Consider the following 261,521-nt stretch of genomic DNA (forward strand, 5'->3'; position numbering starts at 1 on the left):
ATTGCTCAGTCTTTTTCTTTTTCCTTCTCTTTTTGCTTTGAAAGGCTCTTTATGAGAATCTGATACCTAGAAATGCAACAATCAAACAAAAATGAGAAAACAAACCAACTTTAAGAGACAACAGATTAAGATGGCAACATGAAAGGCTGGAAAGAACCTGGACCTTAATGATACTTTGAACTCTCTAAACTAACTGTAGGACCACCTACCTTCAGACTTACTTAAAAACAACTTTAGGGCAGCCGGGTGGCTCAGTGGTTTAGCGCCGCCTTCAGTCCAGGGCGTGATCCTGGAGATCCGGAATCGAGTCCCACGTTGGGCTCCCTGCATGGAGCCTACTTCTCCCTCTGCCTGTGTCTCTGCCCCTCTCTCTCTCTATCTCTGTGTCTCTCATGAATAAATAAATAAAATCTTAAAAAAATTTTTTTTTGTAGCTTAGGTCACCATTAGGTGGGGCTTTTGTTCTTTGCAGTTAGTATACTAACTCATACACATATGATAGGAGCATGGGGAGGTAAGGACACCAAAGCAAGAAAGATGGGCAGGGGCCCATCGTGCAGTGTCTCTTAGGTCAAGGTGTGGAGTCTGGATTTTACTTGAAGGATAAAACATTTTAGCAGATAACCAATTCAATGCAGGCATATGATACAGATCTATCTACATTTATACCTCTATGTGTATGTATATACTTATCATGTACAGATGAAAGATAATTTGTTACAAAAATAATATGCCTATAAATATATTTACCATTTCTCTTCTGATTTTTAGAGAAATTACTATTTAAAGCCAGGTTAAAAGAAATAAAAGGTCTTACAAATAACTCATGACTGAAAATCCCAAATGTTAAGAATCTTTATGTTTGACTTTTTTTTTTTTTTAAAAAGGATTTTATTTATTTATTCATGAGAGACATAGAGAGGCAGAGACACAGGCAGAGGGAGAAGCAGGCTCCATGCAGGGAGCCCGACGTGGGACTTGATCTTGGGACTCTAGGATCATGCCCTGAGCCTAAGGCAGATGCTTAACCGCTGAGCCATCCAGGCGTCCCTATGTCTGACCTCTTATGCTTGGGAGAACCTTAGAACAGTTTCTAGGTATTGCTTCTGCCCTCTTTAGTCATGTCAGAGTCTTTACCAATTATGTTCTGCTTCAGAGGCTTTCCAATTGCCATCTGAAGCCCTTATCTCCCTTTGAAATAGCCCCCAATTTCTGCTTCAGCCTTGTCTATTTGTGAAGAATGCAACTTCCTTTTTTTAAGCATGGCTAGCCTAAATACCTTGGGTGTTGTTTTTCTCCTAGCTAGCACCAGAAGAATCACAGAATAAGGTAGCTCATTTAAAACATTTTCCCCATGGTTGTCCTGTTCTCCCATTCAGGAAAAAGATTATTGGTTACCATGGCAATCAGCTTCCACAGCATTCCATTCTAAGTAACCACACAGGTATAGCACAAGCTTTTACTCAACGTTCTTTACTGTCGCTCTCTGCAGATCTGCATATTTTTCCAGCCTATTCTCTGTAATTGCTGCTTTGAACAATCAACCTGAATTTAAGCCAGGTAATTTTTTCAAAGGCACCATATCCCTATCTATTCTAAATATTTTAGAAATTCACATATACAGTTGTACAGTGATTTTCTCACAGCACCAACCCAAAACTTTCTGGTGCGTTCTTGAATAAGTCTGGGGTTATATCTGCATCTCTTCTACCATATTTAGAAAACAAATAATGAATTTACAGTGAAAATCAGGGCAAAAAATAATTTTATGAGATTATCTCTCATATGTTCTATATCGTATCATTCCTGAGGATAACTCCCTAATTTGTCTCCCTCCACCACTTCCAAGCCCTCTAATAAAATAGTGCACAAACTCAGAAGAGTAAAAATTGTCCTCCATCCATCACCTTGGAGATGCCAAACACTTATACATTTATATCCCTGAGATCATTAACTACTCTATTTTTTTTTTAAGATTTTATTTATTTATTCATTCATGAGAGACAGAGAGAGAGAGAGAGGCAGAGACACAGGCAGACGGAGCCTGACGTGGGATTCGATCCTGGGTCTCCAGGATCACACCCTGGGCTGAAGGCGGCGCTAAACCTTGCTGGGCCACCCAGGGATCCCTAACTACTCTATTTTTGTTCAGAACATTATTATTTTTTTTAGAACATTATTAAAAATAATAAAATATGGTTTTAACAGGCCAAACACATTACTGCCACCTAATATCTGTTATATTGTGGGGGAGGTGGGATGACATTGGAGAATCAACTAGATAAATTGTGTTTCCCTACAACTCTTTCCTTCTTTTTGGTATTATTACTTCTAGTCGTTGCTGGTTATTTAGTCTCTTTATAAGTATGTGGCATAAACTAGGAATCTTGAGATTTCTATTGTATGCTGAGATATATTTTAATATATTATTTCTACCTATGATTTTATTTGAAGCAACAGTGGTATTTTGGTAATGAAAAAGAGGCAACTTGAAAGGGAGTTGCTATTACCTGATGTTAAGCAATTAAAAATAAAATCTGACTTTAAGCCTCTTTCTTGCAAAGTCTTTCAATCTTCTCGATGTCTTTTCATTGAAAAAGACAGATCTCATGACCAATCTATGAACATCCCATTGAATATTGCCATCTCCTATTAAGGGCATGGAAGTAAACTCTGTAACTAAAACAGATGCCTTCGCCCACAGGTTCTAAAATCAGAGGGTATTCATAAACCTCTCCACAAATTTTCAGAGTGTAGTGGGAAACAGGAACTGTTAAAAATTTGAAACTCTACTAAAGTACTTTCTACCTCTTCCGGGAAAAGAAAATATATTACTTTCTAGGAAGCTCACTACTTTAAAAAACATGCAAAGCAATCAGGGTTGGAAATTCGTGGTTAGCATTTGGGTTATCTCCGCTCAGTTTAAGGCGATATTTACTTTTAGATGGAAAGCCATAGAATGATTCTCTGACTCCTCTCAAAATTGTGTTGGAATTGTTTCAAGAGAGCAGAAAAAACACTTATTTTAATTATTATTTTCTGAGCAGATATTCTATGATACCTAACATGTTTTACTTCTTCCCTTGGGTACACAGACGTATATATTCTGTTATACTAATCCCATTCCAGCTAGAAAGAAAAACTGACCAACTATTGGTAGACTTTTCTAGGTTGAGAGCAGAGGCTGACGTTAAATAACCACAAAAACTTTGGGTAATTATATCATAATACATGATTCGACTCACATTGGAAAAAAGTTGCCCTCAATTTCAAGGCGACAAAAGAAGAGACCGTGTAGCTTTGAAAAGTAGAATCTCTAATGAAGGGTCAGCATTATAAAAGCAAGGAGGCAGCTGACGTGCTGTTTTGACAGTTGGGTAAAGATGTGGGGGCGATAGGATTGTAAACCAGAGGAAGTTCTGATAAAAGGATAGAATGAAGTGTTTGAAAATAGTAAAGTGAGAGCTTAATTAACATAGACTAATGGAAAGAGCAGGAAAGGGAAGAGTGATTTAGTTCAGATAGTAAGTAGTTTGTGGAGAAATTTTATAGAGTAATAACTTAATTTGTATTTTAATTTGCAAGAGCCACGGGACGACATTATTTGAAGAATGACAGTTTTATTGTTTTAATATTTTATACCTAAGAAGCTCCCATTTATCTGAAATATAAGTTAGTACCCCTTTCTATTAATGTGATGATAGGTTATCCGGCAAACTGGCAAGCAGGGGTTTGCTTTTATTAACCTTGTTATAACCTTAAAAAAACTATTTTCAATATTTCAAATTATAAGCAAGATCATGATTTTATAATGTGAAGATAGCTGAAAGTCAGACTTGGTTGCAAATCAGCCCTAACTTTTTTGGCTGGTGTCCTTTAAAACTGGGCAAAACCCTGGCAAACCAATCTCCTTAATTAGGAATCATGTGAGTAGTTTAACATTAAAAAAAAAAATTAAAGAAATACATGATATAGGTTATATAGAGTTTTGGCTTTTTATATTTAAACGAATGCACAGATATCCATTTATAGCTCTCTTAATAATCACTTAATAGGCTGGTGATCTTATGTCCTGGATTTTCCAGGTCACTTCAGATTTCCAATATTTTGTCTGTTGTTAAAAGCGTGTACAGATTTTAGTTTGGAAAATGTGGCCAATGAATTCCAAGACCAACCCTGAAATAGCAAGGGCCTTTAGCATTATGTAGTAATCCCATTTCTGGGTCATGATCATCAAATTAAACCAAACCAAAGTTCATTATTTGAGACTACCCAATAATAAGCTATCAAAACAGGGCATTTGAAAACTTTGTAGTAATTAGTTTGAAAAGCGTTCATAATACGCTTTATTATAGGCACAAGCACACCTAACTAGTAGGCCTATAGAGGACTCCTCACTCTTGTCCTATAGGAAATGAAAAACAAGCCGTATTTATAATTTCATGTTACATACTGTAAATAAATGCCCATATGTACGGTGCTTAGGGAGAAAAAATACAAAAATAATCTAAATGAACTTGCGTCGATAATCTAAAAAATTCTGGTGGTCTTCCTCGTTTCTGATTTTCACAGACTGGACCTCATACTCCTGATCAGCTGGCACTGACAGGGCATACCGGCTTTTGCTATAAATAGGACAGTAATTACGAGTGAACTTTTAAAGCTAAGACGGTCTCGCCGTCGTTCACGCCAAAATGTCGCTATTACGCAAATGGGACCATTTGGATCACTTGCCGGCCTTCTCCCTCCAACCTGTGCCCCCGCACCCCTCGGCCGGAGCTCTGCCCGTTGCTCCCTCGCGATCTGGGGACGCACCAAGCGGGGAGAGAAAAGTTTTCCGGTCCGCTGTGTGCAGAACGGCACCTAACAACCCTTCCGAAAATTAAGGTGGTTCTTCCCGAGTCTGGTGGGACACACGTCCCGCAGCGGTGGTCGCGCGCCCGTCCCGCATCTCCGCGCCCCTGCGGCTCGGGAAGCCCGGGACGCGCGCGGCTGCGGGGGGGGGGGGGGGGCGGGGGCGGGGGCGGGGACGAGGGACGCGGGGCGGCCGCCGGCGCTCGGCGCGGTTGCCACGGATGACTCACTGGCGCTCCGCACAGTCGCTGCCAGGCGCTCCCCGCCCGCCGCTTCCTTCCCGGGGCTGCTCTCGGGCGGTCCCGGCGCTCCGGCCTTCCAGGAGCGGGGAGCAGGTGGGCACACAGGCGCTCGCCCCGTCCTCCCCCCGCCCCCCCGGCTTCCCTAATTTAGCAGTACTTCCGGCCGCGTGACATCATCCCCCGCACCGGGTGACGAGAGCGGCGGGTGACGTGCGTGCGGAGAGGAGCGCGCTGACGTGGCTATTTAAAGGTCCTCCTGCGGGGAGGATGGAGACAGAGCGCGAGCACCTGGCGTGGGGCGCGGAGGAGGCTGCGGCGGCCGGGAGCGGGGCCGGGAGAGCGCGGAGGAGCCGAGCGCACGGGCCGCCCGCCGCCGGCCACTAGGGGAGGCGGGAAGGCCGGAAGGCAGGCAGGCAGGAAGGCAGGCCGGGCTGACGGCCCCGCGCGGCCGCGGCTTCCTCGCCCGCCGCCCCCCGCCGGCGGGGGGAGGGACCGCTCGCGCCCCCCGGTTCTCCCCGCCCCTCCGCCCCTCCGCCGCCCTCCGCAGCCCGCCTGGCCGCCGCGCTCGGCTGTCGCGGGCGGCGCTGACCCGGGAAGCGGCGCCCTCCGCCCCGCGAGCGGCCGGAGGAGGCGGCGGCGGGCTGCTCTGCCGGGCGGGCGCTGGAGGCCGGCGGCGGCGGGCGGTGATGGGAGTGTGAGGAGGCGGCGCGTGCGGCGGCGGCGGCGGCGGCGGCGGGGGCGCGCGGGGCGAGCAGCGCGGCGGCGGCGCTGGAGCAGCGGCTCTCCCCGGCCGCGAGCCCCGCTCCGCTGCCCCGACGCTCGGGGCCCTGCAGCTCGGCCCGCGCTGGCGCCGGGAGCGGGCGCCGGGGGCGGCGTGGGCTCGGCGCGGGCTCGGCGCGGGCTCGGCTCTCCGGCGCGCTCCCTCTCCGCCGCCGGCAGCCTCCGAGCCGCGGAGCCCCGAGGAGCCGAGGGACGCCGGCAGCGGCGGATGAAGGGCCGGGCGCGCGCCGGGCTCCATTGTGCTGGGCGGCGCGGGGCGGGCAGGGGCTGACGGGGGGGGATCGGGCCGCCGGCCCCAGCCTGCTGCCGGCCTGGAGATGGCTCCGCGGGTTCTCCTGGGGACAGTGAGTCGACCCTGCCCAGCCGCCTCGCCCTCCTCCCCGCCTCCTCTCCGCTCCGAGCCTTAGGAGGGGGAGACGCGGAGAGACCGGCTCCGATGTGGAGCGCCGTGCACGGCGCGAGCTCCGGGCTTGCACGTCGAGGAGGTTTTTCTACATAGCTTTTTTTCTAACGTGAGCGCAGGGAAGCAGTGGCATTGCTGCTTTTAGGATTTTTATTTTCTCGTAGGGATCTCTGTATAAAGTGCACGCACGTCGCATCGGGTTACACGCTCCACCCCCCAAGGGAGCCGGTGTGGTGGAGGAATTCGAACCCGCAGCCTTAGTCGCGCCGAGAGGCCGAGCTGCCTGGCGTTCCCGGAGTGTCGGGGAGGACGAGAGCGGAATGACCACCGAACTCATTTTTTATAGGACTCGGTGAAGCCGGATTCTGCGTTTTCCGACAGACACACGTAGACTCATTTTTGTGGAATAGAGTTGACCGCCGTCTCCTCCGCGCAGCATTTTAACTCTAATAAGCAGATGCCGCCTCTGTTTGAACGTTTCGGTGTTTACGAGAGAGATCGTTTCACCCGAGGGATCTAATCGAGTTATCAGCACCACTGAAATACCTCCAGAAAAAAGGATCTCGGGGGGTGGAAAAGCAACTGCGAAATAGCAGGACGGAGACATTCCTTTGGAAGTTATTCTGTAGCAGCACAGCAGAAACTTCAGAGCGAGTTTTCACTGGGCAAAATGGGGTAAGGATTTTTAGTGCCTAACACACCTTTGAGGCTGTCGGGGTGAGTGTGAGTGAGTGTGAGTGTGCGTGCGCGCGTGTGCGTGTGCGCGCGCTGAGCCGTGGCGGTGATGGTGTTTGAGGTTTTCGGACAGATGGGCCACTTGGCTACACTGGTCCTCGGTCAAAAATGTAGGTGTGTTCTTTTAAACGAGTTCTTTTTGTAGATTGACACCAGGGGTCACGATGAAGGGACGTTATTAGGAACACAATTTGTAACCAGGATGTAGGTTTGTTACGAATATTTGCGAAGACAGCGCGTCCTGCACTTCTCCGCTGAGCCTGCTGCAATCAGTTTGTCGTTAAAATTCTCCTGTGTCTTAGGTGGTGTTGCCGGGGTCTTTGGGGGAGGAGTACTGCGTTCCCTCAGTACTTGGAGAAGAATCAGTCACACAAAGGAACGATTGTAAAGTAACGAGTGGTTGGACTTCAGCCCTTGAAAATGATCCAGTGTAAATTGTTGCCTCCCATGTGCCCTCTGTTTTGCCCTTGAATATCCAAAGCTAACGTGCAGAATTGATTTATTGGGGGCACCAAAACCTTGGTCTGAAATTCCTGCTGATGTCGTCTCCACGGTGCTGGTGCACTTGGTGGATTAGAGCTTGAATTAGGAAAAAGCTTTTTCTTTGTTGAAGGAACTTGCACTTTCTCTGTATATCTGCTCTTAAGCTCAGGTCTTGGGGTTCTTAGTTAATGCCGGACCTAAACCGTAACAGTACCAGAGTCAACCCAAGAGTGTTTTCCAACCTTCCATTAACTCTTCACACCGTGACTTGGGAAAATGCTAGTGACCCTCTGTAATGTAAGCCAGAAACCCCTAATGTATTAATGGAGCAATGAGGTAGTCATTTCATTGACAGATTACCCATGTTTTTTGTTGAAGGGGAACTTCGAGAATTTTCTCTCTCTCTCTCTCTCTTTCTCTTTCTGGTTGAACAAACAGACCTAAAGTGTAATTAATGGACAGGATTGAAAGGATAGATTAAAGCTCATTGTGACAGTTTAGGGGTATGCCGACCTCAGCTTTCTTCTTTGAAACTTTCAGAGGAAAGTTCTTGGATAGTACTATACCTTTTTTTGTTGGAGTTAGAATTTGAGGTTGAAAATGTAGAGCATATGTTGTAGGAGGTCTTCATCAGAATGATTGAGAAACTGATCATTGCTTTTAAAAAAATGACAAGTGATGAGAATGTATATAACTTGCATGATTTGGGTACTGCCTAAGCAATTAAAATACTTTATTCTATTTTAGTGCTGCTATTCATAGCCTGGTGATCTGAGGCAAATTATTTAACCTCTCTGGACTCTATTCTCTGTAAAATGAAGGAATCAAATGATAAGTTTTAAGTTTTTTCCAATCTGTAAAATTGAATTTTTTTTCCTCCTGTTTTAATGATTACTAGTTGGTTTTCTTAAAGTAGATTTTTCAGATGGAGAGATTGTTTTCTCTAAGCAGTTTTTTAACACATCAGCTGGAAAGTAATGGCATTTAAAAATGTTTTGGATGAATTGCACCAATTTTAATAAGCGAAAATACTGAAAAGTACTGCTATTTAAAACCTTTGAAATATGGCTTCCCTTGAGAATCTGCAGCTCTTCTGTTTAAAAATGTCAGAGAGAGAAAAAAAAAAAAACCACAAGTGGCAGTTTTTCATGTTGAAGGCTGCGTTCTCTCCAGACTGTAGATTGGTAGCATCAGGAAAGAAAATCGGTTTTCCACAATCTTTAAGCTGCATGAATGCTCACTATTTTACCAAAGGAGGTCTGGGGTAAACTTGCTACAAAGGGGGCTGGTAGTTAAAATATGAAAATAAGCCCCCACACATAGCAAACATTTTTCGTTCTTGAGCGTAATTAAATCTATTGATAAACTGATTTATTTGTCCTCTTCCCAATAAAGTTTCAGGAGTAGACTGGAGGGGAAGAGGATTTTCTGGCATTAGTTTTCCAAAAGTGTGTGTTTATGGCTATGATTCTTGCTCACTGATAGTGACTTGTTTCACCTGAGTTGTCAAGAGAGGCTGAATGGGAGAAAGTAGAAGAGCACAGAGAAGGCATTTGTGGAAGTTTGCACACTTGGTGGTGTTTATACCTGATAAGTGTTTGCGTAGTAAGCTTAGCCTCCTGTACCTATTTGAACCAAAAGGAAATGGTGTGAACATAAAGGAAATCTTTCATAAAGATTTCATTTATTTGAGGGAGTGCACACACATGCCAGCCTGTGTGCCAGTGGGGGAGGGGCAGAAGGAAAGGGAGGAGAGCAGGGAGCAGGATGTGGGGCTCGAGCCCAGGACCCCAAGATCATGACCTGAGCCCAAGGCAGATGCCTACCCAACTGAGCTACCCAGGTGCCCGAAAAGGAAAGAGTATTTTAAATTGCCTTTGAAGTTTTACCCAGCAATCCTAAATTATTCTACTTTGACAGGTATATAAAATTTAATGTCGTGGGTGAAGAGTTTTCACATTTTATGAAATACATTTTTGACTGTTAGGTTATAATAAGAATTTATCTTAACAGTGGATATAATTGCAGATCTAGGGGCAAAGTTTAAGCAAAAGGAATTCTTCTCGTGGGCAAGCTTGAGTGAGGAAGGGCCAGAGGCTGGGGGAGCGGGAAAGAGTCTCAGGTAGGCCCCTGCTGAGCGGGGAGCCTGATCCAGTGTTGGATCCCGGGACCCTGAGGTCATGAACTGAGCCGACGTCAGGGCTTGGGCGCCGAACCAGCTGAGCCACCTGGGCGCCCCTGGGTATTATTTTCATTTTTAAAGAAAACTGGTGATGAGTCTAGGCAGGAAACCAACCTGGCTCCAATAATAGTAGTTTATGAACCATCGTGGAAATGGAAAAGAACAGCTGAAACGGACAGTTGGCAGAGTCTGTCAGGCTGTCTTGGGTGCTGCCGCCCTGTTCTTAATGACAGGGAAGGCAGTTGAAGGGTCGGGCGGGAAATAGGTGAATCCGACCCCTAAGAACGAGGGCATTCATGTAGGTGCTGTAAGGTGTGCAAGAGGCTGCGCAGCCCCGGCGAGGAGGGCCTGTCGGGTGCGACCCCCAGACCGCCTGCCCGCCAGCGGGGTCTCTAGGAGAGCAGGAGCCACCTGCTGCTTCAGAGCCTTGGAGTAGGCAGCGGAAGTCAGGGAACTCCTGCAGGGACTTCCTGCTGCTTTCCGTTCTGCTGAGCCCCTATTGACAGCTTCGTGCCCTCCCCGGGGAGTGGAGAACCTTCCTCCCTCCTCTGGCTGCCTCCTTGAAAGTTATTTGTAGAATGTGATTCTCCATGCTAATGAGATCTAATACTGCTGTTCTGATTTATCTCCTCTGCCTGTGGGAACCTCTTAGAAACCCCCTTCTCTGCCTTTCCCCAGAGAACTTCCTGAAGCATGGACGTGGGTGCTGCGGCATTGCAACCTGACCTGGGTCCTTTCTTTGCGGAGAGAGGAAGCTGACACCTCTTTTCTGCCTCAGGCTTCCCTGTGCTGAGGCACAAATGTGGAACTCCTGATCCAGCACTGGCATCTGAATGGGCTTTGTTGAAAAGGCACTCAGTCATTTCTGATCTCAGAGTATTTAGATCCAAGTCCTTATTTGTTCATTTGACTAATGTTGAACTTCTTTTCTGTGGCTTGTTCAGCAGCTCAGTGCTACTGATAGACTCATAATGTGTGCTCTTTCCCTCAGAGAGTTTATAGTTCAGAAGTTAGGAAGACAGGCCTGAAATTAGAAAGTACGCTGAAATATCTGGGGGGCCATGGTACAGGGCATCAGAGAAATACGAAGTGTGTGTAGCCGTAGCTGCTGAGGGAAGGATAGAAAAGCTCCTGTGGAAGAGGTATAGGTATTAAATAATGAAAGATGAGAACAGGTGGGCCTGGTGCACAAATGAGAGGGCATTCAGGGCAGAGGGAGCAGTGTGATTTACAGCACCGAGAGAAGGCACTTCCAAAAAGCTGGGCTTGACAAACTTGGCTCTGTGGGATGTGGTAAGAGACAGGCCTTGTAGATCAAACAAAAGCTGGTGCGTTTCAAGCTTTTTTGTTTTTGGATAATGACCCATTACAGTAAGATACGCATTTTTACCTCACAAGCAAGTGCACACATACATAAATGATAAAATGTCACAAAAGAATACCTTTTGTGTGATGTGCTGTTATATTTTCTATTTTTAAGAAAGAATGACGTTTGAGATCCAATAAGTTGATTTAACAACAACCTAGTGATAACTGGTAATTTGAAAAACACTGCTCTTGGCTGTGGGAGTCACTAAAGAGTTTAAATAAAGCAGAGAAATTACATTAAGGGCCAGGGAAGTAGGGTGAAAAAAATAGTTTTAAAAATCATTGAAAATTTGGTTTTGTGTGTTGAGTCCTGTGGAAACACTAAGGTGGAGCAATGAACCCTAGCTCCTAGCTAGGTAGGGGAAATGGATAGCTGAACAGGACCTATTATAACATGCCAGGGTGAGGGCAGGGGAGGAGGGATTTTAGTGAGTTGTGTGTAGTTGTCTGAGTGGGACTTTTTCAGGATAAGACGTTTCATGTGCAGGGGTAGAAATGTAGGAAATGGCATGATATGTTCCTGGTTGAGCTGCTCTCTTTGATGGGCCATGAAATAGTGAATGTGGGAGTTTAAAAAGGACTTTCTAGCTAGCATACAAATTGCATGAGAAGTAAGAGTGAGAACACATTCCCCCAAGCAAGTAATTAAAGGATATTTGGAGTTGTTGGCAAGATTTGCCTCGTAAGCTGAAAAGTTACTTAACCTGTGACTAACAGAATTATACTTTTAAATCTAACAATATATTTTAGAATATCGACCACAAAAGAGGAAGAGTTTGCATATTTTGAGAAGTGTTTTTCTGCCTCAGTTTATTAAAATACAATTGACATATAACATTGTATTAGTTTAAGGTGCACGATACAATGATTCAACATATCTGTAGTCTAAAATGACCCTGGTTAGGTCTGTTACCTCCCTCATCTCACGTAGTTACAGATTTTTGTTTTTTGTGATGAGGACATTCATCAGAATGGGTTTATTTTTTAATTTATTGATGGAATAATGGAGTTCCCCCCCCTATTCTCACTGACATGTGAAAGGACTCATTTTTTGTTTTTAGGGATTTTTTCAAGGTAACATACATAGGCAAAGTCACCTTTGCTCTTTCCAAATGTACTTTTCCCTTGTTTATAACCTATTGTTCCATATAGTGAGGACTTTTAACTGGTTTCTTTCTGCTCTTTTTTTTTTTTTTTTAAATCTCTGTGAGTTCATTCCTTTTTCTCTTGTCCAAGTGACATAGCAAGTACAGTAGCAGAGGACCCTCAGGGCTTTTTCCCTGGCTACAATGCATTTACCCAGTTGAAGGTGCTAGAAATAATTTAAGCCTCTTCCTATTCCCAATCTCCCTTCTCCCTAAACTTTGCTTATGCAGTTTACCCCCTACTTCCCAGCTTCAGTGTGGGGATTGGCAATGCTCATCCAAGTACCTGCCTAACTGCCTCCCCCCGCCCCCGTCCCCCCCCCCCCAAAAAAAAAGGAAATTGGAGGAGGAGGACTTTTCCAAATTTGGTGGTAATTGCCACCAATTTGTTGATGGCCTACCCATCCATTCTCAACTGAAATGGAACAGCATCTCTATATGGAATAACAAGTTAGCATGCCAAAATGTAGGAATATTGTTATTTAGATTTACATATAAGGTATTTTGTAATGTCTTTAAAAAAAAAAAAAACAAAAAAAAAAAACCTGACTCCAGGAGCGTCTGGGTGGCTCAGTTGATTGGGCATCTGGATCTTGATTTCAGCCCAGATCATGATCTTGGGGTCCTGGGATCCAACCTTATGATGGACTTTGCCCTCACAGTGGAGTCTGCTTGAACTTAGTTCATCCTCTACTCCTGTCCTTCCCTCTTGTTCTCTCTCTCAAATACGTAATTTTTTTTAAAAAAAACAAACTAGATCTTATCCTACGGTTTTAAAAATGAAGACTAAAACTTTTTTGAATAATTACATATTTAACAGCATAAATTGAAAGGAGAATTAAGATTATGGTACTTGAGTATTTGGACAAAACTATTAGTTGTATAAACTAATCAAGGTCAGTTACTTCAAGTATCTGTAAATTTGGAGGAGGAGCAAATATTAGAGGTGGGATTATTTGGGAGACAGAATGGATGTAGTATATGATGATATTGGCTCTGGCCTGAGGTTTTTATAAGAACTGTGAAGTAGTGATTTTGAGTAGCATGTAAGATATGATTATGTAATCCTTAAAAACAAAAGTGTATTATGTCACTTTGGTTGGTCACATTACGTGGATATGAATGTTTTTTAAAACATCCTTATTAATCCTATTTTATTTCACTTGTGATTTTATTTTCCTTATTTTGATTTCTTGTCTCTCTAGTTACTAAACTTTCACAGCAAACTTGCAGACCTGTCATGAGCAAACAAATGTACATGCAAAAAAAATCCCTCTCAAAAAAGAAATATATAAAGGATGTGTTTAAGGGAAAATCTTAATTTTGGTTCAGCACAGTAATTTATTTAATAATTTTGAAATGAAGTCACAATATATCTGACTAGTGTGACTTTTCTTTTTTGGGATTAGAGATCATGAAAGTTGGTTTAGGCTAATTACCTGAAATATTATTCATAGCAGTTAAAGGATTAAAGTAATTAGTTGGTGAACTCAGTTTCATTTTTTTGTTTTTTCAAAGATTTTATGTATTCATTTGACAGAAAGCACAAGCTCATGAGCACACAAGCTTGGGGAGCAGGAGAGGGAGAAGACTCCCCACTTGATGTCGGCCTTGATCCCAGGAGCCTGGGATCATGACTGGAGCTGAAGGCAGACTGAGCCACCCAGGCGCCCAAACTCAGTGTAGTTTTAAATGATTGAATATCTCAGAAGAAAAAAATGATTAAGTCTTAGAAGGTCTAACCTCCCTACTGCCGATTTTTTTTTTTTTCCCAGACCTCTGGTGTTTAGTTGAAATATTTTTCGTTACTGGATTGTTCTGTTATTTAGGATTAATCCAATTTACTGGACAGAAGAGTAAGGAAAATGAGTTCCAGATACTTAATATTTCTTGATAAAATTTTGAAATGATTGAATATGACATTTTAAATAGCTTTATTTCTCAGTAAGAATTTCTTTTAAAAGCTAATTATACAGTGGTCTTCAACATGCAAATAAAATCACAGGTAGATTCTTAATTTTTATAGCATACCTTTCTATATATCGTAAAATTAGGATATCTGCTTTCTATCTCTGTTAAACAAATTTACCAATGAACTTCAGCTTGTAATTGTAGCTTGCTTCTCCTTTCCCCATTCATCATAAACCTAACCCATTGATCATTTCTCTTTTCCCTAATATCTGAGTAAAATAGATGAAATCAGTAAGAATCAATCCTGCTTTTGTTAAGCAACATTTTTGAGGGGAGAGGTTGAAATTATACGTACACATACATATATATATATATATATATATAGTCTTTTTCATCTACTTTTATTTCTTGACCCCTAAACAACACGGGTTTGAGCTGCAGGGGTCTACTTACACACATAATTTATATATATATATATAAATATATATATATACACACACACACACGTACATGTAGTGCAGTCCTGTAAATGTATTTTCTCTTATTACTTTCTTTTTAAAAAAATTTATTTCTTTGAAAGAAATAAAGAAAGAGAAAGAGCATGAGTGGGGTCTGAGGGGGCGGGCAGGGAGGAACAGAGTGAAGAGGAGAAGCGTACTCCCCTCTGAGCAGGGAGCCCAATGGTGGTGGATCCCAGGAACTGGAGAACATGACCAGAGCTGAAGGCAGACATTCAACCAATTGAGCCACCCAGTGCAGTTGTCCTGATTTTCTTAATAACATTTTCTCTAATGTTATCTTATTAACTGTTATCAGAAAGGCTTTTGGTGAACAGTAAGTTAGTAGTTAAGTTTTAGGGGAGTCAAAAGTTAAAAGTTGAATTTTTCACAGTGCAGGGGATCAATAGTTCTTAACCTGTGTTGTTCAAGGATCAACTTTATTTCATTTATTTTCCCATCTTGTTTTAAAATGTTTTTAAAAATCTCATTTCTCTGGTATAGTTTATTTATTTAAGATTTATTTAGTCATGAGAGAGAGAGGAGAGAGGCAGAGATATAGGCAGAGGGAGAAGCAGGCTCCATGCAGGGAGCCCAATGTGGGACTCCATCCTGGGACTTCAGGATCGCGCCCTGAGTCAAAGGCAGACGCTCAACTGCTGAGCCACCCAGGCGTCCCTCTGGTAAGGATAGTTTAGAATTAATTTTACAGGGGCATCTTTCTAGTGGCCCTGCAAAGGAAAAAAATCCAAATATTCTTTCTTGTGCGATTTTTTCCACCTAGTAATGGATTGTGAACCCACTATGACTTTTGTGTAGCTCAAAGAATTTTAAGGGGGTAAAACTAACATTTGACTTAGTTAAGAACTGGATTTCATTTACATGCAGCTGTCCTTGCTCTTTGGAGGTAGGCTATTGGAGGAAAGCAAAAAAATACTGTTTTCTTTCTTGTATCAGAAAATAAAGTTATTGGGATGCCTGGGTGGCTCAGTGATTGTCTCTGCCTTCATTGTGATCCTGGAATCCCGGGCTCCCTACAGGGAGCCTGCTTCTCCCTCTTCTGTGTCTCTGCCTTTCTCTCTGTCTCTCATGAATAAATAACATCTTTTTAAAAAAAGTTATTTATGAAATACAAAATATTAAAAATCTAGTCAGTATTTTCCCTTCATAATATATTTACCTTTATACTTTTCTAGCTTTTGAAAAGTCACCTTAATCTCTTTTAACAGCTAGTATTAGCTTTAAAAAAAAGTTTTGCGGGATCCCTGGGTGGCGCAGCGGTTTGGCGCCTGCCTTTGGCCCAGGGCGCGATCCTGGAGACCTGGGATCGAATCCCACGTCGGGCTCCCGGTGCATGGAGCCTGCTTCTCCCTCTGCCTGTGTCTCTGCCTCTCTCTCTCACTGTGTGCCAATAAAATAAAATAAAATAAAATAAAATAAAATAAAATAAAATAAAATACTTAAAAAAAAAGTTTTGCTTTATGACATTTTCTTTTAATGTTATTCCATAAAACATGAAACATTAACATGTTATCTTTGACAGGATTTGGCAATAGTTCCTTAAGGCAGAGAGCAGCTGTAAAGATTGAGGTCTTTTGGTAAAATTACCAAATGAGAGTTGGACAAAAATTAAACCCAAACAACTGTTGCTGAGGAACCATAGATACTATAGCAGCTTTCATTACAAGTCATGTTTATTATGTCATGTCTGTTTGATTCATCTGAATCCATGTGTTGACATGCCTCACAGTCCAGAGGGCTGTCGAAGAGACTTCTTGACTTTTTTCTCCCCTCCTGTAAGGAAGGAAATTTGTCCCTGTGTTCAGTAGGAGAGCCTTCACAGAAATGTGCTGAGAGCCACAGCTCTGGTGTATATCTCTTCAAGTATTATATATTGTGTTTGCTAGCCATCTAGTTCACAGTATAGCACCGTGTTCAATACAAGTTGAGAGGATCTGGGGAATTAGAACCCATTTTTCATATATAGAAAATCCCGGGGGATCCCTGGGTGGCTCAGCGGTTTGGCACCTGCCTTTGGCCCAGGGCACGATCCTGGAGTCCCGGGATTGAGTCCCACGTCGAGCTCCCGGCACGGAGCCTGCTTCTCCCTCCTCCTGTGTCTCTGCCTCTTTCTCTCTCTCTCTCTGTGTCTATCATAAATAAAAATAAATAAATCTTAAAAAAATAAAATCCCGATTCCTAGCAATTAGATATACAGTTGCATGTACCAGTTGTTTTTCTGATCACTTTTCTAGGCAGATCATTGGATCTTTTCACCGTTCTGATTAGGTATGCCCCAGTCTTACTGCAGTAGTTACTGCCTTCTTTCTGTTTCATTAAAGTGCTTCTAAGTAAGTTTAAGAGGGCTGCTCTGAATAAGGCTTTTTTTGTGAGTTGGCGTTTTCTGTCCTAGTTACTTTGAGTTTCTCCCATTAGACAGTCTCTAAGAAATTATGTTAAGTGGACCTGACTCTCAAAGAGCTCAAAGTACTGTTAGAAAATTTCTGCCGGTCAGTCCTGCTTCATGGAAGGTAAGTCTGTACATTACTAGACTTCTAGTAGGACAGTTACTTTGAACCTATCAACGTACTCGAGTGTGTACTTAGTGTACTTAGCCTGCCCTGTTATTTGCTTCCCTTTTGCTTATTCTTTTATAAAACTGCCATTTTCTCTCCTACTCTGTTGTTAGGAATGTTTCTCACATGGATTTGAACATTAAAATTCATGTGCTTTGCGTAATCACCCTGCCAGCTCCTAAGATGTTTACAGAATGAAGATGCCACCTACGCTTGTTTACTCAGTACTGCCAGGGATCCATATACACTGAGCTGAATGGGAAGACTCCCAAATCACCCTTAAACTCCTCTCTCTTGAGGTTCTCTTGATTTTTTTTTTTTAAACGTTTTAGATCTTGCAGGCTGCCTTTTTCCTTACTCAGTTGATAATCTATAGAATTTTAGTTGTCTATTTTCATTGTTGCTTTCATCAAATATTTTATTAATGGTGAATTGATATTTATTACTATGTCTATGTTAATAGGGGAAAGAGAAAAAGATATTAATGACAGTATTACTATTTACTTTTATTTGGTGACGTATTAGTATATTGTGAGTCATCAGTATATGATTAGTAAACCATTCTGTGATAGAAAGCTAGCCTGAAGAATGTTTTGAAAGATGGTGCAGTGGTCATTTAACCGTAATGCAAGATTGTATGTCTTCTATGACCTCAGCTATCTAAAATACTTCTGTATATGCATAAAAATACTTGAAAAACATTTCCAGAAGTGCTACCATATTTATTTTTGGGATGTAGGATTGTGAAATGTTTCTTGAGTTTTTCTGAACCTTTGTTTTTCTATGATGAATATATTAAGTCTTAGAACTTCTCTTTTATTTTAAGGGTGGGGGGGGTATTTAAAAAATGCCAATATCATATAAATTATCAGAATCAGTATTCCTTTTTTTTTTTTTTTTTTTTAATTCATAGAGACACAGCTAGAGAGAGAGGCAGAGACGCAGGCAGAGGGGGAAGCAGGCACCATGCAGGGAGCCCGATGTGGGACTTGATCCCGGGTCTCCAGGATCACGCCCTGGGCTGCAGGTGGCACTAAACCCCTGCGCCACCGGGGCTGCCCCAGTTAGTATTCCTAATACAGATACTTATGTGTTTGACCCAGTGTTAGCTTGCTTTTATTTCATTTTTCTTTTCAAAATGGATTAAAGAAGTAACTAATGACAGTAAAGATGATTTCTTGTTTTTTAAGTGTAAGGAGTTATCAGACTGTTAGTATTAATCGACACTTTTTATGGATAAGGAGATAGAGCTCAAAGGGAACGTGTGACTTACAGGAAGTTATGTCACTATGAAATGGCAGAGCATGTGCTAGATCCTCTAGCTCCTCAGGCTCTTAGCATTAGTTCAGTGCATCCTAAATGGATGCTTACTGACACAGAACTCATTCTTGTTTTCAAGATTTTATTTATTTATTTGAGAGAGAGAGCAAGAGATAGAGCACACACGAGTTGGGGGAGGGACAGAGGGAGAAGGAGAAGCCTACTCCCTGCTCAGCAGTGAACCCTATGCAGGGCTCGATGTGGGGCTCAATCCCAGGACCCTGGGATCACGACCTGAGCCAAAGGCAGGTGTTTAACTGACTGAGCCACCAAGGCACCCCATAGAGATTCATTTAGAGAAGGGTTTCTAACCCTTCATAGTTAAAAGAAACATTCTAATTTAGTGTAAGCTTGGTATCTTAGTGATGAGTTCATTAAATGTATCTTGTTTTCCTTTTAGATAGTATGGAATGAAACTGCATTCTAATTTTAGTGTAATTAAATCTTTGCTCATGCATTAAATTTTGACTACATTGAAGTCTTTCTCAGAAATGATTTGATGTTATTACATATGCTTGGTATAAAGTTTCCAAAGTTAATATTAAATTGTGAATTCCATCAGTCAAAGCCCTGTTAACTGCCCTTATAGTTACTGGGCTCTGAGCCCCTGAAATACTTAAGTAGTCAGGATCTACTTTTCTGAAGACTTTAGACCAGAAATAGAAATCTTGAGATGTTATTTTGAGACATCTTTCCTAGGGCATAACGCTGGACTAGGAGAGCCTTGAATCATCATGGGATAGCTGTAAGTTACTTGATTTCCTAGAATTTGTAAGAAAAGGTTGGGCCATATTGTATCCAGATTGAAATATGGATTTGTTTTTTCTGAATTATTTTTCCTAGAGGTCTCAGTGGGCAGAAAAGTGTGTGAATGTATAAGGTAGAAGGCAGTAGGGATTGGTGGAGACTGGGAAAGTGAAGAGAATACAACCTGCCTAATGTCATTCATATCCAGTTCTAAAAACTAGTGAAAGATCACATCTGAGGCCTAAGACATTAATTATTTAGCAGACTTTTTTTTAAGCATCTGCCAAGCTGGTGGCTAATCTAGGTTGGGTGCAGTAATTTTGGAAATTCTTTAACTTGACTGAAGAAGACTAGAACATAGGACAGGGGCAGAAATTAACATTAGATTAGTGGTTCTTGATTTTGAACCTGTATCAGAATTACCTAGAAGTTTTGTTAAAAACTGGGATTGCTGGCTTCACCTCCAATTTTTAATTCAGTGAGTCTGAAAGTGGGTCCCACAAGTTTGTTGCTCTAATAAATTCCCAGATCATGCTGATGCTGTTGATTTTAGGACCTTACTCTGAGAGTTCTTGTATTTGAGAAATGAAGCTGACACATGTGAGAAACTTTTTTGTCCATTTGAAAACTCAGTGACCCCTGAAGCTTTTGTTTTTTCTTTGCTTGAAATTTGTAAAAATTATAATTCTGAACTTAGAGGAAAATCCCTGATTGAGACTCTCATCTATTTTTTATGAGCTAAAAGATCCAGGACGACTTGAAACTGATCTCTCTCTCTCTCTAAACCTGATTACTTTCAGCAGTACTGATCAGTTAAGCCCATTTCTAATTCTGCTTTCTGGTATTACTAACTGTATTATTTTTAAAATTACTTGACACTGCTTTGACTCCTGAAGTCTTATGCATTTGGAGGAAGTATGACTTCATTTAGGGTTGTTTATTCTGCTTACATAGCCTTAAGTGTGTCCACATGCCATAGTTTTAGATTTCTATTGCTGTGACAAATTGCCTCCGTCTTAGTGGCTTAAAACAACATATGTTTATCACACAGTTTCTGTGAGTCAAGAGTCGGCTACCTTAATTGGATCTTCTCAGGGTCTCACAAGACAGCAGTCAAAATGGCAGCTGGGACTAAATACGCATTTATGGATCTACATCATCTTCAAAGCTAATGTGGTTGTTGGCTGAATTCATTTCCTTGCATATGTGGAACTCAGAAGCTGTGTCTTTAAAGCCAGCAGGAGGAGCCAAATGAAGGAGCTTCATCTTCTTTTATAGGACTCACCTAAGTAAGTCAAGGTCACCCAGGATAACTGGGCAATCTCCCTTTTGATTAACTGAAAGTCAGTGGATTAGTGACTCTCATCTACTCTGTATTACTAACAACTACTCAACAACTCTGTGTTATCCTATTCTACCCATACTCAAGGGAAGAGCTTTATGCAGAAAGTATCCACCAGCAGGCAATAATCTTGGGGCCATCTTAGAATTCTGTCTGCTAGACCACATCATGTATCCATGGATGTTATCCAAATGCTCAAATACCAACATTACCATTCCAATTTTTTCTTAACTTTAAAAAAAATCTATAGCCCTCTGCACTCCTGATGCAATATGGATTGGATACTCCTTAGGCATACTGGTAGTTCTTATCCTAAACGTTCCTCTTGTATATTCCCATTTATTTGTTTGTATTGTATCTTCTGTTTCCTGGACACTGTTTTCTTTCATGGTTTACCCCTTTATTTTACTGAAGCTCATTTTCCTGTAGTTACTGAAAATGACTAGGTAGGAGATGACTTTTGAGACCTAATATATGAAGGTGTCTCCTCTGCTCCCTCCTTTTTAAATTGAGTTTAGATCTCTAGACAGGAAATGACGTCCTTTCATTGTGAAGGCACTGACCTAATCTAGTTTTTTAACAGTGTTCCTGTTGAAGCCTACTTGTTTCTGATTCCTGTTCCTTCTTGTATGACTTTTCCCTTCGCTATGAAAGGTTTTAGGATTTTTTTTTTCCTTTGCTGATCAAAGACTTCATGATGATATGGTGTGGGGTTTTTTTGTGTGTTTTTTGATTTACCATTTGCACTCTCGGTCTGTTGGCCATTTCAATTTGATTAACTTCCCTAAATTTGGGAGATTTCCTTGTATTAAAAAAAAAACTACTTAAACATTTTCTGTCTTCTGTTTATGAATTTTCTTAGTTTTATCTTTCCTACTATATTTTCCCTTTTATTCTAGCTTTTTTTTTTTTTTAAGATTTTATTTATTCATGAGAGAGAGAGAGAGAGGTGGAGACACAGAGAGAGAAACAGGCTCCATGCAGGAAGCCCAACGTGGGACTCGATCTTGGGTCTCCAGGATCAGGCTCTGGGCTGAAGGCAGCGCTAAACCACTGAGCCACCCGGGCTGCCCTTTATTCTGGCTTCTAAGGAAATTTCCTTGACTTCCATCTTCTAATGCTTCAAATGGATTTTTAATTTCCATGCAAATCCTCTTTCTCAATCTCTTATTTGAGGACATTTATAGTATTTTGAAGTTTTGTTTTCAATTTCCTAAATTTCCTTTTTTGTGTTCTTGTATTTTTTTTTTTTAAGCTCCTATCATATTGGAAACTTTCTGGAATATCTGGTGATCCTCAGCTATGCATTAGAGTGAGATGCTGAAAAGCTGATTCAAAGCTCTTTGTGATTCAGTGAAGCCTGTCCTTAATACTTCATTTTAGGCGTTTAAGTAGTGGTCTTTTTCTTGGGTGGTTCCTGAGTGTCAGTAAGTAGAGATCTCTTCTCTGAGATAGTTCATTTTATTCAGAGAATGATCTTCCAGTATGTATACCTCTTGGCATTCTGAGAGCAAGATCAGTATTTTCTTCCATGTGTACCTAAGAGTCATGTTACCTGCTGTAATGTGAAAAGCACAAAGGGAAGAGTGAAAGACTGTGAAAGGCTGTGGTTTAATTTGTAGCCTTTCTCTTAATGCTCTTACTTTAGGCCTTACCTTTGTCTTCTGCTGTTGGGCAAGTTTATTGCTGGATTGTGGGGAGGGGAGTCTTAATTTCTTTGTTATCTAAATTTTCAATCAATTCCCAGTTTTCAGCCCTGTGCCTTACACTCTTTTTCTGCAGCCCCATTGCCTATAAATTTTCACCAGCAAGTTCACTTATTAGTTCTCTTTTTATAGGCAATTTAGTTTCCTTGGCTTGGCCAAGTCAAGTACTATTCCTTCTTTTAAAATCACATCTTTCAGAACTGTATTAGAATTACTTATGCACTGGTGTCACTTCTCCTTTGATGTTACAGATTCATACCTTCTTTTTCCCTTCACTTACATTTTAGTGAAATTTCAGAAAAGGAAGATAAATGTATGCAATTAATTTGCTATGTTTGACCAGAGTCATTGAGCCATAACATTTGAACTTATATAAGGTGTCTTTCAGAATGTGTTCATGCTGTTGATGGTTAATTGATTAGAATTTGGTAAATGATAATGTGTTAGCTTTCTGAAAATCTATCTGTGTTACCAACACCTGAAAATTCAATGCATGATGCAAGCACATCTTAAAATTAAATAGTTAAAATTGATCATCAGCCCAAACCTCAGCAAAACAAAGCACTTACTCTCTCAACTGTTTTGGGTAACTAAGATATTGCTGCAGTTTGTCCCCTAACACTGTGCCTCTTGAGCACTTGTAACAAACATTAAGCACTTAATTTGTGTCATGAGTCATGCTAGGTACTGGCAATACAAAGATGAGTAGACAACCATGTAAACACGAAATTACATTACTGCTGTAATAGAAATGCACGTTGTGTTTGAGAGCGCAGAGAAGGAAGTGTTCACCGCCACCTGGGAAGGTCAAATAAAGCTTCACGTAGCCAGTTAAGTTTGTTTTGAGACTTAAAGAAGAGGTGAATTGATAGGGTAGGTAATGGGAAGTCAAAACATATGTGAGTGGGTATTAGGGCACTTCAGGCAGAGGGGTGGCACAGGTAAAGCCTCAAAGATGATGTATGCCAGTTAAAAAGTTAAAGTAGTTTGGCATAATTCATATATAGTATAAAAGCAGATTTCATTAAAAGTCTAGTGCCGTATGATGACTTACTAGAGGGTTATACTTTTCCTCTAAATTAGTGGTCTCCATATTTTTCAAGTACTTATATCAGTAAAAGATTTTAAGCATGTTTCTTCATATGTATACATTTATGTTAAATGTTCTACTGTGTGTATATATATATATATACACACACATAGAGTTATAAAACAAAAAAATAGAAGTGAAAGAGGACAAAACTTTCTGTACCCCACTTTAGAGGCCATTGCTTTAAGTGATGGTCAGCAAAGGAACAATTTTAAGCTGGTAGAGTTATTACTATGCTTGTATTTTATATTAACTACTCAGTGTTGCAATGTGGAGGAAGTTTTGGACTTGAAGGAGGGGAATGTGTATGAGAAATGGGTGGCAGTCTTGAAGACCCTCAAGTTTAATTGTGTGATAGGTTAAGTGTAGCAATTTAGTCAAGAATAATGGCTTGTGTTAACATAGAACAGGGGCTGAATTCAAGAGAGTTATGTAGTCTATAGAAGTTGACAATGAACTGTGTAGATAAAAAGGAATAAAGAAATTGGCTTGGTCAGCAATTAGTTGAGATAGGGAACCAGGAGAAGTTTGCAATGAGGTGAAATGACAAATTGGGTAAACGTTGATCTATTTATGGCTGTCCATATGGGAATGTCTTCTGGTTGGATATCCAGGTCTGGACTTTAGGTAAAAAGAACTGGGCTGAGGATAGAGTTTTGGGAGTCAGTAGAATATGTAAGTATTGGTTGAAACTATGAATGTCGATGAGCTCATTCAGGGTATTTATAGAAAAGAGCAGATGAGGCCTCTCTAGGGGAACAGTCATTTAAGGGCCAGGCAAAAGAGAAAGCTGTCAGGCTAAAACAGAGAATAGTGCCAAAAAGTCAGGTAAGGAAATTTTAAGAAATGAGTGGCCAGGATCAAATGTAGCAGAAGCCTCAAACGAAGCTAAAGTAGCTCTTAGATTTGGGTAGGTAGCGGTCCTTTAATGAATGACCTTACCTTAAGCAGTTTGAGAAGTCTGGGATGGAAGCCAAATTGCCACAGGGTGATGGTACTAATGAAGGATGAGGAAGTAGAGACTAGAAGTGTATGTAGACTTCTTTAAGACCAAGCTTCTTTGAAATACTGTGACTTCAGTAAGCTGTAGGGTTCAGAATTTTTTTGGTTTTGTTTCAAAATGGGATTAGGCATTCCTTTAGGCCCTAGGAACGGAGTTCATAGCTGAGGGTATTTAAAAATTATAGCAGAGAGGGATAATTACTGAGGAAAGAGATGGAAGAGCTTGTGATCTGAAACACAGGTAGTTGTGTACCCTAGTCAGCTTATCTTCCACATGGACTAGAGAGAGGGATGTAAGGAAGAAAATGACTAGATTGTTTGTAGGTTAATGGGCAGGGAGCTGGGAGAGAATTCCTTAGCTGAAGGACTCCGTTTCCTCAACTCATTAATTGATTTCATTTAACAAATATTTATTAAGAACCTGATATGTGTCAGGCACTGTTCTACGTGTATGAGATACATCTACAAACAAAGAGCCCTGCCCTTATAGGTATATATTTTTAGAAAATGATAGAAGACAAGGTTATCTACTAAGAACGTAGAAGATGAAGGTTGGTCAGAGCCTTGAGAAGAGAAGTGAAGAATGAAAGAGATTACCAACCATGAATAGCTGGGAGCTTAGAAGGCCCAACTGAGGTTAAAGCCATGAATTTTGGCGCTTTAATGGTTGAAGTCAAAATCTAGTTTGCTACTGTACCTGAGAAATCAAGCTGTGTGTTAGAGGGGTTTTCCTCGTCTCCATTCTGCTAACAATGAAACATGAAAGAGGTATGTCCAATTTTTGTAGTATTATATTCAGAGTTATTTTAATATGCTACCCTTTCCTCTTCAACTGCCCTTCTATGGAGGACATTGTTATTTTAGGAAACAAACCTTGTAAGTATTAAGTTTGCCAGAGTCCCATCAATTTCTTAACGTATGATGACTTTTCTATAGAAAACATCCTGAAATCTAGTGCTGTGGAAAGTATTGGCGCCCACTTGAAGTCTTAGACTGCATTTAATATTTATCTTATTTCTCACTTGTGCCCTGCACACATACCACACACAACACACAGACATTCACTGGGGAACCAGAGTATAAAGGTGTTCAAGTTCTGTCTTCTTTCATACCTGGGAAAGGCACAGAAATTAATTGATTGGCATAAGCACTTGAACATTGCTCAGATTCCTACTAAGAACTCAGTAGATTACTATTTTGAAAGCAGTTTTGCAGCTTTAACTTGTCTTTCTTACTCTTGATAAATGTAAATATTTTTAGTCTCTCTGGACAGGGTGGGCTTTTGTTCTCATTCTGGTTACTCAGAGTACCTGTACTCCTGTGCTGATCTTAATCTTATTATCAAGATAGCGTGGATAGCATATTATTTTACTTTTATTTTTTAGATTTTATTTATTTATGAGAGATAGGGAGAGAGGCAGGGATACAGGCAGAGGGAGAAGCAGGCTCCCTGCAGGGAGCCCAGTGTGGGACTTGATCCCGGGAATCCCAGGATCTGAGCCAAGGCAGATGCTCAACCATTGAGCTACCCAGGTGCCCTGGATAGCATTTTTTTTTTTTTAAATAGAGACTTCCATGCTGAAGGAATATGTCTTAACTAGTGAGTTGAGCAGTAATTAAGAAATAAATTTTACTTTATCCTTTATTGTATAAAATGTAATTATATCATCAAACTCTAAATGGATGGCACTTGTAGCATTTTTAAAAGTTTTTTTGTTTTGGTTTAAACCTCAAGAGAGAGATTTTTGGCTGCAGATGCTATAGCTGTGGTAAAGCCTAGCATGGCACAGTATAGCAAAATATAGGTTGGTTTAGCAATCAAGGTCTTTTGAGCCAGCTAGTGGCTGAATTTAAATTTTTGATTCTCTTTAGCTGTTATTGTTGGACAGGTTACTTAAGTTTTATATGTCTCAGTTTCCTCATCTGTAAAATGGAGGTTGCAATTGTGAAGATTAGAGGATAAAATACAAGGAAGGTTGTTAAAACAGTGTAGCACGTAGTAACTACTGTCACCACTGTGATTACTATGACTTTTACCCAGTTAAGTTTCTGGTACTCAACTGAATTTTTTAAAAACATCTAAATAGGGAACATGAAGAAAACTTTAAACTTTGGTACTATTGAAGGCCAAAAATAAGATTAGGGATTTATCCATCCTCTTCTAATCAAATACCCATTAAAATCCTCCCTCCCCCACTATTTTATGTCCAAAGAACTTACCTGTTTAATGTTCTAATGTCACTGATTGTTTTGAAATACTATTGCTGATTTAGGGGGCCTTGATGGAATCATGAAAATATTACTTCCTAGTAAAGAAGTTTGAATAATATATATGTGATAGGAATAATCATTCTAATTTTACTGTATTAAATTTTATAAGATACAATTAAATAAATCAAATTTAAATACTTTTTAAAAAAAAACTCTGTACTTAAACCATCTTATTGATCATCTTATTAAGTCCACAGAAAAGTATTTAAATACCTGATTGGGCTATTTTATTTTATTTTATTTTATTTTATTTATTTTTAAAGATTTTATTTATTTTTTTTTTCACGAGAATACACACACACAGAGAGAGAGAGAGAGAGAGGGAGGCAGAGACACAGGCAGAAGCAGGCTCCATGCAGGGAGCCCGACGTGGGACTCGATCCTTGGTCTCCAGGATCACACCCTGGACTGAAGGTGGCGCTAAACCGCTGAGCCACCGGGCTGCCCTGATTGGGCCTTTTTAAAATAAATACTGTTCATCAGTTATGGGAATCTTAAAATCAGATATTGTTAAATAACTCAGTTTAATATATGAAATGCTAAGTAAAAAACCAGCAAAGATAAAACATCTCTTTGTGAAGGACATGTATAACAACATAGAGAGAGGCTCATGGTGAAAAGTTCACAATATTTTGGTGTGGTCATTAGATCATGTTGTCTGGTCTTTTAAGTTCACTATTTAGGATGTTTGATTTGGGGCACTGTGGACTAATTTTACCCTATGGAAACAGAAGAGACTGATATATAAACTGGACTAATTAATGATTTATCAAGAAGTCATTAAAAATGCATCTTCTCCCATAGAAAAAAATACCACCGTGGAAGCTATTGTAATCAGAAGGTTGATTGAAGGTTGTACTTTGTTACATGTCCAGTGCTGCGCTTTGTGCATTGATCCCCACTTGCCAACCAGGTACATCAGGGCCCTGGAGAGTGCTAGAGGCACTGCCCCATCACCTCTCAGAAATCCCTTTTTCTAACTTCCATAGTTATCTGCTTTCCTGTTACACCTTCTTGAAGAAAGTGAAACCCTTGAGGAGGTTTTATGCTTACTCATTAGCCTGATCATTCCTGCCTGAGTTTACAGCCTCATCTTGGTTGGATTTGAGGAGCTTAGATAGACTCCTACTAAATTTTTTGAATCTAAACTCTGTGTTATGGAAAGTTCTAAGCACATAAAAATCTAAAGAGAATTGTATGATTAACCCCTATGCATCTTTGTCACCATGCTTCAAGAGTTAACATACCTAAGGTGTATATTGTTTCATCTGTATTGCCTGTCCCTCTTCATATTATTTTAAAGTCTAGACCTCATACAATTTTACCTATACAATTAGATTTGATTAATAGATTTCGTGAGTCTTTCAATCTGTAACAGCCAGCCGTCCCTTTTTTGTTGTTTATGGAATTTGTCATCTAGAAATTTTCCACATTCTGAATTTGGCAGGCTGTATTTTCACCGTGTCATTTAACATGTTCCTCTGTTCTCTTATTTCTGGTAAACTTGTAGCTAAATCTAGGCTTGACTGAATTTAGGTTTGAATTCAATCCCCTGCCCCCAAGAATATGTCATAAGTGGTGTGATATTCTTCCAGTGTGTTGTATTATGACAGAAGGCACATAAGAATTTCTTGGCATTTCTTTTTTTGTATGTTAAAATTGATCAGTGTTAATCAGTTAATCAGTTAATCAGCTTGATCTATCCATTATATTCTTTCCATGAAATCATTATATTTTAATTCTTCCTAATTTTGTTCTCAAGGAGTACCTTGTCAAACGTTGTTGCCTTTCTTCTAATCCATTCTTCACATACAGCCACAATGATCTTTTATTTATTTATTTTTATTTTTATTTTTTTCATGATGATCTTTTAAATATAAATCGGATCACATACTACCCATAGTGTCCCATTACTCAAAGACTAATACCTATCCTTTCTATACCTCATTTTATGCCATTCTGTCCTTTGAGAATCAGTATGGCATTATTCATAGCATAGGCTTTTGCATTCGACTGCCTGATTGTGTAACTTTGGGCAAGTCATTCAACTATTTTGTGCTTCAGTTTTCCATGTATAAAATCAGTATTTAAGAATACCTACCAACAGGATTGCAATGATTAAATAATACATATGAGTCACTTGGAACAATGCCTGTATAACATAAATACTGAGTGTTAGCTGTCAGTTGCTGCCGGTGTTGGTGCTGTCATTTCCAATATCTGTGTCTAAGCCACACTGTACTTTATAATTTTTGGAATTGCCAAGCTCTTGCCAGCCTCAAGATATTGCATGTTGTTCTGTCTCTTGGTATATAACAAACTGCCTAAAACTTAGTGTTTTAAAATAATAGCAGTCATTTAATTAGTTGATGAATTTGGAACATGGGATAGGGCTTAGTAGGAATGGCTTATCTCTGCTCTCTTTGGTTCTTGGCTGGGATGGTTTAACTAGAGGCTGTAATATCTACTTTTAAAGAGTCATTCATATGGTTGGTGAGGTAGTGTTCGCTTTTCACCAGAACTCAGCCAGGACTGGGCCTTGGTTTCTCTCCATAGGCTGATTGGCTTTACTCAAAGCATGGTGACCAAGTTCTAAAAGTGAGAGCCCGAAGAGAACCAGGCTGATGCTGAATGGCCTATTACAACTTAGTCTCTGAATTTACACAGTGTCACTTTTGCCTCTTTATTTTGGTCCAGACAGCCATAAAGGTCCATTCAAGTTTAAAGAAAATGGACATAGACTCCACCTCCTAATAGGGGGATGACAGGGTCCTAGAAGAAGGACAGAGTTACTGTTGTAGCCATCTTTGGAAAACATGTTTTAATATACACATGCTGTTGTCTGTGCCTGAAATGCTATTATACTCTGATTCTTACTCTTTAACCAGCTACCCAATTTAAATTAGTTCCATCTTCTTCCGTTCCTCTTGTGCACTCTCTTTCTCATAGTTCTTTATTTTCTTTGGCAACACTGATAATAGTTTGTAATTCTCTCCTGAAGTCCATGAAGGCTAGAGCATGTTATATACCTTGTATTAGGCATAAAACGTGTTGAAACATTAAAATGTATGATCAGTAACTTAAAAATTTTAATCCTGGGGCATCTGAGTGGCTCAGTTGATTGAGTGTCCAACTCTTAATTCTGGCTTAGATCTTAATCTCAGTGTCCTGAGATCGAGCACAAGTTGGGCTCTGTGCTCAGTAAGGAGTCTGCTTGAGATTCTCCCCCTCTCTCCCTTCCCCCTTTGCTGTGCACCCACGTGTGCGCTCTCTTTCTTCCCCAAATAAATAAATAAATAAATAAATTAATTAATTAATTAATCTTAAGAAAAAATCTTAACACCATGTATCACATTTCCAATAGGAAAAGCATATTCCAAACTTTGCAGAAGGAAGGGAACAGAGATACAGAAACACCAAGAGTCAGTCCTTTAACTTCTCATATTTCATGTCCTACTGCCTAGCCTGGGGTGAGGATGGGATGGAGAGGAGAAATGTATGTGTATAAATTTTGTGGAGGAGAGGAGATAGATGGAGTAAGCAGTTTGAATAGCTAAATCATAAGTACGTTTTCTCTTCCCTTATTTCTCTAGTTCATGGCAAGAGGCTTTTAGCTGGTTTGACAAAGAAGAATGATAGCCTAGGAAATATTCAGTACTCTCAGAGCAGCCAGATAGATGTTCTTTACTCAAGGTAACCTAACCACACACACCCTCACTCAGAACCAGTGTTCTTTCACTTTTGACACTTATCTAACAAATCAGTTACTGGGTTTCTCAGCCTCTTGGTGGTTGGGTAGGGGAAAAAAGAACAGATAGTGGGGTACAGATAATAGTAAGAACAGCTGTTGATATATCGGATATTGTAAGACTGGGAATAGTAATGTGTGTTAAAAGTGTCTACAAATTCTAAAGGCTCATTCACTTTAATGAATGAATTTCTCATTCACTTAAATACTTCCTTCATGCCACCTTGTTGGGTGTTGGAGACCTAAGAGTGAACAGAATGCACATGACTCCTGCCCCCATGGAGCTTGCAATCTGGGGATGGGAGTAGACTTAAGATGAGTGTTTGCAAAGTATATATTTTTTATCCTATTGACTTTTAATGTATATGTGTCTATATTTTAAATGATTTAAAAATTTTTTGTAAGTATACAGTTGGCTTTTGCTTAATATCCAATCTGATAAACTCTGCCTTTTATTTAATTTTATTTTCCTTTTTAAGGATTTTATTTGTTTATTTGAGAGAGAGAGCCAAGTACAAGTAGGGGGAGTGGCAGAGGGAGAGGGAGAAGCAGATTTCCCGTGGAGCAGGGAGCCCAATGCGGGGCTCAATCCCAGAACCCCAGAATTGTGACCCAAGTTGAAGGCAGACACCTGAGTCTCTGAGGTACCCCAAACTCTGCCTTTTAATTGGGGTGTTAGAAAATGTACATTTGATATCATAATTGATATGATTGGGTTTAAGTCTGCCGTTTTACTTGTTTTCTGTTTGTTCCATCTGGCTTTTTTTGTTCCCCACCCTCATCTCTCTTTTGACTTATTTTAGCAGACTTACTTAAGTATCTTTTATGGCTCCTTTCATTTATTTTATAGACTTACTATATTTTGAGTCTTTTTTTCTTTAATGATTGTTTAGGGTTTATAGTATACAGTTGACCATTGAACAACACCAGTTTGAACTGCACAGGTTTACTTATATGCAGATTTTTTTCAATCACTACAGTACTATAAATGTGTCTTAACATTTTGATAACATTTTCTTGTTTCTAGCTTTATCGTAAGGATACAGTGTGTAATACATATAACATACAAAATATGTGTTAATCAACTGTTTATGTTGTTAAGGCTTCTGGTCAGCAGTAAGCATTTGGTTAACTTTTGGGGAAGTCAAAAGTTATACATGGATTATTGACCACACAGGAGATCAGCAGCCCTAACCTCTGTGTTGTTCAAGAGTCAGCTGTGTAACTTATCACAGACCTTTGGATGGTATTGCATCACTTCACATATAATAAGAACCCTATAGTAGTATATATTGTATTATCCTCTACCTTTGTGCTATTGATAAACATTTTACTTCTCATATAACCCCACAATACATTGTGATTACTTTTTGCTAAAACAGTCAATTGTTTTTTAAAGAGATTTTAAAATTAAGGAAAAAATAGTATATTTACCATTTTTGATGTTCTTCATTCCTTTAAGTAGATCCAAATATGTACATGTATCATTTTCTTTTACCTGACACTTCTTTAATATCATCATCTCATAGTACAGGTCAACTGATGATGAATTCTTTCAACTTTTGTGTGTCTGAGAAAATCATTTCACCTTCACTTTAAAAGGAAAATGTTTTTTGAGATAAAATTCACAATGCATGAAGTAACCATAAACCATTTTAAAGTGTATAGCATTTGTTACATTCACAGTGTTTTGTAAACATCGTATCTGTCTAGTTCCAAGCTTTTTTCATTATTGTAAATCTGCTTTCATTTTTGCAGAAATTTTTCTGGGTAGAGAATTTTTGATGAGGTTTTTTTTTTTTTCCTTTCTTTATTTTTAAGATGTTTTTCTGTCTCCTGGTTGATAGTGTTTCTGATGAGAAGTCCGCTGTCAAATATTTTTTCCATCCCTCCCATCTTTGAGGACTTCAGGTGCCATTTATGTGTCTGTTTCTGTTGATTGATTTTTGCGCTGATAGTATTTTTAAGTGTTAGATATTTAGAATTTGTTGATTAGGTGCTGAATTTTTGTATTTTTAAAATATTCATTAGAGGATCTAATGAAAGAAGTAGGATTTTTTTTTAATATTTATATGGTGATAATTGCATATGGTGATAATGCTTGTCTTAGAGGAAGTAGAAAATAGTGTATTAACATGACATAACAAAAGTCTATAACTTAAGAGATTTTGAGTTGGTTACTGTGTTATTCAGAAGTAAAGAAAAAGGAAATTTAAGTTTTCATTACAAACACCATTCACTTCTTTGGAAATAGTGAAAGTCATGGGCTTTGGATTTAGTCTTGCATTTGAATCCCAGAAATACCAGCACTAGCTGTGACCTAGCTGTGTGTTAAACTCCCCCCTCCTCCAATAAGTCTTTTTTTTTTTTTTTTTACTCTTTTTATCTCTTAATGTTGTTTTGAGATGAAAATGAGTGTGTATGTGTGTATACATATATATATATATATATGTTAATATAAGGTGTTTACATGTAATAGGAATTCAACAAAATGTTGTGTTTTCACTTCAGCCCATCCTTCAACTGTTTCATTTTTGCAACAATACTACTTCTGGATAACACATTGATTTGAAGTTTGGTGAAATGGGGAGAATAATAGTCACTACTCAACTATACTTGTTATTCTTAAGCAATTACTGTAACTCTTCCCATAGCAATAATTTGTTATTCCTGAGCTTTAATTTTTATCAAATTACACTCAGTTGAAGATACCCAGTTGGTAAACAAATTGCCCAAAAGTGCTTTAATATTTTCAAAATTGCTTCTATTAAGATTTTATGCTGTTTTTCAGGAATTCTTCCCATACTGAGTCAACCTATTATTTGAGGAATAAAATCAGAAATTTATTTTTAATAGAATTTAGAATAAACTAATTCTGTAAATGGAGAGTTAATAGATTTTAACCGGATGAAGATTTGTACCATAGTCCTTAATCCATGGTTTCACTTTCAGTGGTTTTAGTTACCAGCAATCAACTGTAGTCTTGAAGCAGATGTGATGAGATGAAGGTCCATAGTAGCCTAACACTATGTCACAGTACCTACAACATTCACCTCACTTCATCTCATCACATAGGATTTTATCATTTCACATCATTACAAAAAGGGTGAGTACAGTATATTTTTTTGTGATAGACCATACATCAAACTTTTTTACAGCATTTTCTCTTTTATTATTAGTTATTATTAATCTCTTACTGTGCCTAAGTTATAAATTAAACATACACACACACACACACACTCACACACACATACACACACACACACACACGGAAAAACAATATATAGGATTTGGTACTATCTTTGGTTTCAGGCATCCAGTGAGGGTCTTGAAACACTTCTTGCAGATAAGGGGAGGACTACTGTGTCATCTGTTATCATGTTAGTCTCCTATGTCTGCTGTAGCAAAACAAAGTTGGTGGCTTATAACAACATGGATTTATTTTGTTAAGATTCTAGATGTCAGAAGTCCAAAGCCTGTTTTACTGAGGGTGAAATCAAGGTGTCAGCAGGGCTGTAGTCTTTCAGGAGGCTCTAGGGGAAAATGGTTTCCTCCCCTTTTTTACCCTCTAGAGTTAAACTCCTTGCATTCACAGTTCATGGCCTCTTCCTCCAACTATAAAACCAGCAGTGTATGCATCTTCCAGTCTCTCCCTCTCCTCCCTTTGTCACATAACCTTCTTCTGGAGTTAAATCTCCTGCTGCCACTTTCTTATAAGGACACTTGTGATTACATTTAGGGCTCATCCAGATAATCCAGAAGAATCTTTCCATCTGAAGAGCCTTAACTTAATCATAGCTGTGAAGTTCTTTTGCAAAATAAAGTAACATTCGCAGATTTTAGTGTTAGGACCTCCATATCATTGGGGGCATTATTCAGCCTTCCACAGTCTTTGAAAGGGGATATCAATAAATCCTATTTTTCAAATGTTAGTGTTTTTATGCCATCCTATATTTCAAAGCCTGTTGGCTTACTGAAGTCTGTTAACTTCTCTTTTCTGTTGACTATTTTCAATTTTACCTGGTAAAGTATGTTTTTTCTGCCTATGTCAACAAATATTTAGTTGTGATGATTCACAAGAAAAACTGTCTTAAAAGTCACATCACCGGGGAGCCTACGTGTGGCAATTGAGCCTCCGATTCTTGGTTTCAGCTCAGGTCATGATGTCTCAGGGTTATGGGATCGCATGGGCTCCCTGCTTAGTGGAGAGTTCGCTTCTCTCACCCTCTGCCTGTCCCCCTGCTCATGCTCTGTCTCTCAAATCCTTTTTTTTTTTTAATTCACATCATTTTTAGGGAATTTATAAGTGGTTTCTAAAGTAGTTCTTACAACCCATTTTGCAGAACTTGTTCTTATGGAATTTAGCCTTTCTGATTATGTATGTGTGAATTCTGTAATAGCTCAGATGGCTCTTATTGGAAGTATACACAACTTCCCCACAGTACAACTAGCTAGGGACTTAATTTTTAAAACTGAAAGGGAACATTTCCCTGGAACAACACCTTTACCCAAGGTGAAATATTCAGTGAAATGCTAGAAGGATTAAATCTTTAGTAGATGTTTTTGCCACAAAAAAGAAACCAAGATAGGGAAAACAATGGGAAGAAAGTAGAAAGTATTTTTGCACATGTACAGCTCCTAGTTTGTTAAAATATACATTTTCTTCCTATCATGTAATCCTTTTCAGAAATACCATATGTGATGAAATTTAGCCAGTGTCTGAAACAGATAGGAGATAATTTGGAGTTCATAACTTCTAGTCTCAAAGACCAGTGCTTTCCCCTCACACAGGCTAACATTATTATTGTTGTTGTTGTTGTTATTGTTACTGTGATCTGTTACAGAGGTGGAATCCATTCTGTCAAAATACAGATTAGAGAGTTATGTTTCCTTGCAGAAGGAAAGCTCAAGAACTATGATAATTGAGATGACTAAAAATAAGTTATTGAATCCTTCCAAACTACACTGTCATTCCAATGAAGTCTTAAAGTACAAATTGCTTTCAAAATACAAGTAAAACATAAATGATACCAGTGAACATACATACATTCCATGAAAACAAATACTCCCAACAGTGCTTAACATGCACAGTAACCATAGTTGTGTAGCATACTATCCCACTTCTGTCAACAAAATTAGAGGGAAGGGCCATGCAAACATTTGGTTACAGCGTGAACTCATGACAAAAGAATTATTTTCCCATCCAAGGAGTCACTATAGGGTAAAGTTGGGCACTCCAGAGCTAAATTATATTTGTGTGCCAGCTCTACCAAGTGTTATCTTGAGCAAATACCACTCCATATACCTTAGGTTCCTCATCTTCAAGAGAGGAATAATAGTACCTCATAAAGGCTGAGAGGATTCAGTAACACAGGGATAGCAGTTACAACAGTGTCTGACCCTATGTTTAGCCTTCAAAAATGTTAACTATAACCAAAGAATTTGCCATATACGCATTTATAAGTTTAAGCTTTTGCTTTCAGGTTTGAGTGGCATATCTGAATTTCTCATTTTGAATTATCCAATCTATGGCTTTCCTCCTTCGGCATAAATGATGGAAGCCGTAATTTGTGTGCTCATTAATTGATACAAGAGAAATTGTTGAGAGTTCACATCATACCAAGTGCAAAAGGTTAAAAACTGTCAACTTTTTTGTCACTGACTTTTTAAAATTCAAAAGCTAGTTTTTAAGCTACTCAGTTTTTATGATATTAAATCTGTAAGCTTTCGATTTATACAGAGAATTTCCACTTATTATCAAAAAATCAAGAAAATGGTAAAGCAGGACAGTTGAAAATAGTGTTGAAAAGAAGCAGATGAATAGATAGATGATATCATTACTGAGTAAAAAACAGAACATGGCTGAGTTTCTTGGCAAATGAGCCGAGAAGTGTGTTGCATTGTAGTCTTACTTGGATATAACAGCCATAGATGAATTTTTCCCTTGCATGGTCATAGGAGATACTGAGTAACATCAGGATTCAATGGGAGTTTCTTTTATCAATCTGTTAAGAGATCTAAGGAAGAACTACTTTTTTTTTTTTAAAGTTTTATTTATTTATTTGAGAGAAAGAGAGCACTCAGGAGCTGGACGCTGGAGGGAGAGGGAGAGAGAATCCAAACCAGACTGCATACTGAGCGCAGAGATCCTACAACCGTGAGATCATGGCCTGAGCTGAAGCCAAGTGTTGGCCACTTATCTGACTGAGCCACTCAGGTGCCCCTCAAGGAAGGACTTTATTTATTTATTTTTTTAACATTTTATTTATTCATAGAGACACAGAGAGAGGCAGAGACACAGGCAGAGGGAGAAGCAGGCTCCACACAGGAAGGCTGACGTGGGACTCGATCCCGGGACTCGAGGATCACACCCTTGGCTGAAGGCAGCACTAAACCGCTGACCCACCCTGGCTGCCCAAGGAAGGACTTTAAATCTTAATTCAGTGTAGGCTTTTAAGATGAGAAGAAATTTGCCTTCTGGCTGTGTTACTAATGGGGTTTAATCTTATAGAATTTAGAATAGTTAACAGGTTCCTTAAGCAAATACTTTTGATATTTCTGCCAAAGTACCTTAATAGTAGAAAAGAGTATCATTTAGGATACTAAGGATAGGAAGGTATCTCTTTTGTGGTATGACTTAGCTTATAAATTCATGTGAACTTTTCATTCTTTTCCATAGTCTAACCATATTTATTTCTGATGTGATTTTTATTACCATGATGTAAAATGTTGTGGGGAGACTTGCTGTGCTCACGTTGCTGTTTGTAGTACTCTTGTTAATACCACTTCTCTCCCTTTTCTTGAGAAATAAGGCTACTTGTTTTTCTCAAATGTCTCAAAAGAGCATTCAGTTGAGACTCCGGAGCTCTTTCTCACATGGTGAGAGGCTCTTTCTGACTGGGAGAGATTTAACACTAGGTATTCTACTTTGCTCACTCTAGAGTATGGCTTTTATGGAATAACTGAGAACTGGTTCCAAATAGTTGCACGAGGCAACCTTAATTAGATTCCTGGTATCATCCACTTAAAAATTGTGAAATGTCTGCCAGACATGAAGGCTTCAGTAGAATTGGTACGTTTTTCTGTTTGTCCATTGGTTCAGCTACTATTTGTATTTAGTTAATTGATCATGATATTCTCTTCTATGTTGGCTGGGAGAACCAGTTAGGAAACTTTTCCAGTTTGAGATGAGTGGCTTTCTTAGAATTGGTATCTTACGTGATTTTGTAGGACAAGCTTGCTGGTTCAGAGTGACACAGGAAGTTATATTATTTGTTATTTGTTGTGTAAGATAATTCTAGATATCATTACACATCATAAGAGAATTTTGAGCAGACCTAGTTGATGGAGAAACTTGCATCAGTGGGGATTTGTGGCTGATTTGTAGGAAGTATTCTATGGGCAAGAGTATTCCCAAATCTATTATTTGCTGGATGAATCCGTTATCAATAGGGCTATATTTTTAACTGTCATTTACGTTTTTTTTTTTTTTTTAACTTAAGGCCTATATTTAGTAAAGGGTGCAAACATACAGTTCATTGAATGTTTACATATGTATTTATCTGTGTAATCACCAAGATAATATTCTACTACTTACATTTTTTAAAGCAAGCAGATACATTCATTGCATTACAATTGTTTGCTTAAACTTTTTTTCTTATTACAAGTACAGTGCATGTTCACATATTGAAAAATTAAGATTAAAAAGTTGCTTATAAATCCCATAATCAAGAACTCTGTGTGTTTTAGTATACATTCTTTCATTCATTCACTCATTCATTCATTCTTAGGTGCCTAATGTGTGCCAGGTATTTGGGTTGCTGGGGACATAGCAATAATCTAAAAAGACATAATTCTTGCCCTTGAGGAGATAACATTCTTGCCGCAGGAGAGGGACAGTAAATAAGAAAACACATTGGATGTCACATGGTGATATGTCAGGGGGGGAAGTCAAAAGAAGGGGTCGGGGGAATAGGGAAAGGAGCTGCAGTTTTTCATAGAGGAATCAGAATGGCCTCACTGAGAACATAATGTTTGAGCAAACAGCTGGAAGAGGCAAAGAAAAATACTAGACAGATTTGGAGGGAAAGATCACTTCCTTCAGGCAAAGGCCCTGTGGTAGGCAGTGGTGGACATGTTTGAGAAACCCCAGGAAGGCCAGTGTGGCTGGAATAAAAGACAAGTGGCAAATGAGGTTGGAGAGGCAGGGGCCACATCCTGTAGTGGTTCTTCCTCCTGGCTACACAGGAGAATCACCTTGGAGGCTGGGTGTTTCTAACGCAGCCAGGGTTGAGAAACATTGGTAGAAGGCCTTTAGACCATTTTAAGGACTTTGGTTTTTACCATGAGTGAAATGGGAAACCATTGGAGGGTTTTGAGGAATGACTCACCTGATTTAGGTTTTATTATTTTAAAATATTATGAAAATAAAACTTTCCTGAATCATCATCCCACCTGCTTCAGTAGCCATCTCCATTTTGCTTTAGTTAATATACCCTCACCCCTCCCACCCTTTTTACCCCCCAGAGTATTTTAACACTAGCTTAGGTTTTTAGAAGGATAACTGGTTTCTGTGTTGAGAGGAGGACAAGCAGGATGAAGGCTGAATATAAGTATATCCTCTGTGGGGTTTTTTTCCTTTTATATTCCTTTTTTTTTTTTTTTTTTTTTTAAAGATTTCATTTATTTATTTGACAGAGAATGAGGGAGCACAAGCAGAGGCAGCAGCAGAGGGATAGGGAGAAGCTGATTCCCTACTGAGCAGGGAGCCAATGCAGGACTCCATCCCAGGACCCTGAGACCATGACTGGAGCTGAAGGCAGATGCTTAACCAACTGAGCCACCCAGGCACCCTTTCCTGGATACTCTTAAACAAAAATTAAATTATACTGGATTCACTATTTTATAAACTATTTTCCTTGACTATATTAGACATGTCACTGAATAGTCAATTACTTTGTTTTTAATGGCTACATCGAATTTTATTATATTGGCTGCACCTTAATTTATTTGGTCTTACATTATTGAACATTTTAATTTATAACCTTTGGTAATCAGACTATGTGGTAATACAGCCCTTTAGCTAAATCTCTGCGTATACCCATGATTATTTCCTTAAGGTAAATTCCTAGAATGGAATTGCTATGTCAAAGGATATGCACAAAAATTTAAAGGCTTTTGATATGCATTGTCAAAGTGTTTTTCAGAAAGGGTTTACTAATTTATACTCCCACCAGCTGTTTCTGAAAGTGTCAAGTTTTCTTAAACTCTCACTAACATTGAAATCTTTCATTAAAAAAAAAAAAATTCCTGTTTTGACAGGTGAAAAAATAACTCATGGTTTTAATTTGCAGTTCTTTGATTTCTAGTGAGGTTGAATTTTATTTCCATTTGCATTTAAAAAATGCTTATTCGTATAATTTGCTGATTGTGTTACTTGGGGTGAGTCACTTAGGACATGTTTTTGTACTATGAAATGGGTATTGTGTGCCAGCTTCTCAGAGTTTTCACAAACTTTAAACAAAAGCATTTTGTATGCCCAGGTTTATAAACTGTTTGACTATGATCCACAGTAAAAAACAAAAGGCATCTTACGTTGCAACCAGCATTGGTAAATAAGTAGCCAAAAGTTTTATGAATAATGCTTCTACTGTATCCAAGTGAGATGCACTCTGATACTTTACATCCTTGTTCTTTTTTAAAATGTCCACTGTTAACCTTTAGTTGATCATGATCCTCTGGGTTGTGATGCAGTGTTTAAAAAAACACTGCTATAAGCTGTAGAGTACTGTATCTTGTTAGGTGCTTTTCTATCTACAGTGATTACCTCTACCAAATACCCTGAACGTCAGTCTGCCCTTTAGCTCTACCAAAATTCGCTTCAGAAAGGCTATAAGTAGGAGGTAAGACTCCAAACTTAGCTTATTATATTCCTATATCAGGTTTTTCATCAGTGAAAAATACTAAATTTATTCACACTCTGAAAATGTACTTGTTTGGACTTCTATAATGCCATAATGACTGAATTATTAACATGGCTGTTTTGAAATAGATCTAATGCATTTGAACAAAAAAACCTACATCATTATGGGGATTGTATTTGCAAAACCCCCAATTGAGACATAGCATCTGACAGAAGTTTTGTCTATAATTTTTGGTACCTGAAAATCTGACAAAAGTGGGAAATGCGAATCACATTTAGCTATATTTAATACAGCTCTTTTTCAGTAGAACAAATTAGTGTATGAAAGTTGAATAGTCCTGAGAGACTAAGAGTATGTGGCTTCCATATATAAAATCCAGATACTATTCTAGCTAACCTAAGTGAGGACCACTCAGAAAGGAATTAGCCAGGTGGAATTATTAGCTGTGACTGGAGAAAACTCCATTTGATGGGAGTGATTCTTTCAAGTCTGAGGAATGTTGGAATGGAAATTGCATAGAGAAACAGAGTGGGGATGGGGTGATGGTGTTTACTATTTGAAAAACACCCAGGAGTTTAACCTATTTAACAATAAAACCTTGTTGTTACTTTTGACTTGTAGTTTAACATTAAATTTTTTTTTAAGATTTTATTTATTTATTCATAAGAGACACAGAGAGAAAGAGAGGCAAAGACACAGGCAGAGGGAGAAGCAGGCTCCATGCAGGGAGACTGATGTGGGTCTCTATCCCAGGTCTCCAGGATCACACCCTGGGCTGAAGGCAGCGCTAAACTGCTGAGCCACCCGGGCTGCCTGACATTAAATATTTTGTTTAAAAAATATTTTTTGATGCTAAGCCAGGAAAATTTTAAAAGACTCTAAGTTAAAAGTTTGACTAAAAAGCATTTACTACTCCTCTGTTCACCCCTCCACAAAGGAAAAATTTTAAGGAAGGTGAGAAACAATTTGGCATATAAAAATTAAAACTAAATTTAATACCAAGGAACTGTAATTTACCTTTGAAAAAGAGCAGAATATATATGCCGTTTCTATACTCTATTGATTTTCAAACATTAAATGTCATCACATTTAGAAAAATAAGCAACTCTGCTTTTCTGTACTTTAGTGGGTGTTGACCTTAATTAAGTGTGCATATGTGGTTAGAATTATGAGATTTCTCTTTGCATATGGTTTGAGTGCTGAATTTTGGATTCTGGTCTCTTCACTCTCTGAAGCTAAAATTAGGTTTTAAACAAGCTCAGAAATAAGTGTAGAAATCTACTGGGCTCAAATGGGCCAGAAATATATGAAGCGTTCCTCAGCCTCACTAGTAATCAGGGTTATGCAAATGAAAGCAACAATGAAATACCATTTCATGCCCATCAAGTTGGCAGAAATTAAAGCTGTCACTTGGACATTATCAAGTGTTGGGAGGAAATAATCTAAGACTATTAGAATATAAATTGGTCATGTGCTGTGAAGAACAATTTGGAAATATGCTATGGCGCATACTCTATGACCAGGAATTCTTCTAGTGTATCTTCTTGCATGTGTGAACAAGTAAACACACAGGGGCATTCTTTGTAATAGTATGAAAATTAGAACCTATGTATGTCTATCAGTAAGGAAATAGCTACATAAAATAGTCCAATATTTTCCAGTTGAAATACAATGTGAACATCATGTGCAATTTAAAATTTACTCCTGGAGTGCCTGGGTGGCTTAGTTGGTTAAGCGTCTGCCTTCAGCTCAGTTCATGATCCCAGGATCCTGGGATGGAGCCCTGCATATTGTCTTTATGCTCAGTGGGGAGCCTGCCTCCTCTTCTGGACTCTACCCCCATGCTCTCTCCATTGCTTTCTCTCAAATAAATAAATTAAATCTTTAAAAATAAATACATAAATAAATTTAAAGTTTTAAAAAGGTAATATCAATTTTAATACATTTTGGCACATTATACCAAAATATTTATCTTTTAAACATGATTAATATAAAAATCATTGGACTATTTTACATTCTTTTTTCATACTAAGTCTTTGAAATCCCTTATGTATTTTGCAGTGAGAGCATATCTCCATTTCGATGCTAAAGTTTATCAGAAATACTTGATCTGAATTTAAATTTCATCAAAAGTACAGTTGAAATAGTAGATTCATGTAACCAAGTTGTTCCATACATGCTTAAATGTATTTAAATAACTGACTTGGGTATCAAAAATCTAAGCTGATTCACTTTCTCAATTGCATTAGCCGTATTTCAGATAATCGGTAGTCATGTGACTAGTAGCTACCATATTGGACAGTGCAGCTCTAGTGATAGCATAAACTACTGCATAGCAGTTAAAATAAATGATATACATATGTATAAAACATGGCTGATGATTCAAATTTCACAGCATCAGTAAAAATTCTAGAGAAATGTGTGGTTTAATGGTTTGCTTTGAGCAATTTAAAATACTATTCACAATAATACATGGAATAATGTAATATTTATGCAACCACTATTCAAATATAGCAGACATTAACATTTTGCCACAGTACCTTCAAATCTTTCTCTTCAGTCCTGAATTTATTTTTTATTTTATTTTATTTTATTTTATTTTATTTTATTTTTTATTTTTTTTGAATTTATTTTTTAAAATATCCATTTCAGATATTGTATGAATTGAGTATCCACTTGATTAGTTTGTAGTAGGTATACAGGAGAAAAGTACCAAAGAGTAATACTGTTCCTTGAAATATTGGTGTTAGAATTCAAGTGGTCTTCTAACATTTAATGCATTTGAAAAGTTTTTAGGAATTGGATGTCTACTAGAAAATTATTTTAGATTTTTAGGAATGCACCACCTGTTTTAACCAGAATTAAATTCTTAATAAGAGGCTATTCGCTTTAGATTTCCCTAGTGTATATTTTCAGTTCTTACTATTGAAGTTCTAAAAAACATATGCCTGCTATGTTTCTGGTTCATCACTAGATGGAGTTGTTGTAGTGCAACTATGTGTTGGGTGGCTATTAGTAGAATAATCTTTGCTTCTCTCAAAGTAAGCACGTATTGTTTAAAAGATAACATTCTCAACATCTACACAATCAGCTGTTAAACACATAACATGGCAATAGAAATACATAGTTGATAATACGCAGTTATCTTTGAGCAGCATCAAAACAGCTATTTTAGTCAGTAAGGTTTTTCTTATATGGGTGTGTAAGGAGGTGGAATTAAACCAGTTCTCAGATAATCCAGAGGAATTACAATTTTTATTTTTATTTTTATTTTTATTTTTATTTTTTTTGAGGAATTACAATTTTTAAAAAAGATTTTATTCGTTTATTTATTCATGAGAGACACAGAAAGAGAGGCAGAGACACAGGCAGAGGGAAAAGCAGGCTCCATGCAGGGAGCCCGATGTGGGACTCGATCCCAGGACTCCAGGACCATGCCCTGGGCTGAACGAAGGCAGGCACTAAACTGCTGAGCCACCCAGGGATCCCCAGGAATTACAATTTATATTATTACTTGTACTGGATAATTCTATTGAGGAAATTCGGGTGTTTGGGTTCTGACTTTTCTGAAGACATTTCGTGCCACCCCCACTGGCACTGAAACTAAGTTCTTCACTCATTACATCTGAAGTTCAGTGATCATTGGTGTCTATTCTTATCCTTTCCCATGTCCTTTAGGCCTTAACACGTATTATCTAGCTTCTCAAATTCCAAAAAGTAAGCTGACGGAATGTTCTTTATCTTACTTTCCGTGTATTTACTTCTAATGAAGGAGAGTATTTTCACCAGGAAGTAGATGTACCTATAGCACTTGAGTCCTGCGGTTAGGCATGTTTGGATTTCTGCTTCTCTCCTACTTTCTTTTTATTCCTTTTTATGAATAATAGGAATACGTTCATATCATGTACTATATAGTCAATTGAGTTGAAGCTCTTAAAATTTGTCACTCTTTGGTTCTTTGGCAGTCTTCACAGTGGCCCCTGAAACATTCTTTTCTCGGTGTTAATTTTGATGTGTATGCCGTTTTTCCTCCACAATGCCACTTAAGAAAGTCTTTTTAGTACCTGTGCAAGGTTAAAAATTAAGTAATACTTATAGGTTTATTTAGACAAGTACTGTTTCCCTATCTCATTTTATCTTCATCAGGCCCCATCACTAGAGACAGCTACTTTTAAAACCTCAAACTTTTGTTTCTCTTGGTAATTACCTATCTCTGATCTGTGTTATACTGCTATTTCTTGATTAAAAGCTTTGTATATTAAAATCTTACAGCCCAAAGCCAATTGATAGTGAACTTTTGCCATTTTCACATTAATTCCTCCCACCTATCTCAATGCAGTTAGTCTTACGAATTTTATTGATTACCTCTAGAATTTTAGGTGAGGCCCCCCAAATCAAATTGTGTGTGCTGTGGGCTTGTGTTTTAAAGTTAATAAATGACCAGCGTACAGCTAGATATCCAGGAGTTCTGGAAGACATTCAGTTTCATTTTATTAGCGGGCCCTTTATTGTAAGGTTTATTTTATGTAAACGTCTTTGATTATAATTTGTGTAATTTTTATTTTTATTTTTTTTTAAATTTGTGTAATTTTTAAAATGAAAACTGCTTGAAACAATTAGGAAACTTGTTTTATCCCATAGGAAGCCTGGAGGCTGATTCATTGATTCAATGACACAATCAAGGAAGCAGATTCTTTGTCTTTACATCTGCTATTCTTAGCAAACAATGTCAGCTTTGTTCTCAGGTTAGCTGCCTGATAGTAAGATGACTCCTTCAGGTCCAGTGTCACCCTGTACATCCCTTCTTGTGTGTGGATCTCTTTGTGCATGTACCCAGAAGCTACCAGCAAACATTCCCTGGTTATCGGGTTGACCTGAATTGCTTCAGAGGTCCATTCCTAAACGGACTTCTGCAAAGAAGAGTGAGATTACTTTGATTATCCTGGTGACGTTCATAGTTGGGTAGAAGAGGGTTAGAATACTAGAACAAATCCAGGATATTTTAGGAGAGAGTGCGGAAGAATAGTTGGTGGGTAGTCAGGGAACAATGTAACCGTGTTAAACTTTCAGTGACAAGTGTTACTTTGTTTCCTAAGTTTCTACCTGGCTCCTTGTTTTTTGAAAAATTAATTAGAAACTCAGGGAATTATTTGAAACCACAACCTTCTTCATATGTCTTTGCTACAGTATTTATTGTACTTAAATATATGAAAAACATTTGTGGGCAGCCCCGGTGGCTCAGCAGTTTAGCGCTGCCTTCAGCCTGGGGTGTGATCCTGGAGACCTGGGATCGAGTCCCACGTCGGGCTCCATGCATGGAGCCTGCTTCTCCCTCTGCCTGTCTGTGCTTCTCTCGCTCTCTGTGTGTTTCTCATGAATAAATAAATAAAAATCTTTAAAAAAATGAAAAACATTTGTAAGCAAAACATTAAAAGAAGACTAAGAAGGGGCACCTGGGTGGCTTAATTGGCTACGTGTCCAACTCTTGATCTCAGCTCAGGTCTTGCTCTCAGTCATGAGTTCAAGCCCTGCATTGGGCGCCAGGCTGTGTATGGAGCCTTAAAAACCAAAACAAAACAAAACAAAACACTAAAGAATGTATTTCTTTTTCTTCTCTTGAGCTTAGTTGTTACTATTGGACCCATACCTTTGCACTTCCTTGGAACATAAATTTATTGCATATTTGCAAAAATACAGACTTTAGTAATAATTTTTAAAAAGCATTATCATTGAGTTTTTCTTTTTCTTTTTTAAAAGATTTTATTTATTCATGAGAGAGACAGGCAGAGGGAGAAGCAGGCTCCATGCAGGGAGCCCGACATGGGACTCGATACTGCGTCTGCAGGATCAGGCCCTGGACTGAGGGCGGTGCTAAACCGCTGAGCCACCCGGGCTGTCCTCATTGAGTTTTTCTAAATCAAATCTATGTAGATGACAAATGTTAACTTTTTCCTCTTTTTTCCCCTGCATCTAGAGCTTATATGTCTTTAGCAAATAGTTGTACTGTTTTGCTTCCGTTTTCATGATTCTTGTTTCTTCCTTATTACAGATGCCTAAGTTAAATATAGTAATTCTTTATGTCAACTTTAATGAGGTTGCTTGTTTTTAAAAAAAAAATTCCGATTTTACTGTGTTTTTCTCAGGTCATCTTATACTTTATTTCTTCCAATTATTCACATCCATATTAAGTTTTGGGGTTGATTACTGCATATAGTACTTTTACTGAGTTTTAGCCCAAGATGAAGAACTTCAGAATTATTCTTACAACAGCTTCTTAGAATTATTTTATGAGCCAACTGGAAAATACTCCAGTAAGCTTTTCTTATAATAGGTCATTTGAATCACTCATGGTCCTGATTATTGATGTAAGAAATGACAAAGTAGATGATTCTCTAGGATTAAAGTGTGTAGGTGTGGGTGTGGTGTATGTACGTGTTTAGTTTTGTTTCTTTAAGGTAGTTTAAAGCATTTCTTGCCAAAATCTATTTGCTTTTAAATTTGATTTTTAGATTATTTTCTTAGAAGAGTTATTTTGAATGCCATTAACAAACATTAATACTAGTCATTACTAAATAAGGCTTCAATTTTTGTATTGGATTTTTTTATATATATTTTTTCTAGTGACAATAATGTCAGTAAAAAAGGCAGAATTTCCAGACTATTGTGGTCATAAAATATAAGTCCTGGGAGATGTTAATGTGTTACATGGAAAAGAATTCTAGGGTCAGATAGTTTTGCCACATGCTGGTTATTCAGGCTTAAGTGGGTTTCTTTACTGCAGGACTTCTTAGGATCTTTAAAAATACTTAGGATCTTAATATATTAACGTATATTGTAAGCATTTCAGAATGGGGCAATACAGTGTTTGCAGAACTTATTTAAACATGGAGCATTCATTTCTAGGACTGTTCCGTAGAACATACTTTGGGAAATAATGGTATTTGATGCAGTTAGTATTTGTGTGAACTGCCGTGAAGGAAGTAGTGTGTCTAACCTTTATTGATGAATGCCATGCAATTTATTTGAAAAAGTATTAACTTTAACACTTGGACCCTTGGGACAATAAGTTTCAAATGCTTTACAGATCCTCTTAGGAAATTAGAGTTTGAAGGTTTCAAGTATAGCATTCTTATTGCTGCTTCTACAGCTTTTCTTTAAAATGAAATTTATCCACATGCTTAGTGTTGTTGAAATCTATCTTAAACAGACTAGTGATATGATCTCTTGATGGCTCCCTTAACTTTTTACTCTGGCTGGTGTTCTGTATTATTATGCTCCAAACTAATATTTTCAAGTTGCTGTGCTGACAGTTTTATATGCACACCCTTATACGCATCTGACCTTGATCAAAACTGAGTTCATCCTCTCCCATTTCATCCTCCCCCAATCCCAGACTTTGCTTTCTGTTCCCATATGGGTTAGTGACATCATTAACATTTTGGTCTGGATAATTCTTTCTCGTAGGGGACTGCTCTGTGCATTGTAGATGTTTAGCAACATCCCTGGCTTCTACCCACTAGATGCCAATTGCAATCTCCTTCAGTTATACCAACTAAACATGTCTCCAGATTTTGTGAAATACCCCATGGTGAACAAATCACTCCTGTTAGAGAAACACTGCCCTACAGCCAATGTATTCCTTAATCTTACTGATTCTATTTTTTAAGTTTACCTTTAATCCCTCCTCACGTTTTTTATTCCCACTCCCTAACCTCCGTTCCTCTTTATTTCTAATACTTGAGTTTCTTTCATAAGGGTGTGACTAGCCTTCCTGTGTCCGATTTTGTTTCCCTCCCACCCACCCTCTTTAGTACTGCCAAGTTTATCTTTCTAACATGCGGAGCTGTTCTCTATATACAATCTCTCAGTAGTTTCTGGAGGAGACCCTTGTGAACTGGCCTCTCTTTAGCCTCATTCTTTAAAGGTGCTCATACTTACTACACACCCTAGTGTACTTGTGCCTTCTTCCCACCATAGCATACTGTGTTTCAAACTCCTACACAGTTTCTCCATGGTAGGAGCTCTTGGTCACTTGTTTTCAGAGAATAGTATCATGCTGAAAAGCATTTTTTTTTTTTTTTTTTTTTGACATCTGTCCTCCCTCATCAAATTGAACTTTTCAGGGACAGGGACCATCTCTCTCTCTGTTTTGGGCAGGTAATAGATATCCAAGAGAAGTCTGAACCATTTATTAGTATGCCTTGATAGACGTGGTAACTTCCTTATTCTAGGAATTCTTTTCCCTGTGTCAGCAGTGAAATTATTTTTCTAAGCTTTCTCATCTAGATTTTGATAGGCTTTTGACCACAAATCACCTATTCAGAAGAGAATTGACGAAAAGCAGTGTACCTACCTAGTTGATACTCAAATTCAGAAGGCACATTTGTGAAACAGCTAGTTAATTCTAAAAGATTTTTATTCAGAAGGGAATTAAATGGTGTGGATTAATTGTGCAGATTAATATAATTGAATTAAAATGTCGAAAGTATTAGAATAATTGAAAACATTGGATTTCCATTGATAAGGATTTGTTAAAATACTTGTAAAAGTGCTATCATTGTCTTAACTATTTTAGTTTTTTATAAAACATATTGCAACATCCTCAACTATTTAGAAATTTATTCCCTTTCAAATGAGGTAGAGGGGTTGTTAGTAAAGACTAGAGTTCCTCCTTCCTTTCCTTACAGGCCTTAATAAATACAGTTTTGTGTGATTGGGTTTTCCTGTGAATTGGAACTAGCTACAGTCAGGCTGACCAATTACACACTTATACCTAGAACTTTAATTAAAAGGGGAAGAAGAGAAAACTCAAAGTTTACATGGCTTTCTGGAAGATAACCCAAGTATAGCATCAGCCTCATTGAAAAAATGAAGGATTGAAGGTGGGGAAAAGGGGAATGAATAGATCTAGTCCTAATTCAGAATTTTTCACCCAGGTGCAATGCCTTGCCAGATTGTTAATAATTATTTATTGGATGAATCCAATAATCCAATATACTCACTGTATATAACGTGAGTTAAGCCAGAAATGATGGCTTTCTGCTTCAGTTTTTAGGGAATGGCATAAAAAGGATCCATTCCTTTGGAAGAAATTCTTTTAATAAGAAAAGCTGTTATGGAGGTTTACAGAAATAAAGCTGAGAAGAGGGAGGTTACCTACAGGGAAGGTACCTCCCTTTCATACCTGCTCTCCAAAAGCTGAAGCAGATCATAGGCATATGTGACACCCAGCCCGTTATTATTAACCTAAAGAGTCATGTTGCCAAGGACCCAGATTTGCCTTGCTTGTTTTCCATTTTCTCCCTTTTCCATCCTTTCTTTTCTTTAAATTTAAAATTTGAAACATTAAATACTAATTAATATTCTCTTTAGAATCTTAAGCAGCTTTAGAAATGATGTGTAATTGAAAGAAATGAGCTTTATTTGAGCTCAAAACAAAACAAAACAAAAGACTTTTCCAGAAGAATTTCTGCTCAGAACTTGGAAAATTTTGCATCATAATGCTTCTGTTACATATAGGTCATTGCATGCTTGTTTTCCAAACTGTAAAATAAGCTAATGATATTTTGAATATACATTTTTAATAGCTTTGGTTCTTGAAATTATTTTTAAAATCTATATATCTCTAAGGCCCTACTTAATCTCAGTAAAAGATACTGTGATTGTGAGCTACTTTGTTTTCCATATATTTTCTAATGAGGTAGAAATTATAGTGAATGCAAACTTTCTTAGTAGGTTATTTATAGGATATAGTAGATTCTCATTATTTGCAGTAGTTGTGTCCTATAAAGGCACCACAAACACTGAATTATTGAATAGTGAATGATTGCTCCCAGGGGACATACGGGGTTAGTTTCCTACAAGCCTTGGTCATATTTTCATCAGTCAATATGTAACTTTGTTTTATGTGTATTTGTATTTAAATACACCTTATTTAATATGTATTATTGATTCATTACCATTGAACTCATGGCCAACAGCACTGTAATTCACATCCAAGCAAAGTTTATGTAATATATTCTTTCCATACAACAAATCACAGCCTTCTTGCACCTAGGAACATATAGCACTTCAGCACAATGCTTGGGAGCTGTTTTAAACAGAGCACCAACAAAAAGCAGAGTAATGTGAAATACATGGTGTTAAATAGATCACAAGAAGGACACTTGTTTACAGTATGAGAGCTGAAACAAGAAGGCTGTTTTCTTGATCACCCTCAGATGCAAATGTGCATGTCAGGTGATTCACATCTTTCCATTGCAAAAAACTAAGAAGGTATCTCAAGTGCTGATTTTGGAGTTAGAAATATATTTTAGCGAATAGGAAGATTTGCATGTATAAAATCTACAGATAATGAGGATAGACTGTAATTATATTAAAATTTATGATTGAGTACTTACAATAGTCCAGATTTGAAACAGTGTTTCTCTTATTTTGGGGCATATGGGTGTTTTGGGTTAAGTGGGGTATTTCTCACAGTTTTCATGGTCTGTTGTCCAGGGGAATAAAACTCTCAATCTGTCTTTTTTATTTTTTGCCCTATAGGGAACAACCCATCTTCAGCACTCGAGCTCATGTCTTCCAGATTGACCCAAACACGAAGAAGAACTGGGTCCCCACCAGCAAGCATGCAGTTACTGTGTCTTATTTCTATGACAGCACAAGGAATGTGTATAGGATAATCAGTTTAGATGGCTCAAAGGTAAGTTAAATTTACTTTAAATAATCTTGCTGTTTTATGCAGTAGAGCATTTTCTGTTTTATTTGGAAGACTTGTCTTTATTAAAATAAAATATTCTTTTGAGTTTTAAAAACTTAAAAACTTTTTTAAAAAGGTCTTTTATTTATTTATTATTAGAGAGAGTAAGTGCACACGTGCATACAAGCAGGGATAGCTGCAGGCAGAGGGAGAGGGAGAAGCAGACTTCCAGCTGACCAGAGAGCCCGATGCAGGGCTCTATCCCAGGATCATGACCTGAGCCAAAGTCAGATGCTTAACCAACAGCCATCAAAGCACCCTAAAAACTTAACTTTAAAAAAACCAAAATTGATCATTCTTAGGGTAGCAACATTTTTTGTTTACTAAATTACTTGGATTGACCACTTTATATTGAGTTACATATCAAAATATTCTACAAATTTTTAGTTAATTTGATAAATGTTCATTGCATATCTCTTACATGTCAGGCACTATGCTAGGTGCTACAAATATAGTGGTGAACAAAATGGACACAGTTTCTCCTCTTTGAGAGTATACATACAATCTAGTAAGGAACTAGATTTCCTTTCAGATAGACTTCTGTAGATTAGCAGGCAACTCAAAATCCCTAAATGGTATGAAGTCTGGTCAGTGTCACCGTTAAAGCTGACATCCCTTATTCTGAAGAGAAGTTTATGGACAAGACCTAAGTTTTTATTTTAAGAGAGACAGATGGTATAATGTTTAGGAGCACAGACTGCCTGGATTCATATCTCAGCTCTACCATCTACTAAGTGTTTGACTTTGGGCAGATTACTTCTCTGAACCTCATTGTTCTCACCTCATTAGTGGTGTTAGTATGGATTAAACGAGTTTATATCTACAGAGCACTTTGATCAGTGTCTTGTAGATAGTATGCCTTTCAAAGGGGGGAAATTCCATTTTTTCATCAATGAATTTTGAATAACACAGAGAGATACAGAAATACCAGACATTGGGTTCTGGATATAACGTGTATAGAAAGATGAGGGCTCCATTCTTCTTCAAGCTTTTTTGAAGCCCTGAGGTATTTCAGCTTGAAATTTTAGCAGTTCAGGGCAGCCCCGTTGGCTCAGCGGTTTAGCGCCGCCTGCAGCCCAGGGTGTGATCCTGGAGACCTGGGATCGAGTCCCACATTGGGCTCCCTGCATGGAGTCTACTTCTCCCTCTGCCGGTGTCTCTGCCTCTCTCTCTCTGTCTGTTATGAATAAATAAATAAAATCTTAAAAAAAAATTTAGCAGTTCAGTGTAAGGGTTAAGACCACAGATTGTAGACATAGAGTGTCTGGCTTGAATTTTTTTTAACTGTTCACTAGCCATGTTACCTAGACAAGATACTTAATATCTTCACACCTCAATTTTCTCATCTGTAAAAAGAAATTAATAAAAATGCCTACATCATTACCTCACAGGATTGTCGTGATGATTAAATAAATTAATTTAGGCAAAAGCATTTTAAGGATGTATAGTAATCAGTATGCAAACATTTACTGCTTTTGTTACCATTAATAATATTTTCAGGCTATTAGTTACATATTGTCTGTGGTTTAGGGGGAACAAAAGATAATTTAGTGCTCGACTCTGAGTTCATTTTTTTCACATGCTCACTCATCATCTCCTTAAATAGATTATAGAATTACAGGGGCTATTTGTACCTTATCTTGTATTTAAGTCACTAATAGGTATTTATTAGAATGACTGATTCTTGGGGCACCTGGGTGGCTCAGTCAGTTGAGCGGGCAGCTTTTCATTTTGGCTCAGGTCATGCATGATCTTTGGTGCCCCAGTAAAGAAAACTTAAAAAAAAAAAATTATTATCTTTCATTTTTACTTAGAGGATTTAAAGGACTTGAGAAATAGTTAATTTCTATAAGACTCCTTTTTTTTAAGATTACTTATTTATTAATTTGATAAAGAGCATGCGCATGGGGTGGGAGCAGAAGGAGAGGGAGAAGCAGACTCCCAGCTGAGCATGGAGCCTGGACTCTGGGCGCCATCCCAGGACCCGAGATCATGACCTGAGGCAAGGCAGACACTTAACTGGCTGATCCATCCAGGTGCCCCTGTAAAACTTTTTAATGAAGAATAATTTTGTCATATTTTGTAACTGTTTAGTGAAATCAACAGATTTTAACTGTTATGACCTCAGACACTAGAATATTAATTTATTTCTTTTCCTTGACTAGAACTTTCAGTTCTCTACAATTTGTTTCCCAGTTGGCCCAAACCACAGATAAAACATCATTTTATTAGACGGGAGAGTTAAATGGAATAAAGTTCAACTGAAGTATTCCCTTGTCCCATGTGATTAAATAATTCTCATGTGTTCTTCGTTCTCAAGCAGTAGGAACTATTGCTGCTGGCATTTCCGTTTTTGAATATACTTTGCAGTTTGTAATCATCAGACTCTTAACTCTTGTGAACAAGTTTTTGTTTTGTTTATTTTTACAAAATCTACCCTCTGTAGCAGTTACATTTTCTAATTACTTTTTAAGACTGATGCGGGTAGCTACTGCAGTTCCCTGCAGAAGTTGCTTTTTCTCGATAAGCAGTAGTGATTTACTTGTGGCTAAATGAGTGTTTTTCCCTTCCCCACCCCCACTTCTATTTCTGTACTGCATGATGAGTTGGAAAGCCCTTAGGTGCCCCTGATTAGAAAATGTCTGTTTGTTCCATTTAGTACCCTTATTGTGCATGTAAAGTTTGCTTAACGGTTTTTCTAATCAAGCTGCAGAGACATCACCATGGCTGAGGGCCAGAATAAGAGCACACCACGATCTATAATGACACAGCATTTTTACCTCTTTTCCTTGAAAGGACAAGAACTCTGAGATTGAGAGACAGATTTATTTTAAAGAACTAAAATTTTTCTTCTAAGTAGATTCATATTCAAACAGTTCAAAGCATTCTAGTCAAAGTATTCTAACAAATAATTTTTTTAAAGTGCAGGATCATCTACCATTTTAAAGTTTTTCTTTAGTGATTGAAGAATCCCCAAACAAGTAATCCCAGAACAAGTGGAGGCAAGGAAATGTTCAAAATGGTGATTAAAATGGAACTCTTAAAAGCATAAAGAAGTTCACTTCCAATAGCTAAAACTGAAGATCTGTGACCAACACAAATGGGTCAGTTTTCTCGGATGCTTAGAAAACCTCTTGGTACCTTACTTTTTGAGAGTTACTGGGATGACATGTAAAATGCCCTTCTGTCCTTGAAAGCACTCCGATTCCAGCTCTCAAAAGCACCCTCCTGGGGGAACACTTGAGGACCACCACATCTAACATAGTACCTGCCAGTCCTTGCCTTCCAGCCTCTCAGACTCTATCATATGCTGATCTTAGGGGCTTCATAGCACTTAACCCCTCCATGAAATTGTATTAGTCTTTGTTCATGGACCAACTCTTCTTGCTTTAGAATGTAACCCACAGTTACATTGCCTCTGATTGTTATATTTCAAGTCTCTAGAATTAGGCTTGGCATTTAATAGGTACCTAGTTTAAAAAGCTAATCAAAAGCTAATAACCAAATGATTCCATAACCAAATTCCTTACCTTATGTTACTCCATTCCTTACCATTTGTTAATATATTCGTTTCTATTCAGTTTTTCATTTTATGACAACCTGCAAGTTAGCACTTTTAGCTACATTTTACAGAATCTAAAATGACATGCTAGGAAAAGCAGCTTTTGAACTGAAGGGAAAGGAGTGTGAATATATAAATTTTGTCAGTTAAAAATGCATAATCAAGAATAAGGGCTCTCCTAGAACAACAGCTAACTCATCTATTATTTGTGATAGAAAGCAAAGGACCACTCTTTCTTTTGCTCTCCTCTTTAGTAGGACAAGTGTCCTACATTTATTATTGTAACTTCATCAATCTGTGCAAAGCTTGTAAATATTTATATTTATACTATTCACATGGTCAATAGATTTAGCTTTGTTCTAAAAATGCGTAATTTTCATTCCACATTTAGTAGTTCACCAAATGACTGCTTATGAACTTGGTAAGGTGTTTATTTTTATTATTACTGGAATCACTTTGTAATCTCAGTTTTGGAGGGCATTAAAACTAAAACCGATTCTATACTTTTCTAGTACTGTCAGAGGGAATGTACTTAAGTTATGTTAAAATAATAGTTGGAATTTATTATAGTGACCACCAAAATTTATTATTATTACTATTTTTTTGTGAGAGAGAGAGAGAGTGCACATGAGTAGGGGGAATGGCAGAGGGAGGGGAGACTCTCAAGCAGACTCTGCACTGAGCACAGAGCCCCACACCGTGCTCCATCCCAGGACCTTGAGATCATGACCTGAGCTGAAACCAAGAGTCAGCCACTTAACCAGTTGAGCCACCCAGGCACTTCCCAAAATTAATATTTAGCTAACACACTAAAATACTAGTTTTCTAATAAACTATGTGATAAACAGAAATGATAATGATTCTCTGTATCATGAATTTATACCACTTTATGAGGAAAGAAGTAAATTATGTATTTAGGGGTTTGTTTTTCCCTTGAGTAAAGGAAAAAGTACTAAGTGTACATCTTTTCTGTATCATGATATATTTTGAGTAAGTCAGCTTTAAGAAAACTCTTGATCATGGATTTTAGAAAATTAGTGTACAAATAGAAAATTTGTTCTTTTGATGTATTCATTTTTGAAAGATTATTTGGAGGATAGGGCCTTACTTTTAAAGAAGCAGTTATTAAAGCCTACTTGCTTCCGGGGAGTATTACTCAAAATTAATAGATACTGATCCTTATGTTCAAAGGAAAGAAACTGACTGCACTAAAAAACTCTCCAAGATTTTTTACATTATTAGAAAATTAATTGTGATTGTAAAGTGTTAAAATTTTTGATAGAGTATCCTGTATTTATAGTTCTGTTAGTTACCATATTTCTACACTGCCACTTATATTGTTAAAAATTATTTCTATATCTTCATATATTTAATATTGTGACTGGTTAGAAATCCTGAGTTTTTATGGAACTAATTGTCCTGTGTTTAAATGCCTGTTTGCTAATTTTTGGCTAGTTACTCATACTTTTATTTTATTTTTCAGGCAATAATTAATAGCACCATCACCCCAAACATGACATTTACTAAAACATCTCAGAAGTTTGGCCAGTGGGCCGATAGCCGGGCAAACACTGTTTATGGACTGGGGTTCTCCTCTGAGCACCATCTTTCTAAAGTAAGTTAACTCATAAGATTAAGTGGAAATCTTCAAGTCAGATGTCTTAAATATATAATAACAAGTGGAGAGTATAAAATATGGGAGAAATTTTTTAATATTCTCAGAACAATTGTAGTGACTTTAAAGCAAGAAGTGAGAGGGATCATTAGATTCCACTGTCAGTTGGAAAATTGCACACATTAAAAACAGTCACCATTGATAGAGAACTATTTGTGTGTTTAACTATCTGTGTGACAGTTAACATAGAAGTTAGGGATTATCACTTCAGAATGGACTTTGCTCAGGGATTAGCACCCTTAGTAGAGACGGTCTGCAAGGAAGTCAACACAAACTCTTCTGAATTGTGAAAACAAGCTGCTAATAATAAAGATTTGAGGTTTTTTACATGATAGTAGGCACATACAGATTACTTTTAAGAAAAATCGTGTTTTATCTGGGTGAGAATTACTTCAGACTCTCTGATGGAGTACAGGGTGAAATATAATAAACACATGAAGAGTTCTTGGAAGATACTGACCAAGTGAATTACTGTGGCCAGAATGGCCAGTAAAATAACAGAACATCACTAGGCTAACCATTGAAAATAAAACAGTTGTCCTGTTTATAAGCAACAGCATGCAGTGTTCATACCACTAGTGTCTTGATATCTTGTGGGTGTCACACAGAAAGAGTATGTAAGGAAAAAGAAACTGTCTCAGGATTGGATGATGATCACTTTTGCTCCTCGGATTTTATGCTCACCAGACCCAAAGATTTATGCTTTAAACTTCTCTCTTTGAAGCCTTCCATAAAAGGATAACACTACATTTGAAACATTTTACATATAATTTGGTATTCACAGGATCTGATTCCTTTTGGGAGTTGCAGTTGGTTCAAGGTCGGGCAGTCAGGCTCTTGAAGATACACACTGTTCATGTTTACATTAAACAGTATGCTGTTTATTATAGAAATCATTCAGATTCTTAAATTTCTTTTTTAAAAAACTGTTACTTTTTTATGAATACTTATTGAATCAAGGACATAGTTCAGTAATGAAAGTAGTCTTTGTTTCCATTTGTTTTGGTTGTAAACATTTCTTAACACTGTTGCTTTCAAATATTTTTGTTATCTTTTATATAAATTATAGTTTAGAGACCAGTTTTAAGGATATTTTAATTTTTGCCTTCTTGATTATAAATCTATCCCCAATAGGATGATGAAAATGAACAAGCGTTATCTTATTTGGTTTCTCTTATACCTGTTGTATTCTCTAAATACATTTCTTGAGCTGTGGTAAAGGTAAGAATTAGATTCAAAGTATTTCGATATAACAGGGACACAGGCATCCAGTTGAGCATTAGCACTCCATAAATAGTCCCCTTAGGAAATTACATGTTTGTTCTAATACTTTTGCCATTACTCAAATGGCAGCTTTTTGGAATTACCTGTTAAAGTCTATAACAAAAAAAGCAAAAGCTAAACTAGAATTATATTACTTCCTAAATTTCTTGACAACACAGGAACTAAATTGTGGATTAATTTCTCAAACTTGCATGAAATGATTTTTGAGTCTAAGTAATTTGAACTAGACAAGGGTCTATCAAAATAAGGGAGAGTAGCAACCTTGAGAGAAACGTTTGGTCTCCTAAGGTTGATGTATGAGGAAAATTGCAACTATGCTTGAATTGTTAGAGTAATTACTGTGTTGTATTTTGGTTACCATGGAAACCAAAGCCTATAAAGATTAGCAATAGTGTGAGCCTTTATGAAATTTAAAAGGGTCTTAAACATTAACTACTTTGAAATGCTACCTGAGTGTAAGAAAAATTGTTCTGCTTCAAAATACATAGAGAAATTAATCATGGTTTTATTTTTATTTTATTGACCCCGTGTAAGACCTTTTTAACTTTGTGTTCAGATTAATTGGACAGACTATCTCCTCAGTATAAAAAAAAGAACAGCATACTAATAAAGATTCAATTCCTGATCTACAAGTTACACGTGGTAGTGGCAAGTTTAAAGTAAGAAGGAAAGTTGTAATGACAATTTTAATTTTGACCTTCATCTAAGTCCCCAATGCAGGTCAGAGTATCATGACCTCTCCTTCTAAAGTATCCCAAGAGAGAAATGAAATCAGGTTTACTTATGGGGGTTTGGAGAGGGAAATAGAATTTCATATTTTTATTACCAACTCTAGAAGATGTTATAAGTTGCATCTAGGTTTTTTATTTTTTAATTTGGTTATTCTGTAGCCTTAACTTACTCCCTCTGAGACTAGTGGTAGACTAGTTTCCACTTCCAAAACAATAATAGATACTCTTTGTGGCCCTGACACTTCTAGATTACTATGGGTTAATAAGAATTAGCATTTCATGTACTGTAGTTTTGTTGTTGTTTTTACCGGTCTTAAAGACCTTTGTGAAATTATGTTATTCCTCTCTGCTGCTGTACATTAGCTCTTTAGGAATCTTTGGAAATGAAGTTCTAGTAATGTCATTTAGTGGTAATAGTAAATGTTACTATTTATATTGTTGAAAATAAAAAACCTTATATAATCCGAGAGTTTATATTCTAGTAAAAGTTAAAAGTAAGCTCCAAATACTGAGATGTTTATGAGTAAATACTTAAAAGATTCTGTTTTCTTCATGATAAAGTATGCTAATCTTTACTTATTCCACTCACATCCTGTACTCTGCACCTTGGTCTTAGTAAATTATATCTGAACAACCAAGAAGGGACATAGATAAACTTGCTGACACCAAATTCAATGCAGTGGGTCAGAGTAGGTGATAGTCTACAAACAAGTGTTGGGTATTATGTTTCTTTAACCTTCATTTTTATATTACACCTGTAATTGATTTGAGGGCTAGGTTGTGTAAGAGTCAGTTATTCAGACAATGAAAGAAAACCAAGGTAAAAGTGGGCATTGAGACCTATTTTTATTTTATTTGGTTAATGTATATAGTCTTTATACATTCAGTTCGCAGAAAAGTTTCAGGAATTTAAAGAAGCTGCTCGACTAGCAAAGGAGAAATCACAGGAAAAGATGGAACTTACCAGTACACCTTCACAGGTGGGTATTTCATTTCTATTCTTATTCTTGAGCCTTGTTCATTTCAGATGGTGTCCTTTATGTCAGGGTTAAATTTGGGAAAATAATGGCAAAATTAAGGTAATTTCCAAGGTGGACATAGAAATGCACCCTTCTATTAATTTGTACTAGTGGAGAAAGTTTTTTTTTTTTCCCCCCCTCTATGCCAATGTCTGCAAGAATCTGGAGGGAAAATCAGTTTAGTAATTACAACTTAGATTCTTTCATGTGCATACAACTTAAAAGCAATCATATGTAAGAACATAGATTGGCCTATTTTGTGTTCTGTAATGGCCAGTCACAAGAGGTGACACAGGAGAGACTCAGGGATATAAAAGTTCTTAGACTCACAAGTCCTAGAAATAGGACACATCTGAGGGGCACATAGAGAAGCCTCAGGGTGGTCAGGAGGCAGGAAGCAGAGCATGGGAAAAGCAGAGGCTAGAGCTATATTGAAGTTTCCTTGGGAATTGCAGATCAGGTTAGACAATTTAGGATTTGGCTCACTGAATAATGTCTGTAGGCTCTAAACTTATGGGGTTAGTCCCTTATTGCCTGATATCTAGTCCTGGGATAATTAAGGCAGAAGAATTGCATCCTGGGTTGTGTGGGCCAGATGAAGGAGGTACAGCTCTGAATTGGTTAGTTTGCACATCAAAGGCATACCCCCACCTCTCCCCCCTTGCTCTAAGAGTTGGCTAGCCAGAAAGGGTTTTTTTGAGACATAAAAGTGTCAAATTTATAGAAAATTTAAAAAATAATACAGTCTTTTACTTGATTTTAAGTGTACTTAAATCTGACAGTTGCGACGGACATCTTTCTTTACAGTTAGTGCTGAGACCCAAAGGCTATAGGATTTATACAGGTATTGCTTTTTCCTTTAACAGTTTAACCTGTGACTTGACCATCATAATCTTTCTTTAGTTGGAAATTAATTTAGATCTCCAAGTAAAGTTCATTAAATACTTATATTTCAGTACTTTTTACAAAGGGTTTAATGTACATTGTGTGATTTAGCTTTTCTAAAAATAATGTTTATTTCAATCTTAAGAGTAGGGCTCAGCTTTGTGCTGAGTTCTTTATAGCATTTGAAGTGTACTCAAGGCTTATGTGAAAAGGAAGAATCAGATGTTACAAATGTTTCCCTGGAATAATGTCAACATAAGAGCAGATTTACATAAAACTTTCTTGAGGAAGTGAATAGAAATTGCCTGGGAATTTAGTGACTAGCCATTTTTGAACATTGTTTGCTCTTTACTTTCTTCCTCACCCCAGACACCCAACTCTATTTGGTAAACCCTGCTGGTATAAAATGTTCGGGTGGGGGTTTTTTTGTTTGTTTGTTTTTAATAGGAAAGGAGAGCTCTGTTAAGTATGCTTAAAGCGTGTGTTGCCTCATAGACCAAAGGTGCACTCTGGATTGAAGCCAAGGCTCCATTACACCTCCTCCACATTTGCAGTGGTCTGGAATAACATGAATGATCATTTTGAAACTTACCTTGACTCTGTCTTCCTTAAGTGCTATGGTAGCTAGTGATGCTTTTTGTACAAACCTATTTAAAATTTAGTACCAGTGTGTGTTGAGAGCTCCAGCTCTTCAGGTGATTGATTCTAGCATTGTAAGAGGACATTGTAGCACATGCAGTAGAGAATATGCAAAGGACTCCAATAAAATTATAATGGATTACACTTGTCCATTGTACTTAGTTCCTGTTTCTCTGACCGTAACTTGTTTTTGTTTAATTGACCATGAACAAGTTGCTGGTGAGATACCTGCTCCTCTTCGGTGGATGGAATGTCTTTAAGCCTGGACTTTCATCAAAGGAATATATCCAAGATGTTTATATATGGAAAATACTGTGAAACATAAATAAAAGATATTCTAAGTTCATCAGTATTTGAGAGCCAAAGTATACAGACCCTAAGTTATCTTTTCAAAACATGTGAAGTCTGAGTGCTAATTTAATGTACAAAAGCCAGAGTAATACTTAAAAAAATTATTTTCATTTCTGTTTCCTCCTCCCCTCTCGTGGCAGTCCCTTATAGATGTCATTAATATATCTGTTTGAAATGTATGACTGCTGGCCATTCTGAGTCTACTCAGCTAGAGAGCAGAACTTGATTCTCCCTGGTTTAACCCAATCTGCTAAATTAACCCTCTGCCTGAAGTATAGAATATTACTCAGGAATTCAGCAAGGGGATCAAGAGGTTAAATAGAATAATTGATAGTAGTAGGCATTTAGTCAGTCATAGATTTTATAGATTTTATCTTTATTTGGGAGAGATAATAGATTGGTTAAGAGTGGGTTTTCAAATCAGACAAACTTAGATATATATTCTCTTTTGCCACTGTATGATCTCAGGCAATGACTTAACCCAATTCTGTTTATACATATGTAGCATGGGATTCACACTGCTTAAGTTCTAGGATTGTTGGAGCGAATAAGAATGATAATGGTGACGTCATATGATAATGGCATTAATATAGACTTTAGAGCCTGGCTTTGAATCTGGGCTCTAAACCCTTACTAGTTGTTTTTTTGTTTTTAGGGTTGTTTTTTTTTAAGGCAAGTTACTGTTTTTTTTTAATTTATAAAATGAGAATAAGAACAGTATCTCCTGAGGGATCCCTGGGTGGCGCAGCGGTTTAGCGCCTGCCTTTGCCCCAGGGCGCGATCCTGGAGACCCCGGATCGAATCCCACGTCGGGCTCCCGGTACATGGAGCCTGCTTCTCCCTCTGCCTATGTCTCTGCCTCTCTCTCTCTCTCTCTCTCTCTCTCTCTGTGTGTGACTATCATAAATAAAAAAAAATAAAAAAAAAACAGTATCTCCTGAAACTGAAATAACACTGTATGTTAACTACACTAGAAGTAAAATTAAAAACTTAATGAAAAAAAAAAAGAAAGAAAACCAGTATCTTCTTATAGGGTTATTGTGAGAATTAAATGAGGATGACAAAGTGCTTAGCATAGAGTAAATTTGTAAATGTTAACAGCTGTTATTGGTGTTGTAATGGTGAAGGTGATGATATAAAGCCTTGACATAGTATCTGGCACATAAATGTTCCTTAGAAAGATACAGGTGCCTTAATTGAATAAAACCTGCATCAGTACTCTGGAAAACTTGTTAAAACACAAAATATTGAGTTCTATTCCTGGCATTTCTGATTTAGTAGGGCTGAAATGGGGTCTAAAACTTTGCAGGGTTCCGGGAGATGGCTGATGCTGTTGATCTAGGGGTAACACTTTGAGAAGTAGTACTGTAGAAAAACTGCTCCGTATCTCTAAAGGCATGTGATGAAGAGAGTCTGGCATTTAAAGCCTAGTTAGCCACTTCCCCATTCTTAAGCTCTTGATCTAAGTTTTTACTCTTGATAAAATGTGTGGTCAAATCAGATAATCTGTTGTCTTGATGGAGATAACATCTCTAGGAATAAGTTGAATCATGTATTGTTCTTTTGTTTCATGTCCTTCTTTAAATATTAGACATTAATTTAGAACTTTTTCTCTATTGGATTTTATGTTCTGTTTCCATGGGAATCTTTTATTTTTATTTTTATTTTTTTAAAGATTTTATTGATTCATTCATGAGTACACACACAGAGGGGGGGGAGCAGAGACACAGGCAGAGGGGAAGCAGGCTCCACGGAGGGAGCCCGATGTGGGACTTGATCCCGGGTCTCCAGGATCACGCCCTGGGCCAAAGGCAGGCACCAAACCGCTGAGCCACCCAGGGATCCCCATGGGAATCTTTTAAACAGTCAGTTTGACATAGAATCAAAAGTGATGACTGGCTTTAAATCTGAAATTTCTGGGATGCCTGCGTAGCTCAGAGGTTGAGCATTTGCCTTCAGCCGAGAATGTGGTCCTGGAGTCCCAGGATCAAATCTGGCACAGGCTTCCCATGGGAAGCCTGCTTCTCCCTCTGCCTGTGTCTCTGCCTATCTCTCTGTCTCTCATAAATGAATAAATAATATCTTTTTAAAAAATCTGAAATTTCTTATACAGTGCACAGTAAAAGAATACTGTATTTGAATTGGCTTGTTAAGTGCTTTCCTCAGAATACACATTGAAGAAAAAAGGGCTCTATGATTTTTTTTTAATGTACAGAACCCAGAGTAATAGTTAAAAAAATATATTTATTTTCATTTCTATTTCCTCCTATTCCTCTTTTGTGGCAGTCCCTTATAAATGTCATTAATATTTCTGTTTTAGTTTAAAATATATAGAGTTTAGAATAAAAATAAGTGTGAGCTGTCATTTGACTAAGACTTTAATTTTTTTTAAAGATTTCATTTATTCATGAGAGACAGAGAGAGAGAGGCAGAGACATAGGTAGAGAAAGAAGCAGGCTCCCTGCAGGGTCATGATGTGGAACTCAATCCCAGGACTCCAGGATCACGCCCTAAGCCAAAGGCAGAGGCTCAACAGCTGAGCCATCCAGGCATCCCTGACTAAGACTTTTAAATTGAGTGAAGTATTTACTCCTTTAATTGTTTTAGTCAAATACAAGTTGCAGGGTTTTTTTTTTTCCCCATATAAATTGTCAGGTTGTAAAGCATTGGGATATATTGTAGCTTTCTTGATCTATATTTAGACTAGCTTTTATCTCAAGATTTTATTTTTAAATTTATTTTTTAAGGATTTTTATTTATTCATGAGAGACACAGAGAGAGGTAGAGACATGGAGGGAGAAGCAGGCTCCCTGCTTCTCCCTGCTTCCCTCCAAGGAGCCTGATGTGGGATTGACCCTGGGATCACGCCCTCAGCTGAAGGCAGACACTCAACCACTGAGCCACTCAGGCATCCCTTTCTCAAGATTTTAAAAAATTCACTTTATAGAAAAAGTAGAATATATATGTGTGTGTGTCTATATTTGAAGAACAAGTTTCTTTAAGGTTTGTTATAAATACCAAAATTTTTTAATGTTCAAATTAAAGACAAATTATATTTACTCAAATTATGTACTGGTTTATTTTAACTGATTATTAGTATCTCTTTGACTGACTAGCTGTTTGATCTTCTACAAATGAGTTGACTTGCCTGGGTAGTAGTTCTTAAATCTATAGGGTCAGAGGTTTGAGGTATATGATCTCTTTGGGCATTCCAAATGTAGTAAGTCTCAAATGTTTTAGATTTTCTCTAATAAGAGTGTCACTTGTTAAAAATGGATTTTTTTTGAAAGGTGGTCTATATTAGCCAAGTGTTAGTACCTTGAACTATATTAGTTATATATCTAACCCACAAATATACCATTAGAATTAGGTGAATGCCTATAAATTAATATGATACTTTCGTAGTATCACATAACAAATGTGCTTTTACTGAACCAGATACCTCAAACAGTTTTTACAATCTCAGGAAAGGTTCACTAGACTTCTCTGGATATTATTGTTTGCTGTCCAAAGGAAGGACAGTGGACTTTAGAGTCTCTGATCTGTTACTTGTCTTAGTGGTGTATTTACTCATTCCTTTATTGGGTTTGCCTACTAGGTATTGGCAGTGAGAATAGAGAGATGAGGGGGATAGACATTATTGCTGGTGAAATTGAACTTGGAAGAAATACAGGAGCTAGAGGATTGGTGAGGTATGCTGGTAAAGGAGGAGCTAGATGTTTTTGAGACTTCTGTTGTTGATTTATAGCATGAACTTCAGAAGAGGATTTCCATTTCAGGTACTGAATAAGGCATTAGGGAGATACGGCCTGTGGATAGTTAGAAATTTTGAATTGGAGCTAAGTCTCAAGAGTCATCAACAAATGAGTAGTACTTAAAGCTGTAGGAGAGAATAATATCATCCAGAAAGAAAATAGAAGGGAAGATAGGGTCAGAAATTGTCACTTGAAGATTGTCACTTAAATTTGAGGGACATATAGGGAAAGACACTGAAAAGTGATAGGAAATGAGCAGCAGAAGATGTTAGCACAGAAGTCAAGAGAAGAGCATTTTAAGTTGGAGGCAATGATTTGGCAGTGTCAGAAGGGGCTTCCAGTAGGATGAGACTTAAGAGGACTTTAAATCTGGGTGTCTGGGTGGCTCAGCCTGTTAAGTGTCTGCCTTTGGCTCAAGTCCTGATCCAGGGTCCTACTCTGCAGGGTGCCTGCTTCTCTGTCTGTCCCTGCCTCCATCTCTATCTCTTTGCTCATGAATTAATAAAAAAAAATAATAACAATAAAAGAGGACTTTAAGCCTAACAAACCAGAGTTCACTGGTAATTTACAGGTGGACTGTTGGTATAGAAGGGCCATGTGAAGTAGTTACTTTTTTTTTTTTTTAAGATTTATTTATTTGAGAGAGAGAGTACACGTACATGGACACACACACACAAGTAGGAAGAGCAGGAGCAGGACAGGGAGAAGAAGCAGGATCGCCACTGAGCAGGACCCTGGGATCTTGACCTGAGCTGAAGGCAGACACATAACCAGCTGAGCCACCACGCCCCCAGTGTGAAGTAGTTTCTAGAATGAAAGGAAGTAGAGTTAGTGACTTTGGGCTATTCTTATGGCAGAAGTGTTTGGTAGTGGGAATAAGGTCACAAATATTATTTTCTTTTGTAGGAGGAGAATAAGAGTTTTTTTTTTTAATTTTTTATTTATTTGTGATAGTCACAGAGAGAGAGAGTGAGGCAGAGACACAGGCAGAGGGAGAAACAGGCTCCATGCACTGGGAGCCCGATGTGGGACTCGATCCCGGGTCTCCGGGATCGCGCCCTGGGCCAAAGGCAGGTGCCAAATCGCTGCGCTACCCAGGGATCCCGAGAATAAGAGTTTAACATAATCTCAGGAACATGCGACGCTGAGGATATTTTTTTGTAGAATGTATGTATGGGAGTGATTTGCATATGTTTTTAAATATAAGGGATGAGTAAAGGAGACAGAAAAATAGAAGGAAGGGGATCATTGATGGAGCATTGTGCAGCAGAGGGTAATATTGTGAGGGAGGAGGATGGAAACAAATGAGCCACTTCTTCATCTGAGACAGGAGGGAAGGATAAAAATAGATTCAGATACAGATAGGAGGAAGACTAAGGAAGTCCATGCCAGGTTATTTTCGCTGGAAGGAAGAGTTAGGTCATTCACTGAGAGAGAAGGCTTGAACACAGGTTTGGAACAGCTGTTAGGTAAGGTAAAAAAAGAAGAGTCAAGTGGGAGTATAAGTAAAATTAAAGATTACTCAGCACTTAAAGAGCATAATTGAAGTCAGGGCTCAGAATTATTTTCATGACACTAACCTATTTAATAGCATTTTCTCTCATTGTACTTGGTTAGCTTGGGCACACAAGAATGAGGAATGATGGTTTAGTTGATAGAAATTGTAAATTGGCAAGATAGTTGTTGTGGAAGGAAGCCTCTAAATGCTAGTGAGAATATAATGAGGGTGATTGGCTTTCTGGTATAGGCTGACCATGGAGGGGAATAAAGCTAGATTGCATCTGACAAAGTCACATAATGGCAGAGGGCCGTTAGATACCAGGTTGAAGAGCAAGTGAGAAGAGTGTGGGTTAGGTTGAGAGGATAGGAGGGTGTACAGTGCCTCTTACCTGTTAGAATTAAAACTAGTAGTTGATGAGTTAATCAAAAAAATTGAATGGGATTTCTGGGTGGCTCAGTGGTTGAGCATCTGCCTTTGGTTCAGGTTGTGATTTTAGGGTCCTGGGATCGAGTCCCACATTGGGCTCCCTGCTCAGTGGGGAGCCTGCTTCTCCCTCTGCCAGTGTCTCTGCCTCTCTCTGTCTCTCATGAATAAATAAATAATTTTTTTTTTTTTAAAGGTTGGTTAATGGGGCACCTGGGTGGCTCAGTCAGTTAAGCACCATACTTTCAGCCCAGGTCACAATCTCAGAGGTCCTGGGATAGAGCCCCATATCTGGCTCCCTGCTCAGCAGGGAGTCTGCTTCTCCCTCTCCCTCTGTCTGCCACTCCCCCAGCTTGTGCTTTTTGTCTCTGTCAAATAAATAAAATCTTAAAAAAAAAAAAAAGTCGGTTACTGTGAAGAAGCATTGAAAGATCTTTAAGTTTATAAATTAAAGTTCAATAATACTATGTTTTAGGGATTCACCAATATTTTTATTTAAAGCTGAATATGAATTTTTGAATATGAATCTGTTGATTGGAATTCCATGTTATCTTTTGTACATAAATCATACTTATAATTAATTGTCTGCAATTTCCTGTTTTTCTTTTAAGTAGAGCTAACCTTTGTCACTTGGAAAGAAATCTGAGTGTGATAGTAGATTTTCCTGTCATTTTCTGTTACTGTAGATTTTATTTTACTTTTTAGTTTCTAAGAGTGTGTTTTGGTTTTTATCAAAATAACCACTCTAGCTTTGAATTTAGATTTTATTAGCTTGCATAATATTTAATTCAGCTGTATAATAATATAAATGCAATTCGCATAAATATGCTTGGGACAGGTAGAGCTGATTCTTGGTAAGCATTTAATGTAACTAGTAGGTACAAAAATATACAGAAGAGAGATTAACCCACTAGCACTGTGCATCCGTCAGCCATTACACTTTTACATGGGGAAAGAGCAGCATGAGTTAGTTTACAAAGAATTTCTATGGTTGTCAGAAAGTAGGATTTCAGAAGTGGTGACCAGGTATGGAGAATGGTTTATGACAGTAGTAGGCATATGATCTCAGCCTCATCTTCCTTAATGTATCCTTTTGTTCTTCTGTGTCTCTTCCCTGGCATTTCTTTCTGTATCTACAGCCATGGGAACTCAAAATTATAAGGTCCTTCCTGTTTGAGTTTCTGCCCAGAAAACAGTGTTTTCATCTTCATTTAAATAGAAAAGACTGAAATAGGATAAGTCTTCTTTTTTTTTTTTTTTTGATAAGTCTTCTTTGAATGTTTATCAAATGATAAAGAGAAGGAGCTCTGTTTTCCTTAAGTCAGAAAGGTTGGAACTGTAACAGGAATTTTAATTTTAGTCTTTACTGGAATTAAATGGAAGGTGGTGGTGGTATTTGGTCTAGAGGAGAAGGCAATGCTGCCCCATCCTTCCTGCCCACTGTCCTACTACAGCACAGACATGAGAGGGGAGGTTAGTGGTACCACCCTGAAGGCCTGGAGAGGCCTAGATCATTTCTTTTTCATGTGATTCAGGATATTTCCTACTGTGGGTTTTTTGTTGGTTTATTTTTGGCTTTCCTACAACTTCATAAATGAGTGGAGAGAAAGAATTCTTTTTTTCTCTAAAGATTTTATTTATTTGAGAGAGAGAGAGAGCACAAGCATGAGTGGGGTGAGAAGCAGAGGGAGGGAGGGAGCAGACTCCCCACTGAGCAGAGAGCCCAGTGTGGGGCTTAATCCCCAGATGACTGGAATATGACCGGAGCCCAACGCAGGCAACATTTAACGGACTGAACCTCCCAGGTGCCCCAGAGAGAGAAAATTCTTAAGAAGCAGTTGCTGAGTCTTAGATCTGTGCTTATATTTTATGTTTCACACTTTTCATCTTTCTTATCAACTTTGGTATACATATACACATACACAGCCATGTGTCAAAAAGATATGTTTGATAATTTTTACCTTAAAATGGTTACTAGCCATATTAGCTTAATGTCTTTTTTTTTAAAGATTTTATTTATTTATTCATGAGAGACAGAGAGGGGCAGAGAGAGGCAGAGACACGGGCAGAGGGAGAAGCACGCTCCGTACAAGAAGCCCTATGTGGGACTAGATCCTGAGACTCTGAGATCACGCCCTGAGGCGAAGGCAGCCGCTCAACCACTGAGCCACCCAGGCGTCCCAAGAATGTCTTTCTAAAGACAGCCTATCCGTTTTTTTCCTTTCAAAAGTTTATAGTCTAGTATATCTCCAAGTTTTTAATTTTAATGTTTGAATTTAAGATATAAAATATTGGCTTGATATAAGGTATGTTTTTTTTATAGAAATAACGTAACTTGAATGTTTAAGAAATTACTCAAAATTTAGTATAAAAAAGAACTAGATGTTTGGAATACATTAAATAAAATAATTTCACTGTGTTATTTTTAATACAGATAAAATTCCCAGAAGGTTTCACAGATTACTTTTGACTACCTGTTGGGTAGTTAGAAAGTCAAAGGAGTTTGATTTTCCCTTTATGCTCTTATGTACCGTTGTAACTCTTATGAGCAAATACTGATTTTATTAATTTTTAGCCTGCTTTATTTAAAAAAATGCTCTGGCTTTTTATTTTATTTTTATTTTATTTTATTTTTTTTTTCATTTTAGATATAATGTCTTGGGTAACTGAGCATGCCTTTCATTAAATATAGCTAATATTCAAGCATTCTGATGGAAAGTTTGTGAGTTGAGGTACTTGGGATTGTTGGAACCTCTATCTCTTTCTTCCTGTCCTTTTTGTCCTTCCTAGCCTGTCTCTGAAATGGTCTTTCTGCTTCAGTAGCTTCGACATTCTTGGCCTCCCCCAGCCCCATGTACCAAAACCCTCATTTCCCCCCAGAAGGCAGTGAGAACCAGAAATCAAACTACTATTTCTCTTTCCTCTCTCTTTTAATCCTAATCTACTTTTGTCCCTCACACTCTTTTCAATCCTAGCAAATCTCCAAGTGAATCCTTAGTTGTTAACCCTTTCAGGTTAACGCGGTAATTTGTTTCTGTTCTCATTTCCAGTGAATCAACTTACTGTTCAACTGACTGGACAGTGCACCTTTATTATTTTAGTTCGGTTTGGCTTTCCGGAAGAGAAATAGTCTTGATTTATTTCTTCATGCTTCTTGAACTTTTTGGCTAATTGATATGATCCATAATTGACCTAGAAGTAGCCACTTGGGATATCGTTCCCATTTTATGTTGTCACATTATACAATAAACCTTATTCATGCATTGACGGTCAGTTAATTGAAAAAAAGAGGATTTAGGAGAAAGATTTTAAAAGAATGAAATTAAAGGTCAAAATAGAGGTTTCAATTAATAATTGAAAAATGGTTAAGTGATAAGGTGGAATCAAGAAAGTAGCCTTTTGGGGATCTCTGGGTGGCTCAGCGGTTTAGCGCCTGCCTTTGGCCCAGGGTGCGATCCTGGAGTCCCAGGATCGAGTCCCACGTCGGGCTCCTGGCATGGAGCCTGCGTCTCCCTCCTCCTGTGTCTCTGCCTCTTTCTCTCTCTCTCTCTCTCTCTCTGTATATCATAAATAAATAAATAAATCTTTAAAAAATAAAAATAAAAAAAAGAAAGTAGCCTTTTGACCTTTAATAGCTTATATAATTTATAGCATTATGGTAGAATTTGTTAAAATACTTAAATGTGAAATAAAATACATTCAATCTAAAACCAGAAGCTCCCGAAAGAAAGTTAGTTACCACATTAATATTTTCTATATTTCTTCCTAGGATTTCTCCATGTGAAGTATTTTTATGTAACATATATAAATTATCATAATCTAAGATATCTCCTTGTATACTTATATTTTTCTAATTATAAGCATTTTCCTGTATTACATACATTTATCTTCTTGGTTGGGTTTTCTTTTAAGTAAGCTCTGCCCCTCATGGGGCTCAAAATCACACCTGGAGATCAAGAGTCGCATGCTCTACCAGCTGAGCCAGCCATGTACCCCTCTTGTTTTTATTTGAAGAAATCCCATATTTTTTGAGCTTATGACCATACCTACCTGCTCTCCTATTGGACACTGATGCTTTCATTTTCTTCCTTAGCATAGCCTAATATTTCAGTCGTGAAGTTTTAGTGCCCAGAGATCACAAGGGGTCCACAAAGCTATACTTAAAATGATCTGGTACTAGGACCTCTCCTGGTTAACAGATTTATCCAATGACCCCTCAATTCTGATCTCTAATAATACCAAACTTAGAAAATCTTAAGATGGCAGTCACAATAATAAGTGTCAGCTTGAGCTTCATTTTAAATTCTACTTACTTTCCAGAGGAACAAATTAAATTTACCTTGATAGACAAAACTTAATTTAAAGTAGAAATAAGACAAATTTTGTGAAGAAAAATAATTCCATTGTTCAGGCAAACTGAAATGCACTCACTCTATATGTGTAGCAGAGGGATTTCTGGCTGCTTTTGTAGATAACTATGGAATTGAAAAGTAGGGCAGATAAAAAAAAATTAAAACTTGTTGAAGATTCCATTCTTCCCTTTGCCTTCCTACCTTCCCAAGGAAAATAACATTTTCTTGCATTTTTGTGCTGTCGTCTTTTTCATAATTAGTTCTCTGAACATCTTTTATTCTAACCAATTACTTGTTTATATAAACCCAGAAGTTCTTTAGTTCTTTGAAACTACATTTCTAAATTATATTGTTTTCTTATGAGTTGTTCTGCTTTTAAAAATTATTTCTCCTTTAAATTTTATTTTTTACATCTTTGACTCAAATTTCAATGGAAGTATAGTTTATAAGTAAGCATACGTTGGAGTCACTTTGAACTTTAAGTTAATCTTGTATATTTTAATAAAAGTATAACACTTTTATCCCCTACCTCCCTTTTTTTAAAGGAATCAGCAGGCGGAGATCTTCAGTCTCCTTTAACACCAGAAAGTATCAATGGAACAGATGATGAAAGAACACCTGATGTGACACAGAACTCAGAGCCAAGGGCTGAACCAACTCAGAATGCATTGCCATTTTCACATAGGTACAGATTCAATTCAACCATCATGATTAAGTAAAATGTGTAAATATGGAAACTTATTGGTTTCAGATAAATTTTGAAAAGTTATAACCCTAAGTGAAAACCCAGGTCAATCTTTTTCTTTTCTTTTTTTAAACTGTTACTTTTAACCTCAGAAAGGTTTTTAAATAGTTTATAGATGCCTATATGGACTGGAATGAACATTTCCTTTATGTAGAAAAAGAACTACTGAGTTAATTGCAGTACAAATCATTTTTCAGTGAAACACATTATTGTAAATCTTTTCTACTTATTTTTTTAACACAGCCCCTAAAAGGCCACCTTTGTTAACCTGGTTTCATCTATGTTCTTGAGGGTTAAAATTTTTTTTTTGCTTTTTGTTTTTTAAATCTACTTCCTACTCTGAAATTAAGCTTTACTGTACTCTTAGAGATGATCTCACCATAGGATTTCACAGAAGGAAAGAAGTTATTGTTGTAACTTCTATTAACATTTATAACAGATTGAGTTTTTGTACCAACTAACAGGGGATAAATCTTGTAGTTCTGAACTGTAAAAGAATTTGATACTTCAAAAAGATAAAATTTATCTTAAATGTGTTCTAAACCAGTTAATTTGCCATACTGTGGTATTTTTTTGGACACAGGTCTCTGGAACTGCAGCATTGCAAATAAAAACGAATACCTATAAGTCATTGTCTTAAAGTTAAATTTTATCTTTCTTTGGAAATTTTTGACCAGGTAGTTTTAATGAAATTAAGAAAATAGTTTTCCTATATTGTGCATCTCTTTTGAGGACCAATTTCTAAAAAGATCAAATTCTTGAACATATTCAGAACAACTGTGAAGTGAGAATATTCCAGAACTTTTTTTCATGAGAATTCTAATTTTGATTGAATTTGTTGAATATTAGGGGCAGCACGGAATATACACATTAGAGACTAACACTGAGAGACCTCATGATCAGGCTGAGGAAGAAATTAGTTGTGAGTTTTTTTAAGGAACGTGTGAGGAAAACTTTGTGACTGCAAGAGTATTCTAATTTTGTACCTAAAAATGCTAATAATTTGGCATACAATAGTAGACCCATCTTAGAATTATCATGGTTAAAGCATTAATATGTTTTAACTATGGCAGTGTAAGCATATTCTCTTTTCTATTGTTATAAAAATAAACTGAATACATGAAAAATTTATTAGTTCCTCTGAATATCATGTACACATCAATAGGTAAAATATATAGGGTTTTTTTTTAATATGCAATTACAACTGAAGAGCAATGTGATTAGTATGCAGTTTTTAAAAAGGGAAGGAAAAATTTTATTCCTATTAAATTTAACATACCCATATAAAAGATGTAAATGCACTGAACATAATAAATTTGATTTCTTTGACTTACTTAAATGAGCCATGTGCATTGAATATTATAGCATTTGGAAATGAGAACTTTTGTATTTAACATTTGTAAAAACTATTTCTAGTTTACTTTATGCACCTAAAAGTCTCTGAATGTTTGTTGTTTTCCTGATCCTTAGTATTTGGAGTTATGGACTGGGATTAGTCATCTTCTATTGATCTGCTCTGTACTTGGGAGTCTAATAGGAGTTAGTTATTTTTACTTGAAGGTACGGCTTCTTTGACTACTAGAATCTGTAGATTACTCATGGAGATACTTGAGTTCTGAAAAGAAAATTTAATAGGTCATTTAAAGCTTTTAATTATGTTAAAGGTATTATACAGTCTTATAGTTTTCTTGTTATACCATTTTAAAAATAGCTTACAGGATTTCAGAAGACTTACCTTCTGAACTAGTTTTGATTTCTACCTGAGATGGACGATTGAGTGTTTTATAACCAATGTTAGAATCCCAAAATAACAGGATAGACCTTAAAGATGGTGTAATCTAGGATCTTCCAAACTTCGGTAGTTTGAAATCAATTTAGGTTATTCTTGGCATTCTAAAAAATGAAACATGAGATAGGAAATATTGGAGTAAAATTCACATTAAGAATAGAAACTTTGCTTCATTCAGTAATGCACAGATTTGTGTAGGTGCCTGATTATAATGTAAGAAACATCAGTTTGAAAGCGTGTGCCTTCAACACATGAGACTAAATCCCAGCGGTTAGGTCAGTTGTCCTAGGTTGCATAGTTCATGAAACTTGAGTAGGATTGCAGCTCACCTTTTGATCCCAATAGGGAATGCCAGTTAGAGTACATTTTAGTTGAACTCCTATCACAAGTACGCCGTAGTGTTAGGAAGTTATTATCTTCCTATCCTAAAAGTACTCTGTAGAAATAAGATCAGCGTTTCATGAATGAGAAACAGAAGATTAAAATAATTTTTATTTAAATCTGAAACTTGTGTTTAAATTTGATAATTTAAACGCTTTTTTTTTTAAAAAGGAAGACAAAAGTATGTTTTTTAAGGCTTATTTAGACAATGTTTGCCTTCTTCCTTAGTACTTACTTCAACAGAAAAGAATGAACAAATATATATATATATATTTTGCCAACATTTCTCTGTCCTGGTTGATGCCATTTTACTGTTAAGTAAGGAGCAAAGTCACTAAAATATCTATGTGTTGTGATTTCATGAAGAAAGGATATGAAGAGCAATGACCTAGTTAGTCAAGTTAATTAAGAGTTGATGGTAGTAATAGTACTTAGCAAGCCAATTTGTGCTCTTAAAATTCAAACCGTGTACCTAGTCTCATGAATTCATTAATTAACATACCAAAGGGTGGCCTTGATTTTCATTTGGTCCTGAAATTTTGGCATTTGTGTTATGGTTGGTTCTTTACTCTTTGTTAGTTTTATGTACTTTTTAAAAATTACTAGCTTTAAAGACATAAGGAAGATTTTTTTTTTGTTATTCTTTAAACTTACACAGATTTTCAAATATATTTGAAAGAGAGAGTACTATGATGAACTCCCATGAACACCCCCCCACCCATCTTCAAGAGTTATGTAAAAATGGCCGGTCTTATTCCTACCCCTGCCCACTCTTCCACTTGTGTATTATTTTATTTTATTTTAATTTTTTTAAGATTTTTATTTATTTATTCATGATAGACACAGAGAGAGAGAGAGAGAGAGAGAGAGGCAGACACAGGAAGAGGGAGAAGCAGGCTCCACGCAGGGAGCCCCACACGGGTCTTGATCCCGGGACTCCAGGACCGCGCCCCGGGCCAAAGGCAGGCGCCAAACCAGCCAAGCCACCCAAGGATCCCCCACTTTTGTATTATTTTAAAAGCAAATCCCAGACATAAAATTTCATCCACAATACTTTCATTTTTTATTTTTATTTTTTTAAGATTTTATTTATTCATGATAGACACAGAGAGAGAGAGAGAGGGACAGAGACACAGGTAGAGGGAGAAGCAGGCTCCATGCAGGGAGCCTGATGTGGGACTCGATCCCGGGTCTCCAGGATCCACGCCCTGGGCTGAAGGTGGCGCTAAACTGCTGAGCCACCTGGGCTGCCCCACAATACGTTTTAAAATTACTTTCGAGCTTTTTAAAAAACTTACTTACTAAGGTAGCACAGCTATTTATATTCTATCTCAGTGTCATTATACGGTCTACTTTGCATTATTTACTCTTTTCTTTGATTTTTAATTATACTGCTGAACTAAATTTTAGAATGTATGGGCTACTCAGTATACCTTAGTCAAGTGCTATTTATGTCCTTACCTTATGCAAAAACATTCTCATTGAGTAAGTTTCAATAAATTAATACATTTTTAGAGTATTTATATAAATGCTTTTTTTGAAGTTTAGGAGTGTATAAAAGGGGGAATTAGTGAGGATGAAAACGTTTACTGATTTCTTTGGGGAGGATCACTTCTCAGCCTTTTGGCTAAGATCAAGTGTGATTTCTTTGGGAGAAATGGCATTATATTTTATCTAAATTGCTATTTTTCTTAAAAATTATTTTTAACCTAAATGATAAAAATCATTTGAGGACTGAGCAGGTATATATTCCCCACCGAAGTGTTCAGGGTGTCCTTTGAGACCTTATCTTAGATTAGCTATGTACTAAATAAAGCAGATATATACTAATAGAAGAGCATAAACAAATGGGGGAAGGTTTTGTTTTCTGTTTCCAGGGACTTACTGTTTGCTTTATAGCATCAGCTGTATGAATTCTGGAATTTACTTGTTCTTAATAAGAAATTCTAGGATATGTTTTTTTAAGACTTAAAGCTATCTAAATTCCCTTTGGAAATAGTTAATTTTACACTATCCCAGTGCTGTTAGAATATAATACTAAAAACTAAAAGTTTTTATTTTGTTCAGTGTAAATTTATGTTCCCCACATATACAGTAACATATTGATAAATAACTGCTATTATTTTATTTCTGAGAGTCCAGAACTAGTATATATACATTAGTAGTTTGTGAAGCTATTTTTGTACTGATAAATTTTAATAACCGTTTGATTATATTAAGGAAAATAGGCTGTTTTAAGCACTGATTATATTTAAATTCTTTTAATGTTTATATAGTATATTCTTATGGTGCTGCTAGTACTTACACATTTTGGGGGTGCTGCATGTGTATTCTCTTCTGTTAAAGAGATTTTTCTGCCACTTTGTGTGTTTCCAGCAGATATTCATTAAAGGATGTATGCACAGATGTTACTCTTTAATATATTGATTTTACTTTAAACCAGCAAACTACAATTTTACTCAAATTTATGAAATCTGGGTTGGGTTCATTTAATTTTTATTTAATAGCGTAATTTCTTCATTATCAGAGTTTCAGAAAGCTACTGCTTTAAAACTGATCAGGGATATTTGCACAATTTGAAAAACTAAATTTTGTTAGAAAACTTATACACCGTTATAGTTACATGTTAAATTTTTTTAAAAAGTGCTTTATTTTGAATCAAATACAGTTTGTACTTACTTGAAAGATGATACAAACAAGAAAAAGATGAATGACTGTTAAGAGCTCTGGGGTACTATACTCTTCTTAGCTATGCCCTGTGTCTCCCATTTTTATGAATAGTAGGCAAAACTTAAAGGGTCATAGGTAAGAACTAAAATAGAAATAATCTCTCTAGCTAACTTTTGTTTGGATAAAATTTTATTTGTAAACCTGGGATTTGATTTCACAAGAAGTGCTTTATCATTAATATAATTGCAGGTGAAAGTTTAAATTGTAGGATTCCACTAATAGTTACAACGACTTAAATATTGTTATTCTTCCACCATTGAACTTCAGAAATTAGATTAGGTTTTTTAAAAATTAATTTGAAGGCTGAGACAGATTATGAGAGATTGTAATATAAGAATTTAGAGGTGTCAGAATTTCCTTTACCGTAATTTTGAATAGATAGCATTTTATAAGAAGTACTATAGTAATTTCATAATATATGCAGTTTACATTCTCTGGGAAGTGAAAAGCAGTTTTTACATTTTAAATAAGATGCAGTAAAAAAATAGAGTATAGTGATTGGGTGTTTACAGTATTATCTTTCTGAATAAGTATACTTAAGTTTCCTGTCCTGCATTTTTAAGAATTGATCTTTATTCTCTCCTAATGTCTTCTAAAATATTTTGAAGAAAATGTATAAATTTGCTGAAGCATTTTTTTCAGGTATTACCACTTAATGTAGGTTTTATGGAAGAAGAAAAATAACTATTCATATAAAATAAAAACATTAGTAACTCACCTTGGGATTGGTCCCTTCCCCTTCTCCCTCTTTGCCTTATCATTGTAATTAATGGGAAAGAATGTTCATCAGTCTGTCCCCATTGATTGTCAGCTTCCATTTTCAAAATGACTAGCTGGAGTTAGACATGTGGTCATTCATAATGGAACAGATTGATCCTAGATTATTTATGATCTCTTCCCTGTAGAGGGCTTTTAAAATTCATTTTAACCTTTCATTTCTGTTTTTAAAAGACCATAGTGGGGATTCTACTGGAAGGGAGGTGTGTGATATAGATAGTTCTAGGACTTAGAGGAAAATGTTCTTCCTTTTAATTGGATTCCCATCTTTCTTACTAGAGGAGTAAGGGACAAGATCAAGATGTGAACATAAGAGGTCAAACAAGCCACATAAAGGTGTGACATTTGTGGTATGTATGGCAGTAAGGAGTGGTGAGGTCTGTGATAAAGTAAAATGTGCAAGGTTCATCTGAAGATACTAAAGTTTTTTAAAATAATGCCATACAGAGGGATAGGGACTAGATGACCCATCTGGTTTCTAGTTTAGACTTTCAAAAGGAAACTGATTTACATATGGTTTAGCCCAGGGTAAAGATTTTAAGCATATTTTACTAGCAATATTCGTTGTTGTAATAACCTTATAAACTCTTGGTGGAGGTGTTTGGGATGATATAAACATGCAGATGAATCCTGGACATTTCCTCTTTTTTGACGTATTACTCTGACAGGTTTTTTCTTTCAAACACAAAAGTCAAACAATTTCTGTGTCATGGTATGTATGGACCATTCCATGGTCACCGGATGAGGCCTCCTTGGCCTCATCACCTTGTGCTTTTATAGCAGTTACTCCAAATTGCTGGTGGTTTTCCACGTATAATCAAGCAAGCATGCTTTCTCATCTGTAAGTCCTTGCTTCCTTGTTTTTGGAACATTTTCCCTTCTCTTTGCAGTGGCTGTGTACCCACACTCTGTATTTCCTCCCATCCACCTCTGGCCATAACTGGACCACCAACTGGTCAACCTCTGTAATATCCTTTAAGCTCTAGCACCACTGCCTCTGTAAACTTACTCTCATGCTCTTAGACTGAAATAAATGTATTGAAAGTAGTCATGCTCTAGGGATTACACCTTCCTTGTAGGGATAAAAAAAATGTAGATGTGACTAACCAATTAAAGTAAATGTATATTTTACTTCTATTTATTTTCCATCAGTTTTCCATTTTCCACTGACAGTTTAGCTTGGTCATATGTCCAATGTAGAGAAAATAGTTGGTTTTTATGACCCTGGCCTAAATTGAAGTTAAACTTCAATATTAGAACTTTGGAAATAGAAGAAACTTTCTATTACATAGTCCATCCACTTCATGTTACAGAAGTACAAGCAAAACAACAACAACAAAAAAGAAGTACAAGCAAGGCCAGGGAAGAGGTGAGGTATTCAGCAGCAGTATTTGTTAATGGCTTGATTAGAACAGAGATCTCCAAAGGCATTGATCATTAGGGTCCTTCCTGGTTGAGGCAGTGCTCCTTCCACTAAACTCCAGGTTTGTTTTCTGTATCATACTTCAAGATACTTTTCATCCAGATTTTTGTCATTGTTCAACATATATTTACCACTACTTGTTAAACTTCCCTACTAGATTCTTAGCTTATGGAGTGAGTTTTACTGATTTACATTTCTTGGTATACCATTTAGTTTCAAGCCATTTCGATATGTAAGAGATCATGAATAAATTTGTTAAGCAAATAAATATATATGTTTTTGCCATCACTGAGATGACAGAAAGAGGTAAATACATTGGTATATCTTGATCATTAGTGATAATAATAATATATTACTAGACAGGATCAACAAAAATATCAGTATGAAGAATAGTTTACATTTTTAATTCCAGTAGTGTCCACTTAGCAGTTAATATTCCTGTTAGTAATTTTAGTAACTGCTTTGTTGAGATGTAATTCACATACTAAATAATTCACCTATTTAAAGTGTATAATTCAAGGGGACTTTGATATATTTATAGAGGTGTGCAGCCAACACCACAGTCAATTTTATTTTTTTATTTATTATTATTTTTAAAGATTTTATCTATTCATGAGAGACACAGAGAGAGAGAGAGAGAGGCAGAGACACAGGCAGAGACAGAAGCAGGCTCCATGCAGGGAGCCCGATGCAGGACTCAATCCCGGGACTCCAGGATCACGCCCTGGGCCGAAGGCAGACGCTAAACCCCTGAGCCACTCAGGCGTCCCTCCACAGTCAATTTTAAAACATTTTCTTCACCTCCCCCATTAGCAACTACTTTTTTTTTTTCCTCCTACACACTACCTTCTTCCCCCAATCCAAGGTCACCACTAATCTTTCTGTCTGTAGATTTGCCTGTTCTGGACATTCTTTATAAATGGAACCATATAATATGTGGTCTTTTATGACTAAATTCTTTAACTTAGCATGAGTTTTCAAGGTTTATCCACATTGTAGAATATATCAGTACTTCATTTACTTTTATTGCTGGATGATATTCCATTGTGTGGATATACTACATTTTATTAATCCACTCATTAGATAATAGACATTTGTGTTGCTTCCACTTTCTGAAAATTCTACCATTGTTATGAATAATGCTGCTATGATTATTTGTGCACAGGTTTTTGTGTAATACGTGTTCTCAGTTATCCACGTATATCCTAGGAGTAGAATTACTGGGTCACTTGGTAATTTGATGTTTAACTACAGGTTAAACTTTGCAAAAGCAGCTGTACCATTTTACATTCACACCAGCATTGTATAAAGGTTACAGTTTCTTGACATCATCAGGACTTGTTATTTTCTCTTATATCTTTTTACTTATAGCCATCTTAGTAGGTGTTAAGGGCTATCTCATTGTGGTTTCAATTTGTACATATTTCCCTAATGGCTAATATTGTTGAGCATCTTTTCATGTGCTTGTTGGCCACTTTTATATGTTTTTCAGATGGCTACTCAGATCCTTTATCCATTTTTAATTGGGTTGTAATTCTTTATATATTCTGGATATATAAACTCCTTATCAGATAATCATTTGCAGGTATTCTCTCCAATTCTGTAAGTTGTCTTTTCACCTTTTGATAGTGTCCTTTGCATTACAAAAGTTTTACATTTTAATTAAGTCTAATTTATCTATTTTTCTCCTTTGTTTCGTATACTTTTGCTGTCATATCTAAGAAACCATTGCCTAATTCAAGATCATGAAAATTTACATGTTTCTTCTGAGAGTTATATAATCCTTTAGGTCTGATCCATTTTGAATCAATTTTTACATACACTGTGAGATAGAGGCCTTACTTCACTCTTTTGCCTGTGGATATAGTTTTCCCAGCACCATTCATTGAACAGACTATTCTTTTCTTACTGAATTGTCTTGACATCCCTGTAAAAAAAATCAGTTGACTGTACAGATGGGGGTTTATTTCTGAACTCTCAATTCTAACATACTCTTCATGACTGTAGCTTTGTAATATGTTTTGAAATTGGAAATTTAGGTCCTCCAACTTCATTCTTCCTTTTCAAGATTGTTTCAACTATTATGAGTCCCTAGGATTTCTACATAAATTTTAGGATCAGCCTGTGAGTTTCTGTAAAGAAGTCCATTGAAATTCTGATAGGGATTGCATTGAATCTGTGGAACAATTTTGCTGGCCATCTTAGTAATGATAAGTCTGTCAATCAGTGAACATGGGATATTTTCCCATTTATTGAGCTCTTTAATTTCTTTCAACGATGTTATTTACTTTTCAAAGTGTAAGTTTTGTGCTTCTTTTGTTAAATGTATTCCTTTATTATTTATTTTTGATGCTGTTATTTTGATTTATTTTTGATGCTGTTATTGGGATTGTTTTCTCTATTTCATTTTCTAATTGCTCATTGCTAATATATAGAAATACAGATGATTTTTGTTTAGTGATCTTATATCCCATTAATTAGCTAATAAACTCATTTATTTTAATAGTTTTTGGTGGCTTGCTTAGGATTTTCTATATACAAAATCATGTCATGTGCAAATAGAGAGAATTTTATTTCTTCCTTTCTCATCTGAGTGTCTTTTATTTCATTTTCTTGACTAATTGCCAAGTCTAGAACCTCCAGTGCAATGCTAAATACAAGGGACAAGAGTGGACATTCTTGTCTTGTTCTTATCTTAGAGGGGAAGCTTTAAGTCTTCCACTGTTAATTATGACATTAACTGTGGGTTTTCATAGATGCTTTTTTTTTTTTTAAGATTTTATTTCTTTATTCATGAGAGACATAAGGAGAGTGACAGAGACATAGGCAGAGAGAGAAGCCGGCTCCTCACAGGGAGCCCCATGCGGGACTCGATCCCTGGACTGGAATGACGCCCTGAGCCTAAGGCAGACTCTCAACCCCTGAGCCACCTAGGCATCCCTCATAGATGCTCTTTATATTCTTAGTTTTTTGATGTTTTTTTTCCCATTGATATTCTAATTGTTTAGTGACTTCTTTCCCTCAGTTGGTAGCTTTAGAAATCTATGCTTTGACATATATAGCAATATATATAGCAACATAGCTTTCCCTAAGTCTATTTCTTAAAAGTAAATTGATAGTCTGTTTTAAAGAATAGAAGAATTGACTGAGAGGTAGAATTCTTTTATAAAACTGTCACTGTTTCTTTAAAGCACATCACTACGCCTTAGTTTTTATGTCTAAAATTATAAAACTTTGCAGTTTTCTAGCTTTTTATCTTTTCCAAAATATGTGGAATAGCTTTTATGGATGGTGGAAATGTGAGCAGATTTACGTCTTTATCTGATTTTTTAAGTAATGATTTTTTTCTACTTTAATTCTTTTTAAAGATTTTATTTATTTGAGAGAGAGCAAGTGAGAGAGCGTGCAAGTAAGGAGGGAGGGGCAGAGGGAGAGGGAGAAGCAGACTCCCCACTGAGCTGAGCAGGGAGCCCAACGTGGGGCTCTTGGAGCTCATGGGGCTCAATCCCAGGACCTTGGGATCATGACCTGAGCTGAAGGCAGACACTTAACGAACTGAGCCACCCAGGTGCTCCCTCTTTTTTAATTTTTCTAAATTACAATAACTAGTAAAAATACATTCTTTAAAAAACAGAGTGAGAATATAAATATTTTTAAAGAAGATACTGGATAGGGATCCCTGGGTGGCGCAGTGGTTTGGTGCCTGCCTTTGGCCCAGGGCGTGATCCTGGAGACCCGGGATCGAATCCCACATCGGGCTCCCGGTGCATGGAGCCTGCTTCTCCCTCTGCCTGTGTCTCTGCCTCTCTCTCTCTCTCTCTGTATCTGTCATAAATAAATAAAATATTAAAAAAAAAGAAGATACTGGATAAATCATTTTATTTTAGTGAATATAAAGCATATTCTTATCAAATATGAATAGAAACAAACATATTAAAGTTACTCATTTCAAATAACTGATTTCTAGTATAATTATTACTCTAGAAGACTCTTCACATATTCCCTTATTGCATTATAGAAACATTAGCTTATGATTTTTTTTTATAAACATTAGCTTATGATTATCTTAAATCAATTATGTGATCAATACTTGTTTTATGTCAGTAGTGTTCTACTAGTTTATCTCTAAGATCTTATGTTTCTGGATGCATGTAGTCTAAGAGAGTTTTGTATTGTACATTAACCTTTGTACATTAACCTTTAAGCAACATAGGGATGTTAAAATTATTTTGTGGGACATTTTAAAGGGTACCTATGCATATAAAGTAGAAAATTAAGTCACAAACTAAGTTAAGCCAGATTTTTTTCGTTTCCTTTACCTGGGGCATTAAAGAGGTTTTTATTGTTTTGTTTTGGTTTGGTTTTTTATTTTTGATTTTCAACACTCAAAGTTCTTCATGGTAATAAGAAAATTCTTGTGAATTTTCTTCATAACTGCCTTGGAGTCTCTAACATGAGGTTAATGGAAAAACATGTTAATAAACGTGTCTTTGGAAAGTATATTCAATCCTTTGGCTTAATAGTTTTTTGTAATTAGATAGTTCTAGGATATGCTTAGTATACTCATAAACTAAGTTACTAAGGCCTTTGTGGCTCTATGAAATAATAGATTTTTTTCTCTCAGTATTTAGAGATTGAATATTAGTATTTGATAAATTATGTAAAGAACCATATCACTGGATATTTTCTGAGTCCAGGGAACAGTGGGACTATCTACCTATTCAGTTTCTTTTAAAGGATGTAGCTAAATCATTCTGTCATTCATTTCCATAATAATGGTTGGAAAGTCTTAGTTTCCATAGCAAGGAAAGGAAATGTACCTTATCTTAGTGGTCTTGCCATCTCCAGGACCTCTTAGGTGCCAAGCCCTGAACTAATATTAGACATTGTTTATCCATTTTGGTTTTTTGGAGAGAGATGTATATCTTAGGCAGAAATAATAAAGAAGAAAAATTATATACCTACATAAACTCCCTTCCCTTTTCCCCACTTCTCACTTAAAAGAAAAATTCTGCTTTGAATATTTTTCCTGGAAACGCTGCCTTACTTCTTTAAATCCTGCTGCCTTACTTCGTTAAATCCTGATACCTGCTGGATAGGTTTTTTTGTAAAGTGAGAAAAGATCAGTTCTCCAAGTTGGATATTTTTTCTTCTGCGAAGAGAGCCAGTTTTCCTTGGCTATCTGATCATTTCTGTGGCCATGAGTTTTGGAATTTAGCAGAGTCACCATTTCCTATGGAAGAAGAGGATCTGCCATTTGTCCTGATAGAGAAGATGCAAATAATCCCTAAGAGAAGAGAGTGACTAACATGGAAGAAAGAAACATGACAGTTCTAAGATATCCAGTCTTCACAGTTTTAAGTTTGAAGAGTCCAAAGAAGTAGAAAGAACCTTTAAAGAAGATAACTTCAGAGTTAAAATTCCTTTTTATTCCTAGATAGCACTTAAGGTATCTCCATGTAGCAGAAGAAAGAAATGTTTTGCTCCTTTGGCAAAATGATATTATACAGGCATAACTTGTTTTATCGTGCTTTGCTTTATTGCACTGACTAGATAATGTGCTTCTTACAAATTGAAGGTGTGTGGCAACTCTAATTGAACAAGTCTACTGGCACCATTTTTCCAAGAGCAAATGCTCACTTCAGGTCTCTGTCATATTTTGGTAATTCTCACATTATTTCAAACTTTTCATCATTATTATTTGAACTGCTGCAATCTCATCGAATTTTAACAGATGAGGAGTTCTTTTTATGGATGAGCAAAGAAAGTGGTTTCTTGAGATGGAATCTACTCCTGGAGAAGATGCTGTGAAGATTATTAAAGTGACGACAAAGGATTTAGAGGATCACATAAACTTAAGTGATAAAGCAGAGACAGGGTTGGAGAGGACTGACTCCAATTTTGGAAGAAGGTCTGTGAATAAAATGCTATCAAATAGCATCACTAACTACAGAGAATTTGTTGATGAAAGGAAGAGCCAGTCAGTGCAGCACACTTCCTTGTTGTCTGCTTTTAGGGAATTGCCTCAGCCAGCTCAACCTTCAGCAACCACCACCCTGATCTGTCTGCAGCCATCAACATCGAGGCGAGACCCTCTACCAGCAAAAAAGATTAAAATGCTGAAAACTCAGATGATGGTTAGAATTTTTTAACAATAAAGCAGTTTTTAATTAAGGCATGTACATTTTTTTTTTTAGATAATGCTTTTATACACTTAACAGACTATAGTATAGTGTGAACATAAATTTTATATGCCCTGGGACACCAGAAAACTCATTTGCCTCACTTTACTGTGATACTCGCTCAGTTTTGCTGGTCTGGAACAGAACCCTTCAGTATCTCTTTGCTCCACTTAATTTTCGGAAGGCTTGAAAGTCCTTCATAAAGAAAAATTCCTATTTGAGAATCAAAATAGCTTTATTCCTGATTTAAAAATTGTGGAAAATAATCAGCCTAATTTGCAAAGTAGAACTGTTTATACCTGTCACTTCCTTTAAGATATAATGAAGCCATTTTCCTACATGTAATCTGATACTCTTGTATTGGTCCACTTCTTTTGTTGTGATATATGAGAACACTTTACTCCCCACCTCACAGGGATGTTGTGAGGCAAATTTTAAATGTTTCTAAGAAAAGTATAGAATTAATAACTCGACTGTTTCTTGTTGGTAGTTTCTATAATCATAAGATTTTACTTATTTCTAAATTTACAAGTGCTTTTTTTTATAGCTATGAATGGATATTAGGTATATTCCAATGGAAGTAAGATAATGAAGTTGTAAGTGATTTATCAATGAACATCCTTGTATAAATTTAAATGCATGAAACATTGCACTGATTTTTTAACAAAGAGCTTTATATAATTACAATTAAAGAAAAGCTAAAGTAAGTGTCTGGTTTCCCCTTTTTTTTAAATTGAGATTTAATTATTCATACCTCTTAGAAAAAAGGCAACCCAATTCATTAAATTCTAGTTGAAAAGAAAATGAATATGACAAGGAAATAGATAAAATTGGGATCCCTGGGTGGCGCAGCGGTTTAGCGCCTGCCTTTGGCCCAGGGCACGATCCTGGAGACCCGGGATCGAATCCCACGTCGGGCTCCCGGTGCATGGAGCCTGCTTCTCCCTCTGCCTATATCTCTGCCTCTCTCTCTCTCTCTCTCTGTGACTATCATAAGAAAAAAAAAAAAAAGGAAATAGATAAAATTAAAGAAAAAAAGTGAAAATCTCAAAACAAGGTTCAAGCATACAGAGATGCCCAGAATTTAGACTTCCATAAAAGCTGAGTTACTGTTAACACAGTTAACACAGATAAAACTCTGTGTTACTAGGTAGAGGTGAAATCTTAGTAATACTTGGATAAAAATAAGATTATTGGGGATGCCTGGGTGGCTCAGTGGTTGAGCACCTGCCTTTGGTTGAGCGTTTGCCCCAGGATGTGATCCTGAGGTCCCAAGATCGAGTCTCACATCAAGCTCCCTGCATGGAGCCTGCTTCTTCCTCTGCTTGTGTCTCTGCCTTTCTCTCTGTGTGTCTCTCATGAATAAATAAATAAAATCTTTTAAAAAGTTTAAAAAAATAAGATTGTTGTAATAGAAATTTGATAAGCATTTGCTTCATATGATAGAAGGACCCAAAAGAAAACTTGCATAAAGGAAAATTAGGTAAAATTCATGCATAGAAAATTCTTGATAGCCTACAGAATTTGGTTTCATTTGTACAGTTTTATTTTCATAACATATTTTGGGAAGTAATTATATAGCATTTTCTGTTTCACGTAAATCAACCCAATTTTTGCAAGTGAAAACATAGTTACAGCATGTGCATTATCGGATAATGACACCCAGAGTGAGGCTTTAAAATTGCTATAAAATATTCACTTCTGCTTTGTTCTCACTGTCATAGTATCAAAAGACAAGTCAATTCAAAGTGAATTTAGGGAATCAAGCTTATAATATGTATTCGAATTTAGAAAATATTTCCTACATTACCATATTATTTAAATATTTATTTTACAACTTATTCCAAATGCTGTAAAAAGGAGAATAGATATATAGTCCTAGGTTAAGCATGTTGAGATCAAGAAGCACTCGACCTCACAATGTTGTATTTTTGTATTCGTCACTTTTTCAAAATGTAATAGCTTTAGATGAGCCTTACATATTTCTCTTTACCAGTCTGTTCCCTAATGTGATATGTACTACAGAGTTCACTCATGTTGTTTAATTTGTTATTTAACTTTAGTAGGAGTGGGAACTATACAAGGGGCTTTTATTCAGCTAACTCCGTTTGTCCCTGTAATCTCTCCCTCCTTTACTAATTTTATAATTTGCCCTCATTTAAGAGTTTTATGCATGCATTCATATCCATTGATATGAATGATATATATTGGTTCATAGTGTATTATTGATCCATAGGATACAGTGTGTCATTCTGTATTTAGTTTAGTGCTCATATACTTGATTACTGCAGCAAGAATAATCTTTGGAAATTCTAACCTCAGAATAATGAGAAAAACCCTATGTTAACAGTCAGCTAGTTTGAGGGTTGTAATGAAATTATTGATAAAATGTTATGTATAAGCATTTATAAAAATAGAGTTCCTTGGGAGCACCTGGGTGGTTCAGTTGGTAAAGTGACCAACTCATGATTTAAGCTCAGCATTGTCTTGAGATTGAGCCTTGCATTGGCCTCCATGCTCAGCTGGGAATCTGCTTGAGATTCTTTCCCCTCTGCTTCCACCCTACCCCCATCCCTATCCCATGCCACCAGCTCACGCTCTCTCTACCTCTCTAAAAATAGATAAATATTAAAAAAAAAAAAAAACTCCTCTAAAAATAATTCTGAACCTGGTTTCGGTTGCCCCTACTGATTTTTTTAAACACCAAATATGGAATCTAATACTGAGAAGTTATTTTTTTACTAAAAATTTTAGAGAAAGTGTGCCTTTTTTTCTAAAGCAGTCCCAAAATATGGTAGTATCTGATATATGTGCTCTTCTAAACAATCTGTCATAGAAAGGACAGATTAAAGTTGGTGAACATGTGCTTCAGAAATATGAAGAAGTATAACCATTATTAGTCATTACCTTAACAGTTACTTTTCTGATCTTTAAAATTTAGAAGGGCTATCTTGTATTAGTGCCCATTTTAATATGGAAACAGTTTAGAAAATGAATGCATCCTGAACCTGATTTAATTCTAGAGAGAATAATTTCCTGGGAAGAAATGTGAATAATATATTGGTTTTATGATCATTGTATTGGTCTCTAAAAATAAAGCACATTCTTACCATAATATCCATCTCAAAAATAAAGGGATGAACTTGGGTTTTTGTGGCCATGCCACCAGTAGTATTCATTTTAGGCAAATTACTTCATCTCTCTAAGCTAGTTTCCTCATCTGTGAAGTGAAAGAGAGAAGTAATGATTCCTAAGGCCCTTTCTTTTAATAATCTAAATGATCTTGCCATTAGTCCAGAAAATAAGATGTCCTCTTATGATCTCCTGTGGCTGGGCATGAGCTTTAGTACCAAGTTTATAGCGATTAAAAACATTGATAATGTTACTATGCTACCTAAAATAATTAAATATGAGTCAAATTAACCATCTCTATCTTTAAGTAGAAATTTAGGAAAAAGCAGTGTAAGTATAGTATCCTCCTATGCTTCTGCGTTATGTGCACACATAATTATAATCATTTAACTTCCTTCCAGATGTCACTATAGATTCAAAATATGTGATCAATCCATCAGTTAATACTTTCCAACAATAGATCCATTTCAAATTAGAGCACTAGCACTAAGAGATAACCATAACATGATAATGTCCGAGAATGGAATATTGTAATAGAATACATTTTTGAACTCTAATGCTATCTAATAACCAGACTTAGAGATTGAAACCCATAATAATTAAATCTCTACTTGGGAATGGACTTTAGGAATATTAAGTCATAAACAATAAACTGAAAGAAACTTGCTGTATGTAGTCACACACTTTGAAACCTTGTACTTCACCACAGGAAAATAGTGAAGTCTGACATGCTGTCTTGGAAAAGTAGGATGTAAGAATTTATTAAGTAATATATTGCTATACCTGGAAGTAATAGTGTAGGCATTTAGCACTTCAAATAGTGTTGTTTAATGTCCTACCAGTGAGTCACACCTCACAAATACAAGTTGTAAGCTAATTTATAGAAAGAAAGCATTATGCCCCCCAAAAGCCAGAGAAGACTACTCCTTCCTTTTAAATCACAAGGTCAGCAATACCAATTGAGAGAAAAATCATCTTTGTTCTTCTTTATTCATTCTTCTTCCTGAAGAGATTATCTTGTAATAGTCCATATATTTCAGTTCAGAACTTTGTGTGTTTTAAGATTTTTATTTATTCATGAGATATAAAAAGAGAGAGGCAGAGACACAAGCAGAGGAGAAGTAGGCTCCCCCCACAGGGAGTCCAATGCAAAGACCTTGGGATCACGTCCTGAGCCGAAGGCAGAAACTCAACCACTGAGCTACCCAGGCGTCCCTCAGTTCAGAACTTTGAATGCTAGGCTCACCCTGCTATTCTTAGTACTTCGAACGATTAGGTGGTATGGTATATATGGAAATTTATTCATTAAAGGTCCTACACGGGTTTCTATTTTTAAACCTTTGTGTTTATAATTTTTAATTTTTAATCTATCTTATAGGCATCGTATGAGAAGATGAATAGGTCTAATTTTGCCACTTTTTAGAGAACAGACTGGAATGTAAGGAGGTTAGAGAATTTTTCTAAGATCTATAGACACCAGAATTAGAATTTGACTCTAACCATTGGCTTTTCTGTCCCAGTCTTTCCCAAATCTATCTTGAAATTTTTAGTCTCTGTATGGAGACAAAACTTGGAAAAGATGGTAATTGACAAAATTCAGTCATTATTTGGCACAAAAATAGCTTATGAATCTTTAAATACGTGATTGAAATTCATCAATAAGTAGGTCTATAGGCATTTGATTTATTAGAGAACATACAATGTATTGAGGTTAAGTCAACATGGTCATGTTGATATTATGTTTTCATTGACAGGATTTAACAGGATTTAGTGTGTATTCTTGGTGTGTGTAGTCATAGTATTCTTTAGGGCCTGCAAGCAAGGTAAAATATTTAGGTAATCTTAGATTTGAGTAATTTGTAATTTGTACAGTAATTATACAGTAGTTTGTATTGTATGTTTACTGTGTACACATACATAATATGCTTTCTGTGCTCGTTAGTCTTTTGATACAATGGTAAGTTAAGAATGTAATCTAGGTGTTTACCAAGTAGCTGGCTAACAGTTTTAATTCTGCTTAGAGCAAAGCTTTATGTTTCCAAGACCATTGTGGCATGAGCAAACATTTGAAACACATGTCCTAGAGTTTTCAGACCTGCATATAATGATCTGACAACGTCTAGAAAGGGCTCCATAACAAAAGTCATTTCTTGGGAGCAGCAAGTTGAAATTTGTAAATAGCTTCAAAGGTAATCTGCAAAATATGGTCGTAGGCCCTAAATAGTTTAAAAGTAGGTTCTAGGGCAGCCCAGGTAGCTCAGCGGTTTAGCGCTGCCTTCAGCCCAGGGCGTGATCCTGGAGACCTGGGATTGAGTCCCACGTCAGGCTCCCTGCATGGAGCCTGCTTCTCCTTCTGCCTGTGTCTCTGCCTCTCTCTCTCTCTCTCTCTCTCGAATAACTAACTAACTAACTAACTAACTAAATAAATAAATAAATAAAATCTTAAAAAAATAAAAGTAGGTTCTAAATTTTATTTGAAGATAAAGAGGTTAAAGGTAGTTCGATAAACCTGTAATCCTAAAACCACACATCCATAGGCTGGGAGCACCTGCAAGGCACTATTATTTTTGTGAAGTATCTTCATATGTATGTATATATACATGTGTAATCTCCTGGATTAAGAATCATTTAACTAAAAGTTATGTATGTAAAATTGCCATGAGGCACACACACAATCAGAGGTCAAACTAAGCATGACCAGTTATTTCTTGCAGTTATCCACATATAGGTTCATTTTAATACTCACTGTTCAAAATCTAGAATTTATTAAGCATATCTGTGAGCCAAGACAAAGTGAATAAGTTTGTCCTTGAAAAGCTTTGTGAGGCAGAATGTATAAGCAGTATGATAGTGATCCATTGAGTGCTCTGGAAGCCATGAAGAGCCTCATCTCTCTCCCCATTGCTACTAAAAACACTGCAGATCTCAGTTTGCTTTACCCTTTTTTGACTTTGGAGTGTCAGGTACTGAATAAGAAAAAAGTCTCAGTTCTCATGGTATTTAAATAGGGGAGTTAGAAAAATAAGTACATAACAATTACATAAATAACTGCATGATTACTGTTATGAAAAGTGTCATGAAAGAAAAGATCAAAGGGAGAGGAGAGAGCAGGTGTTGTTATGGCTGGATCAGAGGAAGAGGCCCCTTGAGGACTACACATCACTTTTCCTTCCAGAGAAGAGACATTGGTCTAGGAGAGAGAGGAAGGAGCACCCAATAGAGGGAAGAGCATCTTCTTTGGCCTTCAAGCACTAAGATGTTTAGTGATTTCATCTGAGGTCACGGTAATGACAGTGGAAAGAAATGGTAGAGAAAGACTGACCTGGAAGAAATAAGAGAATTGTTCACTTTGTAGCATTGAGAACAAAGGGCTAGAAATCAAGATGATTCAAGCTTTTAAGCCTTTTGAGAACAATAGCTATGCTGGTTCGTCCTTACATTGTCTGATAGAGTGCTTGATACATAGGTGTGCAATAACCAATTATTGAATCAGGTGACTAGTTAATTGTTGCTTATATATGAGATTTTTTCCTACAGTTAGGGTAGAAATTCCTTTGATAAGAAAAATGTCATATACGTCTATAACTCCCAAAATATTAGATCCATAAAAAGCAGTAAATACTGTTGATTTATCACTTTTTGCTTGAGTTGTTCAGAAATTGTACAAACTGATAGCCTATTTAGTTCTCCGGTAACGGTTAAAATGCTAGCATCACATGACTAAGTAAATTAGAAATGCAAATCTTAATGCGTTAATAGAAAATGAACGAACACCTCTTTGATTACTTTATCTTCTTCTCCAAATAGTACCTAAGAGCCAAAATATATAAATGCCCAAATTTTATAAAATTTGGTTTTTGGTTCTTAGTTGCTAAGAATTTTAAGGAAGAAGTACTTCTGGCTGTGTGGTAAATCCACAGTATCGCTTAGCACACTGTCGAATAAAGATCTTCCATGTAGTGTAGTGCTAAGGGTATCAGTATATAGAATCTGAAATTAGTTTTTCTTCCGTGAATTTATTTGATCACTTTTATAAAAATGCATCGGAAAGAGTTAACTATACTCTCAGAAAATCACCATTTTTAAGTTACATATAGTTGCCACATGTCATGTCAGTGTAATATAATTCTTGAAAAACTCAATGTAAAAGCTAGCTTTCTAGATCTATATTTGCAGAGTAACTCCAAAGCATTTTTTTTTCTGGTTTTGAGATACGTTACATACAAAATTGTGTAAGTTTAAGGTATACAGTGCATTACCTTGATACACATATATTGCAATATGACTGCCACGATAGCATTAGCTAACTTAACTGTGTCATGTCCTATTATTACCATTTTACCATTTCTTTTTCATGGTGAGAACATTTAAGATGTACTCTCAGCAACTTTCAAGTGTAGAGTACAATATTAGTAATTTTTAAAAAAGATTTTATTTGTTTATTCATGAGAGACACATAGAGTGAGAGAGGCAGAGGGAGAAGCAGGCCCCATGCAGGGAGCCTGATGTGGGACTCGATCCTGGGACCCCAGGACCACACCCTGGGCCAAAGGCAGGCACTAAACCGCTGAGCCACCCAGGGATCCCCAATATTAGTAATTATAATCACAGTGCTGTATGCTAGATCCACAGAACTTACTCATCTAATAGCTGGAAGTTTGTGCTCATTGCCCAACATCTCAATCCCTTTTCCTGCAGCCTCTGATAACCACCATTCTAGTCTGTTTCTATGCTTTTTTAGGATTCCACATATACGTGGTATCATAACAGTATTTGTCTTTCTCTGACTTCATTTATCAGAACATGCTCGGTGTTCACCCGGGTTGTTGCAGTCAGCATTTCCTTCTTTCTCATGGCTGAATAATATTTCACTGTGTATATATACCATGTGCTTGTCCATTCGTTCACTGATAGACACTTAGGTCATAAGAAAAAAAAAATCACCAGTCATTACAAGCTCATAAACTGAAGCAGTTACATAAAGGATTCACTGTACGGGCAAACACAATGTATATGATAAAAGCTCCTCTCAACATTGGCATATGTGGTTGTTTGAGGTGGTTTTCTGAAAGCTGTTAATAAATCAAGTAAACCTTAGAAGCATATTTTAGTGCTAAGAGCCTAGTTTTAGTAGAATGTGTGTTCATTTGTAGAAAACAGCAGATACTAATAGAAGGATGTGAAGTAGTTCCACAGATATTCATGTTTATATGTGTTATAAAATTATTTGCTTTTCATGTAAATATAAGCAAAACATGAGGTCAGGTATCTCTATAATATACAGTCTGATTTTGAGTAGTGACATGGGTATCTATTTTCATTTCCTCAAAAAGAAATATAGATATCCTACTTTATTCCATCTTCATTTGTAACCATTCTCTGCTTTGAAATATGTTTTGCATATTTTGTTGTGATGTCGAAGGCCTTTGGAGCAACACCTGAAATCTGTTTCATTCCATACTTTACCAGACTATCCAAGGATTTGAAACCAACTTTGACATTTTCATTTCTGATTAGTATAATCTGATTATCACTGATTTTTATTCATATTCTGAGCTATTGAGAAGTAGTCACTTAGTTTTCAGTGATCTCTACATAGCATTCTCAATACTTTTATATATGACCACATATAGTCAATTGCATATTATGTGTAAGGTAATAGTGCAGGGGAATAGCACATGTGAAAAAAAGATTGTATAGTGTAGTTGCAAAAATCTTCAAGAGGTAGGAATTTTAATTTGAGTCCTAACTATTGCCAATATAGGGAAGATAGGAAGTCCCCATCTGTTACAGCATTTGGATTTAATAGTCTGGGTTATTCAGTTGCTTAAGCCTGGCATAAATGAAGCCCAAGTCAGTGGTCTTGAATCATATATGATGACTTTACACAGAGAAAACTTTAAAAGTCACAGATTATGAAAGAGGATATTAGATTAAGGGGAACTAAGTTTATGGGATGGATATGCTCAAGTCTGTGACTGTTACTAGATGCAAACACAATGCAAATATACTGCTGACAGAGCTTTCAGTTGTATCATCCAGTGGTGACTCTTGGTGAAATAATCTGGAGCTGAAGTACAGCCAGTCATCATCACTGTGGCCAGTAAAGTTGATTCCCCGAGTTAATAATAAACTTTCACTTCCATGCAGGCTAATCAGTCAGGCTTTAGAGAGAAAACGAAAAAATCCTCTGTTGAGAATAGCCAGTCAATAGCGGATTAAGCTATTATTAATTCTGAGCTATATTCTTAAATACTTACATACCTATCACCATCTAACCCTCCCTAAAGTTCATTTGCATAATGCTTTTGATCAGGACCCTTTTACAAGTTATTTGCATAGCTCATATGCATTAACTAAATGGAGTTTGGTAATGATGATCTGTTTCAACTAATACAGAAATGGTTGCAAGTAAAATTTTGTTCATGCTGTTACCCAAACATACAAGTAATTTGAAGTTATATCTTTTGATTCTGGCCTTCTTTTTAAAAAATTTTTTTAAACTGTAATCCAAAAGTCCTCTGATTCTGAGTATCAGATATTGAGTGGTCAATTAGATTATTGATCACATCTTTTTTTTTTTTTTTTTTAAGAATGAAATGTTTTTATGACAGGAAATTGGAAAAGAGAGATTTCCCTGTAAAATTATTCATATATTTCTACCTAATTTTAGCTTTGGCACAATCTCTATTAATAGCATCTTTTTCATTCTGCCAGTACTGAAAGTGATTTCTATTATTTTATATATATTTTCCCCAACAATACTACATAGTATATTAAAGAGTTTTTGGGATAGATTTTCCATAAGTGACCCACTTTGCAAGGAAACAGACATCTTAGAAATCAAATTATAGATGGAGAGATAATATTCATTTCTGTATTGAATAAAGTATAATGATTATAAGATGCTATTACCCTATAAATAAAAGGACAGGCTTAAAAATAATTGTACCCGTTGCAAAAGATAGATATTTATTCATAAGAGATGAGAGAAACATAATTCTTTACTTAGTATGTAAGGCTGTTTCCCTGAAGACCTCTCCCCAGTAGGATAGTCTAGCACTGTGCTCTGAATAAATTTCCAAAGAAAGTTTTTAGTGACTGATTAGTTTTGATAAAAGGGAAACCAACATAAATATTAACTTGCGTGAAAGTAGTAGGTGCATAATTCACAGTATCACCCTGAGTAAATTTTTTCTCACAAACCAGCAGTAGGGCCACTAAATAGATTTTTTTCTCCCTTGTATCCAGCACCCAACCCTCAATTCACACATGTAGAAAAAGCATTATTTAAATTGAAGTATTGAAGTATGTAAAATGCCTGTGAAGTACTTCAAGCCTTTCATAAATCTCTTTGAGCAAGGAGTTGGGAGTCCACATCTCCTACCTTAAAGAGAATAGGCTGCTTTAAATTTTTTTAATTTTTTTTATTTTTTTATTTATTTATGATAGTCAACAGAGAGAGAGAGAGAGAGAGAGAGAGAGGCAGAGACACAGGCAGAGGGAGAAGCAGGCTCCATGCACCGGGAGCCCGATGTGGGATTCGATCCTGGGTCTCCAGGATCGCGCCCTGGGCCAAAGGCAGGCGCCAAACCGCTGCGCCACCCAGAGATCCTGCTTTAAATTTTTTAAGGGAATCTCTTCAGAAGTTTTAGAACATCCTGGGTAGGGACTTGCAGCAAGAGTAAAAAGTAACTGTAATATTGGGACCCCCTGGGGGGGCGCCTGGGTGGCTCAGTCAGTTAAGCACCTACCTTTGCTCTGGTCCTCACATCAAGCCACGCATTAGGCTCTTTGCTCAGCTGGGAGCCACCTTCCCTCTCCTTCTGCCTGCCGTTCCCCCTGCTTGTGCTCTCTTGCACATTCTCGCTCTTTCTGTCAAATAATAAATAAAATCTTTAAAAAAAAATTGGGGACTCCCTATGGCCTCTTCATCTTGTATTTTCATTCCGTGGTCACAGCTCCCTTAAGGCACATGGCAGGAACCACGGAAGTCTCTACATCAGGCGAGGATTGCACATATGTTAGGGTGTACAGAGCCATCTCCAGAGAGTGCTGCTAAAGCATATAGATATGCTTCTGTTATGGTAGGAGCACAGTTATGGGAGCCAAGGGATTTCTAAGGGCCTGTTTTTAGTGGTTTTATGAGTTCTTCCATTTTAGTAAATAAAAATGGGGCAGAGCTAGACTTTTTATGCCCTCCAAAATCAAATGGGAATTTTGCACAGAAGTGCAGGATGTTTTACAAGGTAACCCTAATATAGTTCAGATTCAGATTTCATCTTCTCTGCTCGCATAATCAGAAATCAACCTTATCACGTTATGAGTATCATTTCTGTGTTTTCTCACTTCTCCATTAACTTGATAAATTTATCTTGAGCTCTACATCAAAGGTTTAATCTTATTATAAATAATACATCATAGTACCTAAGGATGACAAAAATCATTGAATATGTGCCTGATGTGGTTTTGATTTAAATTACACCTCTTTAAGTTATTTACATCACCATCCAAAAAATCACCCTTAAAATATTTAATATTTAAATCATTTAGCATTTTTATAGCTCACTGAACGATCTTTCAAGATTCCTTATTGCATGTACAAATACAGAAGGTACTAATATTTGAGTGTCTATTATGTTCTTTCTTTAAGGGTACTTTAATACACTCTTTATTCCTCAAAATCACCCAGTGAGGATAGTATTAATCATAATTTTATAGATGAGGAAACTGAGGCAGAAGGAGTTTGAATAACGTGCCCACGGTCCCATAACTAGCAAGTGGCTGGAGCCATCATTTCAACCAAGTCAACAGACTCCTCAGCTTGTGCTTCTTCTTTTTTTTTTTTTTTTTTAAGATTGTATTTCTTTACCCATGAGACACAGGCAGAGAAGAAGCAGGCTCCATGCAGAGAGCCTGATATGGGACTTGATCCTGGGATTCCAGGATTATGCCCTCGGCCACTCAGGCATCCTGGCTTTTTTTTTTTTTTTTTTTTAATTGAAATATAGCACTGTATTAGTTGTAGGTGTACCCGAGCCCATATTTTTAACCACTCTTTCACAGTTTGTTCTTGTTTAGTGTATACATTTAATGAAATTCTTTATTTCTATTCAAAGCAATTTCTATTTAAAGACTGATAAAGGCATGGTTATACATTTTAAAGTAATTTGTTTCAGATTAATTTTATAACTTAGAAAAATCACTGCTGTTTTTTTTTAACTAAGTAAAATTCTATATTTTATCTGATCTCAGATGCCTTTGATAAGACATACCATTATTTTATGTACTAACAAGAAGAAAACATTGTCAATTAAACTGATTATAACAGCTCTTTCCGACTTCTTAGACACATATCAATATACCTATAATACTTTTTTTTTTTACTTTTTTTTTTCCTATAACACTTTTATACGTATGTAGTATGTGTAGAATAAGTGGCTTAAGGTGTTCCGCTGCTTTCATTGTACTCAGAGTCCACCTCTTCTGATTCACTTTTGACTGTATGTCCACATTTTTCAACCCAGTGTTCTTTTTGGGGGCTATTAATAATACTGGAGATACAGTCTTTATTGTCTCTGAGATTTTTTTCTAAGCCATTGTTTATTAACAGCTTTAATACATAAATTCCATTTCAGTTCTAAACACCGTATTTTCCAGAGTGTGATTTCTGGTTCCCTGCAGGGACTGTTTTTAAAACTTAATCAGCAATGTACCTTCATGTGTTTACCAGGAGCCATCAGTTTCTATATTGCGTGTCAGCAGGCATGCCAGGTTATGTGCAAAGATGATGGATTCTGAGGAAGGAATCTGAGCTGGAAAGTAAGATTTGGGGGTGGTTATCAAGGCGTACATTGACAGCAAGGATCAGAGGGGCAGCATTTAGAAGCAGGTCCCAATAGAACTATAAGGATCAGAACAGTGGGAACATCTGATAAGAGGACCCCAAGGATAAGGAAACTGATGAATTGCCAAATTTACAATAAGCTTTGAGGGAAACCTTGTTAAGCATTTAGGCACATTGAGATTTTCAGCTGTATCTCATAGAACGAGCCTTTAGTTTATAAGTGGAACTAGCTTGGGGCCAATAGGCCAACAGGGGAGCACCTAGCTCCAGAAGTGGCATGCATGTAGGTTGAAGTCCAGGTTAGTTGCTTCTGTGCTCACAGGTGCGAAGGAATAGTAAGGAGACAAACTGCCAGGCTGTCTTTAGACAGGGCAGCGTTGGCAGCGCTTGAGTCACTCTCTGACTTTCATAGTGAGGGTGACCTCACTACCAATACGAAGAATCATGTCCAGAAGTAAGTCTTTTGCAACCTATTTTTAAATCCCCCTTTAAGGGATGCCTGGGTGGCTCAGCGGTTGGGCGTCTGCCTTCAGCTCAGGGTGTGGTCCTGGGATCCGGGATCGAGTCCTGCTTCGAGCTCCTTTGTGGGGAACCTGCTTCTCCCTCTGCCTGTGTCTCTGCCTCTCTCTATGTCTCTCATGAATAAATAAATACATCTTTAAAAATAAATAAATCCTTCTTTAAAAGCTTATCTGGATATTTTTTTACAGTTCTGCATGATTAGCATGCTTAGGAATTATATGCATGGGGCTACCATTCTGGAGACTGATGGTGGATCTGGGCCCTGGGGCATGAGAGAGAGGCAGCTTTTTAAAATTCTGTAACTGACCATTCACATAGAGGATTCACTTCGTAGGTTAAATAAGTAAGTGCATTGCTCATGCATAGACTCTGTTACATTGTCTATTCATTAGACTATCCTTTTTCTTCTAGACTTTACATAACTAATTTAATGAAGTTTACTACTTTTTTTGTAGAACTTTGACTTTAGTTAAAGGAAACCTGTAAAATTCCAGTTTAAGGAACCTTTCAGATGATGTCTTGGGAATGTTTTGAATTGCCTCATCTGACTAGTAGATCTGAAGCCAACAGGAAACCGGCTGGTCCTTTCTGAAGGGAAACTTTACCAGTCACAAGAATAAAGAATTATTTTGCTCTTATTCTAGCAGAGAGACATGAGATCATAGTGGTATTTCAATATCTCTTCTGACTCACTGGTGTCTCCAACTAAACAAGTTACTGTATTCTTTGTGAACAATTTACGTAATGGGAAACTATCAAAACTGTACCTGTAACAAAGAACCAAATTAGCAGGCAGTTAGAAACCTAACATTTTTTTAAACAAATATCCCTGAACTGTATGGTGCTAATTTGAAACGTTGGTATCAGCTTTAATCCCAAGGTATTCACTGTTGTTAAAAAATCAATCAAATGGGGGGGGGGGAAGGGCTATCTTAAAATTGTAAGAAAGGAACACTTTTTTCAAAATTGTAACAGTATGCAAAGTATTTAAAATTATATGTGAGGTCTGAGCACATCTGAGTTAACCGAGATAGGTCACATGTAAAACTTCCTTCAGGATACTTACTCTTTGGAATTCACTGTAAGTTGAAATTGTGTAGGGTATTCTAATATAATAGATGATGAGGGGAATACATTTAAAAAACTATAAAGAGGAAACAGGACAGATTGACAGAAATAAAAAATATTTTATTTCCTAAATTGTATTTCACGTGGTACTCTAGATTATTAAAGGAGCAGCTCATAAAGTAGAAGATGCAAGCATGTTCTAAAAGATTCAGATTTACCAACAAAGTTAAAATTTTGGTTGATACTGCAAAATAGCCTTAAAAATGTATTTATTTACTTTGGAATCAAGTACAAGAAAATGCAGAAACACTAAACTATTGAACTGTTCTCTCCTCTAGTACTCCAAGATTATTAAGTCTCAAATTGTTATGTTTTATTGTCCTCTTGTACACTGTGCATAAATGTATTTGGTATGACCATTTTCTTCAGCATTCACCTGTTTGTTAAAATGCAATCAGCAGGACTTTGGGGCTCTGCAGAGTAAAGAAGAAAAAGGTTAATGGGAATCCATTGGACACCTTACCTGTGGCCAGATCTCACTACTTGATATATAGGGCCTCAAGACATGTTTACGGAAATGAAGTAGACAAGTTCATAGTATGATGAGACTTAATACCTTCACGTTTTTCTGTCCTATTCCAGAGTCATCATTTCAGTGGCTTCCTACCCAAAACTAATTTTTAATTATGCCTTATATCTATAGCCCATTCCTTTCCTATATGTATCCCTGCCTCTATAATCCTACTTCTCCTGTCTAGTTCTTATCACCATCTACAGATGCCCACTAACCTCCTTCCTTTTTTTGACTCTTTTATTATGTGTTTCCTGCCCACCCAGTCTCCTCCCATGCCAACAAATACAGGCATGAATGGAGCAGCTTAGAGTCCATTCTACCAGTCTAAGACCTTTCCAGCTCTTACCCTTTGTAATCCTACAGTCACAGAAAGTGTATTTAAGAGTGCTCAGAAAGGCTTTTTTTTTCTTTTGGTAATGTGATAATTTTTTAATTGAAGTACAATTTATATATATAATAAAATTCACTCTTTCTGCTTACTGTACAGTTTTATCCATTTAGATATTTGTATAGTTGTGTAGCCACCAACACAAAGTAAAGAAGAGCTCTGTTGTCCCCTAAAATTCTCTCCTGCTCTTTGGTGTAGTAGACTTCTATCTCTATCCCCCAGCCACTGGCAACCAAGGATTGCTTTTCTATCCCTATAGTTTTGTCTTTTCTGTAATGTCATAAATGGAAATCATATATTATGTAGAATTTTTTCCCCCTTTCTAAAAAGGGAAAGCACCTGAGTAGCTCAGTCAGTTAAGCGTCTGATTCTTGATTTTAATCAGATCATGATCTCAGGATTGTAAGATCAAGCCCAGTGTTGGGCTCCTGCTGAGCAAGGAGACTGCTTAGGAGTCTCTCTTCCTCTCCCCCTCCTTGCCAACCCACTTCCCTACTCCCAGCTCATACATGTTCTCTCTCTCTCTCTCAAATAAATAAAATCTTTAAAAAAAAATTTTTTAAGTGATAAAATATGCATAGCCTAAAATTTATCATAACCATTTTTACATGTACTGTTCAGTAAAGTATATTCACATTGTTGTAAGAACCAATCTGTAGAATTCTTTTCATCTTGCAAAACTAAAACTGTACCAATTAAACAACAACTCTCCATTCCTTTCTTCCCCCAGCACCTGGCAACCACCCTTCTACTTTCTGTCTCTCAATTTGACTACTCTAGGTAACTTTTTAAGTGGAATTGTATAGTATTTGTCTTTTCGTGACTGGCTTATTAGTTCAGTTAGCATGTGATCCTCAAGGTTCATTCATGTTGCAGCATGTGTCAGCATTTTCTTCCATTTTAAGGTTCAGTAATATCCCATGGCATGTATGTATAACATTTTGTTGGATATTTGAGTTGCCATTGGACATTTGGATTGCTTCTATATTTTGACTGTTGTGAGTAATGCTACTGTATGGATTATTTTGCAAATATCTTTTAGATGCATACTGAGAAATTGAATTACTAGATTACATGGTAATTTCATTCTTAATTTTTTGAGCAACTGCCATACTCTTTTCCACACTAGCTGCACCATTTTATATTACCACCACCAGTGTACCAGCGTTCCAATTTCTCTGAATCCGCACCACTTGTTTTTTTTTTCTTTTTTTTGATAGTAATCATCCTAATGAATATGAAATGATTGGTATCTCACCATGGTTTTGACTTGCATTTCCCTAATGACTGGTGATGTTGAGCATCTTTGTTAGATCCTTTCTGGCCTCTTGGATATTTTTTGAGAACATATTGAAGTCCTTTGCCCATTTTCTTTTTTTTTTTGTTTTCTTTGCCCATATTCTAATCAGGATATTTGTTTTTTTGTTGTTGAGTTATAGGAGTTCTTTATATATTCTGGATATTGACTCCTTATCAGATAAATAACTTGCAAATATTTTTCACTGTTATGTGGATTGTCTTTTCACTCTGTATCCTTTGATTCACAGAAGTTTTAAATTTTGCCATAGCCCAAATATATTGGGGTTTTTTTGTTTTTGTTTTTGCCTGTGCTTTTTATGTTCTATACAAAAAATCATTTCAGGGATCCCTGGGTGGCGCAGCGGTTTGGCGCCTGCCTTTGGCCCAGGGCGCGATCCTGGAGACCCAGGATCGAATCCCACATCGGGCTCCCGGTGCATGGAGCCTGCTTCTCCCTCTGCCTGTCTCTCTTTCTCTCCCTCTCTCTGTGACTATCATAAATAAATAAAAAATTAAAAAAAAATCATTTCAAGTTCTCTGTCATGGAGCTTTTCCACCTATGTTTTCTTTTTAAGAGTTTTATAGTTTTAGCCCTTGCATTTAGGTCTCTGATCCATTTTTAATTTTTGCATGTGGCATAAGACAGAGGCCCAACTTCATTCTTTTGTATGTAGGTATTCAGTTTTCCCAGCACCATTTGTTGAAAAGACCATCGTTTCCCTATTGAGTGATCCTGACAATCAGATCTGTGAAACTCAATCAACTCTATATGTGAGGGTTTATTCTGGCCTATCTGCTGTATTCTATTGGTTTGTATGTCTGTCTTTATGCCAGTACCATATTGTTTTGATTATTGTAGGTAGCTGTAAGAAGTTTTGAAATCAGGAAATGTGAGAACTATGTTCTTTTTTTAAAGATTGCTTTGGCAGTTTGGAGTCCTTTGAGATGCCATGTGAATTTTAGGATGAATTTTTCTTTTTTCTGAGGTAACAATGTTGAGATTTTGATGGGGATTATATTGAATCTGTAGGTCACTTTGCTAGTATTGACATTAAGTCTTCCATTCTGTGTGTATGGAATGTCTTTCTGTTTGTGTCTTTAGTTTCTTTCAATCGCCTTCTATAGTTTTCATTGTACAAGTTTTTTACCTCCTTGGTTAAGTTCATTACTAAGTATTTTATTCTAATGGATGCTTTTGCAAAGGGAATTGTTTTATTTCCTTTTCAGCCTGTTCATGGTGTATTAGAATTAGAACTGTTTTTTTGTGTTGATTTTTGTGTCCCGCAGCTTTGCTGAAATCATTTGTTAGTTCTAATAGCCTTTTTTGAAATCTTTAGGATTTTCAACATATAAATCATGTCACCTGCCAACATATTTTTACTTCTTTCTTTTTAATTTAGACCTCTTTGATTCATTTTTGTGCCGACTTATGCTGGCTAGGACTTTCAGTACCACTTTGAATTTGGAGTGGTGAAAGTGGACATCCTTGTCTTGTTTCTGATCCTAGAAGCAAAGGTTTCAGTCTTTCATTTTTGAGTCTGAGATTTAGCTGTGTGCTTTTCATATTTGGCCTTTATTACATTGAAGTAGTTTCCATCTAGTCCTCATTTATTTGAGGGTTTTTTTTTTTTAGATTTTATTTATTTGTTCATGAGAGACATAAAGAGTATGGGACATACGCAGAGGGAGAAGCACGCTCCTCACAGGGAGCCCAATGTGGGACTCGATCCCAGATCCTGGGATCATGCCCTGAGCTGAATGCAGATGCTCAACCACTGAGCCATCCAGGCATCCCTCAGTTAATTTTTATATGGGATATGAGATATGACTCAAGATTCTGTGGGAGGGGGGAGGGTAATCTAGTTGATTTAGCACCATTTGTTTAAAAGACTATTCTTTTTCTTTTGGATTTTTTATAATAATCTTCATTTCAATCATTTCCAGATATTTTCATTTCTTTGTGGGGATCCAATTTTCTGTCTGGTATAATATAAGAACTTACTTTAATATTTCCTGTAATATATTGTCTGGTGGTTATAAATTCCCTCACCTTTTGTTTGTCTGAAAAATTCTTGATTTCTAATTTTGATTGTTCAAATGATACCGATTTCTAAATTATACCAAAACAGGCATCCTGTTTAGGAATACTAACATTTTCCTGAACAGGTCCTTTGTAGATTCTCCAAGTTCGAGGTCTATATTTTGTACCTGAAATCTCTTGTATTTTGTATGCTGGATTGATTGATTTAGAGTAGAAATCAAGAAACGATAGATTCTTAATCAAGGCTAGTGTGAAATCCCATCCCAAATGTGAAATTCAGAATTCTTATATTTAAGAATTATATTAGTATTGAAAACTTAATTAAAATTTAATAGTTAAAACATTTACTATTCATTATTTTAATTAAGTTAATCCTGAGTTGCTTTTGTACTTCATAAAGGATACATTTTACCCTAATGAATACCTGTACTTTTTCATTTAGGTAGTCAGTGTGTTAGCTAAACTCACACAGATTGGCAAGCACTGGGCTGTCCTCATAGCGGAAGGATAGGTGGTGTAACTAGAAAATACTTATTAGAGAAGACCTGGATCTGTGAAAGGGAAGAATGTGATCTTGTAAATTGATGCTGATGATAGAAAATTTAGGGCAAAAATTCATAGGAAGCAAAATGAAAATCTGATTGGGAGGAAGAAACCATCACAGGCAAGCTAGCTTGACTAGAACAGGAGACACACTGCATGCGTGGTGAAGATAGACAATCCAGGAAGATAGACAGATTGATATCACCAAGCAATTAACTCACTTTCCATGGATGCTGATTGAGTGTCCCCCAAATTTAACTCGATTCTTACACTAACTACCTGGAGTTAGCTTCATACCTCACAGACTAAGCATTCAATCCCATGATACTGCTTCCTCTTCAGATGCCAGTCTCAAGTCTGATTTGTTACCTATGCTTCTGATTGGCTATAAATTAGAGCATCTCACAACTCCCTCCCTAGTGAACAGCTGGGTGAAATGATGCATGGGGCAAGATCCTGAAAGCAGGAGCTTTTTCCCTGTGGAGTTTGGGGCCTAGCACTTAAATGCTTTCTGGGTCACCAACATGGAAGCTCTTGGAAACCCATTCTTTTGCGGTTTTATGGAGGTTTTATGACACAGATATAATTGATAAACTCACGGGCCATTGGTGACTGAGTCAACTTCCAGTCCCTTTCCCCTCCCTGGAGGCCAGGGGTTGGGACTGAAAGTTTTTAACCCCCCCCCCTGCTTTTTTTTTTAAAATTTTTTATTGGTGTTTAATTTACCAACATACAGAATAACACCCAGTGCTCATCCCGTCAAGTGTCCCCCTCAGTGCCTGTCACCCATTCACCCCCACCCCCCGCCCTCCTCCCCTTCCACCACCCCTAGTTCGTTTCCCAGAGTTAGGAGTCTTTATGTTCTGTCTCCCTTTCTGATATTTCCCACACATTTCTTCTCCCTTCCCTTATATTCCCTTTCACTATTATTTATATTCCCCAAATGAATGAGAACATACACTGTTTATCCTTCTCCGATTGACTTACTTCACTCAGCATAATACCCTCCAGTTCCATCCACATTGAAGCAAATGGTGGGTATTTGTCGTTTCTAATGGCTGAGTAATATTCCATTGTATACATAAACCTTTAATCAAGGTTGGTTCACCTGGCAACCAGCCCCCACATCTTTGGGGGGATTCTAAAAGTCACTTCATTAATGTAAACTCAGTTGTAGTTGAAAAGGCTTTGTTTTGAGTAACAAGATATCCATTTAAACCTTTATAAAGTGATTTCTGGAACTGAGGACAAAAAAACAAATGTAACAAAAGATGCGCCCAAGAGTTTGATATTTGCATATGTCAAGTGTTTAAATTAGTTCAATAAGGTTTTAGTTGTCAGATTGAAGGGTCCATTTAAATAAAACTCATCTCTATAGGGGAAAAATGGTAGGTGGTTTTTAAAAAAAAATCTGTAAGTTAGAACAGGTGCATGCTTTGCTCAGAAAAACTGAATTTGGAAAATCATTCCACAAAAGACAGAATAGAAAAGAGTTTTCAAGAATAGAAGTGAGTTGTTAAATTAATAGCTTAGCTTGTTGTTTGATTTTGTCCTTTCATGTTTGGATGAAATTTTCTCACTTAGTAAACTTTAGAAAATTTTTAAAACTTTTTATTTGAAACTAATAGATTTATAGAAAGTTACAAAAATTATGTAGAGAATTCCTCACCCCACTTCCCTTACGTTAGCATCTTCCATAACCATAATAATTATCAAATTAAAAAAAAATAATTATCAAATTAATATCAATACAATACTACTAATAAACTGGAGACTTGTTTTCATCATTGTCCCTTTCTGTTCTAGGAACCTATCTGTTTGCATTTAATTCTTTCTTCTTATTCTCCACCATTCTGTTTCTGAGTTTTGTCTTCTCTTGACACTTTGGAAGAGTACCATCCAGTTATTTTGTAGAACGTCCCTCAGTTTGAGTTTATGTTTTCTCATGCTTAGAATGAGGTTATGCATTTTTGACAAGAATATCATAGAAATTATCTTGTGTTGGGCACCTGGATGGCTCAGTTGGTTAAGCATCTGCCTTCAGCTCAATTCACAATCCCAGTGTCCTGGGATTGAGTCCTGCATGGGGCTCCCTGCTCAACGGGGAGTTTGATTCTCCCTCTTCCTCTACTCCTCCCTCCTGCTCCTGCTTTCTCTTTCAAATAAATAAATAAAATCTAAAAAAATTAAAAAAATTAAATCTAAAAAAATTTATATCTTGTTTCTTTCCCTATGCATCATATTAGAGGGCTCATGATGCACATACATCTCATCATTAGTAATGAGCTTTAGAAATCTTGATGATAGGAGCTATGCTTTCTTTTTTTTTTTTTTTTTTTTTTTTGCTTTCTTTTATATAATACATATTAAAATTACTATGGGCAGCCCTGGTGGCTCAGCAGTTTAGCGCCGCCTTCGGCCCAGGGTGTGATCCTGGAGACCCGGGATCGAGTCCCACGTCAGGCTCCCTGCATGGAGCCTGCTTCTCCCTCTGCCTGTGACTCTGCCTCTCTTTCTGTGTGTGTGTCTCTCATGAATAAATAAATAAAATCTTTTAAAAATAAATAAAATTACTATTAAAATATCAGTCCAGAGCACCTGGGTGGCTCATTCAGTTAACTGTCCTACTCTTGATTTCAGCTCAGGTCCTGATCTCAGGGTCCTATAATCAAGCCCCATGCCCAGCTTCTTGGGATTCTCTCTCTCTCCTTCCCCCGCCCCTGCCATGTTTTCTCTCTCTCAAATAAATCTGGTTTGTTTGTTTAAGAAAAAAACATCTTTTCCTTTCAAATGAGGCAGTCCTTTCTTACAGGGACAGTTAGTGAAGGAATTATGAAGAGAGGAGTCTTACCAATTAATAGAATTGTCTTTATAATAGAAAAATTGTCTTGGTTGAGGCAATTAACTTTGGATAGCTTTTCAAGTAGAATAGTAAATGAACCAATAGGCTATTGCTTTTAGTTCTTTTTTGTTCTATATGTGATACTGAAATTCTGTCAGAAATTAAGTCATAGGGAACTATTTCTAGGTGTAGCCTGTTATAATACCCGAAGTAGAATTTTTTTTTATTTTTTTTTTTAGATTTTATTTTTTTATTATGAGAGACCCTGAGAGAAAGGCAGAGATACAGGGCAGAGAAGCAGGCTCCCCGTGAGGAGCCCAATGTGGGTCTCAGTCCCAGGACCATGGGATCATGCCACGAGCCAAAGGCTCAACCACTAAGCCACCTAGGTGCCCCTGAAATAGATTCATTGTAACAATTTTTTAATATTTTGGGCATTTCAAAATTATGAGTAACGTGAAATAAATCAGTAGCAGTTTCAGAAAAAATACTACATTACATGTCCCAAACTTTCTGACATTGAAGCATCTTCATGTTTTACAAAGGAATGAAATTGTACTTTCAGGATTTGATGCACTTAAAAAAATACAGTGCTTTTGGTGCAGCCACTGTGGAAAACAAGTATGGATGTTCCTCAGAAATTAAAAATATAAATACCATATGATCCATTAATTTCACTTCTGGTTATTTACCTAAAGAAAATAAAAATACTAATTCTAAAAGATACATGCACCCATAGGTTTATTGCAGCAGTATTTGCAATAGCCAAGATAGGGAAGCAGCCCAACATCCATCAATAGATGAATGGATAAAGATGTGGTGTGTATATATATTACAATGGAATATTATTCAGCTGTAAAAAAAAAAATGAAATCTTGCCGTTTGCAACAACATGGATGGGCCTAGAGGGTATTTTACATAGCAAAATACCCTCTAGGGAACAACAAAATACCATAGGATTTCAAGTATATGTGGAATCTAAAACAAAAACAAATGGACTCATAAGTACAGAGAGCAAATTGGTCTCTCTGGTTACAAGAGAGAAGGGGAGTGAGGCAAAAATAGGTGATTAAAGGGATTTAGAGCAAACTTCTAATTAAAAAGTAAATAACAGGGATGAAAAGTACAGATTAGGAAATACAGTGAATAATATGATTATAACTTTGTATATTGACACGTAACTATACTTATCATAGTGAACATTTCGTGATTTATAATTATGAAATCACTTTGTTATATACCAAAACTAATATAGTATTATATGTCAACTATATTTTTATTAAATATTAAAAATTTGGAAGAACGCATGGGTGGCTCAGTTGGTTAAGTGTCTGCCTTCGACCCAGGTCATGATCCCAGGGTCCTGAGATTGAGCCCCATGTTGGACTCTCTGCTCAGGGAGGAGCCTGCTTCTCCCTCTGCCCCTCCCCCTGCTTGTGTGTGCGCGCGCTTTCTCTCTCTCTCTCTCAAATAAATAAATTCTTTAAAGAAAGTAAATAAAAATCAATTTTAAAAAATAAATTTTGAATAATACCCACCTCAGATAAATACACAGTACATTATTAGGTTTTGCGTATAGATATTTTTCAGGATATAATGTTTATTCCTCAAAAGAGAATGGATAGAAACTCTTCCTTAGATATCTGTACCTGTCCTAATGAAGGTGGGAGCTAGTCTACATTAAGTCTACTACTTTGGTACTTTTTATATTTCTTCACTTGCTAGGTTTTCTTCAGCAGGAACCTTTCAGTGAAATATTTGTATTTATTCTTTTTGAGTTATCTTTGAAACATTTGTAGACTATAAAATCAGTAGAAGCAAGTACTGCTATACCTTCAAAGTGACAATATTCAGTGTAATTGATAGAATTTTCTTTTCTTTTAGTTCAGCAATCAGCAAACATTGGGAGGCTGAACTGGCTACCCTCAAAGGAAATAATGCCAAACTCACTGCAGCCCTGTTGGAGTCCACTGCCAATGTGAAACAATGGAAACAGCAACTTGCTGCGTATCAGGAGGAAGCAGAACGTCTGCACAAGCGAGTAAGTTCAGAGCTACTGCTGTCCATAGAAATTTATGGCTGACAGATTTCCCTGATCAGCAGAAACTCAGTAGATTCAGCACAAGGACATCTGGAGATACTCATTGGTTGTTAGAACCTATATATAGGGCAGCCCGGGTGGCTCAGTGGTTTAGCGCCGCCTTCTGCCCAGGGTGTGATCCTGGGGACCTGGGATCAAGTCCCACGTCAGACTGCCTGCAGGGAGCCTGCTTCTTCTCCCTCTGCCTGTGTCTCTGCCCCTTTGTCTGTCTGTCTCTCTTTCTTTGTGTCTCTCATGAATAAATAAATAAAATCTTAAAAAAAAATAAAAATAAAAAAATATTTTTCTATTCTGTCACTGCCTGTGTGACCTTTGGTAAGGTATCCCTTTCTGCTCAGTATTCTCATCTATAAAATAGGAATAATAATATATAGTCTGTAGAATTGAGAAAATGAATCAACAAGTTTGCACTTAGTTGATGATAGATGCTTTTATTATTTTTATTGTTTGTTAAAGAAGGAACAACTTAAAAACATAGGTAACAAATTCTTTATAAAAATTGCTTATACGGGGATCCCTGGGTGGCGCAGCGGTTTTGCGCCTGCCTTTGGCCCAGGGCGCGATCCTGGAGACCCGGGATTGAATCCCACGTCGGGCTCCCGGTGCATGGAGCCTGCTTCTCCCTCTGCCTGTGTCTCTGCCTCTCTCTCTCTCTCTCTCTGTGACTATCATAAATAAATAAAAATTTAAAAAAAAAAATTGCTTATACAAGGGAAGGGAGAAGAAATTGGTAGGAAATACCAGAAAGGGAGACAGAACATGAAGACTCCTAACTCTGGGAAACAAACTAGGGGTGGTGGAAGGGGAGGAGGGCGGGGGGTGGGGGTGAATGGGTGACGGGCACTGAGGGGAGCACTGGACGGGATGAGCACTGGGTGTTATTCTGTATGTTGGCAAATTGAACACCAATAAAAAATAAATTTATTATTAATAAATAATAAATAAATAATAAAATAAAAATTGCTTATACAATGAGGATAGTGGATAGTGAGGTTTTCCTCACTATCCAAAAATAAAGCATTCTTGTGAAACCTTTCCTAAGCCAAAGTGGTATAAAGTGAAGAGTATTCCCTACTTTCCAGAAGTTCACATTATGTTAGTTTGTTTTTACAAAAGACCTACATTAGTGTCTGTTTTTGCTAACTTACAAATCTGAGGATGATTTTTAGTTTTGCCCCGAAAAACTGTTACCATACTAATACAGATCCTTTATGAAGTGGCATAATGCAAACTTAAGAAAGTGGGGGGCACCTGTATTTGAAACTTCATACAGGAAAAGAAAATCAGAAATTCCAGTGTGAGTTATATTAGTAGCCCAAACAATTACTTGTGAAACATTTTTTTGTGTTTAAAGCATTTGCATTTACCCAAAAGGAAGTAGATGCCACTGATTTCCTTTTTTAGGAAGGATGCCAAAGAAATGAACTTCATAGACAATAAGAAATGGGCTTACTACCAGAGCACAATTTGAGGAAGTAGTAGGATAAGGATAACATGAGAAGTAATTTAGAAATGAAATAGAGACAGGGAGGGAGAGTAAGAAACCTGAGTAAATGTCATCCTATTATATGTATAAAGGTTAACTTATGAGAAGGAAGAAGGAAGTTGTTTAATAGTATAGAGTTTCCATTTTGCAAGATGACAAAGTTCTGGAGATCTTTTTCACAACAGTGTAAAGCATACTTAACACTACTAAATTGTACATTTAAAAGTGGTTAAGGTGCTATATTTTATTATGTGTTCTTCACTACAATAAAAAAATTAATCCAGGCAGCCTGGGTGGCTCAGTGGTTTAGTGCCGCCCTCAGCCCAGGGCGTGATCCTGGAGACCCGGGATCGAGTCCCACGTCAGGCTCCTTGCATGGAGCCTGCTTCTCCCTCTGCCTGTGTCTCTGCCTCTCTCTCTCTCTCTCTCTCTCTGTGTCTGTGTCTCATGAATAAATAAATAAAATCTTTTAAAGAAAAACTTAATCCATGACAGTTAACTCATGAGCCAATAGTCACTGAAGAGCTAGTATAATCCCCTTATTCTGTAATTTTTGCCCTTAAGGAAATTTTGGTTTATAGAATGAATTGAATTTTAGAGATTTGAGAAATGAAATCTATTTATTTACATATTTATAATTTTCAGTGCTCTTCTTTGCTTCTTGTAGATCTGAATTTCCATCAGTTATCATTTCCCTTTAGCCTGACTTCCTTTGCAGTTTGGGCCAGAGGGGTGTAGGGGCAGCTTTTGTGTTTTCCTGTTTTTTTCACGTGCCTATTCATTTTCAGTTGTCTGTTAGACATTTTAAATTAGACAATATACACCCCATAGATTCTCTTCTCTGACTCTGAATGAGGTTGATTTTTGAGCAAGCAGTTAAACTTCCTTACAGATTTACTTGCAATTGTGAAAGTGTGGACTTAGCCTTCATGAAAGTCTGTTTATATTAATTTTGCCCTTAACCCTATGGTGAATTCCCTAGTCCTGGGAAATCTTTATTTCTAAGACATAATCCTTCTGGTGCTTTCAGTGGAAAGCTTGAGGTAATTACCAACGTCCTCTGATTTAGTGAGACTAGAACATCACACTCTTCTTTCTGTGGTGAGCACTACCACAGCTTAGCTCTTGCAGCCTTCCACCTCCTCCCAACCCCACCATGCTGGACTCCTTGGATTCTTATCTGTGCACATGTAGTTCAAGGGTCAGCCAAAGATTTGAAGGAAGTCTGTATGTTTATTTGGGGACTCTCTTCATATAGTTCTCTCAATTTCTAGCTGTTTCAGCTGTTCTAAGGAGTCCCCAGATCCTCAGGCTCCTCAGGGAAATAAGACCACAGGTTTCAGCTTAACTTCTAGTCAAGCAATGGAGCCAGACTAGAGTGCCTTCAAGCAAAATGATGTGTAAATTTGTATCTCACCCAATGTTACTGCTTTCTTTCTGTCTTTTGCTCTATTTGGTCACTTACCAGGGCATTCAAACAGTTGAATTTTACATTTTGGTCATGATTTGCAGTTTTTATCTATAGAAAAGTTTTTCCAGTAAAAAGTACTCCATCATTATCAGAAATGGAACTCTCCCCATAAGCAATTGATTGTCTAATTGGACAAAGAAAACTCATATATATTGAATAATAAGGAAATAATTGCCAAGATTTTGAATATGTTTCGTTTTGTGGACCACAGGACAGGAGAGAGCCTAGAGGGATTAAGTAGATTAAGGAATGATTTTCTGTTGAAAGTACATGCTGAGCTGAGAGCTGAAGGTTTGGTAATGTCTGATTGGCTTCAGCAGTAAGAGTGGACATTCTAGTGAAGTCAGCAAGATGGGTGTGAGAGTGGTTTATTCTTAGGATGAGGAGACTTGCCTACCTTTAGTTGGAAAAACCACATATTTACATAGTGTGAGTGTCTTGGGTGATGAGGATGGTTAAATTGTTTAGGGCTGGTATATGCAAGACCCGAGGGCTGTAAGAAATGATCCTTTGAATGGCTTTGAATGGAGGAGTTACACAACGATAGATGAATGTTAGTTTACAGGAGAGGTAAAAATAGACAGAAATTATATAATTATGTCCTCTGGTGGTCCATTGCTATAATCTAGGCCTACATGATAAGGGTCTGCACAAGACTATTAGTGCATGAGTAGAAGGGAAGAAAGTGTTAGGAAAGGTAGAGTGACATTTATGGAGGGTTAGTATATATTTGGAAAATGTGAAAGTGGATTTACTGTTTCCCTAATGGTCTAGAACTTACTGCATTCTAGTCAGCCAAAATGTATAAGATCCTAATGCATGTGAAGGGCTGTGATGGGGTATGTGTGTCTGTTTTTATGTTGACTTCTATTTTGACTGTTGGCTCAATAGTGTTTTTGGATGGTATAACTTTTAGGGCTACTGCCCTTTGCTGTTCTCTTAAAGTGCTCATTACAAGTTATGTAGCTCTTTGGGCCCTTAGTACATTCTTATTGACTAAAGAATGTTGTCTTTGGCTACAGAGACACTATTGATGTGAAGTCATTCTAGTATTGAATGATTTAAGTTGTATTTTAAGCGTATCTTTTCTTCCAGATTCTCTTACAATTTGGAAATATATTTAAAAAATTTCTCACTTCTGCAAGGCCAGTTTTCAGAAGCCATGTTTAACTTGAAAGCTACAGATGGAAGGCAGATGGTTATAGCTGATTTTGAATATGTTTTGATAAGAAATTTTTAAAGAAGCCTTTCATAATAGGATTTCTTAACTGTCATTAATCAATTAAGTTTCCTAGCTCTTTCCATGAGCAAGCCATATGAATAATTATTTCCCCTAGTCTTTTTTTTTTGTCCTAAATTCATGTCCTTAAAGAATCTATTCATTCTACCTTAAGTGTCTTAATGTATCTCAAAATTGATTTTTTTAAAAATATTTATTTATTTGTTATTTATGATAGACATAGAGAGAGAGAGAGGCAGAGACACAGGAGGAGGGAGAAGCAGACTCCATGCCAGGAGCCTGACGCGGGACTCGATCCCGGGACTCCAGGATCGCACCCTGGGCCAAAGGCAGGCGTCAAACCACTGAGCCACCCAGGGATCCCCTCAAAATTGATTTTCATGTGTTGTTTCAAATTTATGATTTACCTATCGGGTTTATTATATTTTTGGCAAGAAATCTTTTGACATAGTCGTATAATTTAACTTGTATTTACATTTCATTTCAGGTGACTGAGCTTGAATGTGTTAGTAGCCAAGCTAATGCAGTGCATACTCACAAGACAGAATTAAATCAAACAATACAAGAACTGGAAGAGACGCTGAAAGTGAAGGAAGAGGTATTTGCTACTTTTCACTCATCTGTGTAATCTGGCTAGCATATATGTACAAAATATTTGAAGTCTCTGTCAGATTTACAGGTACTTGATGGAATAAAATAAGCTTGTGGGATGTTGTGGCGGGGGTGGGGGGAATGAAATTTTTTTTGATTGATATGTGTCCATATCTTCTCCATCCTTGTTTCTGCTGTTAGGAACTATGGTGAGGCAGTCAGCCTGAAGGTTTCTTGCCTTCTGTATGAAAGTTACATTCATAAAATCCAAAGAAAACCGTGAAAGGTTTAAATGAATTTTCCAAACTATTGCTTTCTCTGGTTTCCAGTCATAAGATTTAATATCCCAAGAAAGAATTATATCCACAAAGCTTGAAGCAGCCTTAAAATGTTGTGATTACGGTTTCTAAGCAGTGCTGTACCACAGCCACCAAGTAGACGTATTGCTGAAGATGATCATGTACTAGAAAACATTCCCAAAAAGACAAATTCACCTCTCAAAAAAATCAGCATAAAGGAATGTTTTTAAAAAAATTTTTTTCTAAGAACTTGGACCGTAATTTCAGGGAGAAATAAGACCTTTTCTTTCCTTGATTTAGTTTAAATATTGTTGCTAAAGACATTGCTCTACTTTTTCTAGGAAATAGAAAGATTAAAACAAGAAATTGATAATGCCAGAGAACTACAAGAACAGAGGGATTCTTTGACTCAGAAACTACAGGTGGGTTATAAAAACATTTTTATTTCATTTCTGCATAGAGTGGCATCAATCATTCTTTCACATAGTAATGACTTTCTGAAATTTCATTTTGTAGACTCTCAGTCATTTTTCCAGGAGTTCTGATTTATGTTTAATCTTTGATTCTTCAAAAATTATGATAACTTCATCTAGGTAGCATTTGATCATCATAGATGGTCGTTTATAAATTGTCTTTAGTAAATTATTTTAGAAATGTCTACACTTTAACATAAAAATACCCTGAATTTATTTTTAATTATTTTTTAAGATTTTATTTATTTATTCATGAGAGACACAGAGAGAGAGGCAGAGACATAGGCAGAGAGAGAAGCAGGCTCCCTGCAGGAAGCCCGATGTGACACTCGATCCCGGGACCCCGGGATCACACCCCAAGTCAAAGGAAGACGCCCAACTGCTGAGCCACCCAGGCTTCCCAAAATACCCTGAATTTAAAGAGAATTTCTCAAATGGATCTCATTCAATTGAAGAGTTCTCATTTTTTTTTACACTGAACTAATTAGTATGAATTGCAGAAATAGTTGTGCCCTATTGGAAATTAAATTAGTGCCGTTTTTCTTCCTTTATTCTAATTAATTTTATTCACTTTTTACATAAATAATATGTTTCCTGACTCTAATTTGCATACATATATCCTGTAATAGCAGTTAGGGAAGATTTTTAGAATTCATTTTCAAAGTCTCTTGGTGCTTTAGGCACTTGGCTTACACTCCAGTTCTCTATAAAGAAAGGTTAGGACCACTTTAAAGTTGGGAGTAGGGACTCCTGGGTGGCTCAGTGGTTGAGCGTCTGCCTTCAGCTCAGGGCATGATCCTGGCGTCCTGGGATCAGGTCCCACTCCCTGCATGGAACCTGCTTCTCCCTCTGCCTGTGTCTCTGCCTCTCTCTCTGTGTGTGTCTCTCATGAATAAATGAATAAAATCTTTTAAAAAAATAAAGTTGGTAGTAGAAATAAATATATGTACAGAGTGAGGAATTTTGGAAAAGAGATTTTAAGTGGGACCTGAAAGCTCAGAGATAGAAGGAGTACCTCAATTATAATGAGAATATCTTGTATTGAGTGCTTACTGTATGCCAGACACTGTGCTCAGTACTTTACTTATATTATGCATTTACTTCTTGTAATAGTCATCTGAGGAAACTGAAGCTTGTAAATGTTATTTATCCAGTCTCCGTTTATATAGATAGTCAGAATTCTGCAACAGTAGAGACCCTTCATAAAGGAAATAGGTTCTTTATGTGGCATGAAACATTTCCCTCTCTCCTATCACTGACTTTCAGGAGACTGGGAAAAATAAGGTGGTTTGTTTTGGTTAGCCCTATTAAATGTTGTTCCCACATTTTAATGATCTCTGTAAATTAGTGGTTCTCGAGGGGGAGGAGTTTTGTGCTACAGGGGACTTTTAGGAACGTGCTGAGACAATTTTGATTTTCACAACTCAGGCAGTACTATTGACATCTAGTAGGTTGAAGTCAAGAATGCTGCTAAGCTTCCAGGTATCTGGCCCAAAATGTCAATGGTGCCAAGATTGACAAAGCTTGGTGTAGAAGTAAGGATGAAGCATGTAATCAGGGCTAGAAAAAGTAGGGGAAATTTGATGTAGCTTTGTTTTTTATTCCTTAGGTTTAGGCTACCCTTTCCTGAGTCCTTGCTATGATTCAGGCATTTGCCAAGCACTTGCATACTTGTGCTCAAATTCTCACGCTAACGGGGGTGGTATCCCCATTTTCAAAAAGAAGGCAGTTGGTTCAGAGGTGTTAACAAGTTTTCAAGGCACTGATCTAGAAAGTGGTGAGGCCTAAATTTATTTTAATTCCAAAGTTTCTATTCTTTCTGTATTACCATCACACTGCTTCAGGCGGCCAAGCTGTCGAGACATTCCTGATGGTTCTTTAAAACTTTTTTACTAGTTAGATACCCATAGTCCCTGAGAAACCAAGGGGTGATTTTTTTAAATAAATTTCTAAATGTATTTCATCATTAATTGATTGATAATTGAATTTTAAAGCTGGCTCCTATTCTTACCTCTTTTTTCACCAAATATCAAAAATGCTCGTCAGGGGACGGCTGGGTGGCTCAGCGGTTAAGCGCCTATATTTGTCTCAGGGTGTGATCCTGTAGTCCTGGGATTGAGTCCCATTTCGGGCTCCCTGCATGGAGCCTGCTGCTCCCTCTGCCTGTGTCTCTGCCTCTCTCTATGTGCCTCTCATGAATAAATAAAATCTTAAAAGAAAATGCTTGTTTCAAAAACAACCTATGAAGGGGGGCACTTGGGTGGCTCAGTCAGATGCTTTAGCATCTGCCTTTGGCTCACTCAGGTCATGATCTCAGGGTCCTGGGATCAAGTCCCATGTTCGGTTCCCTGCTCAGCAGAGATTCTGCTTCTCCCTCTGCCTCTGCCTCTGCCTCTGGCTTGTGTTCTCTCTCTCTCTCTCTGTCAAATAAATAAATAATAATTAAAACACACACACAGGAAAACAACCTACCCAGAACAGGATAGGGAAGCTTTCAGACCTTCAGGTGGGTGGGCTCCCGCTTGTAATGTAGGCCTAGGCTCATGTGTTAATTTCTCCAACTTCTCAATTTAAGCACTACTCTGCAAGGTCCCCCCCACTCCACCCCAAATACTCTTTGTAATATTACCATGTTTTATTTTCCTAATAGCAATTATCACTGTCCAAAGTGGTCCTGTTTATTTCATTTTTAAACTTTATTTTGAAATAATTTCAGACTTAAAAGTTGCAAGAATAGGGACGCTTGGGTGGCTCAGTGGTTGAGTGCCTGCCTTTGGCTCAGGGTGTGATCCCAGGACCCTGGGATCGGGTCCCACATTGCACTTCACACAGGGAGCCTGCTTCTCCCTCTGCCTGTGTCTCTGCCTGTCTCTGTGTGTCTCTCATGAATAAATAAATAATTTTTTTTTAAAGTTGCAAGAAGGGGTCCCTAGGTGGCTCAGAGGTTTAGCGCCTGCCTTTGGCCCAGGGCGCAATCCTGGGGTCTTGGGATCGAGTCCCACGTCAGGCTCCCGGCATGGAGCCGGGAGCTGTGTCTCTGCCCCTCTTTCTCTCTATCATGAATAAATAAATAAATCTTTAAAAATAAAATAAAAAGTTGCAAGAATAATACAAAGGCTTTTTATATACCTTTAACCTTTCCCAAATGTTACTATTTTTTGCCATATTTGTTTTACTATTCTGGAACTTTCTCTCTCTCTCTCTCCTCCTCTCTCCCTCTGAATATATATTTTTTCAGTAAAATCTTTGAGAATAACTTGCAGATTACAGTATCTCTTTACCTCTAAACACTTTGGTGTGTATTTTTGAAAAGTAAGGCATTATTTTATGTGATCATCAAAATCAAGAAGTTACCTATCTACAGACCTTATTCAATTTCCCATAATTCTCTTAATAATATAATAATCTCCTTTATAACAAAGTTTAAAATTTGATTTATTCCAGGATCCTGTGTCACATTTAGTTGTCATATATATTATTTTGATGTTGGAATTCCATATATACATGGCTATATACATATATAAAAAAATGAATTCTTACTCATACCTCCCAGTACAGTGTAATACAATGGAGTTTATTCTGGCTGCCTCCATATTCATATTTGTAATTCCTTTACCCAATACCAAGATACCTGATTCTTATTATCTATAGTATGTTTACTTAATTTCTCAATCTTAGCAGAAAATGGCTTTTGAATTACTAATTCATACCACCACAAAAAAATGCAAACAAAACTTTACCAGCTAGAGATCACTATAATTCTTTCATCCTCAGCCTATGCTCAAAAGTTTGTCAAGTTAGTTCTTCCCCTCCTTGCAATTGGTTAGGTTATTCATTAAAACATACTTATGTTTATTTGTATCCTATTGTACTCCGTTTTCATATTCTCTTTCCCATTCTTTTATATATGCATGCATTTACTGAGTATACGAAACCTCCTCCCCTTTTTAAAATGGTAACATGATCTAGATTACTCTTCTGCATGTTGCTTCTTTAACCTAAAATATATTCCAGAAATCACTGTCAGTTCATTGAGATCTTGTTCATACTTTTTATAGCTGAAAAGTCCTTCATTTGTGTGCGTGATAGTTTATTCAGCCACTCCTTTATGTCGGTATTTAGGTTGTTTCCAGTGCTCTGCAACAATACTACAATAAGTAATATTGTGCATAGGTATTTTGTTAATGATGGAGGTGTATCTTCAGGATAGATTTTTTTAAGTTTTTTTTTTTTAAGTAATCCCTGCACCCAGTGTGAGACTCGAACTCACTACCCCAAGATGAAGAATCTCGTATTATTCTGACTGAGCTAGCCAGGCATCCCCCAAGATAGATTCTTAGAAGCAAGATTTCTAAGTGAAAAGATAAACACACATGTAGTTATGTTAAACATTGTCAGATTCCCCTCCATAATGGATTCCCCTCCATAATGCCAGGGCCCACTCATACCACTATCGTGAGTGCCTCTTTCTCCATAGCCTCACCATCAAAATGTGTTGTCATACTTTTTAATTATGTGATAGGTGAGAAATGATGGTTTTAATTTACATATCTCATTATTATGAGGGACATGAACATCTTTCATAAGCTTAAAGGTCATTTCAGTATCTGTTTGTACATGTGTGGATTGGGTGTTCATGCCTTTTGCCTTTTCCCTATAGGATTTTTGGTCCTTTTTCAAAAGTTCTTTATATATCTGATTACATGTTAAAAATATTTTATCCCCAGTATGTTGTTTTTTGACTTTGCCTAAGATGGTGGTTTATGTAGTAGTCCTAACTTTTTTCTTTTTTGGTTCTGGCTTGTGGATCATATAGTTAGATAGCTCTTTTCCAAACTCAGATGATATAGGGACTCATCTGTATATCCCCTCTAGTACTTAGAAGGTTTCATTTTTTACATGTGGCTCTCTGAGTATTTTGGGTTAATTCCTTTGTATGTGCTATGAGATGTGGATTCAGTCGTATCTTTCCAAGTGGCTGTCCAGCTATCTCATTACCGTTTATTTAAAACTTCATTCTTGGGCAGCCCTGGTGGCGCAGCGGTTTAGCGCTGCCTGCAGCCCAGGGCGTGATCCTGGAGACCCTGGATTGAGTCCCACGTCAGGCTCCCTGCATGGAGCCTGCTTCTCCCTCTGCCTGTGTCTCTGCCTCTCTCTCTTTCTCTCTCTCTGTGTGTGTCTCTATGAATAAATAAAATCTTTAAAAAAAAAAATAAAACTTCATTCTTTTCTCTAGAGATTGAAGATACTTTTTTTTTTAATTTATTTATTTATGATAGTCACAGAGAGAGAGAGAGAGAGAGAGAGGCAGAGACATAGGCAGAGGGAGAAGCAGGCTCCATGCACCGGGAGCCTGATGTGGGATTCGATCCCGGGTCTCCAGGATCACGCCCTGGGCCAAAGGCAGGCGCCAAACTGCTGCGCCACCCAGGGATCCCCTGAGATTGAAGATACTTGATTTCTCTGTGCATTTTGATCTATTCTGGACTTCCTATTCCAGCCTACTAGTCACTCTGTTAATGCATCAGTACCACATTGCATTAGTGGTGGAGGCTTTAATATCTGATAGGGTCAGGTACTCCTCACAGAGTGTCTTTTTCATTGTTTTTCTCAATATTCTTACATAGTTATTTTATCATATGAAATTCAGTATTCAATACCATCTTTTGTGTCAACTAAAAGTACAGCTCTATAAAAAAATTTTACTGGGACTGCTTAAAATTTATAATATGATTTCAGGAGAAGCAATATTTTTTTGAAGTTTTTCCATCCTATCCATGAATAAGGGATGTCCTCCGATTTGTTTACAACTACTTTTGTGGTTTTCAGGAGTAGTGTTGTAAGGTTTCATCATGTCGTTTTGCATATTTCTTGCATATAAATATTTTATCTTTTTTTCTATTTCAAATAGGTTTTTCTCTATCATATCTTTTAATCAATTGTTTGTATATTTGAAAGCTGTTGAATTCTGTATGCTATTTTTATATCCTACTACAACTAAATTGTTTTATTATTTGAGCTAGTTTTGTCACTTATTGCAATTGATTCTGTAAGAATTTTTAGGTATAGTAGCATAATCTGTAAACAGAGATCATTTTACTTGTATTCCTCCAATTCTTTTTTTTTTTTTTTTTAAAGATTTTATTTATTTATTCATGAGAGACACAGAAAGAGAGGCAGAGACGCAGGCAGAGGGAGCAACAGGCTTCCCTCAGGGAGCTTGATGCAGGATTCGATCCTAGAGCCAAAGGCAGACATTTAACCACTGAGCCACCCAGGTGCCCCTTATTCCTCCAATTCTTAAGCTTCTGTTGATTTTTTTTTTTTTTTTTTTTTTTTGTCAAACTACACCTGTTAAAAACACCAGTACAATGTTAAACAGTGGTGGAGATGACGGGCTTATCTTGTCCCTCATTTTAGTGAAAATGCCCCTAGTATTTTTCCATTAAGTAAAATGCTGGCTATAACCTAAAGTACATTTTATCACGTTATCAGTGTGTCCTTCATTCCTATTTTCTTAAAGTGTTTTTTACCAGGAATGAGTGTTGAATTTTGTTAATGGCTTTTTTTTTTTTTTTTTTTTTGGTTAGTATTTATAGAGATAACATAATTTCCTCCCTAGATCTATTTTATATGGTTTATTTTATTAATGGATTTTCTAATACCAAACTGCCTTTGTATGACTGGAATAAATACCAGTTAGCTATGGTATCTTATTTTCTTAATGTGGTGTTAGATTTTTGTTCTTTATTATTTATCATTTTTATATGATATTCATTTGTGATATTGGTCTATAACTTTGTTCTTTTGGGGGGAGCTGTATTTATAAAATTTAGGTATCAGGGTTATATTTTGCACACAGGTAATACTTCAGTTGTAACCCATACACTATATTCATTTTCTGTGCTCCGGAATAATGGCTGGCATATTGAAACTATCTAGTCTTTGAGTGTTGACAGCATCAGGTTTCTTTTGCAGACAATGAGCTTCCATCTAGGGTTCACATAGTCAGCAAGAACTCTTATTTCTTTTTTTTTTTTTAATTTTTTTTTTTAATTTTTATTTATTTATGATAGTCACAGAGAGAGAGAGAGAGAGAGAGGCAGAGACACAGGCAGAGGGAGAAGCAGGCTCCATGCACCGGGAGCCCGACGTGGGATTCGATCCCGGGTCTCCAGGATCGCGCCCTGGGCCAAAGGCAGGCGCCAAACCGCTGCGCCACCCAGGGATCCCTTATTTCTTATTTTATATGGTTGTCCATTGTCCTTTTCTTCTTGATTAAGTAAAGTTAAGCAATGATACATCTAACCATTACCACTGTTTTTCTATCCACTACCTTATGCATTTCTTTTTATCTTTATTATTCCTGCCTAGTACTTTGTCTTGGTTTTTCTTCTTATTCTTTCTCTTACAAGTGTAAGAGAATTTTACTCCTTTCTTTTATTTTTTTTTAAAAGATTTTTTTAGTTATTTATTCATGAGAGACACAGAGAGACAGGCAGAGAGATAGGCAGAGGGAGAAGCAGGCTCCTCGCAGGGAGCCGGATGTGGGACTTGATCCCGGGACTCCAGGATCACGCCCCGAGTCAAAGGCAGATGCTCAACTGCTAAGCCACTCAGGTGTCCCTACTCCTTTATTTTCATTCTTTCACTTTTATGTATAAGTGTTTAAAGCTATAGATTCTCCTCTGATCATTGCTTTAGGTGTATTTAATAGATTCTGATATTTAGTGTGTTCATTATCCTTATTTTGTGAAATTCTGTATTTTTGGTCTTATTTTCCTTGCATGATGAAGTGTTTAAACGAAGGCACTTTAGGGACACCTGGGTGGCTCAGTTGGTTCAGCGTCTGCCTTCAGCTCAGGTCATGATCCAAAGTCCTGGGATCAAGCCCCACTTGGGGTTCTCTGCTTAGTGGGGAGCCAGCTACTCCTTCTGCGTCTCCCTCTGCCCTTCTCTTCTGCTCATTCTCTCTCTTTCTTAAAGAAGTAAAAAATAACAGAAGGTGCTTTAATTTCCTGGTGGCATAAGCTTTTTATTTTTTGGATTTAGTTCTTAAGTTCTAGTTTTACAGTCTTATAATCACAAGGGTTTATATAATTTCTGCTTTACATAATTTACTGTGCTTTTTTTGTGTGATCTTATATATGGTCAACTTTTATAATATTCTTTGTTGGCTTTGTAATTTATGTCTTCTATATTGTTACCTCTCCTTTGTTCTCCTTGATCTGTCCTGTATTGACATAGTGAAGTCTCTCATTTATCTGTTTTTATCTGTGTCTCCTTAAAACTCCTGTAATTTCTGCTTTATAAAGATGCTTGGTACCTAAATATAATGGTTATATCTCCATTGTGTGCTGTGGCTTTTAACATTAATATGCCATCCTTTGCTACTCTTTCTACCAGTATCACAATCCCTCATTATCTTGCACCCATCCCGTTATTTTTGGCCTTCCTAAATGAATTGCTCGTTGGAAGGACCTTTCTATTTCACGATTTTGTTTTCAATTCCTAGTCTTACTGCATTGTGATCAGAGTATTTTTTTATAATATTTATATTCAATGTAACTTAATACTGCTATTTTGTGACCTCATGTAAAACCAGTTTTTGTGACTGCTTCAGTGTTTACACATAGATAGTGTTTTGTGAGCCCAACTGAATTTTCTTCCTTTTACTTGGTAACTTATTCATATTTATCAATATGATTATTATGTTTTGATTCAGTTTATCATTATAATCCCTGTGTATTTTGTTAATTGGATTTTTTTTCTTTCTCTATATGATATGTTCTTGGCCCTTTTTTATATCTTTTGATATTTGAGATGGTCTTAACTTTGCTGTAGTGGTTAACTTTAGACTTAAACCTTTTAAAAATACTCCAATTCACCTGAGTTCATATTTACACTTCACTGTCTGGTTTGTTAGTTTTTATTTATTTATATTTAATATTTATTTACTTTAGAGAGCATGAGCGGGAGGGATGGAGGGAGAGGGAGGGAGAATCCAAGCAGATTCCACACTAAGCCTGGAGTCTGACATGGGACTTGATCTCACGACCCTGAGATCACAACCTGAGCCAAAACAGTCAGATGCTTAACTAACTGCACCACCCAGGCCCCCTAGTTTGGTAGTTTTTAATGATAATTGACTTTGAACTATTATGTTCTCAATAAATAGAAGCTTATTCTGCTTTTCTCTTTTCCTTCCTTTTTTTTTTTTTCTCCTGTTTTTTAGTTGCATTATTTCTGCCTTGGCAGACTAAGTAACATTCTGGGGGAGCTCCATGGTGGCTCAGTTGGTTAAGTGTCCAGCTCGGTTTTGACTCAGGTCATGTGTGGGATCCAGCTCCGCACTGGGCTCTGTTGTACTCAGCTCTTGGAGTCGGCTTGAGTCAGCTTGACTTCCTTTCTCTGCTCCTCCATCTTCTCTTGCTCTCTGTCAAATAAATAAATACAGTCTTTAAAAAAAAAAAAAAGTAACATTTTATATTATTTTTTAACCATCATCCACCTTTGTTTTAGTCTTTTTTCTTACATATAGTACATGGTCACCATCAGTCCTTTCTCTAAAGTTTCCACAATGATCTGTTGGTTGGATGAAGCTTATCCTTTAGTAGACGGTTCCAGAAAAGCTCATGGTTTAAGTTGTTTTTTAAGACTTTGTACTTCAGTGACAGGTAGATATAAAATTACTGGTTTGTAATTTTCCTTCTTTGAGTTTCTTGAAAATGCCACTCCATTATTACCTTGTTTTAATGTTGCTTTTTTCCTTTTTTAAGATTTATTTATTTTGGAGAGAGAGCACCCTCTTTTTGGGAGATAGGGAGAGCCTACACATCCTTCAGTGTTTTAATTGTCTCTTGTCTTAAAAGATTCTAAATTTCTCTTTGTTGCTTCTGCCCCTTTGCGGTAGGATTCTAGCAGGTTCCTTTCTCTTTCTTCGTTTTGCCCATTTCTCCTCAGAAGTGTCACTTTTCCAGGATTGCCTTGGGTCTCGTGTATACGGATAAGTCCCTTCCTTGTAGTCTGCTCTGGGTCACCAGGACCTTGTTTGTTTATTTGATGATTTTTCCAGTATTTCAGCACTTCCAGCCATGTTCCTTAGGGTTATGAGAGTTCAGTCTTAAGCCTTTTGTTTTCCTCTTCCCTCTGCTCTCCTTGCCCCACGACCCTGCCTTGCCCTCTGCAGAGGGTTAGAGAGCAAGCTTGGGAAATGTCTTTGCTGGAAATTGGTTGGAGTTTGTATGGCTCTATTTCTGCTGGTCACTTTGAAGTCCTGGAATGTGTGCGACGTTACTCTTATTATTGACTTAGATAGTTTGGGAGGATGGTTGGGAGATCTCCGCGTATAGTCACCATTACCGCAGCATCTCGGAAGTGGTGTTTACTTTTTTGTTCCCAGCATCCTCATTCTAGAATGCATGCTGCATTAAAACAGGAACCATCTTTGTTTATTTTCTGTTCTATCTCTATTGCGAGTACATAGAAGATGCTTAGTAAATAATTGTTGAATGTCTCTAAAAAATTTGTGTGTGTCTGCTGCCCATTTTTCTGTTGAATAACTAATTCTAATTTTGATGATTTATATGTCACGTTACATATGAAGCTTGATATATTAGGGTAGTGTATCTTGTAACAGCTTAAGATGTGAATCGATGCCAAAGACACTTTTTCTGTAACTTTATTTAGATTAAAAATGCAGGATTTTAAATTTACAGAAAATGAGGCTGATCTGGTCCCGTTGATGATGGTAATAATTGTGTAAATTTTTTAAATCACTCTAGTGTTTAGGTTCCATATCTAATAAACACAGAGCGTGACCTTCTACCTACTAAAATTTTATACTTGCCATTTTTGCCCTTTAAAGCACTCGAAAGAGAGTTAGCTTCTGGCTTCCATTTTTTATCAGGACTGAACTAGGTCTGTGGATACCCCTGGCACATGCTTACGTGTACTGACATGCAGTGCAGGTTCCCACCAGCCAGAGCCTCGTGGTGGCCTTGTGGTGGCCATTCTTGCTCTAGGATTATATTCTCTGCCTCAGAATAGACCAGCACTGTCAGCACTGTATCAGACCCCTTTTGTTATCCGACTACTAAAATCCCTCCAATCAGAGAAAGGGCTGATAGTATGGAACTCTGTCTAGAGAGAACAATGCAATTTTAATAGCTGAGGAAATTTGGTGTTTTGCATGCTTCCATTGAAAATGTTTGCATGTTTCATTGATTGGCAAGGAGAACAACGAAGCCTTTCATTTCAAGGAAGGCTGTAGAGGGCATACTGGGTGGTGCCTGGTGAAGTGGGTGTTTTCTAGTAAATGGCATTTGGTCTATTTTTATAGTTGGAAACATTCTACTCTTAAGCTTATTGTTTAAGCAGGCCAGGGAGCATGCTGTGCAATCATGAGTGGAATTTTTACATTTGATCTGAGGGTCTGTTTTTTGCCTCCTAGTTTGGAGCCTCCATGAATGTGGCTTCTGAATTTATAAGTATTTTATTGGTTTCAGACCCTGCTCTCAGTTTATTTATTTTCACTTCGTAGATTATTCAAAGGGGAGAGATTAGAAACATACCTGGAACATCTAACAATAAATGCTTTAATATTAGATTGGGATTTCTTAAATTCTTCATTTATTACTCATTAGAGTTGCTGTATTCCTTATATTTTCCCAGGTACTTGCGGCTCCTCTGTGGCATTCTTGCTTAAGCCTCAGTCGAGTTATTTCTGTCAAAGCAAGCGAACATTTCTTTATGTTCAGAATCCTAGATCAGGATTACTTTCTTTTATGTATTCAAGCCACTTTCCTAATTATTTTTCTCAAAAGTGTAATATTTACAAGTATTGTAAGAAAAGTAAATTTTGGAAGAACATGCCCATAATCCTAACAACTCTTTCCTATTTGTACAGGAACTTCCAGTGTTTGTCCTCATGCACACCAGTGTTTGCTCATTTGCACTGTGCTGCTTCATATTCATTTTTTTTTATTTAACATTTACCAGATTGTCTTTCAAAAATTAAAAGTATATGTTCCACCACCATTTAGACTTGATAGAATTTTTAAAGAGATTTACATTTAAACCATGTATTAATAACCATGTATTTATTAAACCATGAAACATAATATTTTCTTTTTTTAATTCTTTATTATTTTTTGAAACAATATTTTCTGAGGCTGATTCATAATGTACCACTAACACCAAAATGTTTTAATTGTCCCATATAATTTACATATATGAATGTAATTGGTGTCAATCACTTAAATATCCTTTCTGGAAAGTTCACTTTTACATCTGAGAGAAATTAACTTTCAATTAATTGCTTAGCTGAACAGCTTGTTTAAAGTGTCATAGTTGATTTCTGCTCTTTTTCTCAATTTGAATATTTATTTTTTTAGGATTTTATTTATTTGAGAGAGGGGAGGAGGGCACCAGTGGTAGGGAGGGGCAGAAGGAGAGGGAAAAGCAGACTCCCTGGGGAGCAGGGAGCTGAATGAATGTGGGGCTCTATCCCAGGACCCTGGGATCATGACCTAAGCCGAAGGAGATGCCCAACTGGCTGAGCCACCCAGGTACCCCTCAATTTGCATTTTTAACCAAAATTAAATCTCTAGGTCATTAGATCATTTTATTTTTTTTAGAATCACTTATTATATTTGTCATGTTTAGAAACATTTTTAGAGCAATAATACCTTTTATGTTTAAGTATGCTAGACTTTATTTTTTTAATTAATATTTTTGTCATGAACTATTACTTCCCTTTTGTCATTTTTTCCTTTTCTTTCCACGATTTCCAGTACACTCGAATTGTCAGCTTTACAATTCTCTTATATATACACACATGCTTATCATAAATCCGGACTCCCTTTTAGCAGTCGAGCTATTCCCTCTGCCGCATGCACTCGCATGCACTCGTTGACAGTGAGGCAAAACGAAGATTAACATATCCAGAGGACCCCGAAGCCTCGTGTTAGAGAGTAGTTGTCTTCTCACAGGTCTTTCTCCAGAATTGCCAGTAAGGAGAAAAAAACACTCTCTTTTCTTTGACTGCTTTCACCTGAGGTGGCTACCAGTTGTGCATTAGGAAAAAGCAGTGGGCAGAAACTGAAATGAGATGTAGCTAATCCACAGAATGGATTGTTAATCCTCATCGGCATTCGAAGAGTCCAGAGTGTTGCCTGGCACAAAGTAAGCAGTCGGGAAGTTTCTTTTGGGTGGATAGATGGATTCATGAACAAGCCTGTGGGTAAACCATGGATATCTCAGGCAACAGAATTCTAAGAATCTCCTTAAATTGTGTTAGCTTGAGATTCAGAAGCTCATCCTCCTGCTCATCACACTGCATTAACTACCACCATGTGAGTAATCACAAAGGTTACATTGTTTTCTGAGTCGTGAACTGACCTGTGTATCTATATCACACTTTTTGTCTCTAAAGGAAGTAGAGATTCGGAACAAAGACCTGGAGGGACAACTGTCTGACTTAGAGCAACGTCTGGAGAAAAGTCAGAATGAACAAGAAGCTTTTCGCAATAACCTGAAGACACTCTTAGAAATTCTTGATGGAAAAATATTTGAACTAACAGAATTACGAGATAACTTGGCCAAGCTACTAGAATGCAGCTAAGGAAAGTTAAATTTCAGTGCCAATTGATTAAAAAATATACTGTCTCTCTTCATAGGACTGTTTGGGCTCTGCATCAAGATCGCACATAAAATTTGAATATCACTCCTTCTCCAGGAGGATGATCTTTTGAAAATTGGAATTGTATATTTCAGTGTAAATTTTAGAATTCAGCTTGTAGCTAGTTGGGGAAAAAAAGAGATGAAAAACTTGAACTACAAATTACCTCCATGTATATTATTGGCCATAGTTAACTAGAAAGTTATAAATAGACACTTAATGCAATCTTTTTTTTTTTTTCCTGATATTAGCTAATGGGAGAATTAACAATGTCTGGGTCACATCCCCTTTTTGTGTTCAACACAGTGAAGGTTATCTGCTTTTTAAATTTATTTATTTATGATATCTAAAGCTGTGTTTTGTGCAAAAACTTAGTGATGAAAGCCCTGTCTTCTGTTGTAATCTGAATAATTTCTCAGGATATTTTTGCACTGCTGAGAAGCAGTGCCATTACCAATTAATTCTTGCCAGGAGTGAGAGAGAGCTGCATCTTTAATTGAAACATACTTACTAGAACTGGGTGTATAGAGTTCTTCCCTTTTTTTATACTGGAAGATATTTCACTCGGTGACCACTCTGGTACACTCTGGTGTTCTTTAATCTTGTCTGCTGTATAGTTTACTTTTCCATATTGATTCCATGTATTTACGAGAAGATATTGTCTCCCATTTTATTACACATTTTAAAGCCAACTAATGAAGGCAGCTGAGTCCCTCGGAAATTTTTCTTTTTAAATTTCTAATAAATTTGACACACAGTACTGAAATACAGCAGCCCGTCATTGACGGTCTGGTCTAGCAATGTTAAGTATATTTACAGAATATGCAGTTACATTTATTTATATATTTTGCAAGAAATCTTTTCTGAATGATCAATGCATTTCAATTTACAACTAATAATGGTTATTGGGGAACTGTTTATTACAGATCATTTTAAGGTGTATAGCAATTTTAAAGGGGATCCATTTCCATCAAACAGCCGATCAGAGGACTATGGGGATTGGAGCCGTGTACTCTGTCTGGGTCTTCACATCAACCACATCTCTAGTCAAACCTCACAAGGCAATATTCTGAACTGTTAACTAGGCATTTCAAACAGGAATTCAATTCAATAGGCTCTTCTCAATGAACAAGTTTTAATGTTGTTTTGATGTAATTTTAAAAGACTTTTAGCAAACATGTGTTTCTTTATAGATTTCTTTTAAGAAGCTATTTTAAAAGTAAGCCAAGTGCTGTCTAGCCTGCTTATGGAGTTAGGGATTGCATCAGAGTCCATATATTCTTGCTGTACAATGCCTGTGATGTTGAGGAGGGTTCTTTTTTAAAGTGTATGCCTGAGTCTCTGACTCTATGGAGTCTACAAATGCACTGACTTTGTACCCCAAAATGATGGAATTGTTAAGTACAAAATTAAGCTAATGAATCAATTTGTAACCATTTTTTCACTCACAAACAGCAACTCAACACTAGACAATTTTGTTTTATATATGTACGTGTATGTATGTAAGTACATACATATTAATTTATATTAGAGTGAAAAATAAATGGTTTGTTTCTAAAGTTAGTTTCTAAAGTGAGTTTTCAGGTGTCTCTGAAAGGTTTATATCAGACACTTAATCATCGTGTATTATATGTGCTATGACATCATGTAAGTTACCTCCATCTATTTTATGATATTTCCTCACCTATTTATTATAGGGAGGGTAATTTAGGTACACAAGCTCAGAGTTGAGATATTTCTCTGATAAATCAGGTAATAAAATTTATTTGATTGATGGAATTTTGAAGTAGATGTGATTTTATCCATCAGTTCCTGAGTAACAGAGCACCAGATTTTAATTTAAATAGGGGATATAACACTAGGGATCAGGGAATTTAGTTACGAAGAGTTAAAAATTAACAACAACAGTGTAAGCTGTTGAAATGGTAAGTGAATTATTTTAATGATGTAATAAGATATTTTTAAATTTTGACATAGTTGTCATTTAATGGGAAAATAACTCACCAAAATGTCTCCACTTGAATTGTATTGATATGTGAGACATGTGTGTAATTCAATATATACAATATATACATATACCCATATGTATATACAGAAAATTATTTTTAATATTTTCCTACTGATAAATTTAAAATTGGAAATTTTGTGAGTTTTTTCCTTGTCCAATAGGGCCTAATTTTTTTCTTTTTTTAGTGATTTAACAATTTGAGGGCTGCACCTTTAAATTCCCAGATTGTCATTAGACGTGTACAGTATATGGGATAAGGTGGACACAAGTGCACATATAAATAAAATCTTAAGACTATTTTATTCATTTATGGTAGGAGAGTATCTAGAAATCGTCATCTACAAATCATAATTAGGTTGTGTGTCTCTTGTAGTTTTCTCCATTTCTGTATTATATAAATAAAAGTTTGAATATTAAAATCTGATTTTTCCCAGAGACAAGTATTATATAATGTATCTATATTTAGATCAAACTGTGGTAATATATTTATCCAAAAATGATGCTGGGGACTGTAGCCTGAACATGTGGACTTGAAGTGACACAGGAAAGGAGAGCAGAGATCGATCCCATTGTGTATAAGTTATTATATGATAATTATGAATTCTTGTACAAAAAACAACTGAAAAAAGGAAAAACAAAAATACAGTTTTTATTTTGAAATACATTTGTTGTTCTCTGGAGAATGTACTTTATCCTTTTTTCCTTCAGTCTTTTACAGATATTTTTTAAAAAGCATTTAAGTGATGGCAGCAGTTGCTTAACTCTTACAGGTGCTACTGGATTTCGCATTAGTGTGTTATGTTGTGAAATCCTGACTTTGACATAAAAGGTTTTATAAGTATTTCCCTGCCTGGAAAATTAGTTTTTGTTTCTCTTCTCTCTCCTTCTCTCCGCCTTTCTCTCTCCTCTCTCTCTCTCTCTCTCTTTCTCTCTTTCTTTCAGCAGATTAAAAAAAGTGCATGAGGTTGCATCCCTCCTTGTCCCTCTAGCAGAACTTCCAGCACCACCATAGATTTAATGTTTTGCTGTCACTGAACTTTGGGAAGCAGTGAGAGGAAAAGCTTGCAGGTTTTTTTCAAGTGGAAATCAAAGGGACGTTCAAAATTAAACCACCACCTTTGAAAACTCATTTTTTGCACTGGTTAAAATTAAATGTATTCTTTCACACATGTGCTAGGCCATGTTTTTGTTTCACTGTGGAGCGTGCAGCTCAGCTGCTCTCTCCCTGCAGACCTCATCTTCCCTCCAGTCTGGAATCGGAGGCAGGCCCTGGGGAAAATTTGTTTGGTGGCAGTGTTTGGTTTTGTTTTTGTTTTTTTTGTTTTTTAAGAAATCCTTTTGTTTCTTTGGTATCAAATGATTTTACCATTCCTGATGGTCTGTGCTTGAAGTCATGAAATAGTCTTCATTGAATGTTTGTCTTCTATATGTTCAGCATTGTTTCTTTATCATCCATGAGGTAAACTAATTTACATAAAATCTTAAGAAAACTTTCAGGTAAGAAGTAGTTAAGAATGATATGTTTCCAAAAATTTTCTCAGGTAGGATACTGTGCAATGATTATTAGGAAGATCGTTTCCAAGTGAGAGAATATTTTTTGAATTACTAGAAAAACGACCGTTTTGGAAAGAAAAGAGATGAATCATTCACCTTACTTGAAATTGTGAAAGTGCATTTTTTCTGATTTAAAATTGGACCTTAAATTTAGATGACAGTTTTTCTTTATGGGAAACTGATATGTAGATGTCACAGAAATATAAGCATCATTATTGAATTAAAGAAATGTTTTTTTGTTGTTTTCTATATATTATCTAGTAAAATAGCTAACGATTTTATCCAAGAAAAACTCAAAAACTCAAACTACACTGCCTGGTGACTTTTTTTTTTTTTAAGATTTTATTTATTCATGAGAGACAGAGAGGCAGAGACACAGGCAGAGGGAGAAGCAGGCTCCATGCAGGGAGCCCGACGGGGGACTCGATCCCAGGACTCCAGGATCATGCCCTGGGCCGAAGGCAGGCACTAAACCGCTGAGCCACCCAGGGATCCCTGCCTAGTGACTTCTGCTTAGTACACTGGAGAGAAAAGAAACACTTTATTTTTACCCAAAACATGAAGAGAAGTTGCATCTGGACTAGAATAGGGAACAGGCCACAAGCTTGTAGTACTTTCCAGTCAATTCTGATCCCTCTGTCCTTTGGATGAAAGGACACATTCTAGTGGTGGCAAGAGTGACTCTGGAGGAGGAGAGGATATTTTTTTGGAAGCAGGACCAGCAAAAAGTGGGAGCATCTCACTTCAGTCTTTACAGAAAGCACATCAGGCTAGCCAGAGACACCTGCTGCTTTTCACTCAACAAGTTGGGATTGCCTTAGCGAATTTTAAAGGCTTTCAGGAGATCCTGTCATTCGTCTTGTCAGGATTTATAACCTAATATAAGACACCTGACGTTCACAACTCCCCATTCTGTGGAATTCTGACCTACTTTTGCCAGTTACTTTCACATCAAATCTACCCAGGGGTAGAATTACTACTCTGCTTTCTTCTAATAGCACCAAATTAAGGTGATAATGAGTGCCTAATAAATGCAAAATTAGGCCCATTTCTGTACCACAGGAAAATGTCTTTTGTGGATATTTTTTCTATCAACATAAATGATTGTCTTGTTATCTGTGTTTTATAACTATGTTACTATATATGCATATATAGGAAGTGTCATGTCTCAGTGACTCATAGATAGGACTTACTTGATTGTTACACCTTAAATGGAATGACTGTTTGATGAAACGTGGCCAGAAAGCAGACGTGCTTGGAGTTAATGCTTTCTCAGCAACTTCAGTATGAAATGGAACAGAAAGGAGTGTTTGTTGAATCTGTGCTATGTGACAGGCACTGTACTAATTGACATTTCATTTTCATATATAGGGGCCCTTGCAGGGGTGTTCCTTTGGAAGGGGGATGAGGGAAAGGAAGGGAAGAGGCTCAAGTGATTGCACCTGCTGTGTTGCCACAGTGATCAGTCTGGTCATCCAGTACACCAGTCAAAAGGTGGAGATCTTGCTCATGTGTCTGGTACAGTTTTTCCCTCTAGCTTAACTGCCTTGCTTCTAGAATATCTCTGTTAGGGCACTTTGTTTGTAGGTCATGTCTATGCGATGTGTTTTAGACCCGATTTTTTTTTTTTAATTTACAAACTTCATATAATCCATGGACACTGTGTTTCTTAAACAGAATTCCAGTCAGTAAAATTAAAGTAGGAAACTATTTATAAAGGCCTTGGGAACACCATTCATCTCTTAAATTCCCTAGTGAAATAAGCTGTAAACCTGTAAAACTCATCCCCCAAGACTAAACAGTAGTTCAGCAGGATGTGGGTTTTGCAGTCCATGTTGGGTGACTTTGTGGTTCCACAGAAGTTAAGGCCTCTCCATGTTGATCAAGTCATTAGATCAGCTGTGGAATTATCTCATGGCCTGATCCTTAGATAGGCGATAGCCCTTATATAGATAGAATCATACAGTATTTGTTGTGTCTGGCATATTTCACTTAGCATAAAGTTTTCAACGTGTATCTATATCGCAGCACGCCTCAGAATTGCATTCCTTCTCAATGCTGAATGATACTCCATTGTGCGGATATACCACATCAGTTCATCTGCTGATGGACTCTTGTGTCATTTCTCCCTTTTGGCACTTGTGAATAATTCTTCATTGATCCTTCATGTAAAGGTATTTGTATGGATCCCTGCTTTGATTTATTTAGGTATATATTTAGGAGTGAAATTGCTGGATCACACGGTAATTTTATGTTTTAAACTTTTTGAGGAAGGATTGGGTTTCAATTGGGTTAATTTAAAAGACTCACAGAGCAGAATGCCATCTCACTAGAAATCCAGTTGTGGGGCTAATGTCTGTTAATAGATCAGTAAGCAATCCAAGGACATCTAACTTAGGCCTTTTACTCTCTTACCTAAAATATTTATTGAGTACAGGCTATGTCCCAGACCCCATTTTTGAACAGAGACCAGAGAAAGAAGCTTATAATCTAGTGTAGGATACAGAGAGTTTCATCACAGTACCTAAGCACTGTCATCATATAAGAGAGCAACTAGAATGAGGGTGCCCAGAGGAAAGAGGAGTTGGTCTGGGTGGAGGTGAGGAGGCAAGGCAAAGCAAGATGAAGAGTTAATTTTGTTTTGAGCCTAAGATGCCTGTGGAATAGCCAAATGGAGATGTGAGCTGGAGGGAGCTTAGGAGAAAAATGTGAGCCAGAGATCAATATTTGGGACTTGTCAGCATATGTGATGGTAATTGAGGGCATAAGAATGAAAACACCGGGATCCCTGGGTGGCGCAGCGGTTTGGCGCCTGCCTTTGGCCCAGGGCGCGATCCTGGAGATCCGGGATTGAATCCCACGTCGGGCTCCCGGAGCATGGAGCCTGCTTCTCCCTCTGCCTGTGTCTCTGCCTCTCTCTCTCTCTCAATCTCTATCATAAAAAAAAAAAAAAAAAAAAAAAAAAAGAATGAAAACACAAGATGAAAATGTCTTTTTGGGGCAGGTGCAACAGAGAAGAAGGAATGGCCAAAAGATGGAGTGGATAGCCAAAGAGCCGGGCTCATGGGGCCTAGAGTAGAGTTTCAAAAAGCCAGATTTCACACAAATAAATCAATAAATCATGTCTGAAGGCATTGATACTCGAACCGTGTTGAGAACCTTTGTTAATATTTAATTTTTAAATCTATCTTAACTGAAAAAAATAACCAACAAACTCACATATGCTGCTTGTAACATTTTAAAACATTGAAACCCAACTAACAGGAGTTCCAGGTAAACTGTTTTTGTACAGATGCCACAACAAGGCCATCTCTGGTAAATTGAAGAGCATCTTGCTACTTCAAGGTGAGTTATTAAAGAATTTCACTGCTTAGTGTGAATTAGGACTTTCTCAACACTCTGCAGCTGAAACAAAATACAGAAATCAAGTCTTGTACATAACCTAACTTCTTCTTAAATAAACCCAGACTCTAATGTTTGTTGTTTTCTAAAAATAACTTCACTTTTCTTACTTTACTGGTCAAATTAAGTGTCCTACACTATCCCTTCTGTTGATGTGTTGGTTTTCCATGTAGCTGTCATTCCTAAAAGGTTGCAGGGGCAGAGGGCCACAGATCAAAGGAGGTTGACACTTACCTCGTAGAACTTGGCTTATTTCTCTGTGGCTCACCTCTCTCTCCTCAAAGTCAAGTTGTAGGGGCTTACATGTATTTCCTGTATCTTTTTTAATGTGTTTTTCGGATACTTAACTCACCACTAGGACCAGGTGGTTTTGTGTTTGCATTGCTGTGGGAAGTTTAGAGAGTTAACATTGATGTGATCTTAAATGATCTTTACTCTTTTTTTCATATTGATTCGTAAATAATTGTATACAAATTATCTCTGGTAGAAGTGATCTTAATGACAACAACAGGAAAAAATGCTCTTTGTATTTGGTTTTAGATTGCTGTATGGTATTTGATTTTTATTTCTCGTTTAAGTTAAAATTAGCTTGAATTCCTTGAGTAGACAAAGCTTGCACTACTTAGGCAACAAATGAGAGCATGTTAGACATTCCAGGAAGAAAAGAGGAGCTACTGGTTTTCAAATTTGGCTCCAAATAACCCATAAAAATTTGCAAATCACTTGTGAATTGTCAAATAAACTCTACCTTTTAAACCATTTTTGTTTATATTTTTCTATTTAGTGATTAATCCTGGTCTCTTTTAGCAGAGCCTTTATTTTAGAGTATACTCTGTGCACTGAAATCCTGTGTTATATGTAAAAATATAAAATACAGAACTTCACGGTCTGTGGCTCATGGCCATCTCAACAGTTGACAACAAATTTTCACAACAGTGTCATGACCTAAATGCTACTGTTATCCCCATGTTGTAGATTTTATAGAGCCTGAGATTGAGCAAGATTAAGTGATTGGCCAAGTCAAGGGCCGCCAAGGAGGAGAACACAGGCCACTTCATCCTGCCTAAACTGTGAACTGCAGACTTTTTTTAAGAAGACAGGTACAAAAATTTATCAGTTCCCAATATTTAACAGCCTATCACCTAGGAAAATTGTTTTCCATTTCACAATGGTATACATCTTTGAATATTTATCTCCCTGCTGTCCCTTTTCAGGAAAAAAAAACCTTTATGCTACTCCTTTATGTGTGCTTTCTTTTTGCAAACATTCTTAATACAGATAGAAAAGTCACTCTTGATCTTTCAGTTCCATCCCTACAAATTATGCCCTTTGGGCACATTTATATGCATTTATACATAATATGTGATTATAGAGATATCTAATTGTTTTGGGGGGAGGAGTGCATAAGTTCTCTTATTGGTGTGTCTTGTTCTATAGTTAGCTGGTTTTAGATCTCTTTGGAAGCTCTGTCCGAGTTAGTACTGTTTTTAACTCCTTCAGAGTGTTCTATTTTATGGATATATCACAGTTTGTTTAAGCATTTCCATATTTTCTTTCCTTTCTCATGCTACCCTCTTCCTGACTTGAGGCTCCTTTGCTAACCACAGTATTAGGGATATTCAAGGGAGATTAGTGCCCAGTTACCAAATGCCACCGCAGCGCCTCTTATATCCTCAGTGAAAATGAACTCTAGATGGAAAAATTGTCCTGAAAACTAAAACTCAAGGGAAAAAAAATGTTTTAACTGGTCCTGCGAAAACTCTTTCTAAATTACAAGCAACACCCAGCACCGTGCTTTGAACGTGGTAGTAACTGAACGTGCTTCCTGCCGTAGGAACCAGGATGCCCAGTGTAGATGGTAGCCTTTGCGGAGGGACTGGGGCCACCGCTGTTGCACAGCACCCCCATCCGCGGCCACCCGGAGCGCCGGCACAGCTGCAGGGGACCACTGAAAAGGCAAAGTGCTGTGCTTTGTAGCCCTCAAAGTGGGCGGGAAAGGACAAATAGATACTGAAACGGGTATTTCCAGACAGTGCCTCCCTCTTTGGCCAGCAGCCTTTTGTTACCTCGATGGTGGCTTTGCTTCTGCTAGCATCCCCTGCCAGTGGCTGTTTATTCAAACATCTGAGCACCTCCAGTGTCACAAGGGACTGAGCTAAGCACTGAGAACACCAACGTGATAATACACAGTCCCTACCCTCAAAAAGCTAAGGTCCAGTGAAGGAGGCAGACACAGCCATCAGTCAGGAACAGTAAGACAGTGACACTATGAAAGGAGTCCTGGCTTCTGCTCAACAGGTAGAGGAGGGGGTTAGTGTCTTTGAGGAGGTGGCATTTGAGCTAAAATGGAAAGGATGAGTAGATGTCCACCTTGATTCAGGTGGATGGGTGGAAAGCCCAGGGGAAAGGACATATCCTTCAGAGCCACACACTGAAATTCAGCCTGACGCCCTGACGGGCCCATCAGTGGTTTTGCTAGGGCTCCAGAGCACATGGGATGGCCACGTTCCAGACTGCGACCTTGCCTTGGGGTCCTTGGCGGTTCTGACTTCAACTGAAGGTGGTGGATGCCACTGAAACCTTGCAGGACGGAAGTATCATGACTAGACTTACACTTGAGAGCAGGTAAATCACTCTGGCCACATTATCAAGAATCCATTGAAGACTACATGAGACGACGGGGGTGTTCACTGACCTTATTGTGGTGACCATTTTACAATGAGTACATGTATCAGATCGTCCCACTGCACACCTTAAACTTACATAATGTTCTTTTTTTAATATTTTATTTATTTATGATAGACATAGAGAGGCAAAGATACAGGCAGAGGGAGAGACAGGCTCCATGCTAGGAGCCTGACGTGGGACTCGATCCTGGGGCCCCAGGATTGCGCCCTGGGCCAAAGACAGGCGCTAAACCACTGAGCCACCCAGGGATCCCTACATAATGTTCTTTAAAAAAAAGGATTTATTTATTTATGAGAGACAGAAAGGCAAAGACATAGGCAGAGGGGGAAGCAGGCTCCCCTCAGTAGACACTCCACCACTGAGCCACGGAGGCGTCCCAACTTACACAATGTTCTGTGTTAAATGTCAATAAAGCTGGGAGAAATGGACTAAAGAAAGGTTCTGCAAACCAGATTCAGAATTCAAGATTTTTTTTTTAAATTGTAGCAATCCAGGTAAGAGACAAAAATGAAATGAAGCCAGAAAAAGCTGAACTTAATATGAGAGACTCAAGAGGTATCTGAGGGCAAGATTCTAAATTCTAAATTCCTGCTTCATTCGTGGCATTTATTGCTTCCTTTGCCTTCCTCCCACCCCTAATACAAGCCACAGCAAAAGCCTTCTATTCGCTGGCCCTCAGGATTGGGCGGTTATGGCAGTAATGAGTCAGTCCTCTACTTTTGAATTCTTCCACTCAAATGAGATTAAAAAGGAAAAGACAAGAGGTGAAGGGAAGCAAGATGACGAGAGGGTGACAAGTGTGACTAAGAAGGGGCCCTGAGTGCTGCTCCCTTCCTCCAACGCACTGACCTTAGATGAGAGGTTGGGGGACAAATAAGTGCCCCCCACCCCAGACAGGATGGGGGGTTGAAGACCCATGCCTCACTTTGCAGGTTTTGCCTATGGAAGAATTCCCCTGGGCCAGGAGGATGGAGCAGCTCCCAAGGAGAAATAGTGATGTGGTGTGTCCGCTAAGGGAGTCCCCAGCAAGTCCCCTGGACCCCACATAGCTGAGAAGCCTCCCTGCCCCCGCCCCCGGCATGTGGAGAAGCCACTGACTAGCCAGTGAATTGGGATAGAGGGTCACCGCTGTGGATGTGGGACCAAGGACCAGATGGACATCTCTGGATGCTGGCTGCAGAAGGCTCTCAGCGAGTGCCAGCATCAGTAGAAGTGGACCAAGAACCCGAACCCCCCACTCTTTCCCAGGCCCCTAAGCGCTCTGACACCATATGGAGCAAACTTGTAACCCTCAAGGAGGTGTAGCCAGGAAACCTTAACTGGCTGGTTTTGTCTTGAAATAACAAAAACTATGCTTCTGCTCTTGGGCAGAAAATCTTTTAGAACAAAATTGAGAAGAACAAGATGATTTGCACATCCTACTTGCGGCCTGTGGACACGTGCCCGCTACCAACAGACCTTGCAGGACGTGACAACTGTCTGGAGGACCTGTGGGCTTCCAGACTTGGCTTAAAACAAGGGGAGGCCTGTGCTGGCCATGTTGAGTTTGAGGTGCTTCCCCAGCTGGAGATCTAAATCTGGAAGTTACCAGAAAACAGACTGTTGGCGAAGTCCTAGGCATGTGAACTCCTGGAGAGTGAAGAGGACAGGCTGGAGCTGTAGAAAGCCCTGACATTTAAAGGGATGCGCGGAGAAAATGGGGGTCGGGGAAATCCCTTGATGGCGGGTCCATGTGACCTAGACAAGAACCAGCAGGGGACACCAAATAAACTGACGGCTAGGACTTCTACTGAATGGGCTCCAGTCCCAAGATAGTTCATGGTCATAAACTAAAATTCTCTGTGACATCTCTCCTTGACCAGAAAATCAGCTGCCTCATCCCCAGGCCGGAAGCCATGTCCGTGGAGCTCAACCTTGCTTCCACGGTGTTCCTGCAAGGAGATCTGTTCCTGTGCTCGGGGGACCCTCGCATGTTATGTCAATGTGCTGTCAGGGTCTTGGGGGGGGTGTTTTTTTGGTTTGGTTTTTGGTTTGGTTTGGGGTGACATTACCCACTTTTTCAAGAAAAGATCTCCATCACAATTTGTTTTCAGAGATTAAGACTAAATAAATTTGTTTTTTCGGGTCTAAGCTGCTTATTTCTGGGCAATGACAACTACATAAATCCATCATTCCCTTATCACCCTGGCTGCCAGGAAGCTCGAGACCAGGTTTTAGGCTTAATTTGCTATCACGTTCCTCAGCTAGGAGTTCTTTGTATTCTAGGTTTTTTCCTTGTTGGTCCCTATTTGTTTTTTCCTGTTCCTATTTTGTTATCAGTAGTTTGGTCTTGTACTGGTCTGATAGTACCTATATTTTTATAATAAGTTACCTCAACTCTTTAGTGAGTTTGGCAAGAATAGCTAATTAAAAAATAAGTGAAATGTCATCATTTTACAGTTTTGGTTTTTTTTAACCTCTATCTCTAAGGCTGACCATTGGTCTATGGTAGTAACTGGTGTCTTCATTTTAGTTACAAAGTTCGTTCTGGGGCAGCCCGGGTGGCTCAGTGGTTGAGCGTCTGCCTTTGGCTCAGGGTGTGATCCTGGGGTTCTGGGATCAAGTCCCATGTCAGGCTCCCTGCGTGGAGCCTGCTTCTCCCTCTGCCTGTGTCTCTGCCTCTGTGTGTGTGTGTCTCTCATGAATAAATAAAATCTTTTTAAAATTTTTTGTTTAATTTTTAAAAATTTAACAAAGTTCGTTCTGACGAATAATTCAGAGAAAATTCCCCGACCCCACACCCCCGTAGCCAACCGTATATCCACAACAGTAGCAAAAATGAAACATTTGTTTGCTGACACCGGGCATTTAAGAGAATGAGGTAACCCCCGTGAAGTGAGATCAGCAAGCTTTCCTCTCTCGTCTCTTAGCTCTTCCCTCTTGTGGCCCAGTTGGTTAACAATGTGGCCAGTGATCTTTTCAGTCATTAGTATAAAATCTGCCTTGTCCAAATCCCATGTGAGAGCTGATAACCTTCTTGCTCTAACTATTGAAGGATCATGGGCAAGAACTCACCAAAAATACTGTGTTCCCTGTACTGTGCCTGGTCCATCACTTTGGACGTGCTGTCACCGGCCACATCTTTGAGACAATCACATCTTTTTGAGGTGCCAAGATGTACTTTTGCTACCGCCAGTCACGAGGACACAGGCTTCCCTCCAAGGCCAGTGACCTACTGAAGGGCGCTCGGATAAGACCAAACCTCCCCCCGCGGAGACTGGGCCGGGCGGGCGCAGCCTCCTTCAGAGTGAAGCCCACACCTGTGAACACGCCTGGGCCCTTCCTTGCCTCACCCGGCTGCAAACTCCCCCCAGGTCTCCGTTTGCCGGGTTACAATGAGGTTACCAGTCGCCGTTGCTTTACTCCTCCCACTTCACATGGTCCCGCGTCACCCGATTTGAAAGTTGGAGGAAACCCTTGAAATAAAACCCACTGCAGGCCTTCCGGGCCTTGGTCCCCAGCCTCTGCCGACCGAACCGAACCTATTGTGATACGTTCTTGCCTGGTAGATGCAGTATTTTACCTTCTTCCCGATAGAAGTAATTTTCCTCCCCCCGTCTCTGAATTGCCTGTTTCCGAGCATTACCTTCGTTCGGTCTTGGCCTCCCTTGGCTGTGCAGGCCTCCCCGGGCCTGGGCCTGTCGCTTGCGGGGCCGCTGCACCCCGGCGTCTGCAAAGCCCATGGTGGGTGCTCGCTGCTCGCTGGGGGGGGGGGGGGGGGGGCTAGCCCCCTGACCCTCCCTCCCGGGTTCGCCGTCGCCCCCTCCACCTAAGCGACCGGGTCTTCTCTGGCTCGTCCATTCCCAGGAGGAACCTCTGGTGTCTCGGGGCAAGGAGGGCCCCGGGGCAGGGGGGACCCGTTGCTCCCGTTGCAGGCCGCACCCCTGCAAGCCCAGGCCTGGCTCCCGGCAGCGCTGCCGCAGACTCCCACGGGCACCGCCACGGTTAATCGGTAGTTCCTGCGCAGACCAGGGCATTTCTGCCCCAGGTTTTTTTCCTCTGTTGCTTTTTATTCCTTTAACTGCCATGTTAGGGAGAAGCAGGTTTCAATCCACCATATTTAACTCAAAGTCCTTTGTTGGCATTCTTTATATTTTTGGATATTTTGATTCTTTAGGACTGCGTTTCCATAGAACGTCAGAAAATAGAAATTCTGCACTTGTCAGTTGCACCCAATTCTCTACAAAAAGTAAACATGAAGGTAAGATTTTTTGGTCATTGTTAATATAGATGTTGCCTGTTGCGTTTTCAATTTGACATGTGAATGAAATTCTGTTCTCTTAAAGAAGGAAATATGATCATTGCTGCCTTTCAGACTGTCCCGGAGCGATCTGTTCTAATCTCAGATGTCCCTGCTTGTAAATTACTCAATCTTTGGGAGAAATCCTGGTATCCTATTTCAGGAGAATAATAACATTTACTATGCACCAGGTACTCTTCTATTGGATCCGCCTAACTATGAACTTCACTGTCGTCTCCATTTTATGGAGGAACAAATTGAAACAGAAATTTGTCCAAATTCGCACAGCTCTACTAGGTGTCCGAGTCCTTGCTATGAGCCACGTTGCCACGCTATGTTGCAACATCTTTTTATTTAGTGAACATTTTAAAGCTCTTCCCACCTACTTCCTCAAAGGAAACTCACCGTGTTAGGACACCAAGGAGAGTTTCACAGATACAGGGATGCACACACTCAGAGCAAACTGAAAGGAGCTGAAAATGCTGCAGACCATAAGTTTGAGATGAGTCGTTTTTCCCATTGGAGCACTTAATCTGCTCTGATTTGCTGGCAACTAAAATAAAATTGAAATGTTAGATTATATGGTTCTCGTCGTGTAGAGCAAGCACGCAAATTACTTTGAAGACAAAAGTTTCTGGCAATTGAATTCTAGAAGCAATTTCTAGAATTGTAGTAAAAAACTATATTAGGGTTTTAAAAAAATCTTTGTGAAAATGAATACTCAGAAAAATACATTAACATAAATGTACAGCTCACCAAATTGTTGTAAAGGGAGCCCCACCTAACCACATCCTGGTCAAGAAATAAAAGCTTCACAGACCCAAAGAACACAAACATGACCATCGTAATTTTTTTTTAAGATTTTATTTATTTATTCATGAGAGACACACAGAGAGGCAGACACAGGCAGAGGGAGAAGCAGGCTCCGTGCAGGGAGCCTGACGCGGAACTAGATCCGGGGACCCCAGGATCACGCCCTGGGCTGAAGGCAGGCGCCAAATCGCTGAGCCTACCCAGGTGTCCCTGTATTTTACTGAATGCCTGCACCACGTGTGAGGAATGGACCACAGTTTGTCCATTCCTCATGAGATGCACATTTGGGGTATTCTGGGGGCGGGCTCTGTGAGCAGTCTCGTCTAGGTCTCCTGAAGTGTGTGCGTATTTTAGGTGAGTCACGGGGGAGCACAGATCCAACTTCTGTAGCTGATGCCTAGCAATCTTCCAAAATAGTTACCATTTATACCACCACTGGTAGTGTCTGAAAGCTCTTTTCTAAGTCCTTAAAAAGACTTGAAATTGTCCATCTTTTCCATCTTAACCATTGTTGAGGGCATAACGGCATCAGATTCTGGTTTAGTGCTCTCCTTATTACTAATGAGGTCGACCCTTTTTTGTGTGCACCATCTGAATCTCTTCTATGAATTAACCTCCTGGTCAAGTCTCATGCCCAGTTTTCTACTGCATTGTCTGCTTTTCCTTAGTTTATCAGGATTTTTTTTAAAGATTTATTGGGGATTCCTGGGTGGCTCAGTGGTTTAGCGCTGCCTTTCGCCCAGGGCGTGATCCTGGAGTCTCGGGATCGAGTCCTGCGTCGGGCTCCCTGCATGGAGCCTGCTTCTCCCTCTGCCTGTGTCTCTGCCTCTCTCAGCAATTGTCTATCATGAATAACTAAAAAATTTTAAAAATCTTAAAAGATTTATTTACTCATGAGAGGTACATGGAGAGAGGCAGAGACACAGGCAGGGGGAGAAGCAGGCTCCTGTGGGGACCGATGTGGGACTCGATCCCGGGACCCCAGGTTCACGCCTTGAGCCGAAAGCAGACTACCAATCACTGAGCCACCCAGACACCTGGTTTGTCAGTTTTTAAACAATGATAGCTTTTATAATTTTAACTTTTAGCTATTTGATACTAGCATACAGAAATTCTCAAAAACTATTATCAAGAAATTCTTACTAAAACTCTTAAATTCATTTAAAATTTTTCTACATACATAACTTATAGTATCTGCGAAAACAGTATCATTTTCTATCCTTCACTTTTTCTTGCCTGCGATGTTAGTACCTCTGATACAGTGGCAAATGAAGTGGTGACAGAGGGATTCCTCAACTTCAGTCTCAAAGCTCCATGGTCTTGTAGTGCCTGACACCTATTTGCCACTAAAAAACAAATATTGGAGCAATTTTTATGGACTTTTCACTACTTTGGGCTGCAAGTGATGCTTATATTATTACTGCTTCTTCCATTTCATTGGTCAGGACTAAGTGGTCATGCAGCTCTTCTAACTGCAGGGGTGCTGGCAGCTGGATTATGGGATTAGCAGGACTGATGGCAGGTGCGGTGGGACCTACTCCAGGGAGGGTGGGAGGCCTCACGAGAGGCGACCTCAGTGGAAACCTGAAGGATGAGGTATTCGTTTTCTAGGACTGCTGTAGTAAACCACCACAGACCGGGGGGCTTAACTGAACTTGATTTAGTCTCAGTCTATGGATGCTCGAAGTCCAAAATCAAGGCATCAGCAGGGTTGGCTCCTCTTGAGGACCCTGAAGGATCTGTCCAGGCCTCTCTCCTCGGTGTGTACACTGCCATCTTTCCTGTAGGTCTTTCCACAGGCTCTTCCCTCTATGCATGTTCGTATCTAAACTCCCCCACTTATAAAGGTACAAGGCATAGTGGACTAGGGCCCACTCTAGTGACCTTACTTTAACCTGACTACTGCTCTAAATAGCTTGCCCAGGTAGGCCACCCTATTTCTAAAAAGAGGTATGTCACAAAGTGGCCTGTAGGGAAGACCAATTTTTAAAAAATAGATCTGAACCACTAGAACACTTGTAGTTTACTCAAAGATTCTACAGATTTTGGTCTTTCTTTAAACATGAAGAGGGATGCCAGGGTCCTGGGATCGAGTCCTGTATCAGGCTCCCCACAGGGAGCCTGCTTCTCCCTCTTTGTCCTTGCCTCTCAGAAATAAATGTTTAAAAAAATATGGAAAAATTTATTTTGGCCTACACCTGTCTGGGATGTTGTCCCCAACTGGACTACTTCCACCATAGAACCATGGTATGGCTTTTGCACAATGTAATTTTGAATAAGATTATGTCACGATATGCCCATAGGTGGGAAGTTTCTTATCTTCTTGCTCCTCTCCCAAGTCACTTAATGGTGGTTATTCTTCTAGCTTAAGTATATATTTACTCTATACTGCACACAAAAATTTACATTTATTCTAAATCTTTTATATTTTTAAAAAGATTTTATTTATTCATGAGAGACACAGAGAGAGAGGCAGAGACACACAGGCAGAGGGAGAAGCAGGCTCCATGCAGGGAGCCCGATGCAGGACTCGATCCCGGGGCTCCAGGATCACGTCCCGGGCTGAAGGCAGGTGCCAAACCACTGAGCCACCCAGGGATCCCTAAATCTTGTATTCTAAATCATAAGCAGTTTTAGGAGTAACTGTATGATTGATGGATTCCTGCCAGCCTTCATTCTTTCCTGAGCCTCCAGCCCAGGGCGTGACCCTGTTGCCCCTAGACAAGTCCCGCGTCGGGCTCCCTGCATGGAGCCTGCTTCCCCCTCTGCCTGAGTCTCTGCCTCTCTCATGAATAAATTTAAAAACCTTTTTAAAAAGAATGTCGGTATTTTTGCACCAAAGAATTCTAAACCTCTCCCAAACAGCTTCCTGTAGCAAAGAATTCCTGAGATTTTCAACCAGCATATGGAATTCAGCAAGGTCAGGATGAGTGACAGTGGTAAAGGACTGTGGAATTGTTGTCGGGCCTAGAGTTACTGGAGGTGGGTTTTTTTTTTTTTTTAATTTTTTATTTATTTATGATAGTCACACACAGAGAGAGAGGCAGAGACACAGGCAGAGGGAGAAGTAGGCTCCATGCACCAGGAGCCCGACGTGGGATTCGATCCCGGGTCTCCAGGATCGCTCCCTGGGCCAAAGGCAGGCGCCAAACTGCTGCGCCACCCAGGGATCCTCGGTGTTTTTATTTTTTACCTGACTTGAGACTAGTCCAACCCAGGGAGGCTATCCCAAAGCAAACACACACACCAGGACTTCATAAGGGTGAACTAGGTGCCAGGATTCCTCTGAAGCACTGTGTTGGGAGTTGTATTAATTCAAGAGGCAGAGATGATGTTGTCAGTTTGGCTAGATTTCCCTTTATTAAATCCATTCTCGGAATTCTCGGAGAAAATTCATCTAGTAATCAAAGCCTCCTGGCTAGTTTCAGATTTATTTACGGAGGGAATACTTGGGAGAAATTTCTCCCTTAGTGTAGAATCCTGGAGCTGAAGTACCAAATCCCAGGATGTTCAGCCCATCATCTTATAAATGATGGCTTGGGAAGGAAGGGGGAAGGAAAAGAAGAAATAAATCACGTACTGCCAGCTTAGGAACCTTTTCACCCAGCAACTAGCATAGCCCCAATAACAACACATCAGAAGAAAAAGTCTAATCTGCGGGAGCAAAAGTGATCAGAACTGCACAAGGAGGAACTGGAACTGGAGCTCATATCAAAGACTGAGCAGTACCGGCTAAGCGATCTGTGGCTTCCAGTCACACTTAGTCCTATGTGTGTAACTGTAAAGCCAATAATCTCAAATAGTCACAGATGGGTTGCTAAAACGAAAGGCAATTAGAGACTTTCCTATTTTGAAAAGTCAACATGGGCCAACTATGTGGAGAGCTACAGACATGAATAAGGCTTTTATCAGCATGAATCCGGCTACTTCATTTTAAACAGTAATCGGGAGGCAGAAGTTATAGATTAGCGGTGGCTGAAGCCTCTTCATAATGTTTTAGCAAATTCACAACTTGCTGTGCTCCTGTTTGAAATAAAGTGACCAATATCTACCACCAATGCTATTTTAAACAAACAAAATAAACTCAATAAATATCTTTTATTAAAGAAAAAAGGAATATTGTTTGTTAAGCACCAAAACTGTATGTTATTACATTGCATGTACAAGAGAAGGTGATTGCAATACTTGCTGTACAAGTACTTAACTCCGAAGTCATGAGTGTAAAAAACATGAAATACAAAGCAAAACAATAATTACAACGCAATAAAGTTGCACTAAAGAGCGAAAGGCAATAGTCAAAACAATTATTGGAAATTTCAGAGTATTGCTATAAATGCCTGCTTAGTTCTTTGTACTTTTAATACTTTAGAATATTAATGGAGCATATTTAAGTATTGTAAATTTGCAAGAGTTGGCATTTACAATACACTGTGCACACGTCCATTTAATGTACGGTGTTAAAGCCATCTTTAAAAGCCAAGCACGATGTGCTAGTGTTTTGCTTCTACCATTATAATATTGCACAAAGCTAGTAAATGGTGAATTGGTTTGCCATTTTAATTTTCACTTAACCATAAAGGCTTAAAAAAAAAAAAAAGTCAGTTTCAGTGGCCCTAATGGGCTTTAATCATGCAGAATGATCTGTAGCCTTCGATTTTTCATAAACTATATATTACGGTTTCACACTTGGCAAGACATACAGTACAAGAAACTCAGCAAGACAGTGTGGATTCTTTCCTTCTTTCCGAGTCAAAGTAGTCAGAAGTCACTGTCTGGGTGGTATTGTCTATCCCTCTTGGTTCACAATTGAAGGGAAAATGCCATCTTGTGATCATGGATACTTCTTAAAACCAATGTAATTAGTACTGGGAAAAGCTAGAATAACTTGTTACACTCTTGGATAGTTAACCGTAGAACATGCAGGTTTAAAAAAAAAAACCACCAAAACATCCCTTGTTAAAATTCGACTATAACCAACACCCATACCCTCTGTGTGTACATCTAAAAATCACTTTCCACGGTCTTTCCTCTCCACCCTTAACCCCCCCCCCCACACTGAGCCACTTGAAGTTATAACTGACTTTGTATAAAAAGCAACAAAAAACTTTCTCCTAACTCTCAAAACAAATGACTGCTTTGAGATTCAATGTGAAACAGCACTGATGAAATATTTATGTCAACCTCAGAGGTATTTTCTGCATGTGCACCTTACAGTGGCATCATAAAAGTGGAGAAGGGGAGAAACATTTATAAATCTGAATTCAATCAATTAAATTCCTGAAATACCAAGCTGTACATTTATACTTGTGGGCAAAACATAACATTTTAGAATGAACACATCTTCAAAATAACCCAGTGGGAAAACATGGCGCATTCTCTCTCTTTCTCTCTCTCTCTCTCGCGCGCACACACACACGATCCAGATCCCCACTCACCTTTAAAAAACCCTCTGTTTACATACATGATAGTTTAGGCAGCAATATAAACTCATTTTGTAGGAAAAACTTTTAAATTAGACTATTTAGGGCAGCCCCAGTGGCGCAGCGGTTTGGCGCCGCCTGCAGCCCAGGGTGTGATCCTGGAGACCCGGGATCGAGTCCCACATCGGGCTTCCTGCATGGAGCCTGCTTCTCCCTCTGCCTGTGTCTTTGCCTCTCTCTCGCTCTCTCTGAATGAATAAATAAGTAAATTAAAAAAAAAAAAAAAAAAGAGTTAAATTAGACTATTTATAGGATAAAAAATACCATTGCTTCCATTTACAAAGCAGTCAGGCAGAGATTCCTCATTATGTGCTTTAAAGCGCACTCTGCAGCAGAGTTCAGAAGTAACTACTGAATTGCTCAGTAGCACTAAACAAATGCAACATGCTCCAACGGTAAGGTGCTTCCACTTTTTTAACTCTTCCATCTGAAATAAAGCTTGCTAGTCAATCCTCTAACGCTAAGCATGGCTCTTCTTGGATGCTAAGAAATTGAAATAAAATCAATGCACACTTAACTTTATATTATTTAAATTCAGTGCAAGAATTATGTGAAACTTGTTAAGGTTTCTGCTCTCATCAACTGGCTGCATGTTAACAATGCATCTGCCAGGGTTTCTAAATGTTTTGCAGCTGTTCAAAGCGATCTTTTACAAATAACCTGGTAAGAATGTTTATGAAATCTGAATTCCCTGATAAGGTCTTTAAGAGACCCCTTAGTACTTTCTGGGTTGGTATCTCATATTATGTGTATACTAATTATAAAAGTTTAAAAACAAAAAAATCCCAAACCTTGTATTTATTAAAAGAAAAAACTTTCCTCAGGCTAAAGACAAGTTTATACACAAACTCAATAAATGGAATTTAAAAATGGAATCTTAGGGAATGTAGAGAACTAAATAAATTGTGTTAATTGTTCACTGGTCCCATTCCAAGCAGACGATGTTGCCCATTCAGTTTTGTTCCACTGATCCGAGTTTTAATTCTTAGTGGTTGCTACGGCCAAGGTATGCCTCAGAATTTAACAATATCTAATGGCAAAACGGTCATGCTATGTGTTACCAAAGATTGCTACACAGTTTAGCTTTGTAGAAACAAGGATTTTTGCCCCCTTGTTTTACACAGTAAATCAGAGTGCTGAAAATCTGTTTCATGTAATGAGGAAAACACCACATTCCAACTGTAGAAAATACTACACCTGGTCACTTCTTATGGCTGCATCTAAATTAGTTTAAAAATATATGTTAAGAAATCTTTCAGTTCCACAGTAAGAACTAGGGAATGATTGTTTTTATGCTGCTTCCAAACTCAGAACTTATAAAACACACATCAAGTAAGCAAGACAACTGCTCCTCTTTCAAAAATCCTCTTTAGCCAGGCATTTGGTCACACTGCTATGCCACAGTACCACCCATATTTGAGATCATTAGGAATACCTTTTCTATAAGTACCACATTGGTTATATACACAGCATTCTGACTATAACTGGGAGAACTATTTAAAATTGGCATTCAAGTGAGCAGTAGCATTAACTTTAAAATATCCTCAAGTTATCTAAAATATATTACAGTCGAGACTAGATTGGTAAATGGACTTCTAAAGTGATTCGGCACAAGCAAGCAGCTGTTTGTGGATTTTTATGACAGAAATGACACACTGAGATATATAACTATCAAATATTTTAAACCATATAAATAGTATGGGCAAGTTTGGAACTTGAAACATCATCTATAAATACCATCCTAACTAAATATATTAAAATTTAATATTGAGGGCAAAGATGCTCTTTTTTGGGGCAAGGGGGGGAAAGGGGAATTCAATCATGCTTACATAATTGTTGGGTCTGGAAACTGCTTTAAAATTAACATGAGGGGAAAAAATTAACATAAGGATTCAACTGGTAATCTCATCTTGGACAAGTGGACTGTAGTTATTTAAAATTTTAACACTGTGAGATTCCAAAGGTGAATGATCTGCAGTAACTTGTAATTCTGTGGAAGTAGGAATCTGAATCTTAAGGATGGAAAGTAGGTATGTTGGAGAACGTTATTCAGCAGAGTGTAAGCATAGCTGGTTATTAAGGAGGTTTTGCAAGTGAGATAACCTTCATGGAGTACCACCATGAGATGTACTCAGAGCTGTGGATGCACCCCCAAAAGGATTCACAGGGGTCTGTACCCTGTCTAGCATTTGCTGAACACTTACCAGGACATGGTTCTGAAAGACAAATCACAGGACCCGTTTATAATTGAGCCCAACTCTCGATGGAATCCCCCACTCTAACATTAAATGGGGAGTAATTCTGACAACAGTTCTAGTGCTTTTGCTGTTCATTTAATGTTAAGTTCTCCTGTGTTTTTCTAAGTATCAATGAATGGGAAAAAAATGATTCATAAGCATCCAAAGGCTTAATATTGATACATGATTTTTTTAAGGTTTGAAAATTTGCTTTAACATTTTTTTGCCAAATTATATTCATCAAACCAATCATTCTTTCAATTGAAAAGCACGCTTAAATGCCTTACTAATTCCACCTCCCCATTGTAGGATAAAGAGTCTCTATACAAGATATATATTTTAATTTTCCAAGATAACATGTGGGAATAATGCAAGAAGAAAGCTAAAGTACTATGAAAAAAAACTGTGCAAAAAGCTCCTACTCTCCTCAATAAACAGAAAATTTTCTCCATAATTATTCTAAAGGAAATACATCTTAAAGTGACAAAGGTCTAAGCATTTTTTTCTCTCTTCTGGAAAACCAATTTATACATTGGAGCGCTGCTACTCTGGGACTGCTTTCTGGTGCTAGGCCAGAGAAACGCCTTCAGGAGAAAGTTCTCTTTGGTACACCAGTCCTTACCTAACTCCCTTCATACAGAGGCTAACGTCTATCTGATGCAGAATTACACTCTATAGAAGACGGTGGGCTGGGTCCAACATATCCACCCTTCATTCAAGCCCACAACAGTCCTGCTGAGAATCCACAGTGGCTCCACTCACCAAAAAATGCATCCTTTGGGACTCCAATACAGCAAAGTCAGCACCTAGAACTACATACATAGGTTTTAAAAAGTCTACTGATAGCAACAAAGGCTCTCTTCCAAAATTCCATTCATAACATTGTGAAGATAGTGAAATGCCAGCCAAGGAGGCTTTTCTGCCTACTTTCTGCATGTTTGTAAGGGCACACTTCACTGCGGAGCATAAAAAACTTAAATGGTGCATGTTAAACAGACTTAAGATCTGCATCCCTATTATTGAATCCTCATTTTTGATTCTCAATAGGAAAGTCATGTTGAATTACACTAATCAAGCAATTGTTCAAACAAAGAGACTAAAAATAATCTGAAACATTATCAAGTTACAAAGTATTGCTTTTCATAAACAAAGCTGCACATGAAATCCAAACTATTATAAATTCACAATTATGAAGAGCTATTTAAAAGCATGGAAATTTTTACTTCAAAACCTTACAAAGTGTGAGAGTAGGTGGTCTTTTAAAAATATGCCATGTTAAATGTATCATGTTGTGGTAAACACATTAAGTGTATCTCCGTGGTTATCTTTCTTTTCAGATGTTGAACATCTTTATGAAATTTCCTCTGGAGATGAGTAAGATGGAAATTTTCAGGGCATTTCCATCTGATTCTTTCCAATTTCTATCCTATAGCTATCATGATAAACTTTTTCAGAGTGCTGTACTATTTATAAAAGCTGATATGGAAGCAGCTCTGTGTTTTCAAGCAGAGGACTATTCAGTGCGTGGAAAGATGGATTTCAAAGCAGTCCCAATACAGCTCACAGTAGATCTCTGTCAGCCCACTGTTCTTCCAACTTAGAACAACACCTAGCTTTAGCGGCCACTACAAGGATGTACGTGGGTGGACAGGAGGGGAAGGTGCTTAAAAAAAAAACAGGCATCTCTGGAAGGCCTTTTCTTCATTGCATCAGGAGCATTGCACATCTAAAACTCATGTTAACCACCAACTACTGGAATGACTGGAAAAGCGTTAACTTGCCAATTGTGCTTCCATTTTTTCATACCACTGAGCCAACACACTTTTTGCATCTAATGGAATCCAGCTGGGAAATCACGTGTTTAAAATTCTGTTTTTTCAAAAACAAATCTTTGATCTTCAACTGAAGGTATTTTTTTTCTGTTGAGTCACCTGTTTATAAACAAAAAAATAAAGTGTATTAAAAAATGTAGACTTATTGAAGATAGTGTGGTCTTTTAAAAATATGCCATGTTAAATGTATCATGTTGTAAACGCATATATATCCCCATACAACTTGCAATATCTGGATGAACACTGCTTTTTCTTATAAATGACCATTTGTAGAGATCATATATAGGAGACAAAAGATGCGTTTGTATTCTTAAAGCAATAAAAATGAAAACAAAGTAACTTGAATATGATTTAGATCACTTCAAGATTGTATGTTAGATTCACTTTTATACCTTTTACTCTAATTTTATGTCAAAACTATACAGTAAAAATGACCAAATACAACTGAACATATCAGCCTCATAAAATGCCAGATTAGAATTAAATATTTTAAAAATTCACTAGAAAGTGAGTTTTTGTTATACTGACGTTTAGAGGACAGGATTAGTACTAGTCTTTAAATGATGCTTTACCAAAGTTTCAGAGTAGTTGTACTTGAGATCTATGGCGTACACATGTCACAGGAGCATTTATATGAAAGAGCTACTAATCAGATAAAAAGGGACATGGACATAAATTGAGTCCTAACTTATTATAGTTCTGCATTAACTAATACTGTAGCTACATGTGGCTTTGGGGCACCTGAAACATGGCTGCTGTGACTGAGAAAATGAATTTTTAATTTGATTTAAATTAAAATCTGAAGCAGAAATATTAAAATATTTCTCTATTGAATGCAATTTTATTGTTTTGGTAGGACATTTCAACTTTAACCACTGAATGATTAGCATCGAAATTGAAATGTGCTACAAGTATAAAATACACACTAAATTTTGAAGACTACATTTAAAAAATGTAAACTACATCATGAATTTTTTATATTGATACATGTTGAAATACATTATTTTGGATATACCATATAAAATATTGAGATCAATTTCAAAAAAAATTTATTTTTTAAGGTAACTATGGTAACTTTACATCTGTGGCTAATACTTTTTTTTTTTTTTTTAAGATTTTATTTAAAAACAGAGAGCGCACAGCAGGGGGAGCAGCAGGGAGAGGGAGAAGCAGCCATCCTGCTGAGCAGGGAGCCCGACTGGGGTTTCATCCCAGGACCCTGGGAACGTGACCTGAGCCAACGGCAGATGCTTAAGTGACCGAGCAAGCCACACATGCCTCATATTTCTATCAGTGCCATCACATAGTTACTTCATGGCTCAAAAAGAGGAACTTGCAGAAAACCAATTGGAAACTCCATATGAAGCCTCTATAATGATATGTATTCCCTTACATTTAGAAAGTTCCTTCAAGGACACGCTTACCTACGACTAGTTCTTAAAAGAGTTTTAAAGGAAGACACAGCAGAACAGGAGATAATGACTATTTCATGAAGTTTTGAGAAATTACTTGTTTTTCTGAAGAGCTAATTAATGATTTCAGATCTGTAGGAAGCTGATCTGTAATAGGAAATAGAAATTATAGTGTTTTTAGCCATCTGTAGAGAAGCTCTGAAGTTCAGTCTTTAAAAACCATTTCCCAAGACCACACACGAGGTAGGAGGAATAGTTCCTTTATCACTGCCTGCTCAGACGGGCCTACGGTTTGCTTCTGGTATGGGATAGGTTGTTTTTTATAAATAACCGACTTTGCAGGTATCTGAACTCCTGTGTTGCTGGGGAGTATTTCATTGTTTCATTATAATACATATACCAGCCGTAAATAATCAGCCAAAACCAGGAAATTTTGGGTATTCATGGTGGACATACTCTTAACATTGGCTCTAAGGCTAAATTAGTAGCCTAAAGCTAAAAATAACTACCACGCATGGGCACTGTCGGAAATGCTGCTGCTGTGCCTATGTGTTAGGATCTGGCAGGACTGGTGAAAACCGAGACGAGGGGGACTGGCCTGAGCTCCTGCCACCGGGGAACATACCCCACCTGCGTTACTGCCAGCAGCTGTGACCAAAAAACAGAAACACTCATTTATTATGTGAAGGCCCCACTCTGAGGTTAGCCAGTTAGTGCCTAAGATGGTAGGTCCGGGCAGAGGCAGACACTGGGACGGGTAGGACACACCACGAAGGGGGAGAGAATCTACACATCTCCAGTGTGGGAAGGCTTCCTGGTCAGACATCCTCTATCTCTGGACGTGCTCATACACTGAGCAGATGCAATACTGTATCTCCATACTTCTGCAAAGCACGTGTACACACGTATCAGCACAAATGGTTTGAAATTACTTGGCAATTCAAAAACACTGGTTCCGGGGATCCCTGGGTGGCTCAGCGGTTTAGTGCCCGCCTTTGGCCCAGGGCGCGATCCTGGAGTCCCGGGATCGAGTACCGCATCGGACTCCCGGAATGGAGCCTGCTTCTCCCTCTGCCTGTGTCTCTGCCTCTCTTTCTCTCTATCATGAATAAATAAATAATAAATATTTAAAAACAAACAAACAAGCAAAAAAAAAAAAAAAACCCAAAACACTGGTTCCTACAAAATGGTAATTTTGTATAAATTCTTTTTTTTTTTTTTTAATTCTCCTCTTCTATAAAGAGGAGAAAAGGCATGCCAGCGGCCTAATTGCCATGGCAGTGTGTGACTGAATGCTGCCTGGAGGGCACTAACAAAGGTCATCTATACCCACTCAAGGGGAATGGGACGTTTTCAACCCCCGCCCTTTTTTTAAAGCTACTGATTAGTGTAGAGGCTGATGGGCAGAGGAGGGATGGGGCTGCACAGCAGAAGAACATCTACATTTTCCTGATGGATCCATCCACGAATAAGCAGGTAAAACTGCTTTTGATAGTATCTGATATATCTCGCACTCTTTCAAATGTAATTAATATAAAGAATTTCTGACACAGTTTACCTTTTTTGTATTAAGTCTTCAAAATCAGAGGTATGCCTGCATAGACATCAGATCTACTCAGAATCCACGTGAGTGAAAGCCAAGAATCTGCATTTTTAATAAGCTCCCCAGGTAATTCTTATAATCAAGCATGTTTAAGAATCACTTCGTTGACCAAAAAGTTTATTATTCCTTCACCTACTTTCCTTCCAGGGCTAGGTGTCTTCCCTCCACTTTTGGTGAATGTTGTAAAGACCACAGAAATATCGTCCATCGAGAGAGCAATCAAGATACTTAATAGAATATTTGCATTGCAGTTTGCACAACTTATAATATTTCAGCTATCACTACTGTCAGTTCTCTATATACTATTTATAGCATATGTTACCTTTACTGACTCTATATTTAGCATGATTTGTGCCACAGGACTACATAATTATCTTACTAAGTGTGGTTCAGTAACAACTATTACTTTAGGAGAATGCCAAATGTATATATAACCAGAACCTACAACAAGGGTACTCAATAAGAAACACTTACTACATATTTATTATATTAGCTGCAATTTTATCTGTAACATGCAACAATTATGATAAGCCTTAAAATGATAGACCTTCATTTTAAAGGCTTGGAAAGCTAGATAATCAGGCAATGCAATAATTTTTATGAACTGATCTCAGAAAATTCCTTTGTAGGAAGCTAAGAAGACATCCAAAGTCAATATACCTAACAGGTTGTACCTGAAATGCTTCACTCAAAAAAGGCCTTTTCTATTTTTAAAGCAAGAAATAAGACTGCCACTTCACTGGAATGAAACTATCCTCTTTATTCGGGCTATATCTATACTGTAGAAATTATTAATGAGCAGGATATAAACAGCATTTACATACCAGGTATCTTCTTGAAAAGTGCTTTACTGTTAAGTTTCAAGAAACTACACAAAACCTAAAGTTTACAAATCCATGATCAATGCTATTAAGTGAGCTGTATAATAAATAAACCCCAACCATAAAATTTAACAGATTTCATCATCTACTATGAAACCTATATTACCAAATGCTACTAAAGAAAGTAGGGACCATTTACTTGTTAGTTTTCCCAATCTGTGCAAGGCAAAGCCTCCTCTTCATCCTCCGACTCAGGGGACGCCTCTTTGATTCTTCTAAGAGCCTCATGGATGCTCCGTGTTAGAGGGTCTGTGTCAGGCAGAAGCGTGAAGGATTCTCTGAGAACTTCCTTCTGTACCTTCTTCAATTTTACCCCTTTCCTGATTTGTGCCAAGATATTATTACTATCATCCTCGTCAGGAAAAGGAGGCAGAGTTCGCTGTTCAACTTTTTTCAGGTGAAAACTACCACGCTTCAAGGAAGCTAGCACCTCATCCATGGGTGAACTCACTTTACAAACGAGAAAGAACAATTATAGTTAGGATCACGATTAGAGTCGAACGGGCAACCTCTAAGTCTTTAGGACTGTGCTAGCCAAGAACACTAAAAACAAAATGGACCATAAAGTGTGGATTGAAGGTTTTCCCAGGAACACATGGGATCCCAGTTATGCTCTTTGAAAAAGCAAAGCCCCAACAGTCACACTTCAATTCCAAGTTATTATTTCTATTATTTTCCATGTGAGAGAAGCAAGCTAGAAGGTGGTCTTTGGGAATATCATGGGTGAGACTCCAAAAGGATTTCCATAATGCACCAACTCAATCTAAATTCAGACACTGAGTTATAAATGTACTTTTAAAGAACTAAGTTTTGATTCACTGTGTTAATTTTTTAAGAGGTTTTTTTTTTTTTTTAAATTATTAAGTAAACTGCTCTCTATATGGGGCTTGAACTCAGGACACCAAGGTCAAGAGTTGCATGCTCTAATAACTGAGCCAGCCAGGTACCTGCACTATGGTGCTATTGATTTTTCCACTTAGTTATTTTACATACAAAATTCTACTCCAGTTACAAGATAGAATTTACAGAATGGTTACAGAATGGTTTTACAGAATGGTTTCTTAGAATTTAGTATCTAAATCATTTTTATGTAATGTTCTCCCAATGAAAGGTACAGACCAGGATTCCTTGTTCTTTTCAAAAACAGCTTTCTAAAGGCAAATCTGACATGCAATAAGTTATGTTCCTCTTCCATACTTCCTTGTTTTATACAGAGCATACCAAAGCCCTCAATAAACACGTGACCAAATGTTAAATGGTCCTATCAGTGTGATCCTAGTGTGATAGTCTTTCTTGCCCAGCTGTTTTTTTCTGATGTGAAAACCTTTCCTGTATCTCCTAGGTTTAAAATCAGATTTTCCCCTTAACACAGAAAGAGCCACTTACTATGTATTACCAGATACACCAAGCATCACTTCAAAATATATAGTTTTTAAAATATCCATAAGAGCTCAGGGTGGTACACGTCTGTGTATATACACATTTGCTGATGTGGGTTGGTAGGATTTCCACCAAGGTGTGACCCTGAAAACTGTTTGCTATCAAATAATGTCTAAAAATAAAAAAACGTTTTAAGTTTTGTAGGATCCTATGAAATATAAGTCCTTCGATTATGCCTCACTTTATTCAACAGATGAATACGAAAATGTCTGTTCAACTTACCTCTTCTCCTCTGCAAACCTTCTGCAGTCTTTTTGAGCTTCTTCCTGGCACTGACCAGCTGGCTGCTGTCAAAGAGATGTGCTGAGGGGGCACTTGCAGACTTCGGGATCCTCTTCTCATTCCCCTCTGTCCTAGGCAGACCTTTCTCCAGTGTCTCTAGGGAGTTGTCCTTAGCAACAGGCAAAGGTGGTGGTGGGGGAGGAGGAGGTGGTGGTGGTGGTGGTGGAGGCGGTGTTGGAGGAAGAGGTGGGGGAAGTGGAGCTATGGTAACAGAACCTGGTTCGAGGTCAATATTATTCAAAAGTGGAAGAGAAACAGTGGGTGGCAGTTCAGAGGTAACACCACTGAGAGGTAATGAAGTGGCTTCAAGTTGTGCTAATGAAGTATCTTCAAGTTGTGCGAGGCTTTGGGCTTCTGTTTTCTGTGATGACTCAAGCTTGCCTCTTCCTTCCTCCACCTTTTCACTTTTATCTTCTACCTGTAGCGCCCCTGGCAGAGAGTCACACTGCTCCTCACAGGGCACAGGACTGGCTGTGCTTCTTCTTCTTGCATGAGCCAGTCGCAATCTGGTTGATTTAAGTATGACTTGGCCAGGGTATCTCTAAAAAATCAGAAGGTATTATAACTGGTCAGATTACATTAAAATATTTTATGAGCAAACATTTTTCAAACAAGCATAACTGGGATCCCATGTGTTCCTGGGAAACCTTCAGTCCACATTTTATGATCCATTTTGTTTTTAGTGTCCTTGGCTAACACAGTCCTAAAGTCTCACAATAAGGTATTATAACTGGTCAGATTACATTAAAACATTTTATGAACATTTTATTTCCTCCTTTAGATGAAAGATGTTATTCTGAAGCTTTTGTGATTTTCGGAGAAGGTTCTTTAATAAAGTTATACAGATGACTAGAATACCAAAGCATAATACCTTTTGACAATTATCACTGAACTCTTTTGCTTATTAAATCCTGTCCCCTTTTATCCACTTAAGAAACCAATTGTTCAAAATTACCACGGGATTTAAAGATTAAAGATCTTTAAAGAACTTTAAATTCATTTAAAGAATGAATTATTATTTTTTTTAAGACTTTATGTATTCGACAGATTGAACCAGAGAGCACAACCAGGGGGAATGGCAGAGGGAGAAACAGACTCCTCACTGAGCAGGGAGTCTACCGTGGGGCTCAATCCCTGGACCTCAGGATCATGACCTGAACCGGAGGCAGACGCTTAACCAAATGAGCCACCGAGGTGCCCCTGAAATTATTAATTTAAATGAAAAATAATAGCAATGTAAGATATGAAACATAAATGCTATTGGTATACAGAAAGCTATGAAACTGTTAGTTTCTTACATGTATTTTCAAATACTTACAAATAAAAAAATTAAAAATTAATGTTCTTTTTAAAAACCATCTTGTGGCATTTAAAAACCTCTTGAGGGGATCCCTGGGTGGCTCGGCAGTTTGGCGCCTGCCTTTGGCCCAGGGCGCGACCCTGGAGTCCCGGGATCGAGTCCCGTGTCGGGCTCCCGGCATGGAGCCTGCTCCCCGCCCCCCCCCACCCCGTGTCTCTGCCTCTCTCTCTGTGTGTCTACCATAAATAAATAAATAAATAAATAAATGAATGAATGAATGAATGAATGAATCTTTAAAAATAAAAACTCTTGAAACAATATGTACATTTTTATGATGGAAAGGGAGGAAGATTTTTTTTTTGAATAATGATATACAGAACTCTCAATCTATCTTTTACTATAGTAAAATCTAGCATTAATCCAGGGCCATGGGTTAGCCTGGCAAGACAACTGCCAGACCCTTTCTCATATAAGTTGATCTACTTTAATTATGCCAGGTCACTTCCGTAGACTGTTATTATAGGTTATTATACGTGGTATTAATAACAAGGTGATACCTGAAATGGATAGTCAATTGTGAATTTTATAAAACTCAAGAAGAATCCAGGCTTGCCAGAAGCCCTGACCATTACTTTTATGCTACTGAAGTGGTAGACCAATGGCATGAAAATATTAATGCTGTACACAAATGGATTATAGGTATGAGATGCCTGCATGGTGCAGTCAATTAAACGACTAACTCTTGGTTTCGGCTCAGGTCGTGATCTTAGGGTTGTGAAACTGAGCCCAGAGTCAGACTCCATGCTCAGTGCACAGAGTCGGCTTAAGATTCTCTCTCTCTGGGAATCCCTGGGTAGCTCAGCAGTTTAGCGCCTGGAGTCCCAGGATCAAGTCCCATGTCGGGCTCCCGGTATGGAGCCTGCTTCTCCCTCTGCCTGAGTCTCTGCCTCTTTCTCTATGTCTATCATGAATAAATAAATAAAATCTTAAAAAAAAGATTCTTTCTCTCCCTCTTCTGCTCCTGCCCCCACTCTTTCTCCCAATAAATGATAAATATTTAAAAAACAAAAACAAAAAAATAATAAATTTAAAAAAATAAAAAACAAAAACAGAAACAAAAAATCCACAAGTGGAAGAAAGGTAGCCTTTTAATCAAACATTAAAACAAAAGTCAAATTATTTTAAGACTTTATTTGTGTGTATAAGAAAGAGAGAGAGAGGAGGAGGAGGAGGAGAGATTCTAGTGTAGACTGCCAAGAGCAGAGCCAGATGCAGGGCCCAATCTCAACCCTGAGATAACATGAGACAAAATCAGGAGTCAGACACTTAACCAATTGAGTCACCCAGGTACCCCTAAAATAATTTTCTTTTTGGTTTTATTTAAATTCAATTTCATTAACAAATAGTGTATTATTATTTTGGGGGTAGAACTGTGTTTCATCAGTTGTATATAACTCACCATGCTTATTATTACATCAAGTGCCCTACTTACTGCCCATTAACCCATTCCCCCAAGAATTATATTTTCTAAATAATAGAGGAAAAAACAAAGTTTTTCTTAAAATCTTACAATAGGAGTGTGTGTATATGTAGCTATTTAAAAAGCAATGAAAAACAATAAATTGATCATACTTTTATGTTACCTGTTTAAAATTTCGAAGTCTATCCAGTGTTCTTTGTCTCTCCTGGCTAACCCAAGCACTTTTTCTTTCTTCTTCATCGTGTAATTTTTCTCTCTTCTGGTAAAAAATTAATAGTAATTCCATTATGATGTGTCCCATTTATTTTTCTTAATTGGGGAAAAAAGTTCCCCCAATAAGTAAAATGGGTTAACTCCAAAGAATGATTCACTTTGCTTAACAAAGTGTTTTAATGGCATGAAACTACCAGTTTTTAATAGAAATCATAGTTTTAAAATTCACAATGATAGGAGAAAAACAATACTGTTTCGTTTTTTGCATTTACCTACAATTAAAGATGTTTATTCTGACAAGTAAAATCAATTATCACTGAACTAAAAATGTTTCATCTTTGGGTTTCTGACTTAAACAATTTAAGTATAAAATACTTATAGCTGCTATATTTTACTAAATAAAAAAGTTGAACATAATAAAAATAAAATCAGCAACAACCTGGCCTGGATTCAGATACTGCACATTAGTTCAACCAATATAATCAGCAGTTGGGGGCGGGGGGGGGGGGGAGCATTTGAAATAAACCAGAGAAAGACAAATATCATATGATTTCACTCAAAAGTGCAATTTAAGAAACAAATGGGGAAAGGAAAAGACAAGAGAACGGAAGAGAGAGTAACCAAGAAACAAATTCTTAACTTATAACAGAGAACAAACAGATGGGGAGGTGAGTGGGGGGAATGGGTGAAAGAGGTGATGTAGATGAAGAGTATGCTTATCATGAAATGCACTGAGTAACGTAAAAGAATTGTTGAATGATTTAGATTGTACACCTGAAACAAACAGGACACTGTACAGTAACTATACTGGAATTCCCTGTGCTGGTGAGTCACCTAAATGACATCTAATTAAATCTCATTTTGCAGAACAAGTATTAAATGAAAAGGCTTTCTAGCTTCATAAATAGTTAATGCCTTATTTCCTGCTTTGTTTTAAAAACCTGGAGGTATCTCCTACAAGATCAGTTAATTTCGTGCGAAGAGGACAGTGGTCTCTGGTGTCATTAACTTGTCTCTCTTCCATTTGTCCTTTTCAAATTCAATCTTCCATTATTCTCTTATTCTATTACCTCTCTTCTTTCCCACCAGCTTTTCTCTGGACAATTTCTAGTGAGAGTTACTGCTTCATTTGTCTCGGATGATTATGTTGAAATCTAACGGATAACTTGAATCTTCAGGCTGAAAGTGAACATCGAGTTTCAGGAAACCCTGATGCACAATGATCACCTGGTAAAGTTACTAGACTTCCACAATAAACAAAAGACTCTGTAATTATACAGGTTTTAAATGCAAGTCTCATGGAGAATGGGTGGAGGGAAGGGAAACCTCAGGCCTCTACAATGCAACATTCAATGCTACAAGAAAGAACAATGTGTCCAAAATTTTGATGGAGAGAAAATTTAACAGTTATGACCTAGACAGATGATCTCTTGCTTAGGAAATGGACAAGCATCCCAAACATGCCACAACACAGAATAGATAGTAACCATGAAACTTTCCTGAAATAGTACCTCAGTGAAATCTAACTCTAAGAGGAATCAAACTCAGGAACAGAAGTTGTGATAATCTATTCTGGTTTTGATTTTCTTTGTAACTTTTTCCTGTATTCATTTAATCTTTTATAGTGATCATTTATGTCTTTTTACAAACATAAGGATTTTTTAAATGTATGAGAATGGCTGAGAAGCAGTTTTGCAAGCCACTAATTAAAATTGCTTATAATAGAGGAATTTTCAAATACACAGTAAAGGAGTTTAGAATATGCTTTTTAAAATCTGGTACGTGATCAAAATTTTTACACCTATCAAGATACTCTATATTTCAGGAAAAAACCTGCCTTGCTTATTTAGGTAACAGGACAATATCAGAAAATACTAAGTAAAGCACAAGAAAACTTTTTAAGATTACAGAATACAAAAGATAACAGGCTAAAATACCATCTAAGAGAGTAATATGGTAGAGGAGAAGCAGCTGGAAAAAGAAATTCCATTCTCACATCAAACACTAATTACCTGTCAGCCAGACCCTATATTAAACCCTAGGAAAGCAGGGATGTGTATGTGGTAGTGAGAAGAGTAGGCATGTTCAACAGAGCTGGCGAGTTAGCTGTCAAGCATCAAGGAAGAAACTGACCCTGTTAGAGGTGGAGGTGCTGAAAAGGAGGAAAACTCTTAGAAGAGAGCACAGGCAGTAATCTCTTGGACTTTTCTATACAGGTCTCCTTAGGCAGAGGAAACAAAACCAAAAATCAACTATTGGGACAACCCCAATATAAAATAACTTCAGCACAGTGAAGGAAACCATGAACACAACAAAAAGGTGAGCTGCTAAATGGAAGAAGATACCTGCAAATAATATGTCCAATAAGAAGTTAATATCCAAAAAAATAAAGAACTTATACAACTCTACACCAATAAATAAATAAACAAACAAACGATCTGCTTTAAAAATGGGCAGAGGATTTTTCCAAAGAAGATATGCAATTGGCTAACACACACAAGAAAAAATGCTCAACATCACTCATCATTGGGGAAATGCAAAGCAAAACCTCAATGACATATCACCTTACACCTGTCAGAATGCCTAGAATTTAAAAAGACAAGAAAATAACAAGTGTTGGTGAGGATGTGAACAAAACGAACTCTTGTGCACTGTTGGTGGGAATGTAAATTCTGCAGCCACTGTGGACAACAATATGGAGGTTCCTCAAAAAACTAAAACTAGAAATACCCAATGATCCAGTAATTTCACTTTTGGACATTTACCCAAAGAATATGAAAACACTAATTTGAAAAGATATATGCATCCCTATGTTTGTTGCGGCATTCATTATTCACAAGAGTCAACATATGTAAGCAACCTAAGTGTCCGTTGAAAGATGAGTGGATAAAGATGAATATGTACAATGGAGTATTACCCAGCCAAAAAAAAAGAATGAGATCTTGCCATCTGTAACAACATGAATATATAGCTAGGAGGTATTAGCTAAGTGAAGTAAGTCCAACAAATACTACATGATTTCACTTACATGTGGAACTTAAAACAAAATGAACAAACCAAAAAAAGCAGAAAACAGACCTGTCAGTACAAAGAACAAACTTGTGGTTTCTAGAGCAAAGGGAGGTGGGCAGGTGGGGAAAAAGGGGGTGAAGGGCAATGGAAGATATAGGCTTCCAGTTCTGTAATGAATAACTCATGGGGATAAAAGGTACAGCACAGGGAATAGTCAGTGGTGCTGTGATAGTGCTGTGTGGTGACAGATGCCAACTACATTTGTGATGAGTATAGCATAATATATAGAATTGTCAGAACACTATGTTGTACACCTGAAACTAATGTAACGTCAGCTACACTTCAATTTTTAAAAATCTTCAGTTAGAAAAAAAAAAAGACTATTATGAACACCAGTGTAGCTAAGAGACTACATCTTAACTATAAGGAATTATGTGATACCAGAGATGTTAGCAATGGCAATCATACTGCAATAGGACTGTATCAAATCAGTACCCTGCATCTTAAATTGACACAATGTTATATGTAAAATATCTCGATTTTTGAAAACTGTCAAAAACAGTTTCTAGAAAACCATTTTAAGTAAAATAGTCTTAAAAGTCCTGATCAGTTTCCATACACCTCAGCTTAAGTCTTCTGTTTGTACTTTCTTGAAGTGAAACCCTTCAGTTATTAGTATGATTACATAAAACAAGAATGCACTTTTTTAATGAGGGAAAAAATGACTTGTTTCCCCACCACCATTCCTTCTCTTACTCAATTTGTCTCTCAGCTCTAAAAGGGGGGGGGGAAGGGGGGCTTTACATTTTCTTTATTCTGTTTTAGAGAGTTTACTGACAAATATTAAAATAGACTTCCTTAGTCTTTGTTAAATATTTAATTTGCAAGAATTTCCAGAAGAAATTTTTCAGACAATAATGTTAATACATAGGAATGTACATTTTAAACCACCCAAGAGATTTTAATAAAGGTGGTTCAAAGCTAACTTTAAAAAACAATGATTTAATGTAGGCCAAATATGCCTTTTCCTACAGTTAGGCATATTAAAGATGAGATGGTTAATGGGCTCATTCTTCCACACCTAGCATTTCCAAAGCTGGTATTAGGCAGAATTATAAGGCAGATGACAGGGCAGCCCCGGTGGCGCAGCGGTTTATCGCCGCCTGCAGCCCAGGGCATGATCCTGGAGTCCCGGGATCGAGTCCCATGTCAGGCTCCCTGCATGGAGCCTGCTTCTCCCTCTGCCTGTGTCTCTGCCTTCCTCCCTCCCTCCCTCCCTCCCTCTCTCTCTCTCTCTGCATCTCTATGAATAAATAAATAAAATCTTAAAAAAAAGATTAAAAACATATATAAGGCAGATGACATTTATCTTTGAGATCCCCTCAAATGTCAATTTCTTGATTTTTTTTTTTTTTTAACTCTTCTTTGCCTTAAAAAAACTCCTGGAGAAAGGATTTGATATTCATTCTAAAAAAATAATTAGCTACTACATCTACCAAAGTAGTGGTATTTCATCAGAAGCCAACATCTTCCTAAAGCAAGTAACAACTAAGCATGGAATCTCAACAACAATCTGACAGCACAGGTACAGATGGTGATAGGGGGCATTCCTATTACTCTGTTAGGCTGGCCCATTATCCTTTACAAGGTAACTTATGATCTATGAAAAGGACATTAAAAAATAAAAGTACAGGGCACCTGGGTGGCTCAGTGGTTGAGCATCTGCCTTTGGCTCAGGTTGTGATCCCAGGATCCTGGGTTTGAGCTCCGCATCAGGATTCCCACAGGGAGCCTGCTTTTCCCTCTGCCTATGTCTCTCTCTCTGTGCCTCTCATGAATAAATAAAAGATTTTTAAACATAAAAAATAAAAGTACAAGAAATAATTTTGTTATTTATAGTTTCTTGGAGAATGATGAATCTTACAGTTTTATGGGTAGTTTGGCTACTACTTTTATGTGTTTAAAATCAAGAGTAAGGAATGGCTTAAACATATGCCAAAATGAGCTTACAGGATTAATACATATTAAAGCCATTTGGCCTTTAGGGTGATACTAAAGCATATATAGTGATATTGTCATGTCAATATTTCTATTCAATGAAATCAAAATTAATGGTTGAGTAATCTAAGATACGTATGTCTGAAAAGACTACTATCAGGATAATATACTGCAGACATAATGAGGTACAGCAATGCTGGGAGTAGAAGAAAGCTAATACAATTTTTTAAAAAACGAACTAATGATCTCAGTACCTCACATATAGAGAAGAACCTGCTCAATTTGATAAGGAATATCTACCGAACAATCCTATAGCTAAGCATGGTAGTTAATAGTGAGACACTAGAAGCATTCTTGTTAAGATCAGGAAAAGACAAAGATGTCCCCTTTCTCACCATTTCTTTTCAGCACCGTACTGGAAGTCCTATATAATGGAACAAGAAGAGTAAATAAAAGATACATAGATTGACTTCATTCACAATGACAAGACTGTTCATGTAGAAAACCTAAAAGAACCAACAGAAAAACAAAAACTCCTGGAACTAATAAGTGATTACAGCTCAGTTAGAGTAAAAGGTTGACATGTAAAAGTCAACTGCCTTTAATATAAGAGCAATGAACATCTCAAGTTTAATATTAAAAACTATTTATGTTACCACCAAAAAAGGAAAGAGTTAGGCACAAATCTACTAATTTAGATATAAATCTTAGGTATACATATAAATATATATAGCATCTGTATGAGGCAAACTATAAAACTTACAGAAGAAATCAAAGAAGATCTAAATAAATGGAGAGCTATTCCTTGGTTAGATAGGAAGACTCAATATTGTTAAAGTATAATTATTTCCAAAATTAACCCAAAGATGTGATGTAATCTTAGTCAAAATCTCAGTTGCTTTTTTTTTTTTAAAGATTTTATTTACTTATTCATGAGAGACACACACACACACAGAGAGAGAGAGAGAGAGAGAGAGAGAGAGAGAGAGAGAGGCAGAGAGGGAAGCAGGTTCCACGCAAGGAGCCCGATGTGGGACTTGATCCCAGGTCTCCAGGATCACACCCTGGGCCGAAGGCGGGTGCTAAAACTGCTGATTGATTTTTGATTACTGACTAGCTTTGGAGAGGCAAAAGATCTAGTCAATATAAAAGAACACAGAGCACAAACAGACCCAAACATATTTAATCAACTGATCTTTAACCCAAGAGCAAAGGCAATCCAATGGAGAAATGAAAGTTTTGTTTTTTAAAGAAATGGTGTTGGAACAACTAGACATTCACATTTAAGGCTTGTGGCTTATAACCTTCACATACATTAACTCAAAACAGATCAAAGACTTAAATGTAAAATGCAACTTAAAGCTCTCACAACATAGGAGATAAATAGATATAGAGGACCTTACAATTGAGAATGGACTTTTAAGATATAATACCAGAAGTATAACCCCTGAAGGAAAGAATTGCTAATCTGGACTTCATTAACATAAAAATTTAAATTAAAATAAAATTCTCTTCTGCAAGAGATTCTGTCAAGAGAATGAAAAGACAAGCCACACACTGGGAGAAAATATTTGCAAAAACCCTATGTGATAAAGGCTTGTTAACCAGAACAGATTTAAAAAATTCAATTAAAAGATCAGCAAAAGATATGGACATAACCTTAGTAAAGAAGACAGAGATGACAAAAAAAAGCATTATAAACAGAGGCTCATTATCATACAACATTAGGGAACTGCAAACTAAACAATCAATTACCACCACATGCCTAATTACAATGACTAAAATTAAAAACAAAAACACTGACAATACCAAATGCTGGTAAATGGAGCAACAGGAACTTTCATTCACTGCTGGTAACACAAAATGGTACAGCCACTCTGGAAGACAGTTTCAGTTTCCTACAAAATCAAATCAACTCTCACCTCATGATCCAATAATAGTGCTCCTTGATATAATTTATCCAAAACATGAAAACTTAAGTACACGCAAAAACCTTTATGAATGTTTATAGCAACTTTATTAATAATGGCCAAACGTTGGGAGTAACCAACCTATCTCTATAGGTGAATCAATAAACTGCAGCATACCAAGATGATGGAATATTATCCGGCACTAAAAAAGAAATGAACTATCAAGCCATGAACGTGCATGGAGAAAGAAAAACAAAATGCATGGAGGAATCTTAAATGCATATTAGTAAGTTATGCCAATCTGAAAAGACTACATAAATTCCAATTGAACATTTTAGAAAAGGCAAAACTGTAGAGACAGTAAAAAGATAATGGTTGCCAGAGGATTGAAGAGAGGGGGTGATCAATAGGTAGAACACAGGACATTTTGAGGATGGTGAAAATATTCTGTGTGACGTTATAATGGTGGATTCATATCACTATACATTTGCCAAACCAATAGAATATACACTACCAAGAATGAGCTGCAATGTCAACTATGGACTTTGAGTGATAATGATGTATCAGTGCTGAGTCACTGGCTGTAACAAAGGTAGCACTCTTTGGTTAGCAGACAGTGTGCATGTGTGGAGGAATACAGGAAATGTCTATACAATCTACTCAATTTGTGTAAAACTGTTCTAAGTGTATATATATGTATGGATATATATTGAACTACATAAGTTCACATATACACATATATGGAATAAATGCTAACATCTAGTTACTCACATTTTCTTATTCTCTATCAATCTTATTCACTTTGAGACATCTAAAAATCAAAGTTTTCTTCTAAGTCTTTAGAGTCCAAACTTACTAGTTGTACTGTGTGATGGGTTCTATACTCATCTTCACTCCGAAGGCGCTGTTGGAACTTTTCATTGTGTTTTGCAATACAAATTTCCTATAAATACATAAAACGCGTTTTAATAGAGTGAAACCTGAAAGACTCAAAACATCACACCAGAATTTATCTTATTGGCTTTAATTTTAATTTTAACATATACCTACATAGCAAAACATCAAGTAAAAGCCACCTCTGGCTTCTCATCTAGAGTACTAAAGCAGCTTATGCTTCCAACAAATCATTAGGAACTTAAAAAAAAAAAGGTATTAACTTCTCTAGAATCCTTTTTTTTTTTTTTTTTTAAATGGGGATGGATGCAGCAAGACAGTGGAAGAGGGTGTCCTTAGATAATCTCAAAGCTCTTTTTTAGCACTTTAGTCTGTGGATTCTAAGTCTTATTGTACTCTTTAAACTAGTCTGGGCAAGAAAGGATATATAACTCTTGGCTTAAAGTCTGTATTCTTAAACTTTGATGAGTTGAAGAACACGATTTGCCTGGAGTGGTTTAAACAGTATGAAATTTGTATCTTAAGGTCAGAGACTGAGTGAAAAGAGACCTTAAAAATAAAAAGTCAGAACTATATTTTAAAGCAACTGTATTGGGATGCCCGGGTGGCTCAGCAGTTTATTGCCTGCCTTCGGTCCAGGGTGTGATCCTGGAGTCCCAGGATCGAATCCCACATCGGGCTCCCTGCATGGAGCCTGCTTCTCCCTCTGCCTGTGTCTCTGCCTTTCTCTCTCATTCTGTCCCTCATGAATAAATAAAATCTTTTAAAAATTAATAAATAAATAAAGCAACTGTATCATCCACTCACGTGCGGATAACTATTGCCTAACAGTATAGACCCTAAAATTAACCTCTTTAGGACAGTCTCTAAAGGATAACAAAGATAATACTATATATAAGTAAAATGATAAAGTGATACAATGGATCAGGTTTCTAAAAAAAAAGAAAATCACACAAACTAAGAATCCTACCTTTGTGCCTAACTACCTGACTTTCCTTGGGTGATTTACTTAACTACCAGGAGCCATAGTTCCTTTGATTATCAAATGAGAATACAGATCCCTTAGTTTCAGATTTTACAGAGGTGGCATGGTGCGTATACATTACCCAGTAACTCCAGCAGGATCTGAAGCAGCACCCTATAAGTAATAGTACCATTTTTTGCAGTGAAATACATGAAAAGTCAAAAGGACTATAAAAGGGACAACTTCCGGGATCCCTGGGTGGCGCAGCAGTTTGGCGCCTGCCTTTGGCCCAGGGCGCGATCCTGGAGACCCGGGATCGAGTCCCACGTCAGGCTCCCGGTGCATGGAGCCTGCTTCTCCCTCGGCCTGTGTCTCTGCCTCTCTCTCTCTCTCTGTGACTATCATAAATAAATAAAAAAATTAAAAAATTAAAAAATAAAAAAAAAAGGGACAACTTCGGGAATCCCTGGGTGACTCAGTGGTTTGGCGCCTGCCTTTGGCCCAGGGCGTAATCCTGGAGTACCGGGATCGAGTCCCACATCAGGCTCCCGGCATGAAGCCTGCTTCTCCCTCCTCCTGTGTCTCTGCCTCTCTCTATGTCTATCATGAATAAATAAATAAATCTTTAAAAAAAAAAAAGGGGGGGGGGACAACTTCCTCTCAGCTCAGGTCTGGGTTGTCACCACACCAAGCATAAGAATGCTTTTGATTTTTGGAGCTTTTTTGACTTCAGGTAAAAGATTATCATCTCATTTAATTACTGATATCATTAAAGAATATAAAAATGCATAAAGAATAATGCTATTTCTATTATTATTCTTAAAAAACCCAATCACAAAGCATAGACTTCAAGTCCTCATGGCATAGCCAGAGACTGTCTTTGTTTTTTCAAGAGGAGAGGCAAGACATGATTTATTTACAATCAGAACTACACTTGGGCATGAAACTCTATGGCGGATGCTGGATAAAACAAGCACCCTGTGACTATATGTTGACATGGAGAAAAGGATTACAGAACGATGTTACATGGAGAGGCATAGTTTCATGTTCTCATTAGCTTTCTTTTTATGACTTAGTCTTTCTAATTTACACTCATTCCAACCATCTTTTGCCACTCCTTTCTGCAGACTTGTCACCCCAAGTGGTAGGCTTGGAGGTATGGGGGATAAGGATGGGGGAAGGCAAGACCATTCAGAACCCCCAATTCTATGCGATGTGATGGGTTGCGGCAGATCTGGGGCTGCTGGTATAAACCAGCAGATCCTCTGGGGGTGACTTCTCCTACCTCAGATTTAGATTAATCTATATAATTCCTTCAAGACTGAGGTCAAAACCAAGACTTAATTTTTGAACAGCACTGAGCTTCTTAAATAGTGAGCTGGGGAGGGGGGGAGGGGGTTGCTGGGTGGCTCAGCGGGTTAAGTATCTGCCTTTGGCTCAGGTTGTGATCCCAGGATTCTGGGATCTAGCCCCACACCAGACTCTCTAAGTCAGTAGGTAGTCTGCTTCTTCCTCTCACTGTCCCCATTTGTGCTCTCTCTCTTAGGTGGATAAAGGAAATCTTTTTTAATATTAAAAAAATAAAATAATGAGCCAGGAGCTGCATTTACTTTCCTACAGTCATGGCCTTTAGCACAGTTACTTTCAGTACTTTTCAGACTACCATAGGTAAACAGCTATCCTAATGTGTTTTCACTAGCTATCCTAATGTGTTTTCTTCAGAAAACTACATGTTAAATATAACGGCCTGAGGATTGAGAAGAGGTAACTCTTAGTTTTAAAACATTCAAGTAGGGCAACCCCGGTGGCTTAGCAGTTTAGCGCCGCCATCAGCCCACAGTGTGATCCCCGAAACCCGGGATCAAGTCCCGTCTCGGGCTCCCTGCATGGAGCCTGCTTCTCCCTCTGCCTGTGTTTCTGCCTCTCTCTCTCTGTCTCTCATTAATAAATAAATAACCTTTAAAAAAATAAAAAAATAAATTAAAAAAAACATGCAAGTATTAGGGGCACTTGGTTGGCTCAGCCGATTAAGCATCTGCCTTCAGCTTAGGTCTTGATCCCAGGGTCCCGTGATCGAGCCCTGTGTCGGGCTCCCTGCTCAGTAGGGAGTCTGCTTCTCCCTCTTTCTCTGCCATTCCTCCTGCTTGTACTCTCTGACTCTTTCTCTCTGTCAAATAATAGAATCTTACACAGACAAACATGCAAATTTTAGTGACAGATGGGTTAGAATTATTAGATATGGGTCAAGGACTAAGTAATGACTAAAAGCAAGGTTTAAAATTAAGGCTGTCTATTCAATAAATACCTATTATACCTTTTTATTTCTGAGGTAGGCTTTCTTGGCTGAAACCCGTCCACGTCTTGCTTCCAGCTGGCGTGCTTTCTGCTGAAGTTTCTGTAGCTCTTCTCTCTGTAAGTGCACAGACGCTGCCATCTCTTCCTTCTCCAGCATGGCCTCCATGCTTTCGTAAGTGTCATAGTATACCACTTCATCTCTCTTTTCTGTAACAGAAGAACAACGAAGGGTAGAGTTAAGAGCATGGGCTACAAAGCCAGACAGAACAAGATTCTAATTAACTTATTGGCTCTGTAACCTCTGTTTTTTTGTTTTGTTTTATTTTGTTTAAGGATTTTACTTATTTGACAGAGCACAAGCAGAGGGAGCTGCATGTAGGCAGAAGGATAGGGAGCAGCAGAATCCCTGCTGAGCAAGGAGCCCAATGGGGCTCGATTCCAGGACCCCGGGATCAGGAAATGAGCTGAGGGTAGACCGTTAACCAACTGAACCACCCAGGCGCCCCAAACTTTTTTTTTAGAAGACTCAGTTTGATCCTGGTTAAGTACCTGATTCCTTTCCCCCCGCCCCCACCCCCAATAAGCTATACACCCATCAAGGGGCTTGAACTCATGACCTCTTAACTTCTCTGTAAAAAAGTGATTATTAGGAAATATACCTTCTCGGGTCATAGTGTGTTTAGAAAGTACTTAACAGTGTCTGGCATGCATTTATTTAAGTGCTCAGTAACTGTTACGTATCATTCTCCAAATTCAAAAATTTTCTAGCTGTAACAACCTTACAAAGTATTTTACAAAGCTAATAATACTGCTCAGTCTACTAAATGACTGGAGTTTAAGAGCTCCTCTAAAATGTTCTATGTTGAAACTTTTTTTTTAGTCTCAACAGTTTGAAGAAATATAGCTGACAAATAGATCTATCTTCTCTATGTATTCAATTTTTCCTGGATTTACATAGTTGAATGCACACTGTACCTGATATAAGTCTTTTGATGCTTTCCAGTTGTGCTGTCAATAACAACTCCTCACACTTCAGGATTTCAAACTGTACTTCATACAACTGAAGTTGCAGATCATAATAATCAGCTTCTAACTGATCCAATCGGGCTATGGCTTCTGTACCACCCTGCAAACTCTGCATCTGCATGAAGAAGAAAAAAAAAACATTTTTAATTAGTGGGGCCAAGAAATAATAAATTGGGGCACCTGGGTTGCTCAGACCATCTGCCTGTGGCTCACTTCAAGATCCTGGGGTCCTGGGATCAAGTCTCGCCATCAGGCTCCCCAAAGAAAGCCTACTTCTCCCTGTGTCTTTGTGTGTTTCTTATGAATAAATTATTTTTTTTTAAATGGATGTTCTGAGTTATTTAGTTTTGCTTTCCATAGATGAATGAGATTATATATGAATGAATAAGATTAAGCCAGACTGGGATGGTTACAACCAAGGAATAGAAAGTCTGGTTTCTCAATACATCCAGAGCTGTGTTGTTGTGCTCCATGGTCACAGCTTGGATAAGATCTAGAATCTGGTGAATGAAGAATAAAGTAAGCGGGTGTGAGAACAGCATGACATAACTGATTTTCTGGAACCCTGTGTCTATTGATAACTATTAGTATCTTTAAGTAAATGCGCTCGGGATCCTACATTGAACCCCAGGTGGAATTCAGATTTCTAAGCATGTCTCATGAAGCGGTGGAGGGTCCTACAGGAAGTTTGCTTGGCTGGTTGACTGGGTTTTGGTCCTGAATAGTTGAAGAGAAGAGATTTTGCCAGGCATTAGAAGGAAATTACTACCAGCAAGGTATGCTTCAGGTATTAGTCCCCAACCTCATTATTTCTGTGGATTCCTACTTGGATCCACAGAGAAAGGTAGCTATGAGGAGCTAACAGAATGGCTTTTCAGTAGGCTATGAAGTACAAGCATGGGAGAGAGTAAAGCATTCCTTTGGGGACATTTCTTCTAAGAATACAGTGCTATCACTTTGGCAGTTTAAAGGTTCACACTTAGAAATTTCAAGACACTACAGGCACCAGTGTGCCCTGAGGGAACTAGCAGCCTTGGTGAAAAAGGCCCTGGCCTCAAGTGGCATCCCAGTAAATGACTACCAAAGAGATGGAGGAACAGAGGAAAATGAAAGAAATATTTTGTGACCTCATGTGAGAGGTGATCTGGGGTCCCAGAATACTAAGGGGATACTTGGCTAGTAGTTTTGGGACAGTTGTGGCAACAAAGTTCATATTGCTGCAAAATAATCCTGTCTTGTAAGGTTGGTGAAACATGTTAGCACACAGAGAGAGTATGTTTTAAACAAGAGTCCAGCCTTTTCTTTACATTCTAGATATTCAACACAGTCTTACCTAAAGACAATTTTTTTTTAAATTTTTATTTATTTATGATGGTCACACAGAGAGAGAGAGAGGGGGGCAGAGACACAGGCAGAGGGAGAAGCAGGCTCCATGCAGGGAGCCCAACGTGGGATTCGATCCCAGGTCTCCAGGATCGCGCCCTGGGCCAAAGGCAGGCGCCAAACCGCTGCGCCACCCAGGGATCCCTAAAGACGATTTTTTTAGCACGTAATTTCAAGGTCCTGTTAAACTGCAAAGCAACATGGGGTACCTGAGTGGCTCAGTTGGTTAAGCGTGTTTTTAGCTCAGGTCATGATCTTAGGGTCCTAAGATTAAGGCCCATGTCATGCTCCACGCTCAGCAGGGATTCTGCTTCTCCCCCTCTCCTGAGTCTCTCCCAACCACTTGTACTCACATGCTCACTCTCTCTCAAATAAATAAAATCTTAAAAGAAAACACTGCAAGGCAATAGTTGGGCTGTGATCTAAGTGTACAATGGTACACATTTAAAAAAAATAATAATCTGGTTAATTAAATACAATGTGAGAAATGCTATACAGATATTATACATATCAGTGATCCTGGTGCATTAGAATATATTTTTTTGACAGACACAATAAATACAGAACAAACCACAAAAGGCTTTCATTACAATGGCTTCTACAGGAGAATGTTTTTTTAAAGAAGAGAATGTTGACAAAATGAAATCCTGCTGTTTTTTTTTTAATTTTTATTTATTTATGATAGTCACAGAGAGAGAGAGAGAGAGAGAGAGAGAGAGAGAGGGGCAGAGACACAGGCAGATGGAGAAGCAGGCTCCATGCACCGGGAGCCCGATGTGGGATTCGATCCCGGGTCTCCAGGATCGTGCCCTGGGCCAAAGGCAGGCGCCAAACCGCTGCGCCACCCAGGGATCCCAAATCCTGCTGTTTTTGTCCTAAGTCATAAAATTTCTTTCAAGACTTCCAGTCTCACTTTAAATTATAAATATCCCTTCGCGCATGGTCTTGGATCTCTTATCCAGCTTTGGAGACTAGCTCCAGAATGCATAATCTTTCATTATCAGCAGCACACTTTCTGTGAGCACAGCATACACATAAAATATGTAATGTTAGAAGGTTTTATTCTCTTAGGGAATTATAATCAGTTAAGATGAAACCTTAGTATAAATTGGTCTAAAAACGTTCATGTAAGATCAGTTCCAGGGACACCGGTAGAAATCCAGGCTGTTAGTTGCACCTCCAATGTCTCTAGTTTTCTCTAGCTGGAAAGAACAATTTATGTGCCATGTTCATAATGCTGTGCTAAGGCTCCCCACCCCAGGACTCTCCAAATTTGACTCTTATCTAATACTTTGGCTAAGGAAGGAAGCTGAGACACCCCTGTTGAGGTACCTTTACATTGTCAGCCAATATCAAATACCAAACTGAGAAAGGGTGTTTTCTTATTAAGAAGTGACCTTACCCCCCCAACTTTCTGGTTTATTGAGTTCTATACAAAGCAAAGCTGTCCAGAGGTGATCTGCCATCACAAGGTTCAAGAAGGACAAAACCTTATCAAAGGCAGAAGTGCAAAGAGGCAGAAGTGCAGATAAAGGATCTGTTGAATCCCAACCTCCGAGAGAGAAAACAAACAATAGGGGAGTGGTGGGCGTGGGGCAAGTAAAACGGTTTTAAGAATTTTATGGGCTATGCTAAGGAGAAAGAGATAAGAGACAAGTCAGGGAAATCTGGGAAGGCAAAACTGTCCTCTGAAGTTTATTTAAACTTTAAAATGGAGATGAAATCCTCAGTGAAAGATATGTAGAGGCAGGGGAAGGCTATGCTGCTCCAAATCTCTTCCCTATATTATCTGTAATTTTTCAGACTGATTTTTTCCATACCTACATTTCAGCTGACCACAGAATTTTAAGAGAAGGGGAATCCATAGTGAAAGGAGTACTGACTCTGGACAAAGGAGCAGTGCAGAGAACTTAGGTGACACAGTTGGGGAACCTTTTTTTACGCGTGAGGGCACTGCTTCCCTGGGCAAGAAGGAAGCCTATAAAGTAAGTTGAGTGCGTAAAGGAGATAATCAAAGGCCAATGAAAACTCTGCTAGCTTGAAACTTTACTCAGCTCAACTTTTACCTTCTGCATAAACGTTTTTTAAAAATATTTATTTACTTGGGACACCTGGGTGGCTCAGCGGTTGAGCGTCTGCCTTTGGCTCAAGGCGTGATCCCAGGATTCGGGATCGAGTCCTGCATGGGGCTCCCTGCGACGAGCCTGCTTCTCCCTCTGCCTGTGTCTCTGCCTCTCTCTGTGTGTCTCTCATGAATAAAACAATAAACCTTTTAAATAAAGATTTATTTACTTATTATGGGTGGGGGGACAGCCCGAGCACATATGCGCCAGGGGAGGGGCAGAGGAAAATGGGGAGAGTGAAAAACCCAGGCACACTCCCCACTGGGTGCAGAGCCCAACAACAGGCTCACTTCCACAACACCAAAATCAAAACCTGAGCCAAAAACAAGAGCTGGATGCTCAACCTACTGAGCCACCCAGTCACCCTCTAAATAAACAAACTTTTGATACTACGATACCAAGATCCCAAAACAAACTGCCTTCCCACTATAACCCAGGTAATACCAGCAATGTCAGAGCCTTATTCAATTCTCCCAATTCCTACAAGATGGCCTTTCCATCAGACAAAAGTAGGGAGCACTATTACAGTAAGTATGGAAAAGAAAACAAAATAAGTTTTTACAGTAAATCTAGCAAGGAAATGAAGTCAATATCCACACATCCATGTAAGTGCATCATTAACTGCTGACCCCAATGATGATCATTCCCACCATGCACAATAACAATATAATAGCTTTCTTGTATACCTATCTGAATTACAGAATATCATGAAACCACACAGAAAACAAGTTATACAAACTAATGTCCCTGTCCTGCCTTTCACCCTAGTGTGCTAGAAAAACCTCATGACATGTAAGAGGCTATGAAAAATAAAAGTTTTCAGAGTATCTGCAGGTGGAGTCATTCATTCAAGAAATACTCCCTGGGCATCTGCTGCTGAGTTACAGAGTATAGCAGTTAGCAATAAATAAAGTGAGCAAAGAGTCATCATGAAAACCTTGCCCCATAAGAGAAATAATAAAGGCAAGCTCGGCAAGTTCGCAATCAACACTAGCCATTTTATTATGGGTAAATGATAGAACATGAGAAATGGTACAGATAATATAAATAGAATATAAATAGAGTTTCCACAAATAAGAGCTGCACAAAAATGGGAGGATACATATAAACAAAAGGAATTATCTGGAATTCCACATTTCAGAAATTTTAGAAAACAGCCAGAATTTCTCATAATCCATCTGTAGGAAGGTATAATCTGAACTGATGTGAATCCCTATTTATTCCATTTAATATGCTTCATAATGAATAGTGGAATAGTAACACTTGTCTGGAAGTTATATATCCTAAACTATCTTCTCTGAAATCTGAAAAACTTAGAATTCTAAAACAGATCTAACCTCAGGGATTTCAGATAATGACTTATAGGTTTACAGCATAAAGGGTTATGTTCGAAAATTAAATGAGACTATATAATGCACTAAAAATAAGGCATAAAACGTTTAAAACTTTCTTATTTTTATGGCCAGTATCAAAATATAATTTAGATGGCTAAAACAGAATTTCATAAGTAATCTAATTTAAAACTTTTAGAGTAGAACTTAGCTTTTTACTTAGAGAGACTTTGAAATTTCTAGCACAGAGATTACTATTACAAATTAAAAATGAAAAACCAGCCTCTCGGGCAGCCCCGGTGGCGCAGCGGTTTGGCACCGCCTGCAGCCCAGGGCCTGATCCTGGAGACCCTGGATCGAGTCCCATGTCAGGCTCTCTCTGCATGGAGCCTGCTTCTCCCTCTGCCTGTGTCTCTGCCTCTCTCTGTGTCTCTATGAATAAATAAAATCTTAAAAAAAAAAAAAAGAAAGAAAAACCAGCCTCTCTGCCTGGACAAGCATCCCAGCTGTTCCGATTGTGTCCCATGAACATGAGAAATGAACATCAAAGCTCCTCGCTGTTGAAAGTTTTCAGCAAGGCCCACTTGAAATGCAACTGACTGTCTTATGCATGGGAATTACATTTTTCCCATCTTTGTTTTCCCTTGATACTTGCATAATATCTAACGTAGATTAAGGCAATAATGTCTAATATTTATTAAGTTCTTACTCTTCATGCCAGGCATTATGCTAAATGCTTATACATTAACCAATGGAATCATAATGTTCCTAAAAGGTATATACCAGTCATATTTTATACAGAGGTTAACTAATTCAATCAAGGTTATATAAGTAATAAGTTTGCAGACTCAGGATCAGGATCTACATTACTCTGTCCAGCATAATAGCCACAAGCTACACGTGGCTATTTAAATATAGATTAAATTAAAATTATAAAATTATATTCTTGTCACATAAATCACATTTCAAGAACTCAACAGATATCTGGCTAATAAGTACAATACTAGAAAATACAAATATAAAACATTTCCATTGTTGTAGGAAGTTCTATTAAATAGCACTGTCTAGATACTATGCTTATTTCCTCTAGGGCATACTGTAAATATTCAATAAAAGTAACATGGGGGAATATAACCTTAATCATACTACAGCTATATGCTTTTAGGAGAAAGACAAAACTATGGATTGTAAGGAAGTAGCTGCCTCAGGATTATTATATATTCAGCTCAATAGTCTAGCAGTTTATGTTCATAAAGATGACCTCAAAGAATTAAGGGTTTTTTTTTAAGGGGGGCAGGGGTGCCTGGGTGGTTCAGTCAGTTAAGAGCCCAACTCTTGATCTCAGAGTCATGGAGTTCAAGCCCCAGGTTGGGCTTCACAAAGGTGTGGTGATACTTAAGAAATGGGTAGGGAATGGTTAAAATTTTCTACTAACATAAGAAAACACACTGATATATTTTTAGAACCTTCAACAAGGATTGTCAACGAAAACGTTTTCTGGTTAATTCCCTGTTAACCGAATATGGTTAACCAGAAGATAACAGCAAACATATTAAATGAGATGTGATTGTATTTTCCGATTTCTTCCAGGCTAGCATCTTAATTTTGATATCTCCTATTTTAGTAACCACAAAATCCCCTCATTCCATTAATAATCCTTATTTTTAATGATCCTTCTAATATATACATACTATTCCCTACCATGTGTGATGTTATGTATTCTCCTCTTGTTCAATGTTTTATTTTTATTTAAAGATTTTATTTGAGAGAGAAAATGAGCAGGGGAAGGAGGAAGGGGAGGAAGAGCAGCAGACTCTCTGCTGAGCAGGGAACAAGATGTGGGGCTCAATTCCAGGATCATGACCTGAGCTGAAGGCAGAAACTAAATTGACTGAGCCACCCAGGTGCTGGGTTCAATGTTTTAAAATATATCTAATATAATCTGTAAATAATATAGATTTGAAAGTAAAATTGTACTTTCATACCCAGATTGTATTATTTTTGAATATGGATTGAAGGGGAGGGAGTATAGTATTCAAAGAGTAGAGTGAAGCAACTGCAACTAATTAAACTTACTCCAGGTTCTTTCAAAGGTATTGAGGCAAAAATACATTGATATATTCAGGAGTCTTTGAGGATAAAACTTCAACACCAGTGGCAATTTGAGATCAGAGGTTCAGGTATAGATGAACAAATTGTGTGTGCAGGGCTGTGTGTACATGCATATTTCTCTTAGTGCAGGGTTCTTAGTTTTTAAATTCTTTTTTTTTTTTAAGATTTTATTTATTTATTCATGAGAGAGAGAGAGAGAGAGAGAGAAGCAGAGACACAGGGAGAGGTAGAAGCAGGACTCCATGCACGGAACCCGACGTGGGACTCGATCCCGGGTCTCCAGGATCATGCCCTGGGCTGAAGGTGGCGCTAAATCACTGAGCTACCCAGGCTGCCCTCTAGTTTTTAAATTCTTAATGGGGCAGAAGTCTGTACCTGAAAAGGGTAAGAATTACCACAATTAAGATCCAGGAAAATTTTAAAAAGGAGATAGATCAAAAAGGAATGTTACATACTCTTAAAGCACATTTAAAGTTAAAGAATTTATTTTTTTAAAGTTTATTAGAGAGTGCGAGTGAGCAAGAACACACACACACACACACACACACGTACAGGGGAAGGGCAAAGGGAAAGGGAGAGAGTCTTAAGCATTAAGCAGACTTTGCACTGAGTACAGAACCCCCATTTAGGGCTCAGTCTCACCACCCTGAGATCACAACCTGAGCTGAAACCAAGAGTCAGATACTTAACATACTGTGCCACCCAGGTACCCCATAGAAGTTTAAAGAACTTAAAAGTCAAATGGATTTTTGCTCACACAGGTAAAATTTTGCTTACACGAGGTATTTCAGAATTAATTTGGCAGTTTTGTTTCAAATTTATTAGCACTACAGTCGTGGCAAGTACTACTATTTTTAAATTTAATTTTTAAAGTATTTTATACTATCACATCAGAAAGCAGCTTTCCTTAAAAAAAAAAAAAAAAAAAAAAGACACAACACACTGATGTTTTTTTCAGAACAAAAGCTTGGCCATAATTTAAATCAGAGTAATACTGTATAATAAAGCCTTCACTGGGAAATCGTTCGTTTGGGATGGGCCTAATAATGCTTATTTGCTATTTCACATGAGTAATGTGGTCACCTTAAATTAATGCTCATAAAACTGGTGCAGTACATCACAGATATACATAAAACACAGTATGTACATTATATACACTCAAGCATAAACCTGGCAAGAATGACTGATAGGTTTACCAAACCCTCTGAAGAATTCAAACACAATCCAGAACATAAGAAGCAGACTATTAAGGTAATGGGGGCGCCCCAGGGAAAATGACCCCACAGATAATCATCTCAAACTCTTGGGGCCCATGTTAGCCCAGCCCTTCTTCTACCACCCTACACCAACTCCAGTAAGAACAAAGTTCTTAAAATAGACAGAAATCTTACCCTCAGCAGCTCTTTTAGGTACCATATAACTCAACATCAGCCTGGTTAGAACAACAAAACAAGTATGTGTGATGAAGACAAAGAATGGTACTCTACTTCACAGGCAATAAAATGCTAGCATTTAAAAAAAAAAAAAAAAACAAAAATGTTATGAATTTAGTTTTCAAAAATCCTGGAACTTAAAATTTCAGACAGCTAGTCACATAAAGGAGAAAGCTAACCAGGAAAAGGAGATTGCAGTAGAAATGCTTCAGGGTTATACAAATGGGACTGAAGTCCCTGTAAAGAGATTCTGAATACACTATGAAAAAGTTCAAGGACAAGTTACAATTTTACTTTTAACACTAATAGCAAATAAAACCTAAGGGTAAAGTCACAATTTAAAATCATTAACAACAACAACAAAAAATCATTAACAAAAGACTTCTTTCTAGATTATAGCCATAATGCATTTTAAGTTATCTCCTACCTTTTTTTTTTTTTTTTTTTTTTTTTTTTTTTTTTTTACAGATTTTATGAGAGAGACACAGAGCGAGAACGGGTGCATGTGAGAGAGATGGGGGTGGGGACGGGAGGGGGGGCGGGGGAGGAGAGGGGGAAAAGGCTCCTCACTGAACACGGAAGCCTGAAACAGTCTAGATAGATCCCAGGACCCTGGAATCAAGACCTGAGCCCAAGACAGACAGACACTTAACCATCTGAGCCAGGCAGGCGCCCCTATCTCATACTATTTTTTAATATAGTATAAACAAGATATGAGTATAAACAAGAGTTAATAAGCATGTGGACTTTTAAAATGTCAATAAGGACTAAGTATACCTTCTAAGCCAAAAAAATTTCATGCAGTGAAAAAGTGAAGGCAATCTGCTTTCCCTAGAGACTAAAATATGCTACTTTCACATAGAGACAATGTTCTAAAACTGTCAATCCACAGAAGAGAGCAAATATTTTCAAATCATATGTCCCATAAGATAATTGTATCTAGAACATATAAAGACTCAACTTAGTAATTATTAAAAAAAAAAAAAAAAAAAAAAAAAACCCAAACTTTAAAATGGGTCAAATATCTGAGCAGACATTTCTCCATAGGAGGAGGTAAGTGGCCAATAAGCCCACAAAAAGATAATAACAGGAGGGAAATGCAAATCAAAACTACAATGACATAACCACTTCACACTCACCAGGATGCTATAATTTAAAAAAATGGTTAATGGTAAGAGGAAGGTTTTGGAGAAATTCTAACCGTTGTACACTGCTGATGGGAATGTAAATGCTACAGTTGCTTAGGAAAACAATCTAGCATTTCCTCAAAAAGTTAAAAACAGCACTTTGACTCCTAGGTATATATCAAGATATATGAAAACCTTATGCATGATGCATATTTAGAGTAGTATTGTTCATAACACTTTCCAAAGCAGAAAAACCCAAATGCCCATCAACTGATGAATGTATAAAATGTGCTAATAACCACAGAATACAGTATCATTCTACAAAAAAACTAAGTTGAACACTCATACATGCTACAGCATGGATGAACTGTGAAAACATTATGCTAAGTTTAAAAAAATGCATATTTTATGATTCCATTTATATGAAATGTCTAGCATAGCAAATTTATAGAACGATTAATGGCTAAGAATGCTGAAAGAGGAGATATGGGACTCATGGCTAATGGGCTCAGGTTTATTTCCCGGGTGATGAAAATATGCTCAAGCTGATTGTGATTAAAACTTCATAATTTTCTTAGTATACTAAATAGCACTGATTTTTTTTTTAAGATTTTATTTATTCATGACAGACGCAGAGAGAGAGAGAGAGAGAGGCAGAGAGACACAGGCAGAAGGAGAAGTAGGCTCCATGCAGGGAGCCTGATGTGGGACTTGATCCCAGATATCCAAGATCACACCCCAGGCTGAAGGCGGCGCCAAACCGCTGGGCCACGGGGCTGCCCAACAGCGCTGGATCTGTACACTTTGCACTTTGATCATGGCCAAAAGGCCAAGAGTCCATGAAGTTAGATACATTAAATGAGTGAATTATAGGTATACAAATTTTTAAAATTAAAGTATAGCCAGTGATGTTACGTTAGTTTTCACAATTACATACAAATTGTGTACAAATGTATACAAACTATGTATTAATGTGGTTTTTAAAAAGCACTGTGGGGTACAAAATACAAGACAGGAATACATTCCAGGATCACCATGGATGCCTGAAACCACAGATATTACTGAAACCTAAATGTACTGTTTGTCCTATACATATATAACTATGATGAAGTATAATTTATAAATTAAGCACAATAAGAACTGAAGAATAGCAATAAACAATTATAACAATATATTGTAATAATAGTTATATGAATATGGTCTCTCTCAAATTACCTTCTTGTATTGTCCTCACTCTTTACCCATTACCTGTGAGGCGAATGTCGTATGCATCATGACATAGCGCTGGCTACTACTAATCTTTTGGCAATGTATCAGAAGGAGAATCCTTTGTTTCAGGGTCATGGTTGACTATGGAAAGTAAAACCATGGATAAAGAGGAACTGCACAACAAATATAATCAAATAATTTTATTCTTATCTAATCCTTGAGGTAGAACTTTTTTTTTTTTTAAATAACACAAATTCAGTTCATTCCCTGCTGCCCAATAAAAAGCCACACTTCTTGCCTCCGTTAACCAGCCTATTTAAGATGATTGCAGAACCATTTGAACAAAGGCACAGCCCATGTACACTCAGGAGCCAGGGCATGTGCAGTCTGGAATCTGACCATCACCAACCTGAGTTTACTCAATTCTTAACTACCCAGGAATACTGTGCAACCCTCAGTAGTTTTTAAAGCAGCATTTTCAAATTTCCAAAACATAATGTAGATTTAACTTTTCCCAACTCCCAACTGCCTTCAGCTTAAACCTCTTTTGTTAATTGAGTAAAGGGTCTAAATTCCTAGTATTCACACTCATTTTTGAGAAATGCCTTGCTTTCTACTATCTGCAATGACACACAGTTTGAAAAGCACGTATGGAAAGATTTAAGAATGATTCTCCATTCTGACTGGTGCTCAGTGGTTGAGCAGACATCTGCCTTTGGCTCAGGTCATGATCCCAGGGTCCTGGGTTTGAATCCTGCATTGGGCTACCCAGCAGGGAGCCTGCTTCTCCTTCTACCTACGTCTCTGCCTCTCTATGTCTCTCACGAAAAGAAATAAAATCTTAAAAAAAATTTTTTTTGAAAGAAAAGAAAGAAAGAAAGGGCTCTCCAGTTAACTGTCTATGAACTGGCCAGAGTCATTATTTCATAAAAATAAATTTGATTTTGTTACTCTTCGATTTAAACTTATAGTGGCTCCATACTGTTTTTAGAATAAAAGCCAAATTCCCTGGTAGGATGTAGAAGGCTAGCCCCAAATTTTGCTTACTTTTTCAACCTCATATCTCACTACTCCTTGTCTAGATAAGTCTTTCTCCCTGCCCCCCTTAGGGCTCCTGGAACATGCAGTTCTCTTCACCTATGACGCTCTGGTCAAAACTGAGTACTCCTGCAATGGCCCACTTTATATATAATGATACCTACTTATCTAAGCTTATTTTCACACTGCGTATCTTGCCCCACCATACTCTAAGAACTCTAAACACTATGGCTACATCTTATTTAGGCTTTACAAAGCATTTGGGAGAGTGGAAGACACAAGCGGTATTAATCATGTCTTAATACCCATCATGCATTAAAATTCTTGGCAAAAACAAATAAATAAAAGCAACACCACCTCATGTTTGTTAAATAAATAATTGAGCAAGAACATCTGAGTTGGGGGGAATTCCAAAAGGCAGAAAAAGAAGACAACTGAAAGGGAAGAGTTAAAGTTTTGAGCCTGGAGTATCTTGAAGATACCATGGACTTAACAGAAAGGAAGATTTAAGAAGACCTATCTGGGGATCCCTGGGTGGCGCAGCGGTTTGGCGCCTGCCTTTGGCCCAGGGCGCGATCCTGGAGACCCGGGATCGAATCCCACGTCGGGCTCCCGGTGCATGGAGCCTGCTTCTCCCTCTGCCTATGTCTCTGTCTCTGTCTCTCTCTATCATAAATAAATAAAAATTAAAAAAAAAAAAAAAAAGAAGACCTATCTGGACAAAATGAGGGAGTTTTGGCTTCAGAAATATTTTACACATAATGTATCAGCCAAAAAAGTGACTTCATATTTTTTCAAAAATGGCTTAACAATGTATGACACAATAAGTTGTTAATTATCCCGAAGGAAAGGGAAAACAATCCAAATTTTATATAATGATTCAAATACTTTTCATCTCTGAAATCTTTTTTAACTCTCAGTACAAAAGGCACAAACTGAATAGTTGTACCTAAACCATGAAGTCTTATATATACCATCTAGAATACCCTCTACATTCATGCCTAACACCAGCTTTAATCTTCATTCACTTTTAAAGCTAGAGATGACCCCTGAACAACGTGGAGATGCTTCTTCTAATACTTAGAAGACCAATGTACATATCTGAGGATCTACTCTTTCATATAAAGCAATCTATTCTGGCCCAATTTAATAGTAAAACGTAAAATGTTCAATTGCATTTAAAAATAATGGCCTGGGAAGTTAATGAAAAAAAGTACACATCTAACGGTTTCAAGTATTTTCAAGCAAGATTTGTGCTTCAATGGTATATTCCGTGTTGCACTAGGCAGTATGAGCAATACTAAAATCATTGATGAAAAAAATAATATAAAAATAAAAATAAAAAAATAAAATCATTGATGAATAGGATAATAATGAAAATAAGTGGTTTGGTTTTTAGTATTTTGTTTATTTGAGAGAAAAAAAGAGTATGCATGCACATGAGTGGGGGGAGGCAGAGGAAGAATCCTGTGCAGGCTCCACGCTGAGCCCGATTGCAGGGCTCAACCGCACAACCACGAGACCGTGACCTGAACCAAAATCTAGAGCTGAACACTCAACTGACTAAGCCATCCAGGCACTCTAAAAGTGGTTAACTTTTAAAAGATAATTTTAGATATATTTTAAATATGTTTATCAGCAACCTCTTCAAAGATTTCTAAGACCATTCTTTGGGCGGGGGGTGAGTCTTAATGATGCACAGGCAAAAAAAAAAAAAATTGGACCTCGGCTGACCCTGTTTTGTGTTTCATTTTTTTTAAAGATTTATTTATTTATGATAGACATGGGGGGGGGGGGTTGGCAGAGACACAGGAGGAGGGAGAAGCAGGCTCCATGAACCCGGCGTGGGACTCGATCCCGGGACTCCAGGATCACGCCCCCAGCCAAAGGCAGGCACTAAACCGCTGAGCCACCCAGGGATCCCCTGTTTTGTGTTTCAGTAGGAATAAAAAAGGGAAGCTCCAAGAGGTAATGGTTTGAGCATAATATAATCAATTCTAACAAAATTCTACTGCCTTAAGAATTTTCTTTATTTCTCTGGGCAGTGAAATTTTCTTAATAAAGCTATGAACCTTACAGTACAAAAAATTTTAAAGACAACAAGGAAAGTCTAATGTCAGCCTCCTTTTTGTTTTAATAGTGCACTGCTGCCTACAGCCACAGTGATGCTTTGAGAATACCTCATAGGTCTAACGCCTCTATTAGTGGCAACTCAAATGGTCGGCCCCATCATGATTGTTACGCAGTCTCACGGAAACACTGAAAAATTAACAACTGCCTGCAGTGTCAGAAAAATGCCAGTCTTGTACAAAGATAAAAATCAAGTAGCAAAATCTTTTTAAATTTTATGTATTTTTTGATGGTTTTCATTACCTCTTCTTTTAGTGCATGTTTCCTCTGTTCCAAACAGATCTCTTTCGCTCTCATCATCTGTAGAGTCTCCTTAGAAACCGCATACTGGAGTTTTTCCATACGTTCTGCAGCTGCTGCCCATGATGCTTTACCAAATTTCTTCTGATCTGCTCGCATTCGATCATACACAGCTAGCAATAATTTTTTAAAGAGACATTAAGACACAAGACAATGTGATACTAAAGAATTTGAAAGTTTTAGATCTCACTGACCACAGTTAAATATAAACATATGAATCCTACTCCTTTAACTTACCTGCAGCAGCCATAAAATATAACAACATATTTTAGATTCTTTAATCTTCAATAGGTATCTTACATTATCATCCTCAGAAATAACTTCGTGAAGATAAAAACTGAGTTGTCAGATTTTAAAACTTTAAAAAATGTTCTTCCACATGTTCAGTGTTATTAAATTTCAATAGTTTTATACATACTATATTCTATAAAGGTTTATACTTTTTCCTGGATATGTTGATTGAAATCAGAGTCCTAACTATTTAAAATTATTTGAAATTATTTAAATGCCTGTGTTGAATCTTAACCTTCTGAGCTCCTTCAAAAATATTTTAACAATCTGACGAAGTAATAAAATAAATCCTAGATGTTAGCATGGAGGCTTATTCTAAAGTTAGAGTTTGAGCAGTACAACCAAGTCCAAAGGAAAACACCCAACTTCCTCTCCTACGCCCCCCAAAGGAAAAGAAAAAAATAACTTTTTATTTGTCACAACAGCAATCTATTTCAAGAGACACGTCTTTTTTTTTTTTTAATTTTTTTTTAAATTTATTTATGATAGTCACACACAGAGAGAGAGAGAGGCAGAGACAAAGGCAGAGGGAGAAGCAGGCTCCATGCACCGAGAGCCCGACGTGGGATTCGATCCCGGGTCTCCAGGATCACGCCCTGGGCTAAAGGCAGGCGCCAAACCACTGCGCCACCCAGGGATCCCTCAAGAAACACTTCTTGACAATAAAATGGCTGCTATCTTTCTGAGCTAAAGAAGTTTATCACTGATTGTGGTACCGTAGTGACTTATCCTGGGACCTCTACAATTAAACCAACCATCCTATGTCCAACCACTTTAATAGGTCAGAGACATACTTAACGTGAAGGGGGAAGGCAATCTGATTGGTATGGAATGCAATCTTTAAATTACTACACATGCACTAGTATCTTTTATATGTAAGAGATAATCTTCTACTGCTACTATTTCCTAATCATCTAATTCAAGAAAGGTATCTCAGCAAATCTTTGTCTTGAAATCTTAAATTTGTTTTTATAATAGTACATGTATATACTTAAAAATTAAACTCTACAGGCAGGCATCTACTGAAAAAGAGCAGTTTCTCAGGTCAGCTCACCCATACCCCTTAATCTCAGTGCCCAGATGCAATCAGTTTTTAACGTTTATGGTTGTTACTTCCATATAAAAATACTGCTGTTTCTCAATTTACAGTCTTTAAAAACTGTACTTGAGTTCCTATTATAACAGATGAGGAACTGTACTGACTTATACTCTTCTCTCAATATGGTTAAATTAGTTCTTTCGGTTTGTTTTTCTGTGGCCTTTAAGTGCTAACATAAGGGAAGTAATTTTTCAATGCATAATCTTGCTCTGAATCTCAATTTTAGGTTTTCTAACAAAATCTACTCACTGGTTGAATATCAAATGACTTTGCCTTTATAAATTCTACCTATCTGGGCAGCCCTGGTGGCCCAGTGGTTAAGCGCCGCCTGCAGCCTAGGGCGTGATCCTGGAGACCCAGGATCGAGTCCCACGTCGGGCTCCCTGTACGGAGCCTGCTTCTCCCTCTGCCTCTCTCTGCGTGTGTCTCCCTCTGCCTGTGTCTCTGCCTCTCTCTGTGTGTGTCTCTCATGAATAAATAAAATCTTTAAAAAAATTTTTTTTTAAAATTCTACCTATCCTTGAAAACTGTATTATAATAGTTCTGCAACCTTAAGATCAATATAGTAGTACAATGTAGGAAAAAAATCAGAGGATTTGGAGTCAAAGAGATAAATTGTCAATTCCATCTGTAACTGACATTTAACTTCTGGCAAGAACCTTCATTGTTCTGGAGCGCATTTCCCTTGCATGCGAAAAAAGGAAATACAGCATCTAGCCCAAAAGCTTTTATGGAAATTAAATGAGAGAATGTTATTCAAACGTCTCTTCCACTTCACATGGTACCACCATTCTCCTGCTCTCCACTAAGTGTCAGCAGTAGCTTCCTGTCCTAATTCAGTCTCATGTTGTTACCTGTCACAAGAGCTAGCCGACACTGTCTTCTAATACCTTGGCTAGAACATAGTCTTACAGTGTTACTCTCTTCACATGGAATTATTTTCCCCAACAGTTCTGTAATATGACAGTAATAAAAAAAACTTTGTGAATGTAAAATGCTTGGAATACCCCTAGAACACTACTGGGATAGCTCTAGAAAGATTATTCTCTCCCTCTGCTAGCAAGAATAAAGATTCCTGCTAAGTGAACCATTCACATTGTAAGGATAACAACTCTATAATAGTGTATGATGATTAGTATATGTGTAAAAAAAAAAAAAAAAAAAAAAAACTCTGAAGGCAACGCAGTTCTGGTATTCACAAAGAATCATGTTAAATCTATTTTTTAAAAGCTTAATATGCTAACATGTATATTTGTCAGAAATTAGCCCATTTAAGATGTTTTTGAAAGCTAAGCAGGAATAGGGGCAGCTGGGTGGCACAGTCAGTTAAGCATCTGACTCTTAATTTCAGCTCAGGTTGTGATCTCCGGGTCATAACATCGGGCCTTATGTCCAACTCCACATGCAGCACAGAGTCTGCTTGAGATTATCTCTCCTCCTCCTTTTACTCCTCCTCCTCATGCTCTTTCTGCCCACCCTCTAAAATGAATAAATAAATCTTTAAAATAAAAGCTAAGCAATAGTAGGTCAAAATTCGGTAACATCTGGCTCTGTTTAAGAAGAAACAAATAAAATAATGGCATGTTTTACTCTTCCTAAAAAAAAAGAAATAAGAAAGCAACCTTTTAATGGGAAGCAGCATAAAGCCACAGAGAGACCTTCATTCTGTTTCTTTGATATGTAGGGGAAGGTAAAAAGGAAAATTAAATGGCCAAGCAAGTATCTCTGAGTTCAAAAAGGCTCAGCGGTTTAGTGCCACCTTCGGTCCAGGGCTTGATCCCGAGGACCTGGGATTAAGTCCTACGTTGGGCTCCCTGCATGGAGCCTGCTTCTCCCTCTGCCTGTGTCTCTGCCTCTCTCTCTGTATGAATAATAAATAAAATCTTTTTTTAAAAAAAGCTTCTTGCTAAGATAAAGTCACCAGAAGTGAAATATAAAGAAGTCTACAGTGATTCTAATGAGGCATATGGAGCCCTATAATGATGGCTGTCATGTACAAAAAGGTGTTGCTTAAAATTGGAGAAGTATAAAATAAGGGCAATCAACAGAACTGTACACAGCCAGAACTATGAACCATATAGAATACATACAAAATTAATGCAATTATGTAATAAGCCATATACTTAAAAATTGAAAGAAACACAAAGGGGTTGCATAGGTAATAGGATTACAGATAACTATGTAGAGTTCCCCCACTCGAATATCCTAAATTTTCTATAATAGTTATTATATTTTTTAATAAATTAATTTATTTGAGAGAGAACAAGGAGAGGGGCAGAGGTAAAGAATCTTAAGCAGACTTTCTATTAAGCAAGGATCCCGATGTGGGGTTCAATCTCTCAACCCTAAGATCATGACTTGAGAGGAAATCAAGAGTCAGACGCTTAACTGAGCCATTTAGATGCCCCTATAATAGTTATATATTTTTAACCGTAACGCAATTTTTTTAAAACATTAAAGAATGCATCTAGAAAGTAGACATTAAACCAAATGCCTTACAGTCAGTCGGGAAAGTCATCTTTAAGCTATTATTTAAGTTTAAGGAAACAATATTTTAATGCACTGGTTTTTTTCTTTTACATTTTTAAATTGTCATAATGCTCTAAGGTGAATACCCATGAGCGAGATTACTGGATCATATGGTAAGCATATCTTTAACTTACATAAGAAATTGCATTCATTTTCCAGAGAGACTGTATAATTTTGCATTACCACCAGCAATACAAGGAGGGTTCTTGTTACTCAGCATCCTAGTCTGCCCTTGGTTTTGTATTTTTTTATTTTAGTCATTCTAATAGGCATGTGTTGGTATTTCACTGTGGTTTTAATTTGCATACTAATGACTGATGGTCCTGAACATTTTTTTAGGTGCTTGTCACCTTTGTCAAAGAATAAATGGCCATGTATTGTGAACTTATTTCTTATTCTGTCCCTTCCATTATACCATACCACAGTGGCTCTATAATTTGTAAAGTAATTTGTAAAAGTCAGGCAATGTGATTCTGTTTTTCTTTCTTTCTAAACTGTTTCAGGTATTTTAGTTCCTTTGCCATTCCAAGTAAATTAGAATCAGCCTGTTTATAACCTACATGGAAAAGCCCTGCTTTTGTACAGTGTTAAATCTATAGATCATTTGAGAGAACAGACATCATTACTTTGCTGGACATTCCAATACATGAACATAACATGTCTATCCATTTACTTACATCTCTGATTTTTTTTCATCATGGTATGTAACTGTAAGCATATAAATCCTGTACATGTTTTGTTAGACTTAATATAAATGGATTTTTTTTTTTTTTGGAATTGTTAAAAGATTTCTATTTCCAACTATTCATTGCTTATATAGATAAATAGAACTCATTTTTGGGTGCTGCCTTATTTCCTATTAACCTGAGAAAGTCACTTGTTAGTTAGAAGAGTTTTTAAAAATAAATTTACATAATTACAAATTTAATATAATGTTCAAAATAAACATCATCTAAAATAGGAACCATTTTATTTCTTCCTTTCCGACTATATGCTTTGTTTTCTTGCCTTATTACCACTAAGATTTATTTTATTATGTTGAACAGGATAAGTGCAAACATTCTTGACCTTTTAACCTATTTTATGGGGAAAGCATTCAGTCTTTCACCATTAAATGTGATGCTGGCTATGAGATTTTTGCAGATCTCCTTTATCAGATTAAGGAAGTTCTTTTCTAATCCTAGTTTGCTCACTGTTTGCATCACACACAGCATGTTGTATGTTGTCAAATGCTTTTTCAGCAACCGTTTTTTTTTTTTTTTTTTTTAATTTAAAGCTTCTCAAACTCAGCACTTTAGACATTCTGAGCCAGAAAATTCTTAGTCCTAGGGTGGGCTGTCCTATGTGACATAGGATGCTTCATATAATCCATGGCCTCTATTAGATACTAGTAACTCTCAGTAGACAGCCCAAAAGGTCTCAAGACAGCCAAATGTCTTTTTGTGTAGCACAATCACCTCTAGTTAAAAACCACTGTTGTAACCTTCAATGTGGTAGATTACATTGATGTTCAGATAACATGATTTTCTTCGATCAAGAAAAACCCGACTTACGGGATCCCTGGGTGGCGCAGCGGTTTGGTGCCTGCCTTTGGCCCAGGGCGCGATCCTGGAGACCCGGGATCGAATCCCAAGTCAGGCTCCCGGTGCATGGAGCCTGCTTCTCCCTCTGCCTATGTCTCTGCCTCTCTCTCTTTCTCTCTGTGTGACTATCATAAATAAATAAAAATTAAAAAAAAAAAAGAAAGAAAGAAAAACCCCACTTGGTCATAGGTTTTTGTCAATATGTAGGTGGGATGCTGATCTGTAGGGTTTTTTAGTACTGTCTTTGTGGAATTTTGGATTTAGGATATTGCTGATGTCATTTAATAAATTCAAATTATTTCTTCCTCTTCTGTATTTTGGAGGAGAAGCTTGTAATACTATATAAAAGGATTTTGTAAAATTTGCCAGTGAAACCCTCTGGACCTGGAGAATTCATTTGTGTGAGATTTTTAACTACAAATCCAATTTCTTGAAAAGTTAAAGGAATATTCAGGTTATTAATTTCATCTTGATTTGTTCATAGTTTTTTTTTTTAAGATTTTATTTATTGATTGATGAGAGATGCAGAAAGAGAGTCAGAGACATAGGCAGAGAGCGAAGCAGGCTCCCTGTGGGGAGCCCGATGTGGGACTCTATCCCAGGACCCTGGGATCAAGACCTGAGCCAAAGGCAGATGCTTAACCACTGAGCTACCCAAGTGTGCCTATTCATAGTTTTTTGTTTTGACAAAGATCTGTTGCATTCTATCAAGACTGTTGGATTCATATGCATATAGTTGTCTACAGTATCCCTTTTAATGTCTGCAACAGAATATCCCATCATCATGTGTTTTTATTTTTCAAAAATACTTTGAGATAGAAAGAGCACAGCAGGGGCAAGAGCAGAGGGAGAAGCAGGGTCTCCGCAAGCAGGGACCCCTAGGTGGGGCTCAATCCCAGAATGCCAAGATCATGACCTAAACCAAGGACAGATGCTTAACTGACTGAACCACCCAGGCACCCCTTAATATGTTTTTAAAGATTTTATTTTGAGAGAAAGAAAAAGCATGAGTGCAAGTGGGGGAAGGAGCAGAGGGAGAGAGAGCAGCTCAAAGAGACTCCAGGCCCAGAGGGGAGCCCATGACAGGGCCAGATCTCAGGAACCTGAGATCATAACCTGAGCTGAAATCAAGAGTCGGACAGTCAACTGACTGAGCAACTCAGGTGCCCCTTAATATGGGTTTTCAATTAAATAAATACTTTTGTATTTAAATTGTACATAAGAGGAACAGAGGATAAAAAAATGGTGGCAGGTAACAGATGATGTGATTTTCAAAATTCCTTAATGACAGGATACCATTGAGCACCTGGGTGGCTCAGTCTGTTAAAATTCTGCCTTTGGCTCAGGTCATAATGATCCCAGGATCATAGGATTCAATCCCACATCAGGCTCCCTGCTTAGCAGGAAGTCGGCTTCTCCCTCTCCTACCCTCCCCCCCAACTCATGCTCACGCGCTCTCTCTCAAATAAAATATTTAAAAAGGATGGGATACCATCTTCCTAATAAAATAAAACTGGAGAAGCAAATAATGTGATTTACTCAAAACTTCCTAAGTACTGCCCTCATGTCTAGCCAAATATTTCAGGAACAGGAAAGATGGGATGCATTAAACTTGACTGATACTATCTATGAGTTTTCAAAGTAGCAATGAGCATCATAAAAAGAAGCCTTTTCTACCTTCTGTGCACAAAATCACTCACATCAATATTAAAAAGTTATAACTGACTAGAATTAAAACAATTCAAGAAAGCACTTACAAACATTAAATGCTAACCATAATTCTACCTCTTTGAATCATTAAGTCCAAGAAACAAAAAACATTTACTCAACAAAAAATCACATGATCACTAAAAAGTTAACTACTAAATTTCACTTTGTTCAGAAATGAAATATTTAAGCATCTCAACACATTCTATATCCTATTTATCACAAAACAGGACCAAAGGCTTGAAAATTAAAAAATAAAACCTATTAATAGGAGTACTATCCTTCTTATCACAGAAAGTAAACACAACACCCAGAAGAGAACTGAGAAATGTGTAGAACCTAGATGATTTTAAAAAACAAAACAAAAAAACCCTACAAAACTTTCTGGAAGAAAACAAAAGACTTGGATAAAATGGCAAGATATATCAACTACATAATTTTTTCAATTATCATATTGACATACAACAAAACAACATTTACTCATCCCATGAATATGAAAACCCTCTTGTCAAATTCTACAGTATTGTCGTTCTGGTAAGAATTACATTACTTTGGGAAGAAATAATTTTTTAAGAATAGGATTATAGTACTATCTTAGAATAATTGACTATACACCCAAAATTTTTGAAAAATAATGAGGAGGGGGTAATTAATAAGCTGGGTAGGGCAGCCCCAGTGGCTGCAGCGGTTTAGCGCCGCCTGCAGCCCAGGGTTTGATCCTGGGGACCCTGGATGGAGTCCCACGTCGGGCTCCCTGCATGGAGCCTGCTTCTCCCTCTGCCTGTGCCTCTGCCTCTCTCTCTCTCTCTCTCTCTGTGTCTCTATGGATAAATAAATAAAATCTTTTAAAAAAAATTAAAAAAAAATAAGCTGGGTAATACATTTCATTATGAAGCTATTGTCATTACTCAGAGCATAAGAAAAGGCTTATCCAAGTAGATGAAAGTATGTCCAAATATATGAAAGGACTTTAGTGTTTTTTTAAAGATTTTATTTATTTATTCAGGAGACAGAGAGAGAGGGAGAGCGAGAGCCACAGGCAGAGGGCTCCATACGGGGAGCCTGACATGGGAATCAATCCCGGGTCTCCAGGATCACGTCCTGGACTGAAGGCAGCACTAAACCGCTGGGTCACTGGGGCTGCCCCGGATTTTAGTAGGTTTTAACTCTTTGGAGGAATCCAGAAACTTCAAAAAATATAAGTAACAATTTAAAGACTTTTAGAAAATCATTCTTAGAAGCTAATGGTCTTTACAAATAAATTTGTAAATAAAAAAAAGTTAAAATTTAGGAACGGATATTTGCAATAGATGTCCAAGTGTATAATAAAAATAAACCAATATAAGGATCTCTTATTCATTAAGAGAAAAAAAACCTACCAAAAAGTATTAAGTGAAAAGGATATGCAAATATCAACTATTACATTTTAAAAAGCAGTAGTCAGTCATAATGAAGGAAATAAAAATTTAAAAACATGATACTTTCAAACTATTTTTATTTTTTTAATTTTTTAAATAACAATGTCAAATGATGCTAAAGAATCAAAGACAGCATTCTTCCTTGGTACACTGGCATTCTGAAGGAATAATCTGCTTCAAGTACAATTTCTAAGGAAATGTGGATTTGCTGAAGGAATAACCTAAATGCTAAACTATGTTAATGTCAGGCAGATCATGAAAAAATGAATAGCAGTGACTTTAAACTGCTACTGAAGGATTTCTGTGGCCATGTGTGGAAGAAAATTGGAAGGAATGGACCTTCAGAGACCTTGCCCTAAATATCTCTTCATTTGGCTGATCTTGATTTGTATTGTTTAAAAACTGTAATTCTCCTAAGTATGTGCTTGCCTGAGTCCTGTGGATCATTGTAGCAAATGAACAAACCTAAAAAGGCTGTGGGAACCCCAAAACATGTCATTATTTGGTCTAAATGTGGGCAGTCTCATTGGGACCTGGGCCTTTAAGCTGTGGAATCTATAACTGGTTAGTATCAGAATTGAATTAAGCTACACTAACACTCTATTGCTAGTTTTTAAAGGTGAAGAATATGTAAATACATGCCCAAAAAAGATTGAAAGGATCTACCATAATTTGCTAATAGTGATCTTTTAACTACTAGAACTATGAGTAATCTTTATATATTATTCTATAGAACTCCTGCAAACATGAAATACTTAACCCACTCATTTTCAAAAATATCTAACAAGGATAACTATACTAGGAAACTCACCTTTTTGTGCTTTTGCTGTTATTTCAAAATATTTGACAGTAAGGTCTTGAATAGACAGCACAGCCATGTGAGCTTTTCGCTGCCAATCAGCATCTTCTTTCTGTAGACTTTCAATTCTCCGGGGACCGAGATAATCATTCTCCATAGAAATCTTTAGAGAAAAAAAGAAAAATTAAGAAGCCCACTTCTTTCTTTCTTCATTCCTTAAATATTCACTGAATTTAGATATCAGGCATTATGCCTAAAACAATATTTTTCTCTTGCTCTAGAATACAAGTTATTAATTTACAAAATAAGTAAATTAACAATGTTAAAGCTATCAGATGCAAAAACTGGTTCCCAATTCCTCTTTTATCTTCTATCTTCTTTTTCATCATCCCCTCCTCCATATATAAACAAAGGACATACAGCAAAATGTTAGATGAGGAAATAGATTTCCTCCTTAGGATAATTATATTTTTAGATTAAAAATTATTTGTGCCATTAAAATACTTTTACAACTGACATAAAATAATTGAAAACTCAAATTTTAAGACTGAGAATTTACGAAAACCAGCCCATCTATCAAAGACCTCTAAACAAAAGTAACAGACAAAAATAACTTATTTGCAAGAGGGCGCCTGCGTGGCTCAATCTGTTAATAAGCGTCTGCCTTCAGCTCAGGTCATGAACCTAGAATCCTGGGATCCAGGCCCACATTGGGCTCCCTACTTAGGCAGAAGTCCACTTCTCCCTCTGGCCTCCCCACAACCCCCGGCTCGAGATCTCGTCTCTCTCACTCTAATAAATAAGTACATTCATTTAAAAAAAAAAAAAAAAAAGACTATTTTGCGAGAGTTACAACTGAAACAAAAGGACAAAGGAGAGTTGAAAACCAAATGATGGACAGGGATGTACCAGGTGAATGCTATAGTAAAATTCACAGTACAGACAGTATTAATATAAAAGTATATAAAATTACTACACAGGTATGTTTAACATGGAAGAAAGGTGAAATCCATAAAGACTAGCAACAGATCCTTTGTGCCCTCTATCCTGCTTTATCATATAGTAAGAAAAGACAGCCTAAAAATTCAATGAGAAGTGAGCATCTTATTAAGATGATGAAAAAAACAAAGATAGATATTAACCCATGCCTGGCATACTACTAAAAAACTAAATATCATGAGCCACCAAAAAAAATTGTAAAAAAGCTTCACAAGTAGAAATAACACAGGCTGCATTCTCTAAATGGTGCCATAAACAGATTAAAAGAACAGCCTTACCCCAAAATGACACGTTAATCCAGAAAATGTAACGTAGAGGAAGGTAACATTTGGTTTTGGCCTTAAAAAACAATATACTGCTAGCTCCTTAAGCTAATGAAGAAGCTTCCAGATAGAGATGGAAATATATGCAAGATCACTTAATACAAACTCAGCTCACAATTGAGCAATTTATAAGAAGTGTTATAAATGGACAAAATAAGCAAAGCACAAGGAGGGATCAAGAATGACTATATAGGGATCCCTGGGTGGTTCAGTGGTTTAGCACCTGCCTTCGGCCCAGGGCGTGATCCTGGAGTCCCGGGATCGAGTCCCACATTGGGCTCCCTACATGGAGCTTGCTTCTCCCTCTGCCTCTCTGTGTGTCTCTCATGAATAAATAAATAAAAATTAAAAAAAAAAAAAAAAAGAATGACTTATAGGAGCATTTGGGTAGCTCAGTTGTTTAAGCAACTGACTTCAGCTCAGGTCATGATCTCAGGGTCCTGGGACAGGCTCCACGCTTAGCAAGGAATCTGCTTCTCTTTCTCTCTCTGCCACTCCACATGCTTGCTCACGTGTGCACTTTCTCTCAAATAAATAATATCTTCTATTAAAAAAGAAGAAGAATGTCTAGAAAAAAAATATCTAGGGGTGCCCGGCTGGCTCAGTTGGTGGAGCATGAGACTCTTCATCTCAGGGTTGGCAGTTCGAGTCCCACACTGAGTGGAGATTTTTTTAAAAAGTCAATAAAATCTTTTTAAAAATTTGCATATAGAATTTCAATTTTCTCAAAAAAGTAAACAATGAAGGAGTGGCTAGTTTCAAAGGGGAGACCATCAAGATGAAATCAAGGATTTCATCTTATATATGATAAGTCTGATTTTGCAAAGGTCATAACTAGAGATATGTATTTTGGTAGCCTTGACACAAAGATGACATTTAACAGCCATCAGAGTGAATGAGGTTATCTAAGGAAGTCATGAAAAAGGCTCATACTTGAGCCCTGAGCTGAGCCCACACTGTGAAGAATAAACTATAGAAACCAAGCCAGGGTAACCCAAGTGGCTCAACGGTTTAGCACCGCCTTCAGCCCCGGGTGTGATCCTGGAGACCAGGGATCGAGTCCCATGTCGGGCTCCCTGCGTGAAGCCTGCTTCTCCCTCTGCCTGTGTCTCTGCCTCTCTCTGTCATGAATGAATAAATAAAATCTTTAAAAAAAAGAAAAAAAAGAAACCAAGCCAGAGGAAGTGGGGACACCAGTAAAGTATGGAATCACATAAGGAGCAAGATTCAGGAGAAACTGACCCTGTCCAATACTACTAAGGTGTCAAGTAGGATGACATCGAGTACCCGCAGATCTAGTGGGTACTCTAGTTCTAGAGTATAAGCAAATTTCCTTTTCCTATTAACTCCCATCACATTTCAGATCCTAGTTCAATTACTAGTTCTTGGAAGTCTTCCCTGACTTCTCATTATAAACTCTTCAGTGTAATACAGATAACTTTCCTTCACAGCACTTACCATAACCATTTAAGATTTTGTGAACTTGAAATATTAACTGTTTCCCACTTTGAAAAAGTTCTATGAGAGCAGAGAATGGATAGGTTTGTGTGTTGGTGGTTTGTTGGGTTTTTAAATTTTGCTTCTCACTAGCATGCTGCCTGGCATGAAATAGGCAATCTAAAATATTTCCTAAATGATGGAATTAAAAATTCGCTCTGTACCTGTTTTTAATGAGAAGAAATGCAGACTTGTTTAAATAAATACTCTGAGAGATCTGAATGAATAGAGGAAAAAGGGTGGTGCTAGAAAGGACAAAGCTTAAGGGTAGACCCTTTGCTTTTTGTTTTATTTTAATGGGAGATCATGGAATAGGCTGAGAGGTGATAAAAGTATCTAGCAAAAGGAAAACATACAGATGCCAGGAAAAAAATGAGGCTAATTATAGTAGAAAGGTCCTTATAAGAAGGACATGGGAAATGACAGGATTTAGAGTACTGGTATACAGGATATGCTCTTGGTATATGTAGGCATAGTTTCTCTGTGGCCATTAAGAAAGTCAAGTTTTAGATTTGGTAAATGGATGGGGAGGAATTCCTGTTTGAAGATCTCCATTTTCCCCTGTGAAAAAAGCATCCAGATATGAATAGTTTGGTACAGGAGAATGGAGGAGAAAAGACACGAAATAGCTGTTTTAAGATAGTACAAAGACAAACCATTCAGAAAAATGCACTAAGTAAATATTTTCTTAGAAAATAACCAGGGGAAAAAAATTAAAAAAAAAAAAAAAGAAAGAAAGAAAGAAAGTAATCAGGGCTGGGGCCTGGGTGGCTCAGTAAGTTAAGTGTCTGCCTCCGGCTTAGGTCATGATCTCAGAGTCCTGAGATCAAGTCTCACATGGGGCTCCCTGCTCAGCGGGGAGTCTACTTCTCCCTCTCCCTCTGCCTCTGCCCCTCCCCTGCTGCTTGTGTTCTCTCTTCTCTTCCTCTCAAATAATCAATCTTGTTTTAGAAGATTTGATTTATTTATTCATGAGAGACACCAAGAGGCAGAGACACAGGCAGAGGCTCCCTGCAGGGAGCCCGATCTGGGACTAGATCCCAGATCCCAGGATCATGCCCTGAATCAAAGGCAGACGTCCCAATAATCTCTTAAAAAAAAAAAAAAAACCTAAAAAAAAGTAACCAAGCTTAGTGTGGTCATGGCACAAACTCATATAATGCTAGTAGATCTATAAATTGATGAAAAACTTTTCTGGCAAGTATTTTATGGTACCATACTCTTTGAAGATATTTTTTTAAATACCTACTTTTTATCTATTTAAGAAAATACTTCCAAAGAGTAATAACCAAGGATATTCACTACAAAGCTGCTTAAAATAAAGGAAAAAATGTATCAGATATATCGAACAATAGACAATGTTACAGATAATACATCTATAAAAATACAATTCTATACAAAATTAATGCTTATGAATTTCTAATAACAAAGGAAAATGATTATAATATTAAGCAATGACAGATCAAATCATAGACATGATTTCAACTATATAAAACATTTGGTTTTGGCCTTAAAAAACAATATACTGCTAGCTCCTTAAGCAAATGAAGAAGCTTCCAAATAGAGATGGAAATATATGCAAGATCACTTAGTACAAACTCAGCTCACAATTGAGCAATTTATAAGAAGTGTTATAAATGGACAAAATAGCAAAGCACAAGGAGGGATCAAGAATGACTATATAGGGATCCCTGGGTGGTTCGGTGGTTTAGCACCTGCCTTCGGCCCAGGGCCCAGGGCGTGATCCTTGTTTCTCCGAAACAAGAAAATATGTACAATGTATTACTGAGGTCATTTGTCGTTAGATTATGGGTAATTATTTTTCTTCTGTTTAAAATCTGTACTTTCCAAATCCTCATTATGTATGTATTGCTTATACTGCTTTTATAATCATGAACCAAAAAAATGTTCTCTCTCTTCTTTGGGTCACAAACTATACCAACTAGACAAAACTAAAACACATTATCCCAGAAGTTTCCCTCTTCCTAGTCAAGCAAACAATGAGCTCTTGTTTTCATATAGGAGGACCATCAAGAGGCAAAATTGTGAGACTTATTTTTTTCCCCTAGTGTGTGTGGGAGGGAGGGGAAGTTGAGATATGCTCAGAACTTAAATGCCCTCCTTAATAGTTGGAAAACAGAATTACTTGAGCTCTACTTCTGGTATTATAAAAATAGTGCATAATTAAGTCAGTAAGAGCTTAGATTCTTGATATCATATTCCTTACTCACCAAGACTGGAATTTTTTTAATTCTCACAAAACAATTACTGTATCTCCAGTCACATATTCCAAGACCCAAATTACATGATACTACTGAATACGGTAGCTTTTTTCTTCCTTTTTGATTTTATGACAGCTAATATTTGGAATCTTTCAATTATATAATTTGAATAAAGAGCCCACTGTACTAGGTGCTTCAGGGGATATAATGTAAGGTACACATCTTCCTCCTAAGAAATTTACAATCTAATTGGAGGATAGGGTAAGCAAGGATAATGTGATGTAGAAATCTGTCTTCAAATTAGGAGACCTAGCTGTGCTACATATTAAGTGTGAGCGCTATGACACAATCATTTATAATTTAATTATTCATTTCAGCATCAGTATTATACTAGGCTTAATATAGATCCCTAACTATTAGACTTCAAATACCTTTCTTTTGGAGGCACCTTGGTGGCTCAGTGGTTAAGCATCTGCCTTTGGCTCCGGTCATGATCCGAGTCCCAGGATCAAGTCCCTTCCCCCTCAGGGAGACTGCTTCTCCCTCTGCCTTATGTCTCTGCCTCTCTATGTCTCTCATGAATAAATAAGATATTAAAAAAAAAAGAATATACCTAAGATACTATGCGATGTACCAGCTATAGAGGCTGCAGTATTGAGTCTGGGAAGAAAATTTCTAATGGGAATGATAAGTAAATTCTTAATGAACAAGGAGAATTTTATCTAGGTATTAAAAATAGTTAAGAGTGTCTCTATAGGGGGATCCCTGGGTGGCTCCACGGTTTGGCGCCTGCCTTCGGCCCGGGGCATGATCCTGGAGTCCCAGGATCGAGTCCCACCTCAGGCTCCCTGCGTGGAGCCTGCTTTTCCCTCTGCCTGTGTCTCTGCTTCTGTCTCTATTTATCTCTCATGAATGAATGAATAATCTTAAAAAAAAAAAAAAAAGAGTGTCTCTATAAAAAGAAAAAAAAGTATTTTAAGACCTTCAAGGTAAATGACACGTTTGGTAAGAAAAGAACACATTTAGCTGTTTAGCTCAGGATGTACCTTATTGAGGTTCAAAACTGTAGAGGGCTCTAAAGGAGGGGTATGATTGATAGATACATATGGAATATAAATGGGGAAGTAGAACCACCCAAAAGGCCTACTGGAGGCAAGAATTAACCTGAGCAAAAGACTAGCCTAGAGGCAGCTAAGTTCAGTGTGGTAAGGGACAGAACAGTCCAGCATGTCTGGAGTTTAGGTAAAACAGATAAAGATAATGGAAGATAAGACTAGAAAAGGAGGTTGTGATCACTATTAGGAGGCCTTAAAATGTCACGCTGAATTTATAGTTTGAGGCAATAGGTAACCACTGTGAGATACTAAGGAGTCAGTGGCATATTTAGACTTTAGCTCAGATAGGAGGACTCAGAAGACTTGTTTGCTATCTAACAAAACCATCGAGGTTTGTGCTTTGTTGTGATTACCTCTGATTTGTAAATATTCAAGTTAAAAGGTTTAAGACTAATATTCTTAAGTGGGGACCAGAAATTTAGTAAATTGAACACTACAGCCAAATTTTTAACTTATTCAACACGTTATGATACACAACTTTTCAATGACATGATTAAATCTTGTACACTTTCTTTTTTTTTTTTTTTTTAAAGCTTTTTTTTTTTATAATTTTTTTTTTTTTTAATTTATGATAGAGAGAGAGAGAGGCAGAGACACAGGCAGAGGGAGAAGCAGGCCCCATGCACCGGGAGCCCGACGTGGGACTCGATCCCGGGTCTCCAGGATCGCGCCCTGGGCCAAAGGCAGGCGCCAAACCGCTGCGCCACCCAGGGATCCCAAATCTTGTACACTTTCAAGGACTTATTGTGCCTAAAATCTTAAACTAAATTAGTAGGGTTTTTTCCCCCCTAACTTCAAAAGTCTAAAGATATAATATGAATTCTTGTTCATCAGTTCAAGTTCATCCTTAGGCCTTCTAATGCTAGGGTTAGGGTTCTGTGAACCACATCTAGGCTTTGCTGATAGAAAGGGCTAGAGGAAGGAGAAGAGATTTGCTTCTTCTTATGTGTATCACCTGACTTTCCTGTTCGATGTTCCAATGAGCATCATCGCAGACTTATTTCATCCCAGCGTATGCAGGCCCTTCCTGAAGCAGTTCACAGAATCCAGTTTACAGTTCATCGGCCTTAGCAGAAGTAGCCTCACTTTCTGCTCACCCTCCCCTGCAAGACAAACCAACACCAGCCTGCCCATTCCCAGAAATCTGGGTCTCTCCTTTGAGCTGAGACACACCAGCCCTTGACAAGCCATGTTGCTTTCCCTGGACTTCAGCTCCACACACAGTCCATCCTCCACGCTAACTAAAGCTTTAATAATTACCATCTCTTTCCCTGTGTGCCACTAATCCCAGAAGTGGTGGCTGTTTTTACAACTGTTAGCTCTGATATCTTAGAGTTGCCTTCTTAACCATCTGGTTAACAACTTTATATCAAGTTAACTATTCTTTGTATTAAATTCCCCCTATTGAAATAACTGGTTTACTTTTCCAATCAAACCCCTACAGACACAACCATGGAATAGAAATTTAATAAACAGGGATCCCTGGGTGGCTCAGCGGTTTAGCCCCTGCCTTCTGCCTAGGGTGTGATCCTGTAGTCCCAGGATCAAGTCCCACATCAGACTCCCTGCATGGAATCTGCCTCTGCCCCTCTCTGTGTGTCTCTAATGAATAAATAAAATTTAAAAAAAAAGGAAATTTAATAAACACCAAAACAGTGTTCAAACTTCAAAAATCTTAACTCAGATCATTAAATAGAAATCTTTTCTACTTGGATGCCTAACATTGTACAGATATGAGGAATCTTGCATTATGGCTTTTTATTTATTTATTTTTTTTTTTTTGCATTATGGCTTTTTAAAGAGAACAAATTAAAATCTGCTTTTAATTATTTGAGGAAAACTTGTACTTTTTTACTGGATTATCTTTACCTTCACTGTAAAGGCACATTCAAATATATGCAACACAAACATGCTCTCTATGCTTTTTTTAATGCCGTTTAAATGACCTCTGAAACTCAGTAATTAATGGTACAGCCAACTTATAAAAAAATGTTATTACAGTTTATTGTACCTAAGACATTGAGCCAGGATACTAAGTTCCTTTCCTAACTTGGCAAGTCTGAAAATGTACAGCATTGGTCAGCTGGATCATGTGCTTAAAAACAATGACATCTCTGTTTTCAATTTCAGAGCTAGAAAGAAAACAGTGCCTGTTTTTAAAATGGAAAAAAGTATGTGTCAGTTTAGGTAGCTATAGTGAGACTAATAAATACAGATTTCTTGGCATCAATTACCTATTATGAAGTACATTACTTCCTTGGATACTGGGGGTTTTTTGGTTTTTTTTTTTTTTTTTTTTTTGGATACTGGTTTTTATATGAGAAACCTAAGTGTTATTCCTGTCTACTGTCGGGTTAGTGGGTGAAGAAAGAATTTAAAAAACCCTCCAATTCTCAGGTGAAAGAGATGGCAAGATAAATTTGTATATACTGATGTAGTAGTACCTTTTGTGTAAATTTTCCAGGCCCAGGCATCACCCAAAGGAGACTATGATTAACAAAATGACATGATCAGGTTTGGAAGTATCTATGTGTGCATTTTTTGTATTCAAAGTAAATCAATATTCTCAAAAAAAGTGTGAAATATATTTTTTTAAGATTAGAGAAATCTGGGGTGCCTGAGTGGGTCAGTCAGGCTGGGGTGTCTGACTCTTGATTTCAGCTTGGGTCATGATTCCAGGGTGATGAGATCAAGCCCTGTGTGAGGCTCCATACTTATTAGCAGGGAGTCTGCCTGAAATCCTCTCCTTCTCTCCTTCTCCTCCCCGCACTCTCATGCATGTTTTCTAAAAATTAATAAATCCTAAAAAAATAATAAATAAAAGTGAGAAATCTAAAGCCAAGGAATTCAACGAAAAAATGGCTCAGGTAAGAGAAAAGTAGCTTAATGTAAACTGACAGCACTATATAGTTCACAGTTGGCATGCAATAATATACAGTGGTCCAATAATGTAACAGTCACACTGTGTACAAAAGAGCCCGATGAAGGATGCAGAGCGTAGAGACTGAAAAGCCCATGTTTTGCCACATCATGTGTACTGCTGCAGTTGCTCAGAAGAAGGCCCTTTTCTAATTTGTCTGCTATAATAGAGGCTGGAGAGTATATATACTATATGTATAATATGGAGAGTTTTACATATATAATTATATAATACACACTATTAATATAATAGTACTTATATCTATTTCACCAGATACCTACAGATTTCTTGGTCCTGGGGAGAGGAAGGGTGGAAGAGCATATTTAAGATTCAATGAGGAGATGACTGGCAAAATGAGGCGCCTGGCTACAAAGGGGAGAGAAGAACTGAGGATGCCTTCTAGATTCTAGCTTATTTCTTTCAGCAAGTACTAAAAGCCGGCCAACGTGTTTGAACTGCTTTTAGCTAATAAACAAATTAGTGGGCCACTCAGTAACTAACCCTGACTCATTAATAGGCTGGGTTTAAAAATCTAGACAGAATCTAGTTTGAATCTCACTCTGTAGTTGTGAAACCTGAGGCCCAGAGATCATAACTTTGAGTTCAGTGTGTTCAATCCCTTAGTGGTTTTAAGTTCTTTTAAACTTGTGGTTCTCAAACTTAAGTATCCATCATCATCACCTGAAAGACTTGTTAAAAACGAAGACTGCTGACACCTTTCCCCTACAGTTTCAGTAGAGATCTGAGGTAAGGACCAAGATTCTAAAAAAAAAAAAAAGGGGGGGGGGGGGCGGCGCGCAAGATTCTGTACTTGTGACAAGGTTCCAACTGATATTGATGCTACTAGTCCAGTTTTTGAGAACCAATATATTAGACAGAGTCTCGTAGTCCCTCAAGGGGTGTATGTCTCAGAATTTCTAGGCCAAAAATTCTGGGTAGGGCTGCTTAATGCTTATAGATGAAACCAAGGATTATTGAAAAATCTTTATTAATTACCATTTATAAAAATATAAAGACTATAATAAAGTACATTTAATATATACAGTAACTATATCATATTAATGATATGTATACTTATAAAATATAAAATATATTTTATATAAATTTTATATATTTTATATTTATAAAATTTATATATTATAAATTGTTGCTTGGGTGTGTGTATATAAATAACATTATATAATTAAATGAATTATAATTTATATGTTATATATTATTTATTTTTATATATTGTATATTTAAAATTATATATAAAATATAAATGTATATTTACAAATACTTTATAAATACTTTAATTTTACAAATATAAAGATATATTCAAGGTGCCAAGTTAACTCCTTTTCTATCATGCCTTAATATCGAGGTTAATCAAATCCACTGGAAATAAAGTTCTCGAAAATCTAGAATATAGGTAAAACTCCCAGGATGCCCGACCATCTCTCCTCTCATTTCCTACAAATCCTTATACCCAAGACATATCAAACAATTTACATCCTATGGTATAACTAAAACAGCAAGCTTTGCAATCAAACACACATGTGTTTTGATCCCAGTCATGCTATTTACTGGCATCGACTAATGGTGCCAGATAGGAGTTAAGATTTGGTATTTGTTCAATAATTTGACTAAAAGCACAAGTATATGCCTATTCACTGTACCATTCCTGTTTTTATCTATTTATGGAGCATTCTCTATTCCAATCTCCAATGTAGACATATGTACCCACTTCCTATTGAATTCTTCATTCTTCAATGGTGAAATTCTTGATAATCTCTCTTTTTTTTAAAGATTTATTTATTTATTCATTCAGAGAGAGCGAGAGAGGCAGAGACAGGCAGAGGGAGAAGCAGGCTCCATGCAGGAAGCCCGACGTGGGACTCGATCCCGGGTCTCCAGGATCACACCCCGGGCTGCAGGCGGCGCTAAACCGTTGCGCCACCAGGGCTGCCCAATCTCTTTTTTTTTTTGATGTATCTTTAGACAGTGTTGATCACTCCAGTTTGTGTGCCTCTAATCAATTTTTACAGGATTTTTAAATCAACTTTATTAAGTCATAATTTACATACAACATAATGTTCCCAAAGTAAGTGTAAGTTTGATGAATTCTGACATGTTTATATACCCACGTAAAAACCACTAACCAAAATTTAGAGCCTGTCAATCACTCAAAGGATTGTTACACCTGTTCCCTCTCAATCTCCACTGCCCAACCTCAAGCAACAAATGCTAAGCTTTCTGTCAACATAGATCACAACCATAATCTCCAGATTTTCACGTAAATGAATTTATATAATTTACAGGGTCTATCGTCTTTTGTTCAGCATATTAAGGTTTAATTTACATACAATCAAATGAATCTATTTAAAGTGCTCAATTTAATGACTTCTGATAGCTACATACACCCAAGCAACAACCACTACCATGGAGACACAAAACATTTCTATCACTTCCAGTCTATCACTTCCAGAAGGTTCCCCAGCCATCCATCCCTCCACACATGTATATACACTGCTCTATTTGGCATCTTTGATTTAGCAAAATTTAAGATTTATCCATGTTGTTGTGCCTATCAAAAATTAATTCCTTTGCACTGCTGAGTATTTATAGTATAAATATAGAAATATTACATTTTGCTTATCCATTCATCTGCTGATGGCTATCTGGGCTGTTCTAGTTAGGGCCTACTGTGAAGAAACATGGCATGAGTATTAGTGTTTAAGTCTTGTGAGCAGATGTTTTATTCTCTCTTTATAAATAATTAGGATTTGAATAGGTGAGTAGTAAGTTATGTATATGTCTAACGTATGAAGAGCCAAACCGTCTATCAAAGTGCTTACACCACTATAAAATATGCTAGCAATACTTTAGAATTCTAGTTACTCTCTATCCTCATCAGCCCTTGGAAGTGCCAGAATCTTAAATTATATTGATTCTAATGAGTATGTATCTCATTATAGTTTTTTTTTTTTAAGATTTTTTATTTATTTATTCATAGAGACACAGAGAGAGAATGAGAGGCAGAGACACAGGCAGAGGTAGAAGCAGGCTCCATGCAGAGAGCCTGAAGTGGGACTCGATCCAGGGTCTCCAGAATCACGCCCTGGGCTGCAGGCGGCACTAAACCGCTGCGCCACCGGGGCTGCCCCTCATTATAGTTTTAATTTGAATTTCTATGATGACTATTTTAAGCTATTCTGTGTGTCCTCATTGGCCATTTCTTTGTCTTTTATTTATTTTTTTAAAGATTTTATTTATTCATGAGAGACACAGAGAGAAAGAGGCAGAGACACAGGAAGAGGAAGAAGCAGGCTCCCTGTGGGCAAACCAAAGCGGAACTTGATCCCAAGACCCTGGAATCACGCCCTGAGCCAAAGGTAGATGCTCAATTACTGATCCACCCAGACGTCTCTCTTTAAGTGCCTTTTAAATATTTAGCCTGTTTTTTAATTTTTTGGCTGTGTTATTGAGCTGTACAGTTCCTTTTTCTGATGTATTATAAGTATTTTTCCCAATCTATGGACTTACCTTTTTTCTTAATCTTTCAAAAATAAGTGTTTAATTTTGGTAAAGTCCAATTTATCAACTTTTTTTTTCTTTATGGGTCAAGTTTTGTTCATCATGTCAAAAAGCCCTTACTTTTTTCTTCCCCAAAATTGTGAAAACATTCTATGTTTTCTTATAATTTTTTTTTTTTTAAGAGAGAACTAGGGGGTGGTGGCAGGGAGAGGGGCAGAGGGAAAGATCTTAGAGCCAATGCAGGGCTCAGTCTCACAACCCTGAGATCATGTCTTGAGCCAAAAGAGTTGGATGCTTAACCTACTGAGCCACCCGGGCACCCCTCTTATATAAGTTTTAGAACTTAAGAGATTCTATTTAAGTCTAAGATGGATTTCAAGTTAATTTTTGTAAATGGTATAAGGACGTAGATCAATTTTTTATATGGGCATGCAATTCTAGTAGGTATGCATTTCTTGCAAAGATTATTCTATCTCCCCACTGAACTGCTCTATCACCTTCATGAAAACCTTACTATGTAACCATGCATCTATTTCAGGATTCTATTCTCTTCCACTGATTTACAATTCCATCTAGGCTAATACTACAATGACTGGTTTTCTCTAGCTTTTTAGTAAATTTTGAAATCAGGTAATGTAAGTCCTCCAATTTCATCTTTTTCAAAGTTGTTATAAAGCCATCCTTTGTCTTTCCATAAAAACTTATTAGCTTGTCAGTTTCTGAAAGGGAAAAACCTATTAGAATTTTAATTTGGGGGGCAGCCCAGGTGGCTCGGCGGTTTAGTGCCGCCTTCAGCCCAGGCTGTGTTCCTGGAGGCCCGGGAATGAGTCCTGCGTCTGGCTCCCTGCATGGAGCCTGCTTCTGCCTGTGCCTCTCTCTCTCTCATGAGCAAATAAATAAAATCTTAAAAAAAAAAAAAAAAGAATTTTAATTTGGGGATGCCTGGGTGGCTCAACGGTTGAGTGTCTGCCTTTGGGTCAGGGTCGGGGATCGAGTCCCACATCGGACACCCTGTATGGAGCCTGCTTCTCCCTCTGCTTATGTCTCTGCATTCCTATCTCTCCCTGCGTCTCATGAATAAATGAATAAATCTTAAAAAAAAAAGAATTTTAATTTGAATCTACAAAATTGTAAACTGACATCTAAACATTACTGAATCTTCCAAACTATTAACACGATTCCTCCATTTCTTAAGGTACACTCACTTAATGACTCTCAGCAAAGTTTTATAATTTTCAGTGTTCAAAACTTTCAAATATTTTGTAAAATATATTCCTAAAGAGTTTGTGTTGAGAGAGGACTTATAATGGTAATTTAAAGTTTTTGTATAATTGTTTCCTTTAAAAATTTATTTGAGAGACATAGAAAAAGCATGAGTGGTGGGGAGGGAGTAAGGGAGAAGCAGACTCCCCACTGAACAGGAGCCTGATATAGGGCTGCATCCCAGGACTGTGGGATCATGACTTGATGAAGGCAGACCACATAACCAACTAGACCAACCCAGTTGCCTCTTCAGTTTCATTTCTAAAAGAAAATGAAACTAAATTTTAATACTGAAAAAATAAAAAATAAAAAAAAAATAAAAAAAAATTTTAATACTGACCTTGTAACTACATTTACCTATCATTTTCAACAGGTTTTTTGTTTAAAATTCCTTAGGATATCTTATATACACGATCATATGATCTAAAAGTACAGATGGCTTTATTTTGTCCTTGTAATTTATATGCCATATATCTTTTTTCTGGCTACAAACTCCAGAAAAAACACTGAATTAAAGTGGTGAGAGCAGGGCACCTGGGTGGCTCACAGTTGGTTAAGCATCTGCCTTCAGCTCAGGTCATGATCCAAGGGTCCTGGGATCGAGCCCCAAGTTGAGCTCCCTGCTAGATGGAGAATCTACTTCTCCCTTTCCCCTTTCCCTTTTTGTTCATACTCCCTCCCTCTCTCAAATAAATAAAATCGTTTTAAAAATAATAAAAATAAAGTGGTCAGAGTAAATAATCTTGCCTTGTTCCCAAAGAGGGAAAGAATTTAATCATTCACCATCATATATGATGTTAGGTAGGCTTTTTATACATACCCTTTATCAAGTAGAGGAAATTCCCCTTTCCTCCTGTAGTATGCTAAATTTTTATCACAAATGGATACTGAACTTTGTTAAATGCTTTTCTGCATCCATAGACACATTGATTTTTTCCCCTTTAGTCAAATATGGTAAATTATACTGGTTTATTTCTGAATGTTAAAAGAACCTTGTATTTTTTTTTAACTTTTATTTATTTTTTTTAATTTTTATTTATTTATTTTTTTTTTTTAATTTTTATTTATTTATGATAGTCACAGAGAGAGAGAGAGAGACAGACAGACATAGGCAGAGGGAGAAGCAGGCTCCACGCACCAAGAGCCCGACGTGGGATTTGATCCAGGGTCTCCAGGATCGCGCCCTGGGCCAAAGGCAGGCGCTAAACCGCTGCGCCACCCAGGGATCCCAATTTTTATTTATTTATGATAGTCACAGAGAGAGAGAGAGAGAGAAAGAGAGAGGCAGAGGGAGAAGCCCGATGTGGGATTCGATCCCGGGTCTCCAGGATCGCACCCTGGGCCAAAGACAGGCGCCAAACCGCTGCGCCACCCAGGGATCCCCAAGAACCTTGTATTTGAAATAAACCCTAATTATACACACTGTATGATCATTTTTATTGATCACTAGATCCTATTTTTTAAGATGATATTAAGGATTACTGCATCTACATTCATGAGGGTCATGCATCTCTAGTTCTTTTTTTGTGTAGTATCATTTGATTTTGACATCAGGATAATGCTAGACTAAAAAAAAAGAGTTGGGAAGTATTCCCTCTTTATTTTTAAGATTTTATTTTATTTCTTAAGATTTTATTTATACATGAGAAACACGGAGAGAGAGAGGCAGATACAGAGGCAGAGGGAGAAGTAGGCTCCATGCAAGGAGCCTGATGTGGGACTTGATTCTGGGACCACGGGATCATGTCCTGAGCCAAAGGCAGACGTTCAACCACTGAGCCACTCAGGTATCCCACCTCCTTTATTTTCTGAGCTTGTGTATAATTGGCATAATTTTTTCCTTATATCTTTGATAAACCCAATGATGTCATCTGGACCTGTAGATTTCTCATTACAAAGGCTTTAAATTATGAACTGCCCAACATTGTTAATATAGGGCTCCCAACAGTCTTCTGTTTCTCTGTGAATCCTTTTTGATAATTTGCATTTTTTTCCAAAAAATTTATCCATTTCATCTAAATTGCATAGCTTGGGGTGGCTGGGTGGCTCAGTGGTTGAGCATCTGCCTTAGGCCCAGGGCGTGATCCTGGGGTCCCGGTATCAAGTCCCACATCAGGCTCCCTGCATGGAGCCTGCTTCTCCCTCTGCACCTATGTCTCTGCCTCTCTGTCATGAATAAATAAATAAAATATTTTTAAAAATATATCCTTAAAAATAAATAAATAGGGCAGCCTGGGTGGCTCAGCGGTTTAGCGCCGACTTCAGCCCAGGGCATGATCCTGGAGACCTGGGATCAAGTCCCACGTCAGATCCCCTGCAGGGAGCCTGCTTCTCCCTCTGCCTGTGTCTCTGCCCACCCCCCCCCCCGCCCCCCTCTCTCTCTCTCTCTCATGAATAAGTAAATAAAAAAACCTTTAAAAATAAATAAATAAATAATAGATAAAACTTATTGGTAAACTTGTCCATATTTCTTTATTAACTTTAACATCTGTAGAATCTGCAGTGATATATGCACTTTCAGTCCTACCAGATATGTGGCTCTTCTTTAAAAAAAAAAAAAAAAAAAAATTTCAGCTAGAGTTATAAAATATAGTGTTTTTGCTCCCAAACACAACCACATTTTGGTTTCACAGATTTTTTTTTAAATCTTTTTAAAGATTTTATTTATTCATGACAGACACAGATTGAGAGAGAGAGGCAGAGACACAGGCAGAGGGAGAAGCAGGCTCCATGCAGGGAGTCTGACATGGGACTCGATCCCGGGTCTCCAGGATCACACCGCGGACTGAAGGCAGTGCTAAACCGCTGGGCCACTGGAGCTGCCCTGTTTCACAGATTTTTTTAAATTTGTTTTGTTTTTTACTGACCCCACTCTTAATTTTGGGGGTTTAACTTGCTCTCTGTTTCTACCCTCTTAGGGTTAAAGTCTGGATGTTTGCTTTAAAACTTTATTCTTCTCTAATAACAATAAATTTCTCTATAAATACAGCTTTAGCTTCATTCCTTGATACCTTGCCAAAGCTTCAGGATGACATTTTACAGACCTAAGGTTGTATCTATGTCATTTCCCACAAAGACATAGATAGGAAAAAAAAAAAAAAAAAGAGTAGCTAAAAGAACACCATGAAAAGGAAAATGTAGTAACACTTGCCTTAAAGTGTAATGCATACTTTACCCATGAAAATTAAACATCATAGATTTTAAAGCTCTAAAGGGTTGCCCAGGTGACAGTCAGTTAAAGTGCCAACTCTTGGTTCCAGCTCAGGTCACTATCTCAGAGTCCTGGGAAGGAGCCCTGCATCAGGCTCCAACCTCAGCATGCAGTATACTTAAGATTCTCTCTTCATCTCCCTCTGTACTTCCCACACCCCTAAAATAAAGCTTCAAAAAACAATTTTTAAGCTCTAACATTAAATTCTTCCAGTCTTTGGGGTGCCTGGATGGCTCAGTGGTTGGGTGTCTGCCTTCAGCTCAGGTCATGATCCCTGGATCCTGGGATCAAGTCCTGCATCGGATTCCCTGCAGGGAGCCTGTTTCTCTCTCTGCCTGTATCTGCCTCTCTGTGTCTTTCATGAGTAAATAAAAAAATCTTAAATAAATAAATAAATAAATAAATAAATAAATAAATAAATAAATAAATAAAATCTAACTTTCAAATAAGGTATTCCCAGAAGAAATGTTCTGAAAACTTAATAAAGAAATCTAAGACTAGACAATCCCCAAAACATTAAATGGGAGAGGAAGAGAAGAAAAGTATAGGAAAAGGAGGGGGAGGAGGGAAATGGAAATTTCTCAATGTATCTTCAACTTTACTTTCTAGGCTCCTCTCATCCCTGGCTACTCAACGGAATCACCCTTCAGATACTTTAAAATGAGGTGCTCAGGTTCTGTGTAACCTGAACTGACCAGAATAGAATCTTTGGAGAGAAAGGACCAGGTATCTACATTTTTAAAAAGCTCACCTATGGCCAGCCAGCAACAAGCAGGCTACTATGGGGGTTTAAAAAAAAAAGAAAGGAAGGAAGGAAAAAGAAAAGAAAAGGAAAAAAAAAAAAAAGAGGGACGCCTGGGTGGCTCAGCGGTAGAGCGTCTGCCTTTGGCTCAGGGCATGATCCTGGAGTCCCAGGATCGAGTCCCGCATCGGGCTCCCTGCATGAAGTCTGCTTCTCCCCCTCTGTGTCTCTGCCTCTGTCTCTCATGAATAAATAAAATATTAAAAAAAAAAAAAAGATGATGAAAAAAATACCTTAATCTGCTGTCTTCGTAGCATGGCAAGTTCTCTCATGTCTCTGAATGGCTGTAGTAAATACTGATATAGTTCAGTTGTGGCTTCTGCAAGGCTGCTATAGGCTTCATCCTCCATCTGATACAAGTCCAGAAGCTCAACCATGCTTTCTGTATTCTTGTGCTTATCCAGGAGCTGTGGAAGGAGAAAGTTTTATTGCAAAGTATCTGATTATAATAGCCTATACTACTTGATTTAAACTCCCTCCCTTAACCTCTTAGGACCCTGAAACACTGAAACACAGAAGGAACAAAAAGCATTGAATGGGGATTCCTGGGTGGCGCAGCAGGTTTGGCGCCTGCCTTTGGCCCAGGGCGCGATCCTGGAGACCCAGGGTCGAATCCCACGTCAGGCTCGCTGCATGGAGGCTGCTTCTCCCTCTGCCTCTCTCTCTCTCTCTCTCTCTCTCTCTCTCTCTGGGTGACTATCATAAATAAATAAAAATTAAAAAAAAAAAAAAGCATTGAATGTTTTTCATCACTTGTCTCCATACTGATGTGTCTTACTACCCAAGACCTGCCTGAATCATCCTTTTCAAACTGCTCTCATATTATTCCTATTCTGTGTATTTTCTGGGACTCCGTACTATCTACCTGCCTAGACTTAAGCCCTTAAAAATGTTTTCCCACTTATCTGGTAGAAAAAAAAATTCATAGCTAATATACAAAATAATTATCAACTCTTCCCAATATTATTTTACTAATTTTCCCAAATCTTCTCGCCACTCTGCTCTTCCTCCCAATTTGGAACATTCCCACATTAACTTTCTTTTTTTTTTTTTTTTTTAAATTTTAAATTCTCATGTTAATTAATAATTGCTTATTTTCCCATCAATTTAAGGTCTTTTATTTTATGATAGTCACAGAGAGAGAGAGAGAGAGAGAGGCAGAGACACAGGCAGAGGGAGAAGCAGGCTCCATGAACCGGGAGCCCGACGTGGGATTCGATCCCGGGTCTCCAGGATCGTGCCCTGGGCCAAAGGCAGGCGCCAAACCGCAGCGCCACCCAGGGATCCCCCACATTAACTTTCAACTCATGCCTATTACATCCCTCAAAATCTAGGTTAATAAAAACTGTACTAAAAAGTTTAAGACTGGGACGCCTGGATGGCTCAGTGGTTGAGCATCTGCCTTTGGCTCAGGGCCTGATCCCAGGGTTCTGGGATCGAGTCCTGCATCGGGCCTCCTGCATGGAGCTTCTCCCTCTGCCTATGTCTCTGTCTCTCTTCTCTGTGTGTGTCTCTCATGAATAAATAAATAAAATCTTTAAAAAGTTTAAGACTGAGTATAATAGATTTTTATAACTCTTACTTGCATTCCTTGGTACGTGTATATGCATGTGCACACATGCCTTCCTTCACTCCTCAACAAACATGAACATTACAGAAACAGACACTCTCTTCAGGAAGCTTACAGTATAGTGAATAAACAGAAACTAAGTAAATTTTTAAAAATTACAAACTGTGATATTATAAAGATTATTTTTTAAAGTTTTAAAAGGAATAAAAATACAGTGAAACAATGAATACCATGAGAAAGAATGAGAGGGCAATAATGGCACACTGTGTGACCTGGAGAGAATAGGCAATCCTTTTCTAAGAATCCCAGGAAGCTTACGCTACAATTTTAAAAGACTTTGAAAAAAACCATGTAGGCAAGACAATATTTTATGTATTTACTCTTGGTGCCTATTTACCTGGTGACGGTTTCATCTTCTCAAAGGCACAAAATTTCTTTCCATTGCATACCTAAAGTTTTCACTACTATTTTCCTCTCCAGCTTTTTGCTTTAGTAACCTTATTGCGCTATACATTTATACTCAATTTAGAATTCAAGTTCTCGGGATCCCTGGGTGGCGCAGCGGTTTGGCGCCTGCCTTTGGCCTAGGGCGCGATCCTGGAGACCCAGGATCGATTCCCACATCGGGCTCCCGGTGCATGGAGCCTGCTTCTCCCTCTGCCTGTGTCTCTGCCTCTCCTTCTCTCTCTGTGACTATCATAAATAAATAAAAATTAAAAAAAAAAAAAAAAAAAAAGAATTCAAGTTCTCTTCCTGCCCAGGTTCTTAGCACTAAATGTACCAGCAACTACATGTTAGTGTCTGCCTAGTATATCATTAACAATCATGATGAATCAGATAATCTACCTTAAAGTGCTTTTATGACAAAAAAAAAGTACCATATAAATGTTATTGTTTTAAGGCTATTGTAATTCCAACTTTCACTGCTAATATGAAGAATTGCCACTATCCAGTATCAGCTGAATAGTTTCTTAGACCAACTCTCTCACCAATAGTGCCTATAAAACGCTGAGCAAAATATTACAAAACTACCTGAAGGCACTAAAGTGACTAGAAGTAAATAAAAACTGGAGAACATCAATACTTAGAAGATAGTAAGACCCTGAGTGAATTTTTACTCATGGCATTTTGCCTGAGGGCAAGCCCCAGTGGCTACCAGAGGAAAGAAGTTTGTATAAAACAAAACTACAGTCTTGGTGCTTGAAGAATCAGAGGGCAGAGTTTAAGGCAACCATAGCACACAGAAAAGGGTGGTCGTGGGAGGAATGCTGAAAAGGAGAAAGCCAAAGGAGGAAACCCCAAATTGGTATATAAACTCTCCTCAAGGAGTGCCTGGGTGACTCAGTTTAAGTGTCTGCCTTCGGCTCAGGCCAAGATTCCAGGATCTGAGAATCAAGCTCCATCTGCGGGCTTCTTGTTCACTGCCTCTCTTCTGTCCCTCATGCTCTCTCAAAAATCATTAAAAAAATACACTCTATTCATATTTCAAGATGATGACTGGAACTATGTATACATAGCATAGGCTATGGGCATAGCAGGTAAGGATATAAATGTAATATTTTAGCCACTGCTCTGTGTAAGAAGAGTAGTAGAGTTTGCAGCTGAACCAATTAAATTAACTATCTGCTGAAACAAACCTGTTTAAAAAAACAAAAAAATTCTCTGGGGGAATATAACACAACAGAGGTTCTCTGTTGTGTACCATTTATAATGTCCAGAATACAATCCAAATTTAGCAGACCTATAAAGAAATCGGAAAACAATGCTCAAAAGGCAATTAAATGGAGACCAAATTTAATATGAAATACTGTTGATTTAGCACAGATTTTAAAGCAATTATTATAAAAAGCTAATGGACACGATTTGCTCATGCAGAATAAACAAAATCTCAAAGGAGAAATAATTTTTTTAAAGATTTTACTTGAGTGAGTGAGTGAGCACAAGCAAAGGGGCTGGAGGACAAAGGAAGCAGAATACCTACTGAGCACAGAGCCGTAGGAGGGGCTTGATCCCAGGACCCTGAGGTCATCATGACTTGAGCCGAAGTCAGATACTTAACTGAGCCACCCAGGTTCCCCCAAGGATATCATAGGACTAAAAAAGACTAAAAAATACAGTGTCTAAAATAGGCCCAGAGCAGACACACCAAGAGGTTAAAAGATTAAAAAGTAATCAGGGGATCCCTGGGTGGCGCAGCGGTTTGGCGCCTGCCTTTGGCCCAGGGCGCGATCCTGGAGACCCCGGATCGAATCCCACATCAGGCTCCCGGTGCATGGAGCCTGCTTCTCCCTCTGCCTATGTCTCTGCCTCTCTCTCTTTCTCTCTCTGTGACTATCATAAATAAATAAAAATTAAAAAAAAAAAAGGTAATCATAAGTCTATGATTAGCACTTCTTATTCCCCTAATTCCTTACTGTTTCATCAGTGGGGCTCCTGTACAAAAGGAGAATGAAACAGAAAAAAACATGTCTTAGGATTTTAAGAAGTAACCAGGGAAACCCAAAACACCACAGGAGACAAAACCAAAGACAGGAAATTTTAGCCTCTGACACCTAGAGCGATTGCCTGGAGTAACAGAGTCTAGCCTCCTCTAGACAGATAAACAAAACCTCACTCTAAAGGCATATTTATCTCCGCTCCTTTTACCTAGTACCATCATGTCCAGTTTTCAAAAATAATTACAGGGCATATTAAAAGCAAATTTAGAAGAGATAGAGCAAGCATCAGAACCATACTCAGGTATAATAAGCATGGATATGAGAATTATCAGACTGGAAACTTTAAACTATGATTAGTATGCTAGGCAATCTTGGGGTGCTTGGGTGCCTCAAGAAGGTTGAGCAACTGACTCTTGGTTTTGGCTCAGGTCATGATCTCATGGTTAATGGCATCAAGCTCCATACTCAGTAAGTTCTCTCCCTCTGCCTGTCCCCCCACTTGCATACACTCTCTCTAAAATACGTAATTTTTTTTCTAAAATACATAAATTTTTAAAAAATATATGCTACGGAATCTAATAGAAAAAGTAGACAACATACAAGAACAAATGTATATAACATAAGCAGAAAGTTGGAAATAATAAGAATTAAAAGGAAATGCTATAAATCAAAACCACTAAAATGCAAAAATGCCTTTAATGGTCTTATTAGAATGGACACATCAACAAAACACAAGAAACCAATGACCTTGCAGAAATGTCAGTAGAAAATGTTTTTTGCATTATAGTTTTGGCAAACAAAATTTTGAAAGAATAGAACATTCAAGCATGGAACAATTACCTATAAAAGAGTAAGGCCAGATTTATATCAGACTTCTCTTGAGAAACCATGCCAAGAGACAAGTCAAGTGAAATGAGAGTTCGGGGGTCCCTGGATAGCTCAGTCAGAAAGCATACCACCATTGATCTTGAAGTTGTGTGTTCAATTCCCACACTGTGCAGAGATAGTAAAAAAAATAAATAAGCCTTAAAAAAAAAAGTTAAAAAAAAAATCCATATACCTAGAATTCTGTATTCAGTGAAATCAACTTCAAAATTGAAGGAGAAACAAAGACTTCCTCAGGTAAACAAACTGAGGGAACCGATCTTGCAAGAAATGTTAAAAGGTATTTGTCAGAAAGAATGAAAATTATACAGGTCAGAAATTTGGATCTATATAAATAAAGACAGGAAATTAATAAAAGTAACTAACATCTTTTCCTATTGTTATTCTTATCTAATAGGTAATAGTTTGCTCAAAGTAATAATCACAATATATCCAGTGATTACACCTTACAGATTAATAAAATAAATGACAGCAAGGTTAAAAGGGACAGGAAGGAAGTACTGGGAATACCTTTTTATAAGGTACTACATACATGTGAAATAGAACAGTATCATTTGAAAGAAAGCTTGGTTAGTACTGCATATGTGTTACAGAAAATTCAAATACAACCACTAAAAACTTATAAGATTTCATTTATTTATTTGAGAGAGAGAGAAAGAGATAGGGAAAGAGAAAGCATGAGCAGGGGGAGAGGGAGAAGCAGACTCCTGGCTGAGCCCCGAGCCTGATGTGGGGCTCAATCCCTCAACCCTGAGATAATGACCTAAGCCAAACGCAGATGTTCAATCAACTGAGCCACCTAGGCACCCCTTAAAAGTTTTTAAAGTATCACAAATATGGTAATTGAGGATCTACTAATTGAGGAAAAAAAAAAAAAACAGAAATAATAAATGCTCAATTATTACCAGAAGGCCGAAAGAGTGGAAGACAAAAAAAAAGGACAAAAACAAGGCAACCAACAGAAAACAGTAACAGATATGATAGGTATTACTCCAACTTTATCAATAATCACTTTAAACATCAATGGTTGAAATAACACCAATTAGAAGAGACTGTCCAGGTGAACATAAAAACAATATCCAACTGTATGCTGTCTAAAAGAAACTCACTTTAAATAAAGACACCGATGGGTTAAAGTGATAAAGACATAACAATGCTAACACTAATCAAAAGAAATCTGCAGGAGCTATATTGCTTTCAAACAAAGCAGACTTCAGAGCAAGGAAAATTATAAGAGAAAATTACACGAGTTAATTCCAAAACATAATAATTATGTGTATATCCAAAAACGGAACATCCCAAAACACCCAGAAAGAAATGGATACAACTACAAGGAGAAAAACATTAGTCAACTATAACAGTTGAAAACATCGAGATCCCTTATCAGTAATGGACAGATCCAAAAGACAGGAAATCAATAAGGATATAGCTTAATTCGACAGCACCATCAATCACCTGGACATAATTTACATCTATCAACTACTTCATCCAACTACAGCAAAATACATAATCTTCTTAAGTTCACATGGAAGATTCACCAAGACAGGTGAATTAAATTAAAATTTAAAACACAAAAAGTTTAAAAGAACAGAACTCACACAAAGTATGCTCTCAGACTACAATGGAATTAAACTAGAAATCAGTAACAAAATTGCTGGAAATCCCCCAAATACTTGGGAGATTAAGCTACATAATTTTAAATAATGCATGGGGCAAAGAAAAAGAAATTTTAAAGTATTTTCAACTAAATGAAAACACAACTTCTCAAAATTTTTGGACTGCAGTAAAAGTGCTCAGAAGAAAATTTGTAGCATGTTACAAAAGTCTAAAGTTAATAATCTAAACTGTCATCTTAGAAAAGAGCAAATTAAATTCAAAGACTGCAGAGAAAAAAGGAAATTTAGAGTATAAATCAGTGAAATTGATAAAAATCAATAGAGAAACATCAATGGAACAAAAAACTCTGGTTCTTTGAAAATATCAATGAAATTGATAAATCTCTATATCAAGGTTAACAAAGAAAAAGAAGATACAAATTACTAATATTGGTAATGAAAAAGGAACATCACTACTAATGCCATGGACATTAAGAATATTAGGAACAGGGATCCCTGGGTGGCACAGTGGTTTAGCGCCTGCCTTTGGCCCAGGGTGCGATCCTGGAGACCTGGGATCGAATCCCACGTCGGGCTCCCGGTGCATGGAGCCTGCTTCTCCCTCTGCCTATGTCTCTGCCTCTCTCTCTCTCTCTCTCTCTCTCTCTCTCTGTGTGACTATCATAAATAAATAAAAATTAAAGAAAAAAAAAGAATATTAAGAACATCTCTGTGCACGCGAATTTAAAAACCTAGATCAAATGGATGAATTCCTTAAAAGATAACACTCTAATAAAACATAATAGATAATCTGAACAGGCCTTTATTCAAGAAACTTAAATAACCTTGCAAAATAGAAAACACCTTGCAAAATAGAAAACACCAAGCCCAGATGGACTTACTGTGGTGAAGTTTATCAACAATTTAAGGAAGAAATTTTGCCAATTTTCTATAATTTCTCAAGAAAAAAAAAAAAAGAGGGAATACTTTCCTTATTCTAAGAGGCCCAGCATTTGCCTAATACCAAAAACAGACAAGAAAACTACAGATCAACATCTATCTCTCATGAACATAGACGCAAAAATCCTCAACAAAATATTATGAAGTACATCCAACATTATATAAAAATTATATACTATGACCAAATGTGATTTTTTCCAGTTATGCAAGACTGATTCAATGTTTAAAAAAAAAAAAATCAAATGTAATCCATCACATCACAGTCTAAAGAAGAAAAATCATATGGTATCAATAGATTCAGGAAAAGCATCTGACAAAACCCAACACCATTCATGAAAAAAAAACTATCAGCATATTAGGATATAGGGAAATTTTCTCAATTTGATAAACAAAAAAACTAGAGCTAACATCATATTTGTGATAAATTAGATGCTTTCCCATAAGGTAAGGGATGAGGCAAGGATGTCGCCTCTTCTCATTCCTATTTTACATCATATTGTAAGGCTTAGCAAATGCAATAAGAAATAAAAGGTATACAGATTGGGAAGAAACAGAACTGTCAAAAAAAAAAAAAGAAACAGAACTGTCTTTATACAGATGACATCACTGTGTAGAAAATCCACAGGAATGGACAAAAATAAAGCTCTCCAAATAGAACTATCAGCACACAAAAATCAAAATACTTAGGTATAAGTCAATGTACAAGATCCATAAGAGGAAAATTACACAATTCCAATGAAAGACATCAGAGATCTAAACAAATAAAGAAATATTCCATATATATAGATTGGAAGACTTACTGTCAAGATGTCAGTTCTTTTATGTTGATCTATACATTCAATGCAATGCAGGTTATTTTGTGGGTATCAATAAATCACTTGTAAAGTTTATATGGAAAGGCAAAAGACCCAGAACAGCCAACACAATATTGAAAAACAAAGTCAGGGAATTGACACTACCCAACTTCATTAGTCACTTTCTAGAAAGCTACAGACAGTAGTCAAGACAGTGGGATACTGATAAAGAATAGATCAACAGAATAGAGTCCAAACCCCACACAAATACAGTCCAGTAATCTTTTGACAAAGGAGCAAAGGCAATTCAATGAACAGTCTTTTCAACAAATGGCCATCTATATGAAAAAAAAAAAATCTAGACAGACCTTATACCTTTCACAAAAATTAACTCAAAATTGATCATGGACCCACATATAAATTGCAAAACTATAGAACTCTTAGAAAATAACATAAGAGAAAAACCTTGGTGAACTGCGGTTGACAGATATTTTAAACACCGCACCCAAAGCACAATCCGTGAAGAAAAAAATGGATAAGCTGGGCTTTGTTATAATTAACTCCTATAAGACACTCAAAAGAAAAGGCTACAGACAAAACATGTGCAAAATACATTTCTGACAAAAGACTGTTAACACTTAATATTTAAAAAAAAACTCAACATTAAGAAAACCCAATTTAAAAATGAGCAAAAATCTGAAGAGATCTCACCAATTAAGATATACTGATGCCAAGTAAACATATGAGGAAATATTCAACATCATACTGTCATCTGGGAAATATAAACTAGAACAATGAGATATACCACTACATTTGACAATACCAAATGCTGACAAGGAATCGGAATTCCTTCATTGCTGGTGGTAATGTATTCTTATGATCTGTTGTTCCACATATGCACATCAAGGATTATGTCTTCCTACAGAATTAACTCTTTTATTATTATATAATTATCTTTATCCTTGATAATTTCCATTGGTCCAAAGTCTGCTTTGTCTCAATATAGCTACTCCCAGCCTTCTTTCTAATTAGTCTTAGCATGGTATCTCTTTCTTATAAAACTAAATCTGTTCTCACCATACAATCCAGCAATCATGCTTGAGATTTACCCAAATAAGGTGAAAACCTAAATCCAAACAAATTCTGCACATGAATGTCATAGGAGCTTTATTACTAAATCCCAAAACTTGGAAACAGATGACCTCCAATAAGTAAATGGATAAACTGACTGTGGTACATCTGTACAACAGAATATTCATTCAGCACTTAAAAAAAAAAAAAAAAAGGCTGTCAATCCACAAAAAAAAGGAGGGGGGGGGAAGAACCTTAGCTGTAAATTCAGAGGTAAAAAGAAGCCAATCTGGAAAGGCTACTTATTGTAGGATTCCAATTCCATGACATTCTGTAAAAAGCAAAATATGGAGACATATTTTTTTTTAAAAATCATTAGCTGTCAGTGGTTTGGAGGGATGTAGCACACGCCAATGAATAAGAGCAACGTGATTTTTCGAGCAATGAAACTGTACTGTAGGATACTATAATGGTGGATATAGACATTCTCCATTTGTCTGTCAGAGAATTGCCCAATGACCCCTAATGTAAATTATGCCCTTTAATAATAGGGGAGAGTATGCATAGGAGGGGAGTAATGGGAACTCTATGTATTTTCTGTTCAATTTTTCTGTAAACCTAAAATTTATATAAAACAAAGTCTACTGAGGTGCCTGGGTGGTTCAGTTGATTAAGTGTCTGATTTTTTTTAAGATTTTATTTATTTATTCATGAGAGACACAGAGAGGCAGAGACACAGGCAAAGGGATAAGCAGGCTCCCTGCAGTGAGCCTGATGGGAGACTCCCAGAATCCTGGTATGACGCCCTCCCTGAGCCAAAGGCAGATGCTCAGAGTCACCTACATGCCCCATAAATGTCTGATTCTTGATCTCAGCTCAGGTCTTAATTGCAGGGTCCTGAGTTCAAGCCCAGCTCTGGCTCCACACTGGGCATCGAGCCTACTTAAAAAGTAATAAATACAGTCAATTTTTAAATGATGATATAAGCTTAAAGACAATTTTATATTTCATTGTTTATGTGCTTAAATTATGTTTAAAGTAAAACAAAATATTAAAAATAAATCCCAAATAACACTGATTTTTATCTCTGCTAAGCCCATTATTTTTTTTTAAAGATTTTATTTATTTATTCATGAGAGAGAGAGGGAGAGAGGGAGAGGGAGAGAGAGAGAGAGAGAGAGAGAGGCGCAAAGGGAGAAGCAGGCTCCATGCAGGGAGCCTGATGTGGGATTTGATCCCGGGACTCCAGGATTACTACCTGGGCGGAAGGCAAGCACCAAACTGCTAAGCCATCCAGGGATCCCCTAAGCACATTATTTTATTAAGGTGACCAGATCAATGTCTTTCTGCTTTGTTAACAAGTGGTTTTTGTTTGGTTTTGTTCGCTTAAGAGAAGTCAACTAGAACAAAAAAGAATCAACTCAAACATTGGTGATTTTAACAACTGATAAAATATAAATGAATTACAGATGTGGAAAGAAGCCAGGCCAAGAGAGGGATCTTGCTTTATACGGAAAGAGACATCATTAAAGGTATTTTGTTAATTTCCTTCAAAGACCTCTCTGGTTATAAGAAAACATCAGGGAATACATTCCAGAGTAAAAATCTTATCTGTGTTCTGAATGATGAAAAGGCATAAACTAGGTGAAGTGGGAAGGAAAGACTGGGTCAGACGGAGACCAAAAAATAAGGTTAAGTGAAGAACGTGTCTGTGTGTGTGTGTGTGGGGGGGGGGGGGGGGGGGGGCATGTAGTGAAAGACAATTCTGGAGACACTAAAAGACCCTACTGGCCCTGAGTTACAATAGCGGTGAAAAAAGATTGGAAGGGGCATCTGAGCACAGGCAGAGAGAGAAGAGTTCACAGACTCCTAGTGAGTCCATGAAAGTTGACTAAAGTTTAAACTGGGGGAGAAAAGAACAAAGATTCAAGAAATGCTCTAGAGGTAAAAATAAAACAGTACTTGGTAAAAGACTAGATTTTAGGACAGAGAGAATTAAGGATGGCTCCTAGGACTCTGGCACTAATTGAGACAAACAAGAAACGACTAGAGACAGGTTTTTAGTGACGAAGATTAACGGTTTCACAGGCACTGTCCAAATTGCTTTTTAGATACCCAAGAGCAGAGTCATGCAGGGAATGCACAATGTAAAAGATAAAACTTTAAGAAGCCTATAACTAGGGAAACAAAGCAACAGATATAAAAGTAAAATTCTGATTATAAAAGACAGTAAAATGTTAGAGAAAAGATGAATCAGAGTAGGCTAATGCAGTTGGAAAAGGTATTCTAAAGCTAGGATTGAACTGGTTCTTGAAGGATGGAAAGAGCTGGGTAGGTGAAGAAGAGCAGCCAGACTTGACAAATCACATAAATAAAAGTATCTTGGATGTGAAATCTGGGTGGACTAATGAGTAGCAGAGTGTCTCTCATGAATAAATAAATAAAATCCTTAAAAAAAAAAAAAAGGAAATTAAAAGTACTGCTCCAGTAAACAAATGATTAAATAAAATCCACACAAATGTTTTTAAAAAAGTGATAGAGCCTTATTGTTGATAAACAGTTAAGTTTTTAGTGGCCTGAACAGTTCAAACCCAGCCACAATCTTCTCTTAAGCCAGGGCCTAAAATCCAGAGCAAGGACCTAACTCTCTTCAATTCTATGAAGGCTGAAAGAGGTGAGGTAGCTACACAAGAGAAGTGTGAAGCTAGCCAAGGTTGGTTCATTAGGTTTAAGAAGGAAGACGTCTCCATAACATAAAAGTGCAAGGTGAAGAAGCAGAAAGTGCTAATGCAGAAACTACAGTAAGGTGCCCAGAAGATCCAACTCAATTCATGAAGGTGGCTACCCTAAAAAGCAGATTTTCAAGGCAGACCAACCACACCTTACATTGTTATAGTGGAAGAAGATGCCATCTAGGACTTTTCACAGGTAGATAGGAGAACTCTGGGTCTAGCTTCAAAGGATAGACAGGGCTAATGCAACTGGTGACCCTAAATTGAAGCCAATGCTCACTACTTACCATTCCTCAAATCCCAGGGTCCTTAAGAATTATGCTACATCTACTCTGTCTACACACTACAAATGTCAAAGCAAAGCCTGGATGACAGCACATCTATTTATAATAGTTTACTGAATATTTTATTATTTTTTAAAAGATTTTATTTATTTATTCATGAAAGACACACAGAGAGACAGAGACACAGGCAGAGGGAGAAGCAGGCTACATGCAGGGAGCCTGACGCGGGACTTGATCCCGGGTCTCCAGGATCATGCCCTGGACTGAAGGCGGCGCTAAACCGCTGAGCCACACAGGGATTACCAGTTTACGGAATATTTTAACCTGTTTTATCTACTGCTCAGAAAAAAAACATTTCAAAATATAACTGCAGGGCAGCCCTGGTGGCACAGTGGTTTAGCGCCGCCTGCAGCCTGGGGTGTGATCCTGGAGACCTGGGATAGAGTCCCACGTCGGGCTTCCTGCATGGAACCTGCTTCTCCCTCTCCCTCTCTCTCTCTCTCTGAATAAAATATATATATATAACTGCACCCTGACAATGTACCTAGTCACCCAAAAGCAATCATGGAAATTAACAGGGAGATAAATGTGGTTTTCACAGCTGCAGCCCACAGATCAAGAAGTAATTTTGACTTTCAAGTCTTATTCTTTAAAAACTACATTTCATAAGACTGTATCTGCCATGGATAGTGATTCCCCTGATGGATCTGGGCAAAGTCAACTGAAAACCTCTGGAAAGGATGCACCTTTCTAGACACTATTAACAACAATCAGGATTCATAGGAATCGATCAAAATACCAACATGCACAAGAGTTTGGAAGAAACTGATTCCAACTCTTATGAATGATTTTGAGGAGTTCAAGACTTCACTGGAGGAAGTAACAGCAGATGTAGTAGAAATAGTAAGAGAACTAGAATTAGAAGTGGAGCCTAAAGATGGGACTGAATTGCTGCAATGTCATGATAAAACTTGAATAGATGAGGAGGTGCTTCTTATGGATGCACAATTAAAGTGGTTTCTTGACACAGAATTTCCTCCTGGTGAAGATGTTGTGATGCTTGTTGAAATGACAACAAAAGATTTAGAGTATCACATAAACTTCATTGATAAAGTAGGGGAAGGGTTTGAGAGGACTGACTCCCAATTATGCAAGAAATCCTACTGTGAGTAAAATGCAATCAGCATCACATGCTACAGAAAAATTGTTCATGAAAGGAAGTGTCAACTGATGTAATAAACTTTGTTGTCTCATTTTTAAAAATTGCCACAGCTACTGCAACCTTCAGCAACCATCACCGTGATCAGTCAGCAGCCATCAACAATGACGCAAGACCCTTCATCTGCAAGACGATTATAATTAATTTAAAGCACAAAAAAATTTCCACTTTTCAACAATCAAGTATTTATTTAAAGATATATTTATTTATTTGGGGGAGGGGAGAGGGAGAGAGAATCTTAAGCAGACCCCACACTGCCTGCAGAGCCTGACAGGAGGCTGGATTTTGACTGAGATCAAGACCTGAACCAAAACCAGAGCCAGACAATTGACTGCGCCACCCAGGGCCCCTAAAGTCTTTTTTCCCCCTAAAGTCTTTTTAAATTAAGGTATATATACTGTATTTTTCTTTCTTAAGATGTAACACTATTGCACACTCAAACTACAGTATACTGGAAATAACACGCACTGGAAAACAAAAACATTCAGTAAACTTGCTTTATTTGTGACCTTTGCTTTATTGTGGTGTTTGGAATCGAACTCACAATATCTCTAAGGTATGCCCACATTTAAACTAAAATTGAGTCAAACTCCCATTTCTCACAGTTCAGTTCTCTATTAAAGTACTTTGGGGGGAGGGGGCATTTTTAGCTTTTCTAAGCAAAAAAACAAGTCAATCACAGAATGATCTTTTTTTTTTTTTTTTTTTTTTTTTTTTTAAGATTTCTTTCTTTATTCATGAGAGACACAGAGAGAGAGACAGCCAAAGACATAGGCAGAGGAAGAATCAGGCTCCTCGCAGAGAGCATGATGCAGGACTCAATCCTGGACTCCAGGATCATGACCTGAGCCAAAGGCAGCTTAATTGCTGAGCCACCGAGGTGTCCCAGAATGATCTTTATTAAAACAGGTGTAGAGTAACAGACAAAAACAAAATCATAAAAGTAGAAGACATAAGGGTTTTTGTTTGTTTTGCTTTAAATAATCTCATCATGGGGTACCTTTCCTTTTTAAAGCATGATGCAAAATCCAGAAACTATCAAAAAACTAATTTTGCTGCAAAGTTTTAAACTGGCTACAAAGGCATACAAAATAACATCAAGAAGCAAATTATAAAGGGAATAGTACTTTCAACACAGATAATTTCCACAAACAATTCAGGTGAAGAATGTAATGGGTTGAAAGAAATAACTCCTGAACAAATGGAAGGTTCACTCATAAAAGATTTGCAACATAAATTACAAACTAAAACTTTCCACAGATAAGACCAAAAAGGTTTGAAAATACAGTTTTGGGTTGAAATGGATATAGAAACAAAAGGCAACCTCCTTTTGTCTGAGAGCCAGTAAACTGGTATACCTCTACAGAAAACAAAATGTACATTCTCTTTAACCTAGAAATTCCTTTTATAGAAATTTATCCTACAGGTACACTTGCACTTGAGAGAAAGATACACTATTTTAACAGCAAAACATCAGGGGAGTGGGACACCTGAGTGACTTAGTGGTTGAGCGTCTGTCTTTGGCTCAGGGCATGATCCCAGGATCCAGGACTGGGTCCCACATTGGGCTCCCTGCATAGAGCCTGCTTCTCTCTCTGCCTGTCTATGCTTCTCTCTCATGAATAAATAAAATCTTTAAAACAAAACAAAAATCAGGGGAGAACAAGCAATGCACCAAAACAAATCCATTCAATAGAGTATTAGTTAATCATTAAAAGAAATGCAGCCCATTAAGAGAAAAAAAAAAAAAAAAACACAACACTAGAAATGTCTCCGGAAATAAGGGTAACAAAAGCAAAAATGAACTATTGGGACTTCATCAAGATAAAGCTTCTGCACAGCAAAGGAAACAATCAACAAAACTAAAAGCCAGTCTACAAAATGGGAAAACATGTTTGCCAATGACGTGTCTGATGAATAATTAGTATCCAAAACATATAAAGAACTTATCAAACTCAACACCCAAAAAAATAAATAATCCTGTTAAGAAATGGGCAGAAGACACGAATAGATATTTTTCCAAAGAAGACATACAAACAGAACAGACACATGAAAAGATGTCAACATCAATCATCAGGAAAATACAATCAAAACCACCATGAGATACCACCTCACTCACATCTGTCAAAATAGCTAAAATTAACAACTCAGGAAACAACAGATGTTGGTGAGGGTGCAGACATAGGGGAAACCCTCTCTTACACTGCTGATGGGAATGCAAAGTGGTGCAGCCGCTGTGGAAGACAGTGTGGAGGTTCCTCAAAAAGTTAAAAAGAGAACTACCTTATGATCCAGCAATTACACTACTAGATATTTATCCAAAGGATACAAAAATACTAATTTGAATGGGTACCTGTATCCTGATGTTCAGAGCAGCATTATCAACAATAGCCAAAATACGAGCCCAAGGTTCCATCAACTGATGAGTGGATAAAGATGTGGTATAATTATGTGTATATACACACACAAATACATACACAATTGAATATTACTTAGCCATAAAAAAGGAATTCTTGGGCGGCTCTGGTGGCGCAGCGATTTAGCGCTGCCTTCAGCCCAGGGCGTGGTCCTGGAGACCCAGGATCGAGTCCCACGTCGGGCTGTTTGCATGGAGCTGCTTCTCCCTCTGCCTGTGTCTCTGCCTCTCTTTGTGCCTCTCATGAGTAAATAAATAAAATCTTAAAAAAAAAAAAAAAAAAGAATTCTTGCCATTTGCAATGATGTGGATGGAGCTGGAATATATTATGCTAAGGAAAGTAAATTAGAGAAAAACAAATACCATAACTTCATTTATATGAGGAATTTAGACAACAAAACAGACGAACACAGGAGAAGGGGAAAAAACAATACATAAGCAAGGTATAAGAAACTCTTAACTACAGAGAACGAACTGAGGTTGATAGGAGGTGGATGGGGAGATGGGCTAAATGGGTGACAGAGATTAAGGAGAGCTCTTGTTGTGATGACCACTGGGTGTTGTATGTTAAGTGATGAATCACTAAATTCTAAACCTGAAACCAATTTTATCATATATGTTAGCTAAAATGTCCTATGTTTCTTTGTATATGTGACTGAATCTGAAAGACATATAAGACACTCATGAGGGATCCCTGGGTGGCGCAGCGGTTTAGCGCCTACCTTTGGCCCAGGGCGCGATCCTGGAGACCCGGGATCGAATCCCACATCGGGCTCCCGGTGCATGGAGCCTGCTTCTCCCTCTGCCTGTGTCTCTGCCTCTCTGCCTCTCTCTCTCATGAATAAATAAATCAAATCTTTAAAAAATAAAAAATAAAAAAAAAAATAAAAGAAACTCATGAGTGGTTACCTCTGAGAATGAGATCCACAGACAACAGAGGTTAGTGGGGGAGTAGGTCTACATTCTACTTACACTTTTTTCAATCGTGATCTATCAAATACATATACTTTTTTTTAAGGAAGGTTTTATACTCTATTCCTTCTCTGCTTCCCCATCTCGAAGTGATTTTGGCTTCACTTCAAAAGGAAAATTAAATTATCCCCTTTGCCACAATATGTGTGTACATGTAACTTTTCCAAAGGATGAGGCTTAAGAAATATGAAAATAATACACATTTCTCTTCTTGGGCCCACCTACCTATTATTCAGAAGTAGCTAGATCCTGTGTTGAACCATCTATTTTAAGCTACACCTATTTAAGTAGAACTATGCAACCAACAGCAGCTCATCAATTTCTAATCTACAGCACTGAAGTCTGAGAAATCAGTTCTAACTGGTGGCAAAGATGCTCATCACCATCATGGCTTACCACTTCAAGGCTGCAGACATCTTAGAAATATAATAATCAGATTAAGGAAGGACAGGATAAGACAACTGGGGAAAAAAAAGAATGTGTAATAGCAACAAAACAATGAATTAAAATTAATTTTTACAATGAATTATAAACTATCTTTTTATAAGGTTTTAAAGGTAGTAATTCTCTCCTTGCCAGAAAAATGTATATTTACAGCCCTTTATCTTTTATTCCACTGGAAAATGGAGACTTTTGTAGCACCTGGGTAGCTCATTCGGTTAAGTATGTGAACTTGATTTTGGCCCAGTTCATGATCTCAGGGTCGTGAGACTGAGCCCTGAGTTGGACTCTGCACTGGCCACAGAGCCTGCTAAAGACTCTCTGTCTCTCTCTTCTCCACTGCCCCCCCCCCCCACATCTGCCCCTTCCCTCTGGCTCCACATCCACATGCATGCTCTTTCTCTCTCTAAAAATAAATAATGGAAAATTTTCCTTGAGATAATGATTTTCTACCACATTTCAGGAACGTAAAACTACTGAAAGAATGAGAAAACAAAACTGTAGAACATCTCAATAATAAAGTTCCTGGAATCATTTACCAGTGATCAAATGCCACCATTCAACAGTAAGACAATCCTCAGACACTAGGCTTCTTTGAGCTCTTCTTACAGAGATACAAAAGTAAATGTAACGCACCAAACAGATACTATTTTCTGCCAACAACATCAGGTCACCATATGCTTATTAATTAAATCACAATACCAATCTACACAGGTATGTGCAATTCACAACACAGAAAATCAGTTATCCTATTCAAATGTTAATGTATTTATATATATTTCCCACATGTTTTTTATCCTGAAACAGAACGGTACTTTACAAAGCTATTATGCAACAACTAAACTTAATACTCTTGCAGAGAAGCCCGAGGCATCTCACCTATCACTGCTAATTTATTAATTTGTTCTCTTTGCTATAAAGTTTCATGTTTTTCCAACATTAGAGTACCTTAAAACCAATCATAGCTTCAATTGGCAATCTATTTTAATCTAAGTATCTGAAAATAATCTTCAAGTAAATGCATTTAAACTTCAAATATGCAACTCACTATAAGCAGACTTTTTAGTCTAAACCATTTCCTATAATCTAGGACAAACGAATTTAACCAATAAAGAATATAATAACTAACCTATTATAACAACCTAAGTTTCTATTCTGCTAACCAAAACTAACAAAACCCAGGGAATAAATGAGCTGCAGACATCTACAAGTTATAAACTGTGAAATGTTCAAGATGCTCTAAATAATACACACAAAAACAGAGTACAAAGAAATTGGAAGGAGAGTTGAGTTACTTAGGATTAAGGATGTCTGGCATATATACAGAAGGCCTGAATTTAAAGTATGGAAAATGCAGGTTTGCTAAATTTGACAAGATTCACTGATGGGACATAGAGTCAGAATGTCAATGGACCTGAATGAGAATTACAACACTCCTGACAGAAAGATGAAAGGGTTCAAGAGCAGCAAACATAATATAGAGATGCTCACAGCAGGATGCAGAGGAAAAAAGGGACAGGCAGGGAACAGGGGCCTAGAAATAGCAAGTTGAGTTGAATTATTTCTACTTCAAGACCTGATGTCTCATGTAATTTTAGGAAGTTATTTTGCTCTGTTTGTTCAGTTAAAAGAAATGAAGCACAACTGCATAAAGTACCAATTAAACATATTAGCCTAATAACACTTTCCTTCCCTTTTTTTTCCTCCCTTGATTGTGATAAGAAATAGGCTCTTAACCTCTGAGGTCTCACTTATCTGATATCTGAAACAAAACTGCTTTTTGCAAAATTTTTCTAGGGCAAGAACCAAGACTTTCTATCGGGTTCTTAAAGGGAGTCAGTGACAAGAGTTTAAAAAATAATTTAAAAAAAATTAAGACTCCCTATAGGACCATTTCTTCTGGAAAACAGTGTGGAGGTTCCTCAATAAGTTAAAAATAGAGACTCCTGGGTGGCTCAGCAGTTAAGCATCTGCCTTCAGCTCAGGGCGTGATCCTGGGATCCCAGGTTCGAGTCCCACATCGGGCTCCTTGCATGGAGCCTGCTTCTCTCTCTGCCTATGTCTCTGCCAAACTCTTTCTGTGTCTCTCGTGAATAAATAAATAAAATCTTCAAAAAAAAAAAAAGTTAAAAATAGAGCTACGCTTAAGACCCAGCAGTTGTATACTATTGGGTATTTACCCAAAGATACAGATGTAGTGAAATGATAGGACACCTGCACCCCAGTGTTCATAGCAGCAGTGTCCACAATAGCCAAACGGTGGAAGAAACCACAATGTCCTTCAACAGATGAATTAATAAAGATGTGGTGTATGTGTGTGTATATATATATATATATATATATATATATATATATACATACAGAGATACTGATACAGATATATACACACACACACACACACACACAGGAAAAGAATATTACTTAGCCATCAGAAAGGCTGAATACCTATCACATTGACATGGATGGAACAGGAGGATATTATGCTAAATGAAATAAGTCAATCAGAGAAAGATAATTATCATCTGGTTTCACTTATATGTGGAATATAAGAAATAGTGAAAGGGATCATAAGGGAAGGAGGGAAACTGAGTGGGGGAAAAATTAGAGAGGAAGACAAACCATGAGAGACTCCTAACTCTGGGAAACAAAAGGTTGTAGAAGGGTAGGTAGTTGGGGGGGGGTGGGGTAACTAGGTGATGGGCATTATGGAGGGCACATGACAAATGAGCACTGGGTGTTATACTATATGCTGGCAAACTGAATTTAAATAAAATTTTTAAAAAAGAGAAGTCAGTCCTAGGCTAGACATTGTGAATATTAGTGAATTTTTAAAAAGGTAATGTTTTTCAATACTAAAGATAATACATTAAAAATTAAAAAATAAAGATTCCCTACAATCACTGCACAGAGAAAACTGCAAAACAACCCCGTGCCATTTCTTTCCCCAATCTTTCAACTTGTGTTGATCACTGGCATAGAAACCAAGTAGGAAAGAAAAGATACCTCTTGTGCTTAATTATGGAGTCCCCATCCTATACTTTCCCAGAGTTAGTTCAAGTTCAATCCTCTCTGACTTTAGGATTATAGGATGCTTACTATCCTTGAAGATCATGGAATAATTTTTAAAGCCCTAGATACAAAAATTTAGAAACTAAACTCTCCTGTGTATCATTTCATGACCTTCTTCCACACTCTAATGTATCAAATCCAAGACAAAGTGCCTTTTATTTTTTACTTAATTAGATGTTTAAGAAGCAACATAAGATCTACAAATATCTTCATTACTAAATTATTTTTAAGACATGCAATTTACCTGCTTGTGAAAAGGAGTGACTCAGGACTAGCACTAGAGTATCGAGATGGGAGAAGCCTAACCCAGCAATGAATAGGACCTGTGGCCCTTGGAACTTCCCTTTAAGTCTATCAAATCTATCAACTGTAAAGGACTAAAGACAAACCTGTTTCCTGTATTCACAAAGCACACTGTTCAATTCTCTTCTTGATCTGTGACTGAAGCATTTTTATATTATTTTGTATATTAATCACTGATTACCCGTTAATAATGGTGAAGGTGGAAACCCAGCTTTACAAAGTGTAAGGGCCACGACAGTAATAATTTTAAATTTTAAAATTAATTTCTCGATTCTTTACTCCATAGAGAAGTGGTACCTTTGATTTCATTTTGCTCCAGAGGAAACACATACCTTTAATCAAAATGTTAGCTACATGCATAGATGTCATGTAAAGAAGCTACTTTCTGAATATCAAAGAATATCCACTGAGCACCTACTATATACAGAGGCACTGGGGAATTTGAGGCATTAAAAATCGGTAGCATGAAAATCCATCTTTGTCTCCTAAGAGTACAATGCATTTTAAAGGGCAAGAGTGGTTCAAAGAGAGAAAAACACAGGGCAGCAGTTATGGATGATATGAGCCATATGTAACATAAGGCCTCTCTGATCTCTGGATTTCTTGAGAGAAATTCCTCTGACAGTGGTCAGAAATGACTTTCTATGAGGGAGAATGTGATCTGGCCCTAGAAAAAAACGCAGAAATTATACAAAAAAGGACATTAGAGGGTGGTCTCCTGTATAGTGGAAATGGGTACTGTAAGTTCAGCAAATAATCGATAAAAGAGCTTGGCTAGAATAATGAAAAGTTCATGCAGAGAAGAGTTAAGGCTGGCAGGCTAAATATGAATGGCTATGAATGCCAGGAATTTGAGCTCTGTCTACAGGATAATGGTAAGCAATAGAAGAGTCGTTTGTTCTATGTTTAATTCTTTCGTTCTAAAATCAATATTTAATATTGCTGAATCAGCATGCATTTACAAATCATTGTGTACATGTAATAGTGTTTCTTTTTCCGCATTGAAGAAAACCTATCTTAAAATCAAACATGTGCCATAATCAGTGGGTTCTTAAAACCAACAAATACCAGGTTTGGAAGAAATGAATAAAAGTTCTGGAAGTTGGGGACACCTGGATGGCTCAGTGGTTGAGTGTCTGCCTTCTGCTGAGGTCCTGATCCCAGGGTCTGGAGATCAAGTCTTGCATCAGGCTCCCCACTGGGAACTTGCTTCTCCCTCTGCCGGTGTCTTTGCCCCTCTGTGTGTCTCTCATGAGTAAATAAAATCTTTTTAAAAATTAAAAGTTCTGGGAATTGAGGGGAGTGAGGCATTTTCAGGGAAATAGCAAAGACTCAGATTAAAGGCACTGCTCCAAAGAGATCCACGCACCAAGTGAGGATGGCAGGTGGTAGGATGCACCGGATAAATGGAACAAACATAAGTTCAGCAGAGCATCCAGATTCAAGTGAAAGTTGGAAATGCTGGACTTAGAACTCTAGGATGAGATGACCACAGGGCAGAAAGAGTAAACTAAAACTCTACTTAGTATCTTATAAGCCAGGTCACACACCAAAACATACACAGACATCAAATACCAGTCTTAGGGCAGCCCCGGTGGCACAGCGGTTTAGCGCCACCTGCAGCCCAGGGCGTGATCCTGGAGACCCGGAATCGAGTCCCACATCAGGCTCCTTGCATGGAGCCTGCTTCTCTGCGTGCGTGCGTGTGTGTGTGTGTGTGTGTGTGTGTGTCTCATGAATAAATAAAATCTTAAAAAAAAAACACCAGTCTTAAAAACAACCTATTCATATACTTCATGAGAAACTGATAAAAACCAAAACCAACAATTTATGAAGACTCAAAAGCTTTACCTCCAAAATCCCTGACCTGTGACACAACAGTGATGTTCTGAATCCTCCCTTTGCCAATTTATTCCATTCCACTTCCCACGATGACTACCTGATTCTAAAGGTATTGCAGTATGTCCACCCTGCTGTACTTTTCAAGTCATTAAGCTAGAAGAGACCAGAAAAAAAACATTTGTAGGGGCACCTGGATGCCTCAGGTGGTTAAGGTCTGCCTTGGGCTCAGGTCATCATCTCAGGGTCCTGGGATCAAGCCTCACAGCTCAGCGGAGAGTCTGCTTCTCCCTCTTCCTATCCCTCTGTGCTCTCAATTTTTTTTTTAACTTAAAAAAAAAGAAAAAGAAAACACCAAAGGCATGCCAAAGTGTCTTAAGCCAAATTAATTTTCCACTCCTCCTTAGCCAAAGGTGAATGGAAATTCTGAAGTAAATTGACTTGTTTAAAAAAATATATATGGGGGGCTTCCTGGGTGGCTTAGTCTATTGAGCACCCCCCAACTCTTGATCTCAGCTCATGTCTTCTCAAGATCATTAGTTCAAGCCCCAAGTTGGGCTCCATGCTAGGGATGGAGACTACTTAAGGAAAAAAATATGAATATATACAAATACCTAGATGATCTTTATAAAAAATAATTCTTGGATCCTTTGACATACATAGTAAATAAATAAGTAAAGGTGGAGATAAGAGTCAACTACAGGTAGTTCTCAATTACTAAACCCATTGTACCTTGAAGGCACATTTATTTTTTCCCCACAAAGACAGTATTTTAAGTGGTGGTTGGACTTCTAACCACACAACCCACTATAAAATGACTACCTAAAATAGAGGTAAATTTGTACAAGTGCATGAAATATAACATTTTACAAGAATAAGTATTAAAATACTAATCAGAGATGCCTGCACTTAAAAAACAAAGACAGTTCAATCAGAATGAACAGAATTTGTAGTGAAGCTCAAGGAAAGGGGCTGTTTTGTGTTTTTTTTATTTTTTTCTATGGTAGGCTGAGCACCTGACATGAAAACAATATGCTGTATAGGGACAGATGTGGAGCCTTAAAGGCCTATTAAGGACTTCCAAAGGTTAATCCTTACTATTTTCTTAAATCATTATTACAGTTGGAAGATCCACAAACCTGATCAGAGTTGTCTGGGATGCTTACAAAAGTGAACGAAGTACCGAAAAAAATGGAAGAGCTACAGCAAGAGACTCTAAAAAGGACCATCCTGTTCTGCAAAGTTGGCCAAAATAAGGACATTCACATGAAGCAGCAACAAGGGACATGGAACCACAGACTAGGAGCTTCTACTGAGGACACACTAAGAGGGGCTTAAAACAGGGACGCGTGGGGTGGCTCAGCAGTTGAGGGTCTACCTTCAGCTCTGGGCGTGATCCTGGAGTCCCAGGATTGAGTCCCACATTGGGCTCCCTGCATGGAGCGTCCTTCTCCCTCTGCCTGTGTTCTCTCATGAATAAATAATCTTTTTTTTTAAAGAGGCTTAAAACAAAATCACTTTCTTACTGTTTTGGTTTAGAATTATTTTACCTGTATGGCATCACTTCACTTAAAAGCATCCTGGTTTGCAAGAGAAACAAGTTTGAGTCTGGGAGGAATCCAGCAGTTATCAGTTTGCTTCAGGAAAAAGTGAGTATGATATTAGCTGGTATTTATTGAAGGTTTTGAGTACCAGATACTCTGGTATACAACCTTACACACATTCTCTGTTACTTTTTCCTAACAACTGTATCATATAGGTTTAAGTATTATGCCAATAACTTGCCTATAAAGTTAGGTAGAAGGTGAAAAAGAGAAGGTATGAATCCTCAGCAGCCAAATTCAAACTCTTAACCACTGCCCTTTATATCCCTACTCACAGTCTACTATTTTTCCTTTACAGGAAAGATGCCAATCTGTTGAGTTTTAAAAGACAAAGTACGATAAAAATATTTCACAAGGGGAAACTGAAAAAGGTTAAGAGGGGAGTTGTGCAGTTGGACAAGATGAAAAGAGAATGAAATTGTAATTCAATTTTGGAATTCCTTCCAGTTTTCATTTAGCAAATCCACAAACATGCTGAATACTTAAGGCAAGAAAGTCTAATTTCTAATTCATTTACATAATCTCTACCAAGATACATAAAATACTCTTATTTGAAATTTTAGGTCTCGGGATCCCTGGGTGGCGCAGCGGTTTGGCGCCTGCCTTTGGCCCAGGGCGCGATCCTGGAGACCCGGGATCGAATCCCACATCAGGCTCCCAGTGCATGGAGCCTGCTTCTCCCTCTGCCTGTGTCTCTGCCTCTCTCTCTCTATGACTGTCTCTCTGCCTCTCTCTCTCTGTATGACTACCATAAATAAATAAATTTAAAAAAAAAATGTTTGAAATTTTAGGTCTCATAAGATGCAATGTATAGAATAAAACCTGCTCAAGACCCAATCCCAAGGCCCTCCGAGGAGCCAGAGACCTTATAACAAATGATTTATAAAAGCAAGCCAGAGACCTTATAACAAATGATTTATAAAAGCAAGCACCTACACAGGTTTCTTTTTACGTTAATAAGGTTATCTATTCTAATTCTTCTATTTTAAATACTGCTCAAGTTAATTCTCACTCCTTTTTTTTTAAATTTTGTTGTTCTTAAGTAATCCCAACACCCATCATGAGGCTCAAACTTACAACCCCAAGATCAAGAGCTGCATACTCTACTGATGGAGCCAGCCAGGGACCTCTCACCCCCCTTCTTTTCTTAATTTTTCATTTCTTTAACCCAACTTGTCATAACCTTTTCATTTTCATTTAGCAACCCCAATACCAAAATTCACATCACGTAACAGAAAGAGGCAGAATTTCCAACTAAAAAAGAAGTTAACACACTTAACTGCCCTCCTCCCGTCTAGCCAGAAAAAATTTAGCTAATGAATTATTTATTTATTTTTAAAGATTTTATTTATTTATTCATGAGAGAGAAGAGAGAGAGGCAGAGACACCGGCAGAAGGGAGAAGCAGGCTCCATGCAGGGAGACCGATGTGGGACTTGATCCCGGGACTCCAGGATCACACCCTGAGCCAAAGGCAGATGCTCAACCACTGAGCCACCCAGGCATCCCAAAGGAATTATTCAGTATTTTTAAAAGGAAAAGGAATATAATATTCACTATTATGGGCAAATTATTTAAATGTAAATAGAAGATGAAGGAGGTAGATTTCAGGTCTCAGCTAAGACCATACCAAATTCCCTAGCTCTGACACAGAGAGGAAAAAGCATTAAAAAATGTTTTGAGGAAAAAAAAGTTGTGAGGAGAAAAATCCTTTGAAGTAAAATACACATGTGAAAACTTTTGAGGAAAATAATCTCACTTTCGAAACCAACTCACTCGTGGCAAACTCATACAGAATTTACAACAGAATATTTAAATATCAATATAACATTTATTCTTCCTGTGATTATAGAAAATTTTTATAAATGATTTTTTTAAGAGAGACTTTTTAAAGATTTATTTACTTATTTGAGAGACAGCAGAGAGAGCACAAGCAAGGTAAGGGGCAGAGGGAGAGGGAGAAGCAGACTCCCCACTAAGCAGAGAGCCCGATGAGAGGCTCAATCCCACAACTCAGATTATAACTTGAACCGAAGGCAGGCAACCAAATGAGCTACCCAGGTGCCCCAGAGAGAAAGAATCTTAAGCAGGCTCCACACCCAGCAGAGAGCCAACATGGGGTTGGATCTCAGGGTCGTGAGATCACGACTTGAGCCAAAATCAATAACAAGCTCAACCAACTGAGTCTCCCAGAAGCCCCTATAAATGATTCTTTTAAGAATCATTGTATTAAATCATGTATTAAAATGATGTATTAATCATGTATTAAAAAAATAGAAAGACATGTATTATGTCTCACATCAGAGCTTCATGTGTCATATATGCAGGCACAGATTTATTAATCTTGCCTCCTTTGGGATTACCATGTTCTCTAATTACAACACTGTTGTTAATTACAGTATATATCCATATAGTATATGTACATAATCAGGGTTTTCCAAGAAAAAAAGAATCAGCTTAACCAGCTTAATGCTTTTGTCCAGTGGTGAGACATTGACCAATTATTTCAATTTGCCAATATTTATTAGTTAGCTTCTCTCCCTTTCTAGAGCAAAGATGGTCCCAATGGTTAAGAGAGCAGGATAGAATCAGTCAGGCTTGGATTTGAATCCACTTACATGCCAGATGTTATCTTACACAAACTTATCTGATCTCTTTGAACCTGTTTCCTCTACTGTAAAATCCCTACCTCTTAGTTTGATAAGGAGATTAACATTAAAAGTTCACATTTACCAAGGATTTCCTGGGTACACAGCACTGTTCTAAGTAGTGACATAAAACCTATTTCTAAAGGCAGCAGTATTCTCTCACTTTACAGAAGCAGCTGCTAAGGAAGTAAAAGAATTAGGTAGGCCCATATTCACAAAGCTATCAGGTGGAGTCAAGACTCAACACTCAAACACTACCTCTTAACTCCTATCTACACACTAATTGAAATTATTTGAAGACTTCAGCACAGTGCTTGAGCCACAGGAAGCATTCAATAAAGGTTACTCTGATGACTGAAAATCAAAACCTCACATACTTAACTACACACAGGTCCCTCTAGTCATGGACCCATTGGTGTCAGTAAAGAGAAGAGACACACCTCGGTAAGAAGGTATAAAGAGGAAGAAAAGCTTAAATAAATAATTTTAGTAACTAACCATTTGCTTTGTAAATGTAACTTCAAGTTATCAAAAACTGATGGAAAAGCATTTTTAATACTAGAAACCATAGTGAAATATACCAAAGGTTGGGGGGAGGGAAACAACACCTTCCAGAACAGGTAATGAACAAAGCAAAGCCAAAAGAACAAACTTAACAACAAGAAGAAACACTTCTGTCCTCTTCTAATACCCTCTGCAACCAAAAAATTAACTAGGACTTTTTCAAAGCCTAGAAAACTGTAGCAAAATTAGAAGTGCTGCGATCCGAACAGTCAGCTTACAGCAGGGACCTAAATCTAGATACAAGCACATTAAACAAATGGCTCAGGTCCCAACACTTGCCATATTGTACCTGTGACCTACCCTAGGGATCCTTTTTTGTTTGTTTAAAGGTCTTATTTATTCATGAGAGATGCAGAGAGGTAGAGACATAGCAGGGGGGAGAAGCAGGCTCCCTATGAGGAGCCTGATGTGGGACTTGATCTGGACCCAGGATCATGCCCTGAGCCACCCAAGCGTCCCTACCCTGGGGATCCTTAACCTCTAACTTTGGTCTTACCTCGGACACTGAGACCAAGGACAGTTAATGACAGCGCTAAGGTCAAGCCACTAGTATCAGAATTTGGACAAAAATACAGAATTTTCTGAGCCACATTCAGTAAATTTTCTTTCCCTAAGCACTAACCAACAATAGTGTAGTTAGAGCTTCTTAAAAAAAGTGCCTCAAAAACAAAACAAAACGAAACAAAACAAAACCCTTACCTCAACTAATTCCTAGCTGCAGGCTGCTTTGGTAACCAATTGTATTTAAAACTACTCCTGAAGAAAATGACCAGTTTTGTTTATCACTGTAGTTTCCCTATACTTATGCTACCTGAATGAACTATATTTATTGAATAAACTAAGCCCTTAGCCATCACCCTCAAAGTTAAAAATAAAACCTCCCATCATTAAATGAACTTCATACATTTATCCTTAAAACCATCCTCCAGCCTATCAGCCTATTTTTATTTCACAGCCTATACTATAAAACCTTTACCACAGTATGAACAGTTTATCATATGCAATTATAACTACATAAAATTTAAAATTCAGCTGGGTATCTATCCACTCTTCATTTCAACTTAGGTACTGGTCTTAGGGTCATGGGATGGAGCCCCGCCGCCTGCACCATGCTCAGCAGGAAGTCTGCTTGGGATTCTCTTACTCTCCCCCTGACCCTCACACACTCTTTTTCTAAAATATAGTCTTTAAAAAAATAAAAATGAAATTCAAGGACCAGCATAAAAAGGCAATTTTCTACATTTACGAAACATCACAAAATTTTCCAGCTTTTTGCTAATGAATCGTTCTGTGCTTCTGTGGAGCTTTAATAACTTACTCTGTGTTAAGGCTACTTACAGTCCAATACAAGAGGCTTGCAAGGCCAAGCTTCAATTTCTATCAAAAAAAAAAAAAAAATAGCACCAAGAACTATTAGTCTTCATTGCATTCTCTTAGCATTGCAACTTTAATTTTCTCCCATCAACAAGTGAGGGAACTGGACAGAATCAGAGGGAGCAGGGCCTATTAAAGAGTGAAAAGAGCCACAGTAAACTTTCCATTACAAAAAAGTAAGCACACGGGCATTTAACCATCAGTGGAAGGCCACCTTTTGCTTTCACTTCCCACTTCCAGCAGTATTCCATAGTCAATGAGGTCAAATAAAGCAATGGATACAGTGAGACTGATTATAAAGTTCATGTGAAGATTTGGAGGGTGAAGATTGCTAATTCAAACAATTGTTATGTTTGACAAACCAAACCTCACCTCCCACTCACATTGTCCCTTCTACCCCCCCCCCAACACACACCCTTGAACTCCCATTGGTCAACTGTTTGTCCGAGTTGGCCTTGTTTTAGCAAAAAGGAAACATGCCTGATTTCAAGTCTGTGAACTATCTGGTGGACTTAAACAGCAAGCAGACAAAGCACCACAAATAAATCAGCTATCGTGAAGGCTGCTGCTATCCTGCCACCAGCCTCCACATTTCTGCATTATAGATGCGCTAACCTTAAAAGATTTATCTTTTCTATACTTCTCTTTCTTCAGTGATGTGAAAAACGGCCAAGTTTATTTGGGCACAGGAATGAAGAAGATGATCAGTACCTAAGTCACTGTTTTCACACAGCCTCTACCTTTCAAGTCTTTGGTCCTAACTTTCAAGGATGCCACAAAATTCACTCAGCTTCATTATTCCTCAACTGTGTTTACACTATTTTTATGGGAATATACAGGCATATCACCTCTCTCAACTGCAACTACATTACAGCCTTACTGAGTCTGCTTCTACTATTTATACCAAATCATGGGTCACGGCACATCGTCCAATCAAAGACAACCATCCTTGGGCTCACACAAGACTGATTTCTCTAATATATATATTTGGGATGTCAGTGTTGCTCCAGAGGTTTTATAATTTTAACTTTCCAGAAAAATTATGAAAATCATAATTGGGAGGAGAGATGGTGAGCATTCTTTCTAGAGCTTCCTGCCCCTTATGTTAAATAACCTCAGAAGTCAGCAGTCATTTACAGCCGAGTCTTTTTTTTTTTTTTTTTTTTTTGTTTTTGAAATCTACAATAGTCACACAGAGAGAGAGAGAGGTAGAGGGAGAAGCAGGCTCCATGCACCGGGAGCCCGACGTGGGATTCGATCCCGGGTCTCCAGGATCACGCCCTGGGCCAAAGGCAGGCGCCAAACCGCTGCGCCACCCAGGGATCCCACAGCCAAGTCATTTTAACAATACAAGGAAAATGGCAACTGGGCACTCTAGTCTAACATAAACTCATGCTTGCATACCTTGGCAATCTCTTCTGTAACACAACATGAGATTCTGTCCCAGACCATGCCTATCATAACTAATTTGAAATTAAACAAACAGATTATCTTAAAAGCCATTATTGAACTGACTCATTCTCAGGAGACTGACATCCCTTCTAATGTCTTCACAGAAACAAGGCAGGGCAGAAAAGGCACATGTTTGGATTCAGACAAACCTACATTTGAATCTGTTTGATTTCGTCTTAGCTGTTTAAGGTTGGCCAAATCCAACATCTTTAAGTTTCAACTTTTGTTTCAGTAATATAGGTATAAAATTTATCTGGGGGCATCTGAGTGGCTCAGCCAGTTGGTCAAGTGGCTGCCTCCGGCTCAGGTCACGATTCCAGGGTCCTGAGATGGAGCCCCTATATCAGGCTCCCTACTCTGCAAGGAGCCTGCTTCTCCTTTTCCCTCTGCCTGCCGCTCCCCCTGCTTGTGCTTTGTCAAATAATAAAACCTCAAAAAAATACCCAAAACACCATTTACCTGAAAAGAGAGTGGGCGAATGAAAAGAGATAGTAAACATGAAACACCAATACTTAAGTAGTGCCAATAAATATTAGTTCCATTCCCTAAAAAAAAAAAAAAAAATGCTGAGGTGAAAACAAACTCTGGAGAATCCTCATTACAGGAAAGAAAAGAACACTTTCTGGAAGCCCCCTTTTATACTCGCCACTTTGTTAAGCACCTTTTCATAATGTCCTACTTAAATCTCCATCTTAAGTTTCTTCCCCCTTTTCAAAAGGTTAAGCAGGCCGCTGAAGTGGTGAGTTCTATCTGGAAACCAGGTCTTTCTAACTCCAAACACTAGGTAGGCTGTGTCTACAGCATGCCTTACATGGCTACTTACAAACATACAAGCTGCTCTCAGTGTTTGTTTGTTGGCTGTTTTTTTACTAGACATAAGTTAAAACCAACTGGGAAGAAGTTAGCTTAACAGTTGTATAAATAAATTCCAAGAACACTGTTTTAGATCTTAAGACTACCACCATACTTAAGGTTTACTATCTAAAGGACCATAACCATTTCAACGATAGTTGTCCTTATACAGAAACCATTATTTACAAAATCCAGGTCATCAAAGTAAGTAAGCCATGGTATGGGTCACTCATGCACATACATTATATAATATAATCCTCAGCTCTGATCAACAACTAAGACTACTGCTGAAAACATTCAAAGAGGCCTTGGTGGCACTTGATTCATTCAGGGATGGATTGAGTACTTGGTAAATAAATAGCACTCCTTAGAGCAAATCCTTGTGAAAATCCAAAACAAACCTACCATGTAATAAATTCTAAGATTAAGGCCCAAAGTAGCACACAACCTTACAATTCCTATATTATCTAAAAATTTATCAGTGGGGCACCTGGGTGGCTCAGGTTAAGCACCTGACTTGCATTTCGGCTCATGTCACAATCTACTGGGTTGTGGGATCCAACCCCCTGTCAGGATCCTCCCTCAGCAGAGTTGGCTTGATTCTCTCCCCTTGCCCCTCCCTCCTCGCTCTCAAAATAAATAAATCATTAAAAATATTTAATAAACATAACAATATTTATAATAATATTTAAAACATCTTAAAGGTTTTAAAATAAAAAGTTCTCATTATTATTATATGAATTATAGCTCCTCAAACTATCATTTCCAGTCAGTTGACAAAATTTGTGAATCATTAACAAAATGTTTAGCAGAAAACGAAGTCTTTTATTCAATATTTCACAAAACAAAGACATAGAAGTACTTCTTATAACCCCATATTAAATCATAAGTGTATTCTAAAACTTAAGCTCCAATAGATATGCCCAAAGTTTACAAAGCAAATGATACACAATTATGGTTTTAAAGTTCTTTTTGAAGAACATCTTAAAGAATTTGATAAAAGGCTCTCTCCAAAAACGCATATAAAATTAGCATTTTAGTTTATGGCACCCCATTAAAATCCAACTATATATAGCTCCCCTCAATTTATAAGGAATTCCCAAACCCAAATAAAGACCCCTTATTTAGGAACACCTGCGTAGCTCAGTGGTTGAGTGCCTGCCTTCGGCTCAGGGTGTGATCCTGGAGTCCTGGGAGCGAGTCCCACATCGGGCTCCCCACATGGAGCCCGCTTCTCCCTCTGCCTGCGTCTCTGCCTTTCTCTGTCTCTCATGAAGAAATAAATAAATAAAATCTTAAAAAAAAAAAAGACCCCTTATTTAGAAAGTTATTTACAGTTTTAAAAGATTTTACTCTCAGTTTCTAAATGCCATGGTCCCTTATGCAGAATTTACATTTATCAGTTTATAAAATTCTATGTACCCACAACTTTAAATCAAAAAGACTCTTCTTCTGGTTAAATTCTTCTAACGCTGGGGGGCGGGGGAAGGTGCGTGGATGGTTCGGTCAATAAGTGTCTGACTTTAGCTAAATTCATGATGTCAGAGTCCTGAGAAGTCAGGCTCCACACTCTACTGGGAGTCAGTCCACTTCTCCCTCTCACCCTCTGCGCACACCCCCACTCTAGCATGCTACCCTTGCTTAAGCGCTGGCACTCTCTCTCTGATAAAGTATTTTAAAAACTAAATACTTGTAACGCTAAAAGGCAACAACAAAAATAAAAACACTTCTGGCCTTGGTCCACAAATCCTAAAGAGTGCTGACAAGATGTATGGCCCTGAACTAGGGATGGCAAAGAGAATTCCAAGATACTGTCAAGGCCAGTGACCTTGAGAAGTTTACAATCTAGTTGTACAGTCTACTTTAAAAAAACAAAAACAAAAACAAAAACAAAAAACAAGGGCAGCCTGGGTGGCTCAGCGGTTTAGCGCCGCCTTTGGGCCAGGGTGTGATCCTGGAGACCCGGGATCAAGTCCCACGTTGGGCTCCCTGCATGGAGCCTGCTTCTCCCTCTGCTTCTGTGTGTCTCTCATGAATAAATAAAACTTTTAAAAATAAATAAATAAATAACCTCCCTTCCACAATTGACTGACCATTTTGAACAAAAACAGGTGTGGTCTTTAAGCTGAACTCTTTAGATAGGAAAAAGAATGGGGGGAGGGGCAAAAATTGAACGAGAAATTAAAGGAAAAACAATCAAGACTAAATTTTCTAAGTAACATATACCTCAGAATGTTTGATTTATCAGATACACCTGGCTTGAACACCTATAGCCACTTCCACAAATTAAGTCAACTGCAGAACTGGGAAAAAAAACAGTAAATTACATATGACTACTAAATATAATAAATAGCACAAAAATGACAATTTCTTAAATATCTTACGTAAAAAAAGTTACTGCAAACTATTACAATAGTAAAAAATTTAAGCAGCTAAGGAACAACAAAAAAACATGCTGGCATGCTCTTACACTCCAATTATCCTGCCCACAGCAGACATTACTAATTAATCATACCACCCTTTCTCCCCAGAGCTTCATTTCTTTCAATATAAACTTAATCTATTTGTTGTCTTGGTATTTTTCAAAAACCATTCGAATCAACAAAATGAAGCACCAACAATTTATATATATAAAATTTCCAATGAATTTATAATAAACTTCATTTGAGTGATCTTTCAAAACACAAAATACTCCTTAAATTTTTAAATTTCTTTGTGTTAAAGAGAATGCAGTATCATGGTCAATATAACCTTAATTAGGAAAAGATCGTCTTTTTAAAAAAATGTAACCCTCCACCCCCATGAAAGAGTTCCAGAAACTGTAATTAACTATTCTTTGGCAATTTTCATTTTTTTACCCTATTTGAACAGGTAAAAATTACTTTTTCTGAATGTCAATGAAATTAAAACTAAACAAGTCTACATCATTTATATAAGATATAAAGTTTAGGCGTGCCTGGGTGGCTCAGTAAGTGGGTTAAGCATCTGCCTTCCTCTAAGGGCTCCATCCCCAGGGGGATGAAGCCCCGCCCTCCTCAGGCGTTCTGCTCTGCAGGGAATCTGCTTCTCTCCCTCTCCCACCGCCTCCTCCCAAACCCCAGCTTGTGTGCACCCGCTCTCTCAAGCAAGTAAAATCTTAAAAAATAAAATAAAATATAAAGCTTAACAAACAAGTATAAGAGAAAGAAGTACTAGTTTTGTCCACGCAGTTAAAAAAGAAATACAGGTCGGAACGCCTGGGTGGCTCAGTGGCTGAGCGTCTGCCTCCGGCTCAGGAGCCCACTTCTCCCTCTGCCTGTGTCTCTGCCTCTCATGAACAAATAAAATCATTTTAAAAACCTTAAAAAAAAAAAAAAAAAAAGGAAAAAAACACAGGTCAGTATTAACAAAACTCAAAAGAGAATGAGAATGTACATGACCATTTAAAATTTGTCATTTCCGGGATCCCTGGGTGGCGCAGCGGTTTGGCGCCTGCCTTTGGCCCAGGGCGCGATCCTGGAGACCCGGGATCGAATCCCACATCGGGCTCCCGGTGCATGGAGCCTGCTTCTCCCTCGGCCTATGTCTCTGCCTCTCTCTCTCTCTCTGTGACTATCATAAATAAATAAAAATTGAAAAAAAAATTAAAAAAATAAAAATAAAATTTGTCATTTCCTTTCAAAATGAATTAAAGTAGAACACAGACTCCAAAAGTAGATGATAAAGAAGGAAATAAAAACCGATCCCTAGAACTCTCTGATCACATTACTTGGTGGGTGTTACTTGATGGGTGACACTTAGCACAAAGTAAACTGGAAGGAGTGAAAACCAGGAAATTGTCAGAGAGCACTGTAGGTAAGGGAGAAAAATTTTTTTTTCCTAAGTCCCCAAATTTAGCAATGAAAAATATGTACTATTCCATGTAGAAACCAGGAAGGTACTAACTTCCTAGCCTTTATAGCAGGATTCAAGTATTCAATAAACACAGGCAAGGCTAACAGGACAACACAATGTCAGGAATATAAACACCATAAAAACGGGCATTTCCCCACCCTACCTCTAACCTCAACTGGTACCAGTACTAAAAATAATAGCTTTCAGGAAGTATCTGTAGTGCCCATTAGGGAAAACTAAAGTATATATTTTTCAAGATATTTTTATTTTTAAGTAATCTCTACACCCAATGTGGGGCTCAAATTCACAACCCCAAGGTAAAGAGTTGCATGCTCTCTCGACTGAGCCAGCCGGGTGACCCAAAAACTAAAATGTATTTTAAAATACTTTTTTAGTACAGTTCCTTCATCAGAAGCTGTTAGGACTGACCTCAAATTATGCATATCCTACAAATTAGAGCCGTCCTCATGCATACCCATGCAGACCTTTTCCATTATTTCCTGTAATTTCAAGTGTAAGATACTCTGAATAAGCTTTATACTACTTTTACAAGTACAAAAGTAAAAGCATTCCTGCCCAAGACCTTTTTCATCCCTAAAACAGGAGTTAAGCAGCCAGCTCTAAAGACTTGAGACTATGCATAAACCTTTAAAAATTTCAGCATCCCACTGAGAGTTGGTGCTTCTTCATTTCGACAAGCCGCTCATTTGAAGGAAAATGAATTTAAAATTTGCCTAAGTTGACAAACTACAAATGGAAATTAGAAAAAAAAAAAAAAAAGACCGACTTCATTCTCTAGTACAAACTATTCTGAATAAATGGAGAGGACATCAAAAAAGTAGGATTACTATATGGGCAGTCATTGCTGGAAAAGAGGCAAAAAGAGAAAGGATCGCTGAATGTCTCTGGGACGCCTTTTTTTTTTTCTGAGTGGCTTTAATCTACTTCCAGCACTGAGTAGTAAACACGTCCCTTGTGCTACAGAACCTATCTGATCTATGGGAAGAGGAATTCCAAAGACTTATGCAAGTTCCTTTGGGGAATGTCACGGTTTTCCCACCACTGAAAGTAAGGGGTAGATCGGTAAGGAACCCGCCGTCTTCCTCTTGCCCGGTAGAACAAGTTTCCCAAACGCTCCGAGCCCGGGCCGAGGCGCCAGCCTCCAGCAGCGAGTAACGAGGAGCAGGGAGGTGCAGCCCAGCCTGGGTTCTTACCTCCTGGATGCGCTTCCGGGCCCGCTGAAGCACTTCTTCGTAGCCCTTCTGCCGCAGCTCGCTCAGGCTTTCGTAATACTCCTCGGGATCGTCGGTCTCGGTGAAAAGCACCTGGGACAGGATCTTCCAGCCGCAGGTGTCCAGGCCGTGGCCCAGGTAGACCTGGAGCTGGTAACACAGAGTGTCGATCTCCTGCTCGGTCATCTCTGGGGCGCCCCCGAACAGCACGGTCCACATGCCAGAGGGCTCCTCGGGGAACACGGGCAGGCACTGCTCCAGCTGCGAGTTCACCGAGCACAGCTGCTGGTGCACAGCGCGCAGGTCCTGGAAGGAGAAGAGCCCGGCCCAGCTGCACTCCTCGGCCGGGGACTCCAGCTCGGCGCCGGAGGGCGGCTGCTCTGCGTCCGAGAGCGCCAGGGCCGCCGGGGCCACCTCGTCCTCCCTCACCATTTCCAGCACCTCTATCTCCTCGGAGACCGCCCCGCAGGCGCTCACGACTCGCACCGAGGACACCGGGGCCTCCCTGGGCGCCGGCGGGGCTGCCGGCGGGGCTGCCTCGGCCGCGTCCCTGCCTTCGGGGCCCCTGCGGGCCGGCCCGCTCTGGGCGCGCCCCGGGCTCCTGAGGGGGCTCTCCGCCCCTCTGCCGGCCGCACAGCGCAGCAACGGGTCGCCCCGAGGGCCGCGCGCGCTCCGCGGGGAGCCGCCGTCCGCCCAGGCCGGGCTCCTCCGGGGCCCGGGGCTCCTGCCCGGAGTCCCAGAGGCGGCGGCCTCGAGCCGGCCCCTGCCGGCTGGGCTGCCCGGCCCGCGGGCCCCGTCGGGCGCTGGCGCTGCGGGCTCGGCGCCCCCTCGCGCCCCCGCCTGCTCCCGGGAGCCGCTCCTCTGCCTCTGGGCCGTCCGGTTGTGGCAGGTTATGGCAAACTTGCCCTCGATCTCGTTCCAGGCCACAATGAAGACGAACTTGTGCTTCTCGCGCTCGTCGAACACATGCGGCCGCACGGCCACCCAGTCCGACTCGAGCGTCTCCTCCAGCGCGAACGACATGGTGGCCGCGGGGGAGGCGCCGCTGGCCTGCCCGCCCGAGGGCTCCCCGGCTGGCTGCACCGCGCCCCCCGCTCACCCCCGCCGGGCGCCTTCGGCCATCTTAGCGCGCCGGCCGGCTCCCTCGCCTCACTCGCCCGGGGCTCCGCGCTCCAAGCCGCCGCGCTCCTTTGTGGCAGCGGCGCGCGGTGAAGACAATACGCGTCCCCGGAGCAGGTAGTTCACATGGTCACGTGCGGCTGGATCTGTTTACAAGCCCGGCGCTGCCGCAGCGCCTCGCGCGGGTCCCGGCCGCCCCCAGCGCGAGGCCGCGGCGCTGCGTCTGCGGCTCTCGGAAGGCGACGAGCGGCCCCGCGGGGCCGGGGCCGGCGATGTGCGCGCCTCCGCCGCTCGCCCGGGCCGAGCTCCCCGCCCCTCCTCCCCCTCCTCCGCTGCCCGACCGCCGCGAGCCGGCCTGACGGAGAGACGCGTCTCCCAAACTCCGAGCCTCAGGAGCGCCACAATGTTGCCATTTGGCTGCTGACGTCGGCTGCTCCACGAGGGACGTAAACACGGGCACGTGCCGCACGCTGGTGACGCGGCGGCGCGGCGGCAGCGCGCACACCCCGCCCCCGCGCCGGCCCCGCCCCCGCCCCGCCCCCGCGCCGGCCCCCGCCCCCCGCGCCGGCCCCGCCCCCGCCCCGAGCGGCCGCGCCCTCCCGTCCTTCCTTCCGCGCAGCCTCGTTGCGCAGCGGGTGCTCCGGGGACGGTGAGGGCGGGGCAGGTGTTTCTTGCGGTGCAGGTGGCCTCGAGCCTCGGGGCGGGGGGAAAAGGGAAAAAAGCGTAGGGACCCCAGGTTTTTCGAACTCCGGTCATTCGAAGGGACTCTAACATGTAAATGTGCCTCGTTTCTCCCGGGGGAGTGGGCACAGGTAACTCTGTATTCAGAAACACTACCCGGGCTGCGAGCTAGACTTTAGTGGCGTACCCCAGACTGTGATTTCTCCTGCAACACCCCCGGAACGCAATTTAAGATCTGAAGACAGCCCAATGGAACAACAAAACAAAGTTAAATGAAAATTCAGTCGTGTCCTAATACAATGAATGTTTCCATTTCAGCTCAGCGGGGCTTCATTGCTTCAGGTTTCATCGCAGTGTGCTTGCTCTTCTGGGGACCTCGTTTCCAGGTCACCGGAGTAAGCCCTTCTCAAGTTGTGTTCAATTACCAGAGACCCCAAAATGCACATAGGGAAAAAAATCATGTGATTCTGAAGAATTATGCTGAACTATGATGAAACAGATTTTTTAACATTGCCTGGTGGATCTTATAATCTGTATTATTGGCATTCTCTCCTATTAGCACCAAGTTCATAGTGCAGGTATTCTGCATCCATGGTAAAATAAAACGGGAATTTTACTTTTATCCATATTTCTCAGATTATGCAAAACCATTTGGGTTAAAGATGCTTCGTCAGCTACACTTACTTCAGTACACTGACATCTGAACAAACAACCAAAAGTTTTAGCCCTTTTGCTCAGATGGACATTACACACCTACAGATCTGCTTAGACAAAAAAAAAAAAAAATTTTTTTTTACTTTGGGCAGGATGCACAAAAAGGGGAAACGGCAGGTTTTGTTTTGTTAAATATTTATTTATTTATTTATTTATTTATTTATTTATTTATTTATTTATTTATTTATGATAGAGAGAGAGAGAGAGGCAGAGACACAGGAGGAGGGACAAGCAGGCTCCATGCAGGGAGCCCAACATGGGACTCGATCCTGGGACTCCAGAATCATGCCCTGGGCTGAAGAAGGCAGGCGCTAAACCGCTGAGCCATCCAGGGATCCCTTTTTTACAATTCTTGATGTGGAACCACAAATTTTGAAAGTTTGTAACAGAACTTGTGCCAACTCTCAAATGCAAATCAGAGATACAACTTTTGAAAGGCAAGAAGAGAGACAGAAAACCCATTGCAAATCTGTACCACCAGCTAAGCAAACACTAGCTAGCACATCATGGAAAGCTTACCTGTCTTTTCTGCTAAAAAAATACCACTAAAAGTTTTCCTGATAAAAAGTAATGATCACTAGCTCTCTTCTTGTAATACACTATAGATAAGTATGAATACCAAGAATGAGTACTAAAGGAATATGTTTATAGGAAATATTTTGATTTATATATATATTAAAACTGCAATATTTATCCACAGATGATACATTATGTCATCACAATAGTGCTAAAGAAGCTTGTTTCATGGTCACACAGGTTTTAATTATTTTCCCTAAAGACTGTTATGTTTTGTCAAAAGAGTTGTTCAATGCTTCTCATTTCCTTTATCTTAATAATTGTCATCCTAGAAATGAAAAGAAACAAACCAAAATTCTCATGGCAGGTTACTGTAGAACTCTACAACTCTTTATCTAGGTATGTATCTAATTGTCAAGCAAGATCTCTGAGTGTATAAATTACTCCCTGGGAATAGATATCCCCACAGAAAACCACATACACCTTACCAGCTTTGAAAAGGCTTGAAAACAATTATCATAATTAATTTTTTAACTATTGAGGATTGTTGGGTGATCTGGGTAATGCTTTAATTCTTTAGGCCTTTTAATAAAAACTAACCATTTATATAGGAATTTTCAAATGCCATAGGATTTTCTTGCACGTATTTATCCTCACAACAACCATATGATATACTTACGAGAGGAATAAATCTTTAATTTTACATGTGAGAAAACAACGGTTCAATTACTTAGTCATACATCCCAGGACTGGGAACAGGGAATGACTTGAGTTCAGGGGTCTAATGGATACATCTGTCCCAGTTAGATTCTCCCAGAAGCAGACAGACACTCAAAAGAAATTTGAATTGCAGAAGTTTATGAGGGGGTAGCACCTATGAAAGAAAAGGGGCAGGATTGGGCAAACCACCCCCAACAGGGAGGGAACTCCAGAGCAAAGATTATTCCCTTAGAAGTGCCCTGTCCAGTAAGAATGATTAGGCCTTCCTCAGTAATTGATGGGGGAACGCCCTGAGAAAAGCACCCATGATAATCTGAAGTTGACTCTCAAGACAACAAAGCTGGAGACTCAGCTAACCACATTCCTTGCAGCTGGAGTGAGTCCTTTTTTTTTTTTTAATATTTATTTATTTCTTTATTTGAGAAAGAGAGTGCGTGCATGCAAGTGGGAGAGGAAGAGAGAAACTCAACCCCACTCCATACTGAGCCCAGAGCCTGACGTGGGGCTTGATCCAATGACCTTGAGATCATGACCTGAGCTGAAACCAAGAGTCAAACACTTAACAGACTGCACCACCCAGGTGCCCCAGAGTCCTTAAAGGATGACCTGATTGCCGCCTCTGCATGTTTGCCACAGTTTACCTTGTGCGCTCAGTGGATTCACTTCCTGACACATTGGGGGAGCACCTCCGTGGCTCTGGCTGGCTCCTCTTGCGGAGGGGAAAGTTAGAAGAGGGAAGTGAAGAGACAAACTGTGGCCTCGCGGCTGTGGTTGATCTCATAGCCAAAACTGGCACTTGTCATCTCTCTCCTGCACTGTCTGTTCGAAAGTCCCTCACTCTGGCTCACGTGATGTTTCCCAAGCTCCTACTCCTGAGGGGTCTGGACTCCTGGTGACCTTACCCATGGATAGCCTCCATTCCTACATCATTACATTTGTCACAATTAGGAAAGAGCGGTCCAAGAGGCATCCAGTGGGCCATCTGAGTTCAATGCTCAGTCCTCCCTGCTCCCATCATGCAACACAACCCTGCCTCCTCCTGCGGATCAGTGTTAATTACTCCTAACAAGGTGGTGATTCCTCTCCTTGCCTGCTATTTTCTGGCCATAAAGGGCCCAAAGTGTCCAAGTGGCAGCTGTAGCTTATAGTTCAATGCAATCTTTGCTATCTCATGATAAAAAACATACCATTTTGAAGATCAGGACCTCTAACCTTGCAAAATTCAGTTGGTCATCCAAAGTGATGGTGAGGCCACTCCTCCTTCCACTCCTTGGTTCCTGGACCCATATATTCTTCCTCTTGGGACATAGTGCTACATAGAGTTCTGTAATTCAGTGTTTTTACATGTTTTGGAGGATGGTATCCCCATCCTTGCAAGGTGTTGCCACTGAGTTGGTGCTGCAGCCATACCTTGGCCACTCTATTTAGCCAGCAGCCTCTAGATGACACACTATATAGCATGACCAGTGGATCTGTAAAATGAGTTCCCTGATTAGATACTATGTTGATTCATGTTTGTAGATCAGACATTCTGTAAGTAGCTTGATAGGGCTGGCAGGAAAGGCAAACCCATACCCAGATTAAGTTTCTATTCCTATGAGAAAACCCGCTACCTCTTCCAAGATGAAAATGGCCCCATGTGGTCCATTTGCTGCCAAGTGACCAGTTAGTCTCCTTAAAGAATAGTGCCATACTGGTGGCTCAGTGTTGGTGTCTGATGCTGGTGGGTTGGTCATTCAAAGCAGGCAACCACTAGATTGGCCTTCATAGGTAGAAGTTGTGTTTTTTTGACCCATGCAAAGCCTCCATCTCTTTCACTGTGATCGTGTCATCTGAATGTCAACTAGTCCAGTTACTTTGTAGCTTGGTCACTTGGTTCCCAGACCGTGTGGATACTTTCTGATGAGTATTAAAATACAATATAAAAATCTTCACACCTTGTTCCTACTCTTATGTCTGTCTACATGTCTCTTTTCCAGACTTTCTCATCTCTAATATTTAAATTTGTCTCCTTCCAGGCCCCAGACCATTCCCCATTGGCAAAAGCCCGTATATGTTTTGACTTTAGATCACTTTCTCTGTCATATGAAGTGGATGACCAGGTGCATCTCCTGAAGCTCTGCTCATTGGGAAGGTTTATCTTTCACAAAGTGTCTCATCATGATTTTTCACAGCCACTGAATGAGTTATATAATGCAGACAGCATCCGCTTTTGGTTTTCACCTAATACCAAATCAACCGATCCATGAACCAAGCTGTCAAGGTGAAGGGGAGGTTCTCCTTCTTCAACTGATTGGATGGGAGATCCATATGGTCACTGGTGTGAGCTCAGAAGGGACACTGCTATATAGTGGGTGCCATGATAGGACACAGTAGATGCTATGAGGTTCTAGACCCTCTCTTCATGCCCCTAGCAGTGTCATTTCTTCCTGCTCATACTCAGTCTCAGATGTACCGTTTCCATCTTATGATGGATTGCTACTGGGACCATCTTACTTTATGACTTATTCCCAATAGATGATAGACAATTCCAGAATTGTGGTTGCTTGGTATCCGAAGGTCATGCATTCCAGCTCTGTCAGGGCATCCTAGCATGCTAGGAGCTATTCTACAAAAGGTATATAACCCTCTGCTGCAGGTAGTGTAACCTTGCTTTATAACCCCAGTAGGCTGTGTTGTGATTCTTCCCCTGGAACTTGTCCTAAACTTCGCACCACCTCCTTTTCTACCGTTAACAACTGAAATACCATAGAGTGTGCTGAGACCATTTGTTCTAAACAGCAGGGCTACTTGCTCTACAGCAAGAACTGTTGTCTCCAAAGCCCAAGAAGGCTTAACTGTCATTGTAGTGGTGGATTCATGATGCAACGATTTGCCCTTTCCTTTGAAGGGAATGTCCTGGCATGACTATGGGATGTGCAGAAACTTTACTGAGTTGGCAAGTGCCTGAATTTTTGTAGAGTATGGCTCCCTCCCTTTGACATACATGTGTCTTACCAGTTCTGCACACACTAGTACCCTCTTACTCATCTGCCAAATCATCATGATGTCAGCAATGTAATGAATCAATATGATTTTCTGTGATATGTCCAGATGGTCCAGATGTCTTCAGGCTACATTATGACAGAATGTGGGAAAGTTAACACAGTCCTGGAGCAAACTCTTTCTTGATCTTCTTTCCTGACTAGGATAGAAGACTATACATTCACCAGCCCAATGGCTGCATACTACATGCCAGAGACCATATTATCTGCCCCCGCAAAAAAGACATTTGGCTGGGTGGCTGTGATCAGGGCTATTTCTTGGTTGAACAGGCAATAATCTCCAGGGCTCATCTGGTTTCTGCAAGGACCAGCAAATTAAACAGAGATATGCTAGTGACCACCACACCTGCATCTTTAAGAGTGGCACTAATCTCCGCCATCCCTCTCCAAGGTTACACTGTTTTTGATTCACTATCTTGGTGGGAGTGAGGGCAATTTCAGAGGGTTCTGCTTGGCCTTCTGCACTATGATAGCTCTCACCAACAGGTCCAATGTGTGGGTCACTCCAATCACTGCATATGCCAATCCCAATTACAAATTAGAGAACTAGGAAAATGAGCACCAGGTGAATTCATAGACCAAGGGGACCCAGATTTTGGCTGTTACTCTATTTATCACCTGGCCCTTGTATGTATGTCCTCACTATTATACAGAGCCTGGAATAACGTTCTGGTTGTTGTGTATCAGTGCCAACTTGACCCTGTCTCTGACAGTGCTTGAAATGTCTGAATGTTTTCCTTTCCCCTTGAATAGTCACTCTAGTACATGGCCTAGATCCCTTTGGGGAAGCACTGGGGAAATCATTATGTATTACAGGGTCCTTGTCCCTGAGATCCAATTATCTCTTCAGTCAATGAACACCAGGTCTGAAAACTGAAAAGTAGTTCAGGCCAGAAACTGGGCAAGAGACCTTCAGGGTAACTCCCTCCAACCTCCCACTCATCCACTCACTCTATTTTAACTATGTATATTGAACAGTGTGTTTTGATTGCTTAACTATTTGTCCCTCCAGATGCGGTGTACTCTTAACCTCCCATAATGTGGGCACTGTGACCCTCTGGCTTCTGATGGTGAAATGCTACCACCAGGGCCTTTTCATCCTCTCAGCTATCAGGGAGCCAAATTCTATAACTGCTTCTCCTGCCATTAACCCTGGCCTTCAGAGGAGAGCCACGTTACACTTCATAGTGATGCTGGGACCCCACTTACCAGATCATTTCTAACACCCTTATGAATGGTGAATCCTTTGGGCCTTCCTGGGGAACATATTCCTTCTCCTGGCCTCATGTAACAGTTAAGTTGTCATCACTTACATCCTTGAGCTAATTCCTAATTCTTTTTTTTTTTTTTCAAGATTTTATTTACTTATTCATGAATGACACAGAAAGAGAGGCAGAGGCACAGGCAGAGGAAGAAGCAGGCTCCATGCAGGGAGCCCGACATGGGACTCGAATCTGGGACTCCAGGATCACACCCTGAGCCAAAGGCAAACGCCCAATCACTGAGCCACTCAGGCATCCCATTCCTAATTCTAAATATTTATGTCCTAATTATTTGAGCACATAATTATTTTCTCTTTTCATTCTTAATGACCTATCTAGAGAACCCTTTCAAACCCATACACCTAATTACTGTGTTACTTAAGAGGCGATTGGATGTGCAAAAGATTTGGGGGAAAACACCTATGAGGGAGAAAGGAGAGGAATCCAGAGCTAGGGGGAGAGATAGTGATGGAGAGAGGGGGGAAAAAAAAGAAGTTTCAGTAGAAAGCATCCTAGAGTGCAAGGTAGTCCAAGAAAGTTTCACTAGGCCAGTGGGGAATCCTCAAGCCCACGTCACCTGCCAAAGGAGTTTCCTGTCTCTGCCTCACTGGGTCATTGGCTGGCTGTGAGCAGCCTGTGGGAACTGTGTTGGATTCATAACGTAGTAGTCTGGCCCATTAGTATTATGCCTGGAGATCTGAGAGGCACATTCTCATGGCTGCCACAAACACCATCTGTGCTTTAAAAAAAAACTTGGTACTATTTATTCATTGATTCATGACACATCGAGGGCACAAATATGATACGAAGTAGTGCTCACACTCCAGCAACTGGCTTCAGTTTGAGTGGATTATCATGAATAATTTTCAGAAATTAAGAATAGAAATAGATTTCCCAAATCTCCTGAGGCAGATCTTCAGGGTATGGCTTCATTTTTTTGTTTGAAATGATTTGAAATTCTAGAGTAAGTTCTAAGCTAAATACTAAATGGGATTTGGATTCTTCCCCACTGCTCTCAAGAAGCTACAACTGTACCTAAAAATTTTATTCCTTTGGAAAAGGTCTATATTAGTATGGCATTATGGCACAATGCTAATCTTTGGTGAAATTGATCTTAAATACATGAATTTTTTTCATTATTTTTTCTGTATTTTAAAAGTAGTGCCTAATAAAATTCACACTTAAAAAATACCATTCAGTCATTAAAATTATAGCTACACATATTAACATGGATATATTTCTTTTTTAAAAAAATGTATTTATTTATTCATGAGAGACATGGAGAGAGAAAGGCAAAGACACAAGCAGAGAGAGAAGCAGACTTGATGCAGGGAGACCAATGTGGGACTTGATTCCTGGACTCTAGGACCACACCCGCAGATGCTTAACCACTGAGCCATCCAGGGATCCCTAACATGGATATATTTCAAAAGCAATGTTGAATGAAAAAACAAGAAGTTGCAGTCAGATATATATGTTATGAGGCCATTTCCATTTTTTAAAAGATTTTATTTATTTTTTTAAATTTTTTTTTATTTATTTATGATAGTCACAGAGAGAGAGAGAGAGGCAGAGACACAGGCAGAGGGAGAAGCAGGCTCCATGCACTGGGAGCCTGATGTGGGATTCGATCCCGGGTCTCCAGGATCGCGCCCTGGGCCAAAGGCAGGCGCCAAACCGCTGCGCCACCCAGGGGTCCCAAGATTTTATTTTTTTATTCATGAGAGACACAGAAAGAGAGACAGAGACACAGGCAGAGGGAGAAGCAGGCTCCCTGTGGGGCACCCAATGTGGAACTCAATTCCAGGACTCCAGGATCACAACCTGAGCCAAAGGCAGACTCTCAACGACTGAGCCACCCAGGCGCCCCTCATTTCAATTTTTTAAATAAGCAAAGTGACATTCTATAT

At 38.0% G+C, this 261,521-nt stretch overlaps 2 protein-coding genes and 1 long non-coding RNA gene across 9 annotated transcripts; 2 read left to right on the forward strand and 1 right to left on the reverse strand.

Moving 5' to 3' along the window:
• The first annotated feature begins 1,426 nt into the window (after positions 1-1,426).
• HOMER1 (homer scaffold protein 1) lies at positions 1,427-136,609 on the forward strand. Of its 6 annotated transcripts, XM_049108342.1 has the most exons (10): positions 6,134-6,954; positions 20,295-20,532; positions 50,871-51,027; positions 56,130-56,261; positions 59,209-59,316; positions 71,807-71,946; positions 109,429-109,585; positions 114,330-114,440; positions 115,074-115,154; positions 128,641-136,609. In XM_049108342.1, the coding sequence occupies exons 4-10, from the start codon at positions 56,160-56,162 to the stop codon at positions 128,827-128,829; spliced, it is 888 nt and encodes a 295-aa protein (XP_048964299.1). In that variant the 5' UTR covers positions 6,134-6,954; positions 20,295-20,532; positions 50,871-51,027; positions 56,130-56,159; the 3' UTR covers positions 128,830-136,609. The 6 variants fall into 6 exon arrangements, with proteins under 6 accessions (XP_048964300.1, XP_048964299.1, XP_048964297.1 ...); XM_049108343.1 differs by lacking the exons at positions 6,134-6,954; positions 20,295-20,532 and adding an exon at positions 1,427-1,560; XM_049108340.1 differs by lacking the exon at positions 20,295-20,532.
• Positions 136,610-147,709: 11,100 nt separating this feature from the next.
• JMY (junction mediating and regulatory protein, p53 cofactor) lies at positions 147,710-252,977 on the reverse strand. 2 transcript variants are annotated; one of them, XR_003131947.3, is made up of 12 exons: positions 251,538-252,977; positions 215,603-215,776; positions 197,514-197,664; positions 188,019-188,188; positions 173,839-174,004; positions 172,883-173,070; positions 169,567-169,653; positions 161,741-161,836; positions 158,738-159,338; positions 157,215-157,525; positions 154,604-154,738; positions 147,710-153,278 (listed from the first exon to the last, which is right to left on the reverse strand). XR_003131947.3 is itself a non-coding variant. In XM_025437037.3 (11 exons), exons 1-10 carry the CDS (start codon positions 252,576-252,578, stop codon positions 157,218-157,220), a joined length of 2,982 nt encoding a protein of 993 aa, XP_025292822.3. In that variant the 5' UTR covers positions 252,579-252,977; the 3' UTR covers positions 147,710-153,278; positions 157,215-157,217. The 2 variants fall into 2 exon arrangements, 1 of the variants encoding a protein (XP_025292822.3); XM_025437037.3 differs by lacking the exon at positions 154,604-154,738.
• LOC125754846 (uncharacterized) lies at positions 162,344-169,573 on the forward strand. The gene is made up of 3 exons (XR_007409767.1): positions 162,344-163,020; positions 164,007-164,109; positions 168,864-169,573. It is a non-coding gene; the product is annotated as an uncharacterized LOC125754846 (long non-coding RNA).
• Positions 252,978-261,521: the final 8,544 nt, after the last annotated feature.

Source organism: Canis lupus, chromosome 3, assembly GCF_003254725.2.
Source record: "Canis lupus dingo isolate Sandy chromosome 3, ASM325472v2, whole genome shotgun sequence".
NCBI lineage: Eukaryota > Metazoa > Chordata > Mammalia > Carnivora > Canidae > Canis > Canis lupus.

Bases quoted from the DNA above. Each gene is read 5' to 3' on its own strand.
- HOMER1 (XM_049108339.1), top strand. From the start codon at position 33,405: ATGAAGGTCCATAGTAGCCTAACACTATGTCACAGTACCTACAACATT. The intron at 51,028-56,129 runs GTAAGTTAAATT...TTTATTTTTCAG, and splicing joins TCAGTTTAGATGGCTCAAAG to GCAATAATTAATAGCACCAT. The intron at 114,441-115,073 runs GTATTTGCTACT...TACTTTTTCTAG, and splicing joins CGCTGAAAGTGAAGGAAGAG to GAAATAGAAAGATTAAAACA.
- JMY (XM_025437037.3), bottom strand. From the start codon at position 252,578: ATGTCGTTCGCGCTGGAGGAGACGCTCGAGTCGGACTGGGTGGCCGTG. The intron at 173,071-173,838 runs GTACAGTGTGCA...CTTCTGTTACAG, and splicing joins CATCAAAAGACTTATATCAG to AAAAGAGAGATGAAGTGGTA. The intron at 159,339-161,740 runs GTAACATAAAAG...CTGATTTTTTAG, and splicing joins GACTTCGAAATTTTAAACAG to AGATACCCTGGCCAAGTCAT.